At 49.2% G+C, this 278,116-nt stretch overlaps 13 protein-coding genes and 1 non-coding gene across 29 annotated transcripts in view; 5 read left to right on the forward strand and 9 right to left on the reverse strand.

Moving 5' to 3' along the window:
- Positions 1–9,774: 9,774 nt before the first annotated feature.
- Positions 9,775–17,408, reverse strand: PPP1R32 (protein phosphatase 1 regulatory subunit 32). 3 transcript variants are annotated; one of them, XM_033120683.1, is made up of 13 exons: positions 17,344–17,408; positions 16,665–16,802; positions 16,093–16,210; positions 15,694–15,847; positions 14,809–14,937; positions 14,176–14,239; positions 13,606–13,718; positions 13,139–13,198; positions 12,920–13,006; positions 12,536–12,649; positions 12,360–12,454; positions 10,604–10,768; positions 9,775–10,175 (listed from the first exon to the last, which is right to left on the reverse strand). In XM_033120683.1, exons 2-13 carry the CDS (start codon positions 16,771–16,773, stop codon positions 10,103–10,105), a joined length of 1,281 nt encoding a protein of 426 aa, XP_032976574.1. In that variant the 5' UTR covers positions 16,774–16,802; positions 17,344–17,408; the 3' UTR covers positions 9,775–10,102. The 3 variants fall into 3 exon arrangements, with proteins under 3 accessions (XP_032976574.1, XP_032976573.1, XP_032976575.1); XM_033120682.1 differs by having other exon boundaries at positions 10,562–10,768; XM_033120684.1 differs by lacking the exons at positions 16,665–16,802; positions 17,344–17,408 and adding an exon at positions 16,477–16,655 and having other exon boundaries at positions 10,562–10,768.
- A 23,601-nt stretch (positions 17,409–41,009) lies between these two features.
- On the reverse strand, positions 41,010–54,138 carry SDHAF2 (succinate dehydrogenase complex assembly factor 2). Its single transcript, XM_033119140.1, is given in 7 exon segments — positions 41,010–41,730; positions 49,721–49,830; positions 49,909–50,132; positions 53,285–53,383; positions 53,755–53,936; positions 53,939–54,065; positions 54,067–54,138. Coding segments are annotated over 7 exon segments (909 nt in total). The 5' UTR covers positions 54,103–54,138; the 3' UTR covers positions 41,010–41,599.
- CPSF7 (cleavage and polyadenylation specific factor 7) lies at positions 53,430–75,338 on the forward strand. 7 transcript variants are annotated; one of them, XR_004424311.1, is made up of 11 exons: positions 53,498–53,553; positions 54,157–54,265; positions 60,371–60,589; positions 60,722–60,787; positions 61,421–61,524; positions 61,885–62,057; positions 64,843–65,257; positions 65,697–65,815; positions 68,044–68,212; positions 68,857–69,024; positions 73,278–75,338. XR_004424311.1 is itself a non-coding variant. In XM_033119135.1 (10 exons), the coding sequence occupies exons 2-9, from the start codon at positions 54,212–54,214 to the stop codon at positions 69,017–69,019; spliced, it is 1,416 nt and encodes a 471-aa protein (XP_032975026.1). In that variant the 5' UTR covers positions 53,430–53,553; positions 54,157–54,211; the 3' UTR covers positions 69,020–69,024; positions 73,278–75,338. The 7 variants fall into 7 exon arrangements, 5 of the variants coding, with proteins under 5 accessions (XP_032975026.1, XP_032975030.1, XP_032975028.1 ...); XR_004424312.1 differs by having other exon boundaries at positions 61,885–62,030; XM_033119135.1 differs by lacking the exon at positions 60,722–60,787 and having other exon boundaries at positions 53,430–53,553.
- Positions 75,339–78,458: 3,120 nt separating this feature from the next.
- On the reverse strand, positions 78,459–82,999 carry TMEM216 (transmembrane protein 216). Of its 2 annotated transcripts, none has more exons than XM_033119145.1 (5): positions 82,899–82,992; positions 82,210–82,311; positions 81,577–81,669; positions 79,309–79,510; positions 78,459–79,028 (listed from the first exon to the last, which is right to left on the reverse strand). In XM_033119145.1, the coding sequence occupies exons 3-5, from the start codon at positions 81,620–81,622 to the stop codon at positions 79,013–79,015; spliced, it is 264 nt and encodes an 87-aa protein (XP_032975036.1). In that variant the 5' UTR covers positions 81,623–81,669; positions 82,210–82,311; positions 82,899–82,992; the 3' UTR covers positions 78,459–79,012. The 2 variants fall into 2 exon arrangements, with proteins under 2 accessions (XP_032975036.1, XP_032975037.1); XM_033119146.1 differs by having other exon boundaries at positions 78,942–79,028; positions 82,913–82,999.
- On the reverse strand, positions 80,993–81,099 carry LOC117031402 (U6 spliceosomal RNA). Its single transcript, XR_004424542.1, has one exon. It is a non-coding gene; the product is annotated as a U6 spliceosomal RNA (small nuclear RNA).
- A 6,855-nt stretch (positions 83,000–89,854) lies between the features above and the next one.
- On the reverse strand, positions 89,855–95,351 carry TMEM138 (transmembrane protein 138). Its single transcript, XM_033119143.1, has 5 exons — positions 95,199–95,351; positions 93,318–93,585; positions 92,076–92,247; positions 90,843–90,918; positions 89,855–90,587 (listed from the first exon to the last, which is right to left on the reverse strand). The coding sequence occupies exons 2-5, from the start codon at positions 93,443–93,445 to the stop codon at positions 90,475–90,477; spliced, it is 489 nt and encodes a 162-aa protein (XP_032975034.1). The 5' UTR covers positions 93,446–93,585; positions 95,199–95,351; the 3' UTR covers positions 89,855–90,474.
- A 73-nt stretch (positions 95,352–95,424) lies between these two features.
- On the forward strand, positions 95,425–104,780 carry LOC117029872 (cytochrome b ascorbate-dependent protein 3). 2 transcript variants are annotated; one of them, XM_033119141.1, is made up of 7 exons: positions 95,425–95,772; positions 98,711–98,818; positions 100,039–100,237; positions 101,717–101,925; positions 102,545–102,699; positions 103,197–103,353; positions 103,996–104,780. In XM_033119141.1, exons 3-7 carry the CDS (start codon positions 100,054–100,056, stop codon positions 104,017–104,019), a joined length of 729 nt encoding a protein of 242 aa, XP_032975032.1. In that variant the 5' UTR covers positions 95,425–95,772; positions 98,711–98,818; positions 100,039–100,053; the 3' UTR covers positions 104,020–104,780. The 2 variants fall into 2 exon arrangements, with proteins under 2 accessions (XP_032975032.1, XP_032975033.1); XM_033119142.1 differs by having other exon boundaries at positions 95,771–95,903.
- Positions 104,781–106,659: 1,879 nt separating this feature from the next.
- Positions 106,660–119,295, reverse strand: TKFC (triokinase and FMN cyclase). Of its 4 annotated transcripts, none has more exons than XM_033119131.1 (18): positions 119,165–119,295; positions 117,735–117,847; positions 115,019–115,208; positions 113,957–114,067; positions 113,680–113,861; positions 112,399–112,477; positions 111,992–112,081; positions 111,321–111,355; positions 111,095–111,179; positions 110,911–111,000; positions 110,242–110,358; positions 109,804–109,923; positions 109,514–109,651; positions 108,605–108,711; positions 108,400–108,503; positions 108,232–108,265; positions 108,039–108,128; positions 106,660–107,236 (listed from the first exon to the last, which is right to left on the reverse strand). In XM_033119131.1, exons 2-18 carry the CDS (start codon positions 117,735–117,737, stop codon positions 107,075–107,077), a joined length of 1,737 nt encoding a protein of 578 aa, XP_032975022.1. In that variant the 5' UTR covers positions 117,738–117,847; positions 119,165–119,295; the 3' UTR covers positions 106,660–107,074. The 4 variants fall into 4 exon arrangements, with proteins under 4 accessions (XP_032975022.1, XP_032975025.1, XP_032975024.1 ...); XM_033119134.1 differs by lacking the exon at positions 119,165–119,295 and adding an exon at positions 119,142–119,160; XM_033119133.1 differs by lacking the exon at positions 119,165–119,295 and adding an exon at positions 118,719–118,802.
- A 46-nt stretch (positions 119,296–119,341) lies between these two features.
- DDB1 (damage specific DNA binding protein 1) lies at positions 119,342–145,271 on the forward strand. Its single transcript, XM_033119129.1, has 27 exons — positions 119,342–119,550; positions 120,745–120,893; positions 121,902–122,018; positions 122,363–122,584; positions 124,488–124,602; positions 125,506–125,603; positions 126,920–127,078; positions 127,709–127,792; positions 128,334–128,450; positions 129,285–129,387; positions 132,050–132,125; positions 132,221–132,329; positions 133,485–133,663; positions 133,760–133,923; positions 134,000–134,107; positions 134,259–134,466; positions 135,207–135,302; positions 135,390–135,501; positions 136,464–136,587; positions 136,894–137,058; positions 137,761–137,855; positions 141,434–141,604; positions 141,961–142,070; positions 142,358–142,527; positions 142,709–142,811; positions 143,804–143,927; positions 144,511–145,271. Exons 1-27 carry the CDS (start codon positions 119,490–119,492, stop codon positions 144,592–144,594), a joined length of 3,423 nt encoding a protein of 1,140 aa, XP_032975020.1. The 5' UTR covers positions 119,342–119,489; the 3' UTR covers positions 144,595–145,271.
- A 3,071-nt stretch (positions 145,272–148,342) lies between these two features.
- On the forward strand, positions 148,343–175,088 carry VWCE (von Willebrand factor C and EGF domains). Its single transcript, XM_033121866.1, has 20 exons — positions 148,343–149,169; positions 151,621–151,715; positions 151,837–151,926; positions 152,257–152,385; positions 154,619–154,735; positions 156,997–157,113; positions 157,989–158,117; positions 158,783–159,225; positions 159,306–159,399; positions 160,670–160,752; positions 162,242–162,329; positions 163,840–163,925; positions 165,290–165,407; positions 165,836–165,921; positions 167,316–167,412; positions 168,509–168,591; positions 169,689–169,779; positions 169,860–169,942; positions 170,230–170,320; positions 172,926–175,088. The coding sequence occupies exons 1-20, from the start codon at positions 149,060–149,062 to the stop codon at positions 173,561–173,563; spliced, it is 2,868 nt and encodes a 955-aa protein (XP_032977757.1). The 5' UTR covers positions 148,343–149,059; the 3' UTR covers positions 173,564–175,088.
- Positions 175,089–180,329: 5,241 nt separating this feature from the next.
- On the reverse strand, positions 180,330–190,503 carry LOC117030571 (pepsin A-like). Of its 2 annotated transcripts, none has more exons than XM_033120708.1 (9): positions 190,447–190,503; positions 188,827–188,983; positions 186,714–186,831; positions 186,064–186,182; positions 185,145–185,344; positions 183,403–183,519; positions 181,839–181,983; positions 181,648–181,746; positions 180,330–180,633 (listed from the first exon to the last, which is right to left on the reverse strand). In XM_033120708.1, the coding sequence occupies exons 1-9, from the start codon at positions 190,470–190,472 to the stop codon at positions 180,484–180,486; spliced, it is 1,131 nt and encodes a 376-aa protein (XP_032976599.1). In that variant the 5' UTR covers positions 190,473–190,503; the 3' UTR covers positions 180,330–180,483. The 2 variants fall into 2 exon arrangements, with proteins under 2 accessions (XP_032976599.1, XP_032976598.1); XM_033120707.1 differs by lacking the exon at positions 190,447–190,503 and adding an exon at positions 189,641–189,904.
- An 18,352-nt stretch (positions 190,504–208,855) lies between these two features.
- On the reverse strand, positions 208,856–223,770 carry LOC117030994 (pepsin F-like). The gene is made up of 8 exons (XM_033121268.1): positions 223,758–223,770; positions 223,472–223,664; positions 223,119–223,297; positions 212,518–212,634; positions 212,018–212,159; positions 210,398–210,539; positions 210,208–210,309; positions 208,856–209,005 (listed from the first exon to the last, which is right to left on the reverse strand). The coding sequence occupies exons 1-8, from the start codon at positions 223,768–223,770 to the stop codon at positions 208,856–208,858; spliced, it is 1,038 nt and encodes a 345-aa protein (XP_032977159.1).
- On the forward strand, positions 223,144–257,621 carry VPS37C (VPS37C subunit of ESCRT-I). Of its 2 annotated transcripts, XM_033121072.1 has the most exons (6): positions 223,144–223,513; positions 246,877–247,071; positions 251,793–251,891; positions 254,831–255,002; positions 255,752–255,834; positions 256,624–257,621. In XM_033121072.1, exons 3-6 carry the CDS (start codon positions 251,799–251,801, stop codon positions 257,353–257,355), a joined length of 1,080 nt encoding a protein of 359 aa, XP_032976963.1. In that variant the 5' UTR covers positions 223,144–223,513; positions 246,877–247,071; positions 251,793–251,798; the 3' UTR covers positions 257,356–257,621. The 2 variants fall into 2 exon arrangements, with proteins under 2 accessions (XP_032976963.1, XP_032976962.1); XM_033121071.1 differs by lacking the exon at positions 246,877–247,071 and having other exon boundaries at positions 223,146–223,513.
- Positions 257,622–262,072: 4,451 nt separating this feature from the next.
- Positions 262,073–278,116, reverse strand: part of CD5 (CD5 molecule) — a 20,821-nt gene continuing 4,777 nt past the window's right edge. Inside the window, exons 2-10 of the mRNA XM_033119193.1 lie at positions 272,623–272,661; positions 270,097–270,384; positions 269,543–269,605; positions 268,511–268,843; positions 266,215–266,508; positions 265,403–265,528; positions 264,548–264,601; positions 263,537–263,659; positions 262,073–263,009 (exon numbers count right to left, since the gene is read on the reverse strand). Coding sequence (XP_032975084.1) covers positions 262,921–263,009; positions 263,537–263,659; positions 264,548–264,601; positions 265,403–265,528; positions 266,215–266,508; positions 268,511–268,843; positions 269,543–269,605; positions 270,097–270,384; positions 272,623–272,661 — 1,409 coding nt within the window. The 3' untranslated portion in view covers positions 262,073–262,920. The remainder of the gene's footprint in view (positions 263,010–263,536; positions 263,660–264,547; positions 264,602–265,402; positions 265,529–266,214; positions 266,509–268,510; positions 268,844–269,542; positions 269,606–270,096; positions 270,385–272,622; positions 272,662–278,116) is intronic.

Raw genomic sequence — 278,116 nt, forward strand, 5'->3', positions numbered from 1 at the left:
TTCTTGCTCTGGGTAGATTCTGTACCTTCGCCTCCCACCAGGTCCTTCTCAGTGGGTACAGGTAAAATGTGCTGGCATTCCAGGCCCACGCAGGCTGGCAGCGGGCAATCATGTTGATGAATCACGCTGGCACTGCGGGCTCCCAGCCCTTGTTGAGGCGTCACTAATGAATTAGCTTCACCCCCAGCACGAGGTCTCTCAGCCTTTCTCCACTCCCCAGGAAGGCAGGAAAACTGAGACCTGAGAAGGGGGAGCAAGGGAGGGCAGTGGGTTTGCAGCTGCAGGAAGGGGCCCAGACTCCAGCCATCCCCTCTGCCCATACACACACTGAAAAAATGCCCAAAGTCCGGGTCCCTCAGGCCCCCAGAAACAGTCCCCATTCCTAATCATAAGCTGTAACTGTCCTGCCCACCTCTAAATCTATATTTCTAAAGAAATTTTTGACATACAGAAAAGTACAAAGCTCTCTGTACTAAATACCTCTGTGCCGTATCCAGCATTGACAATAGTAGACATTTAGTCATACTTGCTTTAAATCCATTTCTTTTGTATGAAAGGAGGAAAACAACACATGTAATATAGAAGTCTCCTTTGTCTCCACTCCTGTGTCCACACAGACCTCCCCAAACCCTCACCATACAATGTTGACCCGGGGCCCCTCTGGTTCCCACTCTCCTCTTTAGGGCCAAGGGCCCCTGTGGCTGCTGAGACTTGAATAAGATCATGGAATGTTAGCATCAGAGGTCCTTAGAGATCAAAGATTTGAGCCTTTTAGAGCCAGCCATGAAATATCAGAACAGGGAGGGTGCTTAGCTCTGCTGGGAGAGCACAGATTCTGTTAAATGTCTGCAGGAAGCTAGGGACGCTTGTCCCAGAAAAAGACATGGAGGCAGGGGCTCACCCAATGATGTGCACACTTCTCACGGGTTCGTGGTCACCCAGGGTCTAGTCCAACTCCCTCATGTGGCAAAAAAGGAAAGTGACGACATCCTTCATGTCATGGCCCACCCCCCTTACCTGCACCCCTCAGAACTCGGGACCTCGCCTTCATTCAGGTATTCATTCAACAAACATTAAGCCCCTACTGGTATGCCTAGGCTCTGGGGATTCCTGTGAATGCGAACATATTACTAGATCAAAAAATCCTGCCTTTGTGGGACTTGTGAGTGGAGATAATCAACAAAAGGCATTTCACAGTGGGTCAGGCTATGGTCAGGTTGTGGAGGAAATAAAGCAAGGAACAGAGAGGAGGAAGACTGAGGACTCCATCTGCAACAGAGTCGCTGGGAGGCCTTATTGACAGGATGGCATTTGAGCAAAGATGGGAAGGCGGACAGGAAGCGAGCCGTGCAGACAGATGTCTGGAGGAAATGCATTCTGAGAGGGGAGGGGATGGCTGTGCTGAGACCCGGGTGGGAGCGCGCCTGCCGTCATGGAGCAGCAAGGCGTCTGGGCCGCAAGGGAGCATGGCTGAGAAAGGTCAGAGAGAAAGTAAGTGGGGGGAGGGGTACCTATCAAGGGCCCGTGGCCTTTGTGAAGGCTTTGGCTTTGCCTGGGAGTGAGACATAATTCGGGGAATTTGAACAGAAGAGGAACATCATCTGACACACATTTTAACAAGATCCCTTTGGCTACAGCTGCAAGAAAGGGGTGTGTGTGTGTGTGTGGTGTGTGCGTGTGTGTTGGGGGAAGGAATTTGTGTAACTTGTACCCCTCTCATCTTGGTCCTCTTCCACACAATAATTATGGTTATCATTTGCTGAGCACCTACAGGTTATCTAATTTACCTTTCACCACAGCTTTGCTAGGTAGGTACTAGAGTCCCTTGCTTTATAGGTGAGAAAAATGGATTCAGAGAGGGTAAGTAGTTCGATCAAGGTTACATAGCTAGAAAGGGCCAAAGCCAGGATTCAAACCCAATGTATCTGGTTGCAAAGCCTGGACTTCTCCTATGGCTTATTGCCTCTCTCCGCTGGGGGAAATGGAAGAAACTATGCAGGAGGTCCAAATGCTTGCCCCATCCTGCAAACAGCAAAAAGATTTCCAGGACTGCCCCACTTGGACGTTTTGATCCCAGGTCTCGGGGCTCAGTGTGTTTGCCCAACTGGGGGCATCCTAGAACCCACAGGGCAAGCCTAAGAACCCTAAAATAAGCTCAAGAGGGCAGAGCAAAGAGGCCCCCAAGTCCAGAGGCAATCTAAGGCTGTGATCTGGGCTCAGGGTTTGCTTATTAGCAAATACCAGGCAACATCCAGCCCACCATTGGCTCAGAGTCCATCATTCGATAGCCAAACTCATGAGGCTTGCTTAGCCACTGCCACTCTGCTCCTCAGACCCCCCTAGAAACTAGAGCCCAGATACACCCTGGGGATCACATTCCCCTGAAACCAGAGCTCTGAGATTGACCTGCCTGGTCTGTTGAAAGTTGAGAGTCCTCCCCTATCCCTCCCAGGGACATGACACCTGGAACAACAGAGGCCAAGGAAGCAAAGCTGACTTGGTGCCCAGGCACATAGCTCAATACCATGGAGGGGAACCATGGTAATGGCTTCTGGGAGGCCTCCACATGCCCAAAATGTATTCTGAGCATGATGGCTCCTTCCTCCTGGAAGAGACTACAGGGGTCATGGCAGGCAGCTGTCCGCAAGTTTGTACCTTCCTAGGTCTGTGACCAACTTCAAGTCGGACCTTCTCACCCCTGGGGCTACTGCACTGCACCTATTTAAGACATACATGTTGAATATGTAAACAGAGAGCCTGTCTCGCACAGATTCCCTGGGGCCATCTGTTCCACTTGAGCTACTCGACTTCTTTGAACCTTGATTCTCACATCTAAAGACTGAATCTGAACGGGGCTAGGGTGAGGTGAGCAAGGCACTCGCCCCAGGCACAAAACTTAAGGAGGTGCCAAAAAACTCAGTAATCAAGGTAAATAATCGTTTAATGCAATAAAGACCAGAATCAGTACCAGTGCTCTAATGAGCTATATTGGAGCCTGTGGCAGAAGGGAAAATCAGTCGTCTACTCCCGTCTGGATTTAAAATTTTGATATTTTGTTCATTTGTTCATGATGGATTCTTTTGCATTAATTTTGATTTTTAAAATGATTGCATTGAACTATTATTTATCCAAATTACTCAGTTTTTGGACACTTCAAATTTTGTGCCTGGGAAAGTGCCTCAGCCACCTCGTCCTAGTCCCAGCCCTGGAGTGGGTGCAATCACTCTCCCCCAGGAAGGATTATCAGGAAGCATCGGTGAGATAATAGGGATCTGGGTCTTGTCATGTTGAGATACTAACGCATTCTGGAATCCATTCCCCTCTATTTAGATGTTAGATTGACTTCCTATATTCCCACTCTCCAAGGGAAACGCAAAACAAAGAGTCAAATCCTTGACTTTGAATTGCAAAAGAGGCTTTGAAACCCAGAGTTGAGACTATAGCCTTGCAAGAGTGGGGTTTTGAGAGAGAAATCTTTTTTGTTGGTCCAAAAGCTTGGCTTTGAACGTAAAGAGCAGGAAGCTGATGCTGTAAGCCCCGAAGTGGGGAAGCCTGTGTCATCCCAGAAACCACGATCCCATCCTAAAGGAGGTAAAGGCTCATCGAGCAGGTGGGAGAGAAGGGGCAGAGCAGCAATCCAAAACGTGGATGCCAGCCTGCAAAGGAGTCCCTGGCCCACCTGTCTGGGCTGAACCTGAGGGTGGCATGAAAAAGTCCCAGATATATTTGGGGGACGCCAGGGCAGAGGAGACCTGCACTTCCTTCCCAGGTGTGGCCTGAGGACACAACAGGCCCCCCACAAGCTCCCCACCCTCCACCTTTCTGGAGAAGCCTCAGCAGAGTCAAAAGGGAGGTGAGCTAGCCCCTCTGCTGAATCCTCTACACAGCCCTGTGACATGAGGGGGCGCAACCAGAAGTTTCTGCACCTCCAAAATGAACAAGGTGTGGCTGAGAGCCGGCTGATGGACTGGTGCGACCCACAAGGGAACCGTGTCCACGGGGCCCCGTTTGCATCAGGGACCTCGTAGATTGGTCAACTATTGGGGTTGAGGAAGGACATCTTCTCCCATGTCCCACCCAGGGCCCTTCAGGGCCAGTAGTGTCCCTGCAGGTGTGTACGGCGCTGGCTTACAGGAGGCACTGCACAAGTGCTCACTGCCTGCTTGTTGGTAACCCACAGGTGAAGGACACTCGAACGCTTGGGGCTGCCCCGCGTTCTCCTAAGTTGGAGAATTCCAACTGCCTTACAAAACAGAACCCACAGGTCCCACTGTGGAAGCTGAAAACGCGGGGAACTGACCTCCCCCGCTTCCTTCGCAAGTTGGGTGCAGGCGTGTGACCTGGGAGCCACCCATCGCAAGCATCCACCCCTGATTTTGAATCGGGAGTGGGAAACGCGGAGCAAAAGGGATCGTGCAGCTTCTCTTCTGAAGATGGGTAGGGGAGTAGCAGCAGAAGCGGTGCCCAGTGCCCAGCAATGGGCTCAGACCCATGGCGCAGTTTGGGCCCGCTAAGCCTCTAAGCTTTGTGCTCTGGTCCACCTGAAGTTTCTGCGAGCTCTGAAATCTTAATAAATTCCTCTTCTCGGATTAGCTAACGTTGGTTGCTGTAGCTTGCAAAGAGCTCTCCCTGACTGCTGCCTGCCCACATGGCCAGACTCCAGCCCACGATCATTAAGAGAGTCCCGTGATCATAGTGGAGGGACCACTGCCCCATGGCCCCAGAGCCGTTACTGTCATACCCAGGAGTCCCCACACTGCCACATGCCCCAGAGGTGCTCAGGAATAAGTTTGCCCATGTTCTTCAGTGCCAGCCTTCTGCCCACCAGGAGAAGGCAGCCTTGCTGCAAAGTCTTACTTACCATAGGGACCTGACAGGGCCATACGGTCACACCGTGTCGTTGGGCCCATAGCGAGGCTGCGTGGGCCCAGAGCCTCATAAAAGCTTTCCTGAACACAATTCCTTCAGCATCTCGCCCAACCTTTCTCTCTTAGGATACGGTGAGCGAGATGGATGCCTTTCTGGCCGATCTCTACCTGGGACCTCTGAAGACACACACACACACACACGCACACGCAAGCACACACAAGCACACGAATGCACTCACATTCCATACCTTTTCTTCAGCAGAAGAACGGAAGTCCGCACTCTGCCCATCAGAGGCCCCGTTCAGTGATGTGATGGGAAAGACCTATACTCAGAGCAGAGATGCCCAAGCGTGTGTGAGCAACCAGCGGCTTGGGGAGTTTGCTTCATTTCTCTGGCTCGGGCTGACCTGGTTCTCACGAAGGTCCTTCCAGGGTCAAGTTTTACAACTCAAAGAATTTTCTTGGTAGAGTCCTGTCTCTCGTAGTGTCTTCAGAAGCACGGAGTATTGGGGATGCCTGAAACGCCCCACAGACCTTCCTCTGACCTTGACCAGAGGCCCTGGGTGGCGGTTTCCAGGGTCTGATTTCTCCTCTGTCCTTGCATATTTGACTGTTCAGGGAACATTTCCTTGGGAATGGGTGGCCCTCCAGATGGTCAGAGAGGAAACGAGGGACCGGATTCCGAGTTTCAGGCCCTCCATCTGTCTACATGTAGCCTACCCCCCGTCTTGCAGCCTCCCCAGGCTGGGCTTCTCGCCATCCCCCACCCCCGGCCTCCAGTTCCCACGGACAGATGCCTTTTCCCAGCTGGCCAGCTGTCAAGCCCATGAGCTGGTGGCTCTGCATGTCACCACGTGACCTAGGCCAGATGGTACCTGTCAACATCAGCTGGCACAGTGCCATGACGCGCAGCAGCCTCACACATGTCTGCGTGCACCAGAAGAGGGGCCCGATTGTGTGGCACCCAACGTCTGTTCCTATTCTGCTGTCCCATCAGCACTCGGGGCTCCACACCCACACATCAGTGCCGTCAGCGCAGCACCCACCCGTGTCCCCAAACTTCCCCCAGAGGGAGGCCCTCTGTGTTCTTGCTGAAAAGATGAAGGCCCACGGAAAATTCCCAGTACCTGGCAGGCTGTGGGGGCTTAATAAAGGTTAATCATCGTCATTGTACCTCTCAGAATGGTTCCTGAAATATCTGTGGGGAGGGCAGGAAGCTTTCGGCTGCAGCTACGATTGGCACCCACTGGAAGGAGTGACTCGCCTAAACCCCCAAAACCTGGTTTGCAGGTGAGGGGAGAGGCAGGCGGCAGCCAGGAGAGGCAGGCAGAAGTTGGCCTCAGGGTGGGGCCTGGCCCCCTTGAGGTAAGGCCGTACAGGTGAATCACCACCCTGGCTCTCCCAGACAAGAGGGGACCTGCTCCCAGAGAAGGGTCCTGAGGGGGCCTGTCCAGGGCCAAGCAGGAGGAGACAAAGGCAGACCTTGTGACTATCTGCAGTGTGAACTTGCCCGACTCCACGCTCCTACCTAGGCCTCTATTTCCTCTGTTCCAGCATCAAGGCAGCTACTATTTGTGAGCTGAGCGCTCTATCCGTCATCTATTATCATTTCGCCCATGAGGTGGGCACTGCTGTTAGCTTCAGCTCAGAATACTCCGGTGACCTCCGCAGCTGGTAGGAGGAGGCAGCCTCAGGGTGTGGAGTGCTGGGATCCGAACCCAGGCAGTCTGATTCTGGAGCTCAGGCCTGCACAGCTCCACTCTGCTACAGCCTGGGCTCAGGGGGATGCTGGCTGGGACCAGACCGAAGTCTCAGTTCTCAGAGCGGGGAGGGGACAGGTGCCCTGACAACGCAGGCACGACTCACCTGAGAGCACAGAGGGGGAGTGATGGCAAAAGCCAGTCCTTCTGACAGAGTTTCAGTAACCTGAGTAGCCACAGGTGAGACGTGTCCACCCCTCCTGCCCGGCGAAGCAGAGAAGGCTGTGGGCACTGACCCTCCCTGGCCTTGGGGCCACCAGGGCTCACGGTTGGAACGGGAGGCCCTCGGGCCACTGTCGAGGAGTTTGGTTGGGGTTGGTCAAAAGCTGGGCACACTGTGAGGGGAGCACATTGCAGAGAGAGAAGGGGTGGCCTGGGGAGCAAATCAGGGTGGTCCCAAGGGGCCACAGTCCCAAAGGGCCACAGCCATGGCTTCCAGGAGGGAGTGGTGGAGCACAGCAGGGTCTTAGCTGCCAGCCTGCACAGATGAAGGGAGCCTGGTTCACTCCCATCTTGAGGCCAGGGCAGATGACACCCAAAAGCCCACATCTGGTGCCCCTGCTGGCAGGCACAGTTCGTTCGTTCGTTCATTCATTTATTCATTCACTCAGCTAATATTTACTGAGGACCTACAGATGTGCCAGGCACTGTTCGGAGTTTCGGCTGTGAACAACATAGACATGATCTGTGACCCTATTGAGTTTCATCATCAAGGAGGGGAACAGACAAAGGCTCCTTAGCATGGCCATCAAGGTCACTAAAACCTGGCCAACCCGCCTTTCACAAGGGGCTGCCCACCTCTCAGCCACACGCACTCTCCACCCCCTTCTGACCAAGCCTTGGGCTGGTCCCTGCTCTGTGTCCCTGCCCACAACCTTGCCTTCCTCAGTGCCCCAAACTGGTCACTCTGCCCGTTTAATTCAAAGTCTGCCGCACCTCCCCTCCCCCACAGCGCCTGCCCTGGAATAACTCAGATGGCAGGCAAAGGTCAGGAAGCTGATGTAACCGAGGGTCCACTCCCGCGCCCACCAGCTACTGCCACTCTAGGCTCCCTCTCCACGTCTCACCCCCACCCATAGTGCTCACTGGCTGTGTGACCTGCGGTGAGTCGCTCCACCTTTCCACACCTGTGTCCTCATCTGGGAGATGGGAAATCCAGGCCCTGCACTAGGTGAGGACTCCAGAACCACCCAGGTTTGGCGTTGGCCCCTCCTAGATCCCCATCCTGCCACCCTGAGCCTTGGGCCACTCTGTCCTCACACAGCCCCTTGGGCTGGGGCCCAGGACCCAAACAGGGAGGCCAGGGTGGGCTGCCTGGAGAGAGGCTGCAGAGGAGAAAGCAGGGGCTAAGGGATCAGAGAGGTGCTGCTCGGCCCCCTCCCCTTGGGTGGGGTCCACAGCTCAGCTCAGGAAACAGGGTGAAGCAACCCCAGCTCACTTGACCTGGAAGCTAGGTGCAGGACAATGGGAGAGGGGGAGGTGGTGGAAAGAGGGTACAATCAGGCTCTAGTGTCCCTGACACTGTATCTTCTATTAAGCCAGAGAAAGGGAGGGTAAGCAGGAAATATGAGCGGTAAGAGGACCCTGGTGGGGAGGAAATGGAAAAGTGGAGTGGTGTGTGTGTGTATTCTGTAAGTCTCTGTCCATCTGTTTTTGAGTGTCTGTGTCTGTATCTATGCGTGTTGGTGTGTCAGTAGGTCTGCCTATGTGTGTGTATGTGTCTGCATGTAAAAGCATCTTGGGTGTTTATGTGAAGAACCGTGTGTACATGTTTGTGTTTCCATGTGTTTCTGTGTGTGGCTGTTAGTGAGTCTATGTATACTGTATGTGTTTGTACATGTGCGTCTTCAGGGGTCTGTGTGCATCTTGTATTTGTGTGTGCTTTGGTGTGTGTGTGACTGTGGGTGGGAGGGGCTAGCTGACCCTCTCCCCATCTCACTACGGCCAGCTCAGGTGGCGAACCTCTAGTTTGGTGAGTGACCCCTGTTGTGGGGGGTCAGGGACCAGCAGGCCCCACCCACAGTCTGTGGGGCTGTCACTGGGTCCTGAGTCTGGCTGGTTTGTAGCTGGGAGACTGTGTCCTTTACTCCCCTCCTCCAATACCAGAGCCAGCTGAAGCCACCCACATCCCACATGGAGCCCCAGCCAGGCCACGGACAGCTTCCAGGCCTTTTACTCAAGATTTCTGGGTACATCCAGGCCCAGGGCCAGCAGAGCTACTCCCCAGACACCCACTTAGGGGCGGGGAAGGTGGGGGACAGCTGCTGGTTCACTGAGTCACCCCTCTGCATGCTGGGCTGGGTGCAAGGTGCAGGGGACATCCTCAGCCAGGGCTGTTGCTGCCTTTCTGTCCTGTATGACCTTGAGCAGCTCATGCACCCTCTCTAGCTTCCTCATTTATAAAATAAGAGGCTGGTGTCAGCAGGACCACAGCATGCCGTTGTAGAGTTGTGCACTGCACAAATGCACCTGGCAAGGTGACAGAAGGTGCTGAGAGGCAGCCCAGATTCTGCCTTGCAAGCAGAGGACCCTGGTGTCAGGTGTAGCACCTAGAAGAAGGGATACCTTTCTCTTCCACGAGACATTTACTCTTTAGCTCCTGTGCTCACATGGGGCATCTGCCTACCAGTGCCTCGTTCTAATTCTCACAAAGGGGCTGCCCTGAGGCACCAGCCTTTTCATCAAGCCCCTAAACCTCCTGGTGTTGCTGTCCAGATGTCCATCCATCATGGACTCTCCTCCATCTGTCTCTGGAGAGAGATCTCTGGGACTCCTCGTGCCCTGTCCTCCCCTCTCCTTTAAACCATCCAGTGTGGGGCCCAAAAGAGCCCAGATGTCCTGCCCTGATCTCCTGCCCCATTTTATAGACCAGGTATCTGAAGCCTCTCAACCCATCCCGTCCCACTTCTGCCTCCCTCTCTTCCCTTCCACACTTGATCCAGCACTTAGCACAGGTCGTAGGAGAACCCTTAACAGCAGAGGAAACTGAGTCTCAAGAGTGAAGTGTCTTGTCCACAGTACCACCATAGGCCCAATCGGGCCTCCCTGACTCCACATCTGGCCCTCGCCCCTCCACCCCTGCATCCCTGCCCTGCCCTCACCCCTCCGTTTCCCAGCCACCCATGACAGTGACAGACACACTGCTCTGCTTCACTGCTCTTTATTCCAATTGGAAAGTCGCCAGGGGAGTCCCAGCGGGCAATGGGGTGGGAATAGGGACAGTAGCCAGCTCTTGTCCCTTTGGGTTGACAAACCTGTGGGGAATGGAGACAAGGTTTGAGGGGCTCTGGGTGATTCTGTGCACTCACTCGCTCCTGAGAGGGCCCCAATTGCCCACCCCCAAGTCTGGGGCTGGGGTCCCCAGGCAGGGCTTCCTTGATCCGGGGCTTGGGAGGTGGGGCTGACCCACAATAGCCACCCCCACACAGGGAGCAGCTGCAGGTGGGGTCCCCAGCCCTGACCCAGGCCTCAGGCTCAGCTGCGTGGGATGAAGCCGCTGTTGTGAGACGGAGGAGTGCGGTAGAAGGGGTCCGCTGAGATCAGGGTCCTGCAGGGAAGAAGGGGCGAGATGAGGGACGGGTAGGGCAACGAGCTGAGGCCTTTTGTCTGCCTGCCCCTCCCAAGGGGACAACACTCTGCCAGGGCAGCCAAGCCACAGACATTCTTTGCCTGCCAACTCGGGGCCAGTGTCGGTATAAATGTAATTTTTGAGGAACTGAGTTGAACAGAAAGGTGTCAGAGGGAGGCAGAACCACAGTCCATTCAGTTTTGTGACCCCGCCCCCTGCATATAGCCTGGCAGGGAGCAGGTGCGGAGCTGGCCTCTGGTCGCTGGGGAGACGTGGGGAGAAGCCCATGTGGGCAGGAGAAGCAATGAACAAGCCTCTCAGAAGGACAGACAGATGGAGGGAGGGAGGAGAGGCTGGGGAAAGACCTGGAACCGGCCCAGGACAGAGCAGGAGGGAGGGCATGCCACCTTCCCACGTGGGGGTGCAGGCGCCTCAGGCTCTCCGTAGGGTTGGTGGTGGCCTCCATGCGTGTGACAGGCTGGTTGAGGGCATAGCCTCCGGGCTTCTGGGGCTGGATGCCACCTCGAGTCCAGCCTTCCCGGTCTAGACCCTTGGGAATGTTCTCGAAGTACCTGCGGCACAGGAGGGGTTGTGAAGGCCACCTGGCCTGTGCCCTTCTCCAGCAGAGCACAAACTACCTCAGGTCCCTCCAGCCTCCTGGCCTTTGCCCACGCTGTTCCCTCTGCCATGCACTCCCTGAGCCCCTGGCCAGTCGGTGAATGCCTACTCCGGAAGCCTGCCGTCCTCTGGCCCTAGGCTGGACGCCCCTCCTTTGTGTCACCCCCTGTTGCTGAGACAGCACTAGGAGACTAAAGGACTGGTTAAGTGGTGCGCCCTTCCTGGCCTGTGGACATCTCAGGTGGGGGGGACCCCATCTCAGCCTTTTCTCTTTAGGCATTCAACTCTTCTTCCATTTTGCAGATATTCACTGAGCACTGGGCTGGGTTCTGAAGGCGCCAAGATGAGTAAGATGTGGGCCCGCCCTTGGGCTTGTGAAGAGGGGGGTGACATAGATAAATGTGGAAATCAGTGATTACAACGCCCGGGGGCTCTGGGCACACCAGGCAGGAACTCAGGAAACACCACCCACCGATGGGTAGGTGGGGGAAGGACCCAGCAGAGATGGCAGGGGCTGGGCGTCTGCTGAGCCACAGGAGGAAGGCATTTGCCTAGGGAGGGGCCGGGACATAGTTGTCCTCCCACCAATACCCAGAGTGAATTTCTGCCACTCCCCTTTGCCCTCCGTGGGAACCGGAACAGCTGCACGTGTCAGGGATCTGCTGTGTGGCTCATGCACCACTTCTCCTGCTGAGATGGTCCCCATCTGAAAGATGGGTGTTAGCCCCAAGGACAGGGGTGCACCTTGGGAGGCCACCTTGCAGGGACAGTGTAGAGACAGATGACACACACGACAGATGCTGTGAGGGGAGACTTTTGTGCCAAGACTTACACCTCCTTTGTCCCACTCCTGTAATGCCCTCCCCCATCTGTCCTGGCCCCGGCAGCCTTCCCTTTGGCTCTGAGGTCACTTCTTCCTTGAAGTCCTCCCAGATGACCAGGGGCACTTACTCCTTGCCCAGGGCACACACAGAACTTACCTTCTGAGGGTGCATGGAGCCTGCTTGCCGTGGAGTGGAGGTAGTGTCTTAGCAGATGCTCTTGTTGCTCCCCAAGACCCTCTTGGGCCCCCTTATTTTTCCCCCGCCCCATAAGCCTGGCCACCAATGGCCTGCCTTGCATCTATGTGGGAAGGCTGCCCTTGGGCTGTGGGAGCCTGCTCTGCCTGGGCAGGAAGATATCTGGGATTTATACTGTCCTGGGGATAGCCCTGAACCAATGACGAGGGATGTGGGGGTTTGAATACCCCGGCTTTCTCGCACCTTGGCTGGAATAATTCTGAGTTTTTGTGTTTGCATTGTTTTCTAGTGTCTCCCCATGAGACACACCCATGCCTTTCCTCTGCCCCCCTCCCTGACACCCCCAATAAAGGGCTTGCACTCAAATCCTTGGCTCAGTCAGGGTCCACTTCTGGGGACTCACATTCATTCAGCGCGGGTCTTCTTCAGAAGGCTGTGAGCTAATTACCTGTCCCAGTTTCAGTCTCCCTATCTGTAAAAGGGGTGCCACTTCACAGCCCTAGATTTGGGGAGGGAAGAGGCTCACCCTTGGTTGTAGGTGGTCAGGTATCGGTTATCCACGTCAGGCTCAGAGGGGCTCCGGACATAGCTAGGGTTGTTAAGGCTGTACCCTGTGGGCTCCTGCACAAGCGCGAGAGAGGGGGCATGTCAGGTCAGGAGGGGGTGGGGATTTGGGATGGGGTTGGCTACCCCAGGCCTCACCTTCTTCCCCACAGTTTCCCGGCCAAGGAGGGCAACATTTCTCTGCTGTACCCGCTGGGGTGGCTGGAATTGCCAGTGGCTCATGCTGCTTAGTTCTGGACCAGGAGCGGGCACCTGCAGGGGACAGAGCCACAAGAAGGGTGGCTGGGTGGCCAGGCTGAGGCAGCAAGGATGGCGGAGGGCAGGCAGAGGCACACGTAGCCACAACCCGAATTCGCTGTTTCCAACACACCTTTCCCTTTCCAGCCCCTGGGCCTTCAGCCCTCCACCAGGGGGCCAAGTATCCTGATTCTTTCCATCTTTCAGAGCCCAACCCAAGTCCAAGAAAACTCCGTCTCCTCCCCTCTGAGTGTCCCTTTCCAGAGGGAGCCCCAGGCCACTCACTCTGGGATTCAGAGTCCTCTCATTCACTCGGCTGAAGCCCGTCTCCCGCTCGGAGCCTCTGGCCAGCCCTGGCAGGAACTCGTCCCCCTAAGGCAGCAAAGTGTCCACTGGCACCAGAGCATGGCTGCCCCTGCTGTGCCTTCCAGGGCACTGTCCTGACTGCCCCAAAGAGGACCCCAGCCTGTGGCGGACAAGCATGCCTCCCCAGGCTCCACTTACACGAGGGTGGGTCATGGGGACATAGTCCGACTTGGTGACACTCCGGCCAGGAAGGAGGACCTGGAAAGAAGCCGGCAGAAGAGCATCAGTCCAACAGAGGCAGTTGTCCCCTTGTCCTGAGTGTTGAGAGGGGATCAGCACAAATGGGTATCATTGGGGAAACTGAGGAAAGGGAAGAGTTTGGGGAGAAGTGAGAGGAGGGCATGACACAGAATGGGCACCAGCAGGCACAGTTCTTGTCGAAATGCCGAGTGGCCTCAGCTAGAAGCATCTCTTTGAACCTCAGACTTCTCATCCATAAAATGGGAAAGTTGGACCGAAGCAGTGGTTTTCACCCAACCTCTTTCATCTTGTGTTTGAACAAATGGTTCTGAAGCTCACATTTTATTTTTTAAAGAAAGTTAAAAATCCCCAGACTGGAGGGCTTCAGTCACCCTGAGATTCTAGTGGGATCCAGCCTGACTTACTGGGTTCCCAGGCGGGGCCTGGGAAGGTGGCTGGAAGACAATGGGGTTCTTGGTGGATTCCTTGGTGAAGCCTGTCTCCTCCTTGGCACCAATTGATTTCTTCTGCAAGAGATCTGCAACAGACAGCCCCCTCGTGCTGGCCCCAGGACCCCTGGCCCCACTCACATGGCCTCCAGAGGCTCAGGGTCCCTGTGAGTGGGGAGGGAGCTTGCTCTGAGGACGTGGAGGACGGAGCCACCAGGACTGTGGGTACCAGGAGGATTCCAGAATCAAGCGTAGAGAACAAGAGAGGAGCAGAAGGAAGGGCAGGCCAGGAGACAGGCCAGGAGGCAGCCACGGTCAGGTTCAAGGAGCGCTACAAGGCCAGTGAGCTGTCCTTTGGGGGTCGGCAGGCCTAAGGCACTGAGGTCAGTCCAGAAAGATGGTTCCCCCACACTGCCTGTATGTCCTTCTTTTTTCCACTGGTGGCTTCTTAGTGCTGTGCCAGCTCTGGTCCTCTGGAAGTCTCTCCTGGGGTCGGGGGTAGGGAGGTATAATGGGAGGGAGGCATGAGCTCAGACAAGCACCCACCTGGCTGGTTTGAAGGCTCCTTGAGATACTTGGAATTGTACTCAGAAGTCATGAAGCGTGGGCCCTGGAACACAGAAGGTGGAACCATGGGGACACAGGTTGGCCAGGGCCTGGGAGGGGGCTCTTTGCACTATCTGTGCTCTGAGCAGACATGTGTGGTATGGTCTGAGAAGGGAGGGCCAGTGCAGCACCCCTGACACAAGCCCCTCTCTGACTAGGCATCCCAATGCCAGAAATTCTACCACAAGAGCACAGTTCCCCTGCAACAATGAAAACCAAGTCACATCGCACACTGAACTCCTAGTGATGAACAACAGGGCCTGGAGCCCCCAGGACCCACACCAGGAGGGCCCAAAAGAGAGGAGAGAGGCTGACGGGAGAAACTGGGTGCTCACTTCACAATCCAGTGCCCAACTTCAGGCTGTCTGGATGGGGTAAGGGAGAGAAGGGAGCGCAGTGTAAACCCTAAGATCCGTGTAAGAACCACTTGGATGCTGTCTTGGAAATATCAAATCCTTTGCTTGCCCCACCTCCAGTGGGCTTCTTGGGTGAGACAGTGCAGAGGAGGGAGGAGGAGGGGGATCTGGCCCCTCTGCCCAGCCCACAGCTCTTTTTGGGGCGCCGCCCACTCACATATCGGTGGTTCTCCCTCTCCAGTGAGTTCTTGCTCTGCTGCTGGTGGAGCAGCGGCATGTGCTTAGGCTCCAGCCCCGTGATGGCCTGGGCCCCGTAGTCCTGGGTGTCAAAATGGACCTGCCTGACCTGGGAGGAGGGAACCACCAATCACCCTCCCTGTGCGGGGATGGCAGTCCCTTCCCGAATCTGATTTTGCCCCTTGACCCCTGCACAGGATCTGCACAGTCGCCTGAGGGGGTCCTTACAGTGAGGTCAGGTCACGCTCCTCCTTTAATGGTGACGTGGGCTTGGAGGTACAGATGCGGTGGAGGAGGTCACGGGGATGGGGCTGGGGGTGCCGTTAGGTGGGGAGGGAATGGAACTAGAGATGGGGATGGGGATAGAAATGGAGGGGGAGGTGGTGATGGCGGGGATGGTGGTGATGGCAGGACTGGTGGTGATGGAGGGACTGGTGGTGATGGCGGGACTGGTGGTGATGGAGGGACTGGTGGTGATGGCGGGGATGGTGGTGATGGCGGGGATGGTGGTGATGGCGGGGATGGTGGTGATGGTGGGGATGGTGGTGATGGCGGGGATGGTGGTGATGGTAGAGATGGGGATGGAGAAGGCGGTGAGGTTGGTGGAGATGATCATGGTGATAGGGTTGGGGATAGAAATGGAGGGGGAGGTGGCGGTGGGGGAGGGGATGAGTTCAAAGGTGATAAATGTGAGTGGACCCCCAGCCCACACTGTGGCTCCTTCACACCCAGACATCTCAGCCTTGACCAACTGTTGGCAGGTCAGTCCCACTCTACTGGAGGAATCCCCACTCTTTCTACCCCCAGTCCTCCCTCCACCCCAGCCTAGGGCTCCCCCCTTTCCTGGCCCTGGCCCAGCACTAACCTCCTTGGTGGGGGGCACTGAATTGACCTTCTCTCTAGAGTAGCCAGAGCTGCTCTGGTACGCATTGGAGGGCAGTGGGTATGTGCCATCAGGTACTTCTAGAGGGCGGTAACTCTGACTGGTTACTGTCTGGATATTGTCCTGGACTTGTTCCCTGAGGGAGGAGCAGGGGCAGGAGCTATTACCACCAGGGCCTGCAATGCTTATCTCCAGAAGCTTTCTGCCTCCCTCAAACCTCCCACAGATACCTCAGGAGTTCACCTGCCTTTGGGCGCCATGACCTGAGTCCCCCAGGACCCCAGACGTAGGCAGGCAAGGCACAGGGTCCCCATGCATGGATGTCCATGAGAGCTAAGGCCCAGCTGGGCAGGAGGTAAGAAGAGAGTATACAGACCGTACCCCATGGCTCGGTTGTCCAGGGCACCGAGACTGGTTTGATATGAGACCATAGGATGGAAATTTGATATGTAGCCGGTGCCTTTATGACTGCCTGTGCGGGGCTTGAACCCCTCCCGACCTGCCAGAGGGGAAGCAGGGAGACAGGAAGGCAGGTCAACAGGTGGGAGACCCGTGGGTGGGGCTTCCCAGGCAGGGTCAGCATTCCCCTAGGCCCAGGGGTCCATGTGATGGAGAAGGCACAGAGCCAGGGGCAGGAAAGGGTGTGAAGGGAAGCTTGACAGGCTGGCCTTTCCGGACTGTGGCAGAAGGAATGGAGTCAATGGGACAGGGACAAGGTCAGTGTGGCAGGACCACAGGATGGATTCAGGGGAAGGGACTGCAGACCTGGCCCAACAGTACAGATGAGGACACAGTCTTCAGGGGGCGGGGGCTCTCAGGGGACTGGTCAGTTCAGCAGACTGGGGTCACTCCGAGTGTGTGATGGGCGAGAAGGGCTGCGCTCTCCCGGCGGGAGGGCCTCCCCTGTCCTGCCTCACGTCTTAGGGGTGGTTCCTACACAAAGGTGTCCTCACCGTAGGCTGTGCAATAGCTGGTGGCATAAAATTTCAGGGGGTCTGTGCAGCCCCCCGAACTCATCTTCACATAAGGGGAGACAACCCCCAAGGGCAGTTTCCCCCACATGCTGCTGTGGGGCAGAGCCCCAGGGGCGCCTAGGAAGGAAGCGCAAAGAGCCTCATCAGTGCAGCAGCCCAAGGGCCCCAAGCTGGCCCCAGGCCCAGGCTGTAAAGATCCCAAAGGTGGTGTTCAAACCCCACCCAGCCGCCTCTTCCCCCGGCTTGTCCCTTTCAACCGACACCCACACCCCAAACTGAAGAAGACTAGCCATTGTCAACACTCATCTCATGTACACTGCATCTCATTTCACCTTTCCCACATCTTATTATGAACTCCCCATTTTACAGCCGGGAAACTGCGGTTCCAAGTGATGAAGGAATATTAGCTCATAATAGGTGGTGGAGCGGGGATTCAGGCCCAGGGTACCTGACTCCTCGACTCCTCGGCCCCTGGTCTTAAGCCCTCCTCTGGGGACTGATGTCCCGACAACCTCCGGCCAGTCAGGAATCCTTGGCTACGCTGGCTGGACGCTCCACGCTCCTTGTCTCTCCCCCTGCTCCCCCAGCCTTGTCTGCCTCCTGCTAGAAGTTGGCTCTCCTCTCCCCAGGGCCCGACCACAGCTGGCCCCACCCTCACCTGCCCTCCTCAGTGGCTCTGAGGTCTGCGAGAGGTTGCAGAAGGCAGGAGCTGCACCAGAGAAGTCTGGGTCTGGGCCCTCAGGGAGGTGGCCAGGCCAGGGGAAACAGTGTGTTGCATAGCAACGGGCGCCTAGCAACATTGTCCCTGCCTCTGAAGCCCTTCTAGGGCCAGGGCCCACTGAGGGGCTGACCTGGCTGGGAGGAGGTGCCGCCAGGAGCTGCCCAGGCCAGGTCCTGCCTCCTTGGCTCTGGCCCCTACAGCTAGCTTCCCCCCCACCCCCCACCCCGACAGAGCCTGGCAGAGTGGCTGTCTGAGTGACAGGAAATAAAAGATAATCCTGAACAATCACTCCCATTTATTGAGCATCCACTTCTCACTTTGCATCCTTTATATCCAGTCCTCTTAGTAGCTCTTACAGGCAGCTATTATTATCCCTCTTTTCACACAGGGAAAATGAGGTTTGGACAAGCAAAGTGGCTGGAGATCTTGCAATCAGAAAATAGTATTGATATTCAGACGTGGGTGGGTCCAGACCTTACTCTCAGCCTCTCGATAAATTCATGTTCACTGTGTTCTTCTAGAGCCCATATCTGTGCCAAGCTCTTTTACACATATTTCCTCATGTAATCATCCCCCAAACCACGCTGCAAACTGGGGACTGTTATTACAGGACCAATAAACCACAGCAGTGGAGAGTGTGGTTCAAACCGGATCTGTCACCTTTGATGAGGTACTTATCCTCTCAACACCCCCATTTCCTCATTTTACCGAGGGCTATAACGGGAACCGCCTTGTAGGCAGATTTTGTGAGCAAGGACTCAGCACCTGACAGATAGTTAATGCTCAGGTTTTTTTTTTTTTTTTATAAATTTTATTGGGGAATATTGAAGGACAGTGTGTTTCTCCAGGCCCATCAGCTCCAAGTCGTCCTTCAGTCTAGTTATAAGACAGGTTAGTTAGCATGTCGTTAGGGAGACAGGACAGTCCCTGGTGGGATAAGCAAAAGGCAGCCATATCCTGAACTCTAGGTTCTGGAATGTCTCCTTCACTCCAGGACAAAGATATGAGACTGCGCCTTGAGGTTGATAAATTATCTCAAATCCCTTTGGGCCAGAAAAAGGAGCAGATCTGACAGATAGGAATGGGTTGGTTTGTTAATCCCTTCAGGATGGGCAAACAGGACAAACCTGATAGACCTGGTAGAATTCCAGTAGAAGCCTCCCCGCCCTTTTCCCCAAGCAGGCAAAGGGGAGGTAAAAAAGTAAGAGCTTTTGCCTCAGTCACTGGGCACCCCCATTCGGGACCCCCTCCCGCTCAGGAACTCTGACCTTCTGCTTTCAATAAACTATCCTCAATAAACTATCCTCTTTTTAAAACTCTTTGCCTCTTCTAGGTCCGTGTTTCCATTCTTCAGTCTCACGAGATGTGATCCCGGCACTCACTCACTCACTCCAAAGTCCCCTACATCATTTGGGGACTCACAGAGAAATATTCCTACATCAGTTGTGGAGGGCACAGCTCAGCTCTAAGTCCAGTTGCTATTTTTAATCTTTAGTTGCAGGGGGCACAGCCCACCAGCCCACTGAACCGGCAACCTTGTTGTTGAGAGCTCGCGCTCTAACCCACTGAGCCATCCGGCTGCCCCAATGCTCAGTTTTTTAAGCTGCTCTTCTCAACCTTATTTTGCAGATGGGAAAGGGGAGGCCCAAGGACAATCACTCCAGCTGGCGGAGGCGGAGCTTGGTAAAAAAAAAAAAAAAAAAAAAAGGGACTGAGCCAGTCCCTTCTACTCCCGAAACAGCCCATTTGCCACAGTGGCTTTAAGACTTAAAAGTTGGATCTCTGGGAAGCAGCCGGTGGGGGTGCGGTGGCGGAGTCCTGATTTGTAGCATTTGCCAATTTCTGGGGTGTAAAAACACACATCACGGCTGCTTTTAAACTACCAACGCAATGTCACTGAACACAACAGGAGAGCTGGCAAGACGTGCTCAGTAGCCCACTACTAAGTGGTATCTCCACCATACAGCTACCACAGATGGAAGTAACCTGGAACATAAATGACAGGAAATGGAGCAACATCACGGAGAGATGCTAACTTTGAAGCACTTACTACCTTAATTTTTACTCTAATTTATTAAATTGCAAGTTTGTATAATTTAATTTTTAACAGTGGCTGAATTCAACAATCAGCTTGTTAATTTCCTGGAAGTTCCACCTTCAGCTCTCATGTGCAGTAAGAGCTGACTCCAGTGCACCCCTGCCCTTGGGGGCAGTGAGATGTGTGAATAAAGGGGAGGCCCAGGGCAAGGCGCTGACCTCGCCCAGGAGATGCTCTTGCTGCACTCACCCTGAGACGACTGGGCCTGCCAGAAGGGGGCTTGTGTTCACACCTTATCCCCATAGAGAGACCCTGGACTCAGAAGTGACCAGCGCCCTCCAGAGTCAGGATTCTGTTCAGGGATCAGAAGCTGCAAGGACAGAAGTGAATGCACATAGCCCTGCCCTCCCTGAAGAGCTCCAGTCTAATGACAGAGGCTCAGGTGAGCCCCACCCACAAAAGATAAGGTGCCATAGGTATGGAGGTGCGAGGGGAAGGAGTGTTTGTGCTCAAAGTGTAGAGAAGTGCTCACAGGCAAGAGCTCAGACTCTGAAGCCAGCTGGCATGGCCCTGGCTCTGCCACTTAATAACTAACTATAAGACTTGGTGCCTGTTACTTGTGCCTCAGTTCCCCCTCTGGAAAGTGGAGGTAATAATGGTACCTACCTGTGGGGTTGTGGTACATGTAAAGCATTTAGCCCAGTACGAGGCACACTTAGACGGTAAGTGCCATCTAAGAGTTATGGAAAGGCCTTGGCAAAGGTTTGGGCTCAAGGGTTAAAAACAGGAATTCCACATGGCCCTGCCCTCAGGGAGCCAAAAGCCTACAGGAGCCTCAGACACAGCCAGTGCGATGTGACCAAAGAAAGCTCAATTCAGGAACCTGAAAGGACTGAATTCAAAGCCTCTTCTGCTGCTTAATAGCTGTGCGACTCTGGCTTTCGCCGTTCTGAGCCTGTTTCTGCACTTATAAGGAAGGAACACAGCACCTGCCTGGCAAGTTTGCTGGTGGATTTTAAATACCCTATGCACAGTGTCTAGCAAGCAGCTGGCCTGCACCAGGTGGAGGGAGGGCACTCCATCTGGAAGGCCCTGCAAGGGCAAAGGTGGGGAGGCATGGCTTGCTGGGAGCAGTGGTGACTGCTCCCATGTGGCTGGGGCACTGTAATGGGGCGGGGGGAGAGGCGGGCCCTCAGCTGGGATAGGCAGCCTCCAAGGGAGGCTGTGGCCAAGTTTTCTTTTTAGGAGGGTGGTGAAAGGTAGCGCTGTGAGGGGAGCTCTTGAGCTGTTGGGGACAGCCTGGGCTGGAGCCCACAAAAGATTTGGGCAGGAATTCCAGAGGCGGAGGCTCTCCCAGTCTCCCATTAGGTCCGCCAGCTGCGAGCCTCCTGGTAGCCAGTGTTTCTGTTTTGTTTTGTTTTGTTTTGTTTTGTTTTGTTTTGTTTTGTTTTTCCTGCTGTGTGGCGACACCCAGCGGCCGTAACCCAGAACTACAGAAGATGCAACCCTCGCTGCCCTCAAAAGGTTGTGGGGGCTCCTGGAGGGGTGCAAGGCGCAAGCAGTGGGCGGAGCGACTGGACTGCCCCAGCCACAGGTCACCCAGCCTCACCCACCACCAAGCTCTCCAGAACAGAAAGGGCAGGCCTGGGCAGAGTGTTCAGTGAGGGCGAGGGTCCGGAACCCCTGGGAAGAAGCCTACGGGGCGCTGCTCACCTGGTGCTGCTCCCAATGGTAACCCAATTGCTGTGTGACTTTTGGAACTCTCGCCTCTGGGCCTCAGTTTTTCTATCTATGAAATGAAGTGACAGACTGAAGAATCCTTCCAGATTTTAAGTTGGAAATCCTGGGCCCGCCCAGCCCCTCTTCCCATAACTGTCCCCGTTTATTAACTGCTTCCTCTGTGCCAGGCACGGAGCTAAGAGTCAACTCTTTTCACTCCAGCCTACAAGACAGCAACTATTGTTATTATCCCCATTTTACAGTTAAGAAAGTGCCTAAGGCCTCACAGGCAGGAAAGAGTGGAGCCAGCTTTGACTCCGTGTGGGGACAGAGCCCCAAAAAGCAGTTTCCAGGCTCTGGCCTCACAAAGAAAGGTGCTGGCTCAGGTAGTAAATGGTCATTGACTGTGATCAGCTGTGGCTAGTTGGCCGTCAGCTGTAACCAGTGAGCCATCGGGCACTAATATAACTGCTGAGGCTATGCTAGCAAAAAATGGGGGCTAGCAAGAGGATGGTGGCTGAGCCTGCAAGCGGCACAGTGAGGGTTGAGAATTGTGTGGCTCTGTTTCCTGTTTCTCCAACCCAGCCGCCAGCGAGAGTATAGTGGTGTGACTCCCCTACCTATGGCTCCATGGGTGTTCCGTTTTGGCCTCACCATGTCCTGTGTTCTTATGTGGGGAGCGGGAGCAGAGACCCTGCAAGCCACCCCGCGTGACACATGGCGCAGCGAGCAGGGTACGGTGCCGGCCAAAGCTCTCCGAAGGGCGGCGGAGCAGTTTGTGCGTATGAACACTCAGTCTCAGGAAGACCAGGAGGAGCAGATGCTGGAGAGCTGGACCCCCATGGAGGGGTGGGAAGATGTGGACGGTTCCCCAACCAGCATAGGCTGGAGAAAGCGAAGGTCCTTACGGCCCCGTGGGCTGGTAAGTGCTTGCTGAGGCAGCCCGGATGCAGGACTTGTAGTCTCAGGAGGAAAGGCTTGCTGAGTCCTCCGTGGGAGCTGAGTGTGAGGTCAAGGTCATCCCTCACCCCCAGGACAGCCCTGGCGAATGACTATGGACTATGGGGAATTGCCTTCCATCCCTAATTGAATGGACCACTTGACTGTTTGGGAACATACCACCATGTAGTGGAACTGGTGGATGTTTGCTTTTGTGTCTTGACCGGCCGCCATCGAGAATATGTAAGCACCTTGACTGTGAGTCACTGTTGTTCCAGCACAGTGCCATGAGAGGCCCAGAGAGAGTGGCAGTGCCCTGAGAGCCCTGGCTGTGTCCAGGAAGTCTGGCTGTGCCCAGAGAGAGTGGCAGTGCCCTGAGAGCCCTGGCTGAGTCCAGGAAGTCTGGCTGTGTCCAGAGAGAGTGACAGTGCCCTGAGAGGTCCTCGCTGTGCCCGGGGAGACTGGTGGTACCCTAAGAAGCCCAGGAATCTGGCTGTGCCCAGAAGTACTGGTGCTGCCCTGAGAAACCCTGGCTGTGACCAGAGAGCTTGGCTGTGTTCAGGAAATAGCATTCACCTCCAGGCTGCTCGCACAGGGCCCCTTGCGGAAGATGCTTGTCGCGTAGATTGTGAGGCGAGAGCCTGTAGGGGTGGAGTGTGGGGACAGAGCCCCAAAAAGCAGTTTCCAGGCTCTCAGCCTCACATAGAAAGGTGCTGGCTCAGGTAGTAAATGGCCATCGACTGTGATCAAATGGCCATCAGCTGTGGCTAGTTGGCCGTCAGCTGTAACCAGTGAGCCATCGGGCACTAATATAACTGCTGTGGCTAGGCTAGCAAAAAATGGGGGCTAGCAAGAAGATGGTGGCTGAGCCTGCAAGCGGCGCAGTGAGGGTTGAGAATTGTGTGGCTCCTGTTTCCTGTGTCTCCAACCCAGCCGCCAGCGAGAGTATAGAGATACGACTCCCCTACTTATGGCTCCGTGGGTGTTCCGTTTTGGCCTCACCATGTCCTGTGTTCTTATGTGGGGAGCAGGAGCAGAGACCCTGCAGGCCACCCTGCACGACACTCTGGAACTGCACCAAGCTTCCTGGAATGTGTTGGCAGATTCGGTGTGAAGTGTCGGGTAGATAGCAGTGGGCTCAACACCACTTAGTTGAGCTCAGTGATTTTCAGAGGCATGGACTGCCCTGGCTAGATGGGTGACCTCTTTCTCCTTTCTAGACCTGCCCAGTCCTGAGCAGTGAGATTCACTTGTGTTTCCCTCATATGAGAAGGAAGGGCTACAGAAAAATGGGGGCTGGCCCTAGACAACAGCAGCTGCCTCCCCTCTGAAGCCCAGAAGGTGGAGGCTCAGGAACCAGCAAGGGGACATTTTGGGGCCCTGGCCCATTGTGGGGACGGAGTCCCAGAGAACAGTTTCCAGGCTCTCAGCCTCACGTGGAAAGATGCTGGCTCGGGTAGTAGGTGGCCATCAGCTGTAACCAGTTAGCCATTAGCCACTAATATAACTGCGGTGGCTACGCTAGGGGGTTGGTTTGTTGGTGGAGAAGTGGACGACAGATTGCGGCTCCTGCTTACTGTGTCTCCAACCCAGCCGCCAGCGAGATTATAGTGGTATGAACCCTCTATCTATGGCTCCATGGGTGTTCCTTTTTGGCCTCACCATGTCCTGCGTTCTGGTGCAGGGAGTGGGACCAGAGACCCTGCATGACACCCATGGAACTCTTAGCTGGGACCACTGGGGACAGGCCCTGACAGGTGTCCAAAGCCAGTGTGCACCACCCTTTGGCTGCTGAGTACTGAACGGGGACAGATGTCTGCACTCTGGGCTGTGTGAGCATCAGGCCCCCAAAGGAGGACCAGCTTGGGCAAAGGAGACAGCACAGCACCAAGCATGGTTCATTTTGCTTTGGTTGACGTGTGTCTTCATAGCTGGCCTCAGAGGGCAGGGCCAGGGCTCTTATCAGGAAGAGGTAAGCTTTCTTATCTCTTAAAGGTGGGAAAAGCTTCCTACCACACCTAACCTCCTAACAGGAATAGGCTGCCCTGCAGGGAGTGAGTTCTCCATCCCAGGAGGCATTCAAGCCGAAGTTTGAATCTGCTTGAATCTGGGTGACAATAATAGCAAACTGTCATTCAGGGTTCATTAGGTACCAGGCACTGTTCTAAGGTTCACATCTATTAACACATTTAAACCTCACCACTGTGTGGTGTCTTCCTGTGGAGTCGGTAGTGTCAGCACCTTCATTTTATAGATGAAGAAACTGAGACACAGAGAGGCTGCATAACTTGTCCAGGGTCACACAGCTAATAAACTAGGGGAGGGGTTATTCTTTGAATCCAGGCAGGTGGGCTCCAAAGTTGTAATGGTGACTACTTTGACATTGCTAGAAGTTCTCCAGGCTATTTGAAAATCTGACCTTCAATGACAGTTTTTAAAAACTCATCCCTCTCGTGCTCTCTCCCACATCCAGCTCCTTGGTCTGTGCTGGGCGCTGCGGGGCAAAAATCCACAGAAGAAAGGTTTAAAATTATCCAAATTGGCCAAGATGCTTAAAAAGTGGGAAGCAGGACCCTGGGACTAAATCCCACAGAGCAGGAGCCTGGAAGTGACAGGGAGAGGGGACTTCATTATATCTATACGTTTTTAAAAATTGTAGTAAAATATACATAACAAAATGTACCATCTTAGCCATGTTTAAGGGTATAGTTCTGTGGCATTAATACAGTCATAAAACTGCACCACCGTCACCACCATCCACCTCCAGAATTTTTTCATCTTCCCAAATTGAAATTCTGTGCCCACAAAACACGAACTCCCCAATCTCCCCTCTCCCTGGCCCCTGCAGCCACCAAGCTACTTTCTGTCTCTATAAATTTGACTACTCTAGGAACCTCATATGAGAGGACACATACAATATTTGTCCTTTTGCATCTGGTTTATTTCATTTAGCATAGTGTCCTCAAGGTTCAACCACTTTGTAGCATGCGTCAGAATTTTCTTCTTTTTTAAGCCTGGATAGTATTCCAGTGTATGGATATACCTTATCTTGTTTATCCAGTCATCCATGGATGGACACTTGGGTTGTTTCCACCTTTTGGTTATTGTGAAGAATACTGCCATGAACAAGGGCGTACAGTTATCTTTTTGAGTCGCTGCTTTTAATTCTTTGGGGTATATATGAGAAGTGGAATTGCTGATTCATATTATACTCATACTTTGGAAGTCCCTGTGCTGGAGGCGGGGGCAGGAAAAAAGGGTAATGTTTCCTGGCTTCAGGTGGGTCCTGAGGCAAGGGGGTACTAGGGAGGAGGGATGGGATCAGGTGTTGCCCCCAAGAAAGGCCTGGGCTGAGTCCTAAGCTGGAAAGGAAGAGGCGGAGTGCTAATGTCTTCAGTGAGGAGGTCATATCCTGCTCCTTTCTGAACCTCTTCTAGAACTTGGGTTAGAGATCTGGCTCTGGCACAAATAGTGCTGTGTGACATTCCTTTATTAAGCACCCCTCTCTGGTCCTGATGCCTGTGAAAAGAGGGGGCTGGGCCAGAATAGGAGGTTTGGCTTATTTGTTTTTAGTTTGAGATGCGTTGTTTGTTTCACCTCAGGGCCTTGGGACTCTTCAAACAGATATCAAAATGCTGGTTGTCCCCATGTCGCTTCCTCCACACCCCTCCTCTATGAGGCAGCAGGACACCAGCCCACCCTCTTTCATGGTCCTGCCCCTCTGCCCTGTTAGGGTAACGTGGAAGGGAGTCTGCCTCACCCCAGCCCACACTGGCCTGGCCCTCTGGGGCTGCTGGACCCACACTGGCAGTGTGTCCCCGCCCAGATCCTCAGGTGTGTCCTTGGAGGCCACAGGGTCCGTGGAACAGAGCTCACCAGACTCCTCACTCTGCCAATGGGAACACTGTTTCCGAGTCCAGGTTCTTCTGACACCACCTGACAAAACTCACGCAACCCAGGAGACCCCACTGGGTATTCATCTGGAGCTCAGCTGCTCTGAGTGACCCTGTCGGAGAGAGTAATTTGAACATAACATACAGGGGGTCATGGCAGGAAGGGCTGATCGGGGCAAAGCCAAGCCCATGGGGCCCTCTTGTCCATGGGGTGGGAAGAGCAGGGTGGCCTGGATTCTCACAACTGCCTCTCAGGTGAACCCTAGGTGGTGGGGGCTCAGTGCATCCAAGGATGGCCAGGTAACCAACTCGGGGGAAGTAGATGCAGAGGCTACCAGGTATGAAAGGCCTGGTTAGGGTAGGAGCCCTGACTTTGGGACCTCACTCACCTGCGTTCAAATCCTGGCTCCGAGAACAGTGTCCCTGTGCTTCACTTTCCTCCCTGTAACAACAGGATGCTAGCTGCTCCCTAGGCTGTCGTAACAATGAAATGAAATCTGTATAAAAGTTACTCAGCGTGGTGCCTGCACAGTGGGCAATGGTGCATGACGGGGGTGTGATTATTACGGGTGTAAAGACTGAGAGCCAGCAGACAGGCCAGATGAATTCAGGTTCCACTGTTGATTCACTGCAGCTTCTCTGCAGTGTGACTTGGGCCTCTGGGAGGACCACTGCCTTAGTGAGGGAGGAGAGCTGCTCCAGGGCTGGGGTCCTAAAACTCCCGCCGTTAGAAAGGGCTCTAGAGGCACTATGTTATCACCACCAGGAACTGAAATAGCCAGAGCCTAATGGCCCAAGTCCCATCTCTCTCTGTCTTTGATTTTCCTAAAAGGAAATGGCTCCCTTGGTGGCCTGAGCATTCTCTCTCCACCTCCCACCATGCTAGCATGACTTCTTGTAGTTCATTTCCCCTCCTCAGTGGATGTTTCCTGGAAGAACTCTGTTGTGCTTATTTGATGGCTGTTCTGTTTCTGCCTGTTCTGTTCTTTTCCTATCTCCTCTGGGGGAACTGGTTCATCTCGCACAAGGTTTAAAAATTCATGACTCTTGCGGAAGATGAAATGAAATCGAGCAGAATATAAGCCCAGCCCTCCAATGGGATGGAGATATTCTTGGCAGTGATCAGCAAGAAAGCCAGGGCATGGGGTCAAGAGAGTGTGTTCTGGATGCACAGAGATCTGGGTTCGAATCTGAAGCCCTACCTTTACGAGGTCCATACCCTCAGAATTCCTTAACTTCTCGAAGCCTGTTTCCTTAGCTGTGTGATGAGATCACAGCAGAAATGCAGTTAAGCTGAGGATTCAGAAAAGACAATATTTACGTATTTAGTGCACAGCCTGGCATAGAGAAAGCAGTCAATAAGTATTTATGATGATTTTACATTTCTCAGCCTGTCTTGCAGTTAGATAAGGGCTGTGTGGCCAGTTCTGGGCAATGAGCTGTGGGAGAAATTGAGGAGCACTACCCCCATTCTGGGGCATTGGGAGTGGCTGTGAGTTTTCCATTCTCAGTGGGTGGGGACCCCACGATGGGATGGCAGAACCAAAAGGTGGAAGCAGTCTGGATCCCTGAGTCACCACACGGACATCAGCTGCCCTGGAGAGCTGCCTTTCCCTCATCAGACAGGGATGTGCTCGAGAGAGAAACCTTGCTGCTTCAAGCCCCTAGAGTCTGGGATTTTGTTTATTATTGCAAAACTGAAGATGTGAGGACTTCTTGGGAAAGAGGTTTGGATGGGATTCTGTGGATTAGTCAGGGTTCTCCAGAGCAACAGAACCAATGGTGGGGGGAGAGAGAGAGAGAGAGAGAGAGAGAGAGAGAGAGAGAGAGAGAGAGAGAGAGAAAATAAGGAAGTGGCTTCTGTGATTATAAAGGCGGGCAAGTCCCAAGATCTGCAGGGTGAGTCAGTAAGCTGGAGACCCAGAAGAGCCGATGGTTTAATTCTAGTCTGTGTCTGGAGGCCTGAGAACCAGGAGAGCTGATGGTATAGTACCCGTCTGAAGATAAATAGGCTTGAGACCCAGGAAGAGCCAATGTTTCAGTTTGAATCCAAAGGCAGGAAAAGAGCCAACAACCCAATTTGAAATCATGCAGGCAGGAAGGGTTCTCTCGTATTTGGGGAAGGGTCAGTCTTTTTGTTTTATTCAGGCCCTCATCTGATTGGACGAGGCACACGCACTTTAGGAAGGGCAATCTCCTTTACTCAGTCTACTGCTTTAAATGTTCATCTCACCCAAAAATACCCTCACGGAAACACCCAGAATAATGTTTGACCAAATATCTGAGCACCCTGTGGCCCAGTCAAGGTGACACATAAAATTAACCATTACATTCCATCATATGGACAGTAGAGAGATAAGAGACATACTGAAGTTTTGAGAGAATAGTATTGCTAAAGAAACCATGAACCTAGTTTCTAAAAAGCTTGTAGCTTAATGAAAAATGGATTAAAAACTTAAATGTAAGTCCTAAAACTATAAAACTCCTAGAAGAAAACATAGGGGAAAAGCTCCTTGTCATTGATCTTGGCAATGATTTTGTGGATATGACATCGAAAGCGCAAGCAATAAAAGCAAAACTAAGCAAGTGGGACTAGATCAAACAAGAACAACAACAAAAGCTTCTGCACAGCAAAAGAAACAATCAACAAAATGAAAAACTAACCTATGGAATGGGAGAAAATATTTGCAAATCATGTATCAGAGAAGGGGTTCATGTCCAAAATATCTAAGAAACTCATACAACTCAATAGCAAAAAGCAAATAACCCAGTTTAAAAATGGGTGAAGGACATTAGTAGACATTTTCCCAAAGAATATGTATACCAATGGCCAACAGGTACATGAAAAGGTGCTCAACATCACTAATCATCATCAGGAAAATGCAAATCAAACCCACAGTGAGGAATCACCTCTTATCTGTTAGCATGTCTATTATCAAAAAGATAAGAGATAAGTGCTGGCAAGGATGTGGAGAAAAGGGAACCCTTGTGCACAGTTGGCGGGAATATAAATTGGTGCAGCCACGATGGAAAACAGTATTTTTTGAGGTTCCTCAAAAAATTAAAAATAGAACCACCATATGATCCAACAATCCCACTTCTGTGTATATATCCAAAGGAAATGAAATCCCTATCTTGAAGAGAGATCTGCACTCCCACATTCATTGCAGCATTTTTCACAATAGCCAAGACATGGAAACAACCTAAGTGTTTGTTGATGGGTGAATAGATAAAGCAGTATATTTAGAATGGAATATTATTCAGTCATAAAAAGAAGGAAATCCTGCCGCTTGCAACATGCGTGAACCTTGAGGGCATTATGCTAAGTGAAATAAGTTAGATAGAGAAAGACAAATATTATATGGTCTCATTTATATGTGGAATCAAAAAAATAATCAAACTCATAGAAACAGAGTCAATTGGTAGTGGCCAGAGGTGGGGGTGGGGTGGGGGGGTGGGGGAAGGTGGTCCAAGGGGATAAACTTCCAGTTATAAGATAAGTAAGTTCTGGGATCTAATGTACAGCAGGGTGACTATAGTTAATACCGTGTTGTATACTTGAAAGTTGCTAAGAGAGGAGATCTTAAAAATTCTCACTAAACACACACACACGCACACACAAGGTAACTACGTGAGATGATGGATATATTAACTATTCTTACTGTAGTAATCATTTTGTGATACAGACATATATCAAATCATCATGTTGTACCCCATAAACTTACACAATGTTGTATGTCATTTATAGCTCAAGAAAGCTGAAAAAAGAGAAGCAAAACAAATTTTAATTTAAAAATTAAAATCTGAAAGAAGGAAAAAAAAGGCCTGTGACTATTTGAGACTTGAAACTTCCACAAGCAGGAAATAGGCTGAGAAATCCACACAAACCCAATGTGAGCAAGAAAAACACTTGTGCTCTTTGGATCCACCGATATCTGGGGCGAGTTGTTATCACAGCACAACTTCGCCCACTCTAACTTTTAAGCCTTATCATTTTTAAACATTATTATTTTATTTCAAAATTGAGTGCAAAAGTCTCAACATGACAGAAAATCTGCCATCCTCCCTTCCGAGCCTCATCTCTAAAGCTTTTCCCCCAGGTGCCCTTACCAGTCAACCATTTCCAGACTCTGGGGACAAGCCCCGCCTGTACTGTCCCACCTCCTTGCATTTGCCCAGGACTTCCCCCTGCCTGGAATGCCTTTTCCCAGCCGCAGCTCCCTTCGTAAGCACAGATCTGAATAAGTCACGAAATGCCTCAAGGAGCTCATTCACAAGCTGAAGCAGAGGGTTTTGTTTCCATAGATGAAGGCCATTTTATTCAGTGGTATCTTGTGTGTTACCACAACCAGAGAGCAAGGCAGATAACGAGGGCTAGTTGTGTGTGTGTAAGGGAGGGCATGCAGAGGGGAAAGAGAGATCAGAGTCTGCAGCTGCTGCACCTCGGGCAGGGGCCTTGAGGAAGAGGTGATTCGGGGGACTGGCAGGAGGCCCCAAAGTGCCCTGTATGGTTCCCAAAGGGGGCACACTCCCTGATGTTTTAGGAGGGATGTAAACAAACAGGCTTTTAGCAATTTGTGTGCTTAAATGACTTAGCGATGGGAGCAGCACATTTCTTATGCTAAGGCAATACTGCAGAGGGCCTGGGAGGACCGGTGTAGAACCAGGCTGCCTGGCTTCTTGTGCCACCTCCCCCACTCACCAGCTGAATGACCCGAGGCAACTGGCACAACTTTTTGGCATCCCAGCTCCCCAGTTAAAATGGGATGATCAAAGTGCTTCTACCTTTCTCTATGACAAGTAAATGAGCTAAATTAGACGTGCCTCGCCCATAAGCTCATGCGTCTATTATTAGTCTCAGGATAAACCTAAAAGAAACACGGTTTTGGCTGTCTTCCTGACACTGACCAGGGCACCAAGCACATGACCACGAGAACCTCCTGCCACATGGCCAACGGACAACGTAGGTGATAGAGATCACGGGTGTGGGTGTTCACACACATGTCGACACAACAAACATTCCTTCTGGATGTTGACAACCATTTTTTATGTGACGAACTGATAAATAATTATATCAGAGAAATCAGTTAAAATCTTTTGCTCTCTCCACCTACATACATATGGCTCTTGGCATTCTCAGTGCTGGATAATATCACAGTTTTAAAAAAGAATTGCTTTTTGATGGAGAACGTCGTCTTCATTTCAGATATAAATGACATTAAACCAAACATCCTTTCATGACAGACTAGTCCTAACCAGTTCCATTTTTCTCAGTGAGGAATTTACTTTTAAATATGAATTTGTGTAACTCAATTAGAATACTTGTATTTGAACTTAATCTTCATTTAAATATTTTATTTATAATTTTTAAAATTTAATAACATTGTTGTTTTGTTCGTTTTCACGGTTACAGATGTAATTTTTGACAAAAACGCCACAGCAATACAATGGAAAAAGAAGTCTTTTTAATAAATGATGATGGAATAACCAGGTATCTACATGGAAAAAACAGAGAACTTCAAACCTTACCTCACATCATACCTAAAAATTAATTAAAGACATAAAGATAGCTTCATGACTTGAAAATAAATAAAGTCTTCTTAAACAGGTCACAAAAAGAAATAACCATTTTTTTTAAAAGCTGGGAAATTGAACTTCACCAAAATTAAAACTTCAGCTCTTCAAAAGATACCATTAAGAAAATGAATACACAAGCCACAGACTGGGTAAAGATATTTTCAAACATTTGTCTGGCAAAGAACTGGTATGCAGGATATATAAAGAACTCCTACAATTAATAATAAAATGACAACCAAATTTTAAAATGGGCAAAAGATTTGAACAGATATTCCACAAAAGAAGATATATGAATGGCCAATAGGCACATGAAAAAATACTCAACATCATTAATCATCAGGGAAATGCAAATTAAAACCACAGTGAGGCACTGTACATATCCACCAGATTGGCTAAAATTTGGACTGACAACAAACACCAAATGCTGACAAGGTTGTGGGTCAATTAGATCTCTCCTACATTGTCGGTGGGAATGTAATTGGTACATCTACTTTGGAAAACGTTCTGGCAGTTGCTTTCAAACGAGACATATACCTACCTGTGAACTCTGACTAATCCTATTTCTAGGTATTTGCTAAGAGAAATAAAAACATTTGTTCACAAAAAGACTTGTTTGCAGTATCTTCATTCATAATAGCCCAATACTGGAAACAGCTCAGGTGCCCATCAATAATAGGAGAATGGATAGAGGAAATGTGGTAGAGTTATACAATGGAATAAGCAATAAATAGGCACACATACTGATGTGTGCAATGACGTGAATTAATCTCAGAAAACATTATGCTGAGTGAAAGCAGGCACACACAAAAAAGTACATACAATATGATTCCATTTACATGAAATTCTAGAACAGACAAAATTAACCTATGGTGGGAAAAAAAATCAGAGATATGTTTGCTTTGCGTGTGGGGCAGTGTATTATGGGGAGGGACTGGGATGGAGCACGAGGGAACTTTCTAGGGTGATGGTAATTTCTGTGTCTTGATAGGAATTTGGTTGTCAAAGTGTACATCTTTTTGGTTAAAAATCAGCAAATGTGCACTTAAGATTTGTGCATCTCTACACCTGAAACTAATATAACATTGTATGTCAATTGTAATTGAAAAATAAAAATATTTTTCAAATATGTGTGCATTTCATTTTATGTACATTTTAGAGCAAAAGAAAAAAGCTTTAAATAAATCGAACTCTAGTTAATGACTTCTGAAGTATTTAGGGGAAGCATTCTGATGTCTGTAATTTTCTTTAAAATGCATCAAAAAGAAGATGGAGAGAGGGATGGAGAGAGGGATGGAGAGAGGGATGGAAAGATGGACAGATACCCAATGAATCAAATAAAGTAACAAATTAAGTGATGGATATAAGGTTGTTCACTAAAACTTGACATTGTATGTTTGAAATTTTTGATCATAAAACATTAGAAAAAATTCAGTAATATTTTATGTATTTGTTTTTATAGTTACCTTTTTAATTTTGGCAAGTGACACTATTGATACAATTTTTCCATTTATAGTTGTGGTGAAAAGTTTCCTTTTAAAATTCATTTGTTTAAATAAAAAAGGTACTCAGCTTAAGGAAGATAGTAAGTAAATATCAGTATAGACGGCACATGAATATGGCAAAATTCACGATGACAAGAAGTAAACGGGATCGGTCTGGGACAAGGGGGTGTTGGAAATACCCAAGTTCTAGGGGAACTGGACTTAAACCTAGTCTTGCTGCTTCCTAGCTGTGTGAGTGTGGCAAGGCTCTCTGGGTTTCGGTTTCCTCATGTAGAAATGGGATAATGCAGCCTCCTCTGAAGGGAGGTGAGTATGAATGAGACAGAGCAGGGAAAGCACAGCTTATTGGGTGGTCACAGTAAGTGTTACCTCCCTCCTTGTACATGAGAAAGGCAGAGAACATCGCTATCTGGGACAACAGTCTGAGGACACGGTGGGGCAGGGAGCGTGTGTGCGTGTGTTGGGGAGAGACTCTAAGAAGGCCACCAGGGGAGAAAGCAGAGAGGGAGTGGTATGGAGCACCCACACAGACACAGTTCCGTGATTGCTGCTTTCTGCAGCACATCTTCCTTGTGGGAAACGAGACGCTTACCCTCCGCCGTGGTGGGTGGACTCCCGGGTCCATTTCCTGAAGAATGCCTGGGTTCGGGGCTTTGCTGCTTTTAACATCCCAGGTCTTCCAGAGGCCAGGGCAGAGAACCAAGAGCTCTCCATTTTCCACAGTGAGACAGCCCTAATTCATTAAAACCTGGCTCCCCCATCCAAGGGCATCCAGCCACCTGGAAAGCTGGGGACCAATCCTTCAAGCACTCTGAACTGTTGGGATTGGGGTGAGGGGATGGTCTCACCACAGCAGGAGGCCCCAGAGACCTCTGATTCCTGCAGACCCACAGCTCTTGCTGTTGGGAACTTGTGCTGTGAGCTCTGCAATCGAATTGACATATCAATTTTTATTTTTACTCATCTCTTCAGTAATTAGAAACACCTTGTGTGCGCCAAGCAACGTGCAGGCGCTAGGGATATAAAGGTGAACAAAAAATAGATCTAGTCCTCGTCCTCATGGAACTAAAAGTCCAGTGGGGAGACAGGCATTTATCAGAGAATCACCAGACGGATTTGAAATTGAGAGGTTAGGGAAGGCTTCTCTGAGGAACTGGCCACCTGAGCTGAGATATGAAAGACAATGAGGTAAAGAGAGAAAGGGAGGACAGAGCATTCTAGGCAGAGGGAACCGCACGTGCAAAGGCCCTGAGGTGAGAGGCGTTGTGGAAGGGTGAGGTTGAAGAGCATCGTAGAGGTTGGAGCACAGAAACCGAGAGTTTGCCCAAGGTGTTTTCTATGTACTACAGTAAGATGTACTGGTGATACGAGACGCGCTACTCAGGACGGAATAGGCTGGGATGAAGAACTGAATAAGGCAGGAAATCCCCCCGTCTTGACACAGTAAAGATTCATGTCTCACTGACACAGTTTGAAAGAGTTTAGGTGACCGACCTCCTTTGTGTAGCCACCCCGTCAGGAACATGTGGCTTGGACATCTGGAGCAGGGTAACCGCAGGCTGGGGATCACTTAGGATGTTTCTAAGGACTAGGCTTAAAAGTGGCTTTCGTTACGTTCATGCACATTCTGCTGGCCAGTCAATCATATAGCACCAGCCTTATTACAAGGGATGCTGTCTTCCTACAGGCTCAGGAAGAACCGGTGTGGTGGGCAGATGCTATTGTCGCTGTCACAGTCCACCCTTCCGTTTGCCAAACCAGCAAGTGTTTCTTCTCACTCGTGGCACATACTGTCCTCAAGGGCCACCATCCAAAGTCCTGTCCAGCCGTGCATCTGGCTCAAAGCCCGGGGTCTCTGGGGAACCTGGTGCCGCAGTCTCTTCTCATCCAATGAGACTCTTCTTGAACTAGTTCATGAGAGGCTCCCTCATGAACTAAAAAGACAAGAAAGGTGCACCCCTCGCCCCGCCCCATGCAGCAGTGGAACAGGAGAGAACTGCAGGGAGCCTCCTTCATGGACTCTGGTTCTGCTCCCAGGAGAGATGTCCCATCTGCTTTCACCCTGGCCCTGGCTCTTCTCTCCAGGAGCTTCCCCCTTGGGCATCCTTGGCCACATTTGAAATGGGCATGGCAGAGCATGCCCTCCTTGGGGGTAGCACACGCTCCCTCCTGTTGTTGGGTGGTTGGAGGTCCAAAGGTTGTTTTATAGTTGAAAACTGTCAAGGACTTTAATTTGTGAGGGGGAGGAGAGCCCCGGCTCCTGGTTCCCTTGGCAGTGCAATTCTTCGTAGACTTAGTTGGCTTCTAACCGATTTGTTTCTAGTCAGTTCTATGTGCCACTAGCCACGCCACCCAAAGTCTATTCCTAGACATAATTCCTGAGCCTAACTTGTTTTGCTGGTTCTCCTCCATTCCTCTCTCTTTCTCCTTAATGGCTATTTGGAAAAATAAATAGGAGGCATGATTTTTGAGGGTCCTATGTCAGTTTCTTTGTTCACTTCTGTCCAACCGCTAAGCCAGTGTCACCATCCGGGAGTACTCAGTTTCTTCATTGACAAGATGAAGATAACAGTACAACCTGCTTCACGGGACCGCTATAGAAACTGAGCGAGTCGATGCATGTCCAGTGTTAGCCCAATGTGTGTCTAGAATAAGCACTGAGTAAATGTTAGCTGTTACGGCCGCTGTTCAAATAGTGGAAGAGGAATTACATGTGTCCATATGAGACTGATATACTAAGTTCACAAGAGTCTGATATGCTAAGCAGCCACATTTTAAAAAACATTAAAGTGAGAGGTTCACCTGTCCAAGAGACAGAGTAGTCACTTGTCAGGTATTTTTTCTCTCTGTAAGCAAACCACCTGGGAAAGCCCAATCACCATCTGTATCAGTTATCAATTGCTACAATAATGCTGCCTAACAAATCATCCCAAAACTTGGTGGCTTAAAATAATAAGCATTTCTTTAGCTTATGAGTCTGTGGGTTTGCGATTTGGACTGGGCTTGGCTGGGTTATTCTTCTGGTCTTGACTGGACTCACTTACCTGTCAGCTGCCCATGGCGGAGGTGCCCGGGGTCACTTGGACATATGTCTCTCTCATCCTCCTGAAGGCTAACCTGGGCAAGTTTTCAGGTGGGGGCAGAGGTACGAGAGCTAGGGCAAGCCCAGGTGTGCAAGCACTTTTCAAGGCTCTGTTTGCTTCATGATTACTGACATCCCATTGGCCAAGCCAGGTCCTTGGTTCACCCCAGAGTCACAGGGGAGGACCCTGAAAAGTTACATGGCAAAGGGCGTGGATACAGGAACTAAGAATCTACCAGAGAATCATAAGGTTGGTTGGTGAGGGTGACTTCAGGACAAGATAAGCTGTTTCTAAGATATTAAAGTAGGTGTCTCAGAGCTCCATGGCCCTCCTGTGGGGACAGGCCTGCCACACAAGGCTGGATGGCCTGTATCCTGCACTTGGGTCAGTGCCTGGGCTACACCGACCAACGTCATTTCTCTTCTCTTCACTTGTCCCTTCTTCAGAGGCCCTCCGGGACACGGGCTATATCCCATTCATCTCTGTGTCTCCTGGCACTGGGCCTAGCACATAGTGTTAGTACAGACAACCTCTGCTTGTGACTCAATGAAGTCAAGAGTGAAAGAATAAACAATGAATTCCTCAAGGACAGACAAGACACGTGCTTCTCTGATCCCAGTATCTGGTGAAGACCATTACAGTGTTATCTTTCAAATTAGATTTCTGAGTACCGCTTTTCCTATTTCGACCAAGCTGACTGCCTGTTTCTACTTGTGTTAGAAGCACAGTATCTAGTGCAACATACACTGAAACCTACTCCCGCTGGGTGACTGACAAGGGGGTGGGAGCTCAGAGAAACAGGGAAGTGAGGGCCTCTTCACAAGGAGCCTGGCATCAGAGCCTCTGGCTTGTCAGCAAAATGCTGGAGCCAGTGGCTGCGACACAGGTTGGGCAACTCGTCCTGGGCCACTGGAATGGGCTTTGCAGAGCCTTCCTGAACAGCTCCACCCAGCTCTCAGAGCCAGCCTCCAACATGGAGGGAAAGGCTGGACAGTGACGGGACAGCCAGGAATCCTCCAACCTCATCTCTGTGGCTCAGGGTAAGAACGAAACCCTTGAAGCAGGGCAGAGTTGGAGCCCTGCCATTTGGCTCTCCTCACCCACCCCCAAATCCAAAGGAAGTCTCTCTGAACTCCATCACCTGAAGAGCTAGGTTCCACTTGTCCTGCTTGGAGGGTTCAGATGGTTAAGGCTGGGGCTGCTAAGGTGGTGACATCGTCTCTGTGAGGATGGTCCTAGGGGTCCTACAGGGGACCGAGAGAGGGTCTCTGCAAAGTCCTCCGCACGGCGGCCCTCCGTGGACCAAGAAAAGGTGCAGGATGAGATATCAGTGGCAGAATAACGACGATGGCTCCCACGTTTTAAGGCAGGGTGGCATATGTTGCCGAAGCACTACCTGGCTCCTAGTTCCACCGCTTCCCATCTGTGACTTAGAGCAAGTGGCTGACCCTCAGCGAGCCTCACTTTCCTCCTCTGTGGAAGGGCAGTGATCATTGTGCCTGGCACCTTTTCCGGTTGTGAGCACTGAATGACACAGTCCACGTAAAGCTCGGTGCTGGGCACAGCATGAGCAGACACTGTGAGCCATTGTTACCACCGAGTGTTATAGGGCGCTGAGCACTTTACACGCATGACGTCGCTCAGCCCTTACACCCACACGCGGTGAGGTGCTTTTTCTTTCCCTTACGTAGATGAGACACAGCAGTGTGGAGAGATTAAATAATGTGCCCAAGGTCACCCTGCTGACCAATGTAGAGCCAGGAGTCTAACGTTGGTCTGATTCCCAAGCAGCCGCCCTTAATTGCTCTGTCCACATGTGGGTCACGTGTCCCAGGCATCACCAAACGTGAACATTTCACATGTTAACTAACGAAACTGAAATCCACTGGGAAATAACAGGTGTAGCTTAGTGTTATAATTTGCTTTTGAAAGTGACGTGCTGTGATGGGTAGATGTGTTCAATTGCTCTTTTTAAAGAGAACGGTCTCCTCCTTGGCAGGAGTGTCTGGACTCAGGCAGGACGTGGGACACAGCAAGACTTGGACTCACCTTCTGTGGTTATAGGGCTACAAGGCGGTCGGTTTCTCCACACGTCTTCTCCTCTGAAGCCTGATGTTATCTTGGATAGCTTCAGCTTTTCTACCGTCCATCCGAAGATGTCTGACTGCTAATAGACATTTGTTTCTTAAGCGCAAAAAGCACTCCTTGCCTTAGGCTACCTGTCCCAATGCCATTTTACCCAAGTGGGGAAGAGTGTAACACCACTCAGAGGGTTCACTGGGAAACTGAGGTGTCACAAGGTGGCTTAACTGGAATTTGATCAGCATCAACGTGACAGCTGCAGGATGGCAAGTCCACCATCCTCTGACGCGACAGGCTGTGCTAAGAGGCCTGTCAGCTCAGTCTCCCAGACCCATTTAAGGCTGCTCAAGCTTCCATATCATGGAATCTTCCTATCTAGCCACAATAGCAGCAGATGGACTGAAGGATAAATGTGAGACTCAGCTTTCCCAGAGGAACTCTTTTCCCTGGTGATGTTGAAAATAGGAGCCAGGTTTGTGGCGGTGCTGCCCTGGCTGGAGCTGGAGAGAGAGGCCAGATGACGTCCAGATAATGCCCAAAGCCTGCAAGATAACGCCCAAAGCCCGCAAGAGGTGCCTCTACAATGACCCCGCAACAGACACGCTCCATCGAATGCACGGAGCTCGGGCAAAAGGTGTTGGATTTATGGATTTTGAAGACTTAAAATGATTTAAGTGAGGAAACGATGGGAAGAGAATGGCTTTTACTAACCCAGTTTGATGCATCACGTGGGAGCCTGGAGATAGCATTCTTGAGACCACTTCAGCTGGGTCAGGGCAGGACCAGACGCTCATCCACCTGGTAGCGGCTCTGAATGAGGTCAGTGAGCTGTGAGGTGTCCAACCGAGAGGAATGCATCTAGCTTCTGCCCATCACGGGCCCTTGGGGGGCTGCTGGCCCTTGCTATATGTTTATTAATTTTTTTTTTAATGCACTGTGGCCGACCTAGTTTTTCTTAATGCCTAATAAAGGGAAAAACTGTTTACATAGCACCCCTGGGTCTGACACTGAGCAGCTGAAGTTAGCACGATTCTTCACTTTCAGAGATGACACAAGCCAGCAGCCTGGGAAGAAAACAATTCCTTTAGAAGCATGCCATCCCCAGGTGAAAGTGGCAGCAGTTGAACATTATGTTAAATAAAACAAAAATCAGCGTAAGGAGAGATCAAACCCCAGGGGAAAAAAAAACCCTAACTGCATACTTGGCTACTGGGGTTTGTTGCATAAGTGTCTAGGATGGATGAGCAAGCCGCTGCCCGATTCACGCGCACTTTACAGTCCAGATATATCTCTCTATATAAACTCAGCCTGTTTAACATCCGCCCCACAGTACATCAAATGAGGCCCCCTGAGAGAATGGCCAGAGTCTGCAGTAAGCTCCCCGGGTGACATCGATCTTCTCGTCTGACCTGGTTCTGCCTTCTAAATCCCATTCCCATTGCTTGCTTAGGTGAATGCCACAGATTTTGCCATCAAAGGTCTCATCACCAGCGTCTGTTTCCTCTCGTCTTCACTGGGTGGTAAGACACCCCGTGGTTCTTTCATAGGCTCGGCTTTTCATCTGCAGACGAGACTTCCCGGCACATAGCTCTGGTGACATTTCTGAGACACCAGGCAATTTGCTGGCAGACAGGTTTTAAGTCTCAGACTGAGGCCATGACCAAACGCTGACACCTACTACCTCCTGAGAGCTGGCTGTGTGCTGGGGACCATGTGAGAACTCTGCATACTTTATCCCTTCTCAGCTGATTCTCGCAATTGGGTAAGACAGGGAGCGTCACTCCTCATTTTATAGATGAAGAAACTGAGGCTCAGGCCAATTCACTTCTCCAGCACGTAAGAGGCCGGGCCAGGATTTGAACCTGTAACCAGTGCCTGTACAGCTTCCTCACTCCCGACAGTGACCCTGCATGACCGAGTGCTTACTTGGGGAAGCATTTGGCAGCTCCCGGCCTGCTATGAGATGCACAGGTCATATCTCAGAACTGTCAAGTTTCTTTGCTGTAACTTTTCAAAGCGTAGATTTATACTAAGTTTCCACCAGTAAGGTAGCGTGTTCCAGGAGAAAGTGCACAAGCTTTAGAGGCAGATTGAACTAAACAAGATTCTGGCTTTTTGACAGAATAGCTACTTGACCTTGGACAAATGACTCTCTGAGCCCTCCTTTCTCATCTACAAAATAGGTATAACACCACATGTCTGCAGGACTGCTGTGAAGCTTTAATGAGATCATGTATGTAAAGGCTGGCCCTTGTGTCTTTTCTCCTTCGCCAGGGACACTCAAGACCAGGCAGAGCCATGAGGAGGTGCCATGGGAACCCCACAACACTGGAAACACTGGAAACGTGGACTTCCTCCCTGCATGCTGCTCTCACAATCACCACCCATCTGCTTATCAGTTCTGGCCTGCCTGCCTCAGGTCCACACCTATACACGGTGCCGGCCCGCTCTGGGTGATGCCCATTCTGACAGGACACAGCTCCGAGGGCAAACGCTCTCCCGTGAGGCCGCCCCAGCAACACAGAAGTCTTCTGGCCCTAGAGCTAAACACTTTCAACTAATTCATTCTAATATAGTATTTCTTATGCTATTTTGTCAACGAAAATAATTGTGAAGACTGTAAAAATATAGAAAACGTTTGCTACAGTACTACATGGAAATAAAACCTATGATGGTAACCTTGTAAAACTCTATAATAAACATATGACGATGGATTATACAAATAGACAAAATTAAATAATTGTGTGAGGGTTGGGAAATTGCGATTCTCCTTTTCAAAACATGCTTTAATATTCAATTATTGTTCAGTTTACAAAGTGAACATTTTGGAGAGACCCTGACGAGGAGGGACGCTGAGTCTTAAGCAGATACACAGAACATTACTGACTGCTGCCCTTACTCTGCCTGCCGTGCCATTGAGGGATTCCACTCAGGGGGCTTGGATCAGTTTCGTGGGCAGAAAGAACCCTCCCAGGCTGGCGGGGGGAATTCCCCTTGGACAAAGCCCTGAGCCGCTCGGGAAGCTTTCCACACAGCACGCGCAGCGGGCTACCTCTATTGACAAGGCCGTTTCTGGCTGCAGCAATGAGCGAGGCCAGTCGCTTCCCCGCAGTGCCCTCCTGTGGCAGAGACCTGCCAGAGAGACAGCCAGGCGACTGACAAACCGCTGCTGAGGCCTAGAATTGAACAAAAGTGTCAGAATGAGACACAGTGAACATTTACATGGCTCAGGGAAGAGGTGGGCCCATCATTTGAGGCAGGACGAATGGTCCGGGTGGGCTGAGTGTCTAAGGAAAAGCAGGAATTCAAGGTCAGCATCCATCATAAGCAGTTAGGGTCCACCAGGCAGTGGTGCACAGCTCAACGTGGCTTTTCAAAGAGGTATTCAAGATCGGGGGCACGCAGTCTCTGCTCTTTGTTTTTGTTTTTAGCGAAGTCTCTCAGTAGTGCCATGACTTCATTTTCAAATATTTCTGGCGCTGGTTTTGCTTCTGTGAGAGAAGAATTGGCAGAAAGAATTATGTCAGTCAGTCAATAGCCAGACATAAGGATCTTGAAACCCGAAACTCTGGCCTTGGCTAAGAGCCTCAGTAGATAATACAGATGGTCTCCATTCTTCCTCTAAATATACACGATAGCCTATACCCAGAGGGGGCAAACGGCGGCAGCCTGTACCTGCAAATCGTTTCATTGGAACAGCTGCTCCCACTGGTTTACATGTCATCCAGGGCTGCTTTTGTGCTCTGATGGCAGAGTTGAGCAGGTGCAGCAAAGACCATATGGCAGCAAGACTAGAATATTTACAGAATGTCTGGTCTTACTAGAATATTTATAGAATATCTGGTCTTTTGTGAACAGGTTTGCTGACTTCTAGCCTGTCCAATCTTAGCTGTACTACTTTGCTCTGCATTTGGAATTTCAGTTGTTTTCTGGGTATTGTGTTTCCTCTTCTAATCTATAAAGTTCCTAAGGCAAAGGAACTTTGCCTTAGGTTGTAAGTGAGAGGAACTAATAACTCTAGTAAACTTAAGCAAAAAGGAATGTATTGGAAGGCTGCTAGAGGCACACAAAAGTGACATGAAGCTGGAGAACCAGATCTGAAGGGACAAGGACACCAAGAGGACAGAAGAGAGAACGCTGGCCTCAGTCTAGTAGCAGAGAGGCTGACAGTATGCTGCTCACCTCCAACCTCTCTTTTCACCCTGAGACATTCGCTCAAGATTCAAATTACAAGCAGGGCCTCCCACTGGGAAAGCTTAGGTCATGTGTTCTGGAATTACCCTTCTATCACGACTAAACACAATGGTAGGAGAGGAACTCTTCTAAACAAAGTTTGATTCCCCCTCACTCAGCACAGGACTTAGCAGCCAGTGGGCCTACCATTTGTTTTTTGGTGATCATCAAAATTAGGTGAAGGAGATTCAGGTTTCCCTCTGGGAGGCGGAAAGCTGAAAAGCACACTGCACTCATCCTAACAACAAAAAGCCAGTTAAACTACAAACATCATGAGTTTCCTTGAAGTCATCAGAGAGCCGAGGTCACACAGCAAACAAGTAGACTAAAACCGAAGGAAAGAGAGGTCTCTCAAGGGAGAAATTGGACATGAGCACTTGCTCACCTGAGACAGGGCATGGGAAAAAGAGACGCTGGACACCATACAAGCAGGTAAGAAGAATATAGCTCAAATTTTTAATGAACTGCTAAAAGCCAAGTGCGGGCTAGCCACAGACACAGGGGAGTTCACAGCCGCCTACAGGTTCTTCTCAACAAACCACGACTGAATATGCTCCATACCAAGACGGGGTTCAGTGCAGGAGGCGGAGAAAGCCTCCCCAGCGATGCAGGCCAGGAGAAGGGGAGTAGCCAGACTGGACAGAAAGTATATAAAGCCCAGCCTGGCCCTTCCCTCTACAGAACAAAAGCCTCAAGTGACTGGGAGTAGGTCAGCAAATCCTGTCTCCTACAGGGCACACATGAGGACCCACTTGTGCTGGTGAGAGGGTAAAAGAAAAAAAAATCCTCTCCCCTGGGGGATGAGCAGGGTCACTGAGAAAGCCCACCTACAGCACCAAGGGCCACAGGGACTGAAGCTAGATCAGGATAATGAAGAAGGCCCTCCCAACCTCCCCTCCCCCAAACTACCCAGCACCAAGTAGAAAGCAACCAGAATCTACCACTGGGAGAGGGCAAAAGCAAGAAGAGAGATTCCCTTGGAGGTACAGAAATACGGAGAAGGCTAAAGCTGAGGGTAAAACAAGAACATTGAGAAATACCCTCTGGAAACTCAGCCCCACCCTAAGCACATGGCAACAATAAAGGCTGGTGGTGCACTGGAGGGAACCAAAGCAGTAACAAACTCCAAGGCGAGCTTAACTCCTAACTAGACTGCCTTGATCCCCACACGAACAGCCTAGCAGAAACATGCCCTTTCCTAGGCATCAACACTACTCAGCCAGCCCTTACTGTCATACTCATGATGGCTAACATTCAATTAAAAATTATGAGCTACACATACATAAAAGAAGAAAAAAAAACCCAACACACTGTGAAGGGACAAAGCAATCAACAGAAATCGATGAAAAAATGACCCAGATGTTAGAACTATTAGGGAATTTAAAGTAACTATGACTAATATTAAAGACTCTAACAGAAAAACTAGACAAAGTGTATGAACAGATGAGGAATTCCAGCAGAGAGTTAGAAACTGTAAAAGTCAAATGGAAATGTTAAAAATAAATACAGTGGCAAATAAGCAGAATGACCTTTCAACAGGTCCATCATGAGATCTGACAAAGTCAAGGAAAAAATTAGTGAACTGAAGATAGGGCAACAGATATTACCCAACATAAATTACTCAAACTGATACATTAAAAGAGTGAAAGACACAAAACAAAGAATCCAAAAGCTGTAAAAAAATAATATTAAACAGTCTAAGTGTAATTGGATCCAACATGCCCAGAGAACTCCAAGCAGGGTAAATACCAAAAATAAACATCTAGACACATCATATTCAAACAACTAAACACCAAAGATGAAATGCTGAAAACATTCAGAAAAAAAAGATACATTACAGACAAAGGAACAAAGATGCAACAAAGCTGAGAGAATTCATAATAGCAGAACTGCACTGCAAGAAACATTAAAGGAAATTTTTCAGGCAGAAGGAATATGATACCAGATAGAAACATGTATCTACGTAAACACATGAAGATCTCCAAAGGCATTTAAAATGAAGGTAAATATAAAATACAATGTACTTAGTACATTATAATATAAATGTTATATATTATGTTATACATATTTATATATACTGTATATCTACAAATATAGTTTTTTTCTTATTTTGAATTGCTCTAAAGATAATTGTCTAAAGTAAAACTATACAAATGTAATATAGGCTCAGCTTATGTAAAAATAAAAAGTATGACAATATACCAAAAATGGGGAGGGAGGAATTGGAGTATACTATTGTAAAGTTCTTACATTATACATGAAGCAGTATAATATTACTTGAAGGTAGACTGTGATTAATTAAAGATGTATACTGCAAACCCTGGGGCAGTCACTAAAACAATTATAAAGAGAGGTATAAATAATAAACTAACAGTGGAGGTAAAATGAAATTTAAAATACTCAATTAAAAACCCATGGAAATAGAGGAGTAAAGGAACAAAGAACAGATGGAAAAAATACGAAACAAATAAAAAGATGATAGATTTTGTCTTGTTTTGTTGTTTTTGGTTTATTACCACATATCAGTGAAATCATATGGTTCTCTGCTTTTTCTGTCTGACTTATTTCGCTTAGCATTATACTCTCAAAAAAGATGACAGATTTTAATGTGACCACATTGATAATTAATTCTTTGCAAATGGCCAAAACACATCAATGAATAGACTATAAGATTGGATTTAAAAAAAATAAAGACTACATGTGCTGTCTACAAGAAGTTCAATTTAAAGACAGACAGGTTGAAATTAAAGAATGGTGTGGTAGGCAGACTTCTAAGTTGGCCCCCTTATATCCCGCTCCCCACTGTACAAGCCTTGTATAATCCCCAGGACTGTGAATATGATGGTTTTCACTCCCATGATTAGGCTATGTTATCTACACAGTTGGCCTTTGGACAGGGAAATTATCCAGGTGTTTCTGACCTACTTATAAAAGCAGTGCTTTCTCCAGCAGGTGACAGAAGGGGAAATGAGAGAGATTTCAAGCATGAGAGGAATCCCATGTCAGGGAGGATCTCCAGTGCTAAGATAGAGCAAGCCATATGGCAAGGATCTGAGAGGGCTTCTCAGAGCTGAAAGAGATCACAGCTAGCAAGACAATGGAGTTCTCCGTATTACAGCTGTAAGGAAACGAGTTTTCCTAACCACCTGAATGAGCTTCCAGACAAAAAAGTAGACAGCTGACTCTGATTTCAGATTGAGATCCGGTCACATCTTCTGAGCTATAGAGCAATGAGCTAATAAATAGGTGTTTAAAGTCACTAAGTTTGTGGTTATTTATTCCATAGTTATAGAAAACTAAAATAGATGGAAAAACACATACCATGCAAACACTAACTGAAAGAAAGTTGGAGTGTCTAAATTACTATCAGACACTTCAGAACAAGGAATATTATCAGCAATAAAGATAGACATTATATGATGATAAAGGAATCAATTCATTAAGAAGATAAATAACTCTATGTCTTCATATAATAGCAGAGCTTTAAAATATATGAAGCAAAAACTGAGAGAACTGAAAGGGGTAATAAACAAATCCACAATTACAGTTGGAGAATTCAACACTCTCTTATTAACTGACAGCGCAAGTACAGAGAAAATCAGTCAGAATATAGAATACATAAAGAACAATATTAACCAATTTGATCTGTTGACATTTATAAAACACTTTACCCCCAAGTGCAAAACACAAGTTATGTTCAAATAAATGCACATGGAACATTTATCAAGATACCCACATTTCAGGCCATAAAACAAATTTTGAGAAATTTAAAAGAACTAAAATTATACAACATACATTCTGTGGTGACAATGGAATCAATAACAGAAAAATATCTGGAAAGTCTGGAAATATTTGAAAATTAAACACACTTCTAAATAACTCATGGGTCAAAGAGGAAGTCACAAGAGAAATTAGAAAATATTTTGAATTGACTGAAAAGGAAAGCATCACACAACCAAATTTACAACATGAAGCTAAAACAGTGCTTAGAGGGGAAATTTAAATGCTTATAGAGAAAAAAATGAAGGTTTCAAGTCAATCAGTTCAGCTTCCACCTTAAAAACTAGAAAAAGAATAAGTTAAGCCCAACACAAGCAGAAGAAGGGAAATAATAAAGAGCAGAAGTTAACGAACTTGAAAACAGAAAGAGAAAATCAATGAAACCAAAAGCTGCTTCTTTGAAAAGATAAATAAAATTGATTAACTTCTGGTCAGACTGATCAAGAAAAAAAAAAGAGGGGTGACCGGTTAGCACAGTTGGGTAGAGCGTAGTGCTAACACCTAGCACCAAGGTTGCTAGTTTGATCCCCACATAAGCTGCGTCCTCATTTAAAAAAAAAAAAAAAAAAGAGCCCTACAGTTTATCAATATTAGAATTGATAACCTCACCCCAGCTCTTCAGACATTAAAATAAAAAGGGCACGGTACAAACAACTTTATGTCCAGATTCAACAACTTACGTGACATGGGCAAATTTATTGAATGACACAAGCTAACAAATCTCATCCAAGAAAAAATAGGTAACTTGAATTGTTCCGTATCTACTAAAAGCTTTATTTGACTTTACAGTTAAAAACTTCCAACAAAAAAAACCCCAGATCCAAATGGCTTCACTAGCAAATTCTGTCAAATATTTAAGGAAGAAATAATAACAATTCTCTACAAACTCTTCCTGAAAATGGAAGAGGAGAGAGCACTTCACAACTCATTTTATGAAGCCAGCATTACCCCGATCAAAACCAGAACCAGATAATATTCCAAGAAAACTGCACACCAATACCCTCAAGAAGACAAATAAAAGATCTTCTCCAAAATATTAGTTAGAATCAAATCAAGCAATACATATCATGACCATGTGGTGTTTATCCTAAAAATGCAAGGTTGGCTCAATATTTGAAAATCAATCAATCAAAAACTCATTATATCAATAAATCAAGGGGGGAGAAAAAAATCACACTAAGGGGGGAAAAAAATAAATCACATCACTAAAGAAATTATCTCTAGAGATTCCTAAAAAGCACTTGACAAAATTCAACATCTGTTTATTATTAAACACTCAACATACTAGAAACAGAAGGAAATTTTCTCAACCTGGTAAAAGGTATTTACAACTTACCTATAGCTAACTTTATATTTAACGGTAAAAGACTGAGTACTTCCCCCCAATACTGGGAACAAGGCAAGGATGTCTGCTCTCACTGCTGCTATTCAACATTATACAGGAAGTCCTAGACAGTATAATAAGGCAAGAACAAGATTTAAAGGGCATACGTACTGGAAAAGAAAAAAACCACCTGTGTTCACAGACAACACAATTGTCTACAAAGAAAATCCCAGAGAAGCCATAAAAAAGCTTCTAAAACTAAGTGAGTTTAGCCAGATCACAGTACGCACTTCTACATTCTACCAACAATGGGAAATTGAAAAAAAAATTTTAAGTACTATTGACAATAGGACCAAAATATTTAAAATACCTAGGTATAAATCTAGCAAAACATGCTGAAAATTATAAAATGCTGATTGTAGCAGGCTGACTTCTAGGATGGCCAATAATCTCCACCTTCTGCTATCACGCCTTGTGTGAGCCCCTCTCTCTGACTGAGGCTGGACCTAATGACTTGATTCTAACCAACAAGTATTTGGCAAAGATGATGGAATATCATTGATGTGCTTAGGTTACAAAACACTGAAACTTCCATCTTGTGGGTAAACTCTATTGCCTTCTTGTTTTGTACACTTTGAGAAGAAAGCTGCCATGTGGGAGAGGCCCTTGTGACAAAGAACAGCAGGCAGTCTCTAGGCAACAGCCAGTGAGGACTGAAGAGCCCATGAGGAACTAACACCAGAGAGCTTGAAGCAGATCCTCCCCTAGTTGAGCCTCCAGATGAGACCCAGACCCTGGGCTGACACCTTCATTACAACCTCGTGACAGACTGAAGCATACAGGACCCAGCTAAGCCATGTCTAGATTCCGGAACCACAGAAACTATGAGATAATAAATGTGGGTTGTATTAGCCATTAGTTTTGGGGTAATCTGTTATGAAGCAATAGACAATACACTGATGAAAGAAATGAAAGAAGACCTAAATAAATGGAGACATAACATGTTCATAGATTAGACAATTCTAAATTGTGAAAAGAATCTTCCCAAATTCATCTATTGATTTAATACAACTCCAATCAAAATCCAAGTAGGATTTCTTTTCTTGAGAAACTGAACAGCTGATTCTAAAACTACAAAATTCCTAGAACAAAATAGAAAAAAATCTTTGTGACTTTAGATCAGGCAACTTCTTAGATACAATCCCAAAAGCACAATCCACTACCACATTTTATAGTTGGAACCTACAGAATGGCTTCTACTTTATCATACAGATATTGAGTGGAAACACAAAAACAGAAGACCCAGAGTGTGACAGAAATAATGAGCTATCCCCTACTATCCATTCTCTCATTTTTCCTTAATAACAGAATCTTCAATTTAGACACCTAGAATAGACTATATTATTTCTTCTTTATGGTGAGGTGTAGCCATGTGACTAAACCGTAGCTAGTGGGAAATGAGTGGAAGTATGATGTTTAACTTCCTGAGAAGGATCCATAAAGAATAGGGTGTGCTTTTCTATACACTTTTTTCTTGGCTGAAATATGGATATGGCAGATGGGGCTTTAGCAGACATCTTGGACCAGGAGTTGGACGACACATGCTGAGGATGAAGGAGCAGCAAGGTTTTTGAAACCCCTCTATATGCCTACCCTGGACTTCTATTATGAGAAAGAGAAATACAGTTTTGTCTTGCTTAAGCCATTATTGTCTTAGATTTTTTTGTTACTCACAGCCAAAGCTAATGCTAACTATACACAGTGAATATTCATTCCTCAAAGGCAGTGTCAGAATGAGACTACTGAAGAACTCTTGCTCTGCAGACTATAGAGCTGTCTATAACGGGTTCCACTCTATTCCCAGCCTAGTTTTTCTTCAACCTTCTCTCCGAGACTGTGAGCTTCCCGTACAATTTCAGTAAATTCCCTTTTTGCTCAAGTTACACAGAATAGGTTTCTCTTGCTTGCAAACAAAGAACCTTAATAAAACAAATTTTGCACACTTTGTAAAAATTTGATGAGTGTTTGGGTTAAGGGTCTATTGTATTAATAAAAGAAAAAAATTGCCTAGAATATAATTTTAGACTCAAAATAGGCCCAAGTCATCCTACTTTTCCCATTATGCTGCTTATCATGCCCAGTACCTGTAGCCCAGTAGTAAATATCCCAGTCATTGCTAGGCTCATTAATCAGGCGATCGTAGAGGTTCAGCTGTTTCTCTGTCATGTGGTGCAGATATTCTTTAGCAAAGAGGCTAAAAACAAGAAAGAGAAAGAAGTTGAAATGCTGTCTCTAGTCAAAGAGAAGTGACACCAACACCCCTGTCCCCTACCTAAGCAGAATGCAGTTTTCCAGCATTCCCCTCTTTCTGCTCTCATAGAGCAGGCGGGCTCTTTTGGTTTCTATGGATTCATCAGTTCGCTCCTGCCATGGAGGCAAAGGGATTTCAATCATATCTTTTTGGGAATCTGTTGGGCTGTCACCTCTGCAGAAGTGTCTGAATGATGTCATGCTGAGCAAAGGAGACACTGGGTGGCGCCTGGACAGAGCAAGCATCTGAAACAAAGCACAAACATCTTTTTAACAACAACAAATAACATTTGTCATTCACTCAACACATTAGATGCTAAATACATTCAATCTCATTTAGTCTGTAAGAACTTATGCTGATACTGACTCCACCCTACAGTTTAGGAAGTTGAAGCTCAGGGAAGTTAAAAAACTTGTCATCCAAATAGTAACTGCAGTTAGGATCGAAACCGAGCTATAATTACAAACGTGTTCTTAATCAGTGCCCTTCCAGAAATTATCCAGCAGAAATATTTTCTCTTTCCTTTGCAGTCCCTTAAAATTTTTACAGTATGGTTTGTATTCTAGTCACTAGCCTGTGTCAAAATCTGAGCATACAGTGATGGCATGGATCCTAATCCCCCAAGGACTCCTAGAGAAAGTCAAAAACTATCAAGATGTGATGAGAAGGTGGTGATATAAGCAAGATGACAGAGCAGGAAGCACCACATTCTCCTTCACCCACAGAGACACCAACTCCACAACAATATACTCGGGACACTATAGAAGCCTGGGGGCTGAGAACAGAGCTGGAAGGCTTGTGGCACCTTGAGAACCTGCAGTAGTACAGACACCAGAAGGAGTAAGAACTTATGAGCTCCCGACAAAAGAAGCCAGCAAATTCCTCTAATTAGGAATTGACATGCACAAATCCAGAGAAGACATATCTACTCGAAAGTATTGGGAAGCCCCCAGAATCTCTAGCAGGGCTGCCTGGTGATGGTCTTTCTTTGAATAAAGCCAGTCCAAAAAAACTAGGAGAGTTGGCTGTTTTATCAAATGCGTGGATCCCAACAAAAAATTGTACAGGACACAAAGAAACAAGGAAACATGGCCTAATCAAAGGAACAAAACAAATCTCCAGAAATCGACCCTAAAGAAACAGAGGTATATGAATTACCTGACAAAGAATTCAAAATAACTGCCATCAAGATGTTCAATGAGGTCAGAAAAACAATGCATGAACAAAATGAAAATATCAATAAAGATAAATATTAAAAAGAACCCAATGGAAAATGTAGAACTGAAGGATACAATAACTGAATTTAAAAATTCACTATCGGGGTTAAACAGCAGACTTGATCAAGCAGAAGAAAGAATGAGTGAACTCTAAGACAAGTCATTTGAAATTACCCATCAGAAGAAAGAAAAGAAAAAATAATGAAAAACAGTGAATACACCCAAGAGACTTATGGGACATCATCAAGCGTACACTACACACATTATGGGAGTCCCAGAAGAAGAGAGAGAAAGGAGCAGAAAGCTCATTTGAAGAAATAATGGACCAAAACTTCCCAAATCCAGGGAAATGAATGGACATTAAAATTCAAGAAGCCCAAAGGACCTAAAGCATATTAGACAGTAACACAAAAGCATATAAAAGCATAAAGCTCACTGGTAAAGGTAAATATGACAAATACAGAATATCGTAATATTGTAACAATGGTGCATAAATCACTTTTAATTCTGGTATAGAAGTTAAAACACAAAGACTTTTTTTAAAGACCTATAAAATATGTTAATGGATACACAATATAAAAATATGCAATTGTGACATCAATAACATAAAGTGAGAAGGAGTAAAAGAGCAGAGTTTTTGTATGAGATTGAAGTTAAACTGTTATCAGCTTAAAATAGTTATTATGTTGTATGTAAGCCCCACAGTAACCACAAAGGAAATACCTATACAAGATACACAATAGAAAGTCAGAAAGGAATCAAAGTATGCTTCTACCAAAAAAAAAAAAAAAAATCAACGAAACACCAAAGATGATATCAAGGGAGGAAAAGAGGGACACAGGCTCCAAGACATGAAGGAAATATTTAACAAAATGGCAACAGTAAGTCCTTTCCTACCAGTAATTATTTTAAATGTAAATATATTAAACTCCCCAACCAAAATAGAGAGTGACTCAATAGACAAAAAAAAAAAACAAAAAAACAAACAACAAAAAAAACAAGACTCAAGTATATGCTGTTAAAAGAGACTCACTTGAGATGTAAGGCAACACATAAGTTGAAAGTGAAAGAATGAAAAAAAGATATTCCATGCAAATGGTAACCAAAAGTGAGCAGAGGCCTCTACTCATATCAGGCTTTCAATCAAAAACTGTTACAAGAGATAAAGAAGGATATTATGTAATAATAAAAGGGTCAATCCACCAGGAAGATATAACAATTATAAATATACATGTAACCAATATCAGAGCACCCAAATATATGAAGCAAACACTGACAGAACTGAAGAAAGAAATAGCAACACAATAATAGATTTCAATGCCCCACTTTCAATAATGGATAGAACATCCAGACAGAAGATCAGTAAGTAAATAGAGAACTTGAACAACACTACAGATCCAATGAACCAAACAGATATATACAGAACATTCCACCCAACAGCAGCGAGAATATACATTATTCTCAAGCACACTGTGAACATCCTCCAGGATAGATCACGTTAGGTTATAAAACAAGTTTAAGAATATTGAAATTGTATGAGATCTTTTCTGACTACAACGGAATGAAAACTAGAAATCAACAGCAGAAGGCAAATTGGAAAATTCACAAATATGTGAAAATAAAACAACACGCTCTCAAACAACCAATGGTTCAAATGAACCAAAGAAGAAATCAAAAGGGAAATTAGAAAATATCTTGAGACAATAGACACAACATGCAAAATAGCATGAGAAGCAGCAAAAAGCAATAGTAAGAAAAGTTTACAGTGGTAAACACCTACATTTAAGAAAAAAGGAAAAGAAAGAAAGATCTTATGATGCGATGTGAACTCACGATAGGTATTAGAGAAGATTTAAGAGGAAGCTGACTTAAAATCAGACAGAAGAGGCGCCCAGAGGCGGTGGGGCCAGCTTCACCCGGGAAACAGGTGAAATCCGTATTGGGTCTTACAGGAAGACTGATCGTTCCACGATACCACAATACAGGCAGCTAGTGGGTTCCGGAAAAGGGTGACAGCGACTTGAATCTCCTAATTTGCAAGCTCGACCTCTCCTTGGGTCTGTCCTTGCCTTAGGCTGTCAGGCAGTTGGACCTCTCCTCGCGGTCTCCAGGACTGCGGAAGAAGAAGAGACTCAGTTCCCACTGTGGCCCGCCCAGGACCCTACGACATGCATTCTCACCCGTGCCAGAGCCGGGAATACGATGGCCACTGCCATTTTTCCTGACCTGTACCGGAAGCCTGCGGCCCAGCCACTTCCGGGACCTCCCGGACGCCGACCCTGCGGAAGATTCGCCCTAAGCCGGAAGATGCGTGCCTGCGTAGGGCGGAAGTGGCTTTGCGTGTGACGCCAGTGGCGGGGTAGGGGGGAAGGCGGGACCTGGGGGGCCGAGAGCGGTTCGCGCGCTTCGGGCCTAGTTCGGACTCGCCGCCTCCGCCGCCATATTCCCGGTAACGGGGGCGCGCGGCCGGGGGCCGGCTGGGCCGGAAGAGGGCTCGGGGCCGGCGCTGAGGCGGGGAGGGGGTCGGTTGAGTTTGGGGCAGCCGGAGTCGGCGGGCGGAGGTTGGCGCGGGCCTTTGTGGGAGGGGGCCGAGGGCGCTGGGCCGGGTCTGTGGGGAGGGAGCGGGGCGGGCCTAGCTGGGGGCGAGGACTGGGCTTGGATGTGGAACAGGATCTCCGGGACTCGCGGGGATTCTAGCCGGGGCCGCCCCGGGGCCTAGGCAGGTGCGTTGGGCTGGGGCTGCGGGCTTCGCCTCGGGCGTTCTTAACGGCGCTGTGCGAGGGCCCCTAGGTGCAGAGGCCTGGGGTTCCCCGTCGCGCCACGGCCCCAGCGGCGTAGCTCGGGTCGGGCCCGAGGGTGATGGGCAGCGAGCCCCGCGAGCCCCGGCGGCCTGGGAGCGCGAGGGGCGGCGCGAGGCCGGGGGCGGGGCGGAGCGGGTGGGGCAGAGCTTGGGCTGCCGGGGAGGCTGCGTCTCTGGAGACGGGAGGTTGGCGACCATTGCCCTCCTTCCAACCCGGGACCTTCATGCCATCTAACTCTTGCCTCTCCGCAGTGGCATCTTTCTTACTTTGTCCGTTCTCCGGGCCCGCGATCTGCCTTCCGGAGCCATGTCAGAAGGAGTGGACTTGATTGATATATATGCCGACGAGGAGTTCAATCAGGTGAGGGGTCATCGGGAGTATTGGGGTTTTCCAGGATCAGCCAAGGAATCACTTCCAGCATACTTGCAGTGGCTCCAAGCTATGCTAGCTAGCCCTTGAGGATTTGCTAGGCCTGAACACGCCTCATCGGGTCTAAAATTGTTCCTCTAGTACAGATTTTCAAGACTTCTGACCATTCCGCTTTATGTTACTATAAGCCTCCAGGCTTAATTTTAAAGGCTTTCATTTAAGAGCAAATAAAAATCAGGTTTAATAGAATGGTGAATCAACCTGTGGAACTTGCTGCCCCAGGAAGCCAGAGTTGGATGTTTGTCTCCTCAAAAACTAACCACTTAAAAATCAGAAATACGTTTGCTGTGGTTTTCATGAAGACAAGGTTGATACCTGTTGCTTTGTGATTCTGTCAAACTGCGGCTGGAAAAATGTAGTCAGTCCCCTCTCCCATAAGATAGTGCGAAGTCACACTGTAAAAGATACTTTAACGTTTAATTTTAGCTCCATTACAATTGTTTTGCATTTTCCTTTGATAAGTAGCTTAAGTCCAGTCTCAAGCCCATAGGCATTTTGGTTTAATACATTTTATTGATGAATCTAATTGGGTGTTGTGGGGAGAAGTAAAGGTTTTGGACAAACCAGTTAAAAAGCAGGTATAGGGGTAGCTGGTTAGCTCAGTTGGTTAGAGCGTGGTGCTACTAACACCAAGGTTGCTGGTTCAATCCCCACATGGGCCACTGTGAGCTGCACCCTCCTTTAAAAAAAAAAAGCAGGGACAGACCCACTCACATACCCTGAGATGGATTTGTTGGTCCCTTTGTGTTATGTCAAGGAATATTATACAGTGATTTCCCTTGAAACAATAATCTCATATACAGTTCGATTCTGAGCTCTTGAGGTCAAATCTCAAGAATATTTCAAAGTTTCTATTTAAACTGATTAATATCTTGCCTGGATTGTTTTCAACACTGTTCTACTTGAGTAAGCTGGTTTTTCCCATTGGCATCTTTTATGGGGTACCCATAAGGGCCTGCAAAAAGGATAAAAAGAATAAAGGAGAAAAGAGCACTGTTTGGACCCTGACTTTAATCTGAGGCAACAGAGGAGGTTGAAATACATGTAATTTTTTTCACTTGGCATAAGTTTACGTTAAAAAAGATTTTTAATACGTTATGCCTTTTTAACATGGAATTTTTAAAACACATGATAATAGAGTAGTGTCAAGACCTTGTACCCATTATATACAGCTTCACCAGTTATACTTTTTTAAGTTTTTTTTTTTTTCAATTGGGGAAGGGGAACAGGACTTTATTGGGGAACAGTATGTACTTCCAGGACTTTTTTCCAAGTCAAGTTGTTGTCCTTTCAATCTTAGTTGTGGAGGGTGCCGTTCTGCTTCAAGTTGTCGTCTTTTCAGTCTTAGTTGTGGAGGGTGCAGCGCAGCCCCAGGTTCAGCTGCTGTTTCTAGTCGCCGGGGGCGCTGCCCACCATCCCCTGCGGGAGTCAAACCAGCAACCTTGTGGTTGAGAGCCTACTGGCCCATGTGGGAATCGAACCGGCAGCCTTCGGAATTAGGAGCATGGAGCTCCAACCGCCTGAGCCACCGGGCCGGCCCCACCAGTTATACTTTTTAATAGTCATTTTCCCATGTCTCTTCAGGTAAACTGGAGTCACCTACATGTGGCTGCTGATTGGTTTAAAAATAGGAAATTTTTTTATTTTTAATTTCATACAAGTCAAATAATCACTTACGGATAAAAAGAAAGGTTTAATATATTAGTTACAAACCATTGCTTTCCTCGGTTACTTTGAATCAAACTTATACTACTTTTAACAAGTTATGGTTCGTTTTTTAAATACAAGATATCGAGGAAAGAGGAAGGCTCCTTTATGGAGGAGTCAGAGTGGAGTTGGCTCTCTTCCGTTGGTTGATAACTGTGCTGCTATGTCCATGGGGAAATGGGCAGAACAAAGCCCTTAACCACAGGAATAGCTACATTTGGTCTGAGAAAATGAGATTTCATAACTTCTCTAGCATCGACAAGACACAGGCCTCGTCCCGTGGTCCCTGCTGTGTCAGTAGAAGTCATTGGCCTCAACAGTTCGTGTTCTCTGGTCACTTTTGTTAAAACGGACTTTCTAAAGGGAGGCCAAAGATGGTGTGAGAGAACTAGTGGATGTGTATACCAAACAATATTTGATGCTTGGCAGCTTGAAGAAAGCGTCGATTTTGAATGTCATGTCTTGTGGATGGTCGAGGTGGGGTGTTTTTTTCTCCCATAAATAAGTTAATTTTTGGCAAAGCTGGTTTTAATGTAATTTGGAGGCTGCTAAAGAAATAAAAACTCTTGTCTGGCTAGGATTGTTAGAAGCAGACTTAGACTGAAGGCGACCAGTGCGGATAGTGTTTCAGAATGTTTTAAGAATGTTATTGATTCACCCCAAGCTGACCCATGCACAAAAACTCTGTCACATGTACTTTGCTCCCCAGGGAAAATGAACACAGTTCCTAGATGGGACCCTATGGTACTGACTCCCTGATCTCTTCCAGCATGTGCTGCAAAAGCCTCTTTTGCACAGCTACTTCACTCCTGCGGCATAGGGAGTCTTGAGACTCGCAGCTGCTCTCATGGGCTGGGGAAAACTCTGGAAAATAACAGAGCTGCCTTTCTCCTGAGTGTTTTGTCTCTGTTCCTTATATGAAGACAGGCAGGCGCTTTGCACAGTATGCTCAGTTCTCTTTCTTACTTCCATCAACAAACGTTTGTTGAGCTACCTTTGTTAGCTAGGCACCATGTTGGAACTAGTGAGGTAAAAGGGAAGTAAAAAAACCAAACGGGAATCCCTGTGCTCAAAAGACGTGGTGTTCCTGGTGGTTGAGGGCAATGAACAGTGACAGGAAAGGAGAATGTTAGCTGACAATTGTGGAAATGGTGATTATAAAGCCAAAAATTGTTAGCTTTGGTTACAGTTAAGACAATGGTATCAAGTAGGTTGCTTTGAGAAAAGTAAATCCTAGGCTTTATTACTCCCCTCAGATATCAGGGAAAGGGGGTTGGAATGTGGGACCATTGAGCATACAGGTGAGGAAGTTCTTACGTAAATTTAAAATTCTGCAAGTTCTTTTTTGTTAACCAAGAAGTTTCATAAGAGAATCACAGTTCTCCCTGTACTACTAAACACAAAATTCTTCCTGAGATATTCATACAGTATTAAATACATACTTCCTTTTTAATCTTCCTGGAGTGTAATCTACAATGCATGTAAAACATTCTATTATTCACTTAATGTATAGAATTAGGTTGTGCTTTAAACTAATCCATCACTGCATAAATCACCAGCTTATTTGGTTAATCAGAGAAACCTCAGGCCCTTATCTGTTTTTCTGTTTTACCAGCTGAAGAAGTAAAATGAATTGTTGTTGCTAGCAGATTTAAATCCAAACACAACTTGATACGTTGTTTCTTCAATAGAGTCCTCAGCAGGCCTCCCCTTGTGTATCAGAACAGTTCCCACCAAGGACTATGAACTGAGGTTCTATGGCCCAGAGAAACGGTTTGAATCTTGTGACAGTTTTGAACTCATTGAATCCTTTTGTGTTTCTTAAAATGATAAGGTAATCCATACAACAGAGTCTTCCAGGATTGAGTCTGTCATTTTCTAAGGTACCCTGAAGAAGCCAATTGTTCCTCTAGGCTTACGGTGTGGGGGATTTCCTGCTGCTAGTATTTGTTCGCTGAACTGTGCAAATTTGCGTGTTAGTTCATTACCCAATTATCAATGGTAATTTTTGTACAACTTATAGACACACATCTCTGAATCGCTGATACTGCATAGAAGGAATCCCAATTTGGTTCCACTGACTATCCAAGGTGGTGTGTTTCTTTATTCCCTTTAAGTTTCACTTCAAAATCCTTGATTTAAAAAACAAACAAACAAAACACTTGGTGTGAAGTAGGATTAAAGCATTGGAGAGGATCAAGTGGTTTCTAAGCTGTTTCTCTACCTTGAACCACGAGGGCAAATCACCATAGCTAGTACACAAATAAATAAATAAGTGATTTATCTAGAATTGGGGTTGTTTGAAATGTTAGGGCTATGAAATTTTACACACAAAATGTCAAGTTACTAACCCTAGCTGTCTTCACCTTATTCAATTTATTAGCTACCCTGCGCTCTGCAATGTTAGCTTCTCTCCCTGTTCTTCACACACACACACACACCCATTTTTGTGCAATACCCTTATTTATATATTTGCCTACCTAGACCAGTGTCCCTGTGCTTATTTGCCTCACTGATTCCTTTTCTTGATTTTGTTACCCCTAAAACGTTTACTCTCTTTTGCAATGCTCTTTCTGTTATTTTTACAAGGTTTAAACTCCTCTCCTGTGGGATTTCTTAGCGTATTCGTGATATTTGAAATATTTACATGCCTCAGGAAGTGGAATCCTTCCCCTTCAAACAATCTAAAAGTGTTATCTTACTGTGACTGTTCTTCCATTGTACTTTAGATAAGCTGAGAAAGTAAAAGATGTGTTTCCAAAAGTTTGTGATGGTATGTACGTCTAAGAATGAGTTTTGTAGTGTACCTCCTGTAGTCTCACTTCAGAGTCAGCAGTTCTTGTGATGGTGTTTCAGGGAGAAAGTCATAGGAGCTACCTGTCCTGACTTGCATTAGAGGAAGTGCCTCTCTGTCTTCAGGGAACTAGATATAAGTTACCTGACATAGGTTCTTCCTTTATTCAACTTTGTGAAAAGACAGCAGTGACATGATGAGCTGTAGCTCATTCAGCTAAAACACTTTAAACTTTTCCCTGTATCTGTCATTTTGGCAGCATCAGCTTTAAGCACAGTTTGAATGTTAGAATGTTACCTGAAAAAAAATACTTGTCTAAGATAATGACATTGTAAAATCTGAAACACTGAGGTCCCTTGATAGTAGTTCCTGTGGTGTTAGGATTTTGGTATATAGTATTACCTTGGGCCGCTATAACAAAACACCAAAAACTGAGTGGCTTATGAACAACAAATTTATGTCTCGTAGTTCTGGAGGCTGGAAGGCTGAAGGCAGGTTTGGATTCTGATGAGGACCCTCGTCCGGGTTGTAGACCACTAACTTCTTGTGTCCGTACATGATGGAGAGCGGAGCAGAGCACACACATTGCGGGGTAGGGTGGGGGTGGGGAACCCACAAACATTCAGTTCATAACAGTAATACATCACGTGGGTAAAACGTATGCCTTGCATATCTTCCAGAATACACATTTATATTGTAAATGCTTGCTGTGACACGGCTTATGAAATAGGTGATTCTCCTGTTTTCTGACCCTTATATTTTGGAGAACTTTTCCATTGTTTTTGTGTATCGTTGAATGTCTGTGGCATTGCTCAAAGATGTCTCTTACATGGGTGTCGTGGTAATGTATTGGATCTGCATGTCACTTGAGAAATAGAACTTATTAAGGGAAAATCCCCGAGAGTTATTCCCTTCCCTTTTTTTTCTTTATGTTTCTTTGATGGTTATTAGAAAAATGGGATTGTGTACCATGAGTTTTAGAGCTTCCATAAATCATTTGTGTGAATCAAATAATTTAAACCAAAACCAGTAACTCCCATTCTTTTATGCATTTTGATTCCCATTTTAACATGCTTTTCCCCTGCTTTCTATTTCTAAATAAATATACCCTGTTTTTTATTAAGTAGAATAGTAAGTTTTGTGTAACTCGATTTTGAAAATAGCATAAGATGTTGAAGTTAAGTTTTCGTTAGTGGATCTTAGTCTTTTGAAGCTCACCTCATTGAGAACAATAGCAAGTGCATCTCTGTGTTCCTAGTTTGCATTGTTTAATCATTGTGTACCTTTTAATTCTCACAGGTGGCTAGAGCTAGAAACGTTGGCAGACAATTAACAGCATCTTGGGAGAAAAACCTACATAAGCATAATTAAGTGAAATAGTTTTAAATGAGGAAGTTTTCTTACCTCGTTTCCTAGAGTAGGACAAAGAAATTTTACATGTTGTTTTATACAGTGTTTAACTGGATTCTAAGTGAAATAGAATGAACAAAATGTAAGGTTTGCAAACGCACCTTTGCCAACCCCTCATTTCTTAGGACCCAGAGTTCAACAATACAGATCAGATTGACCTGTATGATGACGTGTTGACAGCCACTTCACAGCCCTCTGATGACAGAAGCAGCAGCACTGAGCCACCTCCTCCTGTTCGCCAGGAGCCATCTCCCAAGCCCAATAACAAGACCCCTGCAATTCTCTACACCTACAGTGGCCTGCGTAATAGGCGAGCTGCTGTGTATGTGGGCAGCTTCTCCTGGGTGAGCAGGGGCAGCCAAAAAGGTTTGTGGGTGGGCTGGAGGGAGAGCACTGGGAGGTGATGGCATTTTCAAAAACCACTGTTGCACTGTTTTGTGCTCTGATGGGGTTGGATTTCTTTTTCCTGGGATCAGGTTGGATTGATCTCTGAAAGAGAACTATCCTGAGGACGATCTGATGCCGAAGAAAGCAATGATTAAGTGGGTAGTTGCTTTTTCTGCCATCTTGTTACCACCCCTGACCCTGGGGCTTTATGTCTAGCAGGGTCATCTGTGGGATGAGATTTCAGAGTGAACACCTTGAACTCTTGGTGGTCATTAGATGGTCCTGTGATAATGATGGGTGACAGGGATCAAAGACCTTGATAGCTGTAGTACTTGGGGTAGGTGGTGATTGTTGTTCTGCAAGTTATTGTGTGACATGTTTTTGGGCTGGTGGTAGGCGGTTTTTCCAAATTAGGAAATGTATATACTGAGAGGAGAGTTTCTGACATTGGGCAACTCTAGCCTATGAGATCTGTAATTAAATAAAAGGTGCTGGTGTTTGAACTGATGACCAGCTGGCCCAAATGGCAAAGTTAAAATAGATTTTAATCTTCTCAATCTCTAAAGATGGGGCTTGGGGGTCGGGGGGGGTGGTTTTGGAATTCCGTATGGGTGAGGACAATAAGAAAAGCCTGTATTAATTCAAATATTGATGGGCTTTTGGGTTTCCTGCGGGAGGCTATGGCTATGATTAGAATCCTAGGTTTGGGGGAAGGGTTTGGGACATTCTGGGTTGGGGGGGAGGGGTTGCTCTTGACATTTCTTCCTTTTCCATCTTGCCGGCCCCAGTGGACCACAGACCAGCAGCTGATCCAGGTTATTCGCTCTATAGGAGTCTATGATGTGGTGGAATTGAAATTTGCAGAGAATCGAGCAAATGGCCAGTCCAAAGGGTGAGGTCTGGATATGAGAACCCCTTTTAGTTTGTAACAGATCTGCACTGTATTTTGGCCTTAGATTTTAATCCTTTCCGCCTCTGGCCCAGTTGACAGCTTTGGTTTATGCAAACTGCCTTAGAATGGGGACCTAGCTGTAGTGTCGTAGAACAAAATCCCCTGAGGGCAAAGAAAGCTGATTTCTAATTCCAAACTAATAGGAAGATTATAGGCTGACACCTTTTTATTGATTGTGTGTGTGTATGTTTAATAATAGCAAGGTATCTTTTGCTTTACCAGTTTTCAGTAATAGTGGAAGAGAATTTCTTTGTTCCTCTCTCAGTTGTCTAGATCTCACTTGCTTTTTTCTTCTTCAAGGTACGCTGAGGTGGTGGTAGCTTCTGAAAACTCTGTCCACAAGTTGTTGGAACTCCTGCCAGGAAAAGTTCTTAATGGGGAAAAAGTGGACGTGAGGCCAGCCACCAGGCAGAACCTGTCACAGTTTGAGGCACAGGCTCGGAAACGTGAGTGCGTCCGAGTCCCAAGAGGGGGTACGTGGAGACCATCTGTATGAAGGGGGGATGGTGTGGGTTTGTGTTCTGTGGTGTAGGCACAGCCTACAATGTGGAGGAGTTGGAGGGAGGGTGTTGGTGGCAGCTTGGTCAATAGGTCGGTCAAAAAATGAGGTTTGTGTACAAGACAGAGCACTGTGCTGGGAGTCAGGTAGGTTCAGGTTATAGTTTGGTTCTGCCACTAAGGCATATAACCTTGGGCGACTTACTTTACTGCTTAGGGCTTATTTCCCCATCTGAACAAGATACATGATGTTCAAAGTTTCTGGCAACTCTAAATTGTGTTTCTATCTAAAAAAAATCAGTGTGTAGTGAATGGGCTTAATTGTAAGACATGCTTCTCTAAAATTATAAGCAGCCACCCTAAAATGTAAGTAAGGTATGTAAAGGTGGCTGTAATCTTGTCATAAACATAGATTGGAAAGGTGCTCTGTGAGGAGTTGACCGAAAGGAGTGCTGGAGAATAAGAATTTAAGTGTTGCTCCGGCATTGTCCAGGGTGCCCTTTCAGCCACTGGATATTTTAGCCTACTCGGCAGGTATTTCTCATTAGTAAAGAAAGTTGCATCGGACTACCTTAGCTCCACGATAGGATCCTTTAAGGTCACCTTACTCCCTTTATTCTGACTCTACTCACCAAGCCATCTTCTGATACTGACTTGGTTTCCCAACTAGGCTCTCCTACTGGGAAGAGAATGCACTCACTGACCAGCTGACACTAGTTTTCCGTCTGCTTGGCAGTTATATTTCTCATTGTAAATTAATAAATTGGCATTCTGGTTTATGAATCAGTCTCTTGTGAGTTTGGTTAGCATGAATCAATTTCCTAAGGTTTGATCACCCTGGATAAACTGTTAAAATTGAGTTTCTGAACCTGCAAAACCTGAGTACCAGACCTTGGATTGTCCTGACCTCACAAGGTGCAGCCACTCTTCAGCGCCCTGCATGAAACAACCAACTGCCTTTTCTGTTCTTTCACTACAGTGGGGGGGTCGGGGGTGGCAAATGTCCTGCTCTCAAAATAGTGCCTTGTATTGATTGGGTGGTCCACTGGGACCTTGTATTGATTGATTGAAGGTGGAAATATGGCCACTTCGCTCTTGCATAGGAGCAGCTGTTCCTTTAACTAGATTGAGAGCCGAGATGTATGTGGTGTGAGCTCCCATTGCTCTGGGTTAGAACGTACACTTCTTCCTTGACAACTTGAATTTTCAAGTCCATTCTGTTTCAGAGTCTTTCTATAATTCAGCCCTCTTCAGACTTTCCTAAGGTGCATAATTTTACCGTTGCAGCAGGGGTGACATTCCTAACTCCATTCCTTGCTGAAATGGTGGTGACTGAGTGGTGGTGTTCTGCTATGTCACGTTGATGGACTTGGCCTCTGTTAATTCATAAAGTACCGCTGGTGGACTTCCCTTTGCTTAAAAATGGTTGCTACTCTTGGGATGTGTAGCCATAGATACAAAACAGAAGCCTTGTAGATGTGGGAACAGTAGCCAGGAAGGGGCTAACTTTCAGAGATCACACTTGTTAATTGTTTTACCTTCAATTTGAGAGATCCTGGAGGAAAGCAAGTTGCCATGTGTTTGAGACATGAAAAGCACGAGAGAGCTGTGATACACACTGGTGGTACACTCCGGTAGAGAAACTTGTTGCCAGGGTGATTCATTCCACCTTATATTTTGGTCAGGAGTTGGGGTTTGCTAACAAGTTTTAGTTTAACGAGCACTCCTCTCTCTACATTTTTCTACTAACAGCATCTTTCTGCCTCCAAGACTCCCCAGGCCGTGTGATCATGTTCTTTTGTTGGGTTCCACATTAACCAGGTTTAGAGGAGACAAATTGGAGAGAGGGAACAAATTTAACCAAGTGACTTGACAGTGTCAGAGCCGTGTTCCCAGCTGTGTACAAACGTGTTTGGAGTCCCTGTTGCGCAGAACACCATACCAGTTTGCTCTGATGCTGTTCCTGGTGTTCTGCCCTATGGGGTTGAGCATTGGGGCCATTGAAATGTAGTGGGAGTTCCCAGATTTGCGGCATGTTTTGTACCAAGCTTTTGCTAGGAGTCCCTGCTGTCAGCTGTGTGCCATCTGCTCATTTCTGTAGGCAGATCTTTTCTTGGCTTATCTCCCATTTTCTCTTTACCTCTCAACCTACAATCTTCTACTCTTTCTTGTGTACCTCTTTTCCACCGCAGTTAACCAGTTTTGGTATGTGGGTGGAGGAAGTGTCATCCATCCTCTGCCCTTCCCTCTCGTCCCCCAAATTCCCTGGCCAAAGTGCCTTGGCAAGGAGAAAATTCCAAGTGTACAGCAGGATAGAGACGGTCAACTAGTACCAGTCTAAGGAGAGAGACCCTGAGCTCTTATCAGGGCACATGGGATTTCAGATGAGCTTCAATCCTGCTGAACATTAGTGAACATACTTCAACACTGTCATTTTCTCTGGGGTTATTAGGATCCTTTTGCACTTAAAAATATAAAAGAAATCTAAGAATAAATAAAACTCTGAAGCACAGAGTTCTGGATAAAGAGTGTTCTTTGACATACAGAATTTAGGGTGGCACTACTTTCTGGGTTTGTGTCTTAACTAAGTTGCCTCTGACCTTTTTCTCTGAGGCCAAAGAAAAGATAGATGATTTTGCCTTCTTTTTCAGCCGACTGTCACCTTCCTCAGTATGGTGTCAGATGACACTGAAGGAAGAGCTGGTCCTGTGGGTATGTCTAAAGCCTGGGCGGTAACAGTAGTTCCTTTTTGCTTCATAGGAATACCTCCACGGGCCCACTCCCGAGATTCTAGTGATTCTGCTGATGGACGGGCCACACCCTCTGAGAACCTTGTATCCTCATCTTCCCGTGTGGATAAGCCCCCCAGTGTGCTGCCCTACTTCAATCGCCCTCCTTCAGCCCTTCCCTTGATGGGCCTGCCCCCACCCCCAATTCCACCACCTCCACCTCTCTCCTCAAGCTTTGGGGTCCCTCCTCCTCCTCCTGGCATTCACTACCAGCATCTCATGCCCCCTCCTCCTCGATTACCTCCTCATCTGGCTGTACCTCCCCCTGGGGCCATCCCGCCTGCCCTTCACCTCAATCCAGCCTTCTTCCCTCCACCAAATGCTACAGTGGGGCCTCCACCAGATACATACATGAAGGCCTCAGCACCCTATAACCACCATGGAAGGTAAGAACTGTCTTGTTCCTTTCAGATCTGAGCCAGGCATAGTAGGGTAGACAGCGTAGAGCATTTTGTTCACCCGAGGAAGTGAGTGAGCGCTGAATTCTTATGTTTTCCCTGTGGAAACTATTTGCCATAGTGTTGAGTCCTGGGAAATACTTATCTGTTAGATGATATTTTTATGTGGTGTTTTGTTTGCATCTTAACCTCTTGACCCAAACCATATCCATATATCCCTTTGTACGGAGCTTGATTAAATCGAGTGCCATAGTGGCTATTGGGAGGCTGTAGATGACTGGCACTGTTGGGTCATGCCAAACGTGACCAGGCTAAGAACCATTTAAAGCATCATACAGGAGAGCATAATTAAATAACACGGTATTAGAGAGTATGGTAAAGACAATAAGGGGTGTGGGCAATCAGGAATGGTATTATTTCTCTGCAGCCGAGATTCGGGCCCTCCGCCATCTACAGTGAGTGAAGCAGAATTTGAAGAGATCATGAAGCGAAACAGAGCGATTTCCAGCAGTGCCATTTCCAAAGCGGTATCTGGAGCCAGTGCAGGTAACTCACCCTTACTTTTGCTACCTCTTCCTTGCCTTTAGTTTTTCCATTTTTTCGTGTTTTGCCATTTCCATTGGCAAAAAATTCAACAAGATAAAATTGGAGCACTGTTCGATTTTCAAGAGTGGCATATCTTTAAAAACAATATGTAACCTAATTTCTTGGCTTATGGGATGCTCTAGTGCTGTTATTTAGAGTGTGTCTAGACCTGCCCCATGAAAGCCAACTTAGTGCCTAGAATATAAAGAACTAATACCATCTTATTGTAGTATTTATTGTAGAATGAAATTCCTGCCTCATGGAGATCTTGACCTCAGTGGGGCTAGTGTCTGTGTAGTGGATCCAGTGCCACATGTAGACTCTGGGTTTTTAGGACTGATGACTCAACTAGATGATGGTTTGACATGGAATCTAGTTGCATTTGGGGGTCTAGGGAGAGCTGTTGGCCTCGTGTAGCTTATCCTAGAAAGAGGCAAGTCTGTTGGCGTCATCTTAAGGCATAATATGCTTTTACAGCTAACTTTTGCCCGGCTGTCAGTGTTAAGTGGTCATAACCAGAAGCCATGACTCTTGACAGCCCCGAGCACAGAATCTTTGGTTCCTGAGAGAAGAAAATAAAGGAAGTTGCAGGGTTCTCGTCCAAATTTCACATTATGACATTAATCATTCACTTCTATGAGTTTCCCACATAAATGTAAATGTAGATTGTCAGATCTCCTAAGAAATAAGTTAACCCTAAGTATTATCATCTTTTTTCCGTAATTTCCCATCTTTGACTACAAAATTTGAACCCATAGGGTAGGTTAAAGATAGGAAGTGTGTATATTCTCTTTTTTTTTCCTTTAGAAAACCTTCACTGGCATCTGAATAAATCTTTTTTAAATTAAAAGGCAATCTATGCTCATTGTAAGAAGTGAAATAAATAGCGGACTATGATGAAAATAATCACTGTTCTCCACCAATTCCTTCACACGAGAGAATCAAAAACTGATTTCCCTCCATTTTCTTGTTTCAGTCACTCAAACCACAAATATTTATTGAGTCCTTACACAATAGGCAAAACTCACCCCGCCGGGAGAGCTGGCATCCTGGTGTTCCTGGACCCACAGGATCATGGTTCCTCCACAGTTTCTATTTCATTCTTACTGCTTTGCCCAGAAGCAGCTGCCAGTCCTCGTCACTAGACCCTGGTCTGGAGTCATGCTTTCCTTGTGTTATTCTGTCCTTAATGCTTCTGACTTAGCTTGGAAAAGCGTTGTGCAAGTACCAACCCTGTGGCCACTATCCCTGGGCCAGGCATTGCTCAAAGTAGGGAAGGAGGCGCTAGTTCTTGATGGCAGCATAATTTAAATAAACCAAACGTTTAAATATACACATGTGTATGTATATGTATGCTATGTACACATTTTAGATGTATATTACACATATACACACATCTGATTATAGATTTAAAATAATTTAGACAGAAATATGCAATGTGAATAAATGAAAGATTCTCTACACAGGACCACCTACAAGTCTACCTTTTACAATTTAGTGTCTATCCAGATTTTTTTCTATGTGTGTAGCATACATATAATTTTGATGGCTTTTACAAAAACAAAATACTGTGTTGTATTTCAAAAAAGCTTTTAAACATTAATATATTCTGGACATCTATTATATCAGTGTATAATAGTACCTAACATTGAACACTTACTGTGTGCCTGGCACTGTGCTAAGCGCTTTACATGGATTACTTTGTTTACATACAGATTTACCTCATGTTTTTTAACAACCAGATAGTATTCTGTAGAACTAATGTTCTGTAATTTATATAGCCAGACCCTATTGAAGGAACTTGAAGCAGTTTCTAATTCTTTAAGACAACAAAACGCTGAAACAAGCACTGTTAAACATACATAGTTGTGAAGAGAAGTGTAAAATTTTTACAATTCCTGGGTCAAAAAGTTTGCACGTTGTTTATTTTAATGGATGTTGTCAAATAGCTCTCAGAAAATGATGCACCAGTTTATACATCCAGTAGCAATATCTGAAAACATCTGATTCCAGACCATGTAAATATGTGTGCTATCCCGTTTGAAACCTCCCACTCCTGCCTCCTCCATTTTACCGTGGTTCTGTGGGACACTAGTTCCTCTTGGTGTGTGTCCTTCTGAGTTCTCCTTTGGTCCAGTTAGTTTACTGCCTCAGCTCATCCTTGGCCTTTCCCATCCATCCCCTGTCAGGGGATTACAGTGACGCGATTGAGACGCTGCTCACAGCCATTGCTGTTATCAAACAGTCCCGGGTCGCCAATGATGAGCGTTGCCGTGTCCTCGTCTCCTCTCTTAAGGACTGTCTTCATGGCATTGAAGCCAAGTCCTACAGTGTGGGTGCCAGCGGGAGCTCGTCCAGGTAAGTTGATTGCTTCAGCATCCTACCACCCCTGAGCAGCACTCTGCCCGGGATTGGCAGGGGGAGGAAAGGAGCCCAGAGTGTCTGGCAGGGACCTCGCTGGAAGAGCAGACTTAGCCCTCATGTCTTCAAGGGGAAGAAATTAACCAAACATTGATAAACGTTGTAATGTCTGGAATCTGTGGTGGGTGAGGCAGTGGGCTCATTTAGCAAGAGACAAACTGGTATAGCTAAGAACATGGGCTTTGGAGCCACACATGCTTGGGTTTGAATCCCAGTTCTGCTCCTGATTACCTGTATGACCTTGAGTATGGAATTACTCAACTTTCCAAGCCTCATTTATCTCATTTTTTTTAAAAAGGACAATGGTAGTACTGATCTTACAGACCTGTTGTAAAGATTAGATGAGATAATGCACGTAAAGCTCTTAGCACTGTGCCTGATACATTAGTAAGATCTCAACAAATTTAACTGTTCTTATTTTCCCAGAAAAGACTAGTCTTCAAAGGGCTAACAGACTCAGTGGGTCCATGACAGAGTAGTGGAAGGCTGATTTAGACAAATAACTAGAAGACACCAAAACACAACACTTTAGGAAAGAAGGTGATAAGCCCTTTGAGTGAGGCTGAAGGATCTTTTAATAGGAAAAGACATCGGTCCCGAGAGAGGTCACCTAGCCGGTCCCGAGAGAGCAGCAGGAGGCACCGGGACCTGCTTCACAATGAAGATCGGCATGATGATTATTTCCAAGAAAGGAACCGAGAGCACGAGAGACACCGGGATAGAGAACGGGACCGGCATCACTGAGAAAGGTGGGATGAAGCCCCATTCCTGGCTGGTGGCTGATCTTTTATGAAAGAAAAATTACTGATAGTGAAGATTTTTCTCTCTTTTTGAAGCAAATAAAAGGGATGGGAGGACTTTTGATTTCAGTAACTGAAAATTCAGGAGGACAGATTTTCTGCTTGTTTGTCAGGATTCTTCCCGTGAGATGGACCTGAGATTAAGCTATTTTTGTTTGTGTCTTGGCTGCTTTCCCCTGATGTCTGAGATAGCAGGGCACGATGGCTGAGGGCAAGTGCCATGTCTGCAGGCAGTGCCAGTGTGAATCCAGTCCCTCCAGCTGCACCACTTCTGCTCCTCAGCTCCTCACTTTGTAAAGAGATAATGAAAGCAGCTGTCTCATTAGATGGCTGAGTATTCAGTGAGATAATCCATAAGTGTTTGGTACTCGTAGTACCTGTCACATAGTAAGTTCTCAGTAAGTGGTAGCCACATGATCATTGTTGTTACATTTTAAACCCACCTAACTTTCAAGTTAAAAAGTGAGAAAGTTGACCAAGACAGAAATTCAAGACCATTGCCTACTTGTTCATTTTCAAGGTGCAACATTAGTAATTTTAAGACTTTAAGCTATTAAAAAGATTTTGAAAATCAGGGTACTTCAGTCAGAGGAGAAGGCTGATCTGAAAAAAAAATATCTTTAATAGCATGAGAAACGGTGTGCAGGAAACTTCAATGGAAGGATATATTTGTTTTGGGAAAAAAGCTATTGAAAGCAAATTTATTTTTTCAAAAGCAGGAGAGTTGTGGGGCGGGGAGCATATTAACTCAGGTAATTGAAAAATTGAGTTAGGCTTTGCTGGATCCAGGGGCTCCAGCTCTGTTGTTTCATTCTCAAATGGGCTCCAGGTTACGTCCCACTAGCTCGGCAATCCTAACTGAAAGAAAGCTTCCAGCAGATCTTTCTAGTATGTAAGAAAGCAAGAATGGTTGTTGACTCTGTTTCTATGGAGATCTTTAAGCGTAGTCTAGACTCTGGCTAGGACGGTCTGTTTCTGGTTCCTGAAGGGTGCCGTATGATCCAGGTGACTTTGGGGTCTCGGCTCAATTTTGTGGTTTCACATCAAGTGCATGATGAAGATGTCCTGGTTATATGCTGGTATATCGTAATTGAGAAGGAAGGTGAAGACTAGGAATGGTTCTAGTTGGTATCTTTGGGGTGGGTAGACAGACGATTGGTTGAGGAAGGGAAGGAAACCCTCCCTACCACCGGAAGTCCTCGAGCAGTAGCTGGGCTGTAAACAGTTGGAAAATTGCAGTATTTTGTTTAGTGACAACCTACTAACAGATAAGAAAGGAGTCTTGCCCTCTACTGTGTTGTTTGGCATTAACTTAAGCAGAATTACAGCTGGGAATTTTGTCATTTTCTGTAGGTGGCAGAAAAGTGGAAAAATGAAAAGTAACATTTTTTACCCGCCTCCCCTTCTCTGTTCTTAAACCATTCATTCCACAAAATCTTAGAGTGCTTGACGTTGAAATTTAGGATACCCCACATAAAATCACCAGTTAGGCTGTGGGTTCTAGATGCTTCTTTCTAGATTTTGCAATAGGGTGAGTTTTGGGAGGTGCCCACGTATCAGAAAAGCAGCCCCCAGTGGAGGTAGAGCCCACCAACAGCTCTGGCCCAGTTCCGTCCCGGCAGTGGGCAGGAGGGCAGGGTTAGAGGCTCTTTGATCTGGTCTCATTCCTCCTGCACACAGCAGCATTTCGCTTCTGGTGTTGGAGCTGGCACAGTTGCTAGTGTTGCTTGTGGGTCTGGTGTCAGCACCCTTGCCCAGCCCTGCAGTCCACAGTGTGTCCTTTGGGATGAGAGTGACCAGGGAGCGGTTACTTGGTCCACGCGGAGCACAAGTTGTAGTCTCTGGGGCCGCATTCACTTTAGTGTTTAGAACACGTACCTGCACGTCACCGCTCCTGGTGGCTTTGCTTGTCACAGCCTTTTGGCAGAAAAATTGTGGCATCCTCTGATCATTAGTACATTGGGGATTGAACCTCTGAACCAGAGACTTTTGCTGTCATTTGCTTCATTTCTTCTCCCTGTAAAATGGGACTGTTTCTTACATTGTGAGGATGATTCAATCTGGATAACTGAAAAGTCCTGTAACCTAGTGCTTCCCAGACTACAGTTGTTTGGCTGGTCAGGCCTATGATAAGAGGACGAAGACGAATCGTGAGGCAGGTTTTTCCAAGTCCCTCATTTTTCCTGTGTTGGTTATTCCATTCAAATCATAATTTTATTCAGAAGAACTGAATCAGACACCCTAAAAATGTCCATTTCTCGCATTCTCATCCTAAGGACTCTTAATTCCATCTACAGTTACCAAGTTGTAACTTAGGAGATTTCAAGTTAGGGAGCTGGTGCATGGGCCTCATTTATCTTAAGAACATTGTAAGCTCTATGTACAATACCTTTCAGTTAGAAAATACTATTTCTGTTGTATGAATGAGTGTTCTGTCCAGAGTCAGCAATAGAGATCAGTAATCGTTTTTGTCCACCCTTCCCTCAGGATAGGCACCGCCTCTGGGGCCTGAAGTCTGGTCCACTGTAGGAGCCTTTGGCTTCTGTCTGCATTCAGACATTACCACAAAATGTAGCCAGAACCTGTAAGAATTGGGTGCTATAGTTTATTTCTCTTGATGCACTAGATTATCCTCTGTGTCTTGTTTCTTAAGACCAGTTCCCAAAGTACAACTCTTTCAGGGTGTATGCACGTGTGCTTTGGAGTTTGAGGGTATTCCTGAGTAATTGGTGGTTTTTACTTTTTGTAGTTCTTGGCTATTGTCTCATTATTTTATGACCTTACCCTACTTGAAATACAGTCATTCTCACCTTATTCCTAACATCCTGGTCCAGTGAAAACTGAGCTTTCTGCTCCCTTTTGATCCAGTGTAAAGATTCAGAACCCTAACTGGTGTGAAATTGAGAAGGCGCTGAGGGCTTCAGTTTTCCTTATAGAAAGCGAGACACATGCCTGCCTGCCTAATAGGTGTTTAGGGAGGCCAGCAGGCAGAGGCCGTAACCGAGTCTGAGGATCCCACGCTAAAATAATGCCATTTTGGAATGTGGAAGGATCACACAGCTTTTTCTCTTTTTTTTGGTCTTTTTTCTTGGCTTAGCTCCTCCAGGTTACAGAAGTGCATAAATAAACGGTGAGCACTGGCGTACAGGCTGTATTGCCGGTTTGGGCAGTAGTGGAAATCCTAAACCTGGATTTAATCCCCCTTTTCCCATTTAGCTGTTCATTCTATTTTATCTGATCAATCTAACCAAGTCATCCCCCGCAGATTGATGTTGCAACGATAGAACAAGGGCTGAGTGAACTGGGGGCCTTAAGTTGGGTAGAGATGTGACAAGTGGCTTAACAGTGCCTTCTGTTCAGCAAAAGTTCTTAACTGTGCTTTGACCCTGTTTCCCCGAAAATAAGACCTAGCCGGACAATCAGCTCTAATGCGTCTTCACCAGCGTGGTGGTAGTATAATTGGTCCCTCACCCACAGCTGTCATCTGGGAAAAGACTTAAAATCTCTTGAGTTTTAGTATAACTTAGAACATCTCTGGCTCTGTGTGAGCATGTGCACACACATGTACTCAGAAGAGTGCTGTTTGGAAGCTGGTGTAACCAGGGCTTCCTTAAAAAAAAAGAAAGGTTTAGGAGTTTCCTGTGTAAGTACATGCTTCCTGCCAGGGCCTCTTGGATGTTTTGGGTTAATGGATTTGGTTATGTACACATGTGTTTTCTCACCATTGTACCTCCCATTTCCAGATTTTCCCCCTCCCCTTAAGGTAAGCTATGACTTGTTCAGAATAGATTTTATGAAATAGTATTTAAACTCACCTTGTTCCCTGATAGCAACTTTTCCTGAAATGTTGTAGTTTCCATACTTTTCCAGCCAAAGTCTCCTTTTCAGTCAAACTACTTTTAAGACCTCATTTCATTGTCTGTATTTTCCCTCCCTACAGTATGATGTCACTGCTTTTTTCTCTCTGCTCACTGTAGCTTTTCCTCCAACCATTCCCCTCACTACTCACAGTGCCAGACACTCCCAGACAATCCTGCTTTCTTTCTTTACTTTTCCAGGCTTGTAGTCTCTCTCTCTCTACATCCCCTACTTCATAGGTTATAACTTTAGAAAATGCCAGTGTAATTCATTTAAGCCCCTGTTAATCAGAAAGTAACCTCTAATTTGTATTCTCTTCTTCTCTTCTGATATTCTCATTACAGGAGTCTGGTTGGAAGCAAATGTTTTTTTAATGGACTTGCATCTCCTCACCTTGATCAGGACTAAAGGACGGAGGCCGCTCCACCCCTTCCCTTTCCTCTAAATCCTTAACCCCCTCCAGACACCCAGGGAATCCCCTCTGCCCTATAGGATTGAAGACTTCTTGGCAGCCCTCCCTACCCCACACCTCCGTTTGCCAGAGGAAAGAACCTAAAGACTGGTGGTGGTGGGGGTGGGTAGCAGACAGGAAGAAAATTTGTCCAGGCCCCTGGTCTCCATAGAGAATGGTGCTTTGTCCAAGGAAACATATATGAGTTTCTGATTCTCCAGGAGCAGTTCAGTGGTGAGGATGATGGGAAGACTTCCTTCCCAAAGAAAATGGATCCTCTGTTTGAGATCTATCTAGGAGAATGGCTGGGTGTGCCAAAATATGCCCAGGGTCCTGCCCGCAGCACTAGGTTTGATGGGGCACAGAGGGTGCAGACCCCTTGCTAACATACCACTTCTTTGTTTAACTCCTTTACCTTCCCAGCCCTTTGAGGGGGCCTGCGAGAAAAGAAATTACCTGACGAAAAGCTTCTGTTATTCTTGCTTTTCCCTCTTACATATTTACGGTTAGTTTCCCTGACCTCCCAGAGGGCTGAACCCTTCCAGCTCTCTGCTGCCCAGTTGCCTCAGTGGGCTTGCTCCTCCTAAGCAGAGAAGGCCCATGAAGTTGCTTTCTGCTGGGGAGCCCGGCAGAGCCGGTTACCACCCTCTGCTGCTTCGTGCTTGGTTGCCTCTTGCAATAACCAGCTCTACTAGGTGTTCCCTTTCCTTGGGGCTTTGTCGTTTCACAAGTTGGAGCCCTTCCCCCAAGGAGGCTGCTTCCTTGTTTTAGAGGAAGGTACTGCCATTGGGAGGGTGGGGACATAGGACCTCAGCACTGAAGAACCCTTGTGAAGTACCAGGACTAGGGAAGGAGGCAAGTTGGGCAGGATACAACCTACTTCCATAGGCTTTTCTTCTTTCAGGTTTGATGTAAGCGTGGGCTTGCATCCCCCAGGTACATACTTTTACTTATTGTGGGATAATCTAGCACTAGTAGTAGACATAAAAGTCACAAATTTGGTGTCTTTCCACCTTTTAACTATTGACTTAATAGCTCCCTTGCTCTGCCTGGAGGTACTTTCTGCCTCTGATAAGGAGCAGGGAAGAAGTGGAGTCGGACGGGAATGAGCTCAACTCAGAGTTCTAAGGACCACCACTCTGGGGGCCATTTTCCACACAGGCATATGGAATTGCTTTTCCCATAACCCACATTGTGATGTGGTTGCTGCTGAAGGAACAGCAGCAACAGGTCCTACAGTACGCATGGGGCAGTGGGTGCTGCTTGTGCATTCATCTGCAGGGCACGTGACAGCTAATGTGAGAAGAGACGTGGCACGTGAGGTGAGACTTGTCAGATGTAGGGTCTGGAGACCCTTCTGGCTCAGTGGGGAGAGACTGAGTTGGACTGAACCCTTCCTCTGTTTCCTGCACGTTTCTGACATTGCCCTCAATCAGTCACTGAGGGAGTTCCCCCAGGGTTGGAGAGGCACATTCCCTTGGGACAGAGGCTATGGGTTTGTAGCTCTTCCCGTCCCCAACCCCATCCCCACCTCCACTTCAAACATGGCACCCTGCCCAACTGGCCAAGTGTTAAGTGATGTGCTTACCCTCGAGAGCAGCTCCGGGTGTCTTTTTAAAATGTAGAGAAAACCAAGTAAGGTGACAGTTTAAGGGAAAATATATATATAGAATACCGGAAAAGCCGTTTACCTGGAGAATTTTTTTCTCCCCATTTTCGTTTTGTTTTTACTCAATGACACATTTTTAGTTTTATTTCCTGATAGCAAAGGAAAAAACCCACCCCCCAAAGAGGCCAAGGTCCTGTCCCCCTGTTGTCGGTGATTTGTTTGTCTTTCTGATAGGTTGAAAATTGTGTAATAAACTTGATGACGCTGTCAATCTTTTATACTGCATTGTATTTTTTTCCTTTTGTAACAAAATATTTTTAAATAATAAATGGGGTGTGAGCTGTTTTATGGATTCTGCATTGAATAGATTTGTTGAGGTGTCCGGGGCATGGGCATGGGCTGGTGATGCAGAGGCTGCGGGATGGTAGTGAAACCTGGAGGTCTTAGCTGGAAGGATGTGCACGAAGGACATGGACCTGTGGAGCACCTAGGAGACCTCCAGTGCAAACCTTTAGAAGTGCCCCTTGAGGTTTAGCTTTTCTCCTTAGCTACCTAAACAGCCTGGTTCAAGAATTCCAAGTCATCCTTTACTCGTCAAGATTCTTAAGATTTATTCCCAGAATAAATGTCCTACCTTGTACAGTTCAGTTCCAATGTCCTAAGTTCAAGAAGGGAAGGAATCCTCTGCTAGGAGTTAGAAGATGCTGCCGCCTGCCTACTTCCATCAATCCTTCTAACCACGACAGGCCAGCGGAACCTCAGTCTCTCTCATCTGTGAGACGACAGTGGTAGCTGTTCTGCCTTCCACACAGGGATGTTTTAAGAACATTTTAAGAGAAATGTGAACATGTTTCGGAAACTGAACTATGTAGATATGAGGAAGTACAGATAAGAAAGCAGAAGTGATCTTGGGACTCCAGAAAGCTGGCTTTTTAAAAAACGTGACCAAAAAGTTACCTGATAAAAAGACGAACCAGAGACTAGATGATATAAAATGTGTATTGGGACCAGTAAAGGCAAAATTAGTGTAAAAACAACCTTTAGTAGAAGGGAAATTCCCTAGAGTGGGTCTATGATGTGAAATTTGAAGGGAAAAAAATAGTTGGGAGTGCCTCTCACAATTTCAATCGGTGTCTAAAGTTGAGGTCCATGGTCACCTGTATCTCGTTTATCGGCCATACTTGCTAAAATGCCTGTTCTGTGCTGTATCAATCTCTGAAAAGTCTAGAAATCTATTTTTTATGCCCCAGATGATGTAGAAAGTGTGAGGACTACTGTTTTAGAGAAGTAAATACAGTCTTGTTTCCTCTAGGAGGTACCATAGTGGTGTGGAAAGGGACTAACTTTGGGATACCTCTAGGTTCAAATCCCAACTCGTAACTAAGTTGAATGCCTTTGGACACATGAGTTGATTAACATCTGAGTCGATTTTCTTCTGCCTCAGGATCATGTGGATTAAATATACTCTGCCAGATACTGGATGAACATTAGCCTACAACAGGGGTGTCCAAACTTTTTTCAACATTTTTCACCAAGGGCCATATGCAGTAAAATATACAAACAGCCGGGCCACTCACTCAAGGTGAAGTACGTATTGCCTCACCTGGTTTATTTAAGTAAACTAAATATATCTTTGGAATTTGCTGTGGGCCAATTAACAATGGATCATGGGCCGCAGTTGGCCCGCGGGCCGCAGTTTGGACACCACTGGCTTATAAGTTGTTGCCATGGTACAGAGCCAGAAACCTGAATCTGTGTGTCCTAAGTGCTTCCTGAATAGGGCCAGACCTCAGCCACCAGAGATGGCCATACAGTCACTTGGCAGTTCTAGCCATGAGTGTGAATATCTGAGCAGGCCTCTGCCAGCTCGTGTGCCCAGGGCCTGCTCCTTTGCTTGGTCCTTTCTACTGTCCAGAATGCTGGTGCCTGCAGGTCTGAGCTATAAAGTGCCTTCCCATGGCACGCAGCGAGTACAGCCTCTGACCACGTTAACACGGGAAGACTAACCACAGATTCTCCTCCTCTGCTGCCTCAGTTTCTGTTGCATGATATTCTGCTCTGCTGTAACTGACTGCATCTGCACACGTGGCTCCAATAAGCATCAGGAAGAAGAAACATTTATGGAGTCATCCACAGGAAACAATGCCTTAAGCTTCCAGATAACCATGAAGTAAGTGCGAGCACTTATGTTCTAATCGCCCCATTTTTAACCATTCTCATCATCTAGTGGTACCTGTTTAGGAATGAAATTTACTTAATCCAGATTGACTCATGAGACAAGGTTTCTAGTTCCAGCTGTTAGTAACCGGTTGTATACTTGGCTACGTTACTTCCTCCTTTCTAAGCCTGCAAAGTGGAGAATGAGATTTAAGTTGATCTCTAAGGTCCCTTTGAATTATAAGCCACCTCTAAACTTCCATCTGAGCCGTCCATTCATCTGTGGTGCTGGGAGGGTGACCTTAACTACTGAACATCTAAATGAAAAAGGGAGGCCATGGAGAATGGGTTCCTTTCCAGCTTAATGCCAGTGATTTCTTTAAAGCAGGGTTACAGAAAGAAGCAGTGCCAGAAGCAACAGAAAAATCAGCGTATTAATGAGGTTTGTGATTGAAATATCAGGGATGTTCCTATTGGAGTTTTTGATACTGTTTCATGGTTGATGAGACCCGTCTATGGTTTTTGGGTAGACCCCCCCGAAAGCAGGTAGGAGGCAAGGACACAAAAGGGATAGAAAACAAGAAAAAGCATCATTGCATCAGACAATGGAGACCTGCCTAGGATGAGGAAAAGCCTGATCACAGGAAATAAGCAGAGTTAAAAACAGCATGGAATGCTTAAAGGCCAATTACTTTTTACTTTGAGTAAGAGCACATATTCTAGGATTCTCCTGACAGAAGGGCCGTATGATTCAAGGTTTCCTAGAGTGGATTCTGTCATGGCTCCTGGTGACTTCTTGGGGCTAAAAAAGGGGCCACTGACAAGCAAGATAAAGTTTTAAAGATGGTTACTTGAAGAAGGCAATACACTCATCTAGGGCAACATTTCTCCCGCTTAAAAAAAAAAAAGTATGTGTTCCTTTCATGGTAAGAAATTTTAAATAACCAACAAATATTGGTAAGTTTAGAATATGCTTTTTCTAATTAACACCTCACCCTGGAAAGGAGCTGTAGGAATTACCTGAAAAGGAACAAGGGACAAAATGCTGGCTTTGGGACAGAGATGAAGAATATAAGCAGTCTTTGCAGAATGACAGACCTGAAGAAGTTACAGAGGCTGGCAGTGCCTTTAGGAATTAATTCATGCTGGAACTGGGGGAAGAAAATCAGTGGGACACCTTCATTGCTGTCTTTGTGTCCATACTGGATCACTAAGCACAGCCCGAGAACAAACCGCTGGGATAGTCTCTACCTTCTCTTGGAGTGGATGAATTTCCAGGGACAAGTGCCATAAGGAAAAGGCTGCACGACAGAAAATACATATTTATTATAAAATAATGTTTGTTTCATGATGAGAGTAGAAAAATAACACTATGAGCTACTAAAAAAGTTCGGGAGCTCAGTCTCTGAAGAATGGGATAAGAGGCTTTTGCATCACCCGGAGCACACCATCCTGGAGCTCTCCGTGCTCATGTGTGACAGGTGTGGCACAGCACGTACAGGAGTATGTGGCTCAGGTCCTGCCGGAAGCCCAAGGAGCCTACATGGTCCACATAAGATGATCTGGCCACGATGATCAAAGAGGAAAACTTGAGGACAGCAGGGAATTCGTTCTGAGAAGGGCCAGGAAGGGACAGCCTTGCCCCTCCCTATACTGACGTACAGAAGAATCAGGCTGATGGTCCTGTTTAGAAGATGGTGCCCAGGGGCCTTTGCTCAGTTTGTTGCCCAAATGTCTGTGCTGAGGAAAAGCTGCAACCTTTCCCAGGACAACTCGACCCACCATTTCTCACTGGTGTGGACAAAGTACCAGAAGTATGAGTGGTCTCAGCCATGAGGGCTGCTGGCTGAAATTTTTGTACTTCAAATCCTGTCCATACTGATGGCAGAAGAAAGAAAGAAAGAAAATGTTAAAAGACCAGTAAACAAGAGCAGCTGGCCTGAACTGTTCTATATTCCAAGCCCCCTGGCCCCAAAGAACAAGGAGAATATCTTCCCTAAGTGGGTAACTGTCTACCCTAAATGGGAAAGGCAGTCCCACAGACACCCTTTTCCCCCTTGAAAGTCCTCCAGACCCCTCAGTCTTTGGAAGAACAATGACTCCCTCCCTGGGATGGGACAGGAACCCAACCCTCAGGTGACGGTAGCAGCAGTAGTACCTGGAGAAAGCGGCCAGGGCGAGCACGTCAAGCAGCAGCTCTGAGCCACAGAAGAAGAGCAAGATGCCGTTCATGATGGCTTCCAGGCGGAGCACGTAGGTCTGCAGCAGCAGGTAATAGGAGGCCATCATGGCAGATGGGAAGGTCAAGGCCACACTAATAGCAAGTGGCATCTTTCGTTGGCAGAGATTTCCCTTTGTACCTGTCAGACACAGCCCATGGAGTCACCTCCAAGTGGCCTGCTTTCCTCGGCTCAGAGGACAGGTGGGTGAGATGTCATGGACTGGCAAGGCAGAGCAAATGATTCTGAATGGGGATGTGCAGATTTACAAATGGGGTGCCACTGTGCTAAAAGTTAGAGGCTTTGGAGGAGTTTAGGACTGGAGTCATTCACTCCAAAGATTCTGCTTCCAATCTGGCTCCCATTCAAGGGACGATGGGATCTTTATTGGGGCTGGGGGAGTTTTCTCAATTATAAAAATATCATCACTGAAAACTTTTCAACCAATATATAGAAAATAATTTTAGAAAATATAAACCGAAAAACCCATGTTCAACCCCTGGAGGTAACTATTACAAGGTGTATATTGTTTCAGATTTTTTAATGTGTATACTCACATATTACTATTTGTTATTACAAAAATGGAATCATAACTCTAATACTGTTTTGCAACTTACTTTTTCCCATTTAACGTAAGTTGGACATCTTTCCACACATACCTACCCTATTCTTTTTTAATGGCTATGAACGATTTTACTGAACCAATACCATAATTTATTTAATTAATCCTGTATTGATAGATGTCTACGTTGTGTCTAATGTTTCAGTGTTACAAAATACGTGCAAATAAACATTCTCACATAGATACCTTTGCATATCTGCGGATATTTTTTCAGTTTTAGAAGTGAAATTGTTAGGTCTAAGAATACAAATTTTACATGGTAAAAACTATTAGCAAAAAAGATGTACCGTGGTACCTCGGTTTTCAAACGTAATCCATTCCGGAAGACTGTTCGAGTTCTGAAACGTTTGAAAACAGCTGACAGCTAGGCCTCAGGATCTTGCACTCAGCGGAAGCCACGCGACATGTTCGACTTCCAAGGCGTGTTTGAAAACCGAAGCATTTACTTCCGGGTTTACAGTGCTCGTAAACCGAAATGTTCGTCAACAGAGACGTTCGAAAACCAAGGTACTACGGTACTAATTTATATTCCCAAAGAATCTGGGAATATAAATACCCACAGGAGTGTGGACTATAGAGACCTGTTCCTCATGTCCATTCTCATACTGAGTATTGAAAATATTTTTAATCTGATGGGTGAAAGTGTTCTCTTGTTGTTTCAACTTACTTTTTATTAGTGAGTTTGTGCATTTTGTCATGTTTATTGTCCTCTATAATTATTCTTACGTGAACTGCCTATTAGTGTCCTTTACAAATTTTTAAAATTAGGTTGTCTTTCCTTAATGATTTATGTGAGCCTGCTTTATTTTATCCTTTGTCATATGTGTTGCAAGTATTATTTTTGTTTGTTTGTTTTTAGTTTCAGGTGTACAAAACAATGTTATAGTTAGACATTTATACCCCTCACAAAATGATAACCCCCTTCCCTAATCTACTACCCCTCTGATATCCTATATAGCTGTTACAATTCCATTGACTTTATTCCCTATGCTGTACTCCACAAAAATATGGAACGCTTCATGAATTTGCATGTCGTCCTTGCGCAGGGGCCATGTTAATCTTCTGTGTATCATTCCAATTTTAGTACATGTGCTGTTGAAGCGAGCACTTCTGTTTATGTTTTAACACTGTTCTCAGAGATGAGATAGTCTAACTCATGAGAGATTTGCTCTGTATTTCTGGAGATATACGAGTAAAACTTGTCCTAAAGAAATCCTTGTCTGGAGGAGAGCTTAGTGCTGATTTGTGCAGGCATATACTGCCCTGGACATGGAGTTACAGCTGAACCTATTCTGCCAAGCAAACCACTGAGAGGAAGCAGGCACTCTTGTAGTCGTTAGGTAACTGGAAAAAAACTATCTAATATCTCATGCTACTGCCCACCTCTAGCCCTACAGAGCAACACACAGGTAAATCTTGACCCAAAATATACAGCAGTTGGAAACTTCAGAAAGGGAGTAACAGGATATGTCACCAGATCCAATCTCTTATTGTCAGCCTAGCTTATATACTTTCTCTTGTTAATCAAGTTACAGATACCAGCTCATCTCATAAGAAATAGAAATAGTCTCTGGACAACACTCACCAAAAAATAGTCGAATTGCTTCAATTCCAAGATACAGGAGGAGCATCACCACATCCAGAACTAGATTGGCTGTTGGATATGGTAGCAGGAGACCTGTCAAAACAAAAGCAACAGTTTGCAAACACCTATAATAGCACCCACAAGAACTCCCACACACTTGGGAATAAAGAAGACAAGACTCTTATCAGCTTTCCATGAGCTGGTTAGTAAGACGTGAGCAGGATCTGTACCTTAACTCAGAGTGCGACTACCACGTCTGTTAGAGGCAGGCTCATTATTATGGGCTTTTACTCCTAACTACAAAAGTCAGTGGGGACTCCATTCTCCAAAATGGTCAGAAGTACATGGGTACATGGGCTGAATGGTTCTGAGGGTCACCAATGGGCTTAAAGTAGAGTTCACGAAGAATTGACGGGAGAAGCCCACATTTCCCAAACTCAAGAAAGTCTTGCTGAGAGGCTTCCTACTGAATCCTTCTCAAGGAAGCCATCTGATGAAGAGACTTCTACCTTGCAGTGAAGAGGAGCTGCAGAAAATTATGAAAAATAGGAAGACTCCTGGTGGGAGCTGCCTCTGGGCTGAAGTGAGGAAGGGATGGGGTGGGGGTGGGGGCACAAGGGTAGTCAAGCTTACCTTTATAAAGAAATATGAAGAGCTCCAGCAGGAAATAGGTAGCATAATACCACCCGTTCAGAAAGAAGAGGATTTCCAGGGGGGTGGAGGACAACCGTTTACCTGAAAGGATGAGCACAGAAAACACGAATGGGCAGGAGGGCAGTTCAATCTGTTCTTTGAATGGTTCTGTATCTGACTTGGGGAATACACGAGGTCGCAGCCAGTGGGAAGGGCCACTTGGAGCATTTCTGGTTGCTGATAATGAGGGTGAGGGGGTGTGTGTGTGTGTGTGTGTGTGTGTGTGTGTGTGTGTAGGATGTGGCGAGGGCTTCCTTCAATCCTCTTTCCCCGGAATCACCATCAAACTTGACTCAGCTTAGGAGGTGAAAGTCAAGGCCCCTCTAAGATGTAACCCCGTTACTATTTGGGAAGAGAAATTGGGGCACAGAGACTAACACTGGCTTCTTCGAGGTTACACAGCAAATTCATCTTTGAACCGGTCTAGAATAGGCCCAGCCAAGGATTTGAGGGTATTTGAGATCCTCACCTCCAGACCTTCAGGCACTCAGGGTAAGTGGGATTGCAAAACCCCGCTTTGGACAGTCAGAAGTCATGTCCCTAACACCCGAGAATGGAGGGTTTAGATCGAGCTCTGGGAGAGAGGGGAGAAAGGGGACTGAAGGGATCAGGACCAGCGACTCACACACCTCCAGAATCTCACCTCGCGGCGCCATCTTCAGTCCCCATGGAAACTGCATACGCGGCTGCAGCCACTCCCGGAGCAACGAGGTGCTGCCGGAAGCGGGGGACAGAGCGGCTTCGGCTTCCGGCCCCTCTGCCCGCCCTCGGCACTCAATGGTTAATGGGGCCGGGGCGGTCTCGGTACCGTTCACGCGTGCGCAAGAAGGGAAGCGGGCCGCAAACGCGCTTCGCTGGGATTTTGGCTCACGTAGGATTGGGGAGAACGGTTGTCGTCGCCCAGAGAGCTGTCGCCCGCAAGACCCCGGGGCAAGGGAGACTCTCGGGCTCCCCCACCCCCAGGTTACAATGCATTGGCAGAAGTGAACGGTTGTGGCAATGTGACCACAAGATTGGCAAATAGGCCCTAGCCCCACGATTCTCTTCTGACAAGGGTCTGAAAATGAGAAACGGTGCGCGCGACAGTGTTCTGCAAGTGCGGGGTGGGCTTTAGGGGTCATTTCTCTAGCAGGCCGTGTTTTAGGGGGTTTGGGGATTTCTGTGCTTTGGTGTTAGGTAGTTAGAAGGCACCAAATCAGAAGGTGTGAAGATGAAATGTGATCAACACGTGACCCATGACATGCTGGGGGAGTTCAGAGAACAAAGTACTCCTGGAGGGAATTGACACAACTTTCCAAGAGATGGTCTGCAAACTGAATTTTGAAGCCTGAATACAACTTGGAGCAATAAACGTTGTGTTACTGCCCGCAGGGGAGTAGAAGGAAAAAGGGTTTTGCGTGGACTTAGCTGTCTTGACTGTTAGCCCATTGTCAGTCAGAGTAGGACAGGAAACAGATGGCACACTCAAACCAGATAATTTGAGTAGGTGAGTAACCTTGAAGGATAGTGCTGTGTACTCCTAGCTAGTTGGGGTGGAGGTGGAGCAGTACTTGTTACTTCTAGGCATAAACGGGAAGGAGCAGAAGCAATTCCTTGAACCTGGAGAAAGTAATTTATATGTGTCTTCTCAGTTGGGGGAAAGGTGATGATGTCACTTTTAAGAAGGATAGATATATCTTGTTGATAGGAATTTAACTACTAGGGAAGTTCAAATATGTGTAGAACGGTGCATATGAAAGCTGAGTAGCCAAAAAGATGGACTCTTACCTATTTTTTGCCTCTTAGCTCCACTCACCCTTCAGTCCCTGTTCTGCGATAATGGACTGGGCTAGAAGCACGTCTCCCTTGCCTTGAGCATGATGGCGAGCTTTGTCAGTAGAGGGCACTGGAGGGACATGGAAGGAAAGGACTTGTCTTCCAGGCTCCAGTGAGTTCTGGTTTGCTTTTCCTTGCTCCAGCACCGTATCTATCAGCAGTGCACGGGGACATTGGGGACCTCAGGTGTTGCTGTGCTCCAGCTGCACGCCAAGAGCAGACATCCCCTCGGCAACCTTACAGACCTGGACCACTTTGCTGTGGCTCTCCTGTCATGCATACTGATACTCTAGGCCTTGCACCCGTGGCAACTCCCTAACTCTTTGCACCTGCCCCCTCAGCTTTGTTTACCTATGCCCTGGACATTTTTCCCTAAAGCCCTCCAGGCATGGGCACCGTGTACCCACAGCAGTGCCCCAGCTCCCCCCAGTGTCTGCTCATCAACCTTGGCTCTTCTCCCCAGAGGGTTGATTCCCATAGCCCTCCGTACCCTGTGTGGACATCACACGCTCCAGGTGTCATGCACACAGGGCACTCCAGCTCTCTTGGTACCCCTGCCCACACGCCTTGGCTCACCTGTGCCCTGGAGAGTCTTGATGTGGGGAGTGTGTGCTCTGGGCCTGGTGCCTGTAGGTGGTGTCTCTACACTCCTGCGCACCTGCCCAGCAGCCTGTGTTTGCCTGCCTCCCAGAAGGCTGTTTCTTGCCTGGCAACTGCCTGGCAGACCAGCGAACTTGTCCACCACCCCGTCGGCTACAGTGAGGTCTGAACCCCAGCCTTGGGGTAGTGGACCCTGCCAAGTTTGTCCTTCTCAGGTACTCTCCCTCAGCCCTCGTGTACCTTTTTAGAGTACATCTTGTAGTTCCTCTCATAATAATTTAATGATTCTTTGTATTAAATGTGCCATGTTTAAATTACTGTGTAGTTTGTCTCCTGGTGGGATCTAGACTGAACCATCTAGCTATTTTATTGTTACCGATTTCTCAATTCTGTTGTCAAAGAACATACTCTTTATCCTTTTACATTTATTTAAGTTTATTTTTAAGTTTGGTGAGAATTGTTTTATGGCCCAGCATATGATATATATGGTCAGTTTTCTGTGTACTTGAAAAAAATTTGGATTCTACATTCATATGTATTATAAAGACATTACTAATAGGAGAAAAAGAAAAAATTAAAAATAGTCTTTATATTTACCCAGATATGATTTCTGATGTGCTCCATTCCTTTCTGAGGATCTGAATTTCGATCTCTTATCATTTCCTTTCAAGTCAAAGAATCCCTTTAGCATTTCTTATAGTGTAGGATTGTTGGCAACTGAGTTTTAGTTTTCTTTTATCTGAAATGTCTTTATTTCAACTTCATTCTTGAAGTATATTTTTGGTGAATATAGAATTCTGAGTTGACCTTTTTCTTTTAGCATTTTACAGGTGTTGTTTTACTCTCTTACGGCCTCTGCTTTCTAGTGAGAAGTCAGCTGTTAATTGTTGTCCCTCTGTGTGTGTGGTGTGTTGTTTTTCTCTTGCTGCTTTCAAGATTTGCTCTTCATCTTTAGCTTTCAATAATTTGACAATGATGTGCCTATGTGTGGCCTTTCTTTGTTTATCAAGGTGGGTTTGTGGAGTGTCTTAAATCTGTGAATTTCTGTCTTTCATCAAACTTGTGGCTATTGTTTCTTCAAATACTTTTTTCTGCCCTATTTGTTCTCTTTGCTTTCTAAGACTCCAATTACATGTATGTTAGACTGATATTATTTAACTAGTCATGAGACTTTTTCAAAATCTTTTTTCCCCTCTGTTCTCCAGCTTGGATAATTTCTATTGGTCTTGACTTGTTCTATTATCTCCTCTTTTGGTGTTAAATCCATCCATTTAAAATTGTTCAGCTATTGTAATTTTTATTTCCGGGGTTTCTGTTTTTCCAAAGTCATTTGTTTTTACACTGAGGTTGCCTATCTTTTTATTCACTGAGAACATATTTTCACGGCTGTCTTAACATCCTGTCTGTTAACACCAATATCGGGATCACCTCAGTGTTAGTGCCAGTTTTGAAGATAAATTGTGGAGACTCTGGTTCCTATTATTTGTCTCCCAAGAGTGAAGGTTCCTTTATTAGGTTGGTGCAAAAGTAATTGCAATTATTTTTAACCTTTTAACCCACAAATACTTTTGCACCAACTTAACATTTTATCAGGCAGTTAGCTTGGTTGGATACACAACGCAAACCACTTATTGGATGGCAGCTCCAGTCTGAGTTTATATCTTGTCTTTAGCTGAGTTACCTTGAGGCTGAATTGCACGTGTGTTCCAGAACTTGGGCAGAGATGCAGGCACACAGACTTTGGGGATCCCACCCTCTCTGGCTCTTTCCTTTCTGAGATTCTCAGCCTTCTCTCCAGTGGCATGAGTTGTCCTGGCTCAGTAATCTGGTGCTGTGATTTTCCATCAGCATATCCTACATACCACTTTGCCTGCCTGCTACCAAATTAGAAACAACAAAAAATGGGGAACTTTGCAGGATCCTCCTCTTGTTGAGTGTGGACTTCCATCAAACTTTTGCTTCGCTTCATGCTCCAGTGTCTTCAAGTAGCTGGGGTATTTTTGTATTACGTCCAGATTTTACAGTGGTTATTTGTGGAGGGCTCATTCCCATAGGATGTAATGCAGCCATTATTAGAAGTCCCTAGGTAAATTTTAAGTATTTTATCTAATTCCTGCATATTCCCTTCTATTTCTTGAGCACATCAATCACACTTTAAACTCCTTGTCTGCTTTCTCCAATATTTGGATCACCTGTTTCTATTTTCTACTTTTACTCTAATTTTAAATAACGTGGACCTATCTCTTGACTTGCTAGTGATTTTTATTAGATTCGGAAATTGTATATAAGAAGTTGTAGTCTTTCTAGATTTATTTTTTTTTCCACTCTTGCTTCTGCTAGGCAGACGGAATGGAGTCTGATCATCTTTATCCACTCAGGGACTAGATGGTTTGAAGCTGCACTGAGATTTTGATAAGCCTCGGTTAAACTGTTTCATCTTGTTTCTAAAAAGGGGCCCTCCTGAGCTTCCAACTGAAAGTTCTGTGTGTTCATGAGTCTCCACACCCCTGGCAGGTCCTGAATTCTAATCATCAGCACCATTCCTACAATTCCATTTTGCTTTTCAGAGATTTGAGGCTTAGCTTTTTATAGCCTCTGTCCCTACACAGCTTCAGAATTTGGTAAACATCTTGAGAAGAAAATGAGTTCTGTGTTTAAAGCTCCTCTGGTTCCCAACTCTGTTCCTCCAATGTATGAGACCATAAAGCTCTGTTCCCCACCTGCAACCCCCTGGGCAATGCTTGGATTCTTAGCCTCTTGCTCAAATCCAGAATCAGCAAATGCCCCAGGGAAAAAGCTGCTGCAAATTGTCAGCTCACCCTGTTAGGATGTTCCTCCTTTAGAATTGTATGCCCTCCAACCTGCTTTTACTTCAGCAATTCTCTGACGTAAAAAGATGGTATTTATATTTTATCTTGGTTTTCAAGTCCCGCCTGGAGCATTGACCCAGAGGCAACTGTATCCTACCAAGTCTCTAAGCACTTTTAAAGTGTTTGTTTCCTTCCTCTGAACTTTGAAAGGGACTCTACCCAAGGGATCAATTTATATATCTTAAAAGCATATTCCTACTGCTAAATGATAATAAAAGCAAACTGTTTTATGGCATATTCCCCCTAATCACAACTTCGTATAAAATATACATCGACAGTCAGCCCTAGGCTGGGGATTATGTAAAATGCATAGTATTTGCATATAATTTACACAATCTTCCCATATACTTTAGATCATCTCTAGATTACTTATAATATCTAATACCATGTAAATAGTTACACTGTATTGTTTAGGAATTTTGACCAAAAAAAATCTGTACGCCTTCAGTACAGACAACCATTTTAGACCTAACTACATAGTACAATGTAGTTAGGCAACAATGTAACATATTTCTTTCTGAATATTTTTGATCCACAGTTGGTTGAACCTGTGAATGCAGAACCGGTGAATACGGAGGACTGACTGTATTCGAGGATTTGAAATAAATGAGTGGGGTAGGATTATGCTAATTTTTTTGGTAATGTGTCTGAAGTATTACATTGTCTGTAAGAAGTATATACTTGGAGTGGCAAGGAGGGGAGGCAGAAGGCACTCAGTGGCTGTGAGATTCAGTAGTGGGGAGATTAACTCATAAATCTTTTTATAACTTGAATTTTGTACAATGTGAATGTATTAACTATTAAGGAAAATGTACATACACACACATCTCAGAGACTCATAGGGCCACAGAGTGCCATAAATACTGTGAGGAAACAGGCATTTGGTTGTACTCATTAGCTGCAAAGACAGCGGAGAACATTGTAGCCCTGACTCAGTTGGGGGCACAGAAAATTGCCTGTCTTTCAGGGATTATAATGAGCAAAGAAGATTACAGTACTCCTGTGAGAGCTTCTGTGAAGATTCAAAATTGGGCTATTAATTGTCTTTTTATTTATTTTTTATTTTTTTACAAATGAAGGTATGGGTATGGTAGGGGTAGGGTAGATGGTGACTTTGTTAGGACGTTTTAGATCACTTGTGCCGATGATAGGATATGGGGCCTTCGGCGTTCCATTTAAACATTGTACTTTTCTTTTTAAATGTCTGTTAAAATCTTGACAGCACAGCTGATTACCTATAGTCTCTCTTTCCCCAGAACTTTATTTTAGGCTTCTAAACCATGGGTCAACATACTGAGGCATGGGGCAAATCTAGCTTGTTTTTGTGCCTTGGCTGGAATTAGCTTAGCTTTGTATCCTGAAGCTAAGAATAGATTTACATAGTTATATCATTGAAAAGAAAATTATGACACATGAAAATATGAAATTCAAATGTCAGTGTCCTAAAACAATTTTATTGGAACACAGCTGTGTTCATTCATCTACTTATCATCTGTGGCTGCTTTCATACTGTCATGTCGAGTTGAGTAGTTGCAACAGAGATCAGATGGCCCTCAAAATCTGAAATATTTATTATCTGGCCCTTCATAGAAAAAGTTTGCCAACGCCTGTGCTCAAGTGTCTCTGAATAACAAGTTTTATAGAGCAGCTTTCCGGTGGGGCAGACTGACAAGTAATGGGCCTCCCGGTACCCGTGCCTTTTGCCAGGAAACTTTGTGGTGCTTCCCCACGCTGACACTGGGTGTAGTCACATGACCTGCTTTGCCCAATGGGAGTCTAAGACAATACAAGCAGAGGCTTGAAATGGGATTACACACTGGTGCTTGTTGTCCTGCTCCTGGGCCACTGTCATGTGCACAGACCCAGGCTAGTCACGGACGTGTCATATGAACCAGGGCTGAGCAGCTCAGTCATTCCAGCTGAGGCCAGCCTCGGTTAGCCAAGAGCCAAGGATCCCAAGATCATCCCAGCTGCCTGGCTGACCCACAGCTGACCACAGACACATGAGCAAGCCCAGCAGAAATCCCCTGAACCCCAAGACTCAAGAGCCACGTACCTGTTTATTGTCATATGCCACTGAAGTCTGGTGGTGCTTTGTTACACATTATTCTGGCAATAGAAAACTGATGCTATGGGCACATGCATTTAAAACTGCTCTTTTGCCAAAACAGGCTAAGGAACATTTTTATTTTGACTCTTCTGGGGACAGTTTAGGGCTCTGACATGGGGACGGAGTCTGAATAAAGCACAGAAGTCTAGAACTCCAGGGGTGGGGATGGGGCATCAGATTATATCTTGAATTTTTGCAAAAATATCTCAGTACTCGTAATGGTATTCAATAAATATCTGTACTTGCTCTGCAGCTCCATCTGCCCACTAGACCAAGGAGATGCCAAGGCTAGGCCCTGGCATGCCTCGTAATCATGAAGAGAGACAGCTAGACAAATAGACTCCACCATTTATGGAAACGAATTCAATTTATTTCCTGTTTATAAAATGTTAAAAAAAATGCCGTGGGTACAAAATCTAAATGTCAAGTGTGTGATCAGTCAGGAGCACAGAAATATCCCTCTTTGTATCGTTCGGTCATCCGTGTGTACTGCAAAGAAAGCAGGTGCTGGGAGCTCCTCCTGTACCAGGCTAAGGGGGAGCTCCCCAAGGGTAATGCCACAGAGCCCGTGAGGAAGGGGGGACAGAACTGAGGTAAGAGCCAGGAAGGGATTATGTATGTACTGCAGTCTGTATAGGGAACACTTAAATTTGCAAGAGGGAGGATCTTCCTTTTTGGCTGCTGAACACAACTGGCCGGAGCCTGTCCTAGGAAAGTCAAGCTGCTTCCTGTGCATGGGGCCCAGCACGCCCCCTGCAGATGTGGCTTCTGTCAGGAAGGAAAGGCATCCATCAGTGTGGCACAAAGCAGTCACCTTCGGACTTGCATGAACTCCTTGCGCAGCCAGAGAGAGTCCTGGTAGAAACGAGGGTCGCCCAGTCTCACCGCTGTCCGTTTGTACAGGTAATAGTATAACACTGCCGCTGTGGGTAATGAGCAGAGAGGAAGCCTCAGAGATGCTCCGAGTACTCGTTTGAGGTATGAGCATAACCTAAGGAGGCTGGGGGGCCCTGCCTCATGCCTTCCCAGTGACTCCCAACAACAGCAGAGGGCAGTATCCTCGCCTGCTCTTGGTGTGGCTGTTCCACCCAGCCCATGCCAGCAAGCCAGGCTCAAGGCCCTCACTGCCAGAGCCAGAGGTGGGACCAAAGTGAGGCCTGAGGTTCTCTAGTCCTTACCTAGTCTCTGGAATACAAAGAGCGTTTGAAGTCCATCTGTCCAGACAAAGCGGTTCGAGTCTTTCCAGCGTAAGTTCTGAAGAAGACATGAGTAGACAGGAAGGTGTTACGTAATGGCTCTGTAAGGCCCTGACGTCTCCCACTTGGTTAGCTGCGCAGATGCCACCTGGTTTAAAAATCAGGCTAATCTCACCCTCTTTCTTTCCACAGCCCCAAGTCGTGCTTCTCAGAGGTACCTGAAGATCATTTTGCTGCAAAGGGAATATCCTTTTAACCCTGATGGAGGAAGTTTGAACTAAGCTATTTATTCCCTTTCACTCTACAGCCTTGGCCAAGGAGAAATGATACACATCCTCTCAGAAGTTCAGCCAGTCACTGTCTTGCCTTGAAAATCTCAGGCTCAGCTCCTGTCAGACAAAGGCTTGGGGTTTAATCAGATTAACGACTTTATAGCACAAAGCCAGGACCTAGTCTGGCTCCAGGAACCAGAGCAGAGACAATTTTCCTCGGGAAGCACCTAGAGACTTCAGCAATGCTCTGCTTGTTTCCTGAAACCTCTGCTTCTCTCCGTGGAATCACAAGGGCAACCCAATAGAAGGTTCAGTCTGAGAAGATGCTTTTAGTACAGGAATGACCAGAGAGCCCTAAGGTGTCAACGTGTTCCATCAAAATGAGTACTGAAGACTCACGTGAGATACCCAAAGAGATGGAAGAATTTGCGAAGCAGAAGAATTCTGAAACATGAAAACTGGATCTGCTCGGAGGCCTATCTCAGAACCAAAGGGAGGCATCTTGGAGGTTGGTTCTCCTCGTGTAAGTGATGGGCCGCAGCAGAGGGCATGAAGCACTAAAAGGCAAGCAGCCCTCTTACTTGGCTATTTCCCCTGGGACACTGATGCCTAAGAATACCCTGGATTAACACCCACCTTCCCAAAAAGCTAATGAAACAGATTCAACTTCCTGTTTTAGCCCAGGCAGACCTGTTTGGAGCAAAGATGATTTGAATGTTCCAGAAGTGTCCCTTGATTCTTGGATAAGGCTGTTCTTCAAACATAAGAGTGGGCAAAGTGCCCTATGAAACTCCCACATACTTACTTGGCTCCAGGCCAGACCACATTTGTTTCACCTTTTCTCATCAAGGATTCTGTGAGATGTAAAATAATGATGCTGGTTCCCAGAGAAAAGATATATCTAGTCCTTTATGGATTCAAAAATTCAGAGCTGCACTCTTACCATGACCCAGACATGAAGGGAGATGCTGAGGGCGAAGTACGTAGCTGTCAGGATGATGGTCCCTTTGAACTTACGGAACAGGACGTTGACCAGGCCAGCCTGGAAGACGAAGGTGTTGAAGAACATGAGGAAAATGATGATGATGTTGAAGAGGACCGCAATATCCTGGATGCTGCAGACATAAAACAAAGTACAGCCAAACGGAGGCCTGAGTAAGGACCCAAGAGCTGGCCTAAGTCCTAAAGTCTAAGGGACACCATGAGGTCTGTCCTTCCCTGGGATATAGTCCTCTGAAACTTCCCCAGAGGGAGCATGGGCTTTGGGCCCATCAGTTGAGTTGCAGTCCACAGACAAGGCTTTCCTGCTCTGACACTCTTAACAAACCTCCTAGAACTTGTGAGGGGAAGTTAATTTCCTCCCTATGTCCAGAAAATGCCAGCCCCATCTGTCGCATAACCTGGTCCTATCATTTACATCTAACAAGACAACAGTGCCCTTTCCCTAATCTGTGCATGGCTGGTGCCTTAGTGCCATTCAAATCTCAGTTCAATTGTCCCCTTTCCAGAAAGACTTTAGCCCCGCTATCTAAAGTAGCCCTCCCTTTATATCCCTTTATAGCCCTGCTACTTTATATCCATTGTATGACATTTAGTACTATTTGAAATGACCTTTTTTTAAAAAAAAATGTATTCATTATCTCCACTAGAATGGAAACCCCATGACAGCAGGAACTTGTCAGATTTACCACTGCAACTAGAACACTGTCACTGGCAGGCCAGTGAATACTTGTTGAATGAAGGAAAACCGTATCTAAGACTGTGGTTTTCTGTTTGGAACATGCCTCATGAAATCTATAAATCATTGTGAAGGAAAATGCCAACAGCTTCCATCTTATGGAATTCATATATGTTATTAATATGATTACCCTTTTAACCTGCTTTTAACCTGCTATTGTATAATCCTCATGTATGACAGTAGCTTTACTTGCAGATGTAGGAAATGACTGGGGCAGCAGTCTGACCCTCATTTTCTATGTGAACTGCTCCCCATGTCCCAAACCCTTGTCAGATGTATATAAAAACCAGACATGGAACATGGGTATGTACCATGGAGTACTTAGGACAATGTGAAATTTTTTCTCACTGATATTTCTCTATTAATAACTCTAAAATGTTAAATCACGATTGCCAGGGCCTTCAAAGTGCGTGGGTTCAGCTCTCCAGCCCCACCCACTGAACTCACATGAAGAGCACCAGCTGGATGACGGGAGCCATTCGGAGTAGCTCCGAGAAGGAATTGACAAAGAGGTCATAGGACAGCAGCAGGAACTGCAGGGAGAGCACCAGGCTATAGTTACTGGTCTGGAGCATCTTCCTTTTGCTCTCTTGGGCCGCCAAGGGCACATCCCACAGTTCCCCAGAAAACAGCTCCTGGCTTTTTCCCCAGCACCGAGAGAGAAGTGTCTAGTTCCTCAGAGTCAGAGCTGTTTCCCTTGCTCTAAGATAAGGGCCTGTTGAGGCAAAAAAAAAAAAAAAAAAAAGGTGGTTAGAAATTCATTAATACAATAAACATTTACTGAGGACCTACTTACTATTTGCCAGGCACCATTCTAGGTGCTTGGGATACATCAACGAACCAAACCAACAGCAACAAAAAACCCCAGCTAGTCACTCCTAGGGACCCTTACCCTCAAACCTTTCTCCATGCCTGGAAACTTCTAAACACAGAGCTCTTTCTAACTACGTTTGACTCCAAAGGAGTCTAGGGGTACTACAAAGAGTGACTGTCTGATCATGTAATAATTCTAATTCTAATACTAATTGCAACAGCAAACCTTTATATATCATTTATAATACAATGTGCCGGGGACTATTCAAAGCACTGACATTATTTAAATCTCACAATAACCTCATGAGGTAGAAGATATACTATTACTTTCCCCATTTTACAGATGGGACAATTGAGGTCCAGAGAGGTGAAATAATTTGTCCAAGGTCACATCGCTAATAAGTGGCAGAACTGGGATTCAGATCTAGGCAGTTTGAGTCTAGAGTCTGTGCTCTTAACTACAGCACAAAGCTGCCTCTTACATAACTGACAGGTTGGTATGTACGTAACGAGGCAGGGAAAATGTTGGCATAGGAGAAGTGGGAAGTGATGTCGGCAGAAAAAGCTGAGAGAAAATAGTGCTCTCCTGAAAAAGTTTATGTTTAAGGTTATGGTAGCAATACAGTGGCACCAGATAAAGGGACATGGGCCCTTTATTTCCATGTACTTCAAGACCCAGAAGTTGCTCTGGGGGTGTCCTGTGACCCCCCCTCCAGCTGGATTAAATTTATAAACAAATTTCAAAATGCTTTGAAGTGTTAGACATTGAAATTAACATCTGTAAAATGTTGTACAATTTACAAACTTTTCATATTTATTACTTTATTTAATCCTACAGCCATCTTAAGAAGTACCTGTTATATTATGTATATAATTCCCATTTTACACAGAAGCTCTAGAGGTTAAGAAACCTTGCCCACTTCACCTGGTGAAGAAGTCGCACTTTGGTGGATGTATGAACGTGGTTTCTCAGCCTAGTTTCCTCATTCATCAAATAATACTGATAGCGATCACCTACATACCAGCACCGTGATAAACTTGTAAACCGAGATACTTTCCTCTAATCCTCGCAACTACTCTGCCAAGTGGGGGAAAATTATCCCAATTTTAAAGGCAAGGGCACAGGGTCAGAGTTCAAGTCATCCCTTCAGGTCGCGGGTGGGCAGAGCCAGGATTCACTAGCTATGACCTCCAAGCCCGTGGTCCTAACCGCTACTTCACAGGTCACCAGAGGGCTGTTGTGAGAATCCGTTATGTAGAACGGCCCACCGCACTCTACGGGAAGGACCAGCATCTCCTCGAGTTTAGGGCAGCGGTATTTCGCAAGGTGGTGAAGCAGTGTTCCGTTTACCCACCGCTACCTGCCGGGTTCCCTTTGTCTCCAGGGCAGTTTTCCTCACCCTTCCCAATCTACTTTAAAATGGGGCTGCCTTGGCAAGAAACCAAAACCAAAGCAATAACAACAAAAATTCCGACTTCTGCACACATTACCTACTCCTCATCAAGCACTCTCACCTCAAAGCCTCAACGTCGGTTGTCATGGGGACACCCGTTCCGGCTTCCGGAAACCGATTTTAAGTTCCGGAAGTAGCGAGGCGGGTTCCGTCTGCGCCGTGCTGCCCGCTAGTCTTCAGCTTTCTCTCCGGGCTCTATGGGCAGCCCGGACCCCACGTTTGAGACCCCCCGCTTTCTTGGGCCCGTCCCTCCCCGAGCCTTCCCGACGTCGCCGCCCCCGTCTTCTGGCCCTCGCAGCCGCTGCCCAAGTCCTGCCTGGGCCGCGCGTAGCCTTGCAGAGGGCCAGCCCTTCGCGAGAGGCCTCGTGTCGGCCCGAACATTTCCTCTTCCACGGGATGGGGGATGAGGGACAGGGCCGACCCTTGACGGCGTTGCTGGCCCCTAGAACCCGGGGCTTGAGGGGAAATTGCTCGCGATGGAAGTGGAGTTGGGGTCGGCGGCTTGGCGCATTGGAAGCAGAAGACCCAGCGGTCCGGACTTCATTTCCCAGGCAGCCGCGCGCGCAACCGGAAGTGTTGCGAGCTTATAAAAGGGCGAGGTGGTCCAGCCTGCACATTTAGGGCGGCGGTGGCAGGTGCGTTCTGGTGTTCGTTGGAGTCCCTGGACTTCATTCCCTAGGAGTCTCGGGAACGGCGGCGGGCGCCGGGTGGCGAGAGGCGGGTCTTGGAGACCCCAAACCCAACTGCATCCCACTGTGGTTCGGGGGTGAGAAATAGCCTGGGCCGGGAGTTCAAGGACCTGGGTTCGAGTGCTCGCTCCGCTGCTACCTCGCTTCGCACTCTCGCGACCCCTCCCCCGGCCTCAGTTTTCTCTTTTAGGAAATGAACGCGGCTCTCCGTGCGATTCCTTCCACCGCGAGCGTGGTGGTTGTGAAGGGACGAAAGCTCTTCAGAAGTCGCAGTCAGCAGGCAGAGCCCCCCCGCCTTAATTTTCACCCAAGGTTAGCTGGGACCTCCTTGGTCCCAGGCAGAGGAGTCAGGGATGTGCCCTGGGGCTCCTGAAACGGTTCTCCCCGACACCTGAGCCAGACCAGAGCAGAGTCCGAAGGCGAGTCTGTAATAATGCTAGTGCTAAGGAAGTCTGCTTATCTACCTCCTGACTGGAATTTAGGGCCCCTCACTCCTCTAAGAACTGACTTTACAGAAGCTGCGCTTGGAAGTGAGGGGTCCTTGGAGCTGAGGGGAAGTGAACTTCGATTCCTGTACCAGCTCTGCTACTCGCCTTGGCCAAGTCACAGCCTTTCTTTGAGCCCCAGCATTTTTAATCTGTAAAATAAGAGTTTAGGACGAGAGTCCTAAGTTTCGGGATTCCTAAAGCTCCCATCATTCATTTGGGACCAGAGAGCAACAAAATGACTTTTCTTTCTGTTTCTTCATCTATCTGTAGTTCTAAAATATAAAAGTTGTAAGAGTTTGAAATAGAGCCTTTTCCTCAGACTAAGGGCTGAATGGGAAATACAGGCATACCTCCCTTTATTGCACCTTGCTTTACTGCGCTTCACCGCTTTTGAGTTTTTTACTAATGAAGGCAGGACCCTCCACCAGCAAAAGGATAACAACTGACTTTGTTGTGACACTTGCTTTACTGTGGTGGTCTGGAACCAAATCCGCAATATCTCTGAGGTTTGCCTGTCCCCATTTCTTACCCCAGGGCCCGATCTGTTTCCATGTAGCTTGGGAGAATCCCTTCTGCAGAGGGATTCACGAGGGTATTATGTTGGAGAGTGGACCCCTTAGATCAGGGTCAACAAACTATAACCCACAGACCGAATCTAGCTCGCTTGCATGGTTTTTACTTTTTTTTTTTTTTAAAGATTTTATTGAGGAAGGGGGGGAACAGGACTTTATTGGGGAACAGTGTGTGCTTCCAGGACTTTTTCCAAGTCAAGTTGTTGTCCTTTCAGTCTTAGTTGTGGAGGCACAGTTCAGCTCCACGTCCAGTTGCCGTTGTTAGTTGCAGGGGGCATAGCCCACCATCCCTTGCAGGAGTCGAGGAATTGAACTGGCAACCTTGTGGTTGAGAGCCCACTGGCCCATGTGGGAATCAAACCAGCAGCCTTCGGCGTTAGGAGCACGGAGCTCCAACCGCCTGAGCCACTGGGCCGACCCGATTTTTACATTTTTAAGCAATTGAAAATGAAAAGTGATATTTTGTGACATGAAAATGATATGAAACTGAAATTTCAGTGTCTATAAATAAAGTTCTGGAACACAGCTGTGTTCATTTGTGAAGGTGTTGTCTATAATTGCTCTTGCACTATATCAGCAGAGTTGACATAGTTGTGACTCAGACCATGTGTCACAAAGCCTAAAGTATAATATTTACCATTGTGGCCCTTCACAGAAGAGTGCAGACTTCTATCTTAGAATAGGGCTCCACAAAGTGAGGGTAGAAAAGGAGACTACAGCGTAGTAGGCATATTCTGAAATCATAGCACAGCCTGCTGTCGTAGAGTAAATGAGAAGATATTAGCATTTGGATGTTAGCAGATATTAGAAGATAGTAGCAATTTTCACTGCTTTCTTCCTTTTTCTCTGCTTTTGCTGTATTTCAGGCAGAGGGAAGGCTCTGTATACTGTGAGCAGTATAACATTGCAGCCCTCTGTTAGGAAAGTGCCCATTGTCTATTCCAAGTCTGTCCCAGAGCAGTAATCCAGGACCTCTTCCTGACATTAGGAAGGATGTACTGGGCGGAGGGGTTGGGGGGGAGGGTGAATACAGTCCCTTTTGGATTATATTTACTTTCTCCCTTTAACAAAGGAAAAACTGAAAGTAGATATTGTTTGGTGGATAGAGCCTACTGACCTTCATGCTGACATAAAACTTCACTGGGGGGGTGACTGAAACTTCCTCTGTTCTTCCAGGAACTAGGGACAGCTCAGGCTGGGTAGCAAATCTCTGAGCTCAATCGTTAAATCACAAAGCTTCTAGGAAGCTGGTGGCATGATTTTCTCCTTCCAGCCCCATGGAAGCTTGTCCCCCCCAAACCCCTGACCTTAGATGATCCTTCCTCAGAGATTATTGCCAACCTGGACCACCTTGTGAGAGCTCAGTGTCTGTTCTGGTTAGGTGGACCCCTGGCACAGAGAGAGATGGCATGGCATGGAATCAGGGCTGTTTAGAGGCCTGGGCAGGCACGGGGGCCATGAGCGTCAGGTTTTTGTTAATAGGATGAAATGCTGTGACAATACGAAGAAAAGTATAATACTTGACTCACACAATGTCCTTACATACATTTTCTCACTTGACCTTATGACAACCTGTGGTCGAGGGAAAAACACGGGCCTTGAAGCCAAACAGATAAGGGTTTGGAACTCCCCGTCCACTCACTGGGTTCTAATGCTAGCTACTTAACCTTCCTGAGCCTTAGTTTCCTTATCAGAAATGGGGATGATAACGCTTCACAGAGTTGTCAAGAGAAAATGGGATCATGCGTGTAAGGTTCCAGTACAGTGTCGGTTCATAGCTGCCTTTCAGTAAATTATATTCTTACTGCCATGCTTTTCTTCCAGATGAGCGGACCGAGTCATACAGATGTTAAGTGACTTGCTCAAGGTACCTCACTTCATAAGAGTTAGCGCCCAGGCTACCACTCCATCAGCCTGCCACCAGGTCTAAAGGTAAGGAATCAAGTGTTTTATCTCTGGGAGCTCTTGGCTATTTTAGGGGCCTCTTCTTTCCGTTAGCTGGTTCAGATCAACGGACCTCAACTCCAGGCAGCCACAGTGTCACCTTCTTGGTGTGAGTCCCTGGACTGTTGTAAGTGCCTGGAGAGCTGAACCCATGCTGCCTACTCATTAGCTGAAAGCAGGGGCAGTCAGTCCTGTGACTGCACTTGCCGCTCACCCGCACGCCCACGGGCCTGGCTTCTAAGAACAGCTGCTCAGGGGCCTGGGCATTCTCCAGGTCTGAAACCAGAGCTGGTTTCTGCGTTTATTAAGGACATGTAGAAATCTCAAAGTACGTAGAGCAGGTCGTCAGTAATTTTGTTTCGTTCAACGTCGAATGAGATGCCATCGGAGCTTAAGTCTTATTTATATCAATTAGCCTGTGGTAAGACTGCTTTCATTATACATCATTTCACCACAGTCCCACGAGCCCGTCGACGACATTAGGACGGATGTACTGTAAGCTCTTGCTTTCTAGACCATGAGATCTTACTTCCTCTTTTGTCCTCTGGACTTTCCCCAGAGGAAGAGAAAGCACAAGTCTCAGGCCTGGGGACAGCTGAGGGCCCTCGCCCAATTTCAGGTGTAGAGTGTGGGGACTCTGGTGTGAAGGCTTGATCTTACCTTGTCAGGGGGAGGATTCGCCCCACAGAGGTCCCTCTGTGGGGAAGGACTTTTCTGTAGAAGCGGGAACCCATAGGACTTCCTCCCGGCCAGCCTAATAGTAGTGTGTCTGCCCTTGTTGATTGTGATTTTGCCTCCTGAAGTTAGAACCGAGGGCCTGGGCATTTGTGTGATCTCGCCTGGATTTTGATTCCTGTGCCTTCATTTCTGTGGGGAGGTAATTCCGGTCCTGTGAGGGGCGATGAATCCCAGGGCTCTGGGCCCAGAGCCGTGGCATGAGCCACAGCGGAGGAGCCACCTCTCCAGGGCCAGCCGCAGGCCTGGCTGGCTGCACTCTGCACTGCCAGGTGTGGAGTGGGGCCTCAGTCACTGTGCCTAACCAGACATCAGGCCCGCCCAGCCACCAAGGCCTCATCGGGTCATGCCCAGGCTGATGGCAGGGGACCTGAAGCAAAAAGTATCCACCCTTCAGCCCGAGAGCAAGGTCTTTAGCTGGCGTGCGGGGTGCACCCGAGCCGGCAGGAACGTGTGATTTCTGCTGCTTCTAGGGGTGCCTGGTCAGGATGGCGGTGAGATGGTTTTACCTGTCTGCCCTGACACTGTCGTCCCTGGGCTTGATGTGCATCCTCTTCACCGTCTATTGGATGCAGAGCTGGCATGGTGGCTTTGCCTGGGATGGCACCATATTCACGTTCAACTGTCACCCGGTGCTCATGGTTGCTGGGATGGTGGTGCTCTACAGTGCTGGTGAGTATGGGGGCGGCAGGGCAGACGTGCTCCAGCCCAGGCCTGGTGGGCCCGCGCTCTCCCTCTCAGGGCTGGCCTTTGTCACTGTTGGGTTCAGGGCTATGGAGGTTGGGTGAGTTGGTCTGTCTCTGCGCCCAGGTGTCATTTGGAAGAAGTAGTGAGAATGGGGGCATCTGAGAAGGGCAGCTTCATGGATACACTAGAGCAGGGGTTGGCAAACTTTTTCTATAAACGACCGGGTAGTAAATATTTGAGGCTTTGCAGGCTATACGATCTGTGTTGCAGTGACTCAGGCCTGCTATTGTATTGTGAGAGTAGCCGTAGACAACAGGAAAATACATGCATGGCTGTGTTCTAGTAAAACTTTGTTCCCAGAAGTAGGCGGTGGGCTGGATTTGGCCTGTGAGCTATAATTTGCCAACCCTACTGTAGGGAGCAGGAGGTGGAAGCCTCATGGCATCGTGGGTCCTTACATACGGGATGTGCTTACTTCTGCCAGACCCGTGCTTGCCCCTGGCATTCAGACCTGGGCCTCGGGGCCCAGGAGAGCCTCATTGTCCCCACTTATAAAATTGGAATGACGGTGACATTGATAGTAACAGCTTACCCTGTGTACTTCGGATACCTCATCCCATTTTGTTCTTACAGGAAGCTCGTGAGGTGGGCTCTATTGTTATCCCCATTCTACAGATGAGGAAACAGATTTAGAAAGAAGATGCCAAATAGCAAAGAAGCAGAGTCAGGATTTGGGCCTAGGTTATCTAACCTTACAGCCTATGTTCTTGATAACTAACCTCAGTTATCAGTGAGAATTTAGTTAGATGAAATAATGAATGTGACATTGCTTTTTAACTTGCAAAACTTCATACAAACTACCTTTACTATTGTAATGATAGAAGGGCAGATCCAAGGGCCGGCCCGGTGGCTCAGGCGGTTGGAGCTCCGTGCTCCTAACGCTGAAGGCTGCTGGTTCGAGTCCCACATGGGCCAGTGGGCTCTCAACCACAAGGTTGCCGGTTCAACTCCTCAACTCCCGCAAGGGATGGTGGGCAGCGCCCCCTGCAACTAACAACGGCAACTGGACCTGGAGCTGAACTGCGCCCTCCACAACTAAGATTGAAAGGACAACAACTTGACTTGGAAAAAGTCCTGGAAGTACACACTGTTCCCCAATAAAGTCCTGTTCCCCTTCCCTAATAATAAAAATCTTTAAAAAAGAAAAGAAAGGAAAAAAGAAGGGCAGATCCAAGAAAGTTGCTCCTCCCCTTTTATCACTGTCCCTTCTCTCCCGCCTTCACGGCTGACTGTTGTCTCAGAAATGACGCAAGGATAGAAGACGCTGAGGAATTGATACCAATGTGCTAGCATTTCCTTCTTGCCCTATTGGGAGGCTCGGTGGGACCATGTCAGGGTAATTCCCTTAATGTGTGGTGAGCATGAGGGGAAGAGGCTGAGCCCTGGGACTGCTCTCTCCTGCAGCGTCGCTGGTGTACCGCCTGCCCCAATCGTGGGTGGGGTCCAAGCTGCCCTGGAAAATTGTCCACGCAGCCCTGCACCTGATGGCCTTCATCCTGACCGTGCTGGGGCTGGTGGCCGTCTTTAAATATCACAACCATGCAAATATCGCCAACCTCTACTCCCTGCACAGCTGGCTGGGCATCACCACCGTCTTCCTCTTCGCCTGCCAGGTGGGTGCTCTCTACCCTCCCTTGGGTTCCCACTGCTGGATGGCAGCCACGGGCTCTGCTTGGGGCTTCACTTGCATAAGCATAAATATTCCCTCTGCTCCTCATTGCCTGGAGATGGCATTGCAGGGCACATCCTATAGAATGGGCAGTTTAAAGGGCTGTAAGAGACGGGTGGTTCCTGCTCTTCCCCCTCACACTGCCCACTGTCATCCAGAGTGCTCTGCGCTAACTTTGTCATAGCATGTGCCACGTTGACTCTAAGTCATCTTTTCCTCCTTCCCCACTCCCACCTTTCTGTGAACCAGAAGTAATTCTACACGTGGTTTCCGTATTCTGATGTCAGTGCTGTATAAGGGAGGAGTTTTATGAGCCAGGACTGGAGGGAAACAAACAAGGATGGCTGGGTTTGCAGGAGAGTGGGGTTGTAGTTAAGCATTTCATGAAACGTTATTGTTTGTGTAAGAGAAACAGACCACATTGAGGAAGCCCAGTGTGGTGCTGGGGCAATGCCTGGTGGGAGGTTTGAATTGGGGAAGGAGGACGAAGGTTCGCTGACAGGTAGCAGGCGTGACCTGGGACACCTTTGGTATGGTCAGGCACTTCCTCCCTGTGTCCACAGTGGTTCCTGGGCTTTGCCGTCTTCCTGCTGCCCTGGGCGTCCGTGTGGCTGCGCAGACTTCTTAAACCCATCCATGTCTTCTTTGGAGCCTCCATCCTGTCTCTGGCCATTGCATCTGTCATTTCCGGCATTAATGAGAAGCTTTTCTTCAGTTTGTGAGTAGTATGGGGTCCCAACTCTAAGGTAGAGGGGATAGAAGAGGGTCTTCAAAAGATGCGCCCTCTGATCAGAGAACCCAGCCAAGGGAGGGGGCTGCTGGGGTTGGCTCGTTCCCGACCTGGAAGGAAACGGTTTTTCTTTAGGTTGAGATTGGTAATCGGTCAGCAGGTGTTTATCCAGCATCAAATGGACTGAGCACCTACTGTTTGTCAGAAACTTCTGAGCACCTCAGTCGAATCTGCTGATTGCCCCACAACTTCGATACTGTTGTCATTGCCACTTACAAATGGGTTCCGAGGCATAGAGTTCCCTCATAGATAATAAGAATTTTGCAGATGTTCGTTGTGGCAGGAACTTAGAAAGTACGTCAGCCGTCTGAGTCACAGCTGGGCCTGGGGAGCTTTCTCACCCAGGACCCAGTGGCACTGATTTCTCCCACTGGGCAGAAACGGGTAGGAAAGTCTCTCAAGGGCCCTTGTTTCATCATGTCCAGGAAAAATGCCACCAAGCCGTACTCCAGCCTGCCCGGTGAGGCGGTCTTTGCCAACAGCACAGGGATGCTGGTGGTGGTCTTCGCGCTGCTCGTGCTCTACATCCTTCAGGCTTCGTCCTGGAAACGTCCAGAGGCAGGGGTCGTGACTGAAAGACAGGTACGGGGTCCTGGTCTCCCGTGCCAGGTTGGGGTAGGGCAGGGTCGAGAGGAGGGTCACCCAGGAAAGGCCTGGGCCTTACCGGGAAGACCAACCCAGTACCACGGTGGGAAACCAAGTAGCTGGAAGGTGGGGTAGGTTAGCTGTTGGGGAGCGCCATGTCAGGCCAGCACATCCCAGCCATCGTAGCAGATGGCTGCTGAGGCTCAGAGATTCCTGGAGGCCTGTCCGCTGGGAGAGGGCAGGGTTATTCCCTTCCCCAAATTCCTGTGTTTTCACGAGGGGAAGCGTGGCCTTACTTTCCCCAAGAAATGACCTGAGCGTGATGAGTGGTGTCATTTCTACTTCTCCAGCTTTGGGGCTGGTCTAGTGGGATGGGAGCCTATCTAGAAGGCGCTTCGTGACAAGTTGAGTGCATGGGCAGGTTTCGCCTGTTCTTGGCCAGTGCCAAGATGGGGTGGGACGAGGTGTGCATCAGGCTGAGGGACTTGGAGGCTTCCCTGAAAGGTGTGGTGGCTTGAGCGGAGACTGCTCTGCAGCTTGGGGGGGTCTACGTGAACAGCTCAGACCTGGTGACTCCTGGAGGTCAGGGGCTGTTCGATATTATGTCATTAACCCCTGTGTGTCTGCCTGTCTTTCTAGCCCCTGATGCATGAAAGGGAGTGAAGCGGGAAGGGGCTCCCAGGAGCAGTCGGTGGCGCGGTCTGGACTCCCCAGCTCTCATCTACCTGGGGCTCCCCTCTGGTTTTGGCAACAGACTTGCTTTGGGCTCTGGCCCCAAACCTCTCCTTCACTCCGTATTGGGCCTGCTCTCTCCACCAACTTGCTGCCCACCGCTTTTCTTGGTAACTTTGACTTCTGCACCCCTTCTTGGCATCGACTTCTGAGGTCCCCATTTATACAGGCCCTCCTTGCCCTGACTGCTCACACCGCTCCTGCTGTCTATCTGAAGTCAAGCTGATTTCCCCTTTAGACCCCTCAGGATGTGGTAGGAAATCCGACAGCTCAGATGAGCCGGGACTCAAGTGCAATCTGTAATGTGGGAAGTGAGGGAGTGGTATCCGTCAGCTTTTCCCACGAAGTTGTGCGTTTCATTTAGGGGCTCGCCATGGGCAGGCTTCTTCTGCTGTGACCTCCATCCTGCCCACCTGGACGTGAGGCTGGGCAGGACCCTTGTGAGGTGATGGAAGGAGACACGAGAATGGTTGCAGGGCAGCTTCTGCAGAGGAACAACTGAGGCCCTGACTGCTGTCTGCTGTTGTTTCATGTCACTGCTCTCAGTGTCTGCATCCATTGTGACCGTGTGGCTCTACCTCTTCCAGCTGCTGCTCCAGCTGGTGCCTTGATCGCAGCCTGTCCCTGTGACTTACGTGCCTGTCACTGTTGGGCAGCCCTATGAACTCTGGTAATGCACTCGCTCAAGTACAGACAACCTGTCCCCAGCTGTCCCAACAGGGATGAGTAGCAGGGGTGCCTCAGACTTCCTCTCCCGCGCCAGCTTGGGGCTGCCCTGCCTTTCCCCAGGCAGGTGCAGTCAAATCGCTCTCTTGGCAGGGCCCTTGCCCCGCTGATTTTCACTCTCCGACCCCCCCACAACACATGCCAGAGTTGTGGTGCATTGTGCCAGCAGAGCCTGGGAGCCACAGCCACTTTCAAGGGAGTTCGGGCTGAGCACCAGTGCCTCACCGCCCCGTGTCGTGTGTCGTGTCAGAGTGAGAGTTGTCGCTCTTCTCGGGGGAGAACCCGGTGGGGGGGGGGGGAGTCTGGCTCCTCTCCTACCTGTTGGTATTGACTATTGACGCTGTGGCTTTTCCTGCCCCCTCCAGACGAACCCTGCTGGGTCCCGATGCCACACTGCTGTGCTTAGATGCCAAGCAGCGTGACGCTTGGGCTTCAGAGTGCGCTCACTCCCTGGCCAGTGGCAGTGAGGCCGATTGGCCACCCCAGCCCCACATGGCCAGATGCCAGCTTAGACGGAACCTCCCTAAGTGGCTGAAGCCTGCAAAGCCACTGGGATGACTGCCAGGCACCTTGGTCACATGACCAGTCCCCTCCTTCCATATGCGTAGGCATTTCACCTGTTTATGAAGACTGATTTTCATTAAACATATTTTTAAGAATCAAATCCTTCTCTGCTGAAATGTCATTGTTGTTAAATGAGCTCTGGGAAACTTGTAAAAGCCTCAGGACAGTTCTGACTCTGAGACCCGGGGAGTGGCAAACTAGCAACTAGAAGGCACCAAAAATCCACGATTGTCTTCCTGGAGTCGCATGGGGCTCCTGATGTACATGGATGTCCTTAATAGTGAACGGCTTTTGAGCCCTTGGTTGCCTCATGAGGAAGGAAATGTTTCCCATTTTATAGTCCAGAACACAAACGGATGAGTGACTTGCCCGAGGTTACCCAGCCAGGAAATGGCCAAGCTGGCATTCACAGGCCAGATGTCTGATGCCAGATTCTCCTCCCAGCTGCTGGGTGTGTACGTCTGCGCACAGATAACTGCGCCTTGTGGTGGGGACGCTGGGCAGAGAAGCCCAGGGACTGAGGGAGCCTGCAGCCAGGTTTGGGCAAAGTGAGTGCCGGGGGCCCCCCTCCCAGTGTGCCAAGCTGCAGAGATGCCGCCGTGCAGTGGAAAGAATGACCTGGAAGGAGCTGGATGCAGACATCAGTGATAACAGGAACTCCCAGTGAGGGACCCCCTCACCATCAGCTCATTGGAATCCTTTCCCACATCCCTACAAGGCAGGCACCATTCTGATTTTACAGATTCCGAGAGGCTAAACAATAGGCCAGAGTTTATGGAGCTGCTGTGAAGCAGAACCAGGATCCCGTCGTGCCTGTGTGAGTCCATGCCCACGCCTCCAGCCGCTCCCCCACACCGAGCACGGGCCAGGGGTGCGCTGCCCCGGCCACTGCACCACACTCGGCAGTGCTGTCAGTCATCGCTCTAGAGCAGGCCGGGGGCTGGCTTGGGTGGTTTCTGTTCCACCACTGAGCCTTACAACGTGATGATTTCTTTTCCTCCTGGTGTCCCATTTGCCCATTTGATACCTGAAGAATCGGTGGGTTCTATTAGTTTAGTGCTGAGAAAAGCACACCCCTTTAGTGCTGAGAAAAGCACACCCCTCAGGTGTGGTATGTGTATTAGGAAGACAGGAATGGGGATCCCAGTGGAGCCAGCCCAGCCGCGCAGACCCGGTCTTTGCAGCTCAGGTGGTAGGAGATGGGGCATGATCCTCTCCACCAGGGGCTGAGGTCTCCGTCCCTGGGGCAGCAGTGGGGCCACTGCTCACAAGCCTGGAAAAAGGTCCCTCAGAAGAAATAGGAGCTCTGTTGCCTCAGCGTGGTTTATTAGCTTGCTTTTCCACTCTGGCTCAGGTTCAGCTACAGAGAAGCCTTTCACACGGCGTCTTAAAACCAAATTAGCATTGACTGTTAAAGGCTCTCCTGCCTCTGCTAAAGCCTAGAGTTGGCTGGGGGCAGACTGGGGTGACCCCGGGACCCCACCCTGCCTGAGGAGGGATAGGGCAGTGAAGAGGCATGTGACCCACTTGGCCTGCAGTCTACAGTGGAATAGTTCTGGAGGCTGGTAGGGGATTCCCTGCCAAACTCAGGACAGCCCTGAGGGGTGAGGGGGGAGGCAGGGTGACAGCTGGAAGATAGAAGTGACAATGGCCACCTCGGCACAGCAGTGAGAGGCACTGAGGTCCAGGGAGGCATTCACACACCCTGGCTCTGCAAGACCTCCAGGATGGCTCGGAGAATGGCTGCGGCCGCCACTGCCCCGGGGTCTGGCTGATCCAGCCGTGCAGAACTGATATAACTGGCTCTTCCTGCTCCAGCTTCCATGTTCTTGGTGGCCTGGGCTGCGGCTTCTGCACTCTGAGGGGTTGGGGTAGGAGGTTGAAGGACGAGCCACCAGGCCTCCTTCCTGCCATGGAGCCTGGACCCTTCTGTCCCAGCTCTGCCAGCACCCTCTGTACTGTCGCCAGGTAGAGAGGTCACCTCCCACCTGCCTCTTAGCAGGGCAGGGGGCCACCATTTCTGAGGACTGTTGTGTCCCAGAGACCATGCTGGGGCTCTACACATCTCGTTAGCCTCACAGCACCCTCCGACACAGGTACTCAATTCTCTCTCGTTTTTTTCTTTCCCTTTCTTCCGCCTCCCCCCACTCACCCACACACACACTCTGGTTCAAGCTGTTGTTCTCAGTCTGGTTGTGTAGGACACAGCTCCCTGGCCCATGCTGGTGTTATGAATCTTGCGCTACCCACAGCTGAGGCGGTAGGTCGCCAGTCGTCGGTTGGCCACTCAAAGCAGCTTACGGCAGCTCACGCCGGCTGCTGGCCACTTATTCTGGCTGCCGGCCACTCACGCTGGCCACCAGCCGTTCCTGGTAGCCCACGGCAGCACACAGCAGCCCACACTGACCTCCTCTGGCTGCTCACGGCAGCCCAGCTCCAGGGAGAGCCATTGTTCACAACCTTAGCTGTAGAGGGCGCAGCTCACTGGCCCATGTGGGAATCGAACTGGCAACTTGGGCGTTAGGAGAACGGTGCTCCAACCACCTGAGCCACCAGGCTGGCCCCCATCTCCATTTTTAGGAGAGGAAACTGAGGCATAGGAAGGTCATTAATTTGCTCCGAGTCCATCTCCCTGTATGGCTAGGCCCAGCCTTGCTCACCTTGACTGCTTTGGTCAGGATTTGGAACAGATCAGCGCCTGGGCTCTTCCAGGCTTGGAGCTCCTGCCCTGCTGCCCACAGAGAATCCAGCTGGACAAGGTGAGAAAGAGGGGGCTGAGGACAGGCCCTGCCACTGAGGGTGGCCTTCAGGGCTTCTGTAATCAAAGGGGGAAGGGCGAGGCTGGGTACACACCATAGTCCTGTCCCCTGGGGCAGCCTTTCCATACCTGGCGGAAAAGAGAGCAAATGAGGCTCACTAGGGAATCACTTTGGGAGTGGGGACAGGGCCTGGCTGGGAGCAGGTGACATCAAACAGCTCCCTGAGCCCAGCCCTGATCTAAGGCTCAGGGCTCTGACTCACTTCTGCATGGCCCCCAGGCCGGCTTCCATGGCAGCAGACCAGGCTGGGAGGTCGGTGCTGGCCTTGAGCGGCTGGGCTGCAGCAGTCAGGAACAGGCCATACAGCTGGGGAGGGTCAGAATGCTGAGCGCTCGGCCGGCCTGGGCCTCAGCCAGCCTGGCACCCCGCCATGTCATCTGTCCGCCCCGGGGGCTGCCGGCACTCACTGCCCCAGATGAGCCTCCCATCTTCTCCAGGAGCAGGAGGGACAGTTTGGAGAGTAGCTGGGCAGGGCTGGCAGGGGGTGGGCCTTCCTTCAGCCATTCCTGGATCGCTGCAGGCAGAGAGGTGGCGAGGAATTCAGAGACCCTCCCTCCCATCTGCCTGAACCCCAACAAGTACCCAGGCCCCACTGCCAGGCAGCAGGAACGGGCCCTGGAAGAGGCTGAGGGAACCCACACAAAAAGAGTACGACTCCCTTTCTATATCCAGCGTGCAGTCTGGAGGGGTGGGAAACGGTGACTGATAGGGAACTCGGCTGTCACCCAGCAGGTGAGGCCTGCCTGGACACCGTCCCCTGACATTCCATAGCTCACTGTCCTATTTCATTTCTTCAGTTTTCTCCTCAGCCCTTTGCACTACCATCCTCTATCTTTTACTGATGGTTATTGTTTGTCTCCCACCAGAACACAAGCCATGAGGGCAGTGATTTTGATCTATTTGCTCACTACGGTATCCACAGGGTCGGGAGCAGAGCCTGGCCTGTGGTAGGGACTAGACACATTTTTCTTGACCGAACAATGCTGGACAATGAAGAACTGTTCACTAACCCAGGTTAGCCAAGAAACTTAAGAACAATAGAATGAATTTGCCTTGAGTCTAAAGTTATTATTCACTGCAAAATGTTGCATTTGGTTCTTTGATAATTACCGTCCCACACTTGTAATGTTAGAGGCCCTTGTCTCTCCGAAAACAGGTGGGAGGATGCTAGGTTTGTGAATGGCCGTGCTTGGCAAAATAAAAGTTGGCAACCCACTCCAAATGTTTTTGAAATTGTCCTGGTTCATGAAACGCCAAACTCTCAGAACCAAGTGCCACCAGTCCCTTCCTGACCCCAGCGGGGCCCCGGCACCAACCTCTGGCAGCGCGGCTGTGGGTGGTACCGCAGTCCCCGTCACCGGCAGCGCGGTCCAGGGCGTTCAGATGTTCCTCCAGGCCCAGGAGGCTGGTGCACACCCGTTCCAGCACAAGTACCATCTGCTTTGAGCCTAAGCCTGGAGAGGGAGGATGGCGGGGAAGAGGCCTGCCTGACCCTTCTCACAGCCGAACTCGATGGTATGGATGGTATGGGTGCCCGCACACCCTACATCCCTCAGGGCTCAGGCCAGTGCCCTGGGCCACCTGCCCCAACAGCAGGGCTTGGTACCTCCTGCAGCAGTGGAATCAGGGGCGTCCAGGGGCTCGGCAGGGGCTGCCCGGCTCCGCTTCCGCCCAGTCACAGAGACCTTGGGCATGTTAGGCCAGGCCGATGCCATGGTTTCAGCATCTAGTGACAGCAGGAAGACTCGCTTAAACACAGGTTGGCCAGTCAGGCATTAAGTGGGGCCTGGATTTCCCCACATGGTGGCTAGCCACCTCCACCTCAAAAAGCAAGTGCTGAGAACCTACTGTTTACACGGGAAAGTGGGGGTTTCCCTAGGGATGTTCCTAATACCAACACCCCCACAGTCATGTGAGAGCTGGAGAAGGCCAGAGAAGTCAGCAAGAGCCTCTCCACGGGGCCTGAATGTCATGGTGGGCCCTGATGAGGTCTCTCCAAGTCCCCCTGGGTCCTGGCTTCAGTGACCCCAGGTTCCAGTCTCACCTATTAGTTTCAGGAGGGGCTCATCCACCAGCAGAAGGGTGAGCGAAAGGCCAGGCATCTCTAGGGCTGACATGAAGGTACCCACGAGGGCACGGGCAATCTTCACCCCGCGGTGCTCTGCAACAGCAAAGCATGGACGTCCACGATGGAAGGGGGGAAGGGCGATATTCCACCCCCCCCACACACACACACACTGGAGCATCAGAGAAAGAAACAGAGTAAGAGAAAAACAAGGACCGTGGAAGCTGGGGCCCCGAGGTCAGACCTGCTCAGGGCATTCCTCCATAATGCCCTAAATTATCACGTTCCCCGGAGATGTCCCTTCTGTAGGGGCAGATGGGTAATCATAGGTCTCATTTTCCGAACTCTTACAGGTGCTAGGCACTATAATAAGTGCGCTACATATGCGTAATCTAATTTAATCCTCACAATCACCCTATGAGGCAGGTACTATTATTGTTACCCCGTCTGCAGACAAAGAACAGGCTCAAGGCTCGCAGCAATTAGGTGGCAGAGTGACGATCTAACTCGGGCTTGTCTCACTGCACAGCCCAAGCTCTTAGCCATCACAAGACCCTATGTCAGCTGCTTTTCTTATGTCCAGTTTCAGAGGGCGGGAGGTTAAGAAGCTTCGGGGGTGGGGAGATCCCCTCCCAGGGTGGGGCTCACCCAAAGAGCGGACAGCAGCGTCGGCGATGATGCCCAGTTCCAGGAATGACAGGCCACCCAGGTTGTTGACCAGTAACGCCACCGAGGAGCCTGTGGGCAGCCATGATCCCCGCTGAGACTCTCTGGGCTCCCCTACCCAGGAGGGAGGAAGGGCTGGGAGACAGAAGGCAGGATAGCCTCTCACCAGCCTGCACAGGCACATGCGACACATTGGAGGGGTTGGTCATGTGGTCGAGCATGAGTGTCACAATCTCGTCGGCGGTTGCCATCTGCCAGAGGGAGCCAGGAATGAGCTATGTCCCAGGCCTCGGCCACTCACCCACTCATCCACCTACCCACCCACTCACCCATTCACTCATCCATCCGTCCATCCGTCCGTCCATCCACCCTGGGCCAGGGAGTCCACCTACCTTTATCCGGCGCACACCAGCTTCCCCGTGGATCCCTGTGGACAGATGCAGTCATTGCTGACTCACTCAGGCCTGGAGATTCGCTCATCGCTTTTTTTTTAATTAAAGATTTACTAAGTGCTCAGCACTTGGCTAGGTGCTGTGTACATGGGAAGTGGGGGTGCAAATGGGCAGAATAATAAAAAATGCACAGTCTCTGCTCTCCAGGAGCTATGGCTTGGTGGTGGAGATAGCCAAGAACTTAACTTTTAACTAGTTAAGTAGCTTTAACTAGAGGCAGTCACGGTGAGGCCACGTGACGCTTCTGCCCATCACTTCGGAAGCATAAGGGAGGGAGAGGGAAAGCTTTGCAGCTAGGGTGGCCTTGGAATGGCCCTTGAAAGCAGGGCTGCATTTTGACAGAGGATCTGAGAATGGTGTGAGCAAAGGCAGGGAGGTAGGCAGTGTATGGAGCCTCATGTGGCTGCAGTCTGGGCTGTAGATGGCAAAGCAGGTAGAAATCAAGCAGGTTGGGCCAGAAGAGCCTCAAGTGGCCATTCAAAAATACCAAGACCATGTAGGTGACAGCTCCAGGTCAGCTGAGAGGACCAGGTGGATGGCTCTCAGGGTGTAAGACATGGCAGAACCCAGGGAGCAGGCATTGGCTGGGACAAGGGTGGCCACAAGCTTACCCAGGCCGAGCTCTACCTCATCAGCTGCAAGTTCAAAGGTGGGTCTGGAACCAGGGACACTGCAAGAGGACAGGCTCACTCCCAGGGTTCCTATGAAAAGCGAAGTAGGAAGGGGATGACTGCTCTGCTCTTGGCACCCGTCAGGGTACCAGGCACTGGGCAGGGCAGCAACTGGCAGCCTTGCCCACAGGCAGCCTCTTCACTGAGACAGGCTGCCAGACTCTTCATCTCAGATGACAGAGAAACCCAGCTCCGGGACCCCAGAAGCTGTCCCAGGGAGACCTTCCCTGAGCTCCGGGGGAATAACCTGGGAGCCCTCCTATGCGGCGGCTGGGAACCTGCTCCTAGTCCCAAGGTAAGCTTCCACCTCCTCCCTCCCCCTTCCCAATCCCTGGGCTGGCACTCACCCATGGCCTTGGCGACCACGCTCACCCGCTCTGTGATCTCCTCCAGCCCCACACCTGCCTCAGCCAGGGCACCTGCCACCTGCACCCGCACAGAGGTAAGGAGGAAGGAGTCAGGGTAGCACGTGGGTGCAGAAGACAGGCTGGGGCTGTTTCTAGTTGGGCAGGGGGGCTGAGTACTGCCACATCAACCGGGCCCACTGTGTTTCGGGCAGACGAGTGTACCCCCACGTTCACAGTGCACCTATCAGCAATCTTCAAGAATCCCAGTCTGTTGGAGCCAGAGGGACTTTACAGATGGAGAAATGGGCCCAAAGAGGGGAGAGAACTTCTCCAATGTGACACAGCCAGTTGGTGGTGTTTCCTGATTCCTAGTCTAGGGTTCTTTCTCCAGGGCATATATTCTGTGGCTCACTTCACCCACCCACCCCCTCCCCCACCTACCCATCTACGCACCGATCCATATATCCATCCACCGGTCCACCCACCCACCCAAGCCTCTAGTATGTGCTGAAACTAAAAAGAAGAAAAGGTGACTAAGTCACAGTACTTTCTTGAAGGAACTCAGTCTGGGGAGGGACTGGGGGAGCAGACACACACCCACCGAACATTTAATGCGAGGTGGTCAATGCAGTGGCAGAGTGCATGACAGGGGGTGCCCGGCGCTCTGAGGGGCTCCTAACCCACTCGGTGCAGCGGGCGGGAAACCTCCCAGACGGGGGGACTCGGAGCTGGCACTGGGCTGGAATAGTTGGAGTTAGCCAGGCCAAAGCGGGCTGGATGGGGAAAGGACTTTCGAGGCTGTAGACACAGCATCAGAAAAGGCCAGACATGGACTGCAGCCCCGTGGTACAGGGACCTGGTGTTGAAGGAGCGGAAGAGGATGGTAGGGATGATGGCAGATGACATTGGAACGTCAGGGAGGAGGGGCAAGAGCGTGGTGGGTGCCTGACCAAGGAGCCTGGGCTTTCAGCAGGTGAGCCGCCTGGTCAAACACCTCTGGGGTAGTGTGGAAACAGATCGGACAGGTAGGCAGGATGCAGGCAGAGAAGCCTATTGCGGACGTGGCTGGGTGTGGGGAATGGAAAGGGAAGGGCCTTGGAGAATGCCTCCATGCTGGACTTAGGGAGTGGAGGGGATACGGGGCCTTCCTGGATCAGGGAGCGCTGGGGAAGGAGTGGCTGCCTGTGGGGTGGAGTAGCTGGAAATGTCCAGGTATCGGGTGCTGCAGGAGACAGCAGGCTGGGAGGGGCTGGCCAGCCCACGTCCGGGGGAGGGCCTCACCTTGTGTATGAGCACGGTGCCACAGAGCCCCCGCCTGCCTGCCTTCTTCAGGACGGTGAAGGCACTGTCATCCCCAATGACCACCATCTCCACAGGGATGCCCTCCGCCCGGGCCTGCTCCCGGGCCAGGCCGAAGTTGAGCCGATCCCCAGTGTAGTTCTTTACGATGAGGAGGGTCCCTACTGCAAGGGTAGCCAGCAGGGCCCCATCAGTGCTTGCCCTCACCTTTCCCCAGCCTGCCCTCCTGGCAGCAGCCCCTCCCGCATGCCAGGCTTACCTGTGCCTGCCTGAGCCACTGTCCTGATGGCTGCCAGGATGCTGCCCACTGGCGGGGAGGTGAACACAGCTCCCGCGATGACCCCCGTCAGCATCCCCTTCCCTATGAAACCTGGAGATGGGAGCGGAGGGGAAAGGATGCCGGCTGGGCCTGGGCCTGCTGTCTGGGCCTTCTGCCCATACTCCTGGGCTTCAAGTGTGGTGGGCCCTACTGTGCACTGGATGGCAGAAGAGCACCTGGGTTGCTCTCCACAGATCTTCACTCAGGAGTTATCTCCTTGGAGAGGCCTTCCTGGACCCCCTCAGCTGAGGTTGTCACCCACCCCAGCCCCATGGCTCGCTGTTCCTTTCCCTGCTCTTGTCTTCACAACCACACTTACACACTCTGGAATGATCTCTTTCACTTATGTGCGTACCTGGTTACTGTCTGTCTCCCCAGAGGAGAACAGAGGCCCCATGAGGGCAGGCACCTTATCTGTCTAGTTCACTGTTGCATCCTTAGTGCCCAGAACAGTCCAGGCACACAGTGGGTGCTCATTAATGTCGCTGAAAGGATGGATGGATTTGCCCAAGAGAGACAGGAAAGGTACGGAGCATACAAAGCCTGGTCCCTGCCCCCAGGAGCTCTCCAGACCTCACATGCCTGGCACTGAAATAATCCAGGACTGTCCGTGTTGGATGTGAACACGCAGGGTGTGAATTCAGAGAAGGGATGTTGCTCTGGGCCGGAAGAGTCAGGGAGGCTTCATGGAGGAGGGGATGGGTCAGCTGGGCCGGGAAGGCAGGAGGACTCACAGAAGCACTGACTCACAGAGCTGGAAGGGCCGAGAAATCATCTGGCCCAACCTACTTTTGTAAGATATGGAGACTGAAGCCCAGAGGGAGGCCATGACTGGCCCCAAATCACAGTCCGAGGAAGCAGGAGAGCAGGAACCAGGACCCGGTTCTGGGCTGGGCTCGGGGCTGTGCTCTGTCCTGACCCTCCGAGCAGCACTGACGACCTCCCCGGGGCCCCCATCCACTCTGCCCAGCACCTGCCCCCACCTCTGGCTCAGGTCCTCACCTGCGTGGGCAGGCTCGTGGCCGGAGCCCCCACCCGACAGCAGTGCCACTCGGCCCTTGAGGCTGTCCAGGTCAGAACGGAGGGCCACCCGGTGGCCCTGCAGGAGCTGCAGGTTGGGGTTGCAGGCCACCAGGCCAGCAAGGGCATCATCAGCACAGCTTGTCACCGAGTTGACCAGCTTCTTGGAGGTCTGTGGGAGAGGAACGAGGACGCGGTTCTGGGTGCGATCTGCCCCCCACCCCGCCCGGCCACACTGCTATGGCCAAGATCCCTCTTCCACGCCCACTCAGGAACTCCAGGGACACACAGAATTGGGTGTCATTTTATCAGGTGAATATTTCTGGGAGTTCTTAATTTGTCACTTTTTATGCTTTGCCTAATTATTTACATTAAGTATTTTGAACTATGGCTTAAATTTATTCTGAAGAATGGTTTCAATACAAAGAACATGTGGGAACTGGAGTCCTGAGTATAAAACAATATAAAATTGTGGCCCAACAGCCTTCTTCTGTCAAAGGAGGAGACACCCAGGGTGAGGCTCCTGTGCCAGGGGAAGAGGTCACACAGGCCCCTCTCCTGTTTGCTGTTCCAACTGGGCCGTTGATGAGGGCAAACAACACTTCCCGAGCCCCTTAGTGCCAGGCCCAGTGCCAGGCACTGTGAGTAAGGAGAACAGAACGCTGGTCCTACCCGATGGAAACAGAGACCGTTTCCAACTGCTGCGGGAAGTGCTACACAAGAGGAATGTACACGCACCACGGGGGCACAGGGAGCGGACCTCAGCCTCCCTAGCGGACTCCGGCAGCTTCTGAAGGGTGAGGAGGAGTTAGGTAGGTAGAAGGGAGTGAGGGGCACCCGGCACCCGGGCAGGGAAAAGGGAGGATGTTCCAGGCAGAGGGAGAATATATGCCAAGATCTGGAGGTGTGAAATAATACGGTGGCCAGGCCAGGAAGCAAGTTAGAATGACCCGAGCTACCAATGACCGCCAGGGAGAGGTGGGCAGGGCCTCAGAAGCAGATGAAGGAAGTTGGGCACCCAGAGCTTCAGGCGGGAGGGTCATGGGCAGGCAGAAGTGGATGGCATCGGGGCTAGAGCTGTTAAGGGTTTGGGTTTTGCATGCATGGGCTCCTGGACTCAAATCCCTCATCTGCCTCCAGCAGCTGTGAGAACTCAGTGAAGACACCTCACTGTTTGGAGCTTCAAGTCCCTCTGCTAAATGGGGATTAATACAGTATATGCCTGTTATACAGTAAAATGGAATAAAAAGGAGCTACTCCCTTTCTCACACAGGCTCTAAAAAGCTAGAGCTACCTGCAGACCGGGTGCAGCTTGTGCTTTTGTCCCAAAGAGAGACAGACTGGGGCCCGGCTCGCAGTGCCACCTGGTGGCCAGCGGGGGCCAGCCTGCAGCTGAGGCAGGTCCTGCCAAGGTGCACCTCCTGGAGGCTCCTCCCTCAAGACTGTGGGCAGCGGCTTCCTTTGTGCAAACTTTGGCCTTTCCTGCTTCAGGACAAGGACAGCAGCCCAGGTCAGTAGGGAGAGAGCAGAAGAGTAAGACTGGCTCCATTCCGGAGCAGTGACTGAGAGCCAGGTGGGTTCTAAGCGCTTTTGAGCAGGTCTCATTTAATCTTCCCACAAACCCTATGGAGAAAAGATTAGCTTGGTGACGAAACTGAGGCACAATTAAATGTCTTTGCCTAAGGTCACACATCCAGCAAGTGTCCAGGTCTGCCTGGCTCCAAAGCTGGTTCCATTTTGGCCTTATCATGCTACTTTCCCCAGGGGCTGAAGGGAGGCTGAGTGGCAGAGGTCTTGCCCTTTGGAAGGAACCGGCTAGTAGCTCCCTGAGCCTGCCAGGGACTGGAATATACAATGAAGCTGTGAATTGCTCTCAAGTCCAAGCCCAGCCTCCAGTGCTACCACCCTCCAAGAAGGTACCCCTCGCCATCCCTGACAGCCTGTCCTGCCTGGGATTTGCAACCATTCCAGAGCTAGAGAAGGGCTTGGGACCAGTACCATCCCTGGTTTCCAGTGGCCTGACAGGACAGAAAAGGAAATGAAGTTGATTAGGTGCTGTGCAAGGCCCCAGGACTCTGGTCTGATAAACACCTCATAGCCACTTGAAGACAGGCCTTAATCTGCTTCACACTGCAGATAAGGAAAAAGAGGCTCAGAGAGGTCAAGTCTTCAATAAAGGTCACACAGCTGGCAGGCTGAAATGTGAACCTAGGTCTGTCCAAGGTCTGCTTTGGTTCACATCAGTTTCTAGAGTGGGAGGGGAGCAATGTCAGCAATGCCGAGCTTCCCGTACTGTAGATCCTACCCCTGGGACCAGCCCACACAAGCTCAGGCTCAGGAATAGGCACCAGATCCTTCATGACTCCTTCTGTGACTGGTACAGTGTCTACTACAGAGTAGGTAACTGTTAATGTTCTGATCTAAAGATATGACCCAGACTGGGGGCAGAAGGGCCGCGCAGAGACTCAGAGGCTGCAGCCCCAGGCCTGGCTGGGACCAGCTGGGAAATGGAGGGAAGCAGGGATCAGGCCCTGAGAGGGACCTTCTCTCCTAACCTCTCTGAATCTCAGGAGGAAGCAGCATTTCTTGGTCACAGCGTAAGGAACTCCAGGGTGCCCAGGGCTGCTCTCCCCCCCCACACACCCACTGCTCCAAGCCCACAGTGTCCTTCCCCTGCCTTGGCCCTCATGAGACTCACCATGGTGCAGAGACTCTGAAGCAAGCTGAGTTCACACCGTTGCACGGAGCCGTTGGAGGACGGGCAATCCTGTGGGCGCTACCTGGTTCTGAGCACAGTGAGGGCAGCAGCACCTGCAGGAGGGTAAAGAATATGGGCTACTGGAAGCACTCAAAGCCTACTGGTACAATCACGCTTCCAGGGCCCTAGTCATTAGGGAGCTCCCCAGACTTTGATCCAAGTCTAAACTCCAGAACGTGTGCCGGGGATGGAGAGGAGAGTGGGGCTGACCAAGGTTCACACCTGCACTTGGCTGCCAGAAGACAGATCTATCCACGTTGGGAACAGGGCTGCCTTTAAGCCCTGGCAGCACCTACCTCACCTCCAAGGGGTGAAGTGACCCCCAGAGGAACTTCGTCTCTTCCATGGGCTCATATGCAATGAGTAAGTTTACAAACATCTTCACACACTTGCCCTTGTTGGTGTTGGTACTAAGCCAGGAGGGAGGCAACCGCGTTAGTGACCAAATTTTACTTCTAAGAAACTGACTCAGGGAGCTCTAGAGACTTGTCCAAGGTCATACTAGTAAGAGTCAGTACTGAAATCTTAAATCCATGTCTAGTCTTTCTACAAAGCCTGTGTTCTTTCTACTGATCATTCAGTGCCTGTAAAATCAGGCAGAGTCCCTGGCGTGGGAAACCACACAGGTAAACCACAAGGACGTTTTAGCTCCTCTCAGTTCGGTCTGGTTCAACGGTGTCTTGGGGTCATTTAGGGTCTTGGGCTCACTGTACGTGTCTGCGATAGAAGTCACAGCTGCTCTGCACCTAGCTCTGCCTCTGACTTGCTGGGGGATCTTAGGTAAACCAACTCCCCTGAGCCTCAGCTTCCTCATGGGTAAAATGAGGGTTGCACCTTCTGTGCCATGCTACACGTGCGCCTACTTGCAGAGCCTGTCTGCTGTGGCTAAGAGACTGCTTTCCTGGGTCATTAAGGTTTTCTCACCAGGGAAATTCTGGGTTGTGTTTGAGATCGGAGTTCGTACAGCAATAGAGGCACTAATAACGCTGGGCAAGTGGCCTGGTGGGCCCTTCAAAGTCTGAAGAATAAAACACAGTTCAAAGAGGAGAGGTGACCTTCCCCCGCAGGGGAGGTGGGGTGATAGGCCATTCTAGGGTCAGGTGAGGGTACCCGCTGGGTTTGGAGGAACTGGGAGGGCTACGCGGAAGAAGGTAGGGGCCTTCGTTCTAGTCTGGGACGTGCACAAATTACTGTCAGCTTCCTTCCCTCTCTACGCCGCTGCAGTTCCTCCGGTCCCAAAAGAATGAAAAGGCCGGAGGGCTCTGGAGCAATGGAAGTGGGAGAGGAGCGGGCAAGGGGCGCGGGTCAGCTCCTAGGGTCGGGGAGGCGTCAGCGCAACTTCCCCACCCGCTCACGCCCGCATCAGGCACCTCCGTAGCAGCCGCCGTTTCACAACGATCCACAACAGGCGCCCTCATCCGGGTACTCCGGGCTGTAGCTGTAAGCGACGGGGCTGGGCCTTCGAGGCGGGGCCTCCTTTGGTTGGCTGCCGCGGGAGCCGTGAGTCCTCCAAGAGGCCAGGTGAGGCCGTCCCGTGATGCCCCGCGTCTCGGCCGCTCTGGGCTGCAACGTGTCTGCGGGGCGGAGGCAGCGGCAGTGGAGTTCGCCGCGAGGGTCGGGTCCCCTGTCTCTTCGCTGGTGTCCGTCTCTCTGTCGTTGCGGTCGAGTCCCGACGGGCCGCCTTAGGCCCTCGACATGTCGTACAACTACGTGGTAACGGCACAGAAGCCCACCGCCGTGAACGGCTGCGTGACCGGTGAGGCTGCCAGGGCCGGAGACCCCGGGGAAGGAGGGAGCTGGGGGGATCCGAGGCCTAGGGAGGCCCGCGGCCCCGGGGGCGGCCGGGCGGGCCCGGGCCCGGGGTATGGAAGGCGCTGGCGGCCGAGGAACCTCCGCTGTCCACGACTTCAAAGGAGATGTCTCCGCACGCGCCTTTTGGGGGGAGGAGGGGCTTAAAAAGCTGCGTTCGAGAGTCCCCTTTCGTTCCTCGGGAGGTCACTTTTCTTCGAGGACAAGGACGGGCCCAGTGGGGCGGAGAGCGAAGTGTGAGTTGATGGTGCGGTGTTGCTTGGGCCCGGAGATTGACCTCGTGTGGTCAGGGGATGGGGCGGCGGTGATGGCGACTTACGGGTTCGAATTTTCTTGTGGGAGAGCCTGGGGGGCGCAGGAGGTGGGGGGACGCGAGGCCTGCCCGCCTGCCCGCACGCACCCAAAGCAGGAGGAGAGTCCTCTTTGCCTGGGGCTGTTGTTTACATGAGGGAGCTGCAGGCAAAGAAGATATGGACGCCCCAACCCAGTGCTGAGTTGGCCTTGGATTGCCTTGGACATAGATGTCCAGAATCTGGAAATAATCATCTTGAACGATGTTTTCCGCAAAATAGGAAAACCTCAGACTTGTGTGTTTATGTAAATCTAATTGTGATGCCAAAACAAGTGTTTGGGGAGTTGGAGGTGGTGGGAGAATGTGGACCAGAGTATTGGTCGCCTACTGGGAGGGCAAGAGATGTGGCCAAAACAATGTTTTAATACAAAGCTCTGAGAATTTTCTTCATTTGACCTGGTCTGTTTGGTAATGATTTTGTGAAATTTTAGATTAGGACTGAGTAGAGGTGAACACTTTCTTTAGCATCCCTTACTTAGGAACTATCTGCCACTGCAATAGGAAAAAATTTGAGGGCACAGAGCCATGTGAAAGGCTTCACAGTCATTGTCAGTTGAAGGACTTATGCTGGTCTTAGGCCCAGTCCAGTTTTCTTCGTCTGATTGGAGAAGTAGCTTTTGTGAATGTATCAAGTGAGACTCTGAGGTGCTGGCTTGGTGAGAAGGGAGTGAATGGAGGGAGCCACAGAAATACATGAATTAAATGAGACTTCTGGAGGTAGTAGGTAGAAGCGATAGGGTTATTTGCATACTTCTATGGCTTCAAAAGTTAGAGGATCTGTTCTTTCAGGACACTTTACTTCAGCTGAAGACTTGAACCTGCTGATTGCCAAAAACACGAGATTAGAGATCTATGTGGTCACCGCTGAGGGGCTTCGGCCCGTTAAAGAGGTGGGCATGTACGGGAAGATCGCTGTCATGGAGCTTTTCAGGCCCAAGGTAAGTGGTCTAGGTTGGGCCCAGCCACAAAGACTCTTTGACGTTGTTTTACATCATTGATGAAGATGGGAGGAATGAGGCTTAGGAGAGAAACTACAGTTTTTGAATGGCGGACTTTATATTCTTAGAAGCGGGAGAGATTGACTAGGGAAAAGTTGATCAAGTTGACTTCCGTAGAAGAGAAAATTAAAGCAGTTTGAAATGTGGGTCACCCTACGGTGGGTCGTCATGGTGATGCAGAGCATTGGCTCCCCAGTAGGGCCGCCCTGGCTTCATTCCTTACTAATTCTAACTTTGGGTGTCACTTCACCTTTCAGAGCCTTATTTCCCTATCTGCAAAACGGGGATAACAGTATCCAATCCGTTGGATTAGTGTGAAGAGTAAATGGTTTAATGACACAGGGCCTAGCACAAGCATTCACTGTTATTATCACCATTATTGTAGTTCAAATGTTTCCATCCAACAACTAGCCACCACATTGCTTCCTTATATCTTAACTGAATCTGACAAGAAAGCAATGGGTTCAAAATTTTAATGATAACCTTTTGAACAAGATACATCTTGGGGTTCTGTGTTAATAGTAAGTAAGACTTTGTGGATCCATTTCAGCTCCCATTGTTTTCACATTTTTTCCCTTTTCAAATACTTGGAGAGGATTAGAGGATTCATTACATTCATCTTTTAGAATTTGAATGGAATGATTGAGGTTAGCTTGATTTGGAAACAGATGAAGACATTGTTTCATCTGAACAGATATAGAGCAGAGAGATGGAGAATCATGAAAATGAGGACTAGATGTTTACCAGCTTCAGTTCTGGCCTTTTGTACATAAGCCGTAGAGTGTGTGTGCACTTAGGTGTGTTATATGCTCACCGTAGATTTTCTCTTCAGAGAGGAAAAAAAAAGTTCTTAAGGAACTTGGCGTGCTTCAAGAATGAATCTTAAAGGCTGGACAGGTATTCCTGTTTTAAAAAGAACCTCTTTTGATAGCATAATGTTGGTTTCAGGGGGAGAGCAAGGACCTCCTGTTTATCCTGACAGCTAAATACAATGCCTGCATCCTGGAATACAAGCAGAGTGGCGAAAGCATTGACATCATCACGCGAGCCCATGGCAACGTCCAGGTGAGGTGGCTGCTTCAGGCTGATGAGAGTTTTCCAGGTAGGGCTGTCATGATTTGTTGAAGATATTTGAAGTGCTGGGGCAGCTCTCTGTGTGACCAGAGAAACAAGGGGAAATCACTAAGGGTTTTGAGCTTTTATGGAGAAAGGACTTCCCTAGTTTACTCAGAGTCCAAGGGACAGGGTAAATAATTTATTGCAGTTCAGTATTTTGCAAAAAGGAATACACTGACATTTGGGCTCCCTGACGTGTCAAGCAGATGGTGCTTTCCTGGGAGAGTGGTGCCCTGTGTCCTCTGTTACCCTGGGTGTTGAGGTTCTCCCCTAACCCCCGTTTTACTTCTCAGGACCGAATCGGCCGCCCCTCGGAAACCGGCATTATTGGCATCATTGACCCTGAGTGCCGTATGATTGGCCTGCGACTCTATGATGGGCTTTTCAAGGTTATTCCACTCGACCGGGACAATAAAGAGCTCAAGGCCTTTAACATCCGCCTGGAGGAGTTGCATGTCATTGACGTCAAGTTCCTGTATGGTTGCCAAGCACCTACTATATGTTTCGTCTACCAGGTACTACAGCGGGAGGACAGGGAGAAGCTGTGTGGTTTGGCGTAGTTGGAGTTCATTTTTGCTCATTGAAATGCCTGGATTTCATAGTAGGGTAGGCAGAAGTGTTTGATGAGTTTTGAAAGATTTTGAACGATGTGATTACTGTGGGTCAGATTTTGGTTGCGTCTTGAATGCGTTAGTACTTACTGTGAAGGCAGGAAGCTCTATGGGTCTCGTAGCAGCTTTTAATCCTGAGATTACAGTCTGGTTGTGGGCCTTGGAGATTTTATAGGGTGACCCAGTTTATTCTTTGTCTCTTACTGGCATGCTAGGGGATTATTAAATCTTAGCTGTAGAGAAATGATCTGGAAATTGCCTTTACAAGCAAAGAGAAAAATGTCTTGGTGATGCTTTATGTATGTCTTCTAAGAAGAGGCTGGCATTTTATTCACCACTCACTTTCTGGTGACTTGCTGGCTCTTGACTTCTATTTTAGTCTGTGCCTAAAACTTGAGCAGAGCTGATTGTAGGCAGCTGTTCTCTGGGCCAGATCTGTTAAGGGGGGTGCAGAACGCAGAGCACTAGACTAACATGCCTGTATCTTGGTAAAATCTGAGCCTTTGAACAAAGGGCCACACAGCATGAGGTCATTTCCCTAGCTTGTTGTTGAATAAATGACAGAAGGAAACATAGTCCAAGTCCGTGTGCTGTGTGCAGGCATGAAAACACTTTGACAGCTGTGTTAAGTAGTGTAAATACTGATGTATATTTGGAGATTTCTTTGTAGTGTCACCATGAGTGTTACAGTTCTGAGGCTGGTTGGATTTCGGATGAATAAGGTTGAAAGTATTTCGGAGATTTTGTTTGATCTTTTTTACAGTGCACTATCAGAGCTGAGATAAAAACAGAATTTCTCTCCCTTCAGTTTTGTAAATACCAGGTCATTAAAACATTGATGTTGGTTATTCTGACTCTGTTCCTCGCCTTAGGGCTGCCAGTGTGCGCGATCTTTCATTTCTGTGTATGCGTCACAAGAGGCTCAAATCCAAATCCCTGCTAGAACTTTTGTGAAGTTGAGTCTTACCCTAGTCATTGATGGGAAAAACCTTCTCCTCAACTGAAAGTTGCTTTACTCTTGTTTTTGTGTTTTGCTAAAAATTCAATTTGACAAATATTTACCGTGTAAAAGGTAGCTATGCTAAGTGTTTCTGGAAATGTAACAGTGATTAAGGTGTGGTCCCTGCCTGAAACACATGTTGAAGTCCTTTCATAACCTATACTCTGGTCTGGCTTTTGTTGAGGCCACCATCCTCCACTGGCTGAATGTAGCCGTTTCCTGACCCTTTGGCTCCTAAAGGTGACTGACAGCTCGAGGGTGAAGTGAGTCATGATTCAGAAAAAGGCAGGGAAGAGGTTGTTGACAGTGGCAGGACGAGAGGTTTTGACTAACGTGAGGGGAACAGTATGTGTCCTCTCTGTACCGTCACCCCATCAGGGTGCTTTGAAGAATTGTATCAAACAGAAATCTTAAAATTTAGATATACTTAGCTTCTCAATGTGTCTGTTGTTTTCTCTGTTGCTATTTTGTAAGTTCCTTGAGACCAAGGAATGTAGACTATATTCTTTGTATGTGTAGACATTTACATTGTATCTTACAGTGGTTAGTGTAGTAACACATTCATTTTTCTAATTCTTAAACCTTTCAGTGGTTGGTTGTGTTGTTGGAAACGATAGGCCTGAGTAACAGTCTACCCAGTCACAGGCTCAGCTGGTGGCTGTCAGCCTGCTGGTGGATAAGGATGGGAAGGCTGACATGACAGGATTGTCAGATACTGGGTAGTGGTGGCCTCGCCCTTTCAGGGCGCCTCTCCAGTCTGGGGTTCACCTTTCCTAAGGGCTAATCATTTCACCTTTCCCCACCTAGGACCCTCAGGGGCGGCACGTAAAAACTTACGAGGTGTCTCTCCGAGAGAAGGAGTTCAATAAGGGCCCTTGGAAACAGGAAAATGTAGAAGCTGAAGCTTCCATGGTGATCGCAGGTTGGTTGGGCGTTTTAGGAAATTTGCCTCCGACCCAGGTCTGGGCCGGTTTCCTGCCCTTCCTCACCTTCTCTGCCCCTGCGGCTCAGTGCTCAAGTGCTATTGAGCGCATGCGATGTTCAGCACGCCCTGTTTCCTCTCCCTAAATGTGCTTTCCTTGGCTTTTTGCGTTTCTGTCTTTGGGATTGTCTTGTTTTTTTTACTCCTCCCCTCCCCCGCAAAAGTATAGCTTTCCTTGCTTGGGTGGAGGGGTTAGTATAAAACACTAAGATTGATTTGCACAGTGGCATATGGAAATTGGCGTCATTATTTTATTGTTGGGCATAACATTTAAGAAACTGAGAAGGACCAGTAGAGTTTATCTAATCTGACTCCTTTAGTTCATAGATGAAGAAACAGGGCCCGAGGGGCTTGCCCGTGCCTGTGCCTCCTTGACTAACCTGGGCTGCATTCCAGGCCTGTTTGTACCTTATCTACTCTCTGGCCCAAGCACTATGTTGTGTGTCCCACTTTTGTAGAGAAATTTTAAAACTCTTAAGTGCAAATTAACTGTTCTAAATGGTGGCCATGATAGTGGGGGAAATTAAGCTCAGGAACAAGGAAAAAAGTAAAAGCTTTTAGCTGAAGTTTAGGAGAGAAAATGAGGAGAATGCTTGTGGAAGAACACCAAGAAGATTCTACCCTAGGAGCTCAGAAATGATAAAATATTACCAGGAGTAGGTACTGCCAGCCTAAAGTTTCTAAGACAGGAATCTCAGAAAAAGACTATCATCTCTGGGCTTTGGTGTCTTAAAAATAACCATTATGTTAAAGTTTGCCCCAGATAACTGGATCAGTGCCCTTGCTGTGTCAGGGTGTGGCAGGTCCAAGGTGCGGACCGTTCTAATGTCCTTTCTCCTGCAGTCCCGGAGCCTTTTGGAGGGGCCATCATCATTGGGCAGGAATCAATCACCTATCACAATGGTGACAAATACCTGGCCATTGCACCGCCTATCATCAAGGTGAGCGGCTTTCTTTTACTTGTTTGTTCCTTCCTTTTTTCCCTTGTTCTTACCCTGTTCCTTTCTCCCCATTTGTCAAAAGGAGATTCACAGATTTCTGTTGTACTCTTCACTAAGTATATAATATACTGTGTTGGTCATTGGGAATACATAGAGAGATTGACCTGGTTTTGCTTACACAGAGCTTGCTTGCACACTAAGAGAGAAACAATAATCAAAATAGGTTTACCCTTTGGTGCAGCCACCATGGAAAACGGTATGGAGATTCCTCAGAAAATTAATAGAGCTGCCATGTGACCCAGCAAGACGTATCACTTCTGGATATTTATCTGAAGAAAACAAACACACTAATTCGAAAAGATACATGCACGCCTGTGTTCAATGCAGCATTATTTACAATAGCCAAGATGTGGCAGCAACCTAGTGTCCATCGATAGATGAATAGATAAAGAAGCGGTGTGCATGTGTGTGTGTGTGTGTGTATACATTCTATATACACACACATATACAATGGAATATTATTCAGCAATAAAAAGTGAAATCTTGCCACTTATGACAACATAATCCTAGAGAGGATTATGCTAAGTGAAATAAGCCAGACAAAAATATACTGTATGGTTCTACTTACATGTGGAATCTAAAAAAATAAAATGAATAAATAAAGCAGAAACAGGCCTATAGATACATGGAACAAGTTGGTGGTTGCCAAAGGGGAGGGCGGGTGAGGAGATGCATGAAAATAAAAAAATGTGCAGTGCAAGTCTGTCCAGTAAGTGATTCTAGTCATAATAAAAATGGCATACACCAAAAAAAAAAAAAAGTTTACCCTTTCCATTGACTAGGGCAACTTTAAGAAGAAAAATTTTGCAAATTCTATTGAATGGTTCAAGGCTCAAGTCGTAAAGTAATATAGTGGTAAATTATATAGACTTCAAAAAATTAGTCATAAAGATTTCAAACCTTAAAATTTCAAGTCATAAAAATTAAGCCTTAAGAATAATAAATAACAAAATCTAACGTTAGAGGTAGTGGGTAATTAGTGGTGGTGCGGATAAATAACAAACTTTGTGCATTTATAGTCAGTGAATACTTATAGCTGCTTCCTGTTCTATATATATTTCTATTTTCCAGTAGAATAATATGTGAATAAACATTCAAGGTATATTGAGTGCCTCAAAATTATCTTTGAACTAAAAATGTCATTTTTAGTCATACATGTGATGTTACCTGAGTGGATTCCTTGCTTGAAATGATTCAGTTTGGTAAAGGGAGTGGTTTGCTCTCATCTCTAATGACTGTGTCTTCCCTCTTGGCAGCAAAGCACCATTGTGTGTCACAATCGCGTGGACCCCAATGGTTCCCGTTATCTGCTGGGAGACATGGAAGGACGGCTCTTCATGCTGCTTTTGGAGAAGGAGGAACAGATGGATGGCACCGTCACTCTTAAGGATCTCCGTGTGGAACTCCTCGGAGAGGTAGGGCTTGTTCCTGCTCTGTTGCGTTCTCCTAGGGACCTAGTGACCTGAGATGTGTGGTCCCACACCGTGACTGCGAAGTAGATAGCCCAGCAACAAACGGTCACTCCTGCAGTGGAGGTTGGTTTTTGAACGAGTTAGTTGGAGATGTTGGAGAATCTCACAGGAAGCCAGGCACTACGTCAAGCATAAAAAGAAAGAGAAACAAAGGATACAAGCTAGAATGAAAGACTAATGTAATGCTGATATTCAATTCTGGGAGGAGAGTCCCCAAAAAGTTTAAGAATTATGCAGCGAATTGTGGAGATTTCTGATTATTTCGAGGGAACTGAAGTTCTTAGAGGATTAACGTGATCATTTGGAGCAGGCATCTGCAAGATAAATTACGGAGTTTTCTGCCTATAGGGAGTTTTCTGACTTATAGGGATGTGATAAGTGGAGAGTCACAAACTTCAGAGATTTAGGAACATTTGTTTAGTGTGACCTGGGATTTGAAATGGAGAATTGTTTTGGGAATCATGGCTGCGGTTGTGCATTTTCTCAGCAGAGGTCTGAGAGGTGGGTAGGACGGTGTCTGAATCCCCCGTGGAGACCATTTTGATGACTTTCACGGTGTCGACTTTCTCCTAGACCTCCATTGCTGAATGCTTGACATACCTCGATAATGGCGTTGTATTTGTTGGGTCTCGCCTTGGTGACTCTCAGCTTGTGAAGGTGAGAAGACATTTTCTTCTTTCTAGCTTCTTTTCACTGTCTTCACTGCTACTCCGTCAGGTTTTGCCTGTGGTTAGTGCCTCTCAGAAGTTCTTCAGCTCATCTTTCTCCCTACTATCCAGCTTTCTACTTGGTTGATTTAACATCCTACCCCAAGTAGCTCTTTATCATCCAGCAAACATGCCAGGATAGGTGTTGGGTGCCGTGGACAATGATGAACAAGACACAGCTCCTGTCTTCAAAAGGTCATAGTCTAATGTACTGGCTTCCCTCAAGAATTGAAAATTTTTGACCTTCTCTGCAGAAAAATGCATGTAAACATTTTACATTTCCAAACTGCTTCATTAGAAACCTCTGGCTGCTTAGTGGGTCACCTGTAAGACAACCAGGTTCCTTAGGCAACAGTCCCCTGTAGAAGCCTGCAGTGGAGCACAAGAAGGGCAGATGTAGTAGGACTGAGAGTTTCTTTTGGATGAAGACCATCTCTTTAGGGGTGGGTCTGTTAGGAACATTACAGGACTAACATTGTTTTTCTTCTCAGCTCAATGTCGACAGCAATGAACAAGGCTCCTATGTAGTGGCCATGGAAACCTTTACCAATTTAGGACCCATCGTGGACATGTGTGTGGTGGACCTGGAGAGGCAGGGGCAGGGACAGGTAAGGGGCTCATCCTGGAAATGGATAGGGGATGTGCCCACTCAAACTGTGTCCTCCTAGGTTTGCCATTCTTCAATGGGGCGTACGCACCGACGATAACTTTCTTTTTTAATTAAAGTTTATTGGGGTGACAATTGTTAGTAAAGTTACATAGGTTTCAGGTATACAATTCTGTAATACATCATCTGTATATCACATTGTGTGTTCACCACCCAGAGTCAGTTCTCCTTCCATCACCATATATTTGATCCTCACTAATAATAACTTTTAAGTGCTTCACACTAATCCCAGTGATAGAAGGATAATTACCATTTATTGACTGCCTGTCTTGGTCTGCCAGGCACTTTATATATTAGGTTGGTGCAAAAGTAATCGTGGTTTAAAAGGTTAAAAATAATTGCAAAAACCGTGGTTACTTTTGCGCCAACCTAATACATTATCTATAATCACACGAGCACCCTGTTAGATAGGTATCCTTGACCATTTCAGAAGTGAGGACTAACTTTAAGGCTGACGAAGATTAACTTGTCGGAGATCACAGAATTATTAAATGGCAGGTATGTCTGACTCCAGATCTTGTGATCTTTCTGGTAAACTAGGTTCCAAGGGTGGGAGCAAGCTTGCTAGGAGCTTTCTGCTTCTTGGACTAGGACATCCTGTCTGCTCGGTAACCTCGAGAGACTTTGAGATCATCCTCTGCGAAGTGTGCACCCTCAAACATAGCTCCATAATAAGGGTCCTTGGACTTAGGTATAGCTAGTTGACTTTCTGGGCATCAGTATGATGGCCCTAGGCTCTGGAGGAGGTTATTTAGAAACTTTTCTCTCCTTGCAGCTGGTCACTTGCTCTGGGGCTTTCAAGGAAGGTTCCCTGCGGATCATCCGGAATGGAATTGGAATCCACGAGCATGCCAGCATTGACTTACCAGGCATCAAAGGTAGCCTTTTGGTGGATGTAGGACCTAGATCTTACTTGAGTGACCTTGGCCTTTGGCTTTGTTACATGTCATGACGGCACTTGGGTGGGAGCTAGAGGAAAGCAGATCAAATGAAGAATAAAGAAAGTCATGACGACAAATAAGTGATAGAAGCTTAAACATGCTTAAAACTACAAAAGTTAACTTAAAAAAAGAATACTATTAACTAAAATTGGATATTGGAGTGGAGGAATGGGGGCGGAAAGGATTACAAGTTAAATTTAATGTTGTTTGTAGGGAACTGATAGAATCCCTAAAGAAAGTAAGGACTGAGGATATCATATAAAGGTCTAAGTATAAAGGTAACTTCTAGAACAAAAATGCAAATCTTCCTGAATTCCAGGAGAACTATGATAATCAGAAAGATCAAAGAAAGACTATATAGTGAAAGAGTTTTACAGTACAGAGACAGTAAACATAACGTAAAATATGACAGAACTGATATCAAACATCTGTATGAGTATCTCTATCTGGTACATCAGACGCCTGCTACCATATCAGTAAATGCAAATGGGCTAAACTCGCCTAGTATAAGAAAAAGAGGATCAGATTGAACCATAAAGCAAAACCAGTTCAAAGTTGTATGTAGGAGGCACATCTAAAATAAAGTAATTCAGAATATAAAAAAATAAAAGGATGAGAACAGAAAAGAAATAGAGGTTTATGATTAGAAAGGAAGAGATCATGTAACTACAAAACCCAAGAGAGTCAACTGAAGAACTATAGACAATAAGAATTCATTAAGGTAGCAGGATATAAAATTAATGTACTGATGTCAGTAACTTTCATGTAAAAACAATTAGAAGGTACAGTAGGGGAAAAGAGGCAATTTACAACAGCAATGAAAAGATAAAATACTGAGGCGGCTGGTTAGTTCAGTTGGTTAGAGCGCGGTGCTCTTAACAAGGTTGCTGGTTCGATCCCCACATGGGCCACTGTGAGCTGTGCCCTTCACAACTAGATTGAAACAACTACTTGACTTGGAGCTGATGAGTCCTGGAAAAACACACTTAAATAAAAGTTTAAGAAGAAAAGAAAAAAGAAAGAAAAGATAAAATACCAAGGAATAAATTTAACAACTATGCAAAATCTATACAAGGAAATCCTTACAATATTCTTGAAGGATTAAAAGGATAGATTGATCAAATGAAAAAGACATACTAAGGCCTTACAACTCAACATTATAAAGCTGTTCTCTCTTTATTTTTTTTATATTTAATGTATCTCAATAAAAATGCCAGTAGGGCTTTTTTCTTGACCTAAACAAGTCAAAGTCCAAATGGAAAAAGGAACAAGAAAAGCCAGTAAAACTAAAAGTGTGGTTTTGGTGCACGAATAGGCAGACTCAAAAGTCCAGAAGTAGACACAGCTTTATGTGGGAGTTTAGTATGTGACGGTTGTATTTCAATTCAGTGAGATAAAGATGATTGTTTTTAATAAATGATGTTAGAATAACAGTCATTTGGGGAAGGGTATGGTTGGACCCATACTGCACAATGTATACCTTGCTAGAACCGAAATGGATCAAAGACTTAATGTAAAAAATGAAGCCATACAAAAGCTAAAAGACAAAGCTGGTAAATTCTTTTCTAATTTTGGAGTGGGGAAGGTCTTTTAAACTATGACTCACAAGATAGAAACCAAAAAGACTGATAAATAAAACACTTCTGCGTGGTAAAAACAACACTAAATTAAGTTAGAAGAAATGGCAAACTAGATAAAAACATGTTCAACTTCTAGACAAAAGCCTAATCTCCCTAATTTATAAAAACAATTTCTGGAAAGAAGATCACTAAATATCTTGTCCCCAAATTGGCAAAGGACATTACTGGACAGGTAACAGGCCTCACTTGTATTAAGAGAAATGCAAAACAAAATAGTAATATCATTCTTTACCACATGACCAAAATCCGAAAGTTTGACAACACATCGTGTTGGTGAGGCTCTGGAGAAGTCAGCATGCTCATTGACAACACCTACTAAACTTCAGCTGCATTTAGCAATTTACCAGGCCACTCCAATTCTGGGCTTCTGCCCCCTAGACCTTCATGACATGAATATAAGGTTATTTGTTGTGGCAATGTGTATTACTAATGAACTGGTATGTCCATAAAATTAAATACTGCAGATGTCCAAAACGGGACTGCTCTGTTCTGCTGAGGGCTCGGGCGTGTAGTGAGTGAAAAAGCAGGATGCAGAACAGCACGTGATAGGCTACTTTATGTTTGTGGTGCTGGTAATACAGGGTTGGCCTGTTTCCTTCAATTAAAATAAATTGGATTAAATTAAAAAATGGAAGGACAAACTAGAAACTATTCTTGGTAATTAATTTGAGGGAAAGGTTGGATGGAGAGGTAGAGAAGCGACACTTCTGTGTTTGACTTTGAGTCATGGAAATGTATTATCCCCTCTGAAATCCAATGGAAAACCTTAAAATATCAGGCTCAAACAGTTTTTAGCATATCTAGCTTCTTCAGTCTTATATCCAGGGAGGAACAGAGTAGAGTGTATTATTCAGCTGAGGACTGACTCCAAATTTCCAGCTCTTCCTGTGGGGTAGGCCGGCCCTTCCTTAGATGTGTTGGTCTGTACTCTGCAGCGTAATTCTTGATCTTTATTCCAGGCCTGTGGCCATTGCGGTCTGATCCTAACCGGGAGACTGATGACACTTTGGTGCTCTCTTTTGTGGGCCAGACAAGGTAAGATGAGTCTGGTGCCAGTACCAGGTGCTCGTGTGAAGGTTGCAAGGTGGGGAAGCTGGTCCGGCTGACCCAGGCCTTCTTTTCTGCTGCAGAGTTCTCATGTTAAACGGAGAAGAGGTGGAAGAAACTGAACTGATGGGTTTCGTGGATGATCAGCAGACTTTTTTCTGTGGCAACGTGGCTCATCAGCAACTTATCCAGGTAACGACTGAGAAGCAGGCAGGCCCCGTGTATGTGAATTTGACCTAGAGTGCAGTACAGAGCACCACTGGATTTTAGAACGGTCCATTTTTATGCCTCTAAAAGTAATGTTAAAGGGCCAGAAAGAAAATTAAAATTATTTAAATGTTAATCCACCACTCAGAGATAACATATTAGATCTGTCTGCGATACGGTGGTCAGATAGCCTTTTGGCACTTGTTAGCCACGAGAGCCTGATTTCTGAGCAACTCCCACCCCTCAGCAATCTTTTTATCGTTGGCCTTACCCTGATGCTCTTTGGTTTTTGTACACCTCCTCACCTTTGAGCTGTTCTCCACCCGGGCCAGAGTCAGTGTTTGCCAGTGGTAGGTACAGCACTTGAGTGCCTGAGGATTCTTGAACTGTCTCCATCTTTTTATCCACTTGGTCATTCTTGTAGCCAACAGGCAGTGGTGGATTTGGTAAAAACTAGAGGCAAGAAGGTTCTGTCACTTTGTGGACCAAGTGTGGGAGGGGCTAATACTGACACGTTGTTTTCTCATAATTTCCTAACTAAGTGGCCTAAAGACTGGCACAGCTCATATATCTATTATTAGAGGGCTTTCCTCCTTAAATATAAACTCAATTTTAATTGGTAAGATGAATCGATACAGAACAATGTCATCAACCTGCTTTTTGTTTTATTTCAGTGAAGAAATAAATTTATAAGACATTTCAATACAGTTTTATTGCCTTTACTAAAGAATTTGAAATCATTTTAATGATTTGCACAGTAAAGAAGTTGGATGTTTTAGCGGTCTCATTTTTGGGTTGAGAAAAACTGCTAGATTGGTGGTTGCAGGGTCTTACCCCACTGATTCCTTTCTACGGGATGTGGTTTGAGTTACCCAAGACTTAATCAAAAGCCTAATGAAGCAGGCTTTTTTTTTTTTTTCTGGCTGTAGGTATGCAAGCTGTAAGCTCCTCTAAGCCGGCCTTCAGGGCTTCAGCTAAACATGACGTAATTAATCATTGCAGGATTTGGGGGAAAAAATATATATGGCAGAAGAGGACTTATGTAGCTTATTCTTGGGGCTCCACTAGGGTAGCTGTTAGCACTTTCTCACTCCTGTACAGATCCCTGCAGGTACTTGTAGACATTGCTCTTCTTTCTAGATCACTTCTGCATCCGTGAGGTTGGTCTCTCAAGAACCCAAAGCTCTAGTCAGTGAATGGAAGGAGCCCCAGGGCAAGAACATCAGTGTGGCCTCCTGCAACAGCAGCCAGGTAGTCGTCGCCGTGGGAAGGGCCCTCTACTACCTGCAGATCCATCCTCAGGAGCTCCAACAGATCAGGTGTGTGTTTATCTGTCTGTACTGCTCCCCACCCCTGTTCTCTGGGACTTCTTTCATGCTTGGTTTCCTTCCTCTGCCATATTCCTCTTTGTTCAGCCACACAGAGATGGAACACGAAGTGGCCTGCTTGGACATCACCCCCTTAGGGGACAGCAATGGGCAGTCCCCTCTTTGTGCCATTGGCCTCTGGACAGACATCTCGGCCCGTATCTTGAAGCTGCCCTCTTTTGAACTGCTGCACAAAGAGATGCTGGGTGGAGGTGCGGATCTGTTAAGGCCCTGGGTTGGGATCAGAGTTGGAATGTGGAACAAGAACTGAATGTGCCCTTTTCACAGAGATCATCCCTCGTTCCATCCTGATGACCACCTTTGAGAGTAGCCACTACCTCCTTTGTGCCTTGGGAGATGGAGCACTTTTCTACTTTGGGCTCAATATTGAGACAGGTGAGAAGAGCTTTTTTTGAGTGGGGGGGCTCTGGAAAATACGGAGGATTGGAGTTGCAGAGTTCTTAGTCCCAGGGTGCTGCTTTTGAACCTTCACAATCCAGCTATTTGTGCTGTTTCCGTCTTCCCTCGGATGCCGTTCCTTCTGCAGGCCTGTTGAGCGATCGGAAGAAGGTGACTCTGGGCACCCAACCTACGGTGTTGAGGACCTTCCGCTCGCTCTCCACCACCAACGTCTTCGCTTGCTCCGACCGCCCCACTGTCATCTACAGCAGCAACCACAAACTGGTCTTCTCCAATGTCAACCTCAAGGAGGTGAACTACATGTGTCCCCTCAACTCAGATGGCTATCCGGACAGGTGAGCCTCTTTTTCCTTCCTTCGAAAGAGCCATGGATTGAGGGCATCATGATGTTTTCCTCCAACCCCTTCGCTCCAGCCTTTTCCCGGTGTCACAGTCAGTAAAAAGCTGAGATGGCACGTGTAGAGCAGAGCTTCTCAAATCTGGCCACCCATTGAAATAGCTGGGAAATGTTTTTAAAAGGACAGCTTTTTTTTGACTCCTTCTCAGATTCTGATTCAGTAGATCTGAAGTTGGGCCCTAGAATCTGTATTTTCAGAAAACCACTCAGGTGATTCAAATGCTTAAACTCCAATTGGGAGATCATTATGTATTTCCTTGGAGCAGGAGTTCTCCCGTGTGGCCCCCACCAGCAGCCACTGCACTACCTGGGAACTCCTTAGAAATGGTAAATTTTTGTGGGGAGCAATCTGATTTAACAAGCCCTCCAGCTGCTTCTGATAGTTTGCTAGTTGTGATTGACAGGCTCTGTTCTAGTAGATTCTAACGCTGCACATTAGCAGTACATTGAAAGCTGTTAAACCTCAGCCTAGGCCCACTCAGACCAATTAAATAAGAAAATCTTGGGGTGGGACCAGGCATCAGAATTTTGCAGTCTCCCCAGATGGTTTTTAGCATAGTCAGAATTGAGAACCACTGCCTTGGAATGAGCTACTAGTGTAATTCTGCCTTGTTTTTCTTCCTCTGTGGAGTTGCCTCCTTGGGTCTACCCAGTCTAAACCCAGACCCTTCTTTCCAGCCTGGCACTGGCCAACAACAGCACCCTCACCATCGGCACCATCGACGAGATCCAGAAGCTGCACATTCGCACGGTTCCCCTCTACGAGTCTCCCAGGTGAGGCCAGGGTCAGGGAGCTGCCCGCGTGTTCTGTGAGGTGGGGGACTTTTTCTGAGGCTTTGTTGTTCTGTGCTTGTGCTACAGGAAGATCTGCTACCAGGAAGTGTCCCAGTGCTTTGGGGTCCTCTCCAGCCGCATTGAAGTTCAGGACACAAGTGGGGGCACAACTGCTTTGAGGCCCAGTGCCAGCACCCAGGTGAGGGCAGTGGACAAAGAAAGATGGCATTAGAGCAGGGGCAAACTTTCCTGTAAAGGGTCAGATAGTAAATATTTTCCGCTTTGCAGGCCATATAGTCTCAGTCACTACTCAGCTCTGCCATTACAAAAGCAGCCGTGGACAACAGGTGAGCACAGCTTTACTTATAAAAACAGGCAGGAGTTGGATTTGGCCCCCTCATTAGAGGGTTAAGAAGAACTTGGGATAGGTGAGGCAGTCCGAGGTTTTGCTGCCCGGTAGTCTCGCAGGATGAAGGATTCCTTTTCCCTTAGCAGTTTGGGTACTTCGTAAGGGTGTGTGTAATTGGCGACAGTGTAGCATAACCGGTAAGAGCACGGGATTTGGAGCCTGACAGAATTAGCGACAAGGTTTATTGCTGGCTGTGTGACCTTGGCAAGTCTAAAGTTCAATTTTCTCATCTGCAAATGATAATGACAGGACAGTCTAGAGCCGCACATGATAGGCTCAGTGGAGATATTTGTGGATCATTTTATTCCATGGAGTCTCTGCCTTTCTTGTTCCCAACATCTGTGATAGGACTTCTTCCCTAACCTGGAGTAGAAGGTCTTTTTTCTTTTTGTTTGAAGTGCTCCCTGCTCTTTCTGTGGATTTAGAGTCTGTCCCTTTATTAGGTATCCTGCGTTTCTCCTTAGCTTGGCTTGATTGACGTGGCATCACTATTACAAGGACCTTTAATGACCCTCACGTTGTGGTGTTTGGGCTGCTGTGTCGATTCTGTACAGAATTGGGCTCCTTATCCTCGGTCTCCATGTCCTCTCTGAAGCCCTGTGCTCTTCAGGCTCCACTCGAGCTGCCAACCTTCCAAGTTTTGCTCATTCAGACTCAGCTTCTGTTCCCTGATCCTGTCTGATCCCCTCACTGATGTTCCCAGCGCCCGTTCTGCTGTGGAGAGGGGTCTTGAGTGTTCTTTCTGTTCTCAGGCCCTGTCCAGCAGCGTCAGCTCCAGCAAGCTGTTCTCCAGCAGCACAGCCCCTCACGAGACGTCCTTCGGAGAAGAGGTGGAGGTGCACAACCTCCTTATCATTGACCAGCACACCTTCGAAGGTGCACATGAGCTCTTTCTATCATTTTGTACCTAGATCCTCCCTAAACTAGGCTGTTCTGGGTTCTGATCTATTCCAAAATTTCATAGCCACTGTGACAGATGTCCTGGGAGGGGTGGGACCTCTGAGTTGGCCGTGAGTCCCGAGTGCTGGGCCTCCTCAGGTCAGTATAGGCTGGTGAGGGACAGTCTGAGGAGACAGGAGCAGGAGGCGTGTGTTCTGCTTGGAGCTGAGCGGTGGCCTGTAAGTGCAGGATTACACGTGCTGGGGGTCATCAGCCAGTCACCCCTCTCTGCTCTCCTTCTAGTGCTTCATGCCCACCAGTTTCTGCAGAACGAGTATGCCCTCAGCCTGGTCTCCTGCAAGCTGGGCAAAGACCCCAACACGTACTTCATTGTGGGCACGGCCATGGTGTACCCGGAAGAGGCGGAGCCCAAGCAGGGCCGGATTGTGGTCTTTCAGTATTCGGATGGTGAGTGGGCACAGTCTCCAGCTTTTGAGATATTTGAAATTCTGGGAAGATAAGCATGGGTTTTAGGTTTCAGAGCCTCAGTTAAGCAACAGAACTACTTGGGTTAATTGTTGTGACACAAGGTATTCTGTTCCTTTCTCTCAAGCTGTTGATCGTCTGAATGCATTTTGGAGTAGGCGAGCAGAGACACATATAATCTAGCATATGTTCCTTTCTTTTCTACTCTTTGAAAGGCAGAAAAAAGGGGAGAGGTGAATGCTGGGTAAGAAGACCTAGTGGCCAGACTAAGTGTCAGGAATCTTGGATTTGTTTTTCACGTGGTTGCTCAGCCATGTGGTCCGCTTTCCAGCTTCAGCATTTGTTTTCATTTCTGTGCCTTTTCTCATCTCCCCTGCCCAGTGTGGTTCTAAAGACTCGCTGTCAGCCCAGAAATCTCAGATCAGATGGCCTAGATGGAATTGGTCTCCATCTTGAAGACAGATCTGGAGTTTCAGGGCTTGGACACTGTTTGGAATCACTGCACATTACCTCGGGCCCAACTTCCGGTGGTGGTTAAGCCCAGTCTACACTGACTCTGTCTTTCCTGCTTTCAGATGAGTGGCTTTGGGGCAGGAGTTAGAGCCAGAGGGGAAATCGGAGGATTTGATTAATTAAAATGTAGGCTCGTAAGAGACTCAAGAATATCTTTCCTCACCCCCCCAGGAAAACTACAGACTGTGGCTGAAAAGGAAGTGAAAGGGGCCGTGTACTCTATGGTGGAATTTAACGGGAAGCTGTTGGCCAGCATCAATAGCACGGTGAGGCCCATACCACTTGGTATCCTTCATACCTTAGGTAGCACACAGAGACATTGTCCAGTAGCACGTCTCCCTTATGTTTCCTGGGGCAGCGTGTGTGTCCAGCTTTAAGGATAACCAAGTAGTGGGATGGACTACTTGTGGATTCCCAGGGAATCTGGGAAGCTTGCGTTGCACCAGATAGTGGACTTGGTTATGTAAACCCCCATGCGGATCAGATCCTAAGTGCTTGTGGGGAGCGTGAGAAGGGTAAGAGCTACGGCTCCTGCTCCAGAAGGGTCCTGAGTGCAGGAGCTCCTGACCTTGTGGTTGGGATGTGCCACCCTTCCAGTGTGGGGGTGTGTTCACCAACCGGAGAGCTTTTTGAACCCCAGAGTTTAGGGATGTTTACGAAGACTTCGTCACGTAGACACGATGGAATATTAACTCAGTCTCCAGCCCCCCTCCCCCCCAGGATGGGTGGGGCTGAAAGTTTCAAGCTTCTAATCCTTGCTTGGTCTTTCTGGTCTCCGTTTCTGGACTCCTGAAGCTATCCAGGAGTCACCAAGAGTGACCTCATTAGAACAAAAGACACTCCTATCTATCACCCAGGAAATTCCAAGGGATTTAGGAGCTCTGTGTAAGACTCTTCTATCACCTATGTCACTAAGGAAGTTACAAGGTTTTAGGAGCTCTAGGTCTGGAACTGGGGGCAGAGGCTGAACATATTTGTCTTAATATGTCACAGTGAGGATCCTAGCGGTTTGGTTTTGGACATGCTAAGTTTCAGTGGTCATCTTAGTGAAGATTTCAGGTAGGTAGCTGGTTGAGGGAGGCATGGAATTCAGGCAAGAGGTAGGCTGGAGATATCCACGTGGCCGTTATTAGGAGGCATTTAAAGCTAAAAGTCTGGATGAGATCACCTGAGATCAGGAGGGACTTGAACTGCAGGTTCTGCTGGTGTCAGGTAACATCAGGCTTAAGCATTGCCGTTGTTCAGCAGCGTGGAAGTCAGTGGCAACTTGACCAGAGAGCTCTTTTGGGTGAGTGGTAGAGACGGAAGAAAACTCGATTGAAGAGGGTTCAACTGGGCCTAGGAGGAGAAATGTTAGTATTAGAAATGTTAGTATTAGAAAACCCTTTCGAGGAGTTTGGTAGTAAAGGAGAAGAGAGTAATGGGGTAACTACCGGGGAACGTCAGGACGAGACTTAACTTCTTAAGTTTGGAAATATTGTTGCACGTTTCTGTGCTGATGAGAACAGTCTGTTACAGAACTGCTGGAGCCACATTTTAAATGGGCAAGAGGGAGGTATGGGATCAAGTACATAGTGTTACCTCAGATGGTGGAAGCGTTGAAATCCTCGTTTGGTCGTATACGTGTGTAAAGTAGCTGAGAGCAAAGAGGAGTATTAAGGCTTGAGGAGAGTCGAGGGAGGAACTCTTCTCAGGACCTGAGGAGTAACGGTAACGGACGAGGGAAATGCACAATTACTGAGAAGTGGAAGAGCCCACTTTCCGGGGGTGGTCTTGGATTTAAAATGAGACCAGTCATCCTGGTTGGTTGGTTTTTCTCAGCTGTAGTTGAAGATTAGAATTTCAGCAAAGTTGGGTTTTGCGGGGTGAGCATGATCGAGGGGGCGGGGCGTGGGAGTTGAGCATCTGGAGGAGAAGGGTTATGGTCAAGGCCTTGGGCATCTGGGAAAAGGGGAAACAGCACCTGACGTTCTGGAGTTATTTGTAATGACAGGATCTTCGGGGTGACCATGGAATGGAAAAGATAAGTGGGGAAAGGCGGGGTGGGGGGCGGGGGGGTCCGAAAAGGTTAGAGATCAAGATACTGGAAGGATCTTCCTTGTGTGAATATTAACGCCACCAAGAATTACAGGATGTCGTGTGGGAAGGGGGTGGTGGTGGGAGCAGCCTGGTGGTGTGACCTTCAGAGCTGGCGCCTTAGGGGAGGCGGCGTAAAAGGTAAACGGGCAGGCGGAGAGGCGCGTGGAAGGCCGTCCTTCATCCAGGCCCGTGGCACGAGGGACAGCGGGACAGGAAATAGCCAAGGGCCCTGCGGCCCCTATGAAGGAACCACATTTCCGTTAGAGTAACAAGGGACAGGTTGCCCGTGACTAACGCCAGTGTTCCAGAGGGTCCAGTGAACTGCCAGGATGGGGAGGGCTCAGATGTGAGTGAGGCCAGGTTAGGAGACGTCTGATCCGTTGCTGTCTAACAAGTACCACAGGAGCCACATGAGTAGTTTTAAACGTTCTAATAGCCACGTGATTAAAAGTAAAAAGAAGCAGGTGAAATTTTAGTAATGTATTTTATTTAATAGATCTAAGATATTACTTTAATGCGTAATCAATATAAAAATTATTTTACTTTTTGTTCATACGAAGACTTCAAAATCTGGTGTGTGTTTTACGCATACAGCACATGTCCATTTGGCCTCGCTACATTTCAGGTGTTTTGTAGCCACGAGTGGACAGTGGAGGTCTAGAACCTGTTGAGTTGAGAGTGGGAGTCTTGAGTTTTTGGTGGTGTCTGACTTTGGTCTTGACCATCTCCATGGCAGCTAGGGAGGCCGAGCGTGTGGAGAGGGAGCGGTGGGTGGGGTGGTGTAGCTAGGAGTGTGGAGAGCTCTTGACTCCGTCTTCACTCTTCTGTTGGAGACGTGGAAGCCCAGCCAAAGGTGGGCTGTTCTGAGCACCCTTGACCCTGCCGATGGAGGTGTGGCAGCCGTTGTAAGGACTACGAATGACTCTTGAAGTGGAGTGAGGGTAGGGTTCGTTGGAAATACCTCGGTAAGTCAGGGCTTAATGTATTCTGTCCAGGAGCTTCTGTGTGTGCGAGGCCGTGGGTGGGGCCACCGGCCCTGAGGGGGCTGTCAGGGCAGGCTTCCCCCGGGGGTTGAGTGTGTCTCCCTTGAACTGTGCTGTGCCAAATGCCTGTTCATCTGGCTGCCGATTATAAAGCATCTTCCTTCTTTCGGAGATGTGGTTGTAACTGAAGAAACATTGCAGTGGAGAAGAAAAATACTTTTTGGGGGGTGGTGGAGGACTAGTGCTTTAGAGTCCTTTGTTATGTGACAGCATTTCCGTTGGACTTTCCCATTCACTGTCTCTGCTCATTGCTCACATCAAAGGTTCCAGGAATGAACAAGTCTGAGAAGGGTTTGGAAAAGGCGGTTTGTTGGGAGGCGACCTTGTTCCTTTCTGATCAGGAAATTGGAGATGGATCTTCTCTTTCCAGAGATATTTCTGTAGGTCCGTCACCAAACTTGGGTCACAAGAAAACATCTTTTGTCATATCCACAGTATTGCTTGCATCACTAGTGACTTAGTATTTGTCTTTACACTGACTCCTTTTCTTATATAAAAGAAAACTTTGTAGTATTAGTTTGATGTACTCGCTCTATTTTCATGGCTCAGGAATACCTAATACTGGAGTAAAAGATGTTCATGCAAGCACCGCCTCAGGCCCTCTCACAGCCCACACTGCACCTGGTGGCTGGGGCTGCAGGTGGGGGTGGAGCGCGGGGCAGTCATGCTGAGAGGACCCGGGCCCCGCAGCTTGAGAGGAACGCCACGCCCTCCCTCCCCAGGTGCGGCTTTATGAGTGGACGACAGAGAAGGAGCTTCGCACCGAGTGTAATCACTACAACAACATCATGGCACTCTACCTGAAGACCAAGGGTGACTTCATCCTGGTGGGCGACCTCATGCGCTCCGTGCTGCTGCTCGCCTACAAGCCCATGGAGGGAAACTTCGAAGAGGTAGTGGGTGTGGCGCAGGCTGCTGGCTCAGCCTTGACTCCTGCCAGTGTTTCTCTGCTGGTGAGGGACAGTCCAGCCAGAGGGGGCAGAAATGTTTCCCCGGAGCATACGGCCTGCATCAATTGAGTATTTTTACAGACCCCCAACTTGAACTCAGCAGCCTCCATTTCTGGATAATTGCAACCAAATGGGCTGTGTTTGCCAGAGACTGGGGGAGAATCTGTCCAGAGTGGCTGTTGTTAAACCCAGGGCTGGATCTTCTCTTGGCTTCTGGCTAACAGAAGACAGGCCCCAGAACTGCTGTCCCATGCAAACTGCTGATTGTATTTTCTTATTTGCACCTTGTTTGTTTTAAGATCGCTCGAGACTTTAACCCCAACTGGATGAGTGCTGTGGAAATCTTGGATGATGACAATTTCCTGGGGGCTGAAAATGCCTTTAACTTGTTTGTGTGTCAGAAGGATAGGTGAGTGACCAGCTATGGGAATGATGGGGTGCAGGGGGCCAACTGGAGCCCCGGGTGCATGGTGGATGAGGACACTGCGTCCCCCCTCTCAGGCTCGGCTGCTCCTCTTCACAGAGGTTGGGTTTTTTCATGAGAGAATCAAGACCACAAAAATGAGCCTCTTCAGACCGTCTCGTCTGCTGTGGGGTGTGTGGGCTCATCAGGGAAGCTCGGCACACAGTGTCCACAGTGCGTGGTCCCTGTGGGACAGGAGGTTCGGGTAGTGAGTCTGTCACACCGCCTTTCAGTGCTGCCACCACTGATGAGGAGCGACAACACCTTCAGGAGGTGGGTCTCTTCCACCTGGGCGAATTCGTCAATGTCTTCTGCCACGGCTCCCTGGTTATGCAGAATCTGGGCGAGACTTCCACCCCCACGCAGGGCTCAGTGCTCTTCGGCACCGTTAATGGCATGATTGGTAAGGGTCACCCCTGCTGGGCGCAGTCCCGCACAGCCCCCTTCTTGAGGTCACCATTCTGAGTGACAAGGGAGAGCAGGCTGGGCCCTCCTCGTGCTGCTTTCCTGGGCTGCCCTTGGTGGGACTTGCTCGCTGTGGGCTCCGGAGCTCTCTGCAGCCGTTGCTCCCTTTATTTTTTCAGGGCTGGTGACCTCACTGTCAGAGAGCTGGTACAACCTCCTGTTGGATATGCAGAATCGACTCAATAAAGTCATCAAAAGTGTGGGCAAGATTGAGCACTCCTTATATCCTTCCCAGACGGGTCCCCTTGTTGGGCAGCATGTCCTGGCACAGGCAGAGCTGCGGGCCGCTGAGCTGCTTCTGCAAACTGCCGTCTGTTTACGAAATGTCTTACCTAGGTTCCTGGGGTGAACAGGTTTTTTTCTTCTTTTCAACTTCAGAAAAATCTAAACCTAATTAGTAGTAGAGAGAATAGTACAGTGAGGCCCCGTGTACTTATCACCCAGCTTCAACTGGTTCATCTTGGAAATATGCATTTATGTTCCCGAAATGTGTCTGCCTCGGGCCTTCCTGGTGATGCATGTCTGTCAGTCAGTTTTGACGACAACACATGAATGTCCTTTCAGAGATCTTGTAGTAGCAGTGTCTGAAGACTCTCTAGAGAGGCTGACAGGAGAGGAGGAAAGTGACGAAGCTAAAAACCCCAGAAGTCCAAGGGTCAGCCCCCCGGGACACCCGGGATTCAAGTCCTAGTGGAAGCTTGCTTCTTGTGGGAGACGTGTAGGGCGCTCCCGAGGGGCTCATGCCGTGAGTGTGAGGTTGGTCACCTGTTACAGGCAGTACGGCCCAGCGCTAACCCGCGCGGAGGAGACGGGCTGCCGTGTTGGGTTTTGCTGAGCAGTGGGCATTGCTGTGTCTCGCTGAGAGGATTCTGGCTACACTCAGAAGAGTTCTTCCCAGACGTGCCCATCCCCTTCACCGGGGCCTGGCACAAAATGCCCACACCCCGCCAGGCCCGACATGCAAAGTCTGACCTGTACTTTTAAAAACGTTATTTTGAATGTCACCCCTGTTGAGAACCGTTGGAGGGGGAAGTCGTTTTTTGTGTGTCTTTCAATTCCAAAACCATCCAAAGAGCAATGTGAGTATCAGTTGAATCAATTGTTTCGTGTTCTCATGGTGATCGCTTCCGATCGTGGTCGTGTGCAGAGGTGGGGATGAGGGAGAGTAAGGGCGTCTCTCAACTAGCGCACGCTCCTTAACCCAGCCTGCCCACTTGGAGATCCTTTCATACGGAGCGAAAGACAGAACCAGCCACCGGCTTCATCGACGGGGACTTGATTGAGAGCTTCCTGGATATTAGCCGGCCCAAGATGCAGGAGGTTGTGGCAAACCTACAGGTGAGCTGTGTGGAGTTCAGCCCGGGGCCAGTTACATGCCAGGAGCCTGTCACAACTCCGCTGCCTCCCTTCCTCTCTTCCCAGAGGCCAGCGGCCCCTTTAAGTATCTCCTGCCGCCAGGGAAAGTGGAGTCTGAGGGCGAGGAGATGTAGCCAAAGCTCGAGGCTCGTGGGTACCCACCAGGCGCCTGGCACTGTACTAGCAGCTTGACCCATGTGACCCCTGTACTTCAGCAACAAGGGCATGTGTGGGATCTCGGGCAGTCCCACAGGAGGGCAGCAGGGTCAGGATCCGGCAGGGAAGAGAAATTGCCTCAGTGCTGGAGTTTGGGGTAGTGCTCACTGGAGGTGGGACCTCTGAAGGGCATTCCTGGAAGAGAGCAATGTACCCCGGTGGCAGCCTCTGAGCCAGCTTTGCCCTCAGACCTTGCTGACCTGTGCCCCCACGGGGAGGTGTGGACTTCTGATGGGAACTGCGTCCCTGCCGTGGCGGTGGGGGAGCCAGGGCCCCCCCTCGCTGTGCGCATCCCTTTCGGCAGCGGGGAATCCTCTGGGTCCTCACCCTGCTCTCCCTTTCCTTGCAGTATGATGATGGCAGCGGGATGAAGCGAGAGGCCACCGCGGACGACCTCATCAAGGTTGTGGAGGAGCTGACGCGGATCCACTAGCCAAGGGCACTGGGCGCCTCCCCCAGACCCGCCCCGAAGGCTTCGCCCGCCTGCCGCCCCTCCCCCGCCACTGTCTTCTCGGCCATGGGAAACCTCCCTAAGCCAGCTGCCCCAGAAGCCACGGTCACCTGTGTGCAGATGGGGATTTCTTAGAACTAAAACCAGTTCACTAGAGACCTGCGAATGGGCTGAAGGTGAAATATTTTTTCCCTGGATTTTTACGAGTCTCACATGATTCCAACCATCACCTTGGGCCACCAAGCCTTGATTGGTGTTGCCCGTGGTCCTCCTTCCAGGGAGGGATTTTGCAGCTCTTTGGCTGAAAGGAAGCTCTGTGTGTGTGTCTCACACTCATGCGCTGTCCTCTCCTATCTTTTTATTTAGGTTGGGGGTGTGGGGAGGTGGGTAGAGGGGAAGAGGGGTGGGAAGGGTTCATTGTCTTTGAAGTGAGGGCTTCCTTTTACTTTCTTCTGTTGCCTCTGAGAGCTTTGGGTCTGGAGGCCTGACTGCCAGGCCACGGGCTGCCTGAGTATAAAACCTGGAGATGGTGGATGATTGCCAAGCCACAGCCTTTTTGTCTCTGGGGAACTGCCTTCTTCAGAGAGAAGGAGGTGGGTGGACGTGAATTGGTGGTTAGTTTCTGAGTTTTACCAAATAAAGTAGAATCTAAGAAGAAAGATCCATTTGTTTCTTCTTTTCTTCCCGCTGCCCGGCACTCCAGCATCCAGGTCATACTGTGCCCAAATTTCTGCAAACTCATGTCCCTCTTTCATGGCAGCTGCTGCAGTCACTTGTCTTTGCTGCTGGAACAAGTCCTGTCAAGTAGTGAGATGACGTCTGTACCTCCTTTGCCGTGTGACCGTTTTTGGTAGGATCCCAAGGGTGATGGACATCAGGTTTTTGAAATTCCCTGGTCTTTGGTTGCCCTCACTGACCGACCGTTTGACGCCTAGTGGCCTCTGTCAGTCACCTGCCGGCCTGGGGGCTGCTTGGGCTGCCTTCCCTGTGTCGTCCTAGTTTTACAGCCAGCCAGCCCCCAGGCGCTGCTCCGTGGCCTCACAGCAGCTCCTGGTGCATTGCCCCGCTTCCTGTTGTCGCCTGCCCTTTGGATTCTGGCTTTATTTCCTCTGGTTTTAATCCAGTAAACGTTTGGTGCCTTTGGTTTGAAAAGACAAGAGTAGGGCACATTTGGGTTCACCTTTCTGTGCAGCAAACAGAGCCTGTCTTCTTTCAGCTCAGTGGGTCAGAGTGTCTGGGCCCACATTTCCACCAGTGACCCAGTGGGAATAAAGGCTGCTCTGTCCCAACAGTAGAGTCGGGTAGATCCCAGGCATATTGGCTGGCTCCTTTAAGACCAGCCTTTGATACAGTGTCAGGAAAGTTGTGGTTTCAAGTTCAAACAGTGGTTTTGAGAGATTCTAGCTTAAAAGGAGAAGGGCAAAGCATCCCTGCTTTGGGGGGTCTTCTGGAGTGAGTTTCCTTCCCTGCAGGCATTCCTTGTGTTTCCTTACGGTTCTTTTCCCCTTACTCTCCTGGGATTTCTGAGGGTGGAGGTTAAGGGTCTTAAGGGAAAAAATAATCAGCATCTCTTAAAAACCACAATTTAACTTGAAACACAACACTGTGATTTGAATTCTTAAAGTCATGGTTTGAATTGAAAAGGCCTGCCCCCATGCCAGATAACAGCTGTAATGAGACCGGGGAGCAACAGTCTCCGGACTGTGATTATTTAAAAAACGTAATCATAGGTGGGAGGGTGGACTACAAGGTGCCAAGGTCAGAAAGAGGGGCTGTAGTGGGATGTATTCTGGTGCTTTTGACCGGCTGACCTGCAGCCCCAGAGATGTGCTACATTGAGTAGAAGGTTATGTAGCAGTGGCTTCAGTCTTGACGTTGGAAGCTGTGGACTCCTTTCAGTTTTTGTTTCCTATGATCTTGGATATATTCATTCACGACTGAATTCCAGCAATCTTTTGGAAAGTGACATTCTGTTGCCACACTCCCCCACCCCCCCCCTTTAAAACCATGAATCACCACTCCAGGGGCAAAGGGTTGCCTATGGGGCTTTGCTGCAGCCAGCTGGAATGGCTCCTTTCCATGTAGGCGCTGATGAGCTAGCCTCGCTCCAGGCCTCTGCACGAATGACCTTTGGGAGAATCATCGAAACTCTGACTCATCACATGACCCTTTGGAAGGGTCACAAGCCAGAGGCCTTCTTTCTGCAGCCAACAACAACTTGGATCCTCCGCCCTCGGTGGAGGGTCCCTTTTGTTACTCAAGCCACAAGCCACAGAAGTGGGGAGGAAACACAAGAACTGTAACGAAGGGATATGCCCAAACCAGTCCTTGAAGGTGACCAATACTAAGACATTCTCAGGGTCAAACTTTGAGCCTCAGGTCAAACAAACCAAAGGACAAGATAAAGAAAATAGCAAAAAGCAAACTAAAGAAGCAAACTGTTGATAAGAGCATCAAGATAAATGCCATAAGGTCAAAGAAACGGGGGAAATGTCAGGGGCTGTTTACAAAGTTGTTTCTTTCGAAATGTGCCAGTAGGAATTTTCGACTCTTAAATACCCTTGAGTTCCTCCTGAGGGCGGATGAGGATTTTCTTTAAGCACAAAGTTGCCTCTCAGCTGTTCACTGACCAGTATGGAGAAGACCCTGCCAGGTTCAAGGCTGCGATGGGGGGCGGGGCTCCATGAAGCAGTGGGGCTCAGAAGTGTGCTGGAGTGTGGGGGGAGCTGGCACGGGGTGTGACAGGTGTGTAAAAGGAAACTTGTCCTGTGCAAATGAATGTGGGTAGCTTCTGGGGCCAGGAAGAAGGAACACCTATTTGACATGGAGTGGTGGGCTACGTAGAAATGATAAGGACAGTGGTGGGACAGATTTTGGGGGCCCAAGTGAAGGAAGGGCTTTATGTTTAATCCCTAGTCTTGAATAATTCAGGGCTAGATTTGTGAGGATGTGGGCAGTGAAGTAAGGGAAGAATGCACTGGGAAGGGTGGAGGGAGAAAGGACCTTCGGTTGAGGCAAAAAGGAAAGATGCCCTAGAAGCCTGAGGGTCCTGAGGACACAGAATGGACATACATATGGAAGCTGCATTCATCTTAGGATACAAGAATGTTTCGGCAACCTACTTGCTGAGAATTTGTTGCTTAGCTTAGAAAATGGATCAGAACTAACCAGGTGAGGTAACAGGCCTAAAATAGATCATCTGCCAAAACTCAACCACACAGGTTCAGGTAGAGCGACGGTTTAATAGGCAACAACATAAAAAAATGACAACAAAAAACACCTGAGGTTTTCCTTTGCTGTAAACTGTGTTATGAACTAACAGCATCATGGGGTTGCCCGCAAAGCTAAGTAATATTAGGCTGTGTTAATAAAAGTATGGTATCTGGAAGGAAGGAGGCCAGAGTCCAGGCCACTGTTGTCACACTGTGTTCATTTTGGCCACCAATGTTAAGGACCTCAGTGACAGGCTGAGGTAGCCAGCGTGAAGGCAACTGTGAGGCAGGACCAAAGGAACTGGGGTTATTTAGGTGGGAAGTAAACTCACTTCCTAACAAATGTAGTGATTCAAAAGTGGATTGATCTCCCTTTTGACAGGTAGTGACTTCCTTATCCCTGGAAGTATTTAAGCAAACCTTGCCTAATTGTATCCAGGTGGCTGGGAGACTCCTGCAGAAAACAGAAGGTAGACTTTCAGCTTTCTGGTCCCCCCTGCAGCTTTCTCCCAGCTGGATGAGCCTGCCTACCACTCTGACTGGCCTGGGGCAAAGAGGAGCCTGTGTGTTCAAGACCACCTAGTAACCCCTGACCAGGGGCAGGTGGGCCACTGACCCCTGCACCCAGGATTAGGGTGCAGACCTGCTGGCAGACTTGGGGCCGGCCTAGAACTGCCCAGCGGTGAAAGGACCCAGAGTCCTGGGCACGAATTGATTTCCATTTTTCCCACCTTCTGATGACACAGGCATCTTGGGCTCCCCTGAGACCAGCAATGCCAGGGACTCGCCGCCTCCAGCGCCAGCCTTGTTCCCAAAGTCTCTTTCCTCCCCGGGCCTCAGTCTGACGCCCACAGCACTTCTCAGGGAGCCGACTCCCAAACCCCGGCAAAGGGTGTGGGCCTAGGGCGAAACCCCGCCCCCAGGGGTCCCTGATCTTTGACCCCGCCCGGGGCTCCGTGCCTCCCCAAGAGGACCAGCGGCGGGCGTCGCTGCCTTTTGTGTTTCGCTCGGAGGTGCCAGAGACCACCCCCCCAACGCCGTGCCCCTCGTCCCCTGGCGGCCCCCTGCCCCTCCTCTCGGCGTCTCCAGCCCCCCTGCTCTGCTCCGCGTGCCAGCTCGGGGCTCGCTGGTTTGTTCCCCGTAGCGCCAGGAGGAGGGGCGAGGGCCGGCAGCCCCCTCCTCCGAGCGCCGAGCGGGAACCCAGCGGAGCCGGGGGGGACGCACCGCCGCCGGTCATGTGGGCCGGACTGCTCCTCAGGGCCGCCTGCGTTGCGCTCCTGCTGCTGGGGGTCCCGGCCCGCACCTACACCGGGAGGAAACCGCCCGGGCACTTCATGACCGAGAGGTAAGCGCTACGCGCCACTCCCCTACCCGCGACTGGGGCGCTCCCGGCGTGGAGCGGGGAGGCGCGGAGCAGCGCCGGGAGCCGTCGGCAGCCGTGGATTGGGGCTCCACTCTGGGGCTCTGTCCATGCGCGGGCGCAGCCCTTGGGGGCTGGACAAAGAGACAGCAGCCTGTGCCTCTGGGCGGGTGCCTGTTCTGCGCCCCTGTCCGGGGCTGTACGGGCTGAGACTTGGGGGAGTGGAGATCCAGGCGCTGGGTTAGCCCATCTGAGTCTGCCCTGGAGCGCGGACGCTGGGCGAAGGAAGGCAGGGAAGTGCCACCTGGTCTCCAGACTGGCTGGCTTCGCTGGAGAACGTGCCAGTGGCTCTGCCTTGGCAGGGCCTGCCTCCCCCGTGGCGCCGGCCACTTCGGGGCTGGGTGGGGGGTAGGCTTTCGCTGTGTTTAGGCTCCGCGCACGTCGTGGACCTTGGCACTGCCGGGGTCTCTCTAGGTTATGTTTCGGTTTCCGCCCGTGTGTGACCGGACGGGTGGGGGTGGGTGACGTTTGTCCCTTTGCTCTTTCCCGATGGATGCCGCCCTCCCTTCGGGTCTCCTGGTGGAGGCCGGCAGCAGCGGCTGAGCGCGTGTGTGCGTGATGCTCCCAGCGAGGGAACACGGTGTCAGCGGGCGGCCTGGCCCGCGGCCACTGGCTCGGGGGCGCTCAGGGGGCGGCCCCGCCAGGCTCGCAGCTCGCACGAGTGTTCCGCCACCTCAGCCAGTTCCTGCTCAGATCGGCTGGCTCCGCGGAGTTTCAGAACTTTCCTGCCACCTGTCTCCCCATCTTGGCCTGACCTAGGAGACCGCTCGGTCCCTGCCCACCTGAGGGTGTGGCTCCACCAGCCTGCCAAGCATCTTAACATCTGCCACTTTGGTGGCACCCCTGTCCCTTTCAGACCCCCGTCTGAGGAGCTGTAGCTGCCGGCTCCTTCCTAGACTGTTGCCACAATGGCTCCAGCAACGGCAGTGGGTGAGACTTCATTGACAGTTCCCCCCACCCAGGGCCCCCTCTTTTTCTGTGATGACTTCAGAGACCAAATAGGCCCTCTTTGGGGGCTCTAGGGCCTTTTTCTGCAGACGTTTCTGTACTGCCCTGTGCCCGAGCTTCCCTTTCCACACTACTTGCCACATTTGGCAAGATTTTAACCCTCAAGAGTGGGGTGGGTCTGTCTTGTCCATCCATGTCCCCAGCCCTGCTGCTGTGCCTGGCACACGGTGGGTGCCCTAAGGCTGCCTGACCAGCAGAATGTTCCCGTCACCTCCCCACGGTGGAGCACAGGTGGGGAGGGGTTTCTTATCCCTATTGTATTGCATGGGAATTCCCAGTTGAAACCAGGCTGGACTGCATCTCCCTCTGTCCAGCCCATCACAGAACGAGTTCCCGTCGTTTTCTCCATCCCCCTGCAGGCCTGTGCCCTGTGCTGCCTCTGCCTGGAGCTGGAGCACCCGCTCCCCTCCTGCACTCCCACCGGCTGCCCCTGCTCCTCTCCCCTGCCTCAGCCCAGATGCTGTCCTTCCAGGAAACCTCCCCCGACTCTGCAGCGCTCATAGCCAATCCCATTGTAGCACAGTGCTGTTACTGCCCAGCCCCCCTGAAGGCTGGGAAGTGGCTTGTTGGTGGCTGTACTGCAGTGCCTCACCCAGCATCTGGCACACTGGGTTCTCCGTCACTCCTTTAGGTAGCTCACTGGCGTCCCCATCTCTACCCCAGAGATGTCACCTCGGGAGTGACATCTCTCTAGCCCCTCTGGGGCTGCCGTCCTTCCTCTTTTCTGCTGGCTGCCCTTCTCAACTTTCCCTTCAGCAGCCATATCGAGCACCTACTATGTGTTAGGCACTGCTCTTGGTGCAGAAGTGAATAAAAAAGATGAAGCCCTTGTGCTCAGGGAATGGTAGGGGAGACAGACAATGAACAAAGTGACAAATTAGTAAGTAATGTCCCAGGAAGTGAATGGTATTAAGAAGAACAAAACAAGGTAAGGGTGCACGAGAAGGGCCTCTCTGAGAAGCTGACAGGTGCAGAGAGACCTGGGTAAAAGGAGGGAATGAACTGGATGAGTATCTGAGGATGAACCTTCATGAGAGAGGGAACTGCAAGTGCAAAGGCCCTGAGACAGCCATCTCTTGGGCTCTTCATCCATTGCCGTCTTACCTCCTCAGTGCTGAGGGCCTCTCTGAGGCCCCTTTCTCCTGGCCACTCTTTGCCCTGTGGCAGGTACCTGTGGGACACTGGTGACTTTGTCCTTGTCCTGTCTTCAGGAGAGGCTGTCAGGGTCATTTTTCTTTGGGAAACTTCCCACTGCCCCTCCAGAGGGTCTCGAGAACTGTTTGTTGACTGACTTCCAGACTGGCTGGGAGGCTTTCACTGCTCTGTAGACCAATCAGAACGTGGAAGGTGCTCTCTCCTCTCTTGCAGACGCCGGCTGGGCCCCCACGTCTGCCTCTCGGGGTTCGGGAGTGGCTGCTGCCCTGGCTGGGCACCCTCCATGGGCAGTGGGCACTGCACCCTTCGTAAGTGCCTGTCCCTGTGCCCCACACATCCTCCCGGGCAGGGCACTCATTCCCTGGGCTGGCCTGAGGGGCAGATTGGGGGCTCCAGCCCCCACTCCCTCACCTGTATTTCTCCTCTTAGCCCTCTGCTCCTTTGGCTGTGGGAGTGGCATCTGCATCGCTCCCAACGTCTGTTCCTGCCAGGATGGAGAACAAGGGGCCACCTGCCCAGGTAACTGGGGTGGGCCATGGCTGATGGGAAGAACTTTGTTAACACCGAGATTATGTGCCAGACACCAGGCACTTGTGTCCTATCGTATCATCTTCAAACAGCCCTGTTAGGCAGACATTCTCATCCCCATTTTATAGATGAGGAAACTGAGGCACAGAAGTTAGTGGCTCACCCAGGGCGACATGGCTAGTGAGTGGCAGAGCTGGATTTAAACTCAGGCCTGTCTGCCTCCAGAGGCACCTTTCTCACAGAATTCAGGAAGAGCCCCGGTTAGGTGGGGGTGGCCAAGACGTCAGCGTGCTGCATGCTCATGTGGGTGGTGCATTTCAGACGCCCACGGACCCTGCGGGGAGTACGGCTGTGACCTCACCTGTAACCACGGTGGCTGTCAGGAGGTGGCCCGAGTGTGCCCCGTGGGCTTCTCAATGACAGAGACAGCTGTCGGCATCAGGTGTACCGGTGAGAGACCTGGGAGCAGTGGGGCAGGGTGGGTGGGAATTATGCCCCTTCCTGTCCTGCTAAGATGGTCTTCAGAGAGATGATGCCAGAGCAGAGCTGAGCCAGGATGAGCTGTGCAGTTTGAGGGTGGGCAGGGAGACATGAAAACCAAAGGAATAGGTCCCTTCTGCTAGTTCACAAATATTTATAGAGCACCTCTTATGGGCCAGGAACTGAGCTGTGGGCCGGGGGGCCTAGACATAACAGTGCCATGTGATGGGACCATAACTGGTGAAGTACAAGGTGGGACTGGGGATGGGTTGGCCATGGAGAAAGTGACGTTTGGGAAAGTGACGTTGGAAAGATGAGGAAAGCGAAACTCAGAATTATTTTGTACAAGTATTATTTGTTCGTGACTTTAAAAATGTGATCCAAAAATTGGATCACATCCTGCCCCGGCAACGTCTGTTACCTTCCCCAGAGGCAGCCACTGTGACCAGTTTCTTGCATATCTTTCCAGAGAGGTGAAAGCCTCCTTTTGAGGTTTGATGTTGTAAAACTCATGTTTCTTCCCCAGCATACAAAAGTAAAAGATAACTCATTTTGGAACATTTGGAAAGTAAAAGAAGGGTAGAAAGGTGAAAAAACCCAACGTGTCCTGGAAGGTCCTACCCAGAAATGAAGTTACTTTTTCTGCGTGTGTGTGTGTTTGAGTGTGTACCTGTGTATAAATGTATGTTATGCATGCATATCTTTATAATGTTTTATAAAATTGGATCACATCTTATCTATAGGTTTTGCTCATTAGTCTTCTCACTAAACTTTATATTGTGAGTACGAAATAGTCCTTACAACATAATTTTAAACAGCTGCATACGTGGCGACTGTAATTCAAGTACCTAGTTCTCTGTTACCCCTCGCTCGGCTGATCTGCGGTGCTCACCACTGTAAATAACGCTGCAATAAAGGGCTTCTTGTTGGCATCTCTGATTATTCCCAGAGGGAGAACTGTTGGGGTGAAGTGTCTCATAAAGGGGTTTTGGTGCTGGGGGCTCGATGAAGTCGTTTGTCCTCCCTAAATGTCTTTCCTGGAGAGTGCTTCCTGCGCTTCTTGTTGCAGAGGCAAACTGGACCAAGGAAAAGTCAGAGGACAATGGCAAAGCGAGCACAGGGCAGGAGGCACTGGCCACAGCCACGTGCGAGCCCAGTGGAATGGGGTTAGTCAGGGTGCACGTCTTAGAGGTGAGGGGCGTGGTCCCGAGGGGCCTGCCCCTGGGAACAGCGAGGAAGGAGAACGGAGGTGTCCAGAGGGCATGGGGGCCGGGGGTGGGAGACTCAGGCGCAGACTGCAGTAGGCAGAGCTGGTCTTGTCGGTCCTTCAGAGCCATGATTCTTAGATGAGGAAGAAATGCCACGGGGCAGGGGTGGGGTTGTCTCTCTCCCAGCCCCCCTGACCCTTCAGGCCTGAACCGCCCTAAAGCACTACATGGACCCAGTCACCCCATCCTGGGCAGAAGCCTTGGAGATTCCTTGGTGCTCCACAGTGGAGCCTTAAGCCAGCTCTGCAGCCCTGCCTCCCACTTCCCGACAGGAACCCAAGCTTCAGCCAGACTGGGCCCCAGGTGTTTCCTGTGCTTCCCAAGCCCCTCCGACTCTCTCCACTTGGTGGCCCCCTCCTCCTGATGCCTCCTGGTCCTCTCAGCCCATCTGTCCTCCAGCACACTGCTGCTGTGGCTGGGCGTTCCCTGGTGGGGCATATATCACCCAGCCACGTGTGGTCTCTCGTGGGTGTGTGCTGTGGCTCCTACATTATCAGACTGTAACCATGTGGAGAGTCAGCGCCGTGCCTTGTGTCTCAGTGGCTCTCCGCCAGGCCTGTTGCATACAGGTGGTGCTCAATAAACATTTCAGGGGATTTAATCAGCCTTCCTGCCCACTCTCTGCCCTAGTGTGATGCCCCGCGTGTGGGGCCATCAGAGACAGTTCTGTCTCAGCCATCCTGTCTGTCATCTGGTCTGCATGGGTCACAGAGGAGGGGCCTGACCCCTTGGGCTCTTCTCTCTGGGGTTTCCCTTGTAGCAGGATGACTTTCCCTGTGCCTGGTCTTTCTTCCCTGGGGTGAGGGTGGAGGTGGAGGTTCCACCCTGCTGAGGGCAGGCCAGTGTGGGCACAGGGTCCACGTGAGGCAGATTTTCCCCCTGCACCTCAACCACATTGAGAGTGGGCTGTGCAGAGGTGTTTTCTCTCTCCCCAGACATTGATGAATGTTTAAGCTCCTCTTGCGAGGACCACTGTGTGAACACGGAAGGCGGGTTTGTGTGCGAGTGTGGGCCGGGCATGCAGCTGTCCGCCGACCGCCACAGCTGCCAAGGTGAGCGGCTCAGGGAGGGGTAATGATCATGCCGTCACTGCCGCTGCTGGGCTCCGATTTTGACCTCGTGGCCCTGCCAGGCACAACATGTGCTCCACCTGCGATGGTTTACGTGACCACCACGGTCTTCTGAGGGAGATACTGTTATCATCCGCACTTGACCGAGGGGGAAACTGAGGCTCGCCCAAGGTCATTCTGCTAGTAATGGTCTAACTCTAGGGCCCTGGCTCTGAACCAGGAGTCCCTAGAAACAGCTGCTGCCATCATTGCAGGGTGGAGGGAAGAGGGTGAAGGAGAGGCCCCAGGGAGAGCCAGGGGCAGGGCAGAGCGGACAAACTGGAGGGAGGAGACCACTGCAGTGAGGCAGGGCTGACGAGGGTGGCCGAGGGATCAGGACTGTGCACACAGCTCTGTGTGTGTGTGTGTGTGGCAGGGAGGTGGGTGGGGGTGGCAGTGTTCATTTGTTCCAGCTGCCCCAGTCTGGTGGGGAGCAAAACAACAGGGTTGGGACTATGGATTAATGTGGTGGGGACCCAGGGAAGAGAAGGACTCTCCCTTCCTAAGTGAGTAGGATGAGAGAGATCTTTTAAAATAGCTACTCATTCTTTTAAGATGACTTTTATTTACAGAAGTGAGGTAAGGAAATACTCTCTCTTAAACAAAGGCAGCTAAGACAAAGGTTCCCCCGTGACATTGCAATATTATTTTCTGTGTGTTTGAAATTTTCATAAATTGTCAAAAAAAATGTTTAAAAGTCGCTAGCTCCAGGCTGTCTCTCCCACTGCTGTGCTCTGCGGTCCCTAGAGAATCACCCTGGTGTCGTAGGCCACTATAGCAGGCCACTGTGCCAAAATGCCACAGACTGGAGGCTTAAACAACAGAAACGTATCCTCAGTTCTGGAGGCTGGAAGTCCAAGATCAACGTGCCAGACCGTTCAGTTCTTGGTGAGGGTCCTCTTCCTGGATTGCAGGTGGCTGCTTTCTAGCTGTGTCCTCACGTGGCAGAGAGAGAGCTCTGGTGTCTCTTCTTCTAAGGGCACAAATCCCATCATGAGGGCCTCACTATTCAGAACTCGTCTAACCCTAATCACCTCCCAAGGCCACCTCCAAATACCATCACGTTGGAATTAGGGCCTCAACATATGAATTGGGGGGGGGACAATTCATTCCTAACACCTGGTTATCAATCTGCTGAGTGCCCTGCCTGCCTCTCCCTAGTACATGTACACACACACACACACACACACACACACACACTCACTCACTCACACTCACAGAGATGATAAGAGATGAGCAGTTCACAGTCCTGAACTATTGTATCTGGGCACCTGCTAAGCACTACAGAAGCGTGCCTTCATTTCATCCTCAAAATTATCCTATGAAGTTGGTACTGTTTATTTCCATTTTCCTAATAGGAACACTGAGACTTAAAGAAATTACATAACCTGCCCAAGATGGTGTTAGAGCTGGAGTTTGAACCCAGTCACTCCTCTACGTGCTTTTTCCCCCCTCAGCAATCTGGCTTGAAGATCTTTCCACCTCAGGGTCAACAGACCTGTCTTGTTCCTTTCAAACTGCTGCCTGGTGCTCTGCAGTGCAAACATTCCATAGTCTCTACTGTGTTTTCTCTTACTGACGAACATGTAGACTATTTCCAGTGTTTCACAATATCAAATACCGACATGGGGAAGCTTTGGCAGAGGAGGTGCTATAGAAGCTGAGTTTTGAGGTATGAGTACGAGCTTTCCAGCCAGACAAGATGGAAAGGCAGTGCAAGCGGACAAGAGAACGCGGGCAAAGGGGGAGGCCCACAGAAGCATGGGGAACTTGGAAGGTGGCAAGAATTTAAGCCGGGGCCAAGGTGAGGGACAGGGAAGGAGGTGGGAAAGGCAGCCCAGGGTTCCTGAGCTTTGGTGCAGCACTGGTGCTTGTGGGAGCCATGGAGGGACAGTGGCTGGGTCAGAGGTGCCCTTTGGTCAGCACACCCTTGAGGCTGTGTAGAGACGGCTGGGGCGGAGCACAGGTAGAGGCGTGGAGATGCATGAGGCCGTTGCTGTTCTCCAGAGCAGAGACAGAGGTGGTCTGGGCTCGGGTACGACAGTGGGGGTGGAGAGAAATGGGCAGTGATACACTGAAGGAGAATTAAGATGGTCCCCCACGCCTCGAGTGGGGCAGGAGATGGTGATGAGAGATAAGAGGGGACCATATATCTCCAAATCTCCATGGAACAAGAGCTCCAGCCTTGTCCTGTTCCCTTCTAGACACTGACGAATGCCTCGGGACCCCCTGTCAGCAGAGATGTAAAAACAGCATTGGCAGCTACAGGTGTTCCTGTAGAACTGGCTTCCATCTCCATGGCAACCGGCACTCCTGTGTAGGTAAGGTCAGGAGGACCCTATTGTCTTCACACTTGGACTGCCAATCAGGAAGATAGAGAGGGTGAGCCCAGGGACAGGGAAAGGTCAGCAGTCTGGACCTCCTGGTCCCCTGGAGCCTGTAAGCGCTCGAGCCTTTGCTCAGAGCCTGCCTTTCGCTGGGGTTGGCACAGCTCCTCATGGAAGACCCTGTCTTGGACTTTTCCTGGCCACATGCCACTTTCATCCTGTTATGTTTCTCTTCCACCCCTCTCCCAGATACACCCAGGGATTCCTCTCTGCTCACCCATTTTCTTGGCTGCCTTTGCTCCCCTTGGTAAATAAAGCACGTTATGTCTTGGTTCCTCTGGTGTAGAAGGAGACCCCTGTTTTCTCAACCCATTAGCAGAAATTTCCAGAAAGGGATTGCCATGTTTGGCTTGAGCTTGGCTCATGGGTGGAAGGTGGGGTCCCGTGGGCCTGAAAAAAGACCTTGTTCTAGCAGAGTTTGGTGTTTGTCCTGAAGCGGACCTTGAGCAGTGCAGTGACTTTTGAGACTCTTTTTTTAGAAGGGGCCACACCAGCCGACACCCAACACGTGGGATGGTGAAAGGTTTGGAGATGAGATTCCCAGCAGGGCTCGTCCCCTCCAGCCAGCACTTACTCATTGCTGCAATGCATCCATTAAATACCTACTGGATGTATGAACCTTCCAAGGAGACTAGCATAGATTTCAGCCCCACTCCCAGACGTCCGAGTCACATTCCACACCGTGGGGCAGGGATGGACCCTGTAAGAACATGGCAAGCAGACTCCCCGAGCCTTTTGGGCTAAAGGATGGTGGAAACAAGGCTCATTGCCCCGACAAGGCAGCTGTGGGCAGCAAGGCTCTCCTGCAGATGTAAACGAATGTCGGAGGCCGTTGGAGAGGCGAGTCTGTCACCATTCCTGCCATAACACTGTGGGCAGCTTCCTGTGCACATGCCGACCTGGCTTCAGGCTGCGAGCTGACCGAGTGTCCTGTGAAGGTGAGCGTCTAGCCCCGCCTCCTGGGTCCCGGCCCCGCCCTCCTCGAACCAGGCACCGCCCACCCAGAGCCTGACCCTCTTCCATCACTGGCTGTTTTTTGATTCATCTTTCCAAAACTTCACTTTCTTTCCTGCTTCCTCCTTCCACTGCATTATTCATTCTTACTCCCTTTGCACTTTGTTTCCCTAGCACTTCCGTTTTTCCCCAAATGGTAAAAAGAAAGAAAAAATGAGGAGCGTGACAGAGTCCCAGTAACCTGGGCTCCCAGGGACAGACGCTTCGCACAGTGGTTAGACCACTCTGCCGTACTTTACCAGCGTGCCTGTAAGACATGTATCTATATGTTATATAGATCCTGAAGGTGCTCTTTCTAGTCCATGGCAAGTTCTCCCAAGCACGTCAGCATGGATGGGAGGCAGGGGACACACTCACAACCTGTCACCTCGGTCTCGGTCTGCTCATTTGGTATTTTTCCATCAGTCTTGCATGACCGTCTGTACGGCCCAGCGGTTCAGGGTCGAACTGGCAGTATTAGACCTATTATGTTCGTGAGGAAACCGGCCCCGAGACATTCAGTGACTAGTGCTGGAGCTGAGTCCAGGTCCCTAGTCCTGCCTCCTGCCCTTGCTGCCTCCCTCAGGACACCCTTGTGCTTCTATTTCAGCTTTCCCGAAAGCCGTGCTGGCCCCTTCTGCCATCCTGCAGCCCCTGCAGCACCCTCCTAAGATGCTACTGCTGCTTCCGGAGGCGGGCCGGCCTGCCCTCTCCCCAGGACACAGCCCTCCTTCTGGGGCTCCTGGGCCTCCAGCTGGAGTCAGGACCACCCGCCTGCCGTTACCCACCCCTGCCCTACCCACACCTTCCCCGTCTGCCCCCACGAGGCTGCTGTCCACCCCAATGGCCACCCCAGTGCCTAGTGCCCCGCTACTGGGGACTCTCAGACCTCCCTCACAATTCCTGGAAAAGGCGGTAGTGACGCCTTCCTTGCCCAGGGGCCCCACAGCCCCGTGGCCTGAACCAGGGCCCTCTGCCTGCTGGCACCTGGGAGCCATGTATGAGCTGGGGAGCCGCTGGACCGAGCCGGGGTGTTCCCAGTGCTGGTGCGAGGTTGGTGTGAGGGGTCCTTGGGGCTGCCCTGATCTGGTGTTGGGCCTTGTGGTGATTGGAACTCCTGCTTCTGCTTCCAGGATGGGGAGGTGGCCTGTGAAAAGGTGACGTGTGAAGCTGCTTGTTCCCACCCGATTCCTTCTGGAGATGGGGGATGCTGCCCATCGTGTACAGGTGGGAGCTGGTCCAGTGGAGGCTGTGAGTTCCCCACGTGGTCCCACCTCTTCTCTTCCCCAGCCCTTCTGCAGCTGAAAGGCTATTCTCCAACTCCTGTATGCATCTGAATCACTTGCAGGGTGATCCCTGGGCCCCGCCCCCAGAGCTTCTGATTTAGCTCTGGGGCAGGGCCTGGGAATTTGCATTTCTAATGTGTTCCCGGTGATGCTGATGGGTGATGAAGCAGCATCAGCATCACCAGGGAACACGTTAGAAATGCAAATTCCCAGGCCCAAACTGTGGTCTATGCTGTGATATCCCTCAAGGGGAACTTTTCATCTTCTGGGGATCCCTTTTGAGCTTTATTCATTCATTTATTCCTTCATTCAATGAGTTTCTCCAAATCTACTCTGCAGTTCCCTTCCTCTTGCCTAACTCTGCTCCTACATCCGGAGGAGTAATTGTGAATTCTGCTGTTTCCGATTCCCTCCCACTTGTAATCTGCTTACAGTTTTCATTTGCTTCCCGTTGCTGTGGGGATAAAAACCCCACATCTTAGTAAGTCCTTCAACAGATCTTCTCAAAACTCACCACGCACATGCACCGCTGGGGGTCTTGTTAAAATGCAGATTCTCATTCATTGGGTTTGGGGAGGGGCCTGAGCTTTGGCATTTGTACCGTGACAAGATGCCCAGGCTGCTGTACTTTCAGCAGCAGTGAAAAAGTCTTCCTAAGGGTTACAATGAAAATGCACTTCCTGATTTTCTGAAGGATGAGTGTGACCTTTTACTGTGTCCCTACTATATACTGAGCCCTGAATGTAAAGTGCTGGGTACTTTACATCTGAAGTGGTGGATCCTTCCAAGTCCCCTTCAGGGTACTTGGTGGCATTTCCATTTTATTGTAAAGAAAACAGAGTCCCAGAGAGATTGAGTGACATGTCCAAAGCCATTCAGGTAACTGAACAAGCAAGCCAGGTTTTTGAACGCAGGGTCGTCTGGCTGCCTTTCCTGTTTTATGGGAATAAAATGGCATGCTCTCAACACAGTTCTTGGTTTATCAGACATGAATGGAACCCTCCTGGGGCTTCCTCTGGAGGTGTCTCCTAAGAGTTCTCCAGGGGTCCGAGGACCACACAGTTTTGGTACCTGGATCTGCCACTCCTGAGGCACCCCGGCCAGTGAGAGAAGGTTCCAGGTACATTATGCCTGGAAAAGTAATGAGACCACAAGCTTCCTCTGCTTTGAAGAAGTCTGATGCCTCCTACTCTCCTGTTTGTCTTTCAAAGGCTGTTTTCACAGTGGCGTCATACGAGCCGAAGGGGATGTGTTTTCACCTCCCACGGAGAACTGCACCGTCTGTGTCTGCTCGGTGAGCATCACAAGATCTCCAAAGCCTCGCGGGTGTTTTCTTAACCTTTGGGGGTTTTAGAGGAAGGGGGAAAGACCGGACGTTAGAGGTGAGCTCACTGAGTGGAGGGAGAGTTCTCAGGTCATGGATTTTGGTTGGAACCTGTCGAGTTAAAAAGCTTGGGAGAGATGTGAAACCTGTAAGTCTGTGGAGTCAGGGAGGCTTCTGCTGAGCAGGAAAGAGCCAACAGGCAAACAGGGTCCATCTGTCTAGGAAGGGGAGGGGACAAAAGTCCCTTGGAAACTTCCCACCAGGGAGACCGTTTTTCTCTCCAGGCAAAATATTTTCCAGCATAATAAAGGTATCTGCATTTGGGAGGGAGAAGGCTCCTTACCAATTCAGCTTGTTGAGAGTATTTTGCATTAGGCAAATTTATGCCTCCAAGAATAGTTATTAAGCACCTACTACGTGCCAGACACTGCCAGATGCGGTCACATGGATTCGATTCTGAGCACCCAGTGTGTACCAGGCACAGGCGTTGGTGCTTTTCACCTGTTTCCTCACCTGAGGCTCCTGGCAGCTCTTCAAGGTCAGTTGCACTGTCCCAATTCTACAGAGGAAAAGACTGAGGCTGGCAGGGAACAGAGCTGGGACTTGAGCCGAGGTCTGTCTGCATCCAAAGCCCAGGCTCTGTCCACCAACCCTCGCTGCCACCTGTGACCCTCTTTAAAAGCAGCCCCTAGTCTGGCAGTGATTGTGGAAGTTGCACCGTAAGATGGGAGGTGGGACATGTAGACAGCTACCACCACCCTTTGTTGAGCTCTTTCTGGGTGCCACACATGTGCCGTGGCCCAGCGCTTTTGTGCTTTTGTGGATGACCTCATTTCATGCAGTCCTCAGCATCCCCTGACAGATAGGAGGAGCAAGGTTCAGAGAGCTGGTGTACTTTGCCCAAAGTCACACAGCTCGATAGTGGAGCAGCAGACACTGGAACTCAGGTCTGGCTGACTCCAACGCCGGGGGCATTTTTGTCTTAACTTCCAGTTTTTTAAATTTAATTTTAGGTTTGAGTCTTTGAACAAATTTGAATAGATCTGGTTCAAAACTCCGATGCACAGGAAGGTGTCTGTGGTGGAGTCGCCTCTGCTCCCTGCTTCCTCAGCACCCTTCCACAGCTGCCCTCGGCCGTGGGAGGGAATGCTATGGGAGGCTCGGCTCGGCATTTTTACAGGGAAGGCAGCATGCTCTGCTCTCTGGTCTGGCCCTCATCTTGGAAAGGGAGATATTCTAAAACACCCCATAATAAATGCCGGGAACTGGGTCCCTGCAGAATGTCCCTGTCGTGACCACAGTAGCTTCCTTTTTGAGGCTTTTGCTTTGGGCAGGAAACCTGAGGTGTGATGTGACGTGGGTGGGAGATGACCTGGTTCTCGATGGGCCTGAAGGTACATCAGAGCCTGGCTCGCTTCCTCTCCCCTCCCCCACCCACCCCCATCTCTCGCCTCCGCAGGCTGGAAATGTGTCCTGCATCTCCCGCGAGTGTCCTCCTGGCCCCTGTCAGACCTCCCTGAAGTCCGACTGCTGTACTTGTGTTCCAGGTAAGTGACTCTTTGGGTGGGGGGAGGGGGCGGAAGCGTTTAGCTTTTTTGTGTGTTGGGGGAGGGGTGTCTTTTGAGTATGTTTTTGGGGGGTGAGGTAAGTGGATGAAAGAAGGAGATTCATTTTTGCTTTAGAAACTCAGATCAATTGAAGCATTTCAAAGTGTCCGTATTAATTGGGCACCTACTATGTGCACAGTAGTTTGGATGCTAAACTGGGCTCATAGACCGGCCTGCCCCCTGGCCTGGGAGACACCTTCAGCACAAGCAGGAGTGGGTTTGAGTCCACTCTTGGCATTGCTCTTTCTCAAGCCAGGGAAGAGGCCTCCCTTTCACCACTAATGAGTTGGTCCTTTGTTAAAAGTGTGATTCTTTTTCCTGAGATGACCTCATCATCGTCACAAATATTTCTTGCCAGCTCTGTGCCGTTGCTGTGCGAGGCACATGCCAGCCCTTGATCTCATTGAATCCATATGGCACTGCCCTGAGGGAGTACTATTCATAGCCCCATTTTATAGATGAGGAAACTGAGGCTCAGAGAGGTCAAGTCACTGCCCAAAGACACACAACCAGTTAGTACACGAGCAGAACTTGAACTCAAAGTCTACCTGATTTCAAAGCTGGTGTTCTTTTAAAATTTCTCTTCTTAACTTTAAATGTTATATTTTAATTAAAAATATTTTTGAATAGGCAATATACCGTGTTTCCCCGAAAATGAGTTCTAGCCGGACAATCAGCTCTAATGCATCTTTTGGAGCAAAAATTAATGTAAGACCCAGTCTTATATTATAATTATATTATATTATATTAAAGACCCAGTCTTATATTGTAGTAAAATAAGACTGGGTTTTATATTAATTTTTGTTCCCAAAGATGCATTAGAGCTGATTGTCCGACGAGGTCTTATATTCAGGGAAATATGGTAGTCCCTTCAAGGTAGGAACTGTTATCAACTCCATTGTACAGATAAAAAAACCGAGGCTTAACAAGCTTGAGTATGGTGCCCAAAGTCACTGCCTAGAGAGTTGCACAGGTGGGAATGAACGCAGGGCAGTCTGACTAATGCCAAGTGGGCCTGCACAGGGTTTTAGGCTGTTTTCACCTGTGGGGCATCTTCAGATGAGAGGTTTTCACTGCATCCTCCCAGCGTCCCCTGCGTGGCGTGGTTCCCAGAGCTGTCTTAAGTGTCTGGGGCAGTCTTTTTCCATTTCTTCTTTTCTCTTCCTCTTTAGTTATTCTGGGCTTCCCCTACCTTTTTGGTTAAGGACCTTATTTTACACAATTCATTTTTTGTCAGTTTTTAAGTATAGCATATTTTCTTGTTGGGAGTTCGGAGGGGAGAAATGTGTGGGTTGTTGGGCGTGGGCTGTGCTGTGGAGTGCCATGGGAGTGTGTGAGCTTCTCCAGGGCCTCCCTACCCATTTCTTCCCCCTTTTCTTCAGCTGCCTTCTAACCCCACCCCCCAACCCCCCCAAAGACCTTGCGCTCCTTGTCCCTTTCCTCTCCGCAGTGAGATGCTTTTTCCATGGCCGGTGGTATGCAGACGGGGCTGTGTTCAGTGGGGGTGGTGACGAGTGTACCACCTGTATCTGCCAGGTAAGGACTGAATTGGTGGGTGACGGGGAGCGAGCAGGGCACTGGACTTTCCCAGGATGCCTTGGCTGGGAGAAGAGGGGCTGCCATGCAGCAAAAGGGAAACTGAGGCAGCAAAGGGACTAAAGTGACCTGTACTCACCAAGGCCTTCCCGCAGGCTCCTTGAAGTTCATCCTTCAGCAGTGCTATTTATAGAGCACCTACTATGTGCGTGGAGCAATGCTGAGTGCTAAGGACACTGCTAAGCACATGACAGCCCCAGTCCCCTCTGTGAGGGGCCCCACAGCCCAGGTGGGCAATGGATAGGTGGCCAGGGCTCCTAGCCAGACTGCAGACTTTAGGGGAGCCTTCTTGGCGGGAGGGATGCTAAGGCAAGACCGAAAGGATGACTAGCACCGAGCACCAATCAGGTGAGAAGCTGAGGCCAGTGTGCCTGGCAGCGGGCTCTGCATGAGCAGACTGCAGGAGTCAAGAGAGAGCATGACGTACATCCATTCTGGCCGGAGCACAGAACGCTCGGCACACTGGAGTCAGGCAAGAGAGGAGGCTGCAGGCAGGGATGGCGTTTGGGTTGGATTCCAAGAAGCAGGGCCTGGGGTCGGATTCTTGTGTAAGTGATTTTCCAAGGGAGTGCTCTCAGGAGAAACTGGGTGAGAGAAACAGGAGGGGCTGGGGAAGGAGCCAAGTGAGGAAGGGGCTCAGGCTGATATCCTGGGGAACTCGGGAGTGTGGCTTGCACTGCTGAGATGGGCGTGTCCTGAGGCCTAGTTACTGGGCTCTCACCCGCTCCCGGCAGCAGTCAGTTGTGTAGACTCCCTTTCTTCCTAGGGAGTCGAACCATCCAGGTACCTGGAAGACACAGCCCCCACTGGCCAAGGGTAGTACTTTAGGGGAAGGGGCCTGGGGGTGTTGGTGACAGCCTCTGCCCCAGACTCAGTCGTGAAAGGCTGTGCCAGCCAGGCTGAGGGCTTTGGACTTGGCAGAGCTGCTGGAGGGCTTTAAGTGGTGGAGTGATGTGATCAGATTGGTGCATGAGAAAGTTCTCTGGCTGCAGAGTGAGAGTAGATTGGAGTGAAAACAGAAAGCAGGGAGCCTGCACAGAGGCTGTTTTGCAGAAGTGAGGGGAAGAGATGCGGGCACTGCAACTAGGGCAAGCCGGGGGACACTCCAGACAAACAGCTGGCTCATTCTCAGGACATTCTCTGTCAGTGAAGGACTCTTCCCTTCCTCCCCCTCCTGCTCCCTGGAGACTTCTTTGTCACTTTTAGAAGGGAGATGGCCGCCCGCCAGCCCCCTCCTTAGCCCTCAGATGGCCCAGCGCTGGGGAGCTGCCCTCACTGGCCCGTGACCTTTGGCTTTCTTCCAGAATGGGGAAGTGGAATGTTCCTTCACACCATGTCCAGAACTGGACTGCCCCCGTGAGGAGTGGTGGCTGGGCCCTGGACAGTGCTGCTTCACCTGCCGGGAGCCCACGCCCACGACAGGTGAGGGCCCCAGCCCTGTGTCCCAGGGCTGCGCCCCACACAGGCCAGGATGCCCTCCAGGAGGGAGCCTGAGCTGTACCTGCTGAGACGGTACACTGAGTCTGAGTGTGTAAGTTTGTGTGTGTCTGTGTTTAGTGCTTCCTCTGTGTGTGACTGTGTTTATGAATGCGTGTGGAAGCATTTGTTTGTGTGAGCATGCCTGTGGATATACCAGGTGCATGTTTGGAGGGAAAACTTAATGGGGGAGCTGGGCGGGCCGCTGTGGCAGCCCCTGGGTTGAGTGTACACCCTGGGAACTGTCTACACACAGCATGAGTGAGCAGAAGCGTCTGTCCCTGGTGGGTGGTGCTGTAGGTCCAGTGGGCATTCAAGGCCCTCCTCGCCACTTCTGCCCACTTGTCCCTTCTTCCTCGCTGTCCTCTGGCCAGGCTGCTCTCTCGATGACAACGGGGTTGAGTTTCCGATTGGACAGATCTGGTCTCCTGGTGACCCCTGTGAGTTATGCATCTGCCAGGTGAATGACAACCTGCGCGCCTTCAGCTGCTTTCCCCACTGCCCCCCACCCACCTACCTACGCCTCACGACCCTGACCAGGGTCTTCATGGGCCAGGCGTCTCCGAACCCTCCAGAAGCTGGGCCATGTCAAGCTGCCCTCAGGCTTGCTCCCATGCTATCAAGTTCCATTTTTACAGAAAGGATTGGGACCCAGTTTATTCTGTCCTCGGTAGACCTTTCAGGCCACCGGAGCTTGGCAGTCTGCCTTAAGAATGGTGTGTGACATACTGTGCTTGTGAAGGGAGCTGCTGGCATAACGAGATGGAATTAGAAGTCCTAATAGCAGGTTTTCGCCGGGCACAGAAACCGAGGGAACTGGGGTGGCCCGTTGTTGAGGCCTTTTCTGTGAAACTGCAGCGTTTCCTTCCTTAACGTGAGTCCTGTGACCTCGTCACCTCAGAAGCGGTTAAGGAGAGGGTGCTTGAGTTTCAGAGTCAGATGGACAGAAATGCACACATAGCTGCTTACCGACAAACACAGTTGTTTCAGCTCATTAAGTACATGTCGGCTTCCCTTTCTACTTTAAAGAAGTTTTTTTGGCCCTTATGGCTTTATTTCCCAAATGAGGCCCCTGCACCAGTGGTATCGTGAGTGTCACCTAGAGCCTGGTAGACACACAGAATGTCAAGGCTGCCCGGAGCTCCCAGCTCAGAATCTGCATTTTACTGCCAGGTGACATGTGTGCACATCAGCGTGTGAGAAGCCCAGCCATCAGGTCCCTTTGATGCGCCATTTGTTAAAAAGCCTTAGTCCCTGACGAGACTTGGAAACGGTTCACTGGAACTAGAGTTGGGAGGAAAGTACACCGGCTGCCTTTTTTCTCCTTTATGACTGATTTAGGGCACTCAGGTTATAGGAAGGTAGCACAAAAGGTTCACGAGCATTCAGATTCTTAGAAACAAAAGACAGTTTATATGGCGCTTTCTCTTCTGGAATAGACATTTTTAGGTGGAATAGTTTTCTATAAAAATAGGATTTGATTGTACGCCATAGGTTTGGGGTGAGCCAGTGTTCCAGGGAAACCCTGAAAGCAGAATTTGGCTGGGGTGACGGTGCAGCCTTGGCTGCTGCAGGAGAGGGACAAGAAGCCGAGGACACCAGACCCCAGCTCTGACCTTCCCTCCTGTCCTTGGATACGGGAGCCTTCTGGAGGGCTCACATCCCTTTCCCAAGTAGCTGGTCCTCTTTGTGGGGGACCTGCCACCTCCCACTGCATCACAGTACCTTTAGGACAACCCTCGGGCATTTTGCAGCATTGCCCCTTTTCAGGGGGGACTGGGAGGGTGGAGTAGGGTGTGGAGGCGGGGACTGGCATCACAGGTGGGGTCCTGGTGAAGTTCCTCCTTCCTTCAGGCAGATGGCTCAGTTAGCTGCAAGAGGACAGACTGTGTGGACTCCTGCCCTCACCCAATTCGGATCCCTGGACAGTGCTGCCCGGACTGTTCGGCAGGTAAGTCTCTGCCTGTGTGGGGGGGGGGCTGCATTGCACCCTCCTGGCCCCCATCGCATGCAGGCTCAGCCTGCACCAGGCTCCTTCCTGTGTCGTACCACACAGGCTTCATCTGCGGTCGTCCTCACAACCACCCCGTGGGGAAACCCCATTTCACAGCAGTGGAAACGGGCTCTGAGCCGTAAAGCACTTTGCCCACGGCCAGCCCTGTCTGGGTGCTGGAAGCAGATGTGAAGGTGTGCAGAGTATAGCCTGGGAGGGGTGACAAAGGAACCAGACCTGTAAAACAATGAGAGAACAGTGAGAGAAAGTAAAAGTGATACTTTATTTTCTATGGTACTTTTTACCTTTTCCATTGTTTCAAAAGTAACTTTTTATTGTAGAACATTTAGAAGATACAGGAAGCAAAAATTAAAAAAAAATTTTTAAAAGGGCCCATTACCACATTTAACCTTGTGGTTTTATCTTTCTAGTCTCTTTTCGTGATATAATATCTATATCTATATCTAACATATCTGTCATATATATATATATACACACATACACATATGTATATTATATATTTTTCTTATAAAATATTTCCCTACTGTTCAGCACCTGCTTATACTTACTGGTTGGTATATGATAAGTATCATCAGGTGGCATCATGCAGATTGGGCCTCTGCAGGTATTGACTGGGAAGCAGAGAAGGGAGAGATGTAGGGGAATGTTCTGGAAGGTGGGGCTTGGGTTTGGCTGAGTGAGGGGGAGCAGAGAGGATGACTGTGGTGCCAGGCGCCCAGGTTGTGTCTCCCCGTCCCTCTGCCCTGGGCCTGCCTGGTGAGGGGTAGAGGAGGAAATGCTTTGAGCTGGGGGCAGCGGGGAGGTGTCGGGAAACCCTGAGTTGAAGACACTCTGACCCCTCTGATGAATCCTGCTCAAAAAAGTCAGCACCCAGTCCAGATGTGTGTTCTATCCTGTCCCCGACCCCTGGGGTGACTGCCCCAGGAGTGGTTGGCCTGACCTTTGCTACCCAGATAAGCCTGGGGCCTTCGCCCTGTCACCGACCACAGCCCCATGGCCCTGGCTGGCACTCACCCTGTGCTTTGTCTGGCAGGCTGCACCTACACAGGCAGAATCTTCCACAACAACCAGACCTTTCCGTCTGTGCTGGACCCGTGTCTGAGCTGCATCTGCCTGGTACGGCCACCCAGACCTGACCCCTGTCTGCGGAAACTCCCCAGGGACTGCCACCAGCTCCTGAACCCTGGAGGCAAAGTCCAGAGACCTCCAAGAGAAAGGTCACTTCTGGGTTATGGTGACAGTCGGGCCCTCCAGCCCTGCCCAGGGTGAATCTTTACCTAGGGCTAGAGAACTGTTTTCACCCTTCCCGGCTAAAGTACTCTTCTTCTCATGACCAGGAAGGGTTTTGGGGGCCTGTCCTTACAGTGTGAAGTGTGGCCCCGGGGTTCTCGCTGAGGGTGCAGGTGAGGGAGTCCAGCCCACGGTTCTGTCCCAGAATCTTGAACCTACGCACATTCTCCAGCTCTTGCCGTGTGCCAGCCCTGCTGTCAGCCCTGTATACCATGAACTCCGTTAGTCCTTGGGAGAATCCTAGGACGTAGACAGCGCTATCGTCTCCATCTGCTAGGTGGGGAAACCGAGGCACAATGAGACAAGTCATTTGCTTCAGATCCCACTGGTAGTCAGTTAACAGTGCCAAGAATGGAATCCTCGTACTCTGAGCCGGTGCTCCAAACCCCAAACCATACTGCCTCTCGGTCTGAAAAAGCGTGTTCTATAGTAATATCACTTAGTATTTGGAACATGGAGAAAAACTCCTGATTGTTTGTCATGCTGAGCGTGTTTAATGCCCACGGAGCTTCTTTGCTGGTGGTGGGCGCAGACGTAGTGTGGAAAGGCACAGAGTCTACAGAAACATTGAGAAACTCGGGGTGAACATCTCTGGCCTCTGAGTGGCCATGTTCTTTGGGCGGCTTTGGCTTCTGGAACCTTCTTCCTCTTGGGGTTTTGGTGCTTATCTTGCTTGGGCAGGTATGGATTTGTTCAACAGGTGCCTGTTGACAGATGAGCTCTGTGGCCAAGACCCGGTCCTCGGCCTTGTGGGGCTTGCGTTCTAGGAGGAAGACAGACTCTGAGTGAACAACCCCCCACCCTGCCCCCACCATGGACCTTGCTGGTCTGATGGGCACTCAGTGGCTGTGTGACCTGTCCTTCCTGAGTGTCCCATCAGCTGCCCAGAACGAAGGGCCTTGTGCGTTTTCTGTGTCCTGCAGCTGGGCTCAGTGGCCTGCTCACCTGTGGACTGCCCCATCACCTGCACCTACCCTTTCCACCCTGACGGGGAGTGCTGCCCGGTGTGCGTAGGTGAGTGGGACCAGCCACCCCATGTCTGCAGCTCCTGAGAGGTCCTTGGCTCTCATGGCCCCTGTCTCCCTCTCCTGTAGACTGTAACTACGAGGGAAGGAAGGTGGTGAACGGCCAGGTGTTCACTTTAGACGATGAGCCCTGTACCCAATGCATGTGCCAGGTGAGCTGGGCCTGGGAACCTAGGAGCTGCCCAGCCAGGAGCTGCTTCTTGCCTTTTGTCCCCTTGCAAACCTCAGAGCCCCTTAGCCGGCATAAGCCCAGCTTCTTCCTGCCTTTCTTCAACTTGAATTAGCTACCAGAATACCTGTCGTTCAGGTGAGGGCCAGGCACTACAGCCCCGTCCCTGGATCTTTCCTTGGGTCTGCTGGTGCAAGTGGCCCTTGGGGGTGCTGCTGTGGGTGGTGAGATGCTCTAGGTGTACTCACTTATGTCCTACTGCTTCCCCAGCTGGGAGAGGTGAGCTGTGAGAGGGCCCCCTGCCAGCGGGCCTGCTGGGACCCTGCCATGCCTCCTGGGGACTGCTGCTCCTCCTGCCCAGGTAAGTGTGTCCTGGAGTTTCTCCACTGGGCTGGATGTGAGGAACGCAGGCTCAGAGAGGGAACGTAGCTTGCTCAAGGTCACACAGCCAGCCCTTGGTGAGCTGAAACCTGTGTCTGGGCTTTCCTACCCTCACCTGTGCTCCTCATGCCACACCAGGATGTGCTGTGTGACAAGTTTGTTTGTTTACTGTGCCTTTTTCTTCTCCATTATCTTCTTCCTTAATTCTCCTCCTCTGCTTTCTTCCTTTGTGAGAAATTGGGATTTAGGAACTGAATCAGCTTTGCAGAAGAGTAATCGCTAATACCTATTAAGCACTCATGAAGTGTCGGGAAATCAGATATCTTATTTCATTCCCTTTTCACAGCAACTCTTTGAGGTAGGTACTATTATCATCCCCATTTTACAGATGAGGAAGCTGAGGTGCAGAGAGGTGAAGTGACGTGCCCACGGTCACACAGCTGAACGGCAGTAGTGCCAGGAACTGAGCCCAGAGTCAATGATTTTAGCGTCTACGCTGTCTTGACTCCAGAATATTATTCCCATCTGTTTGTCTTTCTCTGTCATTAATGCTCGTCCCCGTGGATCATGTTACAGAGGTACAAACAGGACACAGACAACCTGCTGTAACACATAGTTTCAAAGTATCGATGTGGCCCACAGCTGGTCATGTAAAAATCTCCCAGATATTCTGCTTTGCTTACCCTCTGCCTTTTTGATTGACATTTAGGTGGTTCCTCTCTTTCTTTTTTATTCTGTCCATAATGGACCTACTGTGAGAAATCTTTGGTCAGACAACTTTTTCTCAAGTTTTGCGAGTTGTGTTTGGACCTTGTGGTTAATAGGCGGAGGAACGGGGTCGTTGCTCGTCGGAATGGTTTGGTAACTGGTACACGGTGACAACGGCACGTTACCGGATGGAGTCCTAGAGAAAGAGGAAACTTACCGTCATGTAGCTGGTTCCCTATATGCCCACCAACTCTACCCTGTATGTTTTGAATTTAATTTTTCCAATTTAACATGTCTGCAAAGTACCTTAAATGTGGCTCTTACATTCTTTAAACTTCCAGGAAGACAGTGAATTTTTCCGCTGATTTGTGGCCTGGATTTCTTCATGTATAAAATATCTTTAAATGCCTTTGGGCTTTTGAAGAGGATGTTCTATACTTAAAGCAGCTCTTTAGATCTGCGGATAAAGAGCTGCTGTCAGCACTGGGGGGCTGGGGATATCCTGAGCCCCAACAACCATTCCTTGGGGAACAATTGAGGGCTTTATAGAGTCTTCTTCAGTTTAACCACCGCCACCTCCTCTGCAAGCTGATAGATATTATTCCCCCTGCGGTCTAGAGACTATTCGTTCACTAAGGTGCCAGGCAGTGTATGGAGCATTTTACCTGTAGGATCTCATTTAAACCTTTCTGGGAATATTCGAGAGAGATTGTTGGTGTCATCTTCATTTTGTTGCAGATAGGGAGATGGAGGCTCAGAAAAGTTAAGTGTCTGTCTTAAGACTGCGCTCAAGTTGAGGGTGTCGGATTCAGGGCCACGTCTCTCTGATCCCTTACCCCCTGCTCTTTCCCACTCTGCTTTCCTGCCTCCAATTGGAGAAACTGAGGCCCAAAAAAGTGAGGTACAGAGCCAGCTCCTTCTGGAACATAGCGCTGCCTCGGCTTTGTTTTCTGCCTGCCTCTTCTTAACAAGAATTCTTTCTAAGGAGGAACCACTGTTTATTGAAGTAGAATATGAATTAGCTTTCTTTTGATAATTAAAAAAAATAACTTTTTTGAGGTGTAATTTACATGCCATACAATCACGCACTCCAAGTATACAAGTCAGTGGGTTTGGATATGTTCACAGAGCTGTGTGACTGTCCTTTGATGATTTCTAAAGTGTCCAGTTTTTTAATGTGTTTTGACCACATCTGCCTCCTCCCGGATCATGCCTTTATCCAATACTCTTTCTTCTTGGGCTTCGTCACTCTCCATGTTCTTTTTGCCTTCCCTCCTCTCTTTCTTCCTTTATTTCTCCCTCCCGCCCCTTCCATTATGAAGCCCTCATGATGTGCCAGGCTCCAGGCCGAGACTTTTTTTTTAAAAATGTTTTTTTCAGTGGACTTCATGTTTTTAGAGCAGTTTTAGGTTCACAGCAAAATTGAATGGAAGGTACAGAGAGCTCTGGGGCCCCTCCCCTGCACACACGCACAGCCTCCCCACTAGCAACACCCCACAGCAGCGGGGACATCTGTTACCGCTGGTGAACCGACACTGACACAGGATCATCACCCAAAGTCACAGTTTACATTTGGGTTTAGGCTGAGACCGTTTCATTCAGTCCTCAGAGCGGCCCTGGGCAATCCTTATTGTGACGCCCATCTTACAGATGAGGAAACAGAGGCCTCGCACGACGTCACACAGCCAATGCCTGGCAGAGCCGCCTTGGTGAACTGCATCCCTCCATTCATGTTTTGTTGGTCTCCTCTCCCTGGAGGCAGGAGCCGGCGGGTCCTCACCAGGTCTTGGGCCTCTGTCCCCAGTGCAGCTCGTCCCAGAGCTGCCTCAGCCAGTGGGGAGAACCACTGTGCCTCTTGTTCCCCCACCTCTTTCTAGATTCCCTGGAAGAAAGGCGGGGACTCTCCCTTCAGGGAGACGTGGAGTTCGGCAACTTGGCTCGGAGCCCCCGTGGAGACACGGAGGCCCCTGGCAACTGTAGCTCCTGCCCGGGGACTCCAGCAGCATTGCGTCAGAGGCCAGAGCTCCATGTCTTCCAGCTCCTCTTAAGAACGAACGTGTCTTACGTGCAGACTTCACCCATGCGCCCCTCAGGAGCCCCGGCCTCACCCTCACCCCCTTTGGGGCCTCGGGGCACGCTATCAGGGGAGCCCGGGGCCTCCCAGCCCCCTCCTCGGTCCTCACCAGGGCCATCAGTTTCTCCAAGAGTCTCCACTCTACCTCCAGCCTCTCTCGGGGCTCCTGGGCCACCTCCTGTTGCTCCAGAACCTTCATCCTCAGCCTCTGGGGCCCACACAGCATCCAGACAGCCTTCCCTGCCTGCCACTGTTCTGACTGATGCTTCAGCCCTTTCCACAATGGGCCCCAGCCCCCCAAAGACCCCTGTCGCCTTCCTCAGGCCTCGCAGACTCTCTCCCACCACCTCCAGACTCTCTGCAGCCCTTGTGGCTCCCATCAGCCCCGCCCCCCAGCAGCCCACAACCGGGACCTCAAGTGAGGAGGAGTCCACCGGGTAAGAGCCTCCACTTCAGGGCCATGCTGAGAGGTACTGGACAGACGAAGCTGCCAGTGGTCTCAGGGGGCCACTGGGGCGCACTCCTGCAGGGCTTCTGGCGGGATGGAAAACTCCCAGGGCTGACGTCGCCTTGCTCCCCAGAACCACTCAGAATGCGCTGTGAGAACTGAGCAGAGTCTTCTCCAGGGGCTGCATCCGCCCTGGACACTGCGCCCTCTTGTCTTTTGAGGAAGGTTGGGCTGCTGAGCTCCTTCCTGCGGCGGAGGAGGGTCAGAGAGGGCCTGGGATTGCACCGGGATTGTGCCACCAGCCCTCACTGTCCTCACCTGAGGTTTCCTGATTAAAGACTGTCTCAGTCTCCCCCAGGCTGCCCTGCTCATTCACTTCTGACTTTGAAAAGGTGGGAACACTTCATGCTATGCCCACGCTGGTACAGTGTATCCCACCTCAACCCCCAGCTTGGGAGAAAAGCCTGCCCCAAATGGGAGCTGGTTTGGGGAGGGGTCTTGTGTAAGTAAACACCTGGTGGCTTTTGATGCTGGGAGACTTCTAAAGTGAGAAGGGAAAAGATGAATGGAGAGGGCTTTGCAGGTTGGGTTCCCTGGACAGGAACCTCTGAGAGGAAGTAGCAGGCAGTTCCTTAGGGCGCACTCTTGTCACCAACACCTGTGGGCTAGAGACAGGGAGAAGTCGGGCTCCCCTGAGGCCCAAGGCTGCAGCCAGCCCCTTCTGGGAGCTCTGAGGCTGGATGGCCCTTTAGAGTTGTCCTGACGTGGAGCATAGGGACAGGGCTTTGTATGCCCAGATTGACCAGTAATTCTATCTGGGCTGCCCCAGGAAAGCGGTGTGACCTTGGGCAAGGCAACTCCCTTCAGCCAAGGCAATTCCTTATGAGGGTTGATGGCCGAGAGCTGTCAGCCAACGACCTTCCCAGCAGCTGGAGGACTAAATCTGTCAATCCTGAAGGGGGTGTCTGCACGGTGCAGCCTAGTTTCCATGACAGATGGAAAGAGGACAGTGCTATCATTCATGAAGGGAAGTGAGATGGGGGTGGAAGACAGAGGACAATGCCGTCACCATGTCACCAACCTGCTACCACTGAAAACCAAGGGAGCTGTAGAATAAACTGCAGCCCCCACTGCACAGACCCCACCCACATTTGCCCAGGCTACCCTTCCCTTGGCTCTTCTCTGACCTGCTGCTCCCCACATATCCCAGGCGCGGATGTCGGCAGTGATTCCTGGCTGCAAAGGCCACCTGGAGTATCCAGCCCAGCTGTTAGTGGTGTAAAGGTGTGCTAACCTGAGTATGGTGGCAGGTGTAGTGAATTTGGAGTTAGGAGCATGGAAAACAGACCTAAGAGTTACGAAGGACTTGGAGATCATTTTGTCCGGTTAGACACAAAGGGTAGTGGTTAAGAGTGATGTCTGGATGGCCGGATGGCTCAGTTGGTTAGAGCGTGAGCTCTTAACTACAGGCTTGCCAGTTCGATTCCCCCATGGGCCAGTGAGCTGTGCCCTCCACAACTAGATTGAAGACAATGAGCTGCCGGTGGGGCGGCCAGATGGCTCAGTTGGTTAGAGCGGGTGCTCTGAACAACAAGGTTGCCGGTTCAATTCCTGCATGGGATGATGGGCTGCGCCCCCTGCAACTAAGATTGAAAACGGCGACTGGACTTAGAGCGGAGCTGCGCCCTTCACAACTAGATTGAAGGACAACGACTTGACTTGGAGCTGATGGGTCCTGTAAGAACACACTGTTCCCCAATACTCCCCAATAAAAAAATCTTAAAACAAAAACAAAAAGAGTGATGTCTGGGCACCAGGAAACCAGTTTGAGACCTATTCAGCCGTGACTAGCTGGGGTACCTCAGGTCTCAGCTTCCCCGTCGGTGTGACCTTATCTGTATGATGGCAATGATGGGGTCGTGATAGTGGTGTGGTGTGGTCCTCGTGGAGTGGTGACGACGACATGCGATAATGCCTCCATCAGTCTCCGTGGTTTGTGACCCTGTGCAGCTACCCAGCTTCCCGAAGCCACCTGGGATCTCATTTCATAGGACACTGGCTGCCTCCACGTTGCAACTTCTAAAACAAGCCAGCCATCAACACAGTAGTGGCTAAAAGTCAGTGCCAATTTTCTCATTGCTATTCCTCTTCAATAAAGAATGCAATTCAAGTTTTAATACTACTTTCTCCCCGCTCCGTAGAACTCAAGTGAATGATGTTGATTTTGAACTGTACAGAAAAAAAAAAAGGTGGGGGAGGCAGGTGGGAGGACATTTCCTCAAGGTGGTCCAAGTATAAAAACATGCTTATAGGGACTCTCCTTCCACCCCCAGTTTACAGCTGGAGCCACAGAGGCCCAGAGAGGTTAGGAATATGTCCTAAGGTTGCACAGATTATGAAGGCTGAGCTGGAAGGGGAGCCCTGTTCGGACTTTCCCCTTCACATCGCACTTGATTGGGTTCTTCTGCGGGAATTTCAGAGAGACAACGTGACAGCTACAGTTGACGGGAGGATGCTATGACCACCTTAGCTTAGTTCAGGCTCCCCAGGTGCAGACCCAGAGATAATTACTTGGGTGAGAGTCACTGACCTGAGAGGGGATCCCAGGGAGCAAGTGAGGGTAGGGGAAGTGAGGGCGAGAAGGGAAGAAAACCAACAAAGGTGCACTGAAGAGTGGTCCTTGCTGTGGGCAATTGGCACTCAGTTCTTGTGCCAATTACATATTTTTATTTCTAAGGATGTGGACGTACTACACATTCAAAATAAGTTAACCAAAGATACTTTTAAACCTCTGAAAGTTTATCCTCACTCGCAACCTACTGTAGTTTGTCTTCAGGCCCGTTCATCTAAGAACCTCCAAAATCAGGTCTCTCAAACCAGGTCTGATCGTGTGGCCCTTTGGGAACCCCCAGTTCCTGTGAAACGGACCGTGTGGAACAGGCTTCCGGCACACTCTCCTTACCCTCTGCCGCTCTGGGAGACCTTGTAGCACATGGCTCAGCATTGCCCTACCCCAAGTGCCTGAGGATGCCACTCTTGTCTCGCTCTTGTTTCTGGCGTGTCCAGCTGGCCCTACCCAAGGATGGAGGCTGTCTCCTTGTCACTCGCTCCAGGACAGAAGGCTCTCATGGAAGAGATGCGGGAACCATCCGCAGAAGACCTCCTGTCTGGGCCGGGCTCTCAGTGCCTCACACTGTGGACAAACCAGTCCCTTCTCAGGGACCCTAGGAGGACTTGGAGCTTTCCTCCTTCCCCTATGGCAGGCAGTGTCCTTGTGACGTGCTGGGAGCCCCTGTGGGATCCCATTGGGTAAGAACCTGTTCTCTTCACAGTATGCCCCAGTGTGCATGGCCCCTGCCCACGGCTGGCTGGTTCCGGAAGGCCGGAGGACCACCTTCCAGACCCCTGCTTTTAACAAACAGGATGAGCTGGTCTAAATTGTAAGCAGCCTGGGCTTCCACCAGCAAGAGGGTGTTTGTTCTTGGGTGAACACAACCTGCATTTCCCCTAACCGAGGGGAAGAGCTCTCCACATTGAGAGCTCTGAGAAGCAGCAGAGGGTAAGGAGAGTGTGCCGGAAGCCTGTTCCACACGGTCCGTTTCACAGGAACTGGGGGTTCCCAAAGGGCCACACGATCAGACCTGGTTTGAGAGACCTGATTTTGGAGGTTCTTTGATGAACGGGCCTGAAGACAAGCCACAGTAGGTTGCGAGTGAGGATAAACTTTCAGAGGTTGAAAAGTATCTTTCATTAACTTATTTTGAATGTACAGTGTGTCCACATCCTTAGAAATAAAAGTATGTAAAATTGTGTTCAGTGAGACGTCTCCCCTATCCCACATATACCCAGTTACTCCCCTTCTCTTTTCTGTGGTCTCTGGTTCCTGCATGCCCTTTCTCAGTTCCTTTGTGTATATGGAAGCAAATCTTATTTTCTTTCTCTATAATCCAGATGTTACATAGTATAAGCCCTGTTGTCTCCTTTTGTGTGTTTGTTGTTTGTTTTCACCTAACAATTTCTTGGCAAGATCTTTCTCTCCCAGTACCTAGCAAGCATACTCACTTCTTCCTTTTCACAGCTGCGCAGTGGCTCCTTGGACACACACACTACAAGTTGTTTAACTATTCCCTGTGGGTAGACATTTGGGTCATTTTGAATTTTGCTCTTACAAAAGATGCTACAAAGAATAACCTTGTACTTACATCATTTTGTACGTGTACAAGTGTATTTTCAAGATAAATTCCCAGAAGTGAAGTTACTGGGCCAAAAGGTATGTGCATTTCTAATTTTGATGGATGTTGCCAAATGGCTCTCCTTAGGGGGTTCTACCAATTTGCAGTCCGACCAGCAGTGTGTGAGAATCTGCATTCGGAGAGGGTTTGGGTTCTGTAGATGAGAGGAGCAGAGACCTATGAGATGAAAATAACACTCCTGGACAAGTGTGAATGGAGAGGATGGCTCCAGCTGAGCGTAGACCCCTGAGGCCCTCAGGAAATGGAGAAAGGTGAACGGAGGAGGCCTGAGACTGGAGAAAAGGAACGTGAGTGAATCCATCTTCTCTTGTGGAGCAAAGTGGGAAGTGTCAGATCAGATATATTAGTGCAGAGTTTTTCTGTTGAAATGATCTGTTTGACGGGGAGCCTTCTAAGATTCTGTCCGGATCCAGGAATCCCAGGGTGAGGGAACAGAAGCAGGGCTGGGAGGGAGAGGCTGAGCTGCAGCTGGTGGGGCTGAGAAGAAGGACAGATGTGGCCAGCGGCAGAACAGGAAGGGTCCAGGAAGACCTGCCCGCATCCCCAGAGCCTGGGACCCGGCCTGGCTCATAGGAGGTGTTGGGAAATGTCAGAAACACAAACAGCAAAGGAGGCAGGACACCGTGAAATTCCTCCCTAGAAACCTGAGAAGTCCACCTGTTGGTCTCATAACCAAATATGACTGGGACAGAATGCCAGTGGGGGTGGGAGCAGACCCATCTGCTGTCTTAAACATGGCCTCAGTCAAATCAGACCCACTCTGTCGTCCTGTCCTTGTACCCTTTTAAAAAGACATCTCGAATTCATCACTCAGTCAACAAGTACTTATTGAGCATCTACTGTGTGCCAGGCCCTGCTCTTGCTGCTGGGAATTCAACAGTTACGTGTTGAATGGGCAGTCCTTTCCCTGGTGGCTCTGAAACAAGCAGTCCCATAAATGCATGATGACTGGTTGTGTCCAGTGCCATAAAGGAAAGGAGGGCTGGGCTCCATGAGAAATTAGTCAGGGAAGGCTTCCCAGGGAATTGGTGTTTAAGTTGAGATCTGCAGGATGCTAGGGCAGGTCAAGAAAAAGGAAACAGCAACCCAGGCAAAGGGAACAGTGCGTACAAAGGTCTGGAGGTGGGGAAGAAGTTTGGGGATTTGTGGAGGTGGAAGAAGGCCAGGCTGATGGGAACTCAGGGTAAGAGGGATCCAGGTGAGTCAGGGAAGGTACACAGGGACCAGAACATGCAGGACCTCAAAGCCACACCAGGATTTATAGGCTCATTCCAAGTGCAATTGCAAGGCAGTAATTAAAGGCTTTAAGGGATGTGATCACATTTGTGTTTCAAAAAGATCATTCAGCTGTCCCTTCCTAGAACTCAATATCTTATATGTGTGTGAGTGATAAATGACAAATTGCAGGATGACGTGACAAGACCGTATCCAAAGCCATCTTGTTCTGGTCATCCCAAAGTCACTCCCCCTCAGCAGGGAGGCCCAGTTCCAGCCCTCAGGCCAGTGTCTCCAGCGAACAGTCTGGAATCCAGCCGTCAGCAGAGACAGGAGCTATGGGAATTTTTCCAATGTGCGTGCGGAGGAACACAGGACTATAATAGGTTTACTAGCAAAAGAGGAACTGGACTCAAGCTAAGCTGAGTTAAAGTGAAACAGAGCACTTTGCAGCAGGACTTCTCAGAGCCTTTGACTGGGATGTGTGCCTTGTGAACCTCGAAGAAGGGCCTAGAATGCAGCATGTTCCTTACTTATTTTGAAACTTTGGTTTTCATTGAATATTTTGCTACCAAAACACTGAGAAATGCTGCTCTGTTTTCTGTTTGCATTTCTAGGGCATGTTTGCTAAAGAGCATGCTCAGTTCCTGCTCTCTAACCTTTCCTCAGGGAACTGGAAAACCATGCTCTTTCCTGATGGGGAAATGCATCAATTCAGTGTCTTGTACCCTGTGCCCGAAGTGTGAAGGGGTCCTCAATTGTTAGTCTGGGGAAAACAGCTAATCACAGAGAGCAGCCTGGTAGACTGTGGGGTGTCAGCTTCTGTCACCGCACTGGCCCATGTCTTACAGATAGTACCACCCTGCCTGGCCTACTAGTCACCATCAGTGGCCATCTGTCCTCGATCTCTCTCCTTTTCTCATTATCTATTGGCTTGGGGAGAAACAAAAAAATTAATTCCCTTAACCAAGAATTAGGCACTCTGTTCCACGAGAAGGCAATGGTCCGGCATTTTTTGTCCCCAAGGCTTTTTAATTTTATTTTACTTTTTTAAATGGAGATGTAAATGACTCCCAACTCTTTATATGATGCTCCCAGCAGGACCTGCTGAGGCCCATTTGTCTTCCTGGCTCTAATAGGAAGTGTGTGCTGCCACTGTCACTGTGTTTGGGGCTATCCGAGTGGACCTAGTCATTTCTGTCCCTGTGCCCTGGTGTTCTGACCCTGGCGATGTGAGGAGAAATACCAATGAAGAGAAGCAACTCCACAAAACATTTTTCAGGAGGTCATGTTTTTATTCTATATTATTAGGATGACAGGCAAGAGGGCAAAGATTCCACCTTCACAATCCCCCGGGAAGAACAGTTTAGGAGAATTAGATACACGTAGAGTGGGCTCAGGACTCGGGCTGGGTCTTCCTGGGAGGAGGCTGGGAAAACTCAGGCTTAGGCCACGGGAGCCAGACCCACCTGGTTGTTCCCCCTGTCAAAGACGGTGAAGTACTGACGAATGAAGACGTCGCCCAGGATCCAGAGCTCTCCGGAGGAGGTGGGGATGTCCATGCCCTGGAAGCCGCTGGTGCAGCCCTGCTGGCTCTGCAGAAAAGGAGAATCAAACCAAAAATGGGACATAGACTCAGCAGTGACAGGCGCCGGGGACTAAGCATCGAGGGCCGTGGTCAGCTGTAAGGCACGTGCAAGGAGGAACTTCCTGGCTCGTGTCCGGGGACTTGGCTCTTCTTGGCCTGGCGTCTGCCTGCATAAGCTGTTCACTGCACTATTGGTTTCCAGGGATTACGAGACATTATCCAGCATTTCTGGCAGATGCACAAACCCTGACATCAGCATCAGAGCTAAGGGGTTTAGGGAGGACTCAGCTGCCAGGAAGGATTTTGGAAGCCCTGATGTCACAGCCTCTTGCCATTATTCTGATCCCATTCAGTGACAAACCAGGTCAGCTGTGAGCCCTTTTCAGGCACCGAGGCACTGGGCCACAGCCGTAGGTGCACAGTAGAATCCCCTGGGGAGCTTTGCAAAAGCCCCATTGCTCCGGCCTCACGCTCACCCTTACTTATTAATCAGCATCACGGGGGAGCAGCCCGGACATCAGTCCTTGCTGTCGGATAACATCGACCCACTGGGCGAAACTAGTTCCCCACCTGGCATTTCAGAGAAGACAAAGCGTTTTCCTGGGGTTCGTTTGACTGAAGACTTATTACTTGGTAGAGATCGAAGGTGCGTAGCAGCCCTCACTCTGTGCGCGTTATGATTTCCCTTTGCTCAACCCCGTGGCTTTGATGTGGTCCATCTCCCCTAAGCACACTGAGCATCCACAGGCTAGTAATTGAGACGCAGGGCTTGGACTAGAAATCCTCTTTTCATCCTCTTTGTTTTTTTTTTTTTCCTGCCTCATTTTTTCTCCTAGGGGCAGGGGCTGCATCCAAATTCTCATTCATGCATTTATTTTTAATGTAGCCTTTTTCTCCGGAGGCTGTCCAGAGCAGATGTCAGTCTCAGCTTGTGGGCGTGGGCTTTCCCTTGTGCGAAGCGGGAGGGTGTGGCCACATTCTAGGCAGGCCCCCCTAGGTGGAAGGCCCAGAGCCCCCTTACCTGAAGGACGTAGGCGCTGGGGGGCAGAGGGTACTGGACGCCATTGATGGTGAAGACGATGTTGGGCAGGGTGTTGATGGCGGAGCAGCTGACCACCATCTGGAAAGAGGAAGGGTCAGAAGGGCTGCATTCCTTCTGCGTGGCAGACCCAACACCTGGGTCTAGGACAGGGCTGTCAGCGCTGGGCTCACCTCGCCGTTCGCGTTCTGGCTGGCTCCAATGTAGCCCTGGATGCTGGCAATGGCATTGGTGGGGCCAGACAGCAGAGAGGTGCCGGTGTCCACAATGGCCTGGCAGCTCCCACTGCAAGCGATGACCTGTCCGTTCATGGTGATGCTGAGGGCGAGATGCAAGGAAGGGTCTCTTTAGCCCCCAGGGGGTACATCTTCCCAAGGAGGAACCGGGTGACCCCAGAGGGTCCCTCCTCTCCATCCATTGGCCAATACATAAAATTTCAGCTTCTCTCATTCACATACTCATTCATTCATGCATTCATTTACTCCACAAATATTCACTGAGTGCCTACTCTGTACAAGGCATGGGAGATGCAAAGCCAAACAAGACCAGCCACGCCGCATCTGGCTCCAGGGAGTTCACAGTCTAGCTGGAAAGATACGTTACGGTCGAGAAAGAGCAGGATGAGCAGGGCACATGGCAGGGGGACAGAGCCACGATCCAGGATGAGGGGGGGTGGGGAGGTGGGGAACACCCAGGGGAGGCTTCTCCGGGAAGCAGACAACCACGGGTTGCCAAGGAGGTGAAGAGCTGGAGGAGGACAGACAGGAAGATGGGATGCAGGTGGGGAGTGGTGGAGACAGGAGGAGCAAGTGTGGGAGTTGGAGGAACTGATGAAGAAGGTTCAGCACGGCTGGAACAGACACAGTGACCAGCGCATGCTGGGCTGGAGCAGACACAGTGACCAGCGCATGCTGGGCTGGAGCAGACTTAGTGACCAGCGCATGCTGGGCTGGAGCAGATTTAGTGACCAGTGCATGCTGGGCTGGAGCAGACACAGTGACCAGCGCATGCTGGGCTGGAGCAGACTTAGTGACCAGCGCATGCTGGTCTGGAGCAGACTTAGTGACCAGCGCATGCTGGTCTGGAGCAGACTTAGTGACCAGCGCATTCTGGGCTGGAGCAGACACAGTGACCAGCGCATTCTGGTCTGCCCAGGACTGTCCTGGTTTTAGTTGAAAATTCTCACGTCCCAGGAAACTGCTCACTCCTGGGTAAACCTGGGTGCTTGGTCACCAAAGCAGGCCAGCCGGGGGAAGAACAGCTGCGGAATGAGGCTGCATGGGGGATGGGCAGGCCCTGCCGGGGAAGGTGGGAAGGAATGGCCTGAAACAACTTCTCAGCCATTTTGCCCTATCCCTAGACTAAAAGTGACTTTTCCCTAGAACGATAGGAGTGTGTGCCAGTTCACAGGTCCCCTAAATGCTAAGATATGTGGGCAGCCGGATCCTCCAGCTCTCCCTGGGGATGCTGGTAGATTGTCCTGCCTCGGTGACCAGATGGAAAGTGGCTGTCTTATCCTTGCAGAGGGCCTGGGGGTCTCAGACAGCTCTTGTCCTCCAGGGAGGTGCCTTTCCCGGGTTCTCTCTGGCTTGGCCAACTTCCCCCTTCTCCTCCTGGAGCACATTTCCCTGTGCTGGCTGTTGCAGGGAGATTCTGGAAAACTAAGCTGACTATGAGTCTGTAAAGAAATGGGATCTGGGGCTCATGCCAGGATGGTGCCATCCACAGTGACCTCACCTGTCCACGGTGATCTGCCAGTAAGTCTCGGAAGATAGAGGCACCCAGTTCAGGTTTCCAGTGAAGTAAGAAGAATCGATGCCACCAAACATCACCACGCTGCCACCCTGGTCGTTGCTATGGAAAGTGGAGGGGAAAGACAGGAATTCATTCCTTCATTCCTTCACGCAGGCAGCGGGACGTGCAGTATGTGCATTCTAAGAGCTACCTGTTCCATTGTTTTCCTATGGAACGTTGGTCTCTATTTTAAGGATTCACTTTGATTAGGCTCTTGCCAGGGCCAGGAGCTATGCCAAGTGTGTGACAGACAAGGTTTCTTTTAATCTTTACACCAAGGCCCATGCCGTGGTCACTACGATTATTATTATTTCCACTTTACAGAGAAGAAACGGAGGCACAGAGAGGTGAGGCAACTTGCCCAAGTTCACACAATCAAAGAGAAATAGAACCAAACCCAGATAGAACCCGTGTCCTTCCACTTCCAAAGTGTGTAGTTTCCACCACGTACTCTTGTTGCCGTGGGGACCTCAAGAGAAGTGAATACATGACAGTGTTTGCTCTTCAGGACTTGGCTGAGTAGTTCTTGTTCATAGCCAGGGGCGGTTTTGCTCCCAGGGGACCAATGCCAATGTCTGGAGACGTTTTTTGATTGTCACGTTGGGTGTGTGTAGGGGTGTCACTGGCATCTATTGCGTAGAGCCTATCTATTATAGGCTGCTAAACACCCTATAATGCACAGGACGGCCCCCAACAAAAAGGAATTATCTGGTCCAAAATGTTAACAGTGCCGAGATCGAGAAATTCTGATCTAGTCTGAGAGATAAGAACCCTGCACAAAATACCTAAGTACCTGTAAAGGTAGGTTATGTTTAATAGCTGCCTTGAGTATTAAGTGGGCCATGAAGAGAAAGGAGAAAGGGGCCTTCCTGTTGTAAATTGAGGGGTCCTTGTTCACTGGAATATTGGTTGTCTGAATGTCTGCAGACGTGGGTTAGATGGGGAAGCACATGTAGACGATGGTAGGAATTAATCACCAAAGAACTGGCCACAGGTAAACCCCACCCTGCCTTTGCTGTAAACACCTGACAGTACCTGTGACACAATGAGATGATAGGGGAAGAGCTAACAACTGAGGAGAAACATCACACTAACAATTCGTCAAAACAGAAGGAGGTGAATGTCTCGGGAAAGTTGATGACACCCAGATATTCTTGCATAAACTTCTACTCAGCTAAAACGAATACTTGGTTTATTCTTTATTCATTCTACGAATGAACTCAGAGTCACAATGGGAACTTAGATTTTAACTAATAAAAGAAACTTGTTCCCATCATTTAAAAGTTTCACTGTTCAAGATATAAGTAAGTCCCAGTCAAATTTTTTTCTTTTCTCATTTTTCGCTATGGAATTTTGGCTCCTATTTTACGTGGTTTCACTTTAAATGGTGGTCTTTTGGGGACATCCCCCAGTGATGAGGGGACTGGTGCTGGAGAGCGAACGGTTAATGGCAGCGGAGTTGTGTAAGTCAAGGTGACAAAGACTCAGGCTGCTCAAAATAAGATGAATGAAGACAGATCTTGTCAGAGAGGAATTTAGTGCCGGTCTCTGCAAAGATACACCTCTCAAGCCTTAGACGCTGACCTTTCAAATCCCTTGCTTACTGAGCCCCTCTGCACCCACCCCTGCCCTGGACAGCACCCTGCTGGGCCAGGCGACTGTGACCCTCCCCGCCCCCGACTTACGAGCTCAAGTAGACAGAGAAGAGATCTTGGGAAACCAGACCCTGGTTCCAGATGTTGTCAAAGACGGGTGTGGCCCCCGAGGAGGCAATGCTGGGGTAGGCCAGACCCAGGATGCCATCGAAGGGCGCGTAGTACAGGAAGGAGCCGGGCTCTGTCTCGCTCAGGCCAAAGATCTGGTTGGTGTCCGTGATGCCTCCAACCTGGGTGGGGGGACCAATTTGTTCAAGATCAGCGTGTGTGGACAGAGCCCTGCAGGGCGCCAGCCTATGGTCCCCGAGCATCCTGGTTCATTTTGTGTAGGACTCGGCTTCTAGGGAGTCAGGCTGCAAGGAGGGGGAAGGGATTGCCCCCAGGAATGCTTGTTATTCTGCTGGAGGTAACCATCGCGGCGGACCTCCAGATGGCCACGGTCTGCAGCTTGGTGTGAGAATTTGCTGCAGAACAGATGGTCACCGTGTGCTTGTGTGTCTGATGATGGGATGCAAAGCAGACCCCAGGCAAATCAGAACTCTTGACCCCTGCTGTGCCCTGGACGGGGGAGCTGGTGCAACTTTTGTGACTGGGTAGGGGAGGCTGCAGTGGGCGTGTGGGGAAGGAAGAGGAGGAGGTGCTAAGAGAACTGAACCTTTTCTTACCTTCTCCACCCTGGCCCCCACATAGCACTCAGCTTGGGTGGGAGTGAGGTTGGTGTGGCTCCAGGCACCACGCCCTTATTCACTACTGCCGCACCTAAAAATGTCTGTGACAGCTCCGCTATCTCCCCCTCCCATCTCCCAGTTAGCTTACTCTTAGGATCACTGAGACCCGTATTGCTTGAATGAGCTGCTTCTGGGGGAGCTAGTTCTGGGTGGCACCCAAGGTCCCAGGAAGCTGGCCCGAGGGTTGGGCAGGATGAAGTGGCCAGCCAGCAAGTGTTTACCTGGACTGTGTCGTATCCGAGGATGCCTGTCATGCTGCCGGTGCCATAGGCAACCGAGAGCTTCTGGTTGGTGCCCTGGTAGGTGGAGGACTGCTGAGGGTTAAAGCGGTTGTGGTTGGCTGTGAGGACAAGAAGTGACATCGTCAACCTCCAAAAGCTGAGTGAGAATCATGGGCTGTGGATGTCTTCCTGGGTGGGTGCCTGGGTCCAGGGGTGCGGGTGGGGCTTTGGAGGAGAAGGGTAACCTTTACCCTAGACTTTGGAAACCAAGCGTTCCCTGGTTTCATTCCGGTCTGGTTGGACCAAGTTGGGAGCATCTCACTGATGGAAGGTCCCCAGCCAACCCCACACTCCCCCTGAAGATGCCCCAGGAAAACACTGAAAGGTGCAGGCCCATGGCTGCTCATGGTGAAGGGCACCATCATACTTCTTTCTGCCATTGGACTGAACTTCTTGAGGGCAGGGACGATGTGTGATTCACCTCTGCATTCCCCAGGGCACATAGTAGGCTTGGCACATAGTAGGTGCTCAGTAAATGCCTGTTGAGTGAATTCTTGAGTGGCTCCAGTGGACTTGCAATTGGACCGATCTGAAGCCCCTGAGTGTTCAGGGCTCCCAGGTCAGTTGGTGCTGGGGGCCCGGGTACTCACAGCAGGCAGGACTGGAGCAGTAGACCGAGGGCACCCACAGGTTGGAAGAGCCCGTGTCAAAGATGACGGTGAACTCCTGAGGGGGGGTTCCGATGCCGATGGTGCCAAAGTACTCCATCTGCCGGGTGGGGACAGCAAGGTTCACGGACTGGGGACTCTCCCCCGCCCCCCTATGGCCTCTCCAGGGACTGTCTCTGGGTGGGCACCTCAGCCCACTTCCACCTTTCTCTTCACTGTTCTCCTAGTCTTTCTCTCCCTGTCTTATGCACCCATCCTTCAAGACCCAGCCTGAACGCCCCCTCCTTGAAGTCTTCCCAGATTTCTCCCATTTCCCTCTGATTGTTCTCTGCTAAGCACCATTAACACCTAATGATAATTGTGTCTTGTTTGTTTTAGTTTTGCCGTCCTAGAGAATGCATGTTCTTAGAGGACAGGGTGGAACCTTCAAGCATTCAGCAGAGGAAACTTTAAATGCTGGTTCATTGAATTGTCAATCAGGAGATAAACAAGTCTCTGAAAGATGGAAACCCCCAGAGATATCTTCTTGATAAATCTAGGTGTGTATAGCAGGTTTCAAGAAAGGGCATTGTCAGGATTTTTATTCTTAGTACCAGCGCTTTCTCCCTTGCCAGCTGTTCCGGCCACGGTCGTCTTGCTATTCTTTGATGATGACAAGCTCATTCCCTTCCCAGGGCCTTTTCACTTGCTGTTTCTTTTGCTTGGTAAATGTTTATTCTAGATCTTTCCTTGGCTGACTCCTTATCATCAATCATTCAGAGCTCTAGTCAAATGTCACCTCCTCCAAGAGGCCCTCTCTGATCACATTATCTAAATCTGCCCCTCCCCCATTATTCTTCTTTCCCTTACTCTAATTAATTTTTCTCTGTTATTACCTGAAATTATCTTACATACTTATTTATTTGTCTCTTACTTGTCTTCTGTCTTCTCTAGAATAAGCTCCAGGAACTTTGCTTATTCACTATTGTTTCCTCAGCTCCTTGCATAGTCCACAGCACATAGTAGGTGCTTCATAAATATGTAAGTGAATAAATGGGCTAACTTTCCCAAACTGTTACTAGGGGACAGACTCTGTGTTAAGTACTTCAAAAAACAGTATTGCACTAATTACTCGTAACAACCTTCTGATGGTAGATATTAGTGGTTCTGTTTCACAGAGGAGGAAACTCAGTATAAATGACTTGCCCGAGGTCACATGGCTGGGAAGCATTAAAGCTTAGATTTGCACCAGGTCTGGTAGGTTTCATAAGCTGAGCTCTTAATGACAGGCAACACAGCTTTGTCTCCTTGGCCCTGTGACATTCACCCAGGGGACAGAGTATTTACTGAAGGGCAAGGCATTGTCTTTGCGTCCCAAATAAAATAGTCAGAGTGATCTTCCCGTAACTCCAATCTGATCATGTCAACCACCCTTGAAGATGATTCAGTGGCAGGTGGGATACAGATCCTGTCAGAGAATCTGTCTGGCTCCTCCCATTGACCCCTCGGCCTCACCTTGCACCCACCTGCCTCCCTCACTCTGTCTCTGCTCTTCACACACACTGGCTACCTTTCCTCAAATATACTCTGCTCCCCGCTGTCACAGGGTCTGGCACAAGCCCTCCTGCTCTCTGGGACTTTCTCCTGTCCTCTCGGAACCCTGGCTCTTCCTTCACTGCCCCCGGGAGATGTCCCTGCCTGCCACACTGGCACAGAGTGTCACCTTCACTGTAGCCCTCGCCCAGTTGTACTTCTCATGGTTTGTGAGGTTCATGGAGTATTGTTTGTCTCTCCCTACTAGACGATGAGCTCCACGAGGGCAGGGGTTGTGCCCGGTTTTGTTTACTGCTACTTCCCCCCACACCCAGCGCAGAGCCTGACACATAACGAGGTGCTCCATACACAGAAACACTGGATGAAAGAATGAACGAATGAGAGCAACAGTCTGACTAGGAGTTTTCCTGCCCTCCTTGTGTCTCTGAGATCCAAGGAGCAGACCTGTGGGTTACTGCCTGGGGGCTCAGAGTCCTGGCCCATCTTCCAAGACCCCTGGGACTCCCTCTCTCCTTCTGGCCAAGTCCTTGGGGCTGTCCCTGCCACCTGCCTATGCACTCACATCCATGTAGTTCTCAAGGGGCTGGGTGGCCATCATGGAGGCGGCCTCCTTGAGGTACTTGCTGGCTGGGTTAATGCTGTGTGTCTTCAGGTAGTCCTGCAGAAGGCCTTGCTCCATCAGGTTCTTCCTTAAGGACTTCTTTTTGACGAGGGGAACCCTGGGGCGAGCATTTGAAAACAGATGGTTTGGAGGAGGAAGAGTAATTAGGCAAGGAGTCTGCTCATGTGGTGCTGTGGCAGCCCTGGAAGGAAAAGGAGGCTGGCCCAAGAGAGGACGGAGGAAGGCAGTCAAGAGCGGAGACGCTTCCATTTTGGACACAATAATACAAAGAGGTTAAGTGGTTGTCCAAAGTCGCCTGGCCCAGGGACGGAGCTGGGAAGCAAACCCAGCTGCCCTGGAGGGCCTCGGCTGTTCACCACGTCTACAGCGCTGGCTCCCTAAAAGGGTACGGAGAGAAATAAGGAAGGAGACTTGAGATGGTGAAGAAAGAGAGAGAGGGGAGGCCGGATGGCTCAGTTGGTAGAGCGTGAGCTCTTAACAACAGGGTTGCCAGTTCGGTTCTCACATGGGCCAGTGAACTGTGCCCTCCACAACTAGATTGAAGGACAACGACTTGGAGCTGATGAGCCCTGGAGAAACACACTGTTCCCCAGTATTCCCCAATAAAATAAAAAAAAAAATGAAAAAGAAAGAGAGAGAGGAGATGTATGACGGAAGAAGAGAAATACGGAGGAAAGGCAGGCAATGTGACAGGCAGCAAAGGGAAGGAGGCCCTTGGGAGCTGCTTCTCGTGCTGCGTGTCCCCCAGACTCACTTGTAGATGTAACACTCAGAGAGTGCCACCAAGCTGAGCAGCAGCAGCCACTTCATGGTTCTTCCTGGGTCCCAAGTCTCCAGAGAAGGGAAGTTGGGTGGAAAGTGTACAGCAGCAGGCTGTTCCTGCTCCTTATATACAGCCCAGGTGCTCCGGAGTCTATCTTATCAGCCTTCAAATGTCACCCATTTTCCTAACCCAAACAGGAACTTTCCTGATAAGATTATCCCGGCTCCTGAGCCATGTTCTGAGAAGTTTTCCACTGTAACCATGTCCCACGGTTGGGATGGACCTGCAGAGAGCGGGTGAAGGAGTGGAGGCTTATTTCTTAAATACTGAAATTCGTTAAAACTTGACAAGCTGACTATTTTGACAAAGTTGGGCTAAAGTACACTTCATACGGAACAGATGTCAAAGGAGCTCAGTGTACCCCGATTTGTCCTGGTGGGACAGATGGCTGGGGTTCTTGAAGAGCAGCTCCCCACTTCGGGATGGGCCATGTTCCCGTTGTTGCAACTCCCAACCACATTCACAGGTCGATGGTTCGGGACTCAGGACACATTTCCCCAGAGTACTGTCATTATATGGGGTTGTCGGGTGTCTAACTAGTCTATAAGTCTTATTATGCTCTTGTCACTCATGACAATTGGGTCGAGTCATCGGAAAGTGGTGCATGCAGTACAGAGGAAGAGGCGGGAGTGAAGCAAGCGGAAGAATGCTACCTTCCTTGAAACAGATCGGGGTTGTCTTTGGCATCTGTGCTCCTCGCTTCTGCACCTCTTCTCTTCCTATTGTTTCTCTCCTACCTTCTCAGGTTGCTCGAAGCCTCCATCTTTGAGATCCCACTGGGTCTGACTCTCCCACGTTCTCCATGCTTCGAACTCGGCTGAATCAGCTGCAGTGGAGCAAAGCAATCTGGGAAAATCCAGACTAGTGTGTGAATGACTTAGAAAGTTCTTTTCTTAAGAGGATGCTTCCCAACCCAATGGATTCTCTACTTTATGGGGTTTATTTAGTAGACAAAGTGGAATGAAGATTTTGATTCAGGGATTGTGAGGGAGGGGAATATCCGGGAGGGGGGTCACCAGTAGGCAGTGAACCTTATCTGCAGGTCTTGTTCTGAAATCTGACTGCCTGGGGCATCCCTGGATTTTCCAGCCTCAGGAGATATAGATTCTGAAGAACAGTCCAAATTTCCCCCATGCCTCTGGGTGAGTATGGAAGGGTGGGCAGAGCGGATCAAGTTCAGGGCCAGCGGTGGTTAGCACAAAGCACATTTGTATTTCAACATCACCTGTTAAGACATCTTCATGTCCCAACTGTGGATCCTTGACCCATTTTTTCCACTTTCTCATCTTTTGGTGCCTGCTTCCTCTCCTCTGTCTTTTCCTCCCTCTCAAGACTTTCTTCTTTCATCTACACTCTCACCTTTGGGCCGATCTCAGCACTTACCTGGCGGAACTGATGGTCCTGGGATGCCCGCCTAAGTCCTGGGTGCACCAGATGAAGGTGCCACTGGGTGAAGGCGACACTAGGAAGGAAGAAGGGAGAGAGGAAGGGAGGGAGGGAGGGAGGAGGGAGGGGCATGTGCTGGGAGCGGGGGGTGGGGGTGGAGGTGGGGGGAGTGGGGGGGGCTCATCCGGGTCTTCAAAGCAAATTGGTGTCTTGTGCTGGGCAGAGGGTACATGGGTACTCACCGTTATTCTTTATGCTTTACGTATATGATTTACATATATAAAACTGTTCATACTAATTGTTTTTTATAAAAGAAAAAGAAAGAAGGACTGAGTCTTTCATGCACACTTTCAACTTGGAAATGAAAGGAACTGTGGTTGGGAGGTAGGAGGGTAAGTCGGGAGCTCTCAGGGTTGAGATGTGGGAATGAACCGCGAAGAACATTGCGTGTGTTATATTTATCTGTCAGCTTCCTCAACAAATTATATGATGCATGGAAGTGTTCACCACTTTTTAATGAATCCCATGTAATGACAGCCATTCAGGTAACTTTCACAGAGTGACATTGTTCGTGTTTCTCTTCCTTAGTGGTGACAGGACACAGAGGAGCTCAGGCGTACTGACCTCTTACTCTTAGCTCTGTGTGGTAAGTAATGTTATCATCCACATCTTACAGAAGAGGAAACTGAGGCACAGAGAAGTTGTGCCACTTGCCTGAAGTGACATAGGAGAAGTGACTGAGCAAGGATGAGAATCCAGGTCTCTGTGATCTAGTCCTGTGCCTGCTCCCTTACTCCAATGACTGGGTTTCCTGCGGGCCATGGAAGAATCTTAGGAAGAGCCCTGGCTCCAGGGTCTGAATCCCAGCCCAGCCTTTGAATCGCTGTAAGACCTGGGGCTGGTGATCCAATCTTTCTGAGACTCAGTTTCCTCATCTGTGAAATGGGTCTAATGGCACCACCCATTCCACAGGACAGTTGTGAGGATTAAATATTGAGTGTGAAGCAGCCGCACACTTAAAGCGGCTGAAATGGAAATAACTGTCAACACCCAGCACTGAGGAGGAGGCTGAGTGGTGGGATTTAGCCACGTTGCAGGTGGGGATGCAAGTTGGTACAGCAGCTTGGGAAAGCAGTTTAGCCGTTCCTTATAAAGTCAACGGGCACTTGACCCAGCAATCCCCCTCCTGGGTATTTACTCAAAAGAAATGAAAAACACATGCCCCCACAAAGACCTGTGCACAATGTTTACAACAGTTTTTTTCATCATTGCCAAAAACTGGAAACAACTCTAATATCCCTCAGGTGGTCCCTGGATAACAAAGAGTGACTTGTAGCCTCATGATGGAAGAGCACTCGGCAATGAACAATTGACCTACTGGATGAATCTCCCAAGCGTTGTGCTGAGTGAAAGAGGCCAGACTCAAAAGGCTACATTTGTAAGATTCTAATTATATGACATTCTGGAAAAGGCAAAATACTGGGGACAGAAAGTCAGCCAAGGGCTGGGGGAGGAGATTAACTACAAAGGGGTATGGGGGATCTCTGGCGTGATGGAAATATTCTCTCTCTAGATTGTACACCTGAAAAGGCAAATTTCATTTTATGACAATTGACCTGAAGCACCTGACTTTACAACAGGCGACGCGCTCGGCCAGTGACAGCCCCACGGTGGGAAGTGAAGGGAACACTGGCTACTAAGCCGTGCGTGGGGACACACCTTAGAGGGGACACATTGGATTCACTTCAGATAAGCTATCGTAATACCACTACAGGACATGGAAAAGACAAGGACCGCCCACTCATCACCGCTGCTTCCGTTTTGGTCTTTTGGAACCACGAGTAGACCTGCCCACGGTCTGGTTTTCTCTGCCGCATTGAAGGGTCAGAGTGATAAAGTTGGCAGGCTGCCGTGAAGCTCTGAGAAGCTGAGTGTGGACATTTCTGAGACCACCCCCTACCACCCACACTGGGTGCTGGGCCCTCTAGACCGGTTTTCATGTCAAGCTGGGGTAGCGGAGACGGTGAGTGGCCAGAGTCCATCTAGGAGGAGTAGATGGTGTCCAGGCTTCCCTGTACATCCTGGAGCTGATTTGCCGGGCTTGGACTGCAAGGATGGGCATCGATTTTGGGGGCACAGCTTGTCTGTGGGACCCACATGGGGATTTTGGATGGAGAGCAAATATGTTTGGGAAGCAGAAGGAAGACTCATCAGGTGGTAACCTGTAGGACCCAGTCACACATTCATTTTTAAGATGCACCTGCTTCATGCTGGGTAGACATGTTCTAGTTGGTGGGGGTACATCTGTGAGCAAGATGGGAATAGGCTGTACCTTCAAGGAATTTGTGGTTGGCTCAAGAGAGGGCAGGAGGGGGCAGACGGTTAGCTCAGTTGGTTAGAGCAAGGTGCTCATAGCACCCAGGTTGCCGATTCGATCCCCACATGGGCCACTGTGAGCTGCGCCCTCCAGAACTAGATTGAAACAACTACTTGACTTGGAGCTGATGGGTCCTGGAAAAGCACACTAAAAAAAAAAAAAAGAGAGAGAGAGAGAGAGAGCAGGAGGGGAGGCTTCTTTCCTTCCCACTTGGATGGGTCTTGGGATTACACTGAAGGGAAGCTCTTAAATTGGTAAAGATAATTAAATCTTCCCGTATTAGAGATTTTAACACCCTGGGGGAGGCTGACATGCTTCGTGGCACCAATTCCGGGCTTATGGCACTTTATGATGGCCTCCAGTTATCCTTGCCTCCTGTATTCATGCCCCTTGTCATCCTCTCTCCTTGAGCATGTGACTTGCTGCTAGCCAATAGGTTATGGCAAAGCAGATGGGGTGTCACTTTTGTGATTACATTATATGAGGTGGTCACGTTTGTCGCGCTAGCTGACTTTTTGTACAGACTCTCTTGCTTGCTGGCTCTGACGAAGCAACTGCCCCGTGGAGAGGCCTACACGACAAGGAACAGGGTAACTCCAGCCAACAGCCAGCAAGGAACTGCAGCCCCCAGTCTGACAACCCACAAAGAACTGAGTTCCGCCACATGAGCTTGGAAGTGGACCCTTCTCCAGCGGGGTCTCAGATGACGTCACGTGCCTGGGTAACACCTTGACCACAGCCTGTGAGAGGCCGTGAAGCACAGGACCCGGCCAGATTGAGCCTGGATTCCTGAGCCACAGGAACTGTGAGATAATAAATGTGAGTTGCAGTAAGGTGCTACATTTGTCTTATTCATCACCAGCAATAGAAAACGAGTATAGAAACCTCATAGAAAACTCCACAAAGATCCACCTGGCTGCCTCCATTTGGGGGCATTTCAGTGCCGAGCAAGGCAGCCTTCTGCTCAGGCAATGTCAGCGATTCGAGAAGGAGGGGGTTGACCCCGTGATCCGCTTACCTGCAAACCGCCATTGATACAGCAAGGCTTACATTTCCGGGGCTTTCATGCTTTCGGAGTGCTTGGAGATACATGAGTTTTAAAACAATTATTATAATTCCTGCATATCCCTGCTGACACAATGCAGAGGATTTCAGTGATCAGCTCAGGTTCACATAACTAAGTAGTGATATGGGCAGGACTAGCATTTGGGTCCCAGAAAGCTCTGGTCCTGGGAGGCTCTTGTTTCAGGCCAGGCTCTGCGCCCACACATGTCCACCTGGTTTCTGTCCATTGGTTAGAGCATAAGGTGGACACTCTGTGATGGCAGCAGCCTTCATCCCAGAGACACTCAGAGAAGCCATTCTACTCAGTCCCCAGAGGAACTCTTGGGAGGGAGAGTGGAATCCTAGGACGGCATGTTCTCCACGAGGGCAATCATCAGGCAGGGCGGATGGGTAGCTGCCAGCAGGGGAGCCGCAGAATCTGATCGGGCCAGACCAGCCTGGCAGAAAGATTAGACAACGTTTACTTTGCCATTAGCCCTGCCTGGCACTCCGCTTTGAGGGCACCGGGAACTGCACCCCTCCGCCAAGGGCACAGGTGTTCAGAAATGTTCTGTGAACATATCAAATCAAGCAATGGCATGAAATCTAAAGAACCCGATCGTGGCAAGACCGAGATGAAGCATTTACTCACGATAAGTGTTATCAAGCCGTCTGTCTGATAGGCCTCGGGATGGCGGGTCCCCTGGGGACGCTGGTTCCTTAGGAGCTTTCCATCAAGGTCTCACCTAGGCGAGCAGTCTTCCAACAACACCGAGAACACGTTTCCACTCCCCAGTGCCAGACCTGCGGAGTTTCTCTAGAGATGGGCACAGGTTTTTAAAAGGAAATTTATTGTAACATTTTTATTTTGGGCTGAAGTGTACCAATAATGCATGTTCACTGTAGATTATTTGCAGGTAAATAAAAATTTAAAAAGACTCAACTCCACTGCCCAGAATTATCCACTATTGATGTTGCGTGTGAATATATTTATTTACCTACAAAATTGGGGCCATACAGTACAGCACACACTGTTTTACAACCTGCTTTTAAAAGGAAAATTAAGTGTTCATGTATTTTCCAAGTGATTTCTTATAAGTCTACATCATCATTTTTGAAACTTTTCTTGAAATATAATATGAACACAGGAAGATGCATGTCGAAGGGAACAGCTTGATGAATTTTCACAAACCAAACATATCCGTGTAACCACTATCAGATCAAGAAACAACATTACAAGTACCCCAAAACCTCCCTCAGGCTTCCTTCCAATTATGTATCCACACCCCAAACCAAGCGTAATCACTGCTCTGACTTCAAACAGCAAAGATTACTTTGGCTTGTTTCTGCACTTTAGATAAACGGCACCACATAATAAGCACGCTTCTGTGTCTAGCTTTTTTGTTCAAAATTTACGTTTGTGGGATACACCGCAGCATTGCGTGTAGTTGCAAATCGGTTAATTTCATTGTTGTCTATCATCCCGTTGTGTAAAGAGACATTTTATTGCCCTCTCCTCTGGTCAATGGGCATTTGGGTGGTCCCTGGGGTAGGGTTCTTAGGATCAGTGCTGCTATGAATATTCTAGTCCATGCCCTTTGGGGAACACATGTATACATTTCTGTGGAGTGGAATTGCCGGATCATAGGGCAGACACACAGTTGGCGTCAGTAGAAACTGCTGCGCAGTTTTCCAGAGTGGTGGTATCATTGTGTGCTCCCCCAGCTGCGTATGCGAGTGCCAGTGACTCCCCGTGCTCATCACACTTAGTCTGTCAGTCGTTTCAATTTCAGCCGTTCTAGTGGGTGTGAGGAGGTATTCTCTTGTAGTTTTAATTTGCATTTCCTGATGAATAAGAACATTGAGCACTTTATCATGTGCACGATGGCCGTTTGTATGTCTTTTTTGAGGAAGTGCCTGCTCAAGTCTTTTGCTCACTAAAAATATTAGGTTGTTTGTGTTTTGTTACAATTTGGAGGAGTTTGCATCAGTCATTTAAATTTTTTAGGAGCAAAAACCATCTTTGCACGCCTGCAATGCCGTTATAGAAAAGAACAGCAGAGTTGCTCAGGCAGCCAAGGCGATGAAGACCCACCAGCCCCACAAGGCATTTCTATGGAACCCCTGGGGATCAAAGGAACACGGTTTGAAAACTCCCTGAAATAGATGCTCTTCAAACCCGTCTCTCCTGTGTGTCTAATCTACATTGCAGTTTTGGGGTGCAGAGGTCAGAGCCCCCTTCCTCCTCTCTCCAAGATAATTTCCCCCCTCTAGCTGTCCCCACCAAAATGAATGATAAAAACTGCTTGCTGGTGTCCAGCACTTACAGGGGCCATGCCAGGGATCTATGTGCTCCTTCCTCGTGAGATAGATACAGGACTATATGGCACCATTTTACAGGTTTATAGCTGGTAAAATGAGGCTCAGAGAGGTTCCTCAGCTTGTTTAGAGTGCAGAGCAGTGAGAGGCAGAGCGGGTGTCCTTCACTCCTCTGTTCTACACCTCTGCTCAGAGGCTCATGGTGCTCACTGTGCCTGTCTCACGGGGCCCGAGGGATTCTTGGGAGTAATGGGGGTGAAATATCTCTTGAATGGAGACATGTGAGAGGCTTCCGGGTGCTGGCCTGCTTGGGGTTACTTGTGTGTTTTATGATAATGTGTTAAATTGTATATTTATACTTTAAGCATATTTTTACATGTTTGTTATGCTTCACAATCGAAAAAATAGAAGAGCAGATAGTCCCTTCATTCTGGCGCTGGCTCCTGCTTCTTCACTAAGGCAAGTGAATTTCTGATTGGGCCTGGCTTCCAGACCTCCAAGGGCTGGCAAGTGGCACATGGGTGAGAGGACGCTTGTCCCAGCACAGTCCATCTCCCTGGGACAGGTGGGACCAAGCCCCTGCCATCCAGACACGTCACCAGGACAAGGAGGCAGATCAGAGCCAATGACAATAAGGCACAGAGACCTGTGAGCAAGATAATGGCTCACATGTACAAGGCAGGGTGTTATGTGACTTAAATCTCATTTCAACAATGCTGCGAGGTAGTTACTCCTCTTATTCATGTTTCACTGACGGGGTGCGGAGGGGTTCAGGAACTTGTTCAGGATTACACCACTGGCAGGGGGCAGAGCTGGGGTTCCAAGCCAGGCTGTGGACTCTGAGTCCACACTTGTCAGCATTTACTGCCTTTTAGAATGTGGTGAAAGCTCAGGGCGCCCTTCCCAGGAAGATGCATATCGACACGTACCCCATCTCAGAGCTCCCCGAGTCCTTCCCTGGGGCCCAGAGAGGGGAAGAGGTTCTGCTCAAGAAAAGGAAGTTGTTGACTGTGGATACGGTGACGTATGAGTAGTGAGCTCCACGGTAGGTATGTAAGCAGAAGCTGGGTGCCATCTGGCACCTGGTGCAGAATAGACATTCCATACAGATTAAGTGAATGAATAAATGAATGAATGAATGAGTTGTCCCAAAGGACAGGGGGAGCCCACTTGGCTTGGAGCATGGGGAGAAAGAACCATGTTGGACCCTGATAGCCCCAGCTGTCTGGGCCCTTGAGCAGGGAGGGCACTGGGTGCAGTGGTCCAAGCTCTTGAGGACAGTGAGGAAGCAGACAGGAGGCAGGGGTCAGGGGGGTGCTCGTGGGGAGTCCCTGGAAGGCAGAGCATGGCCCAGAACCCCAACCCCAGCCCCCAGCCTCCCATGACTTGGCTGGTCAACCCTCAGAAAGGGTTCTCTGACACCTGCTTTGGATAAAAGGCAAGAGAAGGGTTTCAGGGCGGCAGAAATTCAGAACAGGGCAGAGCAGGGGTTAATTGGAAGCAGACGAGGAAATGTCTGAAAACTGGGGTTGGGCTGGCAGAGGACAGAGATATTAACCAGGGTATGAAAAATTCCCAGGAACTGGAGCGTAACCAAGGAATTGGCCCAGAGTCCCACAGCAGGGACAAAGGGATTCTCAGAAGGCCCCCTCTGCCCCTCACAGCCCCCACTTCCTCCTTTGTGGCAGCTCCCCTGAGCTGGGCCTGCCCTGGGGCCGCAGCACGAACCTACTGGAGCTGGTGGCCTGGGGTGAACCCCACTTGTGGACTAATGGAGGTCAAGGTCCCCCTGATAATGGGTCCCGCCCCAGTGGGTCCCAGCTCCTTTGTCCTCCATATCTCTAACGCCACATTACTCCCTGGGCCCGACCCTCTCTGCCTTTTCTGATCCAATCTGATCCAGTCTAGGTCCTGTTCCTTCTGGCGGTGCCCTGGGTCCTGGATTCTGACCTGCGACTTTATCATGTTTGGTTACAGCTGAGGGAGCTGGGGTGTGGCTGGAAGGTATTTAAAACCCTGTCTTGGGGCCTCCTGCTCCAGATGGCCAAAGCCATTTGAAAGCAGCTGGGGCACCCAGCCTTCCCTGCCCAAAGGAGCTACAACAGCCGCGGCTTCCGGGTCTTCATGCCTTGGCGGGTGGTAGGGGGGAGCAAGCCCGCAAATCCAAGTGAAAGGCTTTGCCCCCTTATGCCCTCCCCCTGCGTTACACCACTCGCCTTGGCTGGGTTCCTGAGCACCCAGACTAGAGCAGGATATGGAAGGAGACCAAGTGCTGTGGATCATTTAGAAAAGAGAGCTCAGGGTGGCCGGATGGCTTAGTTGGTTGGAGCAAGGGCTCTTGGCGACCGGGTCACCAGTTCGGTTCCCATGTGGGCTAGTGGGCTGCGCCCCCTGTAGCTAGGATTGGGGATGGCAACTGGACTTGGAGCTGAGCTGCACCCTCCACCGCTGGATTAGGGGGCGGCGACTTGGAGCTGGCGGGCCCTGGAGGGACGCGTTGTTCCCCAATATTGCCCCCCCACAAATAAATAAAACAACAAATTGTCCCTATGTTAAGAAAAAAAGAAAACGAAAGAAAAGACAGCTCACTTCCAGGGAACATCTGGGAGGCTGTCACGGAGGAAGAGGTATTTCAGCTGTCTTGATAATATTTAAATTGGAAGTTGAAATCAGCCTCGGAGTGTGATTTCCCCCTTCCCAGGGGGAGTCACATTTTTACAGGGATCAGAACCTGGCACAGAGTAGATGTTGAGCGAGTGGTTGAGCTCTGAGCACCCCGCTGACCCTTGGGGTGAGTTTTTGATGCTCGGATAGGTAGCGGAGACTTCTGAGATCACACTGCGGGTGCGGCAACACCAGCCAGGCCCCTTGTCCTTCTCAGCAGGAGGCTGCCTGAGCTACGGGGAGCAGAGCCCTGGGCCTGCCCCGTCTGCCCCCTCCACGGCCCCCATGCTGGCTCAAGTAAGGCTGTAGGTAGCTCTCAGCTAGTGGATCATACAGGTGGGGTGGAAGTAGGGACAGAGGTCCCCCATTTCAATGCCGAGGGCTGTGACTTGGCTGAAGCTGCTTACATTCTGTCCTCCAGCCACCCTGGGCCATTTGAATTCTCCCAGCGGGCCATGCCCTCCCTTGCCTCTGGGCCTTGGCACATGCTGTTCCCTCTGAATGAGCTTCTCTCTCATCACCTGGTGTATCAGTCAGAGTCCTTGCAAGAAACAAACGCAGAGGTTTGATTGAAGAGGCCCAGTAAAGGGGCTATGTGCAGAGTCACAGGAGTAAAGGACCTAAAGAGGGATATTGAGGCACAGGAGCCAGCAGCAGTGGGAAGTGGAGGGGACAGCACTGCCTGAACCTGGCAAGACCAGGCTGAAGGCAGAGGGAGGCAGGGGCTGGGAGCAGGGTGAGCACGGGAGAGAGTGCCCTGTGCCCTCCCCGCCTTCGGATCCTCCCCACCTTCTGATCTCTGCTAGGGTTTCGTAGGTCACCCCAACTTGAGGGCAGAGGTCTGTGGTCAGCCTCCTGGGCTCCAAACAGGCAGATCCCAAAAAAAGAATCTGGAGGAATCTGGAAGGCCGAGGAAGAAGGGAGCCCCCTGGTAGGGCCCGTCTACCTTCAGGTCTCAGCACCAACCCCTCCTTTGCGGTCCAAGCAGATGAAGCCTGACTGCCCGTGATGGGCTGTGAGCCCTGGACAGGGACAGAGTCTCACTCATCCTTTCAGTGCAGCGCCTACCCCGGCATGGCCCAGAGCACAGAGAACTCAGTCCGTAAAATTAGCAAGAAGAATTGGTAAACAGGAGTCAGGCCTGGGATCAACGCCTGCCTCCATATCAGTGACCTCGATGGACCTTTCTGTGAGCCTCAGGGTCCTCATTTATAAGACAGGGCATTAATACCTAACCTGTTGGGTCACTGATGGAATAAAATAGATCCATAGTAGGTGACAGAAAAATGTAGGGCCCTTCTCTCCTCACTTTTGTTGTGGGAAGCAAAGAAAGGTGATCGTGTTTGTTGTCAAAGCCCTATTGCAACATTATGAGAAATGAAATCATGCATAAATTCTCCTTCCTAGTATAGTTTCATTTTTGAATATTCCGTTCATATTTTTGTGGTCATGAAATGTTTAAAAACGTTTTAAACTTTTTATTTTGAAAACATTTCAAATCTACAGAAAAATTGTAATAGTACAATAAGCTCCTATATGACTTTACCCAGATTCACCCATTCGTAACATTTTACCATATTTTCTCTGTTTCCGTGTGCGTGCACACACTTACTATTTTGGTGGAATAATTTGGGTCAGCTGCAGACATCATGACCCTCCACTCCTAAATCTTTAGTGTGTGTCTCCAAAGAACAAAGAACAATGAACATATTCAGGAAATTTAACATTGATACAATATTACTATCTACACAAAATATTCAAATTTCACCAGTTATCTAACACTGTCCCTTTCAGTGATTTTTTTTTTTTCATCCAGGATTCAATCCAGGATCACGCATTATTTTTGGTCCTTTCAGTCTTGAATAGCCTCTCAGCCTGGCTTTGTTTGTCATGACATTGACCTTTGAAGAGTACAGGCCAGTTTTGCAGAATGTCCCTTGGTGGATTTGTTTGATGTTTTCTTATGTTCAGACGCAGGTAATGTGTTATTTAGCAAGAATATCTTAGGAGCGATGCTGCGTCCTCCGTGCATCGTATCAGGAGGCACGTGGTGTTGATTTGTCCCATGACTGGTGACCTCAACTTTAATTACTTGGTTGAAGTGGTGTCTGCTGCTGAGATTCTCCACTGCGGTCCGTGTGTTGTGATTATTAAGGTATTCTGCAGGGAGATACTTTGAGACTGTGTAAATAACCCGTTTCCCATCAAATCTTCACCCGAAGTTCAAGCATTCGTTGAAGATTCCTGCCTGAATTAATTATTAAAATGATGGCTGCAAAGTGGTAATTCCCTAACCCAATCATTTTTTTTACATTTTTTACTTGGTGTTCTATGTTAAGGAAGAACTTTTCTTTCGTCCTATGTATTTCTGTATCTGTTGGTATTTATTGGTCAGTATAGACTCATAGATTCTTGTTTTAGTCAATGAGTTATAATCTCTTATTATCATTATTTTCATGCTTAAATTGTCCTGGACTTGGCCCCTTTAAGCTGACTCCTGCGTTCTTTTGACATCTCCCAACATTCTTTGTGTTTATTGGTGTAACGGGCTGAATTATGTCCCCCGCCCCATTCATATGTTGAACTCCTAACCCCCAGTACCTCTGAAGGTGACTATATTTGGAGATAGCGTCCTTAAAGAGATGGTGGAGATTAAATGAATAGGGTGGGCCCTCATCCAATCTGACTGATGTTCTTACAAGAAAAGGAGATTGAGATGTAGATGCACACAGAGGACAGACCACGTGCAGACCCTGGAAGGAGACAGTGATCTACAAGCCAAGGAGAGAGAGCTCAGAAGAAGTGCCCTGCGGACACCTGGATCTCGGCCTTCCAGCCTCCAGAACTGTGAGGGATAAAGTTCTGTTGTTTAAGCCGCCCCATCCGTGGTATTTGTTATGGTGGCCTGAGCTCACTGATACAGTTGGCAATCGCCACATTTCTTGCTTTTGCAGAATTGTAGTCGGTGTGAACCTACGACATGGTGTTTTCTTTTCTTAACATGGATTTCACAAGACACTCATCCCCCAAATCTTTACTGAGAATTTATTATGTTTCAGGCCCTAATTTAGACAATGGGGATCCATCAAGGAACAAGACAGATCCTAACACTGACGAATTTACACTCCAGGGCAGGAGACAGGTAATCACAGGATAAATAAATAAATTATATAGTGTGTGAAATGGTGATGCTGGAAGTGAAAGCAAGGCAGGGGACAGTTTGTGTCACCGAGGGTTGACATTTTAGATAGAGGGACGAGAGAGGGCCCTTTGGAGGAGGGGTGATTAGAGTATAGATCTGAAGGAGGTAAGAGGAAGTGTGTATGCTTTGGCCTCATGTCAGATGTCAGGCAGTCAGGATGACGGCTACCGGATGGTCCAGGAGATGGGTGCCGGAGGTCCAATCACATCCAGTGATGATGTCAGGTGGTTGGGGTCCATGAGCCCTACAGGGGTATTTGGAGGGTTATCTGGACGGCTGGTATATGTCCAGAAGTATAGCTAGGCATTGACACAGGGCTGGAACGTTCAAAAAACTTTTGCGTTTCCAGGCTGGTTAGAATAAGAATGGAATATTTCCTCATGCCTCAGCCTTCATAATGTTAATAATGTTAGCAGCTTGGCTAAAGTGACTCCGTTTTGTATATTCCCTATCTGCACTCTATGCTCAGCAGACATCATCCACATTTATCGCTTTAAGAGCCAGGAGCAGATTCCTTACTGGTGATAATGCCCCTGCTGTTAGAAACTAGGGCTGTCTCCAACTTTTACTAGTATAAATAGATTCCCTGTGAAAATATTGATAGCTAACATAATCATTTATAGATAAAGAACTATTTGTTAAAGAGGAATTAGCAGGTCTAAAGGTGGGAGAGTTGATGTGACAGTGGTTTCATGTTGTCAAATAGCCCGAGCCCTTCAAGTACATGGAACCAACGGGCAAGTCCACCACGGTAAGACCTTGGGGCGTGTGCACGTAATACCCACTTTGGCCACTAGGTGTCAGACCTTTGCCGTCTGTTCCCAGATGGATTTTTCTAGAGGAATCGATTTGCTCCAGCCTGCAACCCCAGCCAAAGATACGGTCCTCTTTCTGCAGGAAGCCTCTGTCTTTTATAGTATAATGCTTAGCTATGATTATAGTATAATGCTAATAATGCTTAGCTTTCCCTTGATCTTAAAAGCCGTCACTGGAAAAAGTAAGAAAAATAAGATGAGTGTGGGGACAGAAACAGCAGAGCAGTTTCCAGGCTCTCAGCATCACGTGGGAAGGTGCTGGCTCGGGTAGTAGATGGCCATCAGCTGTAACCACTTGGCCGTCAGCTGTAACCAGTTAGCCATTGGCCACTGATATAACTGCCGTGGCTGAGCAAGGGGGGATTGCAGGTAGCAAGTGAGGTTGGTTGGCAGAGAAGTGGACGGCAGGTTGCGGATCATGTGGCTCCTGCTTCCTGTGTCTCCAGCCCAGCCTCCAGTGAGAATATAATGGTATGACTCCCCTATCTATGGCTCCGTGGATGTTCCTTTTTGGCCTCACCATATCCTGCGTTCTTGTGCGGGGAGCGGGACCATAGACCCCGCATGACACCCTGCATGACAATGAGAGGAAAAACTGCCCACAGTGCTGCCTCCTGGGTATAACCACCATTATATACTTTTGGTCTTTTTCTGTTGTGTGTGTAAAGTAGTAATAGCTCATACTACTCTGTGACAGATACTGTCCCAAAGGTTTTCTATAGATGAATTCATTTTCTCTTCACTCCAGACCAGGAAGGTAGGGACAATTCTTTCCTGTTATCATTTTAGTTATGTATTTGTACAGCCTGATTGAGATATAGTTCACATATCATAAATTCTACCATTTAAGGTGTACAGTTTAGTATTATTTTAGCATACAGCCATCCCATAACTTAATTTTAGAACATTTTCGATATCCCAAAAAGAAATGCCAAACACATTAGCCGTCAGTCCCCATTCCCAGCCCTGCCCTTTTCCCCATCTGGAAGGGATTACATATTCTTTTTGATGATTAATTAATTTTTTTGTAGTAAGAATATTTAACGTGAAATCTACCCTCTTAGCAAAATTTTAAGTGCACAATACAGTATTGGTAACTAAGCACAACAATGTTGTTTAACAGATCTCTGTAACTTACTCATCTTGCGTGACTGAAACGTCATACCTGTCGGATAGTGAGTCTCCAATCCTCCATTCCCCCTTCCCCTGACAACCACCACTCTATTCTCTGCTTCTATGAATTTGATTACTTTCAATGCCTCAGATGCGTGGAATCACACAGTACTCGTCTTTCTGTGACTGGCTTATTTCACTTACCATACTGTCCTCAAGGTTCATTCCCCTTGTTGCAAATGGGAGGATTTTCATCTTCTTTTTTTAAATGACTGAATAATATTCCATTGTGTGTATAGACCACATGTTCTTTTTCTTCTGTCGATGGACATTTAGATTGTTTCCACATCTTGGCTGTTGTGAATAATGCTGTAATGAACATGACAGTACAGATATCTCTTCGAGATCCTAATTTTTTTTTTTTTTTGTATAAATACCCAGAAGTGGGATTACTGGATCATGTAATAATTCTATTTTTAACTTTTTTTTTTTTTTAAAGATTTTATTGGGGAAGGGGAACAGGACTTTATTGGGGAACAGTGTACTTCCAGGCCTTTTTTCCAAGTCAAGTTGTTGTCCTGTCAATCTTAGTTGTGGAGGGTGCCGTTCAGCTTCAAGTTGTTGTCCTTTCAGTCTTAGTTGTGGAGGGCGCAGCTCAGCTCCAGGTCCAGTTGCTGTTTTCTAGTTGCAGGGGGCACAGCCCACCAGCAACCTTGTGGTTGAGAGGATGTGCTCCAACCAACTGAGCCATCCAGGAGCTCAGCGGCAGCTCAGCTCAAGGTGCCATGTTCAATTTTAGTTGTAGGGGGCGCTGCCCACCATCCCTTGCGGGACTCGAGGAATCGAACTGGCAACCTTGTGGTTGAGAGCCCCCTGGCCCATGTGGGAATCGAACCGGCAGCCTTCGGAGTTAGGAGCATGGAGCTCTGACTACCTGAGCCACCGGGCCGGCCCTATTTTTAACTTTTTGAGGACCTCCCATATTGTTTTCCACAGGTAGCTGCACCATTTTACATTCCAGCTGACAGTGTACGGGCTTCCATATCCTCGCCAACACTTGCTACCTTTTGTTTTTTTTGATAGTGACCATCCTAACAGGTGTGAGGTGATAGCTCATTGTCGTTTTGATTTGCTTTTCCCTGATGAAGGAGAAACTATTTTTATCTCAAAACTGCAGAATAGAAAACTGATGTCCAGAGATCAACTTACCCAAGATCACATGACCGGGACTGTGTAGGAGCTGGGATTTGAACCCGGATGGAAAAGCTCCAGAACGTGCATGCCTGGCTGGTATGTGGCCCTGTCTTCCAGGTACTTAGCAATCCTGTAATCATGCTGTTTTGTATTCTGTTCTTTTCTCTTAATGTCACATTAGAATGATTTCTCATAACATTAAATATTATTTTAAAATAGGATTTTAGGCAGGATGGTCTAGCTATGCTGTGGACACTCTGTGTTTAGTGGGTACTGGGCCTGCCCAGGTTTTCCCTTTTGTAAGATACTCTGTGGATTACATCCTTGCTTGTTCATGTTTGCGGACGTTTCTGATCATTGCCTTAGCATAAATCTTAGAAGCAAAATTGCTGGGACAAAGGCCATACATATTTAAGGACAGGCCATCTCCAAAAAGATTGTGCCAATTTACACTCTTACAAGAAGTGCTCAAAGCTATCTTTTCCCTTTTCTTCATATTCCCTCTTAACAAAGGCTATAAATCTTTTTGGTCTGCAATTGGAAAAGGATAAAAGTGGAGGGTGGGGGCAATTTTTTCTTTGACGATCGGAATTTAGCCTCATGTTGGTGGCACAGGCTACAAATATAGAGCCTCAGGAACAGTTTGGCTCATTAATAGACACAGCTTCAGCCCCGGCCATGGGCTTGTTTATGGGAGTAAAGTCTAAACTTTTACAGTTGATATAATAGCAGTCAGCCATGCTGCCACTATGGATGTCTCCTGCCATAGATGCAGCAGTGTGCTCTAGTGGGAACACTTACTAATTCCTCCATTTATTTAGCCCACATGTACATTCAGTGCTGGAGCTAGAAGATGGGAGGAGACTTCCCTCATCTGTACAGTGGGGGCAATGTTACCTGCCTTGCAGGGGGTCACAGGGAAGGCAGTGAGATGGCATAGGTAATCAACTGGAGCTATTAATATTGCTCTTATTGTCATAATAAGTGGGGTAAGTCTAGTTTCTGACCCAAAGAGATGCTACTTATGGTTTCATAAAGACCTGCTTGGAAAATGAGTTTTCCAGACAGTTTACTTGAGTCTCCCTTAAGCCCAGTTCATGGTATGTACCGTTTGTTTAAAAACAATACCGATTCTGATCTCACCCTGTCCTTGCCCTTTGTCAGCTCTGCCTCCAGCCGTCTTTGCCTTCCCTTATGCTGGTCGTAATCCTATGCCACCCCAAAGGGATTGAGTGCACATAACCGTGGACATACAGTGGATTTGCACACAGACGGTGACTGCAGGGTTTGGGGGTGTGCTGGCAAGATCAAGGTCAATGTCACTGTCCCAACACCCTTGGAAACCTTTCCCTGGCTTTCTGATGAGAAAGCCCGTTATTCATTTGGCCTCCTATCCAATGTTGCTGTTGTTGCTTCCATCTAGCACTCATTGTTACTGTCATAATTTATCTCTTTATATTTCTTCATAACTCAATGGTAGGTTCCTAATCCAGCCCTCTACCTCACGGGTCCACCACAGTGCCCGGCACATAGTAGGGGCTCAGTAAATACGTGTCGAGTGAAAAGGTGATGAAGGAAGGAAGACATCACTTTTGCTGCTGTTTGTCTCACCTGAGTAAAGGGCAGTGCTATGCCTTGAGACGGGGCACTCTTTTCCACCTTTATTCTTTCTTACTCTTTCTTCTGTCTGGGCCCCCTCCCTCTGCCTTCTGACCCCTGCGGCTACCATCCTTGGCCTCTGCTTGGATCTCCAGGTGGGAAGAAGTGATGCTCCCACTTCAAACTTGCCAAACCATGGCAGCTCAAACCAAACGGTTTTGGAGCTATCCCCCTGGAGGAAACTTAGGATGGTATTCTCTGGAAGGCTGAAGGCTTTGTGCACCCTAGGCCCCCCTTTATATGAGAGTCTACCGCCCCAAGACAAGTAGAGGCCAAGGGAAGGGCCATGCTGGGAGTCTGAGGAGTAGGAATGGTCCAGGCATCCACGTGGGCCCATCATCGGGGCAGCGGGACTGGAAAGGACATTGCAGGTATGGGTGGCAAAGAACTGATGACGGGGTCTTTGCCTGCCTGTGTGTGTGTTGGGGAGACAGAGTGGAACCACCCCAGTTTGAAGGACCTCACCCAGAGCCCCCTGGAGCAGAAGGTCACTGCCAAACACCCTTTGAGACGGGAAGAATATAATCTATCTTTATTATCCCTTACCATTCCTCTGAATGAGAGGGTGGCGGAGTTTGTGGAGTAGTCTCAAACTCTTCTGTTATCTAGAACATCCCTCTGCCACTTCTTCTGGAGACCGTTTCTCCCCAGCTTCAGCCAGTGGTTTTGGAGGAAATTGTCTATCACCGTTCACAGCACAGGTAGGCCATGTGACCAAGTAGAGCCAATCATAGTATCCCATGACCCGGCCACAATAATTGGTCTAGGGCTGGACACATGACCTGAGGTGGACCAATCAGAGCCCTCCCTGGTACTCCGCTTTTTTCTGGGCTTCTCTCCTTCCCAGTTAGACACCTTAAGGATGTGAGAATCTGAAGCAGGCGTGCAGCAGCAAAGTCCTTCTCCATGTATAGAAGCCTGACCAAAGAAAGCTGTCAAGTGAAGAGGATCAAAGATGAGAGGAGGAAAAGAGGGAGAGAGAGAGAGAGAGAGAGAGAGCTGATGGCTTTTGATTTCTTGGGTCTAATCACTGAGCTCTTTGGACCTGCTCTGGTCCCTGCATCCTGGACCCCAGTATCCTTCTAATAAATTTCCCTTTCTGATTATGCCAGCTGGAGTTAGGCTCCTCTCATTTGTGGTCCAGACTAGATTTTTAGAGTCCTGCCTGATTATGATGTACCTCTCAGATCCAAAGAGAGGCACCCATTCATATTAGCACCCTTGAAAATGAGATCCTTTATTTTCTACTGAAAATAGGGCTTTGCAGAGGACCAGACATAGTTCAAGCCAGCACACCTGGATGGGGACACCCTGAATGTATGTGTGCATGTGTTTGGGGTGGGCTAGGCTGCTTCCTGGAGCAGTGCCAGCATTTACACTGGCACTACAGGAGCCAGGCCAATCCTGCCATTGGCTCTATCGAAAACGGTGAAATACAGCCTGAGGAAGACATCACCCAGGACCCAGAGATCCCAGTTGAGTGAGGTGCTTTCAAATTTGCTGTAGCAGATGTCAGAGTCAACCTGGAGGAGATGGAAACACACACCAGTCCGCCTGAGCCCTCACCTACCACCCCCTTCAATATTCAGAGCCGGCAGCTTCTCAGTTCTGTTTCCCTCCTTTCCTATGAGCCAAGTGGCTCTTTCTGCAGAGGCAGAAATGGGGCGCCCACCCAGCAACTGAAACTACCTGTAGTTCCCCTCACACTCTGCTGTGTCTTTCCCTGGGACCCATGCTCAGGCTGTTCCCTCTGCAGAGAATGCCTTTCCTTCTCCCCTTCAGCCCCACTCATTCTTGAAGACTGAGCTCAGCCCCCTCTGAACAGCCTTCCTGGACCCACGCCCGCCCTCATTGGCCACTCCTGGCTGGGTGGGGTGATTTCCCTGGAGCTCCCTGTGTGTTTAGCCCTCATCACGCCCAGGCGCCCCTTTGCATAGCTCTCTGGGGTGCCATTTGCATGGAGCCTAGTGTAGACCTGCCTTGACCCAGGCAGGACTTCTCTGTGCCTCCATGAGGCTGGGGTCTTAGAATTATGTAAATCCCTCTCTTCCTCATAGCCTTCTTTGAACCCATTCAAGCCTCCTCTGAACTCCCACGGGGAACTGACGTTTACTAAGCCGCAAGTCTGGGCCAGGTGCTGTGTGGTCCCTGTGCTTCCCTTACTCACATCAGCATCTCACCACCCCCACAAAGGGAAGGGTTGGTATCCCACCTCACAGAGGGGAAATCGGGCTTAGCCAAGGGAAGTTGTGACCGAGGACTGGGGTGACTATATGACTTATCATCCAAACCATGACATTTTCGAGATGGGAGGGGAGCACTGTTAATAACTGTGGTAGGACAACACACTGGCACCGTCCCCAGCCAACCCCACCTCTCCCTAATTCCTTTGGCCTAGTCCCGCGATTGCTTCAGCTGACTTCCCGTGCTCATCTGAGGGCCCTGGTTGCACTGAAGCTCTTTGAGGTCAGAGGCGCTTAGTGTTCTCCTCTCCTTGTACCTAGCACTGTGCCAGCACAGGGTGGCTGCTCCGAGGATGATGGGTGCCCCAGACTGCCCTTTGCTGTCAAGACACTTGTTTTGTGGGAGGTGCCAGCCCAGCCTGGGGTGTTCGGCAGCGTCTGTAATGGCTCAGCTTGGCCTCCAGGGGGCCTCTTCCAGCCATAGCCCAGTGTGACCTGCGAGTCCCAGATTTGAGAACCAGCCCCCAGGGTTGGCCCCTCACCTCCTGGATGTAGGCTCTGGCTGGCACTGGGTACTGGGAGCCATTGATGGTGAAGACGATGTCAGGCAGGGTGTTGATGGTGTTATAGTCGATGATGTGCTGCTGGAGAAAGAGGAAGACAGATGTTTGGCCCAGCTGATCCTTCCGTGTGTGGAGAGCCCCAGAGGGACCCTGTGGCATGACCCTTCACCTCGCTAGTGTTAGTGTCCTCTGCGTTGATCTTCAGGATGTTGAGAATAGGGTCTTTTGGGCCAATCAGCAATGCGGTCCCAGTATCGACGACAACCTGGCAGCCGCCATCACAAGTAATAACCTTCCCGTTCACAGAGATACTGTGCGACAGGGGAACAAAGCAGGCACCAGGATCACTGCAGCCTCCCCCCACCATTGCCCCTCCCTGGCTGTCTCTAGAACAGTCCTTCAGCTCATGCCCTCCTCTGTTTCCCTTTTTCCTGGTCACACTGACCTTTGACTTCCCTTCAGTTCTTGAATACACCAAGCTCTTTCATGCCTCAGGGCCTTTGCACGAACTAGAACCACCCCATCGGTTTGTCTGGCTAATTTCTCTTATGCTCCAGGTTCCAGCTTAATTGTCACTTTTTCAGGGAAGTTTTCCTAGGCTGGCTCAGGCTCCTCTCTTAGTCACTCTTGGAATACCCTCTCTCATTTCTAGCATGTATCACGGCGGTAATTCATTATTTGTGTGACTCGATCTTTCATGTATGTCTGCCCTACTAGGTGGTGAGGTCTGTAAGAGCAAGTTGTATCCTCAGTGCCTCCTTCAAGTGCCCAGCACACAGCGGATACTCAATGCATGTTTGCTGGATGAATGAGTGGAGATGTGTATCTGGTGTCTGACAAGTGATGAAAGCCACACAGTGAAGGTGGAGGTTCTCCTGGGCATCAGATGCTCAGAGTGGCAGGAAAGGGGTCGTGTGTTGTTTACCCCCTTCCTCATCTCCACCCCAGACACTGAGGCACCGGGCCAGGCAATGCCTGGGCGAGCCCAGGGCAGGATGTGAGCCTCCGAAGGACATTTTAAACTTTACCTGATGGCATTACACAGAATCCCGTCAATTATTGCCCCTTGTTCTCAGGCCACTCCTGAATCTCCACCTTCCTGATTCTCTCTGTCACAAACCCTGTCCCACTCCCGGATGGGCGTGGGGTGGGGGTTTCTCTTTGTATGATTGGCTTTCAGGTCTCCAGAATAAATCCGACATCTCTCCACTGCTGGGTAGTCAGCCTTCCAGGTTTGTCCAGGACTTTCCTGTTTTCATACTGGCAGCTGCGTGTGTGGGAATTGCCTTCAGTCCCGGGTGACCTGGGACAGTTAATGACCTTATATGACCCTGTTCAGACTGGTGACGTTCTCCTTGAACCCCTTTTCACTGCAGCCTGCCCCATAGCATGGTGGGTACAGCCTTCTCATGCTGCATGAGCCTCTCTTCCCAGAGAGTTCAGCCCCCAGGCCTGTCCCCTCATCCTGATCCATGACAGGCCCGATCCAGCTTCTCAGTTCAGGACCCTGGTCAGGAGGCCTGGGGTGATTATGAACCCATGTCGGTCTGTGTGTCAGTGTGTGGCTATGTGTGACTGTGGCTACGTGTACATCTGCCTGTGCATGTCTATATGTGTCTATGTGTGTGTGTTCATGTCTGCTTGTGTCTGTGTGTGTCTTTGTGTCCATCCGAATCTGTGTGATCATGTGTCGCTGTGTGTGTCCGAGTCTGTGTGTGTCTGTATGTGCATCTGTACACGTGCATGTGTGGGGACATCACTGGGGTGGTCCTCAGAGGGAGGGGCTTACCTGTCCATGGATATCTGCCAGCAGTCAGGTTTGGTCACGGGCACCCACTTCAGGTCTCCCTCGTAGTCGGAGGGGTCCCCCCCGAGGAACATCACCACGCCACCCTCCTCGTTGCGCAGCGGGGAGGTACAGGGTGGGCTCGCTGTGAGGGGAGAGTAATGGGTGGCTTTTGCCAAGCTCAGCACCGTGCCAGGAGCTAAGGGCTGCCTTTGTCAGCGATCACTTATCCACACATCACCCAGCCCACCTACTCCCTCACCCAGTGGAGTAGCACTACTACGATCTCCATTTTCCAGATGGGGAAGTTGATGTCAGAGCCGAGAAATCCCGTCACGCTCCCAGAGCAGTAGTTGAGCTTGAAGGGTTGGCATGTTTTCCGGAGGGTAGAGGGCAGCCGAGGGTTGAAGACATTGTGTTTAGCTGCAGACATAGGGGAGTGAGTGTCTGTCAGCCTCCCAAAGACTGAGGGAGGTGCCTGAATGGGGTTTGGGGACACTCACCACAGGCTCTGCTGGAGCAGTAGATGGAGGGCACCCATAAGTCAGCTGAGCCCGTGTCAAAGATGAAGCTGAACTCCTGAGCAAGTTTCCAATCCTGATGGTGCCAGTGTAGGACAGCTGCCAGGGCCAGGGAGGAGTGGCTAGGGCAGGCCTGGCTAAACTCCCAATATTGGAAGCAATATGCTGCCTGTATCCAAAAGACATTTTATTCATCCAACACACATTTATTGAGGACGCACTGTATGCTGGGGTCTGGGCTATACGCTGGGAAGTCAAATCAGACACAGGTGGCTCTTGCCTTCAGGGAGCTTGCGGTCTAGGGCAGGGCTCATGAACTCAAGGCCCAGGAGTCAAGGGAAATGAATGGAAGGGCTGGATGTGCCCATGGGCACAGGGCAGCACATGCCCCACCACAAAGGGGCAGCCTCTACTCTGCTCTGACCAGCGGTTGCCAGGCTAGAAAGTGATCTTGTTGGCCAAGTTGTCAAGAGAAGTCAGGAGTTTGGATACTTATGTGAACTCCCCTGATTTTTCTCCAGATTGCTGAGGCTATCTGGGGTCTTTTATGGTCCCATATAAATTTTAGGATTATATGTTCTATTTCTGTGAAAAACGTCGTTGGTAGTTTGATAGGAATTGCGTTGAATATGTGTATTTCCTTAGGCTCCCCTGATTTTTCAATGTTAACGACTAATTACCTTTTTTTCCCCTCTCAAAATCGTAGTGTGAGCCAAACTTCAAGTAACTGTGGGTTAGATTCAGCCTGCAGGCTGTGCAGGTTTTTATTTCTGGCCGAGGTGGGAGCAGAGAAGGGACTGAGAAGGTGTTCAGTTCATGTCGGTTGAATGAATAAGCGACTGAAAGCATCTTAACCGTATTAATTGTCCTTCCATGGGTAAAAAAGACCACAGGGTCGGATAAACCAAAACACTCACGAACTTCCATTTGCTGAGCACCTGGTGTAATTCCCCAGTAAGATCTGTGCCTTGACGACACTGTCTGCCAAACCAACCAAACCAAATGGTTGTGCTGGACCATGAGGTGACCTTGGAAAAAGAAACCATTCAAGCCCTGGTTGGCCTACCTCCAGATCTGTTTAAAGTGAGAGAAAAAAATCAAGTTCTATCTTAAGTTATGGTTCTTTTAGGCTTTTCATAATGTGCCCGCAAACTTAAACCTGATATTATTAGGTTGGTGCAAAAGTAATTGCAGTGTAAAAGGTTGAAAATAATTGCAAAAATGACAATTACTTTTGCATCAACCTAATACTATGTGGTTAATATATTACAGCTTCAGGCAGCCGGATGGCTCAGTTGGTTAGAGCACGAGCTCTGAACAACAGGGTTGCCAGTTGGATTCCCACATGGGCCAGTGAGCTGCGCCCTCCGCAACTAGATTGAAGGCAATGAGCTGCCACTGAGCTGCTGGAGGGGTGTCCGGATGGCTCAGTTGGTTAGAGTGCGAGCTCTCAACAACAAGGTTGCTGGTTCAATTCCCACATGGGAGGGTGGGCTGCGCCCCCTGCAACTAAAGATTGAAAACGGCAACTGGACTTGGAGCTGAGCTGTGCCCTCCACAACTAGATTGAAGGACAACGACTTGGGAGCTGATGGGCCCTGGAGAAACACACTGTTCCCCTATATTCCCCAATAAAATTTAGAAAAAAACCCAAAACAAACAAACAAAAAAACTGTATGACGAAGGGTCACGGGGAAGTTCGAAATAGACAAATGAGGTTGGCAACGTCAGGACCCACAGATCAATCTCGGAGTCTATGGAAGTGTGGCAACTAGAATTATACGTTTCTTGAAGTGATGTAATAAGAAATATATGGAACTACCTCCGCAGTATACCAATACAAACTTTTGACCACCAGTTTTCAGGAAATACATAGATAAAAACCAGAAAGCAATCACCCAAACCCAATACTTGAGACATTCTGTAGGACAAAAGAACGTATCTGCTTCCACTTTTTGAACAAATAAGTGGCATCAAAAGGGAAGAGACTGTTATTTATTAAAAGTCTTAAGAAACAGCAACCAAATGCAACATATGTGTACATTCTCTAGATCCTGATTCTTGATTTGATTAAATAAACTGTAGAAAAGGCTTTTTTTTTTTTTTTTTTTTTTTTTTTGAGAATCAGAGAAATTTGAATATGGACTGGATATTAAGTAATATTAAAATTGTTAATTTTGTTTGGAGTAAAATAGCATTGTGGTTGTATATATTTTGTGAAATGGCAATCTCTGCCTTAAAATACTCCAGCAAAAATGAATAAATTATAAAAGAATTTTAAATGAGGGTCTAGAGAAAACAAAGATTTTCGTAGTTACTGTGGATTTAATTGTGTCCACCTTCAAATTCATACGTTGAAGCCCTAAATCTCTGGTGTTTGGAGATGAGACCTTTGGGACGTAATCAGGTTTAGATGAGGTCATGAGGGTGCCTGCTCCCGTCTCTACCAGCACCACAATGTGAAGACACAGTGAGAAGACAGCTGTCTGCAAGGCAAGAAGAGGGTCCCCAAGAACCGAATTGGCTGGCACCTTGGTCTTGGACTGTTAGCTTCCAGTCTATTGCAGCTGGGCTGGCTGAGATAGTAATGTAATTCTTGATGCTGAATGATGGAATAAAACATTCATGATACTATTCTTTTTTATTCTTGTTATGTTTGAATTTTTCTTTCTTTCTTTTTTTTTTTTGTAATAAGAAGTTTTAAACACTTCTATTTTGAAGTCAGCAGCGCTGCCTGGAGGGTCCCAAAAAAAGCAGGCCCAGGCAGGCCCCCACGGGCTGAGTCACAGGAACCTAACCTGTTCATTATTCCAGCTCCTTTCTTGCGAACTGCCACCACCCCCACCCCCACTCCCAACCCCGGTCTGCTTTGTCCAGTTTGAGAATCCAAGGAGCCACATCAGGACCTGGAGGTGGAAGGAATGAGGAAATTTTTAGGAAAACAAACTGGGAACTCCCTCCCTGGCTTCCTCTTTGGTGCCATCTGCAGGGTAGGAGGTAGGGCCTGGGTAGGAAGCGAGCCAAGGAGTGAGATCATGGGATATTTTGAAGAGAAGGGAAGAGGAATTCACAACTGAGTGACAGAGAAGAGCAGCTTGTGCAGGACCCAGGAGGTACTGGGATAGGGAAGAAGGCCTGGGAAAGGAAGGGTACCTACCAGGGCACTGGTCTCACTTCGGTCTTCTGATACACTGTACTGGAGGTCACAAACTTCCTGCCGAGTTCCTGCTCCGGATATGGAGGTGATAGAGTGATACTCGCTGCTAGTGAGCCACAGGAACGAGGGATGGCCACATCCAGTGGCCTTTTTTTTTAAAAAAAAACTTATTTAAGTGTGTTTTTCCAGGACCCATCAGCTTGAAGTCAAGTACTTGTTTCAATCTAGTTGTGGAGGGCGCAGCTCACACTGGCCCATGCAGGGATCGAACCGGCAACCTTGTTGTTAAGAGCACCACAATCTAACCAACTGAGCTAACCAGCTGCCCCTCCAGTGGCCTTTTTCTTTTTTCTTTTTTTTAAATTTATTGGGGTGACAATTGTTAGTAAAATTACATAGATTTCAGGTGTACAATTCTGTATCACATCATCTATAAATTACATTGTGTGTTCACCACCCAGTGTCAGTTCTCCTTCCCCTCCAGTGGCCTTTTGATGACTCTCTAGCTGTTGGCATCATTTCAAGCTGGACAACAAAAGGGCTGATCATTCAAAGCATTTAAAATAATGTCTCATTCATCTTACCTTCCTGGCATGTCTTTTACCCAGAGTTCCTTTATTGGTATTCATTCCTTTGGGAAAGGTGATCCCCCCGCCTAGCTTGGGTTTCTGTTGAAGAATTCACAATCCCCCAGTCAGTAACCTCTGCCTTATAACTACTTGATCTCAGCCCACCAAATCCACACGGCAGAATGTTCCACCGGGCAGAGCCCAAAAGTCCCTCAGCTCATGGATGGCAGTTATGTGGCACCTGATCTGCCACTCCCCATTCTGAGTCCAGGGCAGACATAGCCAGGCAATCAGAGAACCCCTGGCCACTGGATGTGGCCTCAGCCACTTTTTCCACTAGTCATCATTGGTACTCAGTCTGGTACTACTACCGTGTTTCCCCGAAAATAAGACCTATCCCGAAAATAAGCCCGAGTTAAGATTGTCAGCCAGACTGGCATATTTAGGATGTTATGACGACATTCCAGAAGAAGATGGTATAACTGTATTTGAATAAATGTAGATTGTTGTACACGAAAAAATAAGACATCCCCTGAAAATACGCCCTAATGCGTCTTTTGGAGCAAAAATTAATATAAGACCCAGTCTTATTTTCAGGGAAACACGGTACTATTCCCGAACAATTCTAATCTCCTCATCCTAGAGATGAGGAAACTGAGGGCTGGGGTGTGTAACTAACCAAAAGGTTGCAAGGTGAGTTAGCAAAGTTCTGAAATCAGCTCTGGGTCTCGCTGGGAGAACTCTGAGAAGGGAAAGGTCAGAGAAGCCTCAGCCGAATCCACCGCTGCTCAGCTTCTGTGGGCAACTAACTCTCAGAGGTCTGCGGGTGGCAGAGCTGAAGTGCTTTCCCTTCCTCCTCAAGTCTGTATTGCCAGACCTGCGGTCTCATAGCAGCAGGAAAGCAATATTGGGAGCTGGTTCTCCCAGATGCCAGACACAGTGGGGCAGCCACAGCTGGAGAGCTACCAGGAGGCAGGTGGCAGTCGTACAGAGAGCAGCTGACTCATGCCCAGCTTGGCAGTGCCACGGCTCCCCCTCGCCATTCATACAACACCAACCCTCCCAGGATTGCGTGGTACTGGCCTGCATTTAGAGCAATGAGCATTTTCTGCTCAGCCTTTGGCAGCTGAGAGCCAGTGTCTTACTTGTTCTTTGAGGAATGCTGGGCTGAGTCAGGAGACTCAGACAAGTTTGGATTCAAGGAACTTGTTGCCTCTTTGATGCTCAAGAACGACCTTGAAGTTTCGAAGACCGGGGTCGGGGATGAAACCGCTCATGCTCTATGGGGAATTGGACTTAGGGTCTGGATGGAGAAAAAGGGCAGTCCAGGGCAGACGCATGGGGAAAGGCTGGCCATTACCTGGGTCCCAACTAATGGCAAGTTGAGTTCCAGCCACCAGGCCTCAGGGTCAGGTGCTGTGGCCACCTTTTGAGAAGGATTGGAGGAACCAGCTTATGCCAAGGGAGTGACCACTTCTGGGGGCCCCATGATCTGGCCCCCAGGAGATAGCATAACTGTATTTGAATAAATGTAGATTGTTGTACACACAAAAAAAGACATCCCCTGAAAATACACCCTAATGCGTCTTTTGGAGCAAAAATTAATATAAGACCCAGTCTTATTTTCAGGGAAACACGGTACTATTCCCGAACAATTCTAATCTCCTCATCCTAGAGATGAGGAAACTGAGGGCTGGGGTGTGTAACTAACCAAAAAGTTGCAAGGTAAGTTAGCAAAGTTCTGAAATCAGCTCTGGGTCTCAGGCTGGGAGAACTCTGAGAAGGGAAAGGTCAGAGAAGCCTCAGCCGAATCCACTGCTGCTCTGCTTCTGTGGGCAGCTAACTCTCAGAGGTCTGCGGGTGGCAGAGCTGAAGTGCTTTCCCTTCCTCCTCAAGTCTGTATTGCCAGACCTGCGGTCTCATAGCAGCAGGAAAGCAATATTGGGAGCTGGTTCTCCCAGGTGCCAGACACAGTGGGGCAGCCACAGCTGGAGTGCTGTGGGGAAGCACACAGGGAAGATTAGATAGGAGTGTCTACTTTTCTCTTGGCCCTATTGATGTATTGGAGGTTTCACCCAGGAGGACAAGCAAACAGAGAGGGTCAGTCTTTAGTGGTGACCCACTGTGCCTCCGGGGACTTGGTGAGGCTGCCGATAGCCAGGTATCCACACAGCTCCTGGCCCAGAGCAAACTTGGCTCTTTTGACAGCTCTGGTCTTCATGCCTCAGGCTGCACACAACCCCAGAGGTTGCTATTCTGGGGAGGAGGGTGACGGCTCATTGCAGGTAACTCACTAGTCAAGTGTGTGATGAGGTCACGATGGGTGACTTGTGGCCTAGATGTTCCCTCATGGACAGTGGTGTGTCCAAGTGTGGAAGGAAGACTGGAGGTGGAACAGTAGCAATTTACTGAGCTTGGTTACCTTGGGCCTTTGCAATTGGTATTCCCACTGTCTGGAATGTTCTTCTCCCAGCTCTTTGTACAGCTGGCTCCTTCTCCACATTCAGCTGTCAACTCCACCGCTCCCTCCTCAGTGAGGTCTTTCTTGACCTCTCCAGTCTCCAAGGCACAGAGCCTGATTCATTTGAGGAGCCTCATACACATTGAATGCATTTCCCCACGTGCTTTTCATGGGAGCCCTATGGACTTGAGAGTGTTCCCAATTTACAGGTGAGGAAACTGAGGCTGGGAGGTATTAAGAAACTCCCTTGAGGACATACGGCTAGTGAGTGGTAGAGTCAAGATTTGAATGCAGGTCTGTCTGACTGCAAATTTCATGCTTTGTCCGGGGCTGCTTTGTGGAAAGTGACTGTCCTTTCATTGTGACATCCAGCTGCTCCTAGGGGTTGAGGAGATTTGTTTGACTTCCTGGGGCCTTATCACAGTCAATGAGGATGGAAGAGGGAGGAGCTACAATGAGACTGGAAAGGCTTAATGCTCCTGGGGATCCGAGCTAGAGAGGATCCTGGCCTGTCTTGGCTGAGCACTTCATCAACAGTCACAGCACTTCCCGCATCTTGCGCTGGGTGTGGGTGGTTGTGGGGATTTAAATGCTTTGGGCACCACTGGGGTGAAATGCACTCCTGCTCCAGCTGCTAGCACCTCCCCGGTTCACCAGAAATGGCTTCCCCGCTATAATCAGGGTGTCTTTGCCTCTAGTGGCAAGAAGGGGCTCTTCCGGAAGCCTTGGCGTGATTCCTGATGTGATGGGGGAGAGAGCAGAGGGGGTGTGGGCCACCTCCACGTTATCTGAGGTTGCATTCCCCCCGGCTTTTGTGTGCTTCTGCTTTTTGTGAAATCTGTGACTTGTCTTTGGAGGATCTAATAGGCACTGGGTGGCCCCCAGCCGGTGGCTGTGAGGCACCTGTGGGAGTGTGAGAGCCTAGCTCCCTTGCCTGGGGTTTGGTGCTTTTGAGGTCTGAGGTATAATATTCCAGAGTTCCCTGTGGGACTTGCACAAAATCACACCTGAGCTGGACCTCATCCCTTCCCTGTCTTGCTTCCTCTGTTCTCTCACTAATTTCTCTGGGAGCAACTTTGAAATAAAGCCCTGTACATGAAACCCCATCTCATGGCTGCGTCTGGGAAGCCTGGCCTAAGACCACCCCCTTCTTTAGCAATGGACAGGTTTTATGTTCCCCTCCCATGTGTTCCTAGAGCACCTTGAACTTTCCCTGTCAGGTGGTTTTGCCATGGCTTGATTTTCTGAAACCCCTGTGAAAGTAACCACTATCACTGTGGTGTCTGGATGCCCTCCCCTGTTTCTGGAGGGCAGGGGTCTCACTTGATTCATTCATAAGGAAGTCAATAGGGTCTCCATCCATCACACTCTAATTGTCAAGACAAGGCTACCACACAGGTTACATGTTAGGTTCCAGGTATTAGGTTCCAGGCCCAACTGCTATAACCAAAGCTTAATTAACAGAGACTTAAATAAAATACAATTTTATTTCTCTCTCATGTAACAGTCCAGGTGGCTCCACCATGATGGGGACCCAAATTCTTTCTTGCTGCTTTTCCATCTTCAACATGGGGTAATCGTCTGGCTGAACTGTTGCTCACAGTGTGGGAGCCAGAAGGAAGGAGTGCAAATGGAAATGAGAAATCAGCTAGACTATCTGACTTCCAACTTCAGGAAACACACACACACACATACACGCACACAGTTGTCACTGAAGAGCCCTTGAAGAACAAATTGGGGATTATACATACCACATGGCTAAACTTCCTTTAAAAAATGCTTTTCTAACCCAGTTCCCAAATCTTCCTCACCGTCTCAGCTTCTCAAACATCTTGTCTGTGACCTCAAACTCTGACATACCTGTCTAGCCTTCATTTCTATTCACATCGTTTCTCCGTCTAGTCAACCAGAATCACAAGATCCAGTGCCAAGGAGCTAAACAAACAAACAAACAAAACTTTGTAATAAAGGGTAGGGAGGAAGCATAACGAAAATTTTCTACTTTAATACATTTTGTTCCTGATCAAGTTCATCTGAAGGACTGAGATATCTTGGGATAGCTTAGGATAGGAAGATCTGTTTTCTCTCAAATCTCAACCAAGAATGTGACTTTCTTGAGGTTGGAAATGGAATTTGTTCATGTTTGTATCCACAGGTCTTAGCAGTACCTTCAGTGAACATGTGGAACGAATGAATGTCTCTCCATCTGTCTGTCTCTCTCTTAATGTATTAGAGCCACTTTGAATATGAATAAAAATTGGGTGTAATTGAGGCCTGTTATATGGTGACATAGGTGCAAGTGATAGGAGACCAGGACCAGGGGGGTGGGGGTAGAGCCAGGGGAATCTGAAAAAAGCCAGAAGTGGAAAACAGAAGGAAAAAAGGCAGGAAGAACACATTTTTCCAATGCCACCTGCCTCAGTTGACTCGAATTTCCTGCCAATTTCTCATCCTCCCTACTTTGCCCTAAATTCTCTACCTTTGGTTATTCAGAAAGGCCAGCTGCCCCCCACCTCTGCCCACCGCTATCGAGATCTTGGCAATGACCCATTTGATGTAGAGTATATAGCAGTTTGTCATTTCACCTCAACATCCTCGGTAGACTTATTGTAGACACAAGTGACTATTTAGACTACTACTAGACAGAAGTCACATTTACAAGTTACTATTGTAATTGTCATTGTTCTCGCATCTATGTAAAATGATGTAAAAAATAGTCTCTTTTGGGCCTTACAGAAGTTACTATCCGGGGGAGTGCATGATTATAGTAAATGCTATGAAAAGAAAATATGTGGGGTGTTTGAAGAACATACAGGATATGGGCACTCATATAATCTTGGGGGTGCAAAAGGGGCATTCCAGAAGTGGAGTGTAAGACCTGAAGGGTGTGAGTGACAGAAAATACAAAGTAGTTTATTTCCCTCTCCTGTGAAAGTCCAGCAGTGGGCATCCAGTAGTATCCACGGTGGTCCGTGGTATCAGGACTCAGGCTTCTTCTATTTTGTTGTGCTGCCAGGTATAGCCTCTATTTCCATGGTCACTTCACGGTTCAAGATGACTACTCTAGCTCCAGCTATCACATCCACATTCCATATTTCAACAAATTACCGGTGAGTGAAAGGCTTGTTGAATATAAACTCAAGCTAACCTATCAATATTTTCTAATCCCCCCCAATTAACATACGTACAGGATAAAAAATTATATAGCACAAAAGGGCTTAGGACAAAAAATTAAGGTCATCTGCCTTGGTCCTCCCTACCCCACAGAAGCAGTTTGAATGCAGCTTGCTGGCAGCTGCTGTTAATGCGAGACACGCTGACATTATGTTCAATGTGAAATGTTTGCAAAACCAGCCACGGCATCCCTCAAATGAGTCACTGGGGTCTCAGAAAGATCAGGAGCTGGGATTGCCTTCTACACTGAGCTCTACTGCGCTCTAAGGGGTGACCACTGATTGGCGAAGGGTTATCACCTGACCCAAGGATCCTTAATCCATAGGCTACCTGATAACCTATGAGGTGGAAAGAAAGGGAAAGCTCTGTCCAATAGGCGCAATGTGATTCTCTTAGCCAATCAGATACATTCTCTCTAGTATTTGAAATAGATATCTTGCGACTCTCTGCTGAAAGGAAAGAGAAAGAAGAGAGTCAAATGAGGATGGAGGCCACTGCCCATCCTTCCAAAGAAAAATACTGACTGCAGCCCTGGGCTTTATGTGTCTGTGATCCAGTAATTCCCATGTTGCGGAAGCTGATTTGCGTTGGGTTTCTGTCACTAGCAACGATGGTCTTAATTCAGCACCTAAGAAGGTTTTGAATTTGAGGTGGCATGGTTTCCTTGGTCTAAGAAACTCTCCTCCTGGGGTACCTATTTTTACAAAGCTGCAATTATGGGCATTGCTAAGAGGCAAAACAGGGGACGAGATTCACCTCTAGGCCTGGTCGTCCAATACCAGCCCCTGGGGAAGACAGCGTAAGCATCAGGGCCCTGCTTCACCAGTCATCAGCCTCATGATTCTGGACAGGTGATGACATATAAGGACGTCTGTAAGTTTTAAAGCACTACCCACACAGAATGGACTAAACGTGTCAGGGCCTTGGGAAACAGGTTACTTTTGGGGAAACTACTCAGAGTTGTTTTCTGGAGCCTTCCAGTCCGTTCCAGACCGATAGACACTGCTCTTTGCCAGGGGACAGGTTGGTCTACTGTCACTCCATTCGTGGGGCCAAACGGTGTCACAGAAGAGAGCATTTGGTTGGCGTGGGCATGCCGCAGTCTGAGCTCGGCCCATCTACGTGTTGGGATTCCATTCGTTTCCTCTCGGGCTCTTTTTTTGGCGGCTTTGAGGAACCGCCCCCTCGCCGAGCCCTGCCTAACAGCAGCCCCCTCGCCCACCCAAGAAGCCGGGGAGCCTTGCGCAGGCGCACTCGCCCAAGGCGGCCAGGGCTCGCCTCAAGGGCGGTGTCCCTCCTGGGGGCGGGGCCGGGGCCGCGGGGGCGGGGCCGGGAGTCCGCTGCGCGGGCGGGGTCTTTTGGGCCTGCCCATGGGGAAGGGCCCGGGTGCCGCGAGTGTGTCTGGGGGAGAGGGCCGGTGTCGTAACTCAGAAGCCCACAGGGCGCCCAACGTGGGAGCCGGACGAGTAGCGTGAGCCGCGTTTCCAGACCCGGACGTGAGAAGGGGTGTCACATCCGGCAGGCGGGGGCGGGCCTCACGGCCCCCGGAAGTGTCAGCGTGGGCTGTGGTTTAACCCGCGGCGGCTGTGGCGGCGGCAGCGGTGGCGGCCCCGGCAGGTGAGCGGGGCCCGGGGAGGGGCGAGGACGAGGATGGGGGTGGCGCTGCAATGGCCGCCGGCGCGCCCCCTCCTGCTTGCCTCACTCTGGTGGACGCCGGTGATTGGGCGCGAGGGGCGCGTGACTGCCGCCGAGGGCCGGCGCCCCTGCCCTTCGCAGTGGGAGGGAGGGAGTGAGGGGGGGCGCGAGGCACTGCCGGGGCCACCTCCGCAGGTCGCGCCTCCAGGCCCGCCCCACCCCTCACCGCCGCCCTTCATTCTCCATCTCAGATTCCAGCATTTTGCTGCTCACTACTCGAGTGACGTTAGAGCCACTTTGCCCATTGTACAAGTGGGGAAGCAGGCCTAAGAGTGGGGTTTCACTTGCCAGAGGACACCAGGGAGGCCGTTGGCAGAGTGGGGTCGGGGGAACTGGTGTTTGACTCCCCTGGTCTGTGCCCTTTCCCCAGGGCAGTGAGAGGATGAGGCTGTCAGTCTTGGCTCTGTTCTTATCCTTTCTCTGGACCCAGACTTGGACCGCCCAGCATCGCTGACCAGTCCCTATCCGTAGACCTGCTGGGTACAAAGGGCATTGGGGTGTGTGCGCACCTGTGTATGTGTGTGTGGGGGGGGGCGAGGGGGCGAGGCTAAAAAAACAGTGCTTTTCCCCTCACCTAAGTTGTAGCTGGGCTAATAATCAAATTAACAGAGATAGATTAACAGGAGAAAGTCAAATTTTAATATGTGCACACAGGGAATTCACATAAGCCATGAAAACTCCAAAGACAGGTAAAATTTGAGATATACTGGGGGGTGCCAAAAATATATATATACACATGACTTGAATACATCTTTTGTTATCGGTATATATTATTACAATTTTAATACAGTTTTTTCCTTTCTTAAAATGTGATACATTTTTTTTGGCACCCTGGGTATATCTCCAGAGGTGAGAAAAAAATGTAAATGCTGCTGCCGAGTGCCATCCAACAGAAAGACAGGGATCTTCAATACTGGAGGCAGCGCATCAAACCTTAGTAACAGTGTGTGACAAGTTTCATCTTGTTCCGGTGTAGTTAGTTGGGTGTGAGCTACGGTTGAGAGAAGGTGTGTTTTCAAGTATGCCGTAAATCGTGTATCACGAACAACACATTAACATGAAATGGGCAAACAGTTTTTACCTTCATCATGACGACACTCCCTGTCACACCTCGCAGTTCTGGTACGGCAGTTTCTGTCAAAAAAGATTACGGTGTGTCCTCATCCCCTTATTCACTGGATCTGGCACCGTGTGACTTCTAGCACTTTCCCCAAAGTCAAAATGACCATGAAAGGTAAACGTTTTGAATCGATTCATGACATCAAGGCAGCCATGACAGCGGAACTAAAGACACTCACGGAAGAAGACTTCCATTACTGCTTTAGAAAGTGGCAAGAACGATGGGATAAGTATGTTTGAAACCGGGGGAGTGTTTTGAGGGGGATTAATGGCAATGTGTCTTCGGTAATAAATTTTTTAATTTAAACATTCACCGTAGTTTGTGATCACACCTCGTGTATGTATATACGATATATATGATATATATGTGAGGTATAAGTGGACATAATATATATGGTATGAGGTAAAATTGGATATATGTATCGTATATATAATACTATATATATATTATTTTGGACAAAGGAGAAGTTGGGGAATGGGATCTTAGATTTTAAAAGTGAGAATGGGCAATTTGCAGGTAAGTGAGGAATAATAGAACACACTTGGCAGGTAAATTTTTTTCTAGGCAACCCAGAAAGCAATTTGGGGGAGGGATTTAGTCAACAAGCTCATGCTTGGAGTCTTCCTGTCTGGTGCTAAGGTGATTATATTAAGATTCCTGTCCTAAAGCAGGTTTTTCCATCTGAATCTCTTAGGCAGAAAGGGGGGAAGGTCAGAGGGTCATTCTGAGTCTTTTGTTTCTTAACCAGTTTAAAATTGATATCCCAAAAGGCAAAACTTTGGTCCCCTTGTCGAAAAAACATCCAGTCTAAGAGAAGGCTTGTAAGAGTTTATTTGAGCCAAACTGATGACAGTTGCCCGGAAGCAAAATCTCAGTGGATTGGGAAAATGCTGTGCAAAATGGTGGTTTGCAGCCTATTTTATATATAGAATTAAAGGAGAAGGGTTCCATGAAATCCATTGGTGGTAGATTAAGGGGGTGGGAAAAAGCAAAGCAGGAAATCTCTGGGATTGGATAAAAGAAAATTGGAAAGACAGGTACTTCTTTCACATAGGTGGGTACAGGAGAGAGAATAGTTCACTTCTTACACCACATAGAGATTCTGGTAATCGGGACAAGAATAATAATGAGGGGTTCTGTAGTTTCCTGCTCTGGTCCAGAAAAAGGGATTACTGGCATTCCAAGGGCATGTTATCCTAGATGCAAAAAGACAGTAGACAGGCTCAGTTAAGGTAAAGATTGACCTTTGTCAAGGAAGCCACAAGCTAGATGTGACTTCCCACCATGGTCCACCTTAGGAATTTTTATGTTCATGCCATCTTACGTTGTTATTTTCAGGCTCCTTAGCTTGTCAAGTTTAACCTCTGGCCCCTTTTCTGTCCACACCCTTCAGTGTGTATCCATCTCCAGTATGCACCTGGTTCCTCCAGAGTGCAAAGGGCAATGGTGTGTATGTGAGTGTGTGTGTATGTATACACAGTATATATATATATATACACACACACAAATTCTCCTCAACTTACAATGGGGTTATGTCCAGATAAACCCATGGTAAATTAAATCGAAAATTTAATACACCTAACCATATTGAACATCATAGCTTAGCCTACCTAAAACGTGCTCAGAACACTTACATTAGCCTACAGTTGGACAAAATCATTTAATACAAAGACTATTTTAGAATAGTATTGAATATCTCATGTAATTTATATGCATATCACTTTTGCACCGTCATAAAGTCAGAAAATCATGAGTTTGAACCATCAGAAGCCAGAACTATCTGTATATCTTCAGTAGGTGCCTGGTTCCTCCTCTTTTCCTCCCCACAGCCAGTAATGCCCACCTTCAGCTCTGCAAACGTCACAGAGTCACTTCCCTTTGCTTCAGCAGTATCCCAGTAATTCTGTTGCTGATTCAGCCCTTTTCCACTCCCTTCATTGGTTCCGTGCCTCTTCTTCAGGAGTCCCGTTTCCTACTGGTTCATGCAAGATGCTGCCACCTGACTCTCGGGTCTGTGACTGTCAGCACTGGCGCTGGAGGTGATGGTGACAGAGGGATTTGGGAAGGAGTGCCTTTGGCTGTTGTCGAAAGCTGCAACCCTGCACAGGCCTGAACTCTGGTTCTGGATGGGAGTGAGGACTTGGGGCAGAATACTGGACCCTGCAGTGAGAGTCGTTCTTGGCAGCCACAGTGCCCAGAAAAGCCTTTTTTGCTATACTACCTGGTTTGGTGCCGTTGTAATTTCCAGTAGGTAGGAAATTTGCATTGTATACTTCATTGGGGCACTTTCTGGTGGCTGGTATTTAGATAACAACAGCTCTGATTTCTTGCTTGGCTTCCATGTGCTCTTCACACTGTTCGAGGGGCTTTGTGAACATACTGAAGTCAGAACATTTTAAAGTCGGTGACGATCTCATTTTACAGATGAAAAGAGTCGTGGACATGGTAGATAATTTGGCTAGGATCACACAGCCAGTAAGTAGCTGAGTTGGGATTTTTAACCTGTTAGTCTCATCTCAAAGCTAATGTGTACTTCCTGGACCTAAAAATCATCTGTGGTGCTTGTTAAAAATCCAACTCTGGAGAATTTTGCTTAGACTGTCTGGCAGGGTCCCTGGAATCTGTATTTTTAATATGTGCACTGGGTGATTCTTCTTGTAAGGCAAGTTTGGGAAGCACTGCCTAAAGGAGTTTGTAGATTTGCTGAGGTTGGAAGTGAGATTATTTCTAAGGAATCCTGTTTTCCTTTTGCTTATTGATGTGAAATTGGCTATTCTGACCTAATCCACCATTTAAAGGGCATTGGAATAAGTAGTTGTGCCTTATGAATCATCTCCAGATGCTGTTGGCCAGTGCTAGTAGGGTTTTTCCAGACTTACATAATCAGGTCATAGAAGACCTTGTTTTAATTTGATTAGATCTCTGTTGTTTGGAAGTTCTGTTAGTTTCTGCTCAGGATCGGGAGTTTTCAGAAAGTTCGGATTTGTTCCAGCATGGTTGCCCCCTGTCAGAGAAATCTCTGTAATGGCAACAGTCTGAGGTTTGGGGGACTTTAAAGGCATGTTTGCTTAGCAGGTGCTTCTTCCACTGCATTCTCTCCCCTTTCACCACTCACAAGTTTTCCCTTTTCACAAGTTTATGTGAAAGACTTGAGCAAGTATCAAACAGGTTTGTCCTGAATTGGCTGGGGCTGACAAGTGGTGCCCCTGGGGCTTAGGATGGGCTGGAGAGGAGAAGAGAGAGGAGATACTCAACCTTGTGTGGTAAACAGGCACCCCATCAGGTATGCATAGCATTGAAGACATATGAGTACTTTTTGTCCCACTGCTAATTTAACTGCTGCCTCTGCAGGATTACAAGTAGTAAAAAAGTCAAAGTCAACATTATAGTATTACTTTATTCTCTTTCTGTCCAGTAAACATTGATTTTTAATTTAATTTCTTTGTAAATGGAGGATATACTTTGTATGATTTGAAATGATTTGATTTACTGTGATTGTTTTATGACCCAGGCTGTGGTCTACTTTGGTAAATGTTCCGTGAGCACTTGCGAACACTGTATGTTTTGCTGTCATTGAGTGGAGCGTTTTACGTATAAATGTCAATTAAGTTAAGTTGGTTGGTAGTTCTGGTTCTGTTCCAAGTCTTCTATGTCCTCATTGCTTTTCTACATACTTGTTCTATCAGTTATTGCAAGAGGGGCATTGAAACTAACAATTGTAATTGTGGATTTGTCCTTTTCTCTTTATAGTTTTATCAGTTTTTGCTTCATGTTTTGAATCTCTGTTATTAAGTACATAAACATTTTGGAGTGTTAATGTCCCTTTGATGAATTGATCTCCTTTGTCATGAAGTGACTCTTTTAATCCCTGGTAATGTTCTTTGCCCTGAAATCTACTTTGTCTCTATTAATATGCTGGTTTAAAAAAAATTAGTGTTAATGGATTGATATCCAGAATATATAAAGAACTCCTACAGGTCAACAACAACCAAAAAAACCCCGATTAAAATGGGCAAAGGACTTGAATAGACATTTCTCCAAGGAAGGTGCACAAATGACCAATAAGCACGTGAAGATACACAACATCAGTAGTCATTAGGGAAATGCAAATAAATATGACAATGAGATACCACTTTACACCATTTCGGATGGCTATTATCAAAAAAATCAGAAGTGTTGGCTAGGTGGTGGGGAAATTGGAACACTTATTTATTGCTGGTGGGAATGTAAAATATGCACCTGCTGTGGAAAACAGTATGGCAATTCCTCAAAATACTAAATGTAGTATTGCCATATGATCCAGTAATTCCATTTCTGGGTATATGTCCTAAAGAAATATAAGCAGACACTCAAACATATTTGCACACCCATGTTCATGGCAGCATTATTCACAATAGCCAAAAGGGGGATGCAACCCAGCTGTCTACTGACAGAAGAATGGGTAAACAGAATGTGGTATATGCACACAATAGAATATAATTCAACTTTAAAAAGAGAGAAAATTTTGACACATGCTACAGCATGGATGAAACTTGAAGAAATAATGCTAAGTAAAACAAACCAGTCACAAAAGAAGAAATACTGGGTGATTCCTCTTATATAATGCTCCTAGAGTAGTTAAATTCATAGAGACAGAAAGAAGAATGATCATTTCAGGGACTGGGGGAAGGGAGGAATGGAGAGTTAATGTTTAATGGGTACAGAGTTTCATTTTGGGATAATGAAAAAGTTCTGGAGGTGGGTGGTGCTGATGGCACAACAGTGTGAATGTACTTAATGTCACAAAACTGTACACTTAAAAATGGTTAAAATGGTAAATTTTATATATATTTTGCCACAATTAAAACAATGGATACGGATTAAAAAAATTAGTGTTAGCATGATGTATTCCTTTACATCTTTTTACTTTTAAACTATTTGTGTCTTTATATTCAAAGTATGCAGCATATAGATGGGTTTTGCATTTTTAAAAATCCAATTTTACAATCTCTGCCTTTTAATTGGGATGTTTAGACCATTTACATTTAATATCATATTAGTATATTTGGGTCTAACTCTATCATCTTGCTGTATTTTTTCTCAGTCTGTTCCTTGTTCTTTCTTCCCATTTCCCTTTTTTTCCTGACCTCTTTGGGACTGAGTAATTTTTATGATTCCATTTTGTTTCCTTTGTTAGTTTATTAGTTATAACTCTTTTGTGTGTGTGTGTGGTGCTTTAAGACTCATAGTATGCGTCTTTAACTTGTCACAGTCTATCATCAAGTACAAGAACCTTCACATATAGTACAAGAACCTTACAATAGTATGCTTTCATTTCCTCCCTTCTGGCCTTTATACTGTTGTTATCACACATTTTATTCTACATTTTATTTGCCATTTTTTCATCTTTTTTTTTTTTTTAAAGTTTACTGGGGTGTCAATAATTAGTAAAGTTACATAGGTTTCAGGTGTACAATTCTGTAATACATCATCTATGTATCACATTGTGTGTTCACCACCCAGAGTCAGTTCTCTTTCCATCACCATATATTTGATCCCTTTTACCCTCATCTACCACCTGCCTCCCCACTTATCCTCTGGTAACCACTAAACTGTTGTCTGTGTCTATGATTTTGTTCCTTCATTTGTTTGTCTTGTTCTTTTGTTGTTTTCAGTTTTATATACCACATATCAGTGAATTCATATGGTTCTCGAGTTTTTCTGTCTGACTTATTTCGCTTAGCATAATAATCTCAAGATCCATCCATGTTGTCGCAAATGGCACTATTTCATCTTTTCTTATGGAAGAATAGTATTCCAATGTAGATATATATACCACATCTTCTTTATCCAGCCCTTTATTGAAGGGCACTTTGGTTGTTTCCATGTCTTGACCACTGTAAATAAAGCTGCAGTGAACATCGGAGCACATACATCTTTATAGATAAATGTTTTCAGATTGTTTTGGGTAGATACCCAGGAAAGGGATTGCTGAGTCATATGGTAATTCTATTCTTAATTTTTTGAGGAACCTCCACACTTCCTTCCGTAGCGGCTGCACCAATCTGCATTCCCACCAACAGTGTATGAGGGTTCCTTTTTCTCCACAGCCTCTCCAACACTTGTTATTAGTTATTTGTTGATGATAGCCATTCTAACTGGTATCTCATTGTGGTTTTTATTTGCATTTCTCGGATGATTAGTGATGTTGAGCATTTTGTCTTATATCTATTGGCAGTTTGTATGTCCTTTTGGAGAAATGTCCATTCAGGTCCTCTGCCCATTTTTTAATCGGATTGTTTCTTTTTTTGTTGTTGAGTTGTATGAGTTCCTTATATATTTTGGATATTAGCCCCTTATCAGAGGCGTTGTTTGCAAAAATCTTCTTGCATTCGGTTGGCTGCCTCTTTATTTTGTCAATGGTTTCTTTTGCTGTACAGAATGTTTTAATTTGATATAGTCCCATTCATTTATTTCACCTTTTACTTCCCTTGTCTTTGAAGTCAAATTCATAAAATCATCTTTGAACCCAAGGTCCGTAAGTTTAGTACCTATGTTTTCTTCTATGCAGTGTATTGTTTCAAGTCTTATGTTTAGTTCTTTGATCCATTTTGAGTTAATTTTGGTACACGGTGGCAGATAGCAGTCTAGTTTTATTCTTTTGCATGTGGCTTTCCGATTCTCCCAGCACCATTTATTGAAGAGGCTGTCTTTTCTCCATTGTATGTTTTCAGCTTCTTTGTCGAAAATTGTAGAAATGGACAAGTATTGAATTTGATGACATATAGTCCTTCGTAGTATTTTTGGATGATCCTTTGTATTTCTGTGGCATCTATGGTAACTTCCCCTCTTTCATTTCTGATTTTGTTTATTTGTGTCTTTTCTCTTTTTATCTTAGTGAGTCTAGCCAAGGGTTTGTCAATTTTATTAATCTTTTCAAAGAACCAGCTCTTTGTTGCATTAATTTTTTTCTGTTGTCTCTTTGTTCTCTCTCTCATTGAGTTCTGCTCTGATTTTTATTATTTCCTTCCTTCTGACTTTGGGTTTCATTTGTTCTTTTCCTGGTTGTTTAAGGTATAACGTTAGAATATTTATTTGGGATTTTTCTTCTTTCTTGAGATAGGCCTGTAATGAGATAAATTTCTCTCTTAAAACTGCTTTCGCTGCATCCCAAAAATTTTGGTAGGATGTATTTTCATTCTCACTTGTTTCTATGTATCTTTTGATTTCTCCTCTTATTTCTTCTTTGACCTGGTCATTCTTCAAAAGTACGTTGTTTAATCTCCACATATTTTTGGTTTTTTCCTGCTTTCTTTTTGCAGTTGATATCTAATTTCAAAGCCTGTGATCAGAGAATATGCTTGGTAGGATTTCAATCTTTTTAAATTTGCTGAGGCTAGTTTTATGTCCCAATGTATATATGGTCTATCCTTGAGAATGTTCCATGTACACCAGAAAAAAAATGTATAGTCTGATGTTCTAGGATGAAGTGCTCTATAAATGTCAATTACGTCCATTTCATCTAATGTGTCATTTAGGGTTGATATTTATTTATTTTCTGTTTGGATGATCTATCCATGGCTGTCAGTGATGTATTTAGGTTCCCTACTATAATTGTGTTTTGGTCAATTTCTCCCTTTAGTTCTGTTAGTAGTTGCTTGGTGTATTTCAGTGCTCCCTGATTGGGGGCATAAATATTGATGACTATTATGTCTTCTTGTTGTATAGTCCCCTTTATCATGATGAAATGTCCATCTTTGTCTGTTGTTACCTTTTTTATCCTGAAGTCTGTTTCATCTGATATCACTATAGCTACACCTGATTTTCTCTGAATACCATTTGCTTGGAGTGTGAATTTCCACCCTTTCACTTTGAGTCTATATTTGTCCTTGTAGCTGAGATGCGTCTCCTGGAGGCTGCATATGGTTGGGTTTAGTTTTTTGATCCAGTCTGCTACTCTGTGCCTTTTTATTGGTGAGTTCTGTCCATTTACATTTAGGGTGATTATTGATATATGAGGATTTCCTGTCATTCTGTCTCTGCTTTTTCTGGTAGAACAGTGTCTCCATTGTTTTTTTGCCTTTTTGTTGCTGTCTGTTGTTTCAGTGTGGTGGTATTCTATGATTTTTCCCTCTGTTTCTTCTTTTTTTATGTTATATATTGCAATTCTGGATTTTTTTTGAGTGGTTACCATTAAGTTTATGTAAAAGAAAGTTTCATATTTAGAGTATTCCGTTTTCTTCAGCATGTTTTCTTTCTCCATTCCCTTGTGCTGGCTCAGATCTTTACTCTCTCCCCTTTTATGTTTTTGTTGTCACAAATTATCCCTATTTATGCTGTGAGTTGATATCTGTGCTGCAGTAGCAAGTTGTCTTATTCCTCTCTCTCTCTCTCTCATTTATTTTAAGTGTTTTTTTCCTTCTTTTCCCTGTATGGTATGTTTAAGTGTATAGTGTCCTATTTGGTGTAGGGGTTGCCATTTCCTGTTTCTGTCTGTTGGAAATACTACTCATGGTTTTGTATTCTTTTGCTTTTTTGTTTCAGGTTGAATAGTCTCCTTCAGTATTTCTTGTAGTTCAAGTCGTGTGTTAGAAAATTCCCTCAGCTTCTGTGGTCTGGAAAGGTCTTTATTCCTCCTTCATATCTAAAGGATATCTTTGCTGGATATATTATTCTTGGCTCATAATTTCTCTCTTTTAATAGTTGGAATATTTGATTCCACTCCCTTCTGGCTTGCAGAGTTTCTGCTGAAAAATCTGAAGATAATCTAATGGGCTTTCCTTTGTAGGTTACAGTCTTCTTTTCCCTGGCTGCCTTGAGGATTCTTTCTTTGTCGTTAATTTTTGACAGCTTCAATATAATGTGCCTTGGAGTTGGGATTGAGGTAATTAGGTGTTCTATGTGCTTCTTGGATTCGAGGATCCAGTTCTTTCCACAGGTTTGGGAAGTTCTCATCAACTATTTGTTTGAATATACTCTCTGTTCCCTTCTCCCTTTCTTCTCCGCTGGTATATGCCTATTATTCTTATATTGCTCTTTCTGATGGAGTCAGAAAGTTGTTGTAGAGTTCTTCCATTTCTTTTAAGTCTCAAGTCTCTTTCTTCTTCCATCTCTGTCATTTCCAGATTTCTATCTTTGATGTCACTGATTCTTTCTTCCGTCTGGTCAACTCTGCTACCTAAGCTGACTATTTCATTCTTCATTTCTTCTGTTGAGTTCTTAATCTCCAGAAATTCTATTTGGTTCTTTTATAAAATTTCAATCTCTTTGGTAAAATGTTCATTTTGTTCTTTGATTGTGTTTCTGACTTCATTAAACTGCCTATCTGTGTTTTCTTGCATCTCGTTGCGTTTTTTAAGAACTGCAATCTTGAATTCTCTGTCATTTAAGTGTCATATTTCCATGTCTTTAAGTTCATTTTCTGGAGACTTTTCATTTTCTTTCTGAGCTTCCTTGTTACCTCAGTTATTCATGGCAATTAATGAATTATTATTTCTCTTCCTAGGTATCTACAGGAGTGGGTTCTACAACAGATTGATAGGAGGAGGTCTTTCTTTGTTTCCCAGTAGGTGTTGATAGAATGTTTTATTTTCTCTCTGACTGCAGCCTTTTATTCTCTCTCATGCTGTAGTGTTATATTTTCTCTGCACTGTTCCGGTTTCTCACACAATGGGGGTGGGGGCTCCCTGGAAGGTGGGCTTCTCCTCTGTGAGCAGGTCACCTGGGTCTCAGGGCACCGCCTCCATGAGGGGATGTGGAGAGCTTCTGAAGTTCCAAAGCTCTTTCTGCACCAGATGCAGAGCCTGTGTGTTTCAGCAGCTTTGTTTACTCCTGCAGGGATCCGTCCAGATAGGTGGGGACGGGCCAGGTGGGTTGTAAGAGGTGGCCCAGAGCAATGGCTGGGACCACCAGTGTAGCTAATCCTGCACCCAAGGTTCCCTCCCCTTTGCTGGAACTAGTTGGGCCATGAATACGTGGCTGTGGGCTGGCTGCAGTTCTCGGAACTGCAAATATTCTGTTCTTTTGATATGACACTGCTACTGTTCCACTTCTAGCACTGGGCAGGTGGGGTTGAGGTGAGCTCTGGGAGGGTCGGGAGGGGTCAGCTAGGCTCGGTGCCTCTGCCTTCTGTCCTCTGCTAGGCAGTAAGGGCTTAAACCACTGTCTCACCCTTCTTCCCTCAGTCTTTCCTCGAGGTCTCTGCTGTGAGTGTTGGGTTCAGCTGTGTTATATGCTGATCCCTCAGGTGGGACTATGGGCCATAAGGGGAGCACTAACAGTCCAAATTTTTCCCTTTCCCATGGCTGCGGTAGCTCTGGAATGCAGGGCGCCAGGAGCCCCAAGCTCCGGTCTGCATCCTGCGTCCCGCACGTCCCACGTCTCTGCTCTTCCCTCTTCCCTCCTTCCTTCTCACCCAATTTGCCCACCTTTAGATGATTTCAATCACGCGTCTCTCAGTCTTGCCTGTCTGCTGCGCAGGGAGACCTTTGTGGAGTTATAGCTGTTCAATTTGTTGTAAATTGCAGGGGAAGTTTCAAGAGGCTCACCTCACACTGCCATTTCTATGATGTAATCCTCATATCTACATTTTTTACAAATCCCACAATACATTGTTGTTCTTTTTGCTTTCTTACATGTTTATCATGGTTATCATTTCTGGTGCTCTTCATTCCTCCATATAGATCCAGATTTTCATTTTGTTTCAGTTCTGACTTGAGGACTTTTTAAATATTTCTTGTAATGCTGGTCTGTTGGTGATGCATTCTTTCACGTTTTAGATGTCTGTGAGAAGGTTTTATTTTTAAAGCCTTTGTTTTTGAAAGTTATTTTCCCTGGATATAGAATTAATTCTAGGTTATATTTTTCTTTCAACATTTTAAGAAATGGTTCCAGTGTCTTCTGGCTTACGTTGTTTCATATGAGTAACCCTCTGTCATTCTTATTTTTGTTCTGTTCATAATGTGTCTTTTTCTCTTCTGGCTATTTTTCTTTTATCACTGATTTTAAACAACTTAATTATGCTATGCCTTGCGTTGGTGTAGTTTCTTCATGTTTCTTGTTTTTGGTTTAATTGAGGTTTTTGGATCTGTGCGTTTTTAGCCTTTATGAAATTTGGATATTTTTCGTCCATAATTCTTCAGATGTGTTCTCTACTTTCCTTTCTCTCTCTTCCTTGGGAACTCCTGTTATATGTATATTAGGGTGCTTGAAGTTGTGTCACAGCTCTCTGATGCTCTAGTCATGTTTCCCCAGTTTTTTTTTTTTTTTCCTCTTTGTGGTTTGTTTTGGATAGTTTCTATCACTTTTTCTTCAAGTTCACTGATCTCTTCTGCAGTGTGTAATCTGCTGTTATTTCCGTTTGGTATACTTTTTATCTGAGACATTTTAGTTTCCGTATCTAGAGGTTTGATTTGGGTCTTTCTTGTATTTTCGATGTCTCTATTTAATGTGTTCCATCTTTCCTTCAGCTTCTTGAACATATGGAATATGATTATAGTAACCATGTTAATGTCCTTGCTTGCTAATTCTGTTATGTATATTTCTGAGTCTGTTTCTACTGATTGATTTTTTTCCCTCATTATGGATCATTTTTCTTGTATGTCTGATAATTTTTGATTGGATGTCAAATGTTGTGAATTTTACCCTATCGGGTGCTGGATATTTTTGTATTTCTATGACTATTCTTGGCATTGTTTTGGGACACTGTTAAGTTACTTGGAAACAGTTTGATCCTTTAAAGGCTTGCCCTTAAAGTTTTGTTAGCTGGGATCAAAACAGCCTTTCGACCGGAGTTAATTTTTCTCACTAACAAGGCTATACCCTCTTCAGTGCTTTACCGATGTTCTGTGAATTATGAGGTTTTCCTACTCTGGCAAGTGGGGACACAAATTATTTTTGGCTCAATTTGAGGTCCAAGCATTGTTACCTATAATCCTGATCTGTACTGTTTGTATTCGGGTGAAAAATGGAGGGGGACCCTCTGCAAATTTCCAGAGTTCTCTCTTTGTGTAGCTCTCCTTTCTGGTATCCAACCCTGTGAACTCTGGCTCCCTGGGCTTCCCTGGACTCCCAGCTCCCTCTCCCCAACTTGGGGAGACTGTCAGGCTCCACGTGGGTACCTCCTCTCTGTGCCATGGCCTGGAAACTCTCTAGGCAGTAAGTTGGGGCAGTTATACTGGCTCATCTTGGAATCCCTCCTGCACTGCCTGATACCCATTGTCTGAAACTGTTGTTTCATTTGTTTGTCTGGTTTTTAGTTGTTTGAGGAAGGAGAGTTAATCTGGCCCCTGTTCCTCTGTGTTTGCCGAAAGTGAAAATCTCTGTCTAATTAGCAGTCACTGAGCGCCTTGCGCGTGCCAGGCGTTGATCTAGGTGCTGGGACGCAGGCGTGGTGAGACGTGCTTGTGCCCTTGAGGAGCTCACATTCTTGCTGGATCAACATGCTGACTGCTACGTCATCAGTGCTACACTACATGGTCCTTACCATGGGAGGGCAGGATGAATTCTGTGGGAGAAGGGGCAAGCAGCGCTTCCCAGAGGAGCTGACATGTGAAGGATGGCAGGCATTTTTAAGCTGGAGAAGGCATCGGAAAGAAATCCCAAGAGGAGAGGACAGCAAGAGCAAAGGCAGACGGCAGAGCTGGGGACTCCGTGAGGGCCAGGCCCGTTTATATGGCTGTGGAATATTTGTCCACTGATTAGAAGCCTGTTGTTTATTCTGGGCAGCAGGTAGAACAGAAGGAGTCGGGGTGGGGTGAGCAGCCCCCAGGGAGTGAAGGGAGATCTAACTGGAAAGGGTGGCTCGGGGTCAGCTGATTCAGGGCCTATTTACCAAGCCAAGGAGCACAAGATTTTGACTGTAATACCAGAGCGCTGGGGAGCAGGGACGTAGTGATTCCTAGGGTGAGTGGGAGAGGCTGGAGAGGGTTGCGACTGTTTGAACCTGGCGGGCAGCTGTGGAGAGGCTGGCTCAGAGCGGACATTCTGCACGAGGATGAAAACGAGCCCAGACCTCAGTGCAGCCCTGGCGTTGCCACCTTTTGCATGTTTGATAATGGCCTTCGTGGATTCCTGCCTGAGTCCAGAGCAGATATGAGGAGCCTCTGACCTGCTTTCTCCTTTGCTGTGACTACGTGATTGCCCTCAGCACACCTACCTGCCTCTGCTGTCCCCAGAAGTTCCCAGCGTCAGACACCACCGACAAGGGTAGGGTCTAGAGCTGTCCCGCCTTGCAACTGCCTAAGATGGCCCCACATGAGAACAGGGAGTCTCGTCACCTTGGACATGAAATAGGTACACCTTGAGTGACCCCGGACAGACTCCTAGATATTTGTCCTGAGTGTGTCTTTGCCTTGACCTTAATCTTGATCCTTCCCAAAGGGATGGTTGAACCTGCCAGCCTCGCTTGCTCTGTGTGAGGTTGGTGTGGAGGACAGACAACTGCAGATGGAGAGCCTTTCCTAGTCATCTGATCAGGTGGAACAAAGGAGAAACAAAAGAAGTTTGGTGCGAAGTAGCTTAGGATGGTTTTCTTTTCAAGTCGGAGCCATGGGTCAGAGAAGGAAGAGGCTTCGCCAAGTGGCTGGGTTTTGTTTTGCTGTCAGGAAGTTTCCAGAATGGGCTCTTGATTAAATAACCTGTTTCTTGGCCATCATATTGACTGACACTGAATGCTATTGATCTGTGTCACATCAGCCACTGGAATTCTGTCCCTCTGTTGACTGATGCTGTCTCTGGAGGAATCTTAAGTGCTTTCTCCTTGGTGTTCAGCTGGAAAGGGCTTGAGTTGCAGAGGTAGAAGTGAATAGTTTGAGTGTGTGGTGAAAATCATGACCATTTACTGAGCCCAGCCTGAGAGCTGGGCATTACTGCCAGGCACTAACTCGTTTCATCCTTATGAAAGCCCTGCCTTCTGGAAGAAAACGAGATATGAAGAGACTGAATAACCTGCCCTAACTCCCAGCTGGTAGTGACCCAGAGTGCAGGCCTGTCTGCTTTCTAGGCTCTGAGCCTTTAATCATTGGGTTTCCCGTGCAGGCCCAGTGGGGCAGGAGGTGCTGTTCCTGGTGCCATCGGGAGATCTGGAGCTCCAGCGCCCTGTGTGCCGGCCGAGGAGTTTGGCTGGGGAAGGAGAGTAGGTCCCACACTGGTATTTGTTGAGGACAGAATTATTCTGAGTTCTGAACATCAGCAGGCGCTATTCTTTAGGAGTTTGGTTGAAAGACAGGAGTAATATCAGCCATTTATTAAGTTTGTGCCCACAACTGGGCACTGTGTTTCATGGGCATGGACTCGACTGACAGGCGGCACAGTGCTGTGGTGGAGTGTGGGCCCCGAAGCTAGACGGCCTTGGGTGAAATTCAGGCTCTACGACTTCTCTTTGGCCCAGTTTTATCATCTGTCAAATGAGGAAAACCAAGGGATAAACAGTGGCAAAGGCCTGTTGTGAGAATCACGTGCGTTGCTAGGTGCAGAGCGCCCAGAACGGTGCTCTGTGTGTAGTCAAGTGCTCCACACGTTAGCGGTGGTGACTGGCATCTTTGCCCTTTTCACTGGTGGGACATTAAGGCTTGGAGAGGAGAACAGTAGGTGGTAAAGCCTCGTTCCACTGCTGCCCTTGAGGAGTCCCCAGCTCGGCCTCCCTCCTCTGCTCTTGCCTTCCCTCTGCCTGGAAGCCTCTTTCCTACTCCTCCCTCCCGAAAGTGCCTGTTCATCCTTGAGGCGTCAGCTCCTCTGTGATGCTTCCTTGCTCCTTCTCCCAAGACTTCATCCTGCCCTCCCACATGCTCTGGAAGTCCCAGGTAGCTTTTTTACTGTGCAGAGCCCTTCCTTTCTCTGTCCTGCGGGTGAGACATCACAGCTGACAGGGAGAGGAGGAGGGGCCTTGGGCAGGGGCCAGGCAGGGAGGGTTGGGATGAGCAGAGGTGAGGAGGTAGGGCATTATTCCCTCTCAGAATACTCCCCCTCGCTTTGAACACACTCATCCCATCATTCTTGCCACTTTCCGAAGCAGTTCTGGAAGTCCTCTTTCGTGAGGACTTTAGTTGCGCTGTCATGGCTGGGCCTCGATGTCCTGAATCAATTCAAAATGTTTACCTTTCTTGGTCATTTTGATTTTGCAGAAGAGCCAGAAGTCGCACAGTGCCAGATCTGGTGAATAAGGTGGATGAGGATACACTGTAATGTTTTAATTTGTGTGACATGGAGACTTTCTGTTGTGATCACAAAATATGGTGAATGCTGCTGCCAAGTGCCATCCAATGGAAAGGCAGGGATCTTCAATATGGGAAGAGATGTGTCGAACCTTAGTAACAACGTGTGACAACTTTCAGCTTGTTCGGTGCAGTCAGTCGGGTGTGAGCTACGGTTGAGAGAAGGTGTGTATTAAAGTGTGCCGTAAATATCCTCCATCATGACAATGCTCCCATGTCACAAGTCGCTTCTGGTGTATGACAATTTCTGTCAAATAAAAATGTGACGGTGTGTCCTCATCCCCTTATTCACCGGATCTAGCAGCGTGCGACTTCTGGCTCTTCCCCAAAGTAAAAATGAATCAGGACATCGAGGCAGCCACGACAGCGCAACTAAAGACATGAAAGAGGACGTCCAGAACTGCTTCAGAAAGTGTCAGGAACGATGGGATAAGCATGCTCGAAGTGAGGAGGGTATTTTGAGGAGGATTAATGGCAATGTGTCTTCTACTGTAAAAAATTTTTTAAAATGTAAACATTCATCGTATTGTTTGATCAGACCTTGTTTGTACACCAGGCAAGTGGGAAAAGAGGATGGAGGCGCCATATCCTGACAGTGTTGCCTGACCACTCCAGCCGGAGGCAGGGGCGGAGGGGGGGAAGAGATGACTAACTTTAGGGAAGGCGGAGGGAGCAGGAAAAAGAGTTTAAAAAAATGAGTCCAGATAGTTGTAAGGAAGAGACACTGGAGGTGGGAAGCCCCATTCGGAGTTGGCAGGAGCATGGGGCTGGATGCACTTAAAAGACTTTGGAGCGACGACTAGGTAAAGCCTGGTGGCTGGATATCGGAGAGGCCTGTGCCTTGGGGTGGCCTGGAGGATTGGAAGTGAGGGTGCTGATGGAAGCGGAGGTTGTTTGGGAGGGGAGTCTAGTTTGGGGAAGAAAAATAGGTGATGAGAGTAACCCCTGCATTTGGCATGGTGACTGAGCTCATCATTCCAGGGTCTTCTCATTTGGGGGCCTGACTTTGGGAAAAGAGGGCTCAGGTGGAAGTTTTCAGTGGACTGGGGAAGCATTCTGTCAGTCGTTACGAAAATATTTATGTACAGATGACAATTTTCTGCAAAAGCCTGGTCCTAAGAGACTGGATCCGCCCTCCCACTCCCCCAGGTGTAGGGGCACGCTTACGTTTGAGGACCTTTGTTCAGATTGGTTTGGAGCCTGTTTCAGAAAGCCACACCTATGCTTTCCTCTGGGACCAGCTGTTTCAGAGCCCAGCCTAACTGGCTGCCTGGCAAGGTTGTTAGGCATTTTACACAATAAGGTGTGAGTGTGTATGAGTTAATACTGCCGAACACCTGCTTGGTACTTTTGCTAACACCTCCAGAGGTTCTCTTGTTTAATTCTCCTTAAATCCTTAAAACGACCCCATAACGTTGGTGAGATTAGCCTCATTTTACCAGTGAGAAACAGAATAAGAAAGACTGAATAATTTGCCCAAGGTCAAATAGCTAGTAAAAGGTCAAGCTGGGATTTAAATCCAGGAACATTCACCTCTAAAGACCTGAACTCTTTCCACTGTCTTTCATACTATCTTAACTGTTTAGCATTGGGGGTGGGGAGGGATCTCCAACTCTAACCCTAACTCCAGAAATTCCTTAGAAAGAGTGAAAACTGAAAAGGTGTCCCTTTTGGGGCTTACACACTAACTTTTCAAATTGTGGGACCAATTCGATAATGTTTTGAGCCAGGTGAGAGGAGCATGATGGTCTGATTTGTTATCACCTCCTGTGGGAAGTCAGGTGACTCAACAGTCTGATTCTTGGGTTCGTTCGTGGCTGGACTCATTCTAGATCAGATTGGGTCAACAAATAGTTCCTCATTAAGTAGCAGCAGATCAGGAAGGTTTCTAAGCAGCCCTCTTGACATGAGGGGTGGGATGGGGCCAGTTTCCTGTAACACTTGCAGTTTGAACTGTGCAGGTTGCTGTGGTAACGACTGTTAGTATGTTACCATAGGTGGCTATGGGAAGTTGACAAGAATCTCCTTGCAGTGTGATTTCAGGCTTGAATTAGCTGGCAAGGAAGTGTTTTCTGTTAACGGTCAGGAGGACAGTGATTGCAGCCAGGGAAAACAGAAGTGCCTGCCCAGTTGCAGTTCCACATTATGATTCAATAATAGCAGTCATTTTGCTTCACTCAATATTGAGCCGCAGGGGTGTCAGGAGTAGCCCCTAATCATCAGATTACTCAGGAGAGGCAGAATAATTAATAGTTGTTGAGTGCTCAGTAGCCTGCGAAGCCCTGGTCATCCGAGGCATGTAGCCCCCACGGCGGGAATACCATCATAGTGCCCGTTTTCCAGAGAAGGAAACGGAGGTTACACGGCTAAGCAGCTGTGGAGCCAAAGTGCAAACCCAGGGCATCTGTCCCCAGATTCTGTCCTTTTCTCCTCTGCATGGTGGCATTAACTGTTTTGACAGAAGGGGGGCACCACAGCCGTCTCTGGGCCTGGCGTGCCTCACTCTGATCTGAGCACCGCACGCTTAGAAAAGGCTGCATTTTGCTTTCTGTTTTTACTTTCCCCCCTGAGTTTATCCTTTCAAAGGGTCTGATATCAGTTGAAACTATTTGTTTTTGAGCTGAACAATCCTGGCAAAGATCCTCATTGAGCAAGATCCATCACTGCGTAGCTTTTTCCCCCATTAAGGGCAGGTCTGGACGGCTGCCCTGAATTTGAGCCCTTCCCAGCATCTCCTCTCCATGGGGACATTTTGCAGCCCCGCCCCCACATACTCCCTCTTCCTCGCCCCCCAGTGGCCGGAAAGGACACCGCCTCTGGCCTGAATCCACCAGGGTGTAGTGTGGTTGCCTTTGGGCCTCATATCTTCCACTAGATCATGTTCTCTGTGTTCAGGGCACGTGAGATTGATTCAGTCAGGACACAAAGTAATGGAAAGAAGGTGAGACCCGGAGATACAAGCAGCAGAGGCCAGGGCCCAGAAACTTTGTTTTCCCCTCATCACAGTGTGTGGATTGCAAAGGCCCAGGGGCTGTGAGCCCCTGTGGAATCCAGGACTCCTGTAAGATGTGTCACCCCACCCCACTGCCCTCCCTCCTTTTCTGTGGATTCTGGCCTCCTAACAGCGGTCTCTCTTGGAGGACATGTGGATTTGGGTTACAAATCACAGTCCACCCAGGATTTCTGACAACTTTGAATTGGTTACTGCAGTTTAAAAATGGGGAGGTGTCACATAGATCTGCATTTTTAGCTTCCTTTGGAGATCTGGCAGGTCTGCACAGCTGGGCCTGCCCTCCTACCTGCAGGAGGCCCTGAGCTGGGCTTGAGCACGTGCTTTCCAGAGGGACACACTCCCCACCCAGTGGCTTGGCCTCTGATGTGCCTGCCTGTCCCTGTAGGAGGAGGGTTTGTGAATTTCTGATCTCTGGTGGAGGTGAAAACTGCAGAGGAGATAAAACAAAACCAAAAAAGGTGAGGGAGGGGTGGAGAGAGAGGGAGGAAAAAAGAAAGAGAAAGAAAAGAAAGCTTTTTTCCTTCTCTGGGGTTGTTAGTGAGGAAACAGTGACATTTTCCTCTCCTGGTGGCGGGAACACAGATTGGGCCTTGCGTGGCCATCCACCTCGTTCCCAGTCTGCTCTCCTTTGAGTTGATGGTGTCGCCCCCCAGAGAGGCACTGTCTCGCTGTACCTGTGAATGCATACAGGCCCTGCCTTCCTCAGCAGCCTCTCCTCCCGCCTCCCCGCCTTGTGGACCCGCAGTGGCTCCTACGAGGCCCTGCGGTCACCTGCCCCGACCCTCTGACCACTGTCCCAGCATAAGCAGCCCCCTTCATGAGGCCCTGCAGGCTCCTCGCACCCCCATTCCTTAGCACTGTCCATCTCCCTAGTCCTTCCTCCCTGGTCCCCACCTCTGTCATGGCCCCTCTCACCTGTATTCACCGTGATTCATTGTGAACTTTTTTGCCTTTTAAAACCAAATAGAATAACTGGAGAATTAGCATCAATTTTCACATTTTAAGGCTGTGTCTGGCACATAGTAAGAACTCCGTACAGATTTATTTACATCCCTCTGCCTCCATGTAGCCTTCCTTCCTTTCTCTGGGTTCTTATACAGTAGTTGGCATGTATGAGTAGTCATGAATAAACATTAAATGTGTTTTCAGTAAAGGCATGAAGAAAGGAAGGCAGGAATGGAAAAGTGGGAGAAGCCCTGTTTTCACATCCCGTGTCTTGGATGCCTCGTCCACCCGCTGACTGACTGACTGGGTGGCTCCCTCGCTGCCTCTGTCCGTGTTTCTGCAGACATGAGAGCTGTCTGTGTGCCGCTGGGAATACAAAAGTGAACAAGACGGTCTCCTTCCCTTCAAGGGGCTTGCCTCTTCCCACCTCACTCTTCTGTGCTGTCCCCTCCCCCCAAAAAGCAGACTCCAGACAGCGCCCCCCCGAAACAGCCAGCATCCTCCTGGCTACCTCAGTAAGTGGAAGGGGGCTGGGTTAGGCCTGGCTGCCACGGGGGGAGGTAATTGGACTTTCATGCCCTCCAGAAACAAAAGCCCAGGAACTCTCGGTCCCCAGATAACTTCTCAGTAGCCCCCCAGTTCTCTGCTTTGTGACATTCCTGCTGGTTGGGGCCACTCTGAGAAGTGCTGGTTTGGGTTTTTCTGCCACATTGGGTGACTGGGAGGCTGAACACTGCCAGCAGCAGGCACCAGGCTTCAGCGGCTCCTGCTTTGTGGGCCTTGTTCTTTCCTCCTTTTCCAAATTAAGGACCCAGAGAAGTGTTCCCCACTCTCGGTCTCACTGGGTGGCCCTGAGGACCAGGTGATGCCTCTCTGACTTTTGAAAAAAGGCGCTAGTAGCTTCCACAGGCAGGTGATGCCGTGATAAATCTCACAGGACAGGCATTTGCCTGCTGGGGCTTGAGATGTCAGATGGCGAGGGTGGGGCAGTTGGCAGGGCTCAGGGGCCTGGGGCTTTTGTGCACCCATAATCTGCCATCTGGGAGTGTCCTCCTGGCTCCCCTGGGAGGGGAGATGGAGTACGTGGGGCAGAGGTGCTTGTGAAATTCAAATACCAACAGCTTGGCTTATGGGACCTTTGGAAATACCCTTGCTGTTTCTTTCTGGGCTTCCTTTCATCCCGGAGACGGGGGTGATTAAGCCTTGTGTGCACTTGACTTACTAGAGTGAGTTAGTGGGAGACTTTGCAAAGGGCTTTGATCTCAGAAGAAAGGGCCATGTGACCATCACTGCTTCTTCACCCGTTTTATAGGTAAGGAAAAGGAGTCCCTAGAAAAGACAATGTTGGGTGTAAGTGGGTGGGAGTCTGAGCACCCCTCATTCCAGAAGTGGCGTGTGGCTCTTACCCGTGCCAGCAGTCCTTTGTGAGGCAGTGTGAGAGGAGGCGCCTGGGGGGTGGGGTCTGGGGAGGAGCAGCAGGCCAGGGTCAGGGCTCCTAGGTCAAGTGTCCCCTCCTTTGTCACCACAGGCAAGTTACATACCATTCTGCCTTAATTTCACCACCTGTGAAATGGGCATGGTAGACGTGAGAGGGATGTCGAATGAGAAACCAGAGAAGGTGGAATTAGAAGAAAGTGCTATAGCCCACACCCCACTGTGGCCAATTACATCTCAGCTGAAAACTTGCTGCATTCCCACCGGTGTCAAGAACACCAGAATATGCAGGCAGACCGTGAGGGGTCATTTTGATGGGGTGGACCTGTCTGTGAAATGGAGGCTTTTCACACCTGAAACATACCTGGAGTCCTTGAGGCATTTAAGATGCAGGAGCTGCAGGAGAGAGGCTTTTTATGGCCACGGGGCTGAGCTGTTTCTTTTCTGAATTTGGGGGTGGTCATCCTTCCCAATCAGGGAGTTCTGGAGATATTCATCACAGACAGGAGCTAGGACCCCCTGTTCTGGAAGACGCACCCCTGGAGCGGGGGCAGCCCATCCCCCACACAGAATGGAATCCTCTTCCCCAACAAGGGACCACGCTCTGGGGGCTGATGCCAGGCAGAGGGTGGGCTAGTTAGGAGAACTGTGTTTCAGTCACTGTCCACTTTGCGAAGACTTCTCGCTGTCTAAAAGACAATGTGATTCTTTGGATCAGCAGGAAAATGTTACAGGGATATTTGCCACAGGAAGTTCAGGGCAATTAAACAGTCGGCTGTTGGAACCTTAGATGTCAGGGGAGGATTATCATTTGGGATGGTGGTTGGAGGGGAACTGCTCTAAGGGGTCCGCGTGTAACGCATGGTGGGCTGCACACTTCAGCTCACCCCAGAATTGTGTGGGGTGCTCACTTGCTCACTTATTTCTTGATTGGCCTTTCTTTATTTAACCCAGGAAAGTCTCCTTTCTTGCTAGATATCTACAGTCACTTATTACCAAACTTTGGTGACAATTACATCCTTAGTGCTGCTGCTGTCGTCTCTGTCCCTTGTACAAGCAGCAGCAGCAGCAGCCCCCCTCACACAGGTTTTAGCAGCATCGCCCTTTGGGCGACCTGGGGCTTTCAAACCCATGGGTAGGGGGTTTGGCAACTTGGCTTTGACAGACTCATCCATCGAATGCCCACGTTCACTACAAGTTCAAGAAGGATGGACATACACACTAGGTCCACAGAGGTATCGTAAGTCAGCCCCGGTGGGAAAACAGTTCAGACTGCAGTGAAATACTTGAATGTTTTACAGAGATTTTGTTTTGGTGACATTCCTGTAATGAAAACATACCCATTTTCTGGGGGCGGGGGCGGGGGGAGTGGCCAGGGTACTGAATGAGTGCCTCCTGTCAGCTAAGCTCCCACTGCCTGTCCGGTCCCGCCTATGGGAGCCAAGGTGTAAGCATTGAAGGGACACACGTTCAGGGTCCTGGCAGAGACTCACTCAGGAGAAACAACGCGGGGGTTGAGCCCCTGCTTTCCCATCCTGCCTCTCGCTGCAGGGACTGGTTGACAAGTCCCTTCCTTTCCCAGGTCTTTGCTTTTCCTCTGTCAGATGAGGTCACGCCCACCTGAGTTCCCGTCATTGCTGGAGGAGGGGAAAGTCAGACTGTAGACAACTTCATGAAAATGACAACTCCATTAAAAATTAGATTGGGAGCCCTGGAGATGCTCAAGCTCTGAATCTGGAGCAAGACGTAGGACTTGGGCTTTCTGTCAGGACTCCAGGTAAATCTGATGCACGTGGTGAGAAAGTCCCCCGAGTGGTGAGGGCACTGCCACCTCCTAGCTGCGTGTCCTTGGGCGGGTTACGTCCCTCTCTCAGCCTCATCTGACGTTGGGTCCCAGCGATACTCACTGTACAAGGTGGTTGTGAGGGTGCCAGCAACGGCAAATCCCGAGGCAGTGCTCATGGTTACAGGCACGGCCGTTCTAACAGATGAGGAAGTAAGGCACTCGAGGTTAGACAGCAAGGCTGGTGAGGGGCAGGGAGGGATTCAAACCCAGGCAGTCTTGCTCCTGAATTGATTCTCCTAAGTGTGGTTCTCAAAATCCCTGGGGGTTCCTGGGCTGTCATGAGGTCAGAACGCTTTTCATAATCTAAGACATTAGTTTCCTTTTTACTCTTCTTGCTTGCGTGAGGATACAGTGGAGTTTTCAGAGGCTACATGGCACATGGTCACGTCATCCTTCTGGCTGTCAGTGTGTGTGCTTGTGAATTCCTGTGTTTTGAAAATCTCACACTTGTAATTTTGAATATAGTAAATACTGATAGCTAAAATCCACATAAATGAAAACTCTTTGGGATCTTCAGTAATGTTAGGAGGGAAAGGTGTCCTGAGACAAAGACTGTGCAGTCTACTGCTGCCTTAGGTGTGGTACTGGCTGAGCGAGGAGCGTGGCACCTCCTGTGTGTGGCAAGTGGGCGACGGGGAGAGCGGTGCCCACCCTAGGGAACTGGGGCTCTGCCTGGGGCTCTGCTCTGCTGTGTGTGTGTGGTTGGCCAGCTGCCCAGGCTGGGGCTTCCATTCTCGTCCCGGGGTATCTTGGTGCTCAGCCTGGCGTTCTGTGGCAGGTCCCTCCCTGGGTGGAGTAGGGGTGGGCCCTGCTGCTTCAGAGGCCCCACAAGTTCTCGGCTGGGCCGTCATGGAGGCCTTAGGAATAAATGAGTTCTGTGGTGTTGAATTCTTTCACCAGCACTTGTCTAGGTCAGGCCTCACGCTGAGCCAGTGTTCTGCCTGTTATCTCATCGAACCTCGCACCAACCCATTGTACAGATGACGAACCTGAAGCTCAGGGAGGTTCCATTTAGGTGAGGTCCCGCAGCTGGTTAGTGGCAGGGACCAGGACTCAGACCAGGTCTGTGACCGAGCCCACGCCCCTGGCGTGTTTCAGATCTTCAGGACGTTGCTCCGCTCGTCCAGTTCCTGGCAGATGGTGCAGTGTTCCGTGTACGAGCACCATGCCCGGAGTTTGGCTGCTGCCGCAGGCCCGTGCAGTCTGCTGTACCAGTCCCTAGCTTTTAGACCACAGGTTCCGGAGCAGCAGGGTGAGCTGCGGATAGAGTGCAGTTTTGAATTTTGACTGTGGCATCTGGCAATGGGACGGTTGTCGCCACCTTGCAGGATTAGGGATAGCACATGTAAAGCTTGAGCTGCGGTTCTCAGTAACCAGGAGGCTCTGTGTCACACGACTAGCAAGGAGCTGTTGTCTTTCTCACAGTCTGGCCCCGGGTTGGCTGCATCAGCGTCTCCTGGAGAGGGGCTGGATTTCTGGGCCCCTCCCTGACATAACTGACACAGAGCTCCGCGTGTAGGGCTGGGGCACTTGTGTTTTCAGTGAGTGTCTCCTGGGGTTCCGGTGCACACCAAAGCTTGGCATTTCTTCCTGTGAGGTTGGGGGCTCCGTGCATCCCTCAGTAGGTGGCAGGCTGCGGAGGTGACCCTGTGTGGATAGCTCTTATCGGGAAGGTGGCTGTATACAGGCGTACCTCACCTGGCTGTGGTTCACCAGTGGGGGTGCGTGTTTTTTGCAAATTGAAGGCAAGGCCCCTCACCAGCAAGATTACCATTCACTTTATTTGCGCCACTCGCTTTTTTGTGGCGATCTGGAACCGAACCACAGTGTCTGAGGCATGCCGGTAAGTTGTTGTCTAAACTGGAACCCTTTTTTTTTTTTTTCCTTCTGCTCTAATTTCTTCTTCTTCTTTTTTTTAAATTTATTGGGGTGACAATTGTTAGTAAAATTACATAGGTTTCAGGTGTACAATTCTGTATCACATCATCTATAAATTACATTGTGTGTTCACCACCCAGAGTCAGTTCTCCTTCCATCACCACATATTTGATCCCCCTCACCCTCATCTCCCACCCCCCAACCCCCTTACCCTCTGGTAACCACTAAATTACGTTCCCCAGATTAATTTTCAAAACCCCGTGGCCATCTTGTGGTTACTGATTGTTTTCTAATCTCCTCACCTTCCCCCTTACCCCCACCCCCCCCCGTCCGTCTAGCAACCCTCAGTTTTTCCTCTTTGTCTCCAACACTGTTTCTGGTTAGTTCATTCACTTATTCTTTTCTTTAGATTCCGCATATAAGTGAGATCATATGGTACTTATCTTTCTCTGTCTGACTTATTTCACTTAACATAATGTTCTCTAGGTCCATCCATGTTGTTGCAAATGGTAAGATTTCTTTCTTCTTTATGGCTGCGTAATACTCCATTGTATAAATGTACCACAGTTTCTTAATCCAGTCATCTACCGATGGGCATTTTGGTTGTTTCCATGTCTTAGCTATTGTGTATAGTGCTGCAATAAACATAGGAGTGCATAGAGATTTTTGAATTGAAGTTCTGGATTTCTCCGGATAGATACCTAGGAGTGGAATTACTGGATCATAGGGTAGTTCCATTTTCAGATTTTTGAGATACCTCCATACTGTTTTCCATAGTGGCTGCACCAATCTGCAATCCCACCAACAGTGCACAAGCGTTCCCTTTTCTCCACATCCGCGCCAGCACTTGTTGTTTGTTGATTTATTGATGATAGCCATTTTGACTGGGGTGAGGTGGTATCTCATTGTGGTTTTTATTTGCATTTCTCTGATGGTTAGTGAGGTTGGGCATTTCTTCATATGTGTGTTTGCCATCTGTATGTCCTTTTTAGAAAAATGTCTCTTCAAGTCCTCTGCCCATTTTTTAATTGGGTCGTTTGTTTTTTTGGAGTTGAGTTGAGTGAGTTTTTGTATAGATTTGTGATATTAATCCCTTATCAGATATATCATTGGCAGATATCTTTTCCCATTCAGTAGGATCCCTTTTTGTTTTATTGATGGTTTCCTTTGCTGTGAAAAAACTTTTTAGTTTGATATAATCCCACATGTTTATTTTTTCTCTTACTTCCCTCGCGCGAGGGGATATATCAGTAAAAATCTTACTCCGGGTAATGTCTGTGAAGTTTCTTCCTATATTTTCTTCTAGGTATTTTATGGTTTCAGATCTTACATTTAAGTCTTTAAGCCATTTTGAATTTATTTTTGTATATGGTGTAAGGAGGTGGTCCAGCTTCATTTTTTTGCATGTGTCTGTCCAGGTTTCCCAGCACCATTTATTGACTAGACTGTCTTTACCCCATCGTACATTCTTGCTTCCATTGTCGTAGATTAAATGGCCATATAGGCATGGATTTATTTCTGGACTCTCTATTCTTAAACTGGAACACTTTTGAACATGAAAGGGGGCACCATTAATAGCTGTGTTGTGGTGTGAGGAGTAAAGCAGGACTTTCCTGGAAAATGGAGGCGTGTGCTCAGTATGCGTTTCTCTTTCCACCTTTCTGATGGATGACTCTAGGAGATGCCGTTCCCTTTCTGTCGCCGGTGGGGAAACAGAGACCCAGAGAAGGTTTCTTCTGGCTCTAACCTTGTTCCTTGATTCCAAAACACCTCCCTGGCCAGGTCGTACGTACTGCTCACTGGAGCACGGGGGGTGGGGGACTCCAGATTGCCCATGGTGTTGGAATTTTTAGAAAACGAACATAACCTTTGTCAATGAAAAAAAACAACATTAAGGCTATAAAACGCATATCTAGAAAAGATAAAAACACAAACACAGGATCCTGTCAGCAGAAGGAAGCCAGCACTTGGTGTGTATTCGTGTGTTTATGCTTCCTCTCCTTCTTGGTCCCTGGCGCCTGGCTGAGACCCCTTGTCACACAGACACTCTCTCAGTGTCCCTCTGGGCAGAATGACAGAGGGAGAGGACTGCTGAAACCAGCTTTTTCTTAAAGTAGACATTCTATTCGGGTCTGTCAATTGTTTTTCCTCCTGATTGCCTTAGAGGCCAGTTGGTGATTTTTTTTTTCCCTGTTAGGATGAGGATGCGAATATGACAGTCCATTTTTGTGGCATGTGGCTTGGACTGCAGTTGCAGAGAACACTTGAGGGGACCCAAGGTTGTTGGTCCCCTAAATACAACAAGCAGCGACGCACTTGAGCCTGTGATGCTAGCCCGCAAGGCCCCTGCATGTGCAGGTTGGGTGTATTTCTGGTTCAGATGGAAATAGAGACACCTTCCAGAGGGCCTGCTGGCATCAGGGCTCACAGGCTGTCTTGGGCCGATTTGTCTCTGTCCCTGGCTGCCTGGCTGTCTTCTGCCTGTTCCATCTGCTCCTTGTGGAGCTTCATCTGTGTTTTCGCTCTGGCTGCTGAGTGCTTTCACATAGCCTGCTGTTCACGGTTTGGGTGGAAGGAGCGGCTCCTTGGTCTCTGGGGAGAGGGGCTGGGCAGGGCAGCAGGAATCCACTCAATGGGCCCTTCCCTTCCTTGCGCCTCCCTGTGGAGTGAAACCATCCTCGGAAAACTCACTCAACAGATAAGATGTGTGGGCTCAGGGATCTCTTCCCGGTAAGCTGTCCCCTCTTCACGTCAGTGTTGTCCTGTGTTCACAGGCAAAGATGGAGACGCTGAAAGACAAGACCCTGGAAGAGCTGGAGGAGATGCAGAATGACCCGGAGGCCATTGACCGGCTGGCCCAGGAGTCCCCTGAGGTAGAGGAGGCCATCCTGGGCCCAAAGAAAGGCCAGCAGAGGGGACTGAGGCCCTCCTTAAAGCCGCTGGCTTGTTGGGAGTTTGGGCCAAGTTCTTCTCCCTTTTCTGTGGCCTTCCCCCGGGTTGGGACCCAGCCAGAGACGCCCCTGAGGTGTCAGCCCAGTTCCTGGGGACTCTGGGAGTTCTAGGGGCAGTGCTGGCGAGTGTAGGGTCCTTGCGTGAACCTGCACGCCCCAGGAATCCCGCACTGTTGCTCTAGCCTGACTGCAGGCAGTTTCTCAAAGCACTGGTACTGTCCTGTAGCTGCCTCTCCCCAGGGCTCCTGTGGCCCTGCGTCTCAGGAGGAGCCATTGTCCGGCTGGGGTGTGGGCTCACCTGTCAGATCCTGTTTCCTGCCACTGGCGGCTAAGCCTCTGAGCCCCTCATCACATTCCTCAGGGGAATGAAAACTCTTCTGTCAGTGCAGAGCTTTATACTTTTATAAAGGGCTTTCCCTCCCTCCCTTTTTCCCTCCCATCTCCACAACCCTGTGACTCCCCTGCAAGGTAAGAGAGGCCGGGCCATGGGATCTGGTCACAGAGCTGGATACACGCAGTTATGCCTTGAGTGGCTGCAGCCTGTTCACTGCACCGGAAGCCACCGCCTGCTGCTCCTAATGCGAGGGAGGGACAAACAAATCTGCTCTGAGCTCGTTCAACGGGGACATGAAGCAAGGCTTGTCTTGGTGAAATGCCACAGGTGGCTCAAGTGGTTCATTAGGCTGTGAGCGCTGCCAGGGCCTGGCTCTGAGCTGGCACGGCGCAGGTCTCCACTCCTCCACATTCACTTCTTCGTCAGTCGCATATTAAGCACCAAGGGTATCTCGAATCTGCCATGAGCACCGTGTTACGGGAATTCCCAGGCCTGCTCTAAAGCGCACACTTTGTAGAAGCGAGCCTTTGCACAATTAGAATTAACTGACATCCAAGCTGGACAGGCCGATAGAATCTGTGGCAGAATCACGGAAAATGTAAGCAGAAACCCCTCTTGGGCAGACGGCAACTAGAATTCTGTGGCGTGCAACCATGCCTGACAATTTAATCAATTTGAATTCTCTGAGGGGAAGAACATTCACAGGATCAAGGGGAACGAAGGAGGGTGGGCTACTTAGACTTCCAGAGTCCCTCGGACTAGCTTTCTGCCATGGACCGTAGAACAGTAGTTGAGTCGTGTGGGGCTGTGAAGACAGAGATGGGAGCTGTTTAGTTTGGGTTGTGCACATTGCTTGGAGGAAAGGGAGTGAGTAGGGGACATCTCTTCATATAGAAGAGTGTTAATGGGGGTTCGAAACATGGCAGGTGGGCCCCTTAGGGCAGGGTTAGAACTGTTTTGCTGGACTCTTATGAATGACGCGTGGGGGGCTTCATAGTTAACCCCAGTGGAGAAAGATCTGGGGGGCTGTGGAGAGAGGGACAGAAATGTGTAGGACAAAGTCTGGGGGAAAGGAAACAGCAGAGATTTATTGGTTAAGACCCAGGGAAAAGACTGGCCATCCATGGGGCCCCCTAAGGGGTGGCTGAACAGAGGGCTTCAGGCCACGTAAGTAAAGAAAGCTTTCATGGCTCATAGTAACAATGAGATTGAAACTCACCGGTGTCACTGTCCCTGAGTCAGTATACTTGACGAGTGACTTAAGGCAGTATTTGTGGCAGCAAACCAGACTGTCTAGTTGTGGGGCACTTGCCATCATGGGCAGACCCCACCCTCCCTGGGCTGCATCCTTGGAGGGAAGGTCGCTGTGATGTCCCTCTTTCCAGTGTGTTCTCAGGGCCCTGTGACGGGATTGGTAGGAGGTCAGGCCTCCCAAAAGTCCCCTCTTCCAGGACGCCTGTGACCTCCTGTGTCTGGTGGGCGATGAGCCAGTCAGGCTTGGCTCAGCACGCGCTGCCTATGGCCGAGAAGCTGCCCTGGTGGCTCCTGTGTGGAAGCTCGTCTTAACCGAGCTGAGAGCTGAGCACCTCTCTCCTGGTGCCACGTGGTGCTGTGGGTCCCCACTGTCTCGGGTGGTGCGTCTGACTCTCTGCCCTCCTCTCAGTAAGAGGACTCCCTGGTAAATGGATGGAGTTTCAGGCCATAGCAGGTCTGGGAAGGGTTCCCGTGGCTGCCACCGTTCCAGCCAGTGGCAACAAAGGACGTGGCTGAGGGACAAAGCACTGCTCCGCTTGTGGAAGTGCTTTCAGGGGGCACATCCAGATGCAAAGGTTGGCATTAGGGCCTCAGGTGGCCACAGGTCACCTTGTGTTGGTGGGAGTCCTCTGCTGGCTGTGGGGACTCCCCTCTAGTTCTCGGGGCCCCTCGATCATGCTGGCCCCTGCACAGAAGCTGGCCCCTGCACAGCTTCTCTGCAGAACACACATGTGGCCTATAAGGCAGGGACAAGTCTCCTGAATCAGTGTCACACCCTGGCCTTGGCTTTCTCACCCCTCAGAGTAACTTTATTTTGGAGCCTTACTGCATATCTGGCTTGTGGTCTGGCCTGGGCCACCTCAGTAGGTCACTCGACTCTGAATCTTGTGGGTACATGGTTGGGACTTTGGGTCCCTCCCCCGCTAGAAAGCCTGTGACTTTCTCATATAAATTGGTCCACCTCCGCTCTGGAGCTCTGCACAGCCTGTGGCGGGCCTGGCTCCTGCTCACCGTGTGGTTTTGGGCAAGCTGTTAACTTTCAGTGTCAGTTTTCCCCGTGTATCTACCACATCGGCTGTTGGATGAAGATGCAGTGAGGTGCCTGGGTCGGAGTGCTTGGTCGGGGTTTGAACACAGTCCGTCTGACGCGAGTTGAGGGCTGAATATTGTGGTTCCCCCACTGTGGGCGATGAGTCCCAGAAGCCCCTGGTCCAGCCTGCCACGAGGTGGGTGCTGGTGGTGATTCTTGTGGTTAAGTGTCCTGTTCTTTTAGGTCCAGGACCTGCAGCTGGAACGGGAGATGGCACTGGCCACTAACCGGAGCCTGGCTGAGCAGAACCTGGAGTTCCAAGGTCCCCTGGAGATCAGCCGCTCAAACCTTTCAGACAAATACCAGGAGCTCCGGAAACTTGTGGAACGGTGCCAGGAGCAGAAGGCAAAACTGGGTAGGGGCGGCCGGACCCTGGAGTGTGCTCTGGGGGGCCCTTCTGTTAACTCAGAGTCCCGTTCAAGTTGAACTGCTGGAAGAGCATGGAAGACTAGATGCCCTCTCCCTTCCCCAGGACAGGAAAGGGCCAGCACTTACTGAGGGTCACCATGTCCCAGCCCTGTGCTCAGCGCTTTCCAAACATTTTTTCACAACAGCATCTAAGGGTAGGTCCTGCTGTTACTCTCATTTCGTAGATGAGAAAAAGGAGCCTCAGCGAGATTCAAGAACTTGGCCAGTGTTATACAGCTAGTGGGGGGGGGGGGTGGGGACTTAAATCAGAGCCTGCGCTGCGGCGTCACCTCAGCCAGCTCAGCTCTGCAGAGCTGGTCCCGCGCGTCATCTCTGAAGGTGGGAGGGGCTGTCCCTGGCTGGATGGTGAAGAACTCTGTGCTCAGACAGGTGAAGTAACTCCCCTTGGAGGCAGAGCAGGGTTGGGCTTGGTCGGTGGGCTCCGAAGCCTGGGTCTTGGCTTCCTAGGCTGGCGTTGGGGAGGGTGGTTAGCCAAGGTCTGGGCTGGGCTCTCTTGAGCTCCTCTCTGCTCAGGAAGGTGACCTAAGGGAACTGGACCAAAAGGGGCTCTGCTCCAGGGGGGTGGCGGGGCCTCCCGCAGACAGGACACTCTGCAAGCCTCTGCTGAAACCTCAGCCTCCAACACTAAATACATAGGCACTTTTGAACTGTTGAACTTTCTGCCCTCCCTTCCAGAGAAATTTTCTTCAGCACTGCAGCCAGGGACCTTGTTAGACCTTCTGCAAATTGAAGGCATGAAGATTGAAGAAGAGTCTGAGGTGAGATGGCACCCTCTCTCCCTTGAAGAGTGTCAGCACCTGGAGCAGGAGCCCTCGTATGAGCGCTGGATGTCTGCAGGGGGGTAGGGTGGGGGTGGGCGTGGGGTGGACATGGGTGCTTTAGTAGGTGGCAAAGATGAGTGACACCTTCAGTTCCGTTGGAAGCCCTTTTGGACGCAGAGAGCAGGAACCCAGTCTCATGGCTGAAGCAGAAAAGGGCGACTGATCACAAGGTCACGGGCAACTGGCAGGCCTGGATGGAAGGGCAGTGCTGCAGGAGCCCCAAGGACTGACGCCAGGCCTGCAGCTCCTCTCGCCCAGGCTGCCTGCTCTCCTTTCTGCTGCCCTCTGAGCCTCTCTCAGTCCCTGGGCAGGCTGGCTCTGTCCACTTCTCCATGCACTGGGTGGGAGAAGCTGCCTGGGCCTCCCAGCCCCTGGGCTGGCCTGCGCTAGGGACCGAGCAGCTGGTATTCATCTAGTTATTCAACACATACATGCAATAGCCACTGGGAGCCTGGCACAGGGCCAGAGGCAGGGGACAGCGGTGACCATGACAGATAGCCCCTGCCCTCCAGGAGCTGACATTCTGGTGAGGGAGACAGAAAACAAATGAGTTCCTTGTGTCAGCAGTGATAAGGGCCAGAAGGAGAAATCCCTAAATGGGAGCCAGAGAAGGTAGGGAGTGCCTGAGGAGGCTGAGCTGGGGGGGGGGGGGCTGACCTTTGTCCTGGGAGTCGGATGGCCTTGTTCCCAGGAGGCCCCTGTTGTCACCAGACCTCTGTCTTCCAGACCATGGCTGAGAAGTTCCTGGAGGGTGAGGTGCCCTTGGAAACATTTCTGGAGAACTTTTCCGCCATGAGGATGCTGTCCCACCTGCGCCGGGTTCGTGTGGAGAAGCTCCAGGAGGTGGTGAGGAAGCCGAGCGCTTCCCAGGAGCCAGCGGGCGATGCCCCTCCTCTCTGCCCGGTCCTCCCTCCCCGCCCGGTGCCCCAGGCCACGCCCCCTGTGGCTGAAGAGCAGCCTGGCCCCCCACCGCAGCCCTCAGCAGTGCCCCCCTACCCGTTGCCCTACAGCCCGTCTCCCGGCATGCCTGTGGGCCCCAGCGCCCACGGTGAGCTCCAGCCGGCGCCGTTCCCGGTGGTGTCCCAGCCCTCCTTTCCTTACAGTGGGCCTGTGGGCTCCCCTTACCCGTCAGCCCAGCCAGGACCCAGGGCGGCTGCGGGCTACTCCTGGTCCCCACACAGGAGCACGCCACCCCAGCCTGGCTATCCCGTGGCCCCCACTGGTGCCCCTGGTCCTGGGTACCCCTTGGCGGGGGCCCGGACACCCCGTTCTGGTTATCCTCAGCAGCCGCCCTACCTCTCCACAGGAAGAAAACCTCCCTACCCAACACAGCCCCAACTCCCGGGCTTCCCCGGCCAGCCTCAGTCCTCAGGCCCCCCGCAGCCTCCCTACCCCACTGGGCCTGCCCCTCCCTATGGGTTTCCACCACCTCAGGGGCCCGCCTGGCCTGGGTATTAGACACCGTCTGGCCCTCGGCCCTTCCCTGCTTCCACCTGTACCACAACCTTTGGCCCACCTACTGCTGAGATTCGAGGTGAAATTGGAAGTGGAGTTAGCACTCCCCATGGACTTGGGGGGACCTAGCAGGGAGCCTGCAGGCCCCCGCCAGGCACTGGGCAGTGTGACCGGCTTGGTGGCACCAGCAGCAGTCAGTCACAGGTCTTCCCCTCCCAGGGAAGGGGTGCCTCCTTTCAGTGGCTGGCTTTCACCTGCCTGGTGCTTCCTGCCTGTCTGTGGGTATCTGTGTCAGCGAGCCACGCATTTGTGAACATCTTGTGCCCGCACGCCCAGACACCTGAACCCAGTGCAGTTACCTCTGTGACGGGCTGGCGCCTTCGGCCCCCGCTCAGCCCCCTCCCCTGGGATTTGGCATATTCAACGTGGTGCCCACACCAAGGGATGCAGCTCTGTGTGTTTCTTTGGTCCATTCAGGGATGGCCTGCCCCACGCACCATGGCTAGGGCTGGATCAGAGGGAGAGAAGAATTAGGAAGAACACTCCATGATTTTTAAGTTCCATAAAGCCATAACTGAACTCTGATGTGCTGATGTCAGATAAGCTTGACCTATGTGCTGGTTTGAATGACAGCAGCAGGGCCAGTGCAGCAAGAAGACAGGGTTGTGAAGGTGGACCCCAGACCTTGCTTGCACTGGTTGAAAAATCCAGGGGACTGCCTTGGACATTCTGGCTGGAGGAGAGTGGGCAGCTCTGGCCCAGGAGATTGTGGTCACATTGGGGCTCGTGTAGGAGTGGAGGGCCGGGTCACCTCCCAGCCACCCGCGCTTCTCTGGGCCTTCCTCTGGGCCCTCCGCTTCCGGTTGACTTTTCCTGAGGCGCGCCCCGTCTGCCCACTCCTTTAGTGCCTTGAATCTCATTTGCAGCAGCCCCCTTCCTTCATCCCCGTCCTCTGTCTTCCCTGATGTAACTCTCCCCCGGCCCCAATATCCCTCTTAAGACAGACATCAAAAGATGCCGTAACAGAAACCTCCCAAATGGTGCTTTCTAAAACACCATCACTATGTTGGAGTCCATTTCTTTGCATCTCTCTTGTTTTCAGAATGTAAAGGGCAAGGATTGTGACTCCGTGCCACATGCAGCCCTCAACATTGGGGGTTTTAAGCATATTCAGTCATAAAACTGATAGTAGACCAAAGGGGGTGTGATGAGCAAAGCATTAACTTGGTTGTCCCAGATGTGAGCCAGGTCTCAAGGGCAGACCCTGGAGCTGCTATGGGTTAGGAAGTCATATGTGCCTTGAAATGTCCACTACACGAGTACCCAGCGTCTGGTGGCCTGGGGTGCTGGGGGCCAATGAGGAAACTCGACCTTCTGGTGCCTGCCCCCGCCCGCCTGCGTGCCATCAGCGGGTGCGCAGACGAGCTGCTCCATGGGCACCGTCGGTTCCTTGCCAATTGTGCTTGCTTCTCCTAAGTTATTTATAAAGAGAAATCACTAATGGACTCTACTGGTTTGTGTGCTTCGGAACTGGATGAACAACTGCCTGTATGTTGTATAAATAATTGCCATAATAAATGTCGAGGAGTTTCTCGCAGTGTTGTGGCTTCCGTGGCTTTGAGAAGTGGAGAGGTGGCTGCTTGGGACGGCAGGGATGGGGCAGGTGTTGATTTCTCCCGCAGTCTGCAGGATCAGCTCTGCTGAAAGTCCTCCGATTCGCGTCCACAAAGCCCCATCTACTTGGGTCTCATCATTTGGGCTGCTGCCCTCATGCGCCTTCACCCTGGGCCTGTGTTACAGCACGTCCCTTTCCTGTTCTGGTTTTCCAGCTTAGCCACTGCCATGCAGGAGCCTGCACGTTTGCCTCTTCCTGGGCAGACAGCTTGGGCCCTGCGAGGCCAAGGCCCCTGCTGGATGCTGTGCAGCGAGCACACTCCTGCCACCTGCTGGGCTGACGAGCACCTCTGCTGCCACCTGCGCCTTCCCCTCCAGTTTCTGTACTGGGATGGAGGGGCAGCAGGCTCATCGACTGGCTGAGGAGCCTAGCGGTCTCCTGCCACCGCCCAGTCTGCCTCCCTCTCTAGCTCCCCGAGCCCAGCTGGTTATCATGAGGCCTGGGAGGCGCTTCTGCTTTCAGCAGGAAGGGCAGCTTTGGGGGAGTCAGCAGACCAGGTTTCTGATGGGCCCTCAAGTCAGCCCTTGTGCTTTTTCTTCCCTGCAAGGTGACAAGGGTAGGCTGCCTGGACGATGCCCGGAGATGCCGAGTCACCAATATTGCAAATGGCCGCAGGTGTGGTTCCCTGATCAGGGCACACACCCTAGAGGGACGGGGCTGGGTCTTCCACCTGGCTCTGTCTGACCTGGCTGCAGGGGCTCCTCTTATGGCTTTGTGGTACCAGACGTCATCAGGCTTCAAGAAGCCACAATCCTGAGAAAAGCTGGGGGCATCTGAGCCCAGGGTTGAGAGCCCCTGGGCTCCGGCGAAATGCTTACTGCCCTTTGCCCCCTCCTGAACTCTGCCCTTACCTTGCATGTGTCCAGGACACCCAGGAGAACTAGAAGACAACCTGGCTTTGTAGGGAGAGGATGAAAATCTCACCCAGGGAGCACAATCCTGTCACTTGATTTGGGTTGGTCCCAGAGTGGTGGCAGGGTGCACGGAAGGGCTGAAGAGAGGGAGTGCCACCTTCTAAGAAAAGACTTGGTTCAGATGCTTCAGCTGGTCACCCACGGCGTGGCACCCCTGCTGGTTCTTGCTCTCCCTTCTCCCCAGGCCCTCCACACTTCAGATCTAGCACATCCTGGCTCTCGGACACTCCCCTTGCCCCGCTCCCCACCCAGCATTCACCTGGTGAAATCAGGTCACCTGGCACCCTCTGCCAGACCACAGTGGGCCTCTTGCTACAGAGCACACTGCATGGGGGACAGACCCTAAGTGTCAAAAGCCTCAGAGATCCCTAGCTTAGTGAGGACACTTTGCTGAGTGATCTGGGGGTAGGCCATCTGACGTATCCTTTCAGCTGTCAGGTTCATTTAGTTCCACTCAGTGCTCCCCAATCCAAATGCATGACAACTCCGAAGCCACACTTGTAGCTGGGGAATCACAGTGAGCTTTCCCTTTGGGTCTTCACGGTCCTTGACTTAACGTGAGGAGAATGTGCTAGAATCAAGTTGCACACTCAACCACCTCTGAGGGTCAGGTGAGTAACAATTTAGGAGAATGGGCTGGGGTGGGAGACAGGTGAGCGCTGCCCTCTGGCTGAGGGGCAGCCCCTGCTCTGCTCTGGCAGGTTGTCGTGTGGCAGGAATGTGGACTAAGAGGTCGCCATCGTGGCATCTTGTAGGGCTGAGGGAGTGGCCTGGAGCTCTCATTGCAGGAGCCGCACTAACCCGTCAGCCTGTGGGCTGGGTCTCCCCACCAAGGCTGGAATTTGGTAAAGGCACCTCCAAGGCTGAGATCATTCCCATTTGGTTGCTTAACCAGATCTTTCTGGAATGCATCATCTGCCACCAGTTAGAAAACAGTCTTCTAAAGAGACATTTGCGTGCACGCAGCGTTTTTTGTGGGAGAGTTGTCCTTAAAGTAGGCTATGGTTGCCCTGAGGCCCCGTGTGGTGGCCAAGCTAGAGATGAAAGAGCTTTTATGGAAAAAGGCTCCGGGAGGGGACTCGGTGCGTCAGTGTCTGCCCCACCAACAGAAGCCTCTGAGCTCCCTTTTGAGGACCCCCCTGCCAAGCACAGGATGGTAACTGGTTGTCCCTGTATCTGGGTCCCTGGCGTGGTCAGGGGCAAGTGCGTGCCCTGGGCTGGGCCACTGGGCTCTCGCAGCACTTGAGTCCTGAGCAGGGGTGAGCGAGGGCCAGGTTGGAGGGTGTGGGTGGGGGCAGAGGGCTGACCAGGGTCTTCTGGGATGCTATGCCCCCAGCTCCCTGATTCTGAGAGCACCCTTCCCCCAGTATCCTTGTAGTAACCCCCCTGCTGCTCTCTCACAGTGGCTTCTGTGGCTGGGACCATTGATGTCCCTTGCTCCCGGTGGATACAGTGACCAGTCATGTAGGAAAAGGCCCCAGACCCGAGACGTGATCTCACGCTGCTTCATCTTCTTAGGGATCCCGTGAGGCCGGGCACAGCCTCTCCCTTCACCAGACCCTTAGTTCTCACTTAGACCTCCTCCTCTTGCATGTAGTTAGGGAAACCCGGGCACCGCAGGATTTGGTGTGTCTGGGCTCCCCGACTAGTGGAGGAGACTGTTTCCATTGAGGGAGTTATTTAACCCACAGGAACATTCATCCCTTTTCTCTGACACTCCAGTTGGAAGCTTCACTGTGATCAGTTGAAACCCCTTTAGCTTTGGACTTTTTTTAACTGCTATGTGAAGCAAAATGCCAAATCGGCTAGAAATTTACAAGCCCCCCCCCCCCCCCCCCGGTGTGGAGGGCCCCTGTGGCCTTGCCAGCCAAAGGTCCTGCTCTCTGTTAGGAAATCTTGACGTGAGAGCTGTGGGGGGGGGGTTGTGATGGGACTCCGGGTCAGACGGCCACGTGAAGCCTGGGCGCCCACACGAAAGCCTTGCTAGCAGCTGCTGTGACATGTTAAGCTGTCTTTGTGTCAGGTGTGCAGCCCTCGTGGTCCCACAGCAGGCATCCCTTCCCTTGGGCACCCCCAGGAGGATCCAGGGGGTGGACCCTAGACTGAGGAGGCCGGACACTTAGTTCTCAGGAAGTAAAAAAAGCGTTATTTACAAAGAACATATTAAAAATACACTAGCAAACTCCGCCCCCACATTTCCCCCAGTTGTGAGCGTCCTCGATCTGAGTGAGGAGACAGCCCATTCTCCTCGGGTGCTGCTTTCCACACACGGGGAGGGGGCCTGGCCTGGCCCCCACATGTCTCTGCTTGGGGGGTACTTGTTTGTGGGTTCTGCCTTTTCACAGTTCCCACAGTTGAGGGGCCAGCCAAACTGTTTGGGGGCCTTCACTGGGCCAGGCTCCCGCAGGAGGCGTCAGAGCTGGCCTGCAACTGTAAGGCAGTAGGACATGTTGGAAAGGCCTTTCCCTCCATCCTTGTTCTGGCGGGGACGTCATTTCCAAGCGGTGAAGGCAGTGTTCTCAGGACAAAAGGTCTGACTCTGGATGTTTTTTCCTGGTTCTCAGTTCTGTGGGGCAAGAGGGAACCGTCAGAGGAAGAAACCTCACCCCTGGAGATGGTTCCAGGAGGTGGGGGACAGACCCCAATGTCAGGGACAGCTCCGGGTCAGGGGCTTCTTTTTCCTGCTGGCAGCTCTTTGGGGGTGTAAGTCCGTCAGGAAACTCCTAGGGGCTGTTTTGGGTGATCTTCTGAGATGATTTTAAAAGGTGGTGTTAAGGTCGGTGATTCCTCTGCTGTAATTACCAAATCAGTTCCCATCACCCAAATCATTGATGCTTATTCTTTCCCCTTCCATGAGTTAAGACGCTTGGAGTCCCCCATTCATGGAGGGGTGGGGTGGGCAGGAGGTGAGGAGCCAGTGGCTGGTGCTCACCCCCAGGGCCGTGCGGGAAGCCGGGTGCCCAGGGCCGGGCTCCCCTTTCACAGCCTCTGAGTCCCATGCAGGTCGTAGTCGCTCTCAGAGGAGTTATCGGGCTGGGTGGAGACACGGTGCAGGGCCCCTTCCAGAGCTGCAGAGAGAAAGGAAAGAAACCACTTGCCGTGGGCTTATCCCACCAGGCTACGCAAAGACAGCCCCTGGGAGCCCAGAGCCCAGCGGGGGTCGGAGGTCAAAGGGGCTTTCGGAGCTGGTGGCTTGACAGCCCTGGATCTGGATCAAATCAGCCACGTGTTCACGAAAGATGCTGAACTCCAGGCTCCCTGGGGCTTAATTGTTAGTGCAGTCAGGGAGCGTGATACTGGGTCCCTGTAGGCCACCGGGTGGCTCTGCTCTGCCTCGCTTACCAGCCAGCCTGCAAGGCCCTGCAGTGAAGCAGGCCTGTGAGGTCACGGCCGTGCTGGGGTTAATGGCGTCCCAGTGCCTTTTCTCTCTAGTTGAGTGGCCCGTTAAGGCTGCATCCCTTCCACACTCTGCTGTGACTGTCGGTTTGATCCCCACTCTCCCTGGGGCCCCCATTCTCCCGTTGGGTGATCACATGATCTCCGCTCCAGGCCTGCTGTCACTCTGAGGAGCGCCCGCCCGCCCGCTGGTGTTTACCTGGATAAGCTGAGACTTGGGAGTTCCTGGGAGGCTGACTGTACTCGTTCTCCACGTGTGAGGCTATGGGGTTCTCAACCTGGGACCGGCGGACAGTTGCCGTGTGGTTTCGATGGAAAGACACTGAGCAGATAGATGCAGGAGGCAGTGTCATTAGACCTGCTGCTGTGACTCCCCCTTCCCAGCAGGGGCCTAGAAGTTTAATTTCCTGTTCCCAGTGTGCAGTGGGGACGAGGGCAAGGGCACCCACAGCTCCTTCAATGTGTCCCTCTTTTCCTTTCTTCTGGGACAGGTTCATACCAGCGGGGGTCAGACTTAGAGCAGCTTTGGGTTGGTCAGCAAGCTGATTGGCTGGTGGGCCTCCAGTAGGTCACTTAGTCAATCATCAAGCATTTTTGAAGCAGGGGATTGAAACACAAGGGATAGGGCAGATGTACTCCCTGCCTTCCCAGAGCTGAGGGCCTTTATAAAAAAGACAACAACATAGAACCTTCTTGGAGGATTTGGCCCTTGATTTTGTAAAGGGGGTAAGAATGTGGAGTGGGAGGGAGAAGAAGGTCTGTGGTTCCATCCACGAGGGTGGCTCTAGCTGTGGCTAGGAGAGAGGAGGAAGGCTCAGGGGTGGGGTTAGGCTGGCTGCGTGAAACTATTTTAAAACTGACCTTTTAAAGTTATTTCATTATGAAGACATTCCATGATAAAACTAGCTTGGACAACCCTTCTTAATGGGGACATTAAAAGATGGGGACAACACAACTCTTTGGAGATGAACAATGCAAAAATGCCCATGAAGGTTCTAATAAGTCCCAAAATAAAGAGCCCTGCCTAGCTTTCCTTAACTCATGGATTTCCAAATTGATTTGATAGTGGAGTCCTCCTTTGTGACTACCACCTGTTAACACCCGTACACCTTGGACAAGCATGGTGGAGCTCAGAGGCTTCAAGCTCCTTCCTGAGTCAGGTGGACACTGGCTGGGGCCGAGGGAGGACCCTGCCTCTGGAGAAACTTACTGTTCTGGTTCATTCCTGTCGGGCCAATCCACTGGCGCTGCTTCCTCTGGCGGACTGGGCGACAGAAAAGGCACATCAGAGTGGGGGCGGGTGGGGGAGGGGAGTGCGGGAGGAGGCGGCAGGTGCAGCTGAAGGGGGGCACTGTTGGACTGTGTCCCCTGAAGTCTTTTGGGGGGCCTCAGTTTTCTGACTCGCCTGGGCCAGACCTGGACCCATCTAGTGCTAAAGGGGCGAGTGTGCTGAAGAGGCTGGTTCTCCAGGAGAAATGACTGTTTAGAACCAGAATTAAGACCTAGGAGGACGCTAGGGACCCAGCCAACATTGTCCGCCTCTGGGCCTTTTCTTTTCAGCCCCTCTAATCTCACTTCCTTGTCCCTGAATAGTTTTCTCCTGAGTTCTGCAAGATAAAGTAACAACCTGCTATAGTCACTAGGTGACTAATCGCCCATTTGGTAGAGGAGGAAACTGAGACTCAGAGAGTTAGGGGCTCAGTCAGCACCATGTGCAGCTGGTAAATGGTAGACCTGGGCCTGGGGTGCGTGTCTCCTGAGGTCAGAGGCCGTGCTGCTGACCCTCTGGGCCCATCACCGTCTAAAAACTGGCCCTGTCCTCCCTTTGGCCTGGAGTGGGTCTCAGCTGGGCCCCAGGAGCGGGTGAGTCCGCAACTGTGATCTTCCTCACTTTCCGTTTCTGTTACTTTGGGCAGAACAAGGGCAGCGGGCAGGAGAGGGGTGGGGCCGGCTGATGAAGCAGAGGTGCCGGAGGCAGAGCCCCTCCTCCAGGGGACGAGTGCAGCCCTACCATCTTCCCACACAGGGGCTTGAAAGGAAGGTGGTTTGGGGCACCTGTACCTACATTTCTTCACCAGCTTCTTGTAAGCGAGAGGGCCGCACATGACGAGCAGCACTGCCAGCAGCACGAGGGCCAGGATGATGCTGGCCACAGTGGCTGCACCCAGGCCCGCCGGGTTTGGGTCGTGGCCTGGGGGAGGCAGAGGAGTGAGGTCAGTCTCACCCCCTGGGTATCAAAACCACCCATTCAGACAGAAGCGGCTGGCTGGCATCCCCAGGAATTCACCAGCGTGTGTGGAGGGCAGTTACCTCTCTGGCTGTCTCTCTACCCATCTGTAGAATTCTCTGCTGCACATTCACCCATCTACCATTTATCTTCTAACAATTCACCGTCCCGCTATGACTTGCCACTCTTGTAATCAGCTATTTAACTTTCTACCATTTGCCATGTATAAGGGATCGCCTTGCCATCATCTATGGCACCGACATATGATCATATATCAATAGGTAGCCATCCATCCCTCCGTTTCTGTCTTTACTGCGCTGTTCAGTTACTGTGAGTGTAGCAAACACGTAGCGTGTATCCCTTGCTTTTCTGTCCTCCATCCTGGAAGAGGAGATGATAGAAAGGGGTTCTGTCGCCCATCAGCTGCCGGACAGTTATGACCAGTCCCCTCTTTATGGCTCACGCTCATTGCTGCCTGAGCACTCTTGCTTTCTCGTCCCCCATGTGCCATCTCTCCATCCTTTTTGGGGGGTCGTGAGGCTCTCTGTCTAGCTCCTGGGACCTAGCCTTCAAAAACGTGCTCACTGACTGGGTCTCAGAAGGAAAATCCAGAACTGCCCTCCGCCCACCGGGGGCTGTGGCCAACTCACATGTGACAAACACCTTCTTGCAGGGTTTCTGCTCCTGAAGCTGGTGGCACTGGGACAGCTTCCCTTGTTTACAGATGAGCCCCTGGGAGGTCTTCTCACCAGTCCCCAGCACCTGGTAGGAGCTGACATTGCCGCACTGCTGCTCCCGGCACACTTCCTCCCACCGCACTGCTCCCTTGGCCGAGCGGCTATTACTGCACAGGGCTTTCCACTGCTTGCCCTGGCGCACCTCCACGGTGCCTGAACACGTGCCGCTGCCTCCTACCAGGCGGCTCTGCACCTTGGGCTGGAAATCTGGGGAGGGGAAGCAATGGAAGATGAGGAGACAGGCACGGAGGAACCTCCCTCAGCCCCGGGCCTGCATGCCTCGCCACTGGGGCCCCACGCCACTGGCAGAGTGTGGGCCACGGCGGGGGCCAGCTCGCAGGGGGTTAGGCACCACGTGGGACAACCTTCCTTTCTGTGCTTCCCTTTTTCTGGCATCCTCTCTGGCACTTCCCATGTCTCTGGGCCGCTGTCAGCAGCTGTCCTGAGATACCACAGCATGGGTACTTGCAGTGAAGAAGCTGGCAGCCACCAGCAGGGCGTGGCCCCGGCCCAAGTGGAGCTAAGAGAAGAGCAATTGGAAATGGGCTGCCCTTTCCTCTTAGAACCATTCTGTCATTCCCTTGCTGCTCCTTGGGAGGCAAGAGGGCTTTTCAGAAAGGAAAACTGAGGCCCAGGGATGGGAAATACCTCCATTCCAAGACCTGCAGTTCACAGGTAGGACAGAAGGCAGGAAGCCTGCTGCCCAGGCCCTGCGCCTTGAGAGGCAGGCTTTCATGAAAGGGGCCTGGTCCCGCAGAGACCAGACATTTCTGCTTGTCAGAGTGGGGCCTGGAGTCCATCTCTGAGGCCTGCACACACTCAGTCTAGAGGGAGCTGTGATCTCATCAGCTTTGGCCAGTTTCCATAGCAACATCCACTTTCGAAGCCATAGTAAGTCTTCTATTAGAATAAATGTCAAAGGCCAATGCGCCATGTATGGTTTGCAGGTTGCAGCCTGCTGGATGGCTCCTAGACAGGGCTGGGTGGGCCCGAGAGCCTGCTTGTTCTTCCGTCATCAGGCCAAGAGACCATTGGGGGCTGCTTCTGCCTGGAGGGGCAGAGTTGACTAACTCACACCAGGGTCCAATGGGTGGGTGCCCTGCTTGCAGGAGAGCTCAGTGGTCAGAGCAATGCTTCCTAGCTTTGTGCATATGAAGCCCGGACCTTGCTGAAATGCAGATCCTGATTCAGGAGGGCGGGGTGAGGCCTGAGAGTCTGCATTTCTATCCAGCCCCCGATGGCGCCATTGCTGCTGGTCTGGGACCACACTGTGAGTAGCCAAAGCTTAGACAACAGGCTCTCGAGTGACCCCGCGAGAGTGGGAATCTCAGCTAGTGCTCTATGATATTGGGCAAGAAATGTAACCTCTCCAAGCCTCAGCTTCCTCATCTGTAAAGTGGGTATAATAGTAATACCACCTCCGAAGGCATTTGTGAAAATGAAAGAACGTCCTGGACTGGTCCCCGGCAGGACGTGTGACTTCTTAAAGTCTGGACTCCACCAGAACCCTCAGCTGGTAGGAGCCCACTCCGTCCCAAGGCAGGCTATGATTCTGCTTCTGCATTTTGGCCTGTGGTCTGTTTCCCCTCAGATTCTCCATTGATCCTGGTTTTGGGGTCCCACAGCCCGGCCTCACCGGCCTCCTCCCCTCAGCCACACCAGCATGGCCAGTCTCTTCCTGTGGGCGGGAAGCCTCTGCAGGAGGCCCTTTGGGGGACCTGCTCTGGTCTCCCTCTGCCTGCTGTGCCCCAGGGACCTCCCACCTGTCACCATCACTACAACCTCAGCTGATGTATCAACTCCCCTCCTGCAAGGCTTGCCCCCCACAAGTGCTCCATCCTGCTCGGGTCCTTGGCACAAGCCACGATTCCCGCCTAAAAACTTTCTCCCCTTTGCTCCGCTGAACCCATGCCCCTCTCCTCCTTCAAAACCCAGTAGGAGACTTTGCCTTCTCCTTGACCACATCCCCATGTGGTAGCCCAGCCAGAGGCGCGTTCGGGCTTGTGCAAGTTGCTTTGTAGGGATTCCCAAGGCGTGAGGTGTGAGTGCAGTCTCCTCACCCCACCCTGCCCTCCGCTTAGAGGCCAACGATCAGCCCCCTGCGTTCCTCCCCTCGCGTTCTCCATAGTGCCTGGTGCCCCCGCTACACAGGGGTCTTGCGGTGACTGCCCATTGGGGGTGCCCATGGGTCTTGGTCCGGCTCACTCACCAGAACAGACGAGGGCGAGAGTTTGGCCGCCCTCCAAGGGCTGGACTTTTCTGAAGCACTGCTCCAGGGAGGCACAGCTTGCATTCTGGATCTTCCATCGAATTGGCAAGGGCTCGCTCTCCCCTGGGGCTTGTGGCCTGGTTGCCTCGGCCTCCTTCAGGTGCTCTAGAAAGGTGCCACACTGGAGGGTCGCACAGATGCGGTTGCCCAGGTCCTGGGTCCAGTCCTGGTCCTCGTAGCTGATGGTGCCACCCAGGCTGCCACGGTAGAACACCAGGATGCCCGCACACCGCAGGCCCCTGGGCCCTGGCAACAGCTGCAGCCTGGGAGGAACTGGGGGGAGGGGATAGGGGTGTGAGTCTGAGCGCAGACAGCCTGCAGTGGGGCCCTCCTTGCTCCGGGCTCTTTGGCTCCAACATACGGGCAAATGAATGAGTGGCTGATGGCCCTGGGAAGCGGTGAGGTTCCCACATATTGCATGGGATAAATCTTCCACTAAAACTTTTCACGTTTACCTGAAATTCAAACGTAACTGGGCATCCTGTGTTTTGTTTTTCTTTTTTTCCCTCCTTCTTCTACCTCCCCCCTCGTTCAAGCCGTTGTTCCTCAGTCTAGTTGTGTAGGACACAGCTCCCTGGCCCATGCTGGTGTTATGAGACTTGCGCTCCCCCCAGCTGAGGGGGTCGGTCGCCAGTCGGCTGCTCAAAGCAGCTCCCGGCAGCTCTTGCTGGCTGCTGGCCACTCACGCCGGCTGCCGGCCACTCACATTGGCCACTGGCTGCTCATGGCGGCACACGGTGGCCCGTGGCAGTTCACGCCAACCTCTCGCTGCTCGTGGCAGCCCAGCTCCAGGGAGAGCTATTATTCACATTCCTAGCTGTAGAGGGCGCAGCTCTCTGGCCCAAGTGGGAACAGAACCGGCGACCTCGGCACCGTGCTCCAACCATCTGAGCCACCAGGCCAGGCCGCATCCTGTGTTTTTAATCGCTAAATCTGACACCCTACCCTCAGGAGGCCTCAGAATCCTCTTACCTGTGGGCTCCATAGAGGTTGTGGGCGATGGGCTTGTGGGAGGAGGGGTCGTCTTCGGGGGCTCTGCAACGAGACGCTCTGGTGAGGAAGGAGCGAGGGACCCCCGGAGGGAGAAGGCGTGGAGAGAAGGGAAGAATGGAGGGTGTGGAGAGGGCGGGGGCAACCAGCAGTGTTGAGAAGGACCTGGAACTCATGATGTAAGTACCACTTGCCCCTGAAACCCACTTTACCCACACATTGTCTCTAAGCCTCCTGTGAGGTGGGCAGGACCGGACCAGCCATTTTACAGTTGGGAAAATGAGGTTAAGAGGAGACAATGAAGTTAGCAGCTGGCAGAACCAGGTCCACGACCCTGTCCAGCCTGCCAGACAAGTACCAGCACCCTCTCAGCCTTCCCCTCCAGTTCCGCACTGGTGTATGTTTTGGGGAGATGTAGTTGTAAATCAGGGAACCCCTTCTATTTGCCCGTTCATGCCCCAGCACACAGGCTGTGGGCAGCCTCCTCGGGGCTGGTGCCCAGGTCAGGGAACCCGTGTGGCCGGCTGGTTACCCACCTAAGCAGATCAGGCCCAGAGGGTTTGTGTTACGGTTTGCGTTGCTGGCGTTGCAGCGGTGGAAGGTGTCCAGTTGTCCGTAGCAGGTGATCTGGTTCTGGGGACTGTTGAAGGAAGGGAAGTGGGCGAGGGCCAAGGCCGTCCCACATTTCAGCTTCTGGCAGAGAGCAGAGGCCTGCTTGAGATCCCCCTTGCTCTTGCTGTCAACCGTGTGCCACATGCCATGGAAGTAGATCTCCAGCTGGCCTTGACACGGCGAGTTGGAGCCTCCTAGTCTCACCTGGAACACTAGGGGTCAAAGAGGTGGTGGAGGCGGGGTCAGGCTGGGAAGGGCCCTCTGTGAGGGCCCCCACTGTACCCCCATCTCTGTGTGGGCCCCCACACCCAGCCAGGTTCCCTTCAGCCCCACAGGCTGCCTGCCTTGACCTTGCTCCTGTGAGTTCCTCCCTTGGGACACTGCATGGACATCTCAGAAACTCAAGGTGGGGCTGCTCCTGACCCAGGCAGCCCCCTGAAGCTGGGCTGGGAGGATGGGACTCAGACCTCCGAGCCCACGGGAACTTGGAGCAGAGGGCAGGGATCATCAGCAACCACTGTACAGCAGAATCTACCCACTCCTGGAAATTCTGTCCCAATGGATCCAAGATAGGGCCTGGCGCCTGTTTCTTTTTCTCTCTCTAACTTTTAAAATCAATTTTGTCGAAGTACAATTTACATACAGTGAAATGCACTCTTTTTAAGGTTATTTGTTCAATGGAATTAGACAAATGTGTATATGCCTGTAATCACCAACACTCTCTAGATACGGAATATTTCCATCACCCGGAAAGTTCCCTGAATCCAGCCTCAGGCAGCCATCGATCCACTTTATGTCATTAAACATTAGTTTTGCCTGTTCTAAAATGTCACAGAAGTGGACTCATTCAGCAATTTTGTTTGTGTTTTTTTTTGCTGTTTTTTTTTTTATTTTTTTAGTCTGGCTTCTTTGGCTCAGCATTTGAGGTTTTTCCTGTTGCTGGACATAGCAACAGTCATTCCTTTTGATTGCTGAATAACGTTTAATTGTGTGGATAGGCTATGATTGGTTCATCCATTCACCATTTGGGTGTTTCCAGGGTTTGGCTATTATGAACATTCATGTACTTTGTCTTGGTGTGGGTGCCATGTTCCCATTTCTCTTGGGAGAATACCTAGAAGTGGAATTGCTGGGTCACAGGTAGAGACACAACTTGTGTGATTTCCTAAAGCTCCAAGAAGGAAAAACTAAGCATATGTATTTGCATTTGCATAAAGAGGTTCTGGAAGGATATGCAAGAAACGAATAAACGTGGTTATTACCTGGGGTGTTAGGGTGGAGGAAGGACTGAGCAGATGGGGGATAGAGATGGAAATGAGATTCTTCATTGTAGAGCTTCTTGTATGTTTAAGGTTTTAAGCCAGGCAACTGTGTTACTTATTCAAGAAAAAAAATTGTTTTGAATGTAAAAAAGTCTTCCAAGTGATTCTGAAGTGGAGGTTTTCCCTGAGTGGGAATTTGCTGGTCAGGCTGCTTTTTTTCTTCCCACAGATGAGGGCATTTGGGGACCAGTGCACAGGGCTTGAGCTGGCCACGGTCACTTGGCCAGTTAGAGGCAAAGGGCGGGGTGAGGGCTAGTCCCCACAACTGACATTGGCAGAGCATTTTACAGCTTTCCTTCCAGCCAGCGACTCACTGAATTCTCACCAGGGAAGAGATTTTCTCCCCATTCTACAGGTGGAGGAAATTGGGGCTCAGAGGCCAAGCCACCTGCTAGAGCCTAGATGCCATTGCAGGGCTCCCAAGGCCTCTGTGGCTCTGTGTTTGCACAGTGACTTCATGAGAGCCTCCAGCCACGTTTCTCCCCAAATGAACTCAGCCTGATATTATCTCAAGAAATATGAAAAAGAGAATTCTCTGGTGGAATGGGTCTGGGAACTGCTGAGTTAAATATTTAACAGGTTTCTTTGCTGCAGGACTTCTCAGAACCTTTACTAGGCCAGTATACACTGTCAGTCTCCAGTGGGTGATGTGTTCCATGGAACCCTGTTCGGGAAACATTAGCCTCTAGGATTAAAGTCCAACTTTAAGGCGGACATTCAAGACATTTTACAATTTGGTACAGCCTCTCTCTGCAGCCTCAGTTGCGAACATCTTTGACCAGGGAGCATCGGGCAGGACTAGGTAGGAAACAGGACTTTGCAAGGTGCATTTATAGGCCAGTATGTTTTCTGTGCATGAAGAGAGAGTCATAATGATAATTATCATGAGAACTAGCATTTGTGAGCATCCACGTGCACACGGGCATCGTAAATGTGTGTGTGTGTGTGTGTGTGTGTGTGTGTTCATGTGCACATATGGGGTGGGGTTCTCTCTCTCTGTTGGGTGGGGTTCACTCTGGTGGAGGAGCCAGTTTCTTAATGGCAGGAATCCCTACAGCCTGATGGAATCACAGCCCTGTTCCCTCTCTCCCCACATCCACCCCAGGCCTCTGTGTGATTCTTCCTTACCTGAGTCCTCCTGGTTGGACCTTCTGAAGCAGGAAGTGACTGTGGAAAGGAGAGAGCAGTGTCAGGAAGTGAAGTCTCTCTCCAGCTCCCTTCACCCACAGGCTGAGCAATGGCCTTTTCTGCCTCCCTCTGCCCTACAATTGTGGGGTTCAGGGATAGGGGTTTTCATACTACCTGTCGTAACCCCTACTTGGATCATGAAATCAATTCAGTGGGCTGCAACCATCAATTTTTTTTTCTTGTTTTAAAAGTTTACTTTTTAAATGAACATGCAGTAAAAAGGATTTGCCTTTAGTGCACAATTCTGCAACTGTTAATGAACACGTAGGTCTGTGTAATCACCATCCCAATCCAGGCATACAACAGTTCCATCACCCCCAAATTTCCTCCTGCTTTCCCTTTGTAGTAATATGCAATATTGCAACCATTGACTTTTTAAAAAATACGTAGTGATGCAACCATCAGTTTTTTAAAAAATGAAGTGGTCTAGAATAGGGGTGCCAGAATGCACCATGAGTTGTAAGGCCAAGGGTTATTTTTTGTGCGTTAGGTCGCAAAGTGAAAATGTCCTGTGTGTTGCTTCCAATCAAAAAAGTTTGAACTCCATAGTTCTAGAGAATCAGAAAATGAGCCAGCAAGGGAATCCAAGATGACCTTGCTACTTTTTAGTGTTCCCAAGGCAGGACAAGAACGACAGCGATTTATCTTTCACAGCTCCCAGTTTCCAGAGGAGGATATGGAAGGTCAAAGAGATTTTGATTCCAAGCAATGTCAAAGGTAGCACAGCCAGTTGGCAAAGGAGCCAAGGCCACAGCGCCAGCGAACACGGTTTGTAGACAACTGGCCTTCTGACTGGCATGGCTCCTGCCTGGGCCCAACCAATAGGAATGTGGGTGATTTGGGAAGTCCCGCCTCCTCCCAGCCCCACTGTGGGAAGAGGGGCGTCTTTCAGCAGAGCAGCCTGTGGCTACCCTATCTGTGGTGGGGTGAAGGTTTGATCTGGGTGGGAATGGGACGGGGTGGCACGCCTGTGTGTCCTCAGAGCCTACCCTCCGCATTCGTCACCCAGCTTTATCAGTCACGGAACAGGTGTTTTGACTGACGCCTTGACTGACTTCTCAAGTGGGAGCTGGGGACAGCACTGGGTCAGGGTGACTACTTTATGTAGTAAATGGCTGGTTTAAGTTGCTTTTGAGAAAATGTTGCTGGGTGTTAACAAAAAACAACAACAAAGTGTGTTTTAAAAAGCCTGTTCTGGCCTGAGTGTTCCGAACTGGTAGTAGAATTTTAAGGCGAGGCCTGCCCCTGCCAGCTCACCTTCTTCTCCAAGCCAAGACTTCTGGTAATGAAGTCGTCATTGCCTTGTAGTATTTCCCCCGTCTTGGCAAGACACCTTCATGGTTGTCCTGGGAGGCATGGGCCTCAGAAGGGGAAGGTATTTCTCACACAGAGGAAGTGTGGGGCCCAGAGCAGTGACCAGAGCTCTGGCCTGGGTGGGGAGGGGTTTACCAGCTGTCAATCCTCTGAGCCATGCAGCGGTCAGCAGACTCAGGAGGACACGGTGGAGATGTCCAAGCTGGCGTGTTGAGAGAGGAGGCAGGAGGCCCTTTGCCTTGCCTTCACCTCTCTCTCCTGTCCTCCCTCCCACCTCCCTCTGGACCAAGCTTCCCATTGTGAATGGGGCTGTCTACTTTTAGGGAGTCATTTCTTTGGCTAAGCCATGAAGGCTGAGGCAACTTGAAGTGGCACTTATGGGGAGAGGGAACCCAAAGATCCACTCTTGAGTGCTGTATGACATAGAACGGGTTTTCAAGCACTGATGCCTTTCTCTGCTCCCAGCTCTGCCACTTCCTGCTTCTGGGCCCTGAGGAACAAGTCTCTTAATCCCTCTGCACCGTGGTTTCCTCATCCATAGCATGGGGACAAAAATAGGACCAGCTCTATAGTCATGCTGTGAGGATGAGAGGACATAATCTATGTAAAGCACGTAGCACAGCGGCTTCCTGGCCCATGTTCAGTGCTCAGAGCTGCTGCTACTGATTGTGGCACCAATTGGGCCTGGGACAGGTGTGGGTAGGACTGACGTCTGCTGGCAGCTTTCCCATTGGGAGAAAGCCCTGTCCAGGACGCGTGGAGAGCCAGCTCATAGGGCTCACACTTCTGTTTCCCACTTGAGAGCCTTGTATTCCCACCTTGGTCAACATTCATTATGAGCAGAAGCTACCAACTATTGAGCACCTACTGTGTCCTTGGTGCCAGGGGTGGTTCCTTACGGACGTCATTGTCAATCTCCCGCACAGCACCACAATAGGAGTTGAATATGTTCTAGGAATAGATGCTGGGAGAGGACAAATGTCCCGTCCGGGGCGACGCTGCCAGCAATTGGCTAGGCCTGGGTTTGCGCCATAAGCCTGCCTCCTAAACCCAAGCTCTTTACTTTCTGCCACCCAATCACGCCTTCCAAGTGCCAAGTTTGGGGATGCAGAGATGAACATGACCTAGGGCCTGACCCTAAGATGCTTGGGTTCCGAGACCCTGACGCCCCCGGGGGTAAGGACTGGGCCCGATCGTCCTGGCGGATGTCACACAGAACGGCTCCAGCCCTGCTCAGAGAGCACTCTCAGGAAAGACTGAGCAAGCTGAAGAACCAAGGACAATTCTAGAAAAGAAAATACCCTGCTGAGAACGCCATCTATGCGTTCTGGGGCTCTGCCTTCTTCTGGGTGCCATCCGTCCTCTGTGGAGCAGCACTTCCTGTCTTGTCCCTCCAGCACCATCGTGACTATTGCCACTGTCAACACTTTTCGTAGTTTGCACCAGGCATGTCCACACGAGAACTTTCTCACACCTCACCCAGCTCGACGAAATAGGTGCTATTATTCAGATCCCCGTATTATAGATGAGGACTGAGCGAGATTCACTAACTACTCTAAGCAGCTGGGGAGTGCTGGGGTCGGGATCTGAAGTTGCGCCATCTGGCACAGATTTTGTGCTTTTTGACCTCTGGGCCAAGCTACTCTGTTTCACCAATTCTTGCATGTTCTTGGTGTGTAAACCTAATGAAAGGGAATAAACCCATGATTCTGTTCAGTCAGTGAAACATGCCATGGAGAAGACTTTCCCACGAACTTGTTGTGTGATGTTGGCAAATCATTCAACCTCTCTGGGCTCAGTTTCCTCATCTGTAAAATGAGGAAGTTAGAGTCCACGATCCCTCACCTTCCTCCCGGTTCAAACACCTATGACCTCGACTCTTTAGTTTCTGAGGTATCTCAGGGAACGGCAGGGGGTGGGCAGAGGTGGACAGTGACACGCGTGCCTGGGTGGCATCCTGGGTGCTTATTCATTCTGTCTGTTCAGGGAGGCAGTCAGGTTTTGATTGTCCTCAGTTTATTTTCATTCTTTTAACTGCTTTGCTCAGGGTTCGAACCAATGCCATCCTTCCCCTGAACCCGGCAGACTGTGATTGGGGTCCCTCTGACCCCCTTCCTGCTACAACTTACACCCTGGCCCCTGCCCACAGCCTGAGGCAGGTCTGCGGCAGAACCTGCAGACAGAAGCCTGGAGACCCTGGAGACCATGAGGGACACGAGACATACAACCATTATGCCATTTCCTAACCTGCCATCCACAAGGACACTCCAGCAGCTGGGGCTGGGAACAAGAATTCTCCAAAGACCGCTTCCTTCCTCGGCCAAGCTCCCCTGGAAGCCCCGTAGTGTAGGACTTAGACTGGACACGTCCAGGCGAAACTCAGGGCCAGAAAGCCAGAGAGGGTTAGAAGGCCTCTCCTTGAGCACCTCTGTCATTTCTGCATTTGTAGAAATTGAAGCCTTTAGACCCGCCTGCCCCATGAAGTCTGTGTCAGGAGTAGAAGAATTCTTGAAGGCAGCTGAGACATTTATATCCTCATCCCTACCTCCCTTCTCCTCGTCCCCACAACATGCCGGGTGATTCTTACCCTGACTCTCTCTATGGCAACCCAGCAGACCTCGATAGGACGTGGGTGAGTTTATTTGCTCTGACCAGTGTTTAAAATTTGAGGGGCCATTTTTAAAAAAGATTTTTTTTTGTTTTGTCTTGTTTTGCTTTATGTAAAAAAAATCCCAAGATCCAGATGTTTTTGAAAAATACGTCGTTCTGTCATCCTAGGCTGTGTCACCGCCAGCCCCAGGCAGTAGCCTGTCCTTTCTGGTTTGCCAGCGCCCCTGAGGCAGCCTCCTGTTGCCCTGCCCTGCTTCTGGAGAGCCCCGGCTTCAAACACAGGATGGTCTCTGCAGCAAAACATATGAATTTTCACACTGAGCTGGATGCGTCAAGATTATAAATAGCCTCCTATTCACAGGTCAGGGTTTGCACCAAATGCGCTTGCCATTTACATATATTTTTGGGGTTTTGGAATTGCAGATGAGCATTTGCGGACCTGTGATGGGTCCCACTTTACAGTACTCAGCAGAGCCAGGATTTTTAAAGCCCAGGCTGGCCTGCCTGCCTGGACCCAAGGGAGCCTGCATTGGCAGCCCCTACACTCTGGGACATGGAGGCCAGGATGTGGCCTGCTGAGGGTCCAGCGGGTCCCCAGGTCCAGGAGGGCAGGGCGGATGGGACATTATTGATTATGACAACAGCGGCAGTGAGCGTGGATTGAACTCTTACCCTCCACGGACGCCAGGGCAAGCAGAGGTTTGTCACAGAAGACCCCATTTCAGCCCCAACAGCCTCATAGGAGGGGGCTGTCATCACGCTGTTTCCCAGATAAAACAAGGGACTGAGTTTCTGTGGGTTGAAGTCAGATGGTCTGTTTGTCAACGATAAAACAACGATCCCCCTCGTCGTCTGTGAATTTCTCATAGATTTACAGCAAACTCCATATGTCTGCCGACCTTTGGGGGCATTCTGGGTTCTCCTTTCTCATCGGATGACAGGCTGCCCCTGCAGGTCAGAATCCCCTTTCCTGAACCGACACTACTCAGGGAGCCGTGTCTAACCAGCATCTGTATCAGGGCGTCTGGGAAACAAAGATCACAAGGGCCCACATTCTGTTTCTCAGCCAGAGCCCCAGATGAAGAGCTTGGTTTATGATTAGGAGGCTTTTTATGTGCAAAACACTCAGAGAATCATGCTGGGCTGATGCCAGGAGAGCCCCCAGCATGGAGTCCCAAGAAGGAGCCTCTAATTTGGCTCATCCAGGAAAGCGCTCACCCAGGATAGCGAGCAGATCTCGGGCAGAGGGAATGACCTTCACGGTTTAGCTGGCTGTTGCTCTCTCTCCCTGGTGGCCTGGGGTGTCTAATTGAATTTGCATGCGCTTCACGCTACATGTGTATCTCCACTACTAATTGAATTTGCATGCATTTCATGCTACATGTGTGAGCTACATGTGTGGCTCACAGTAGCAAGCCTTTTGTGTTCAGAGCTTCACATATCCCAAAGCTGTCATACACAGGGGCTCATTCTTTCCACCCACAGCCCTGTGTAGAAGGGACCACACTCG

Source organism: Rhinolophus ferrumequinum, chromosome 11 (assembly GCF_004115265.2).
Source record: "Rhinolophus ferrumequinum isolate MPI-CBG mRhiFer1 chromosome 11, mRhiFer1_v1.p, whole genome shotgun sequence".
In the NCBI taxonomy this organism is placed as follows: Eukaryota; Metazoa; Chordata; class Mammalia; order Chiroptera; family Rhinolophidae; genus Rhinolophus; species Rhinolophus ferrumequinum.

Excerpts from the sequence above, each read along its gene's own strand:
- PPP1R32 (XM_033120682.1), bottom strand. The coding sequence starts at position 16,773 with ATGTGGGGGAAACTGCCCTTGGGGGTTGTCTCCCCTTATGTGAAGATG. Across the intron at positions 14,240-14,808 it reads AGAGGGAGAACCACCGATAT|GGCCCACGCTTCATGACTTC; the intron begins GTGAGTGGGCGG and ends TCTGTGTTCCAG. Across the intron at positions 13,007-13,138 it reads TCCCCATGACCCACCCTCGT|GGGGACGAGTTCCTGCCAGG; the intron begins GTAAGTGGAGCC and ends TTGCTGCCTTAG.
- CPSF7 (XM_033119135.1), top strand. The coding sequence starts at position 54,212 with ATGTCAGAAGGAGTGGACTTGATTGATATATATGCCGACGAGGAGTTC. Across the intron at positions 54,266-60,370 it reads CCGACGAGGAGTTCAATCAG|GACCCAGAGTTCAACAATAC; the intron begins GTGAGGGGTCAT and ends CTCATTTCTTAG. Across the intron at positions 62,058-64,842 it reads CGTCCGAGTCCCAAGAGGGG|GAATACCTCCACGGGCCCAC; the intron begins GTACGTGGAGAC and ends TTTGCTTCATAG.
- TMEM216 (XM_033119146.1), bottom strand. The coding sequence starts at position 82,949 with ATGCAGTTTCCATGGGGACTGAAGATGGCGCCGCGAG. Across the intron at positions 81,670-82,209 it reads CTTCATATTTCTTTATAAAG|GTCTCCTGCTACCATATCCA; the intron begins GTAAGCTTGACT and ends TTGTTTTGACAG. Across the intron at positions 79,511-81,576 it reads AGCAATTCGACTATTTTTTG|GTACAAAGGGAAATCTCTGC; the intron begins GTGAGTGTTGTC and ends TGTGTCTGACAG.
- TMEM138 (XM_033119143.1), bottom strand. The coding sequence starts at position 93,445 with ATGCTCCAGACCAGTAACTATAGCCTGGTGCTCTCCCTGCAGTTCCTG. Across the intron at positions 90,919-92,075 it reads CCCTTCATGTCTGGGTCATG|AACTTACGCTGGAAAGACTC; the intron begins GTAAGAGTGCAG and ends TGTCTTCTTCAG. Across the intron at positions 90,588-90,842 it reads CTTTGTATTCCAGAGACTAG|CGGCAGTGTTATACTATTAC; the intron begins GTAAGGACTAGA and ends CATTACCCACAG.
- LOC117029872 (XM_033119141.1), top strand. The coding sequence starts at position 100,054 with ATGGCGGTGAGATGGTTTTACCTGTCTGCCCTGACACTGTCGTCCCTG. Across the intron at positions 102,700-103,196 it reads GAGAAGCTTTTCTTCAGTTT|GAAAAATGCCACCAAGCCGT; the intron begins GTGAGTAGTATG and ends CATCATGTCCAG. Across the intron at positions 103,354-103,995 it reads GGGTCGTGACTGAAAGACAG|CCCCTGATGCATGAAAGGGA; the intron begins GTACGGGGTCCT and ends CTGTCTTTCTAG.
- TKFC (XM_033119131.1), bottom strand. Across the intron at positions 112,478-113,679 it reads GCACCGTGCTCATACACAAG|GTGGCAGGTGCCCTGGCTGA; the intron begins GTGAGGCCCTCC and ends GTGCGGGTGCAG. Across the intron at positions 108,504-108,604 it reads TGGGAGGCTCATCTGGGGCA|CTGTATGGCCTGTTCCTGAC; the intron begins GTGAGTGCCGGC and ends GACCCTCCCCAG.
- DDB1 (XM_033119129.1), top strand. The coding sequence starts at position 119,490 with ATGTCGTACAACTACGTGGTAACGGCACAGAAGCCCACCGCCGTGAAC. Across the intron at positions 134,467-135,206 it reads TCAGATGGCTATCCGGACAG|CCTGGCACTGGCCAACAACA; the intron begins GTGAGCCTCTTT and ends CCTTCTTTCCAG. Across the intron at positions 135,502-136,463 it reads GGCCCAGTGCCAGCACCCAG|GCCCTGTCCAGCAGCGTCAG; the intron begins GTGAGGGCAGTG and ends TTCTGTTCTCAG.
- VWCE (XM_033121866.1), top strand. The coding sequence starts at position 149,060 with ATGTGGGCCGGACTGCTCCTCAGGGCCGCCTGCGTTGCGCTCCTGCTG. Across the intron at positions 165,408-165,835 it reads GGAGCCCACGCCCACGACAG|GCTGCTCTCTCGATGACAAC; the intron begins GTGAGGGCCCCA and ends TCCTCTGGCCAG. Across the intron at positions 169,780-169,859 it reads GTGCTGCCCGGTGTGCGTAG|ACTGTAACTACGAGGGAAGG; the intron begins GTGAGTGGGACC and ends CCTCTCCTGTAG.
- LOC117030571 (XM_033120707.1), bottom strand. The coding sequence starts at position 189,696 with ATGAAGTGGCTGCTGCTGCTCAGCTTGGTGGCACTCTCTGAGTGTTAC. Across the intron at positions 186,183-186,713 it reads CTGCTCCAGTCCTGCCTGCT|CCAACCACAACCGCTTTAAC; the intron begins GTGAGTACCCGG and ends TTGTCCTCACAG. Across the intron at positions 185,345-186,063 it reads TCGGATACGACACAGTCCAG|GTTGGAGGCATCACGGACAC; the intron begins GTAAACACTTGC and ends CCCCCCACCCAG.
- LOC117030994 (XM_033121268.1), bottom strand. Across the intron at positions 210,310-210,397 it reads AGGACACTAACACTAGCGAG|CAGCACATCATCGACTATAA; the intron begins GTGAAGGGTCAT and ends CTCTTTCTCCAG. Across the intron at positions 209,006-210,207 it reads CCAGAGCCTACATCCAGGAG|GTTGACTCTGACATCTGCTA; the intron begins GTGAGGGGCCAA and ends CATCTCCTCCAG.
- VPS37C (XM_033121072.1), top strand. The coding sequence starts at position 251,799 with ATGGAGACGCTGAAAGACAAGACCCTGGAAGAGCTGGAGGAGATGCAG. Across the intron at positions 255,003-255,751 it reads GGAGCAGAAGGCAAAACTGG|AGAAATTTTCTTCAGCACTG; the intron begins GTAGGGGCGGCC and ends CCTCCCTTCCAG. Across the intron at positions 255,835-256,623 it reads AGATTGAAGAAGAGTCTGAG|ACCATGGCTGAGAAGTTCCT; the intron begins GTGAGATGGCAC and ends TCTGTCTTCCAG.